Raw genomic sequence first — 288,358 nt, 5'->3', positions numbered from 1 at the left:
TAATCAGTTTTGGTTAGTACATCATTTACACAATTGTTTAATAAATCAAATTATTGGGAAAAAAAGTCTTCTTTAAAATGAAAAAAATATATATTATCTTTTTAAATACACTGTCTTCATGTAGTGTTATTTAGTCAGAAATATTAATTATTTGAAGATATTAAAAAAAATGTCTTTAAAATATACACTTTCTTGAAGGGAAAACAAAGGAATGAATTGACATGGCTTTAAGCATGCTTTTTAAACGGCACATTGGTTTTAGTAACAGGACTGAGAGAACATGAATCCTCCTCTGCTTCGAAACCTTGTAAAATATTAAATAAAGTTACCTGAGATTGACCAATATACATTTTGAAGAGTTAAATATGTGTAGTCTTGGATTCAGTATTGAATAATAAATAAATAAATAAAGTTTAATTTTGAGTTTTACAACAAGCAAATGTCACCCATTCGGTGGAATCACTATGCGCACTAGATAGTTTCCGGTGTAATGTCGCCTTCACGTGCTGTCAGAAATGTGATAATTCACAATTCTGAAGTCGTGATTACGAGCTCATCCCATTCAAATTTTGAAATAATTTAATACTATAATTCCGATAGCACGTGAATGCAGCATAAGTTTAGCATTATTATAACTAAAAATGTGAATGAGAGTGCGGTTTGGACAACTTTTTTTTAGTTCGCGAAATATTCCTCAAAGTTTGATTGAAAAACTAAAAGAAGATAATGTAAATTGTGTTACAGTCATTCTAATTATCCGGGAGGCCTTGTCATGACACTCATAAGCATGCGTTTGTTGCAAATGTATTTCCTTTAAGATTAACCTCTCATTGCAATTATGACTGAAGGCGTACTACAGAGATTAAGAGACAAGGTATACAAAGATGGCAGGACATCTGCAAGAGACAGCGGTTTATTAAACAATCTTTCAGGTATCAGCAATAAACATGCATCCAAAGAGACCAGCTGACTGGAAATTGGGTGGCATTTTCATAAAGGAGACTTTCACCAGGCTCAGACAAGACACCGTGGAGGAATGTGACATCTAACGGTTAAAAAGAGCACTTGAGTTTTTACATGAGTAATGGATGACAATGGGGAAGGATTTGTTTTTTCCCTAAGGATCTTTCTCCAAATAGGCCCCGCTGAAAGCTACACTTTTGAGATGTGTGATTTCAGCCAGACCACATAATAATATGGGGAATACAACATGGGAAACCCTTCCTCATGTACAACTTACCAGAGCTTTATCAATCAAGATTTTAAATATATTATTAATCTTTGGCGGATGGACTCGACGTTACTGATCGCTTTTGGAGATTTTCTTCACACAAATCAATCGTTTGGCCTCAGAACACTTAGGATATTTGTACTTTCTGAATAAATTATGTATGCAGTCGTATCTGCCTGTTATATCCTGTTTTTTATAATACACAATTGGGTAGGTTTAGGAAAGGGATTGAGTTACGCTTTCAAAATGTGTCTGAATATGTGTGTGTGTCGATAAGGTAAATGGATTTATAAACATACTAAATTGTTTTTTTGAAAATTTAAAAATGCAGAATGTTTCTTGTGATGGGTAGGTTTAGGGGCTGTGTGTGTGTGTGATGGGTAGGTTTAGGGGCTGTGTGTGTGTGTGTGTGTGATGGGTAGGTTTAGGGGTAGGGGCAGTGTAGGGGGATAGAATGAAACGGCGTTGATAAACACGCTAAAAAGCCATTATGCGTCTTGATAGCACGCCAAAATGGCATATACGAATTGGCGTGTCATATATCCGCCATTTCATGAGATCAGTCTGGGAATGGAGAAAAAATATTACCACTTAGCGCCTCCGGTGGACGTTTCACCCAAAAAGTGCAGCTAAACATACCTGGAGGTATATAATTAGGGTGTTGCAAAAATGTAGGCAGAGTCACGTATTTCCAATGAGCCTGGGTTGGAAAATTTAATTGGATAGTCAAGAGCTAGTCTTTATTGGTCAGGCGCAGCTGGAAAAGATGTGTCTTAAGATGTTTTTTTGAAAATGGATACAGACTCTGGTTGGTGTAGAGCCAGTGGTGGCTTTTATAGGCAAGCACCAGTGCCTTGAATTTGAGGCGAGCGGCCATTGGCAACCAGTGCAGTCTGATGAAGAGAGGCATGACGTGCGATCCCTTTGGCTCGTTAAAGACCACTCTTGCCGCTGCATTCTGGATAAGCTGCAAGGGTTTGATAGTGCATGCTGGAAGGCCAGCTGGAAGAGCATTACAATAGTCCAGTCTGGAGAGAACAAGAGCTTGGACCAGGAGTTGTGCAGCCTGTTCTGATAGGAAAGGTCTAATCTTCCTAATGTTGTATAAAGCAAATCTGCAGGACCAGGCTGTTGCAGTAATGTGGTCGTAATAAAGTTTGTGGATGGAAGGAAGACGACACGGGGGTCGGGAGGACTGCTGACACTTTTATTGTAATTATTACTCCAAACACAATGTCCACACACTCCAGTGTGTATCTTTCTCATGAACACTCAGGAACACTTTCACTTCCGGTAACGTCCGTCTCTCTCTCTCTCTCGTCTGCTTCCGTTTCCCCGGGCGTTTTATATTCTCCCCGTGCCCATTACTGAAACGAGATACAGGTGTTATCAATCTGCGTCCAACCCATTCCCTTACCGCTCGTCCCGCGGCTCTCTCTCCCACTGCAGACCTCGCTGAACCACGCCCCCCTTGCCACATACCCCCAATCGTTACTGTATATCACAATGTCGTCCAGGTAGGCAGCAGCATATGTCGCATGGGGACGCAGAATCCTGTCCATGAGACGCTGACAGGTAGCGGGAGCCCCGAACAACCCGAAAGGAAGGGTAACAAATTGGTGTAAACCGAACGGCGTGGTAAAAGCTGTCTTTTCTTTGGATAATGGAGAGAAGGGGATCTACCAACAGCCCTTCGTTAAGTCCAATGTCGAGTAAAAGCGAGCCGTGCCCAGCCGATCAAGCAACTCGTCAACCCGCGGCATTGGATACGCGTCGAATTTCGACACAGCATTCACCTTGCGATAATCCACGCAGAACCGGACAGAGCCGTCGGTTTTTGGAACTAAAACTATCGGGCTCACCCAGTCACTGCTGGATTCTTCTATTACCCCCATGTCGAGCATTGCACCCAATTCATCCTGAACCACCTTTTTTTTGTGCTCAGGCAAGCGATACGGCCGGCTGCGAACGACCACGCCCGGCTCAGTCTCGATATGGTGCTGAATAAGATTAGTATGGCCCGGTAGGGGCGAGAACACGTCGGCAAACTCAGCCTGTAATTTTGACAAATCATTGAGTTGGGATGCCGCCCCAATGTGTGGAGTTTTGTTTGCAAGTCCAACCAAGGACCGGAAACGCTGTTGGTGTTGTTCAGGTGACCGACCGACCCGCTGGATGATGGCCCTCTTCAGATCATCGTAGACCAGGAGGTTCGCCACCGATAGTTGTTGGGCGGCCGCCTGGGCTTCACCCAATAGCAGAGGGATCAAGCACACCGGCCACTGCGCACTAGGCCACCCGCAGGCCTCCGCCGATTTTTGGAATAGCTCCAAGAAGGCCTCGGGATCGTCTTGTGGCCCCATTTTGTGCAACGGCACGTGGACCGGTGCGCTGGCCTGCCCGGCGGCCTCGGTGCGAGCCTCCCGGTCGAGCCAGCTCCGGAACCTCTCGCGGTCCTCCTGCTGGCCTTGGACTATGGCCTGGAACCGCCTTTCTTGGTCGGTCCGAAGGTCCAGCAGGGCTTGATGTTGTTCGCAGTGTAGGACCGCGAGGGATGAGATGATGTCCGCAAGTGGGGTGGAGGACGGATTTTGCATGGCGGCAGCACGGTCCTACTTCCTTTTATTGTAATTATTACTCCAAACACAATGTCCACACACTCCAGTGTGTATCTTTTTCATGAACACTCAGGAACACTTTCACTTCCGTTAACTCAGTCTCTCAGGTGGGTGTCAGCAGTTCGTCTCTCTCTCGTCTGCTTCCGTTTCCCCGGGCGTTTTATATTCTCCCCGCGCCCATTACTGAAACGAGATACAGGTGTTATCAATCTGCGTCCAACCCATTCACTTACCGCTCGTCCCGCGACAAGTTTAACTGGTCATCAATCACAACTCCAAGGTTCCTGGCTGTCCTGGAAGGAGTTATGGTTGATGAACCAAGCTGAATGGAGAAATTTTGATGAAGTGCTCGGTTGGTTGAGACAACAAGTAGTTCTGTCTTTGCCAGATTGAGCTGAAGGTGATGCTCCTTCATCCAGTCAGAAATGTATGTCTGTCAGGCAGCGATATGAACACCAACTGTAGGATCATCTGGTTGAAATGAGAAGTAGAGTTGAGTGTCATTAGCATAGCAGTGTTAGGAGAAGACATTCACCCCACTGAATGACAGAGCCTAATGATGACATGTAGATGGAGAAAAGAAGTGGTCCAAGCACTGAGCCCTGGGGAACCCCAGTAGCTAGATGATGTGACTTAGACAATTAACCTCTCCACCCTGTAGGACCTACCAGAGAGGTAAGACCTGAACCACTGGAGAGCAGTTCCTGAGATGCCAGTCTTCTTAAGTGTTGACAGGAGGATCGGGTGGTTAACTGTGTCAAAAGCAGCAGAAAGAGTATGAGTACTGAAGATTTGGAAGCTGCTTTTGCCAGTCTCAGTGCCTCAGCTACCCAGAGCAAGGCAGTCTCAGTCGAGTGCCCGTATTTGAAGCCGGATTGGTTGTTGTGCAGGAGGTTGTTCTGTTCAAGAAACAGAGAGTTGGTTGACCATAACTCACTCAAGTGTCTTTGCAATGAAAGGCAGAAGGGATACATTATCTTCTATAGTTTTCTGTAGTTTGTTGTTTGTAGGCCTGTAGTTTTCTAAAAGTGCAGGATTCAGAGAGGGTTTCTTAAGCAGTGGGGTTACCCGAGCCTACTTAAATGCTGTAGGAAAGGTCCCCGTGTGAAGAGAAGTGTTGACAATGTGAGTGAGTGCAGGAGTAACTGAGGAAGAAATAGCCTGAAGGAAGTGAGTAGGTATAGAATCAAGCGGACAGGTAGTAGGGTGATTGGAAAGGATGAGTTTAGAAATATCTGCCTCGGAGAGCAGAGAGAAGGATGGGAGCATGTGTGTGTTAGTTGTTGAGATGTGCATGTCAGTTTGTGGTGAGGAGAACTGGCTGCTGATGAAGGAGGTCTTGTTTGTAAAACATTATGCAAAGTCATCAGCTGTAATAGTTGATGAAGAAGGGGGAGAAGGAGGACAAAGAAGAGAGGAGAATGTTTTGAAGAGTGCAATTGGTTCATAAAGTTGAAGAGAGTGAACCAATGATGGCGCGGAACGCGCGCGCCAATGGTGAGCAAGCCCGCTCGAGCCCTCCGAAATGGACGGGGTCTCGGGATATATAAACAGCGGAATCACTATGGCACAGCTCAGGTCATTGGACGCTCGATGGCTAGCTTGGTGGTGTTGGAATGCATCAAATGGCTTAACTTAATCGAGATCAAGGATGCGGATAAGCCCATATTCCTCAACTCACTAGTCTCCTCCACTGGTCTCTTTAAACCCGCTGTCATTGGCTTTGCTGAATGCTTCACAGGCTCTTAGGCTATGCAACACTTTTTGCATAAATGCCCGTGCCAAGCTCCGAACGCAGATACTCCGAGCTCCAGCTCTGCAGTTGGGGCTGCTTCACATGCGCCCTCTGCAGTTCTGGTTGAAACAACGGGTCCTGCCCCTAGCCTGGTAACATTGCTGTTGCTCACTCAAGGTAAACCAGGCATGTGTCACAGCCCTGGCCCCTTGGACAAACCCTTGCTGGGTCATGCAAGGCGTGGCGATAGGAATGATGGACAAGTGGCAGGCATTTTTCACAGATGCCTCCAAAATGAAAAGGGAAGCTCTGTAAAACAACCGCCCAGCCTTTGGTGCTTGGAGCAAAGTGGAAAGCGAGCTACATATCGACCGCCTAGAAATGATGGCGGTATATCAAGCTCTTCAGGCTTTCCTTCGTCTTCTGGTGGGACACTATGTCTTGGTCAGATCAGACAACATGACTGGTGTCCTTTATAAATCACCAGGGCAGCATCTCATCAAAGCCCCTCTTCACTCTAGCCAAAACCTATCCTAGAGTGGACATAGTGCAACCTATTCTCTTTGAGAGCAGTGCATATACAGGGCATACTGAACATAGAGGGACGGACATGGGACCTGTCCCAAATGGCACACGGTCTTCCTCTGAGTCCGCACTTTCACAATGTAATGCCGCTTTGACTGCCGGGTAGAAGTCCTCTGCGTAGCTCGCAAACTTGCGGGCCCAGCTGAAGTGCGCGTTGAGGGCGCATAGCAGCTGCAAAGGGGGCACTCACGAGCACCCTTCTTTAAGCTTAAATGACGAATGGGACACCCTACGGTCTTGTGAACTTAACGAACACGCGCACGCAATGACCATTGTAAGTCCACAAGACCGAAAGTGCACATGAAGTGTGCCATTTGGGAGAGGGCCATGCAGTTCCAGAGCAATCTTCCTTCTAAGGAATGGTCACTGCACCCCCGCTCAGTTCAGAGAATTTGGGAAGTCTTCGGGAAGGCAGAGGTCAACCTCTTTGCTTCAGAAGACAATCATCACCGCCCAATATTTTTCTCAAAGGCCAAGGATGCGCTGGCCCACGACTGGCCCAGCCTCCTTCTTCCTCCTTGGTAATCAAGTGAGCCAGGGAGAGTGCCCCCAAAGTCCTCCTGGTGGCACTTCTTTGGAGGACCCAACCGTGGTTCTTGGAGCAGTCTTCACTATCACCTAGGGCCATGGCCAAGCCCTCTGAGACAGGACCTCCTCTTCAAGTGAGAGGGACAATATGGCACCCCAGACCTGAGCTGTGGTACCTTCTTGTGTGGTTTCTCAACAGGAGCCTTCAAGCCTCTGAGAATATCTTAAACACTATCTCTCAGGCCAGAGTTCTATCTACAAGACGTATCTACACACGGAAGTAGTCTGTCTTTGCCTCCTCGTGTACAACCCGGGGCGACGACTCCCTCTGACTTGTGACATATCCATTAAGTCTTGAGGTCATCTGAGATATATGTCATTCTCCCTCTACCCTTAAAGTATATGTAGTGGCTATAGCAGCTTCTCACACTGCTATAGCCACTACATAAAAAAACATTGAAAGAAACAACCTTGATGTCTGCTTCCTTAAGGGTTCCAGGAGGCTAAATCGTCCTTGTCCCCTCACAGTTCCTACTTGGTACCTTTCTGTGTTTCTTAGGGGCCTTAAAGGCCATCCCTTTGAACCAATCCGCCTTGCTGCTAGCTTTGGCATCGGTTACATGTCCTCTGGCATTTTTATAAACAATGTCTGTGTGGCAGCAGGCTGGGCCTCGCCATACACATTTTTTTATTTTATAAACTGTAGGTCCCTATGCTAAGATTGCAGGTCCTTTCTGCCTGAATATATATATATATATATATATATATATATATATATATATATATATATATATATATATAGGGCATAACTTGATGTAGTTACGTCAAGACTGGCGGATGACTTTAGTATTCTGTACTGTATTATCTTGAGTGTCTGTTCGAGCCCTTTCCCCAGCGCACTGCACTCATACCTGGTTGTCCCCCTGCATAGCACGGCATGATTATACGGTCCCCGTAGGGTCTTGCCTTATTAGGTTTAATGAGACGAACAATGCAGTACTTGTGTAGTATCGCCTTAGATATGCAGAGAGTACTGCATTATTTTTTGCATGCAATCGCTTCAGTCAAAACCAATCTATTTGCCATTGTGATTCAGAAGGCGCAATATTACGCAGCGCCTGAAAATGGTCCCCAGCACATTCCCTGTGCAAGCAGGTTTTCACGTTATGTTGACGGAAGTTAGCCTATTTTCAGGCGCTGCATAATATCATTGCGCCTTTACATCCATGGTACAACAGCGGCAGCAAAGCTCCTTGAATTTTATACAGGAATGAAAATATCGGCCTGGAAAATCAATTTTCACAAATCACAAATTCATTTTCTGTGTCTTCGTACACAACAAATTACTGTATACACATCAGAACATGTAAATAGGAAAATGTTGCCATTCTTTTGTCTCTTATTAAGCTAGCTGGAGCCATTTACCTCCAGTCTTTGTGCTAAGATAAGCTAGCGATGGGTACATCAGAGGGAGTTATGGCATGTACGGAGAGGAGAACGGTATGTATGGGCTTATCTAACTCCAGGGGATATGGTGAATGACCTAAAGTCCCCAAAAGTCAGCGTGTAACTTCTCTCTCTCTCACACACACACACACACACACACACACAGTCTGCAAGTTTTATTAAACTTATTTGAAAAGTCAAAACATTAATAAACTTTTGCTGGTAAGCATAATTGCTTTAGTACCCTTATTAACGATGGATGAAGTTTACTATGTCAGGCTCACTTATCTTACTATTTCTCTGACTATCTTCATGCAACACTCTGCCTACCATAAACTCAGGCCAATCAAAAATAAAAATTGAGATATGACGCTTCAACCTTATTAGGCCCATTTTAGCTGACTTCACCCTACATGTGGTTTCTCTTGTTCCTATGTTTTCATAATTGTAGAGAGAAAAAAGGTGAAGTGTGATGTTCTTAAAATCATTCATACATGTCACACTTATGCCATGTGAATGAGACCCATTGTGTGGGATGGGTTGAATTGGTCAATTTTCTCGTTAGATACACATCATTGAACTTGTCTACAAATATTGTAATATCCACCACTTCATTTTTTGGTATCAGAAATGGAAAGAATTAGATTAGTGTTTGGGTATCAATTTCACACTTTTTTTTATTATAAAAAGCTGCATTGCCTCACTAACAGGCACCTTAGCTTCCCCAAAAAACTGGATTAAGAAACAAAAACTCCAAATCACATTTGTATTTATTGAACATTTAAGCGATTTAGAACAGAGTGAAGCAGACACTCTCATGTTACAACATTAGCATTAAAGCAGGAAGAACGCTTTAAAAACCATGTGCAGCACATCAAACAAATTCTGAATATTTACTGGAAATGGTCAAGAGTCCACAAAAGAAAGGGCGAAAGGGTATTTTTCATTAAGTATATGGTACTCTGGTGGCTCATTGTGAGGCTGCTTGCCTGACAGTCCGCATGCAGAACATGAGGGTTGAGGAGTTATAGGTGGCATGTTAGGAATGTTGAATTGGGTATTGTGAATAAAGCTGTTGCAAATAGAGAGGATAGTTTGGGTAAGTGTTATACGGAGGGATACGCTTTGGTGAACTTGGTGGAGAGGTGTCAGGGATGACTGTATCTGGTTTCTTTGGTGGTTTTGGTTTGTCATGAGGGTAGTAATTTGGCCTAAAACCCTCTGGGTATCTTAGACGTTTAGGTTTCTGGATTGGTGCTTGGGCAACTGATCTGGTGGTGGGCATAGAGGTTGGAACTGGTTTCTCTCTGGACTTTGGTCTGACATGATGATGGTAATTAGGATAGTAATTTGGCCTAAAACCCTGGGTGTATCCTTGATGTTGAGGCTTTTCGGTTGGTGCTTGGGCAACTGATGTGGACATAGAGGTTGGTACTCGTTTCTCTTTGGGCTTTGGTCGCCCATGATGGTAATACGGGTAGTAATTTGGCCAAAAATCCTGGGAGTATCCTGGATCCTTCTGGGTAAGTGCCTGAATAACAGTTGGTATGGTGGGAAGGGCTGTTGGCTTAGCTATGGGATAAACCCTTCCAGGATAATGGTAATGAGGGTCATAGTAAGGCCAAAGTCTTTGTGGAAATGCTTGAGAGTAGTCAAGAGGTTGCGGTTTGGGCATTTCTTGGGATGTGGAGGTAGACTCTTTACCAGTTTCAGAAGTAGAGGGTTCTGGCATTGGATCTGCTGCTGAACTGAGTGTATCAGGAGGCGGGTGATACTGTAGAATTTGCACATATGTCGGTGGATTAGGTCCCCGGAAGGGTTCGTTTTCAGTTGTAGAGCTCAACATAGGACAAGAAACAACTGCAGAGTTTCCTTTCCATTGTATACGAACCACATAACGCCCTCCCTGAAAAACACCATGAACATCCAGGTTTGTCCTCCTTACTCTGTGCTCACAATGGCCCTCATTTATCAAAAGTGCGTACACCAAATTTCCAGCGTTCACCTTGCATAGGGGCGTGTTATTCTAATGACGATCGTTTTCAGCCGCAGCATTTATCATAGGGCTGTGTATTGCCAAGACTCTGGCGATACAATACGTTTCACGATACAGGGGTTACGATATATTGCAATATTGTAAGAGAGGCAATATATTGCAATATATTGCGATATTGTAAGAGAGGCAATATATTGCGATATTTCTTTTTTGTGTGTTTTTGTGTTTAATAATTTAACAGAATAAAGAACACAACCATAAGCCTAAAACACGAGACAAAGTATTTTATTGAATTAATACAGTATAATTTATATCACTAATCATATGCAATGTGCAATCTAAGTTGAGGGAAATGTAAAGTTACTGCAGGATTCTTTGTGTAAATGTTTTAAAGGTTCACAGTACAGCAGTGGCTATTTAACAACAGAAAGTGCAGTCCATTTCATGACTGAATGACTGTTTGTTTTATATTTAACACAGTAGCCCCAATCACACAGAACGCGTGATTTTTTTGAATGGATTTCGTTTGGCAGAGAGCGTTATGCGCGCTGCTTATGCGCCCTGGGCGCCTCGTGTTTAAACCGCTTGCTGCGCCTCGCGTTTTTGAAGGAGCGCTCAGAGCGCATGAAGTTGAAAAAAAGTCAACTCTGAGCAGAAAAGCGCGCAACATCATCGAGCTTATTTTCTGTTGTCCAATCGAATGAATGAAGAAGCGGGCCTTCTGTTGTGTTGACCATTACATTGATTTGACTGACAGTACAGGTGATTCGGGGGTTGCCTAGAAACATTAAAGCGCACTGCTCATTTTTGAATGAAAAAACGCCGACCAAAAAAGGGAGTGCAGTGCGCCTCGCGTTTTCGAACCTGAAAAACGCGTTCTGTGTGATCGGACCCTAAAGCTGTTTTCTATAAAGCAGTCTATTGTATAAAGTGCTATTTCAAGTAACGTTACTGAACTGCAGAGCTGGTGCATCCATATCCACATCGCTATTATCTTTCGTTCTCCTGCCACCGCTGTCAGTTTTGGCGTGTGTTTATATTGTTACTGAGAGGAAAGCGTGCAGGACATTCTATCGAAACACTTCTCAGCAGCACGGGTGATGTCAGGATGTTAAGCGAGCTCTCTGTTTCAATGTGTTTCCCGAGTATTAGATTATAACTTGGCCTATTTTGCAAACAAAATGATTCTTGTCGATTTCCTTAGTGGCTTCTTTTTAGCTGAAGCCAACATGAGTCCACACTTCAGCTCTGTATACTGCAGGAGCGGAATAATGCTATCGTCTTGAGAGCTGGGTTTGCTAATGTGATGCGCGCACTTTCACCTTGCGCTTCTCCGGGTCCGCGTCCGTTATATGTTCTGATAGATATCTAGCGGTTGGGTGTTATACAGTCTGTGGTTTAAACCGAACACAAAGCCACGAATCTTGGATGTAAATAAATATCAATACAGTATCGCCAAACATAATATCGCAATATTCACGTGTATCGATATTTTCTTACACCCCTAATTTATCAAGGGCAGGTATTGCATACACCTGGATTGCAGAGGCGCGCACAGTTTCATAAATCAGGCAGTGAGAGGAGTGCAAGTATAATCTTACGACAACATATACGCCCGTTTCTACGCAAGATTGATAAATGAGGGCCAATAAGTGGAATGGAAAAAGCAATACCTGTTGTATGACACCACATCCATCATAGGGTGTAGCATAGACAAGACCTCCATTAGTGGGAGTGGTTTGTCCACAATGAAGCGGCAGCTTTGTGAGAGAAACAGGAGCACCATTATCTGTGATTTACATAAAGGATTAAAAGTTTTATCTTCCTTCCAATTAAGAGGTGATCGTAATAAAGTTAACAAACTTTAGTAAACCAAATTGCACAGGTTACCTCGAGAAAGCTCAACTTGAGTTACTTCTGGACCATTAAGTTGCAACTTGATAAGATTGTCACCACACTTCAGCTTTGGAGACAGGGCCTCCAAGGCTACTTCAGAAGAACCGACCAGTTGTCCTTGAGTTCTCATTTTCTTCTGCAGTGCTGAAATAAAGGAGGTTTTCCACCACCAAAGACTGAAAGGCTTTACAAATTCAACATGTGGAACTCCCACTTCATTAAACTAAACTAAACAGTGTGTATTAAGGGTAATTGGGACAGTTTGAGTGTCTGCCTTGGGTGAGGTTTCTTGCTATAAATTACAAACATCAGTCCAACACGATACATTACTGTTGTGAAGTCTAATGTTATTTGGGCATGTGACCATTAGATGGCCCTTGTACAACAGGTGGTTGAATACCACAGAATAAGCCATATACAATGTACTTACTGTGTTCAAATTGTATTGCAAAAAAGTTTAAAGGTAAAGTTAGGGCCAGGTGTGGTGGTGAGGGTCAGTTTAAGGGTAGAGTTAGGGCCAGGTGTGGTGGTGTGGGTCAGTTTAAGGGTAAAGTTAGGGACAGGTGTGGTGGTGTGGGTCAGTTTAAGGGTAGAGTTAGGGACAGGTGTGGTGGTGAGGGTCAGTTTAAGGGTAGAGTTAGGGACAGGTGTGGTGGTGTGGGTCAGTTTAAGGGTAGAGTTAGGGACAGGTGTGGTGGTGTGGGTCAGTTTAAGGGTAGAGTTAGGGACAGGTGTGGTGGTGAGGGTCAGTTTAAGGGTAGAGTTAGGGACAGGTGTGGTGGTGTGGGTCAGTTTAAGGGTAGAGTTAGGGACAGGTGTGGTGGTGAGGGTCAGTTTAAGGGTAGAGTTAGGGCCAGGTGTGGTGGTGTGGGTCAGTTTAAGGGTAAAGTTAGGGACAGGTGTGGTGGTGTGGGTCAGTTTAAGGGTAAAGTTAGGGACAGGTGTGGTGGTGAGGGTCAGTTTAAGGGTAGAGTTAGGGACAGGTGTGGTGGTGGTGTGGTCGGTTTAAGGGTAGAGTTAGGGACAGGTGTGGTGGTGGTTTGGGTCAGTTTAAGGGTAGAGTTAGGGACAGGTGTGGTGGTGTGGGTCAGTTTAAGGGTAGAGTTAGGGACAGGTGTGGTGGTGTGGGTCAGTTTAAGGGTAAAGTTAGGGTCAGGTGTGGATCAGTTTAAGGGTAAAGTTAGGGTCAGTTTAAGGGTAAAGTTAGGGACAGGCGTGGTGGTGTGGGTCAGTTTAAGGGTAAAGTTAGGGTCAGGTGTGGTGGTGTGGGTCAGTTTAAGGGTAGAGTTAGGGACAGGTGTGGTGGTGTGGGTCAGTTTAAGGGTAGAGTTAGGGTCAGGTGTGGTGGTGAGGGTCAGTTTAAGGGTAAAGTTAGGGACAGGTGTGGTGGTGTGGGTCAGTTTAAGGGTAAAGTTAGGGTCAGGTGTGGGTCAGTTTAAGGGTAAAGTTAGGGTCAGGTGTGGGTCAGTTTAAGGGTAAAGTTAGGGTCAGGTGTGGGTCAGTTTAAGGGTAAAGTTAGGGTCAGGTGTGGTGGTGTGGGCCAGTTTAAGGGTAAAGTTAGGGTCAGGTGTGGGTCAGTTTAAGGGTAAAGTTAGGGTCAGGTGTGGTGGTGTGGGCCAGTTTAAGGGTAAAGTTAGGGTCAGGTGTGGGTCAGTTTAAGGGTAGAGTTAGGGACAGGTGTGGTGGTGTGGGCCAGTTTAAGGGTAGAGTTAGGGTCAGGTGTGGGTCAGTTTAAGGGTAGAGTTAGGGACAGGTGTGGTGGTGTGGGTCAGTTTAAGGGTAGAATTAGGGACAGGTGTGGTGGTGTGGGTCAGTTTAAGGGTAGAGTTAGGGACAGGTGTGGTGGTGTGGGTCAGTTTAAGGGTAGGGTTAAGTATAAGGGAAGTGCCAACTGTGTAGTTACAAATGTAACTACAGAAATTACAGATGTAATTTCAAATGTAACTACAGAAATTACAGATGTAATTACATGCAGGTCACTTTGAAAATGCAACTACAATGTAAAAACATGCATGTACACAATAAGTCCATTGTATTAAATGATTAATTACAATATTAGTGCATAGTAGTTAAGGCCACCTAATATAAAGCGGGTCCCGGCTATTAAAAACATACAAAGAAACAAAAACATGGCGGAGCTCAAGTTTGTGTTCATCTTGTTGGTCACAGTAACCCCACCCACAGCCACTGACGCAAGCGGTTCTTATTTTTTAGTCCAGCAGTGCTCTGGTGCTACTTAAGAACCACTTTTCCTGGTTCGGAGCTGGTTATTTGGGTGTGGAAAGACACAGAACCAATTTGAAACTAGGCTCTGGCTCCAAAAGGGTAATAGGCCTATAGGTCTGATTTCTTACAATAATCAATGACATTGACAATTCTATGAGAGCTTAGACATAATATTGAGCTTTTCAACACAATGGCCAATCAGAGATGGTTAAGAACCTACTCAACAGCACTCCAAACGCTAGAGGGAACAGCTGGTATCACCACCTTTGGGTGATCGGGACAGCACGTCTTATTGACTTGTGTGAGCACCAGTTAATTCATAGATTCAAAGATTAATTCATAGATTCAAAGATTTAAATTAGATTTCAAAAAATAAAGATTTCATTAATTTCAAAAAATAAAGATTTCATTAATTCATAGATTCAAAGATTTCCTTTTCTGTTCATCTTTTTTTGATAATATTTGGTTGAAAGGTTGGGTAGCCTCATCACCAATAAACTGGTACAATTAGCCTGCACAAACCTTATGGAAACATGAATATGGTGCATTACTGCAGAAAGAAATGGTTTAACTATGAGGTTTCTATTTTCAGAATCAAGTGCTTCCAGCTAGTTCACGGCCATTTTTGTTGTTAATTAGCAGTTGCACAAACGGAAAAGGTTGGGAAAAAACAATTTAGAGCACAATGGTTGTCTAATAGGCCTACAAGGTTTATCAATTTCTTAATTAGCAAAGACTTAAAGCACTGTCCCAAGAAGAATCAACCACCCATAATTCATCCAATGCATCTACAGCCAAATTAAAATAGCCTACATCAATCGCTCATTAACGTTACCTGCTCGACTGGAGTCATCGAGGTACTCAAAATCATCCTCATCAAACTCAGACTCATCAAACCACTCGTAATTTGGTATAAAATGTTCAGGTATAATTTCGCTCCCTCCATCCTTTGTTTCTTGCGTTTCAGATAATTGTAGCAAACTTCGGCAGTCTATTAAAATAATGCATGTGAAAAACACGATCAGTTTTCCGCTTATTTCCCCACACGCCATTCTGCTACTTTGCATGTTCGCGTGGCATGCGCTGGTTACGCTTTGGCATGTTCGCAAATTAACGCGCACCTGTGAAAACACCTGTTCCTTTTAATCAACACGAGATTCATTGGCTGGCCTAGTGCTGCGTTCCAGTGCTGCGTTCCAGTTCGTTTTTATCATGCCCTTCACTCGCAAACTTCCCTCCGTCTCGTTCACTCGGATGTGCGTCATTGCTTGCGTTTCATGAGTGCCCACTACTGGCGGAAACTTTGCAATGGACTGAACTGGAACGCCCTAAGCCCTTGATCACTTGGAATCCATTTTGGATTTGTTTTATTATTATTATTATTTTTCCTTTACGAAATAGCTTAATGCAGCATTCTATATGGATGTGTTTGGGTTGTTTTAAATGTTTTTAAAAATATCATAGAGTTGTTGCATTGTGGTAGCCTATATGAAGCTGCCTGAAGTGTACATGAAGTAGACTCGCTCACTCGGTCAAAATCAAGGGAGCAAGGGTCTGTCCATATAAACTTCCCAAAATTATTATTAAAATTATTTGTTTTTTAAATAGCCTACAGGCTACACACGTTCGCGCAAAAACTCCACTGAGAAAACGTGAAGTTATTTTTATTTGTAGGCTATAAATTGGACACGCAGTGAGAGGGAGGCTTCAGGTCCTATGAATAACGCCAATATGCGCGTATGCACAGCTGAGCTCAAATCTGGCTCTGAAAAAAAACAGTTTATTGTGAGAACTGGTGAAAAAGACACACTGGGCATTGCATGAGGATCCAATTTATTTGCCTTTTTATTTTATTTAAATTATATAATTGTCATATTAAACTTGCATTAAATTGCACAAAAATAAAGTGATATAGCCTACTTAAACCAGAGTGCGGAATCTATGCAAATGACTCCAGAAAGAACAGATTTTCGGAGAAAATAAAAAAACAGAGCCTAGACCAGCCAATGAATCTCGTGTTGATTAAAAGGAACAGGTGTTTTCACAGGTGCGCGTTAATTTGCGAACATGCCAAAGCTTAAAAAAAAAAAGCGCATACCACTCGAACATGCAAACCAGCAGCGATGGCGTGTGGAGAAATACGCGGAAAACTGATCGTGTTTTTCACATGCATTATTTTAATAGAGTGCCGAAGTTTGCTACAATTATCTGAAACGCAAGAAACAAAGGATGGAGGGAGCGAGTTTGTACCTGAACGGTTTATGCCAGATCACGAGTGGTTTGATGAGGCTGATGAGGCTGATTTTGAGTACCCTGATGATGACGCCAGTGTAGCAGGTAATGAGCGAGCGCTTGATTTAATTTCATTTGGCTGTATTGGGTGAATTAAGGGTGGCTGAAGCATGCCGTCAAATGGGACCGTGTAGCCTAACTGCTGTTTGATTTCTACAAAATCAGTAAAATGAAGTACTTCTGAGAATTCTGCATAAAATATTGCCTTTCATTATGATGTGTTCTGTTCAAATGGATTATGGTTTACAGGAATGTCGTTTTGGGCTGATGTCTTTAATTTATGGCAAGAAACGTTCCCGGGCTTAACTGGGGCTAAAATTCAGCCCTGGCAAACTCAGCCCATCCGGCCCATGAGTTCCCATAAAGGTTTTGGCTCGAGTTTGGACCTTTAAATTTGAGTAAATAACATAAAATTAGAACCAGGACAAAATTATAGATATTATCGAATTTAAGGCAAATGTAGAAACTTAATATTGCACTTTTGTCACACAGAAATGCACTTGACAGTAAAGCACTGATTTTGAGCTGCACTAAACTAAATGTACTGCTTTTAAATGCTGTCATTTACTCACTCGTGTTCTTCCAAACCTGTATGACTTACAGAATAACAAAATATATTTTGAAGAATGTTGGCAACCAAGCCGTTTTGGTTAGGCTACCATTTGAATATTGTATGAACAAAAAAAGACTTGCACTGAAAAATTAATTTGGGTTTGGAATGACGTTAGGGTGACTAAACGATCATTCGTTTTTTAGGTTGAACTACCCTTTTAAAAACAATCATATTTTTCAAGAGTTAACATCTAATTTATGTAAGACATTAATATCTATCTTTTGTGAGGTTCTCATTGAAATAACATTTAGTTAAATTTTATTAGATCTATTAAAGTTCATGAACCGTTTAAAGAGAAAGCTTTGTCCTTAATTGATGGGATCAGGCTTTAAAGCAGTTTTATAGACTGTAGTTTAACTGTACACCAGTTTAATTTAAATGTAAGATCATTGTAGTCATAGGTAAAACTATGCTCCTCATTACCATGAGTGTACGGCTTCTAAAATATACAAAACATATATAATCTTATATTTGTAATTTAAAAAAATGTAAACAGCTGTAGAAAATACAAAGTCTCTATAAAAGTAATTTTTCATATCCTGCAATATTAATTTAAGTAATAGCAACATTTTTAATAAATGGCCTACGTTTCTTCCAAAACACCACATTTCTACACTGTTAGCTCTGCCAGCTAAACTCTGAATGTGCTAAAGTGAAAAGATTATAGTTGTGTGTATTTCCACTTTACCTCATCATGAATAAATGCTTGTGGCTGATTCACCACAGAACCATGTTCCCATATCACACAACAAGGCGGACATTCAAACTGTCCCAATCACCCTTAATACACACTGTTTTGTTTAGTGTAACGAAGTGGGAGTTCCACATGTTGCCTTTCTAAATCCTTTCTGTCTTTAGTGCGGGAAACCTCCTTAATTTCAGCACTGCAGGAGAAAATGAGAATTCAAGGACATCTAGTCAGTTCTTCTGAAGTAGCCTTGGATGCCCTGTCTCCAAAGCTGAAGTGCGGTAACAATCTCATCAAGTTGCAACTTAATGGTCCAGAAGTAACTCAAGTTGAGCTTTCTCGAGGTAACCTGTGCATTGGTTTAATTTCATGCTAGCTTAATTGCTGTCTTGGTTTTAAAAGTCAATTACCGGGGAATATAACTTTATAATCCTTTATGTAAGTCGCAGATAATGGTGCTCCTGTTTCTCTCACCGAGCTGCCGACTTATTGTGGACAAACCACTCCCACTAATGGAGGTCTTGTCTATGCTACACCCTATGATGGATGTGGTGTCATACAACAGGTATTGCTTTTTCAAGTCCACTTATTGTGAGCACAAAGTAAGAGGACAAACCTGGATGTTCATGATGTTTTTCAGGGAGGGCGTTATGTGGTTCATATACAATGGAAAGGAAACACTGCAGTTGCTTCTTGTCCTATGTTGAGCTCTACAACTGAAAACGAACCCTTCCGGGGACCTAATCCACCGACATATCTGCAAATTCTACAGTATCGCTCTTATCCTGATGCACCCGGTTCAGCAGCAGATCCAATGCCAAAACCCTCTACTTCTGAAACTGTCCTGAAAGAGTCTACCTCCACATCCCAAGAAATGCCCAAAACTCAAACTCTTGGGTACCCTCAAGCATTTCCAACAGGCCTTGCCCCCAAACCAACTGTTGTGCAGGCACCAACCCAGACGCCTCAAACTCCAGTTTTACCCCGGGGTTTTTGGCCAAATTACTACCCGTATTACCATCATGGCCGACCAAAGCCCAAAGAGAAACCAGTTCCAAACTCTATGCCCACCGCCACATCAGTTGCCCAAGCATCAACCCAGAAGCCCCAAAGTCCAGGATACTTCCAGGGTTTTAGGCCAAATTACTATCCTCAATACCATCATCATGGCCGACCAAAGCCCACAGAGAAACCAGTCCCAACCATTATGACCACCACATCAATTACCCAAGCACCAACCCAGGAGCCTAAATATCCAGGATACCCAGAGGGTTTTAGGCCAAATTACTACCCTCATTACCATCATTATGGCCGGCCAAAGCCCATAGAGCAACAAAACCCAAACTCCATGCCCACCACTGCGTCTTTTCCCCTAGCACCACCCCAGAAGCCTAAACGTACAGGATACCCCCAGGGTTTTTGGCCACATTACTACCCTTATTACTATCCTCATGGCAAACCAAACCCCACAAAGAAACCAGATCCAGTCATCCCTACTACCTCTCCATCAATTTTGCAAGCAACAACCCAGAAGCCACAACCCCTGATCTACCCTGGAAAGCCTTTCCCTCCGTATAACACTTTCCCCAACTATTATATCTATTTGCAACAGCTTTATTCACAATACCCATTGCACCCTCCTAACATGCCACCTATAACTCCTCCACCCTCAGATGCCGCATGTGGACTGTCAGGCAACCAGCCTCAAAATGAGCCACCACCGTACCATATGCTCTATGAAAAAGACCCTTTTGCCCTTCCTTTTGTGGACTCTGACTCTTTCCCGTGAATATTCAGAACTCGTTTTTTCCTGCACAAGCTTTCTTCCTGCTTTAATGCTAATGTTGTGTCCAAAGTGGTTCCTACTCATCAACATGTGTCTGCTTCAGTCTGTTCTAAAGCGCTTGAATTTTCAATAAATCAAATTGATTTACTTTTGGAGTTTGTTTCTTAATTCAAGTTTTTTTTTTTTTTTGACTCCAAGGTGCCTGTTATAAATGCTGCAGTTCTACAAAAAAATCTAGTGACAATAGCTGCCGTTGTGACAAACTTTTTTTTTCTAGTCATTCCAAAACATTATGCCACCTATGTTGATAGGTTTGTCTAGCCCATCCACCGCACTAACCATTACTCTTAATGGAAGATGTTATCCAAGCATTAATGGCAAGGAAAGCCCTTTATAGGCTACTTGAGGGGCCATGTCTGAGGTGTTTCTCCCTCATCTTCAAGGTCTTCATGATCATTTGTGTTTAGAATCCAGTATTCCTGTAATTCTATTGTCTTCTGCGTTTAATAAAGACCCTGGTCTCGTCTTCTGGCCAAACAAACTGTCATCTGATGCCAGGTTATTGCCACAAAGTGGAGCAAAAGGTTTGAATTTGCATGGTGGTAGCGTTATTTTTTTTTTGGTTGAAAGTTTGTTAGAAATATGAAATTAATTTAGAAGTGCTTTTAACATAAACTTTGTTTAGTAAAATATATTTTTGAAATAAAGACCTCTGTGGAGTGCATGTAAAATCGGTTCCCTGAGTCCACAGCCTTTGTTATTGTGAGTCTACACAAGTAGACAGTTTATAGTTTGTCTTGAACTTATATGGCTGAAAATGACCATATCGAGTTGTTTCCGCTGTCATGTAGGAAAATTTGCAATGCCTTCTAAAGAAAACAGCCTAAATATGAAACTAAATAGGCTTGGTTAAGGTTGTAAATGATCTGTTGCCTTCTGGTGACTACGGCAATTTCTTAATTCTCCTACTACTTGTTCTCAGCTCAGCATTTGATGCAGTTTGTCAGAAATGACTCTCCTGCCTTTCAGAGATTATCCTTCGACATGGTTGAAACCATCACACTGTCCTTTGGATGAGAGGTTAAACCAAGACACTCTGTGGTCATTAAAAATCCCATGGCACTTCTTGTAAAAAGAGTAGGGGTGTAACCCCGGTGTCCTGGCCAAATTCCCTCCATTGGCTCTTACCAATCATGGCCTCCTAATAATCCCCATCCACTGAATTGGCTCTACCACCCTCTCTCCTCTCCACCTATCGCTGGTGTGTGGTGAGCGGACTGGCGCCGTTGTACTGTGGCTGCCGTCGCATCGTCACAGTGAAGCTACAGCGTCAACCCTGGTGGTGGTTGAGGAGAGACCCCTGACGTGAGTGTAAAGCGCTTTGGGTGTACAGTAGTACATATGAAAGCACTATATAAATGCTTCATTCATTCATTCATCACTGTTATGCTGATGATATTCAATATACTGCTTGCCGACCTGACTCTTCACCATACCACATCACTTACGTTTTAATGAGCTTAGAGCCTGGCTGAATTCCAAATTAAAACTGAATACCACTGCACTCTATCTTCCACTTGCAATACATTCAAAATTCTGCTGCAAGAATAACCTCACTCTCTATATCTAAATCACAACTCAAAACCTACTTGGTCACCCAATACTTTCAGTCATAATGTACTCCTTGTCATATGCTACCAGCTGTTTCTTCTTAAATGTTTTAATGTTCTGTGTTCCACTTGATTTTGTTTGCTTAATAATTATGTGCTGATTTGGAAAGACACCCAGTTTCAGTCAATCTCATGTCAATCTTGAGTACCTATAAAGTAGTATTGCATCCTTCATATCTCCGAAAAGTCTTTAGTTTTATTATATTTATAAAAGAAATATAGGCTGTACCGAGTCTTTCCGGAAAAAAACGAGCGGCTGGAGGCGTATCGTGGGGGCGGAGCTAAAGAATTACGAGCGCACACAAAGCGGTGACGTCCTCAAGCATGGAGAAGAAAACGCTACCCTACATAAACCATGGCTATCAATCAGATTCAGCTAATACAGATATGATCCAGAATCAGATCCGGAGGCTGAAATAAACTGAACAGGAGAAACAGCAGCAGCAGGACGTCCGTCTCTGTGGTATGGACTGTATTTAGTGGCCTGTCAACATTTGTGTGTGTTTACTCGCAGTTTATGAGGACATGATTCGGTTTATGGACTATTGTATGCAACTAAACCTTAGCAGTAGCAAGCAAAATGGTTTTGCACGTCAGACTAGCGTAACGGTATACAGAGAACAACAATGGAGTAACCGTTAGCGCATTTGAATGACGAAGCACGCTTTGTGAGAACGCTAGGTTTATGTTTGGGTGGTTTTAAAATAACGTTAAACAAACTGACACCTATAGTGGTCAGCTAAACAAATGTATTTAAACACACGCCATAGATCGCATGCTCCATTGATAAATTAACTAACGTTATACACGATCGTGTCGTTTACTGATGTTTACTCACGCGACGAAAGCCAACAACAGACATTTGAAGCAGTTTTACTCTCCGGCTGTTTCCAAAACAGGACCGAACCTTTATCGCTGGGACCGCTCCGTCAAAAACACTTCTTTGGTGACATTTTGTGAAGTCCTGTGACATCAGTGACCGTAGAGATCCGCGATGTTGTAAAGCTTCCCGTCATTTCTGCGCTCAAATCGGTTCAAATGCAGCGCTGCCTTCCCAGAATGCTGTGCTGAAGCGTTGGAGTCGCTCGACGTCACCCATAGGAATAAAGTGGAGCGCGGCGCGGACTATAACGACGACTGGATCTGCAGCTAAGAGCAGTGTTTATGGGCGTACATTTCCTCTCTCGCTCTAGTCACGCGCGCGCACCCTACCGGGAGAAGAGCCGTACGGCCCATACAAGGACCTTCCGCTCTGTCGACGTCAAGCCGACCCATACTCGAAAAAAACTCTCCGAAACTCTTTTTGTCACAGAAATACTCCATCAAACGCCCAACATTAGTTTTGAAATATTTTGTCTATGTTTAGGATGGGAATCCAAGTCTTTAACAGTGTAAAAAGCTCAGTATGCATGAAACAGCATTTCACCCCCCCTTTAACATCCTGCACCTTCTTTACCTCTTCTCCCTGTAACCTCACTGTTCCACTTGGTTCCCTCTCATTCACACATATGTATTCTTCATGCTGCGACTGCGTTTAGGTCTAAATATTAGCCTATAATATATTAAAAAATAATAAAATTTAAAGTTGATTATGAAAAGCGAGCAGCATGAGTAGGATATAAAATTCACAATATGTCTGGAGACATGGAGTGGGGTCAAACATAATTTTGACCACTTGAGTTTTATTTTCTAGAAAGTTTTTCTTTAAACTTTGTTTTGTATTTTATTCCAATTGTTTCATCAACTAATTGCCTGTATATTTAATAAGAAGTAAACCAAGATCATCTGGAATAGCTTGACGTGTAACAAAATAATAACAGTAGTAATAATAAATAGTAATATTAATAATTCTTTTTTATCCTGACAGTTATTGTCCCTAATAATAGTTATTTATCCTGGCAGATAAACCCACTCTAATTAAATTATAATAGTACATTTAACCTATTATTATTATTATTATTATTATTATTATTTTTACATCTGCAAATATCAGCATTCTGTTTTCACATATCACATTAGGGACCTGCAGCACTTCTGTGAAGAAAACATAAATAAATAAATAAATGAATATAAAAATATACACTACCAGTCAAAACGGTGAGAACGGTAAGATTTTTTAATGTTTTTAAAGAAGTCTCTTCTGTTCACCAAGAATTAATATGCATTTATGTTAATAAAAATTATTGTGAGATATTCCTCCCGTGTAAATCAGCTGTTCTCAATGTGAATATAGAGTAAAGTGTAACATACAAACCCGATTTCAAAAAAGGGGGAACACTGTAAAAAACTGTAAACATACAAAAGGACTGCAATAATTTACAAATCTCATAAACTTATATTTTATTCACAATAGAATATAGATAACATATCAAATGTTGAAAGTGTGACATTTTGAAATGTCATGCCAAATATTGGCTCATTTCGGATTTCATGAGAGCTACACATTCTAGATAAGTTGGGACAGGTAGCAATAAGAGACCGGAAAAGTTAAATGTACATATAAGGAACAGCTGGAGGATCAATTTGCAACTTATTAGGTCAATTGGCAACATGATTGGGTATAAAAAGAGCCTCTCAGAGTGGCAGTTTCTCTCAGAAGCCAAGATGGGCAGAGGATCACCAATTCCCCCAATGCTGCGGCGAACGATAGTGGAGCAATATCAGAAAGGAGTTTCTCAGAGAAAAACTGCCAAGAGTTTGAAGATATCATCATCTACATAATATTATCCAAAGATTCAGAGAATCTGGAACAATCTCTGTGCGTAAGGGTCAAGGTCGGAAAACCATACTGAATGCCCATGATCTTCAGCCCTTAGACGGCACTGCATCACATACAGGAATGATACTGTAATGGACATCACAACATGGGCTCAGGAATACTTCGAGAAAACATTGTCAGTGAACACAATCCAATCAGGCTAAAACTTTAGAGGTCAAAAAAAAAAAAAAAAAAGATATATAAACATGATCCAGAAGCGAAGGCGTTTTCTCTGGGCCAAGGCTCATTTAAAATGGACTGTGGCAAAGTGGAAAACTGTCTGTTTGTCTGTGGTGAGACAAATCACATTTTGAAGTTCTTTTTGGAAAAGTGGGATGCCATGTCATCTGGACTAAAGAGGACAAGGACAACCCAAGTTGTTCTCAGCGCTCAGTTCAGAAGCTGCATCTCTGATGGTATGGGGTTCATGAGTGTGTGTGGCATGGGCAGCTTACACATCTGGAAAGTCACCATCAATGCTGAAAGGTTTATCCAAGTTCTAGAACTACATATGCTCCATCCAGACATCATCTCTTTCAGGGAAGACCTTGCATTTTCCAACCTGACAATGCCAGACCACATACTGCATCAATTACAACATCATGGCTGCGTGGAAGAAGGATCCCGAACCAAAATGGCCAGGCTGCAGTCCAGATCTTTCACCCATACACTGTAGAAAAATTCAGGTCTCCAATTGAACATTTTCAAGTGACTGATCACATCTAAATTTTTTAGTTGGCATCAATTGCATAAATTCACAGAATTTCAATTCGGCCAACTGAAAATTTTTGATGTGATCAGTCACTAGAAAATGTTCAATTGGAGACAGTTTTTTTTACAGTGTAGAAAACATTTGGCTCATCATAAAGAGGAAGATGCGATAAAGAAGACCTAAGACAGTTGAGCAACTAGAAGCCTGTATTAGACAAGAATGGGACAACATTCCTATTCCTAAACTTGAGCAACTTGTCTCCTCAGTCCCCAGACGTTTGCAGACTGATATAAAAAGAAGAGGGGATGACACACAGGGGGAAACATGGCCTTTTCACAAATGTTTGGAGATGTGTTGATGCCATCACCTTTAAAATCAATGTATTTTTCCCTTAAAATGGTACATTTTCTCAGTTTAAACATTTGATATGTCATCTATGTTGCATTCTAAATAACGTTTTTTTGTGTGCATTATTCCATGACAGTCTCACTTTACAGCACATTATTCAGAATGTCTATCATTCCGTATATTTCCATACAGTGAATAATCAAAAAATATCCTAATGTTAAATTATGACAACAAAAATGTTTATTAGATAAAAAAATCGCATTTCCTCATCGGAGTTCATCAAACATTGTGTGTTTGCAGAAGAATATAGAATATAAAAAGAGCTGGATTACATTTGCCACAACTACCTTTTTAGCAAAATTATACATTTCATAATTTATATACAAAGAGGAAGAGAAAAGTTGGCACACCACAACTCCTGAAACAGAAAAAATATTTATGTGATGTTCTCATCACAGGTGACATTTAAGTCTAATGGCTCTTCATCAGACAATGAAAACGCACAAACCTAGATCACATGATTATGACAAAAAAGGCAACAAACAAATCACATAACTAGAATAAGTAAAAACATGAATTAACTGAAAACAATAAACATACATATCAAAAAATACCTGACTGCAAAAATATCAATCAGAAAATGGCTGACTGCAAGAAAAGAAAAGAAAATACCAACAGCAAAACAACATAATGAACATAATGCAATCAATCCACACACAGGTCATAATTAAAGAAAAGGGTGAAAATCAAACCCTTCTTTGAGACCATAAGATGACGTCTATGTGAGAGTTATGGGTGTTTTGTCATTACTCTCTCGAGCCAGCAGTAGAGCAGCAAGAGAGATCCAGCAGAAGACAGAGATGTGGCACATAGTGGACAGGCTCCTGGATTTCCTCATGTGATGGATGATGGTGTTCAGGTTTCAGTTTTATGTCCTCTGTAGTTGAGCCTTTGAGAAATAGGAAAAGGGATAACATGTCAAAGAGTAAGAGATTTCACAATATGGTTTTAAAACTATCAACTGTGTTTGGACTGAAATGCCGTTACACCTCAGGTGTGCATTATTTTCTAATAATTCAACGAACCGGAGTGTAAGTGTAATGCCTAGTTCACACTGCCCGATATTAATCCCGATTTTGAGTCGCTGACAGGTTTTCCTAACCTAGAAATCTAGACGCACCCTAGCGGCAGCAAATTTAATTTGCCCGCAAGTGTGGTCTAGCAACTCTCAATTCCTATCTGAGCTGTATTCCTCAGAATCTGGACGGCCCAATCACATCGTGTAGGTAGGCTATAGAGTCGGCAGGCGGGGCCATAATGACGACGGCCGAGTTGCGTTTGTGTGCTTCTAGTAACACAGTCTTCTAGTAACACAGAAACTGGCGAACTGCGGCGGTCTTTCGAATCAGCTCTGCCCGTGCCTCCGGAAGACTTGGAGTTAAGCTTTCCTCTGAGAAAAGAACAAAGAGCGGCACTGAAGTCATTCTTAAAAAGGGAAGATGTGTTCGGAGTTTAGCCGGATAGGCGAATGTTTAATCAGTCAGCGAGGAGCGAGCTCCCCTTCACCGTCTTTGCTCCGGTTGGTGTACCGCTATCCTATCGTGTGCAGAGGGAGTTTGAAAGACAACCGTTTATCCGCCCCTCGGACTGAGCCCTGTCTATGGTGAGTTTCCAGACCAAACATCTTGATGTGGGTCTGGCTTGTCAGGCTAAGGTTTTCCAAAAATTGCAGACAAATGCCCGGATAGGCAAATTGGTGCTTGTACACGTAAGTGCTAATCACGCAGTGTAAATGATCAAAGACGCGATCAGAGAGAATCGCCGACGAGTCGCCGACGCCGGTGAAATATTTGGCATGCTAAATATCTGGACCTGTCGGCGATTCAGACTCCTGCTGTGTGAAATGAGTTCTGACTGAAAATCACATCGGCGATGACCGACAGCCAATGAGAGAGTGAGATACAGGGCAGCGGGAGGTTCAGGGAGGACTTATAGACCAGAGTATTTTCAGTATCAGTATTTTAATAGATATAGTTACAATTCTATCAAACAGAAACAAAGCACAAACATTTGCTTGACCAGTAAGATTATTTCGGATCAAATAACTTAATGGGAAATTGAATTTCAATGAAAGAGAACTAAATTACATATAAATAAGTCAGAATTAATGTTTAACACCTTATCAACTTATTTGTCCACCAATATGTCGATATTAGAGTATTTTACTAATTCTGATCAAGATATTACTGCATGGCCAACTGTAATAATATCATTAATTTTATGTTCATTGATATAAAATTACCGCCTATACATCTTGAAAACAGATTTGAATTTTTAATGAATATGGGTGAGGAATTCCCAAATGTGATAAATGGGATCTAACACCGATCCAATCAGCCCGCAGCTAACACTGATGTTAACCGGGACTCAAGGTCAACCAAGCCAATTTAGAGGGAGGTGAGTGACTCTGTGAGTGACCAGCCGCAGCAGCACATTACAAAATTATTTATTTACCTCAAACTCTCTTTGCAGAACACAATCCTTGCTCCCTGTGTCTCTCCAACAATTTCCTCCTCCATAATTTTTTTAAATATTTGTCTCCTTTTTGCTGCAAATCAGCAAACAGACAATTTGAATAGTAAACTTTGTGCAGTTTATTTTTTTTAATAACAATTCCAGTCTCACATGAGAACTCCAGTCTGACACACGTATGATCTCGCGTTTCTTACTTGTCACATCGCACGTGTGTTTGGTTGGGAATGTTGGGAAACGTAGTTTGTGCACCGGAGGGAGAAAGTTGTCAGCGATTCTGCCTCCTGTATTGTCATGCAGTGTGAAACCTCCGGTCGCCGATCCATCGTGCAGTGTGAACACAGCAGTGACTGAATGATACCCCAGATAGTCATGTAGTGTGAAAAGAGCAGTCATAGATATCCATAATACACACTGTTACGAGTAAGCAAGCTGCCTGTGACAAGATGGCCGCAAGTTGCGGACGGCAACCTCCCTTGGCCAACAGCGCACATGAGACATCTAGCCTTTATTATGGATATCTATGAGAGCAGTGAGAGCAGTATTATCTATGAGAGCAGTGACCCGACAAAATCATGCAGTCTGAACTAGACATAAGAGATCATCAGCCAGGCTCCGCCACCAACAAATCACAATACTCCAGATCACCAGAGTACTAATCACCCACATCTGCTCCTCATCTCCTCATCAGCACGGACACATATGCACACAATTCATGGTCACTCACTGTCTGGTCTGATTTGTGTAAGGACTCCATTCCCTGTACCCAGCCTGTGTTACCTGCAATAGTTCTCCTATCTGATTCTCTGTCTCCTTCATCCTCCGTGTTGGTTCCTCGTTGTCTTCTCCTCATCTACCTCCATCCACCGGTTTCAACACCACAGTGTCTTCTCATTCGCTCCCCAGGTTAATCATACACAATCTCCTCATCCTACTTCTCCAATCAGTATCTATACCCATTTATTCCAGTTTGTCAATAAGCCTCTTTTATATTCATCCCTTGTGTCTCTGTACCATAACAGTAAGATTATTTCAGATCAAATAACTTAATGGGAAATTGAATTACAATGAAAGAGAACTAAATTACATATAAATAAGTCAGAATTAATGTTTAACATTTTACTAATTCTGATCAAGATATTACTTCATGGCCAACTGTAATAATATCATTAATTTTATGTTCATTTATATAAAATTACCGCCTATACATCTTGAAAACCGATTTGAATTTTTTATGAATATGGGTGAGGAATTCCCAAACGTGATAAATGGGATCTAACACCGATCCAATCAGCCCGCAGCTAACACTGATGTTAACAGGTACTCAAGGCCAACCAAGCCAATTTAGAGGGAGGTGAGTGACTCTGATCAGAAACATTAGCAGTACGGATGCAACTACACGCTGCCTTCCACAAGCAACAGTTTCTGATGTAAACAGGGAACTTCAGAACATCCTGATGAAACATAAGACTGCAAATCGACTTATCATTCATGTGGGTAAGAACAATATTCAAGCAGAGCAGTCAGAGCCCCTTAAGAAGTATTTCAACTAAAAGTTCAGATGTTCATCTGGACCACTTCCAACAAGGGGAATAAAAAGGTTCTCACAGTTGTTTTAGCTTAATAGATGCCTGCAAAAAACCTGCAACATAAAAGGAGTGAACTTCATCGTCAGAGACAACGGGTTACATCAGATGGCCTCCACCCGAACAAACTTGGTGCAAGAGTGTCAAGGACAATATTTACTTCTCTCTCCATCATCCTTCAGCAGTGTGTGCCCACCCACTCCCCCTGAATGGCAGATACACACCTGGACAGGGTATAGACGACCACATGACTTCATCTCAGCACCTAAGTGAACATGCGGATGACACACACCACAGACAATGATGACACCATGCAGCCACAACAACCACCGCTCACGGACACATTTCCAGCTGAGTCCAGCCCACAGAGCTCACCACAGACAGAATGTGACAGATAAGAACTGCTCCAAGATTCAGCACCAAGGGATGACTTTCTGCAAAACATCCAGAGAAGTCAAGATAACATACTACAGCCTCCAGTAACACCAGAGCAACAGCCTCTTAGGCTGTATCTAATCTAAAAACCCATCTAATCTTCTGCCTGTTATATGTAAAGTTATTTAAAGGTCCTATTTAAACCTCAACATATTACAGTACCTCATTTATCCTTGTTGCCATATTGTGTATTGCAGGGTTTCAGCTGTAGTTGATGTTTACTGGGCCCGTGAAAGTGTTTCTAGTGAATACTGGAGCATTTACACTTGCACCTGTGTCAGCACTGACTCCAACACTGACTCCAGAGTCACTGCTCATCTGCTCTGAAATAGAGACAAGGACACATATTTAAGCTTCTTACAGAGATTTCATGATATTAGAGCTCTAATAGCAATGACAAATCTAATCAATGACAAATCTAATCAATCAAATGACTAATCATCTGTTTCCACTGATGGTGTTAAATTTACTGTTGGTTACTACTTTACCAATACTACCATCATCTGCTCCAACAACTTGATGGAAATACATCTAAATCACATTTGTTTGCTTTTCTTTTGTTTTGTGAACTTCGAAAAGATTTGCTACAAGTCTGGGTGTAAACCCAGCTATTGTTGTTATATTTCTAAAGTGAGTTTTCCAATACTTGTCATTGAACCTAAATGTATATGTGTATAAGTTCACAGATCTTTCTCATGCTCTCCTGACTCTGTGCAATTTCTGAATATTGTTCCTCATGAATTAGTTCCTGCTGACACAGTTTATCTGCAGTGATCTGGACATTTCTAACTCCCAGAATGAGATCTGGCCAATGGTTATCAAAATTATGCTTTACCTGCCACAACATTCAGACACGGCTCCTCTCTCATAGGTTGGATCTGATCAAGTTCATTGTTCAAAATTGTTGCAGTCCAGACCTCCTCCTCATCCTCCTTTCTGGTAAGAGTCATTTGAAGATTATTCTCCAGATGTATATTGACCTTGAAGTAGTTTGGAAGAGTTTCTCTTCTGAGTGTGATCCCTTCTTGGGGATGAATAGTCAAGGCACCAGGAACATCAAGAATGTGTGGTGTTTTCATCCGAAATGGCCTGTCAGGTCTGGGATGCTTGATTGGGTAACTTAATTTTTCACTCTTCTCAACTTTTTCTTTTGCACAATCATCAACTGGAAAAATGTATACATGTAGAATGAGAGGAGCTTTAGAAGGCATATAAAGAAGAAGATCACAGTGTTCGTTCACTTGCATTATCCAATTTATGATTAATGTTATGAGAGAGAAGGATGGTTGGACAATCTTAGCATGAAATTGGGTCAACTGCACAGGTTCTGTGGTTATTCCCTCGTCTTTTACGGTGAGGAGTTTCACAGCATCTTTGAGAGAGGGGTCCGACTCTCCTAAACAGGCGTAATGGGGCAGATGAACTTCCTCCAGTTTCCCTGAGATCAGGGTCACGTCCATTACTGGAGCGATTCGGTTGCACTGCAGCCTCTCCAGCTCTGCATTGAGGAAGTGTCCGTCTACGGTCTGGTATTGAAGGGTTACTTCACAGTCACAGACCCAGCGCATTCTGGTCCTGACACACTCGTAACGGCCTGGGTCAGTGCTGACCCTGAACTTTGACCCTCCTTCTTCTGTACAGGCCGACGGCTCAATCTGAACCCACTGATCCGAATCAGTGATATGGACGCAAGACTGACAGTTCAGCAGCGGCTGCATATTGAGCCCAGAAGGTTTGGGCTCAGAGAACCTGTGAAGAACCAGGAGAAGGCAGAATGAAAGAGAGAGATGGTTTAATGCACAAACAGGGTACAAAATTAATAATAATAAACTAATAAATAATACTTGCCGGTTGGCTGGTGACTTTAACAACATAAGTTAGCATTAACTAACAATGAAAAAGAATGAAGTGTTTATTAATCTCAGTTGATGTTAAATTCAACAGTCATTAATACATTACTGCTGTGGTTCCCAAAAGTTTTAGGGTGGCATTTACCATCCCCTGTGTAACCCCCTCTTCCAATTAGTCTGCAGTCTCACCTTTTACATTGAAGGGACAATATTTGGCACCTAAATTGACTTTCCAGTGCATTTTTTTATCCTTTATTAATATATTTATAATTTATTAATTAAAAAAAGAAATATGTAATAGAGGTCGAACGAATTTGATTTTTCTCTGACCGATGCTGATATTTAGAAATCAGTGCAGCTTATATGATTTTTCTTCATCTCATAAAATCTAACAGGTAAGTAATACGATGTGACAACAAATTGCTTAAATTAAACATTTATTGAACAACAAAAGCCTCTCCAATCAGTGTGCTTGTATAATATAAGTCACTGTCTAATGAGCATGTTATGGAGTCATTAAGGAAGCAAGCTTTATTTATAATTGAATCAATGACTTTCTCGATTCGCTCAGAGGCAGATTTGTTCATAAAACACAGCAATGTTCTGTAGTTCTGCTGTGGCTTTCATGGGAACTATTATTAATAGAGCAAAAACTGACAATATACTGTGGTAAAAAAATAAACATCACTTAATATTAACTTTTTTTTGTTGAATCTGTTATTTGGATTTGCATTCTTGTTCGTATAATATATTATCAACATTAAAACAAGAACTAACAAAGGGTAACATTTTGTACTGAAGAGTTTGAATCTTAAATTGATCTCTGTGCACAGTCTGTGCCAGGCTATTAGTTATTGATGCTAGTAAGTGCTAAATCTACAGGTAACTCTGTACGCAACCTATACCGCAGGCGAAACTCAGCATTTCGATCACATGCATACTTCAGTTTGGGAACCACTGCATTAGTGAAAACAAAAGTTGTATCTGAACAAATGTATTGCTCGTTTTTAATTCATGCATTAATAAATGTTAACAAAGGGGACCTTTTTATAAAGTGTTACCAAAAATTAAAAATCAACAACATACAAACAAAAGAGTAAATCTGTCACAATTCACAAACTTCTAGCAACTGTTGTCTTTGTGGAAAAATGTAGCATGAACATATTTTTTACATTAAAAACATTGGAGTAGGATTTACTTTAAAACAAGTTTCACTCATAAATTGCTGGTAAATTTCAACACATTGCAACTGTAACGATATCCACTGAGCCAAGTGTGGTTTATTTACTCCAAACAGTGACCAGAAATACAATAAACAGACTTGGCATAGCACAACATGAACAAGACACAAACAAAACCATAGACATGAACTCACCAACAATGGGACAGGGGATAATAGACAAAGACACATGACAAACACGAGGGTATAAAGGAAGTATATGTAAGATTGTGGCCAAAACTGGTGCTGCAGGTGTATCCCCCTCCCCCTCCCCCTGACTCGAGGTTGCCAGATTGGTTGCAGGATCAGCAGAACGTTTGTAGATCTACAGCTGTGGAAAATAGAGCAGATCTGGCAACCCGCTGAAACACTACTGACTTCGTGATTGGTTGATAGATGGAGGGCGGAGCTTCAGGCCAAAACACAACATGTCAACATCAACATCAGTTGAGGGCTGCAACAACAACTTTTAAATGACAATATCCTGGCCAGACTACTGTTATCAGTGATAGAAGTATTTGAAATTAACATGATTTATTAATGTCTAGTGACATATCAGGTCCATTTTATGATTCATTGAAATACATTTCTTACATACAGTTCCTTTAAATACGCAGAGACGCATGCCTAACAAGACAAACAATCAAGACAACGAACAAATGACAGAACTGAACTGAGAACCCACATGACTAAATCAACCAATGACAACAGGCTTGTTCGACTTCATACAGCGCTGCACAGACCAATCGGTGGCTGACTTAAAGCAATGCATGCCGATTAGAAATTTTGTACGATTTGAGACAACGCCAACGCCATGTGACTGTGACACAGGTCAACAAGTACTGCGAGAGCGATTCAAAAAGCGGCCGGCTGGTGCATTTTGCGCACTTTCTCCAGAGCGACTGCACGAGCTTTGATGACGACACAGCTGATCCACGATTGGCCGGATTTACTGCATGACAGCGATCACGTGTGTTTCGCATTTATTCTAAAACCTTCAGATCCACTTATGCTCACAAATCTGTACATTGTCATGTTTAACAAAATAAAACTGATTTTAAAAACGTAGTCCCCACTTCATTGACAGTGTAGGCTTCTGTCGAACTTTATTCTTGTACAAACACACACTGTACTAAGCTGTGTATAAAGTACACGACAATAATGTCTTCTGATACATCTGTGTATTTGACAAATATTGAAACAGCGTGAGCGTCACTTCAGGAAACAGAAAGTGTTCGACTTCACATCTCTGTTTTTAGCACGCGGCTACTCTCGCCGATCAAAATTCACAATAAAACATAGTTATTTTTATGTAGGCTCTATGTTTAACTAGTGGACATGAACTATTCTCTATATTCCTATAAGTTCAAGTTAAATATAATGTATCAATTATTCTTTAAATCAGTGTTTTTAATTGTGGTGAAGCCGGGTATTTTCACAGAGGTGGCCAGACAAAGACTTACAAGCAGTCTGGGATGAAGCATTAGTTAAGCAATAGTAAATAGTTAATTAATAATTTATAAAGCATTAATAGACATTAACAGGCAGTTAATAAATACAGATATAAATGCTTTGTTCTTGATTTATAATTATATCTATAATGTGTTTAATAATTGTATTTTCCTACTTTATAAATGATCAATTTATCCTTCCTAAATTAAGGATTACATTATTTACAGAGCAGTTATTTAGTTGTCGTCAGTGGTTCATATGATCATTTAGAAAGTGTAAGTAAAGGGTTAATAAACAATTTAAATGTACATTTATACATCATATTATTTAGACATATAGTAATAGTTACTCAGTGTGTTAATAATGTATTCCTACTGTAGTTCATGATTAATTCAGGTAGTTATAAAACATTTAGTAGTTGTAAGTTAACTATTTCTGTGAGCTCATCTAAACTGAGGACTATTAATGCCTCGTAAGGCTTTTACAAAGACTCAGTTCTCTTCTGAACAGAAAAGGGAAACAAACATAACAGAGGAATATAGCACATCAAAATATTGATTTCAAAATACAAAAATGGAGACTGTACAACTAGTAACTTTATATCGAATTTAAATTAAAACTCTTCAATGTCATAGAAAATATTATTCCCATAGACCATCAGAAACCATAACTGCAGTCAAATGAAACTAGCCTCTGCCGTCTGATATAAAAATACATTTATGTAAAGTGTAAACATTGCTGAATAAAAAAGTACCAGTGGATTACACTGGATTACAGGAGTGGCAAATACAACAAATACAATTATTATAATAAAGTAAAATATTTTGCAGAGTCAAAACAGAACTGACTTTAAAAGATTAGAGAACCACAGCGCAGAAGAGAACTGAGTCTTTGTAAAAGCCTTACGAGGCATAAATAGTCCTCACATTAGATGAGCTCACAGAAATAGTTAACTTACAACTACTAAATGTCTTATAACTACCTGAATTAATCATGAACTACAGTAGAAATACATGTTAATAAAGCATTTATTAACACACTGAGTAATTATTACTATATGTCTAAATAGTAAGATGTATAAATGTACATTTAAATAGTTTATTAACCCTTTACTTACACTTTCTAAATGATCATATGAACCACTGACGACAACTAAATAACTGCTCTGTAAATAATGTAATACTTAATTTAGAAATAATAAATTGATAATTTATAAAGTATGAAAATACAATTAAAAAACACATTATAGATATAATTATAGATCAAGAAAAAAAGCATTTATAGTTGTATTTTTTATAAACGGCCTATTAATGTCTATTAACGCTTTATACATGATGAACTAACTATTAACTAATGCTTAATTAATGCTTCATAGCGTGAGTTATTATAAACTGTTCCCAAACCGTTCACTAACACAGAGTATATTTCACTCACCCGGTTGTGTGTGTATCACTGTTGTCTTTCACAGGAGGCTCTTTAATGTCACACAGAGACACTGAAGAGTTACACTCATAAAGCCTAAATCCAACATAGAGGGGTTCAGTGAATGTGGTCCTGAATGTGTGTAAGTGTGTGAGTGTGTGTGTGTCAGAGACGCTGTAGAAGGACAGAGTGCCAGCTGACACATCCACATACACTCCTACTCTGTTAGAGGATGAAGGAACAACAGGAATATCAGTCTCGTTCTTATTGTAACGGACAGAGAATCCATCATCAGAGCAGCTCAGACACCAGGATTTGTCATTGGATCCAAACACGCAGTCAGTCCATCCTTTCCTGTCGATTCCTTTATATGTCACTGATATAACAGCTCCATATCCGCTCCATTCAGCCTCCCAGTAAGAGCGTCCGGGTAGACTCTCTCCACACAGAACCTGAGGACACTCACCAAATCTCTCTGGATGATCAGGATAAGGCTGCTTCTTTCTCACATGCGTCACCTTCCTGTTCTCATCAGACAGAATGAGACGAGTGTGTACTGTGTTTGGATCCAGTGTGAGATCACAGGCCCCTGAACACAAGAAAAGTGAAATATTTCACCAAATGAGACAAATCAACACCAAATCACTAAATGATTGTGTGTAGACTTGCATTTGTGTAGTTCTGCTGCAATTCTGAACTCTTCACAAAGATCCACACTAGAAAACACAAACATGATTCATATTCATTTTATAGAGGTAAGACAAAAAGGAAAAGAAACACACGCACACACACACACAATATTTTCTGACACAACTTCACCCAAAAAATGATCAATCATTTATCCAGATATTGTTCCACACCTGTATGACATACTTTCCTCTGTGGAACATCAAATACATTTAATTTCTTTTTAAATATACATAATATCTCTTTTAGTGAAAACTAAGGTCATGCAAACTGTCAATGCCATGAGGGTGAGTAAAGTAACAGAACACAATATAATTAAAGGGTTAGTTCACCCCAAAATGAAATTGATGTCATTAACTCCTCACCCTAATGTCGTTCCACACCAGTAAGACCTTCGTTCATCTTCACACACAGTTTAAGATATTTTATATTTTAGTCCCAGAGCATAATGCAGTCAATGCCCACTATACTGTCCATGTCCAGAAAGGGAATAAAAACATCATCACAGTAGTCCATATGTGACATCAGTGGGTTAATTAGAGTCTCTTGAAGCATCCAAAATACATTTTGGTCCAAAAATATCAAAAACTACGATTTTATTCAGCATTGTCTTCTCCTCCATGTGCCTCCAAAAAGAATCAAACGGTTAATGAATCAGTGAATCGATCAATGATTTGGGTCGCCAGTGTCACGTGATTTCAGCAGTTTGGCGCGAACCGAACTGCTGAAATCACGTGACATTGGCGACCCAAATCATAGATTCCAGGTGTTATTGACAACTAATGCATCCGTTTTGCTTGACAGAGGTGTTTTGGGTAAAGTCTGGAGACATTGGTCATGTCATGTGGCCTCAGGTAAATGACGTTGCGATAGGAGACGAGTGGTTTGACAGTGAGAAACAGTTTCGGCAGTTTTTGAGTCTAATTCCTTCATTACAAGAGATCATGGGATCTGAAACATCCATGGGTCCAAGTAGGCATCCACTAGATGAAAGTAAAGACGTTGAAGTTGCTGGGTTGTATCCTTGTTTTTCAGAATTGAAGCACAAAATTGAATATTTTCCTCGACTTAAGGCACAGCACGTTCAGCAGAAGTATATTACTGCATTTCTTGGACAGGTGTAGACGAATGATTCATTTGCTGGGTATGAGTATCTGAATTCTGTCTGGCTTAGATCAAAGGGGACTCCATTGTTGACTGACACAGACTCATCTATAGCTGGAGCTGCTGTTCTGGCTTTTGTGATATTTACTTTGTTTACTGGCATGACAGAAAGTATAGAGGAATTTGTGGAAGAAGCCTGGGACTAGTTTGTGACTGCATCGGAAGATATGGTTTTGGGATTGTTATGTATGTGTTGTAAAATGTGTTTGTGTGGGAGTTTTATTTCTGTGCTTGTGCATTTGGTTGTGTGTTTGCTTTTGCTTCTCCTATCTATGCAGGTCTACTTGTAGTAAGCTGAATCCTGTTCGAGAAGAATACGAGACTACAAAAGCTGATAAACTCACTTGAAGGGGAAAAGCCTCGTTTTGCCTCGGAATGATTTTAGTATAAAGCATAAGATAAGTGTGACCAATAGGGCTGTGACTGTGAACGTGAGTAGCACCAGCGGTGGTCGGCCAAACAAATTCTTTTTTGTATGTGAATGCTGTTTTACATGGATATTATGACACAAGTTTATTTACAAAATAAATAATAGGTATGCAATTAAATGTTACCTCACAGACATGGAAACATAACATTCATGCCGAACGAGAGAGGTAGACATTGTGAGGTCAGCCAAATTTAAGCTTTGCGTTTTGCAATCTGGTCACCTGATTTTTCCATTTTATTCTACTGGACATGAAATCTCTTATTTATTTTCTCAAATCTTGAGAAACGTAAATGAAGTATCTCGTTCGGCATGAATGTTATGTTTCCATGGCTGTGAGGTAACATTTAATTGCAGACCTATTATTTATTTTTTAAATTTGAAACTTCCACATCATTGCATTGTTTTTATTCACAATTTGTACAGTGTCCCAAATTTTTTGGAACAGGGTTTGTATTTTTTCTTCTGAATGTCTCCTTGTTTCCCTTTAATAATGAAAATCTCATTATCTGACATTTACATTACATTTCATATGGATTTATTACATTTTCAATCAAGTTTTTTAATAAGCTCCTAAACTTTCCACTGTAGGACAGGGGTGTCCGATCCTGATCCTGGAGGGCCACTGTTCTGCAGAGTTTAGCTCCAACACCAATGAAACACACCTGGCTGTACAAGCTAATCAATGTCTTATTAGGCATACTAGAAACTTCCAGCAGGTGTGTTGAGGAAAGCTGGAGCTAAACTCTTCATGACAGTGGCCCTCCAGGACCAACTTTGGACAACCCTGCCATAGCAGCACATGTGCTTCTTGGGAAGAACGTAAGAGTCAAATCCTGTCTGTGTGCATTCAGTGTGTATCACTTGTGCTACAAAACTTTCAATTTCTGTAGACCGAGTGCTATGAGCAAATAAAGATAATGTACAGCCCTGCCTTTAGACGTGTTTTTCTCAGAGCTTAATTTACATCTGTAAATGTTAGAAAGGATTTTCAACATTAGCGCATTTCCATGCATGAATGCGTAGTAAAATATACATTCTGAATAAAATATAGTCTGAAGTGTTTTTTATATTATAAATTAAGTGTAGATTAAAAGTTGTACATGTAACACAAGGGTCTCCTGTTACTATTGGTGTTGCCGACCGGTGGGGGTGGCCTAGGCTCATCGGGAGAACGATGTGCACCTGGGCAGGCTCTTTGAGCAAATGATGTGCACCTGTTTCTTCCTCTATTTAAGTTGAGCCTTTGAGAGTCGATGGAGGGGACTTGAGGGACTTTGAGAGAGCTCCAGCTTGTGGAACACCATCATGAGACCGTCCTGAGTTGGTTGCTCCCCTTTTCAGTTTTGTTATGGTTTTGTTTATCTTCTTTTTGATATTACTTTGAATTTGGTTCTGTCTGATTTTCCCATCATTTGTTCAATGGATTTCTAGTTATTTTGGCCTTGATACAACATCTTGTATATTTTATTATTTATGTTAATAAACCTTATATGCTGCAAAACCCAGAGATGTTCACAAGTCTCTGAGCTCGAGTCCAAGTCAAGTCTCAAGTCTCTTAATTATAATAAGTCTCTTAAGTGTTGAATCACGTACGGCGACCCATCCAAGCTGTGTAGAACACTGCAAAGCTATATAAGGAATTCAAAGCATGTAATGTGTTATTTTGACACCTATCTCTATTAACATACCGTGTCAGCTTTGATTTTGTTATATAACTGTAAACAGGGTATTGCAACATGACAAAAACACCAAGAATGCTTTACCTTTAAGATAATATCTGCATTTTGCCTTAGCATAAACGCACAGTAGCCTATACAGACCAAAAATGTAGGTTCTGAAGATGAAGTACTCCCTTGTCTGTTCCTGAATTATAATTATAATGCGCACCTGTGAGAGCACCAGCACCACACCATACTTGGAGGAGGTCCATATTCCACGAGTAGGAATATAGCGTGGCCCCTTTAAGAGCTGCGTTTCCCCACTGAACTGCCGGTATGTGTGTGCCTGTGCGCGGAACTGTGCCGCGATTCACGCGAACAGTGTGAGTAACACTGACTCGGGAGCGCTCTTGTTCAGAAAACGAACCTGCCGATTTAATGTATTTAGTTATTTACCTCAGACAGGAGAGAGAGTGAGTTCAGTGCATCGCGCTCAGATGGCAGAGAATGCGCTCAGTGAAAAAACGCACTTTTCGATCTGGAGTCTAATAAAAGTTAGGTAGAATAGATTGTATCTTATGTAGGCTATAACTGCACTTGTTTCAGAGTAATGCTATTGTTAACTATTTTCTTCCCCTGTTAATGTTTGCTGCTGCTGCATTACTAGCCTACGTCTATGGCTGATCTCAATTTCTCCAACTATGGGCCACAGATCAAACAGAAAATGCGCACTGCGTTAATAAAATTAGTGCCGTTAAAATGAATTTGCGCTATTAGCACGTTAATTTTGACTGCCCTACTAAAAATAAACATTGTTCACGAGTCCCGCAGCTCGAGTCCGAGTCGAGTCTGAAGTCTTTCGAGGACCAGTCTCAAGTCAAATCTCAAGTCACTGTGTGTGCGACTTAAGTCGCACTCGAGTCCGAGTCTCAAACTCGAGTCCCCATCTCTGGCAAAACCTCACCAACCTACTATGTCCTCCACTTATTTGTCGGGGCTTTGAGCCGGTCGTGACACCACATTTCATAAAATTCCATATTTGATGAAATAAGTAGAGTAATAATGTAATATAATTACTGTGTTCAGACGAGTGATTCCCACAGTCTACCTTATGTTTTTGTTTAGTATAATTTTTAATTTAGTCATTTCAACTTCTGCTTTAAATAGTAAGCAGTCAAGATGTTTTCTTTGGTTTAGAACACAGTGTTTATATTTTAACCTCTTACACCGCCTGGATTTGGCCTACCCAAATTGAAAAGCCTCCCATACACTCATACAGAGGTCTAGGTTCAAAATGTTGGTGTCATTTACAGGAAACCCTTTGAAGTTACATAAAACACTGCTAAAAGTGATAAACAAGTATATGTTGTCTAAGCTGTAATAACCCCCCAAAAAAGTAGGCGCTTTTTGATATGTATATGATGTATACTTTTATATTGCTATTTGGCTACTTGTCAATTAATATAATATTTATGTGAACATATATGAATTCAAAGTGATTATAATTCATATAATAAATAATTAGAACCAAAAGATGCACAATTTCTTTCAAAAGTTTTTTCATTATAAACTGCTTTAATTTGGAACGAGAGATACAGGGGGTGTGGCTTTATTGCATCTTTACTTGCAGCTGATTGGTCCAGTTTGGGTTTGCGATCTCTAACCCAGAATAAAACCGGCTCCAGAGCAGGTTAGCCCGTTACCATGATGATGAACACGGCTAAAAAACAATCCACCTTCTTGAACCCGAAAAACCAGAGTTTGCTCAAACTAATCTCAAACTTACCTGGGTAACAACTGAAACCAGCTTTGTGCAACAGGCCACAGGTTTACACTCACCTGGGGTCAGAGGTCATTGCTTTATCACTGAATTTAACAGGAAAATCAGGCCTGGATCTGTCACTCTGTATATACGCACAGCCGCCTACTGGAGTTGAAGATCTCTCACTGCTCTCTCTCTTCTCCATAGTGAGAAACTGACTTCAGACCTGCGCATTGAAACATTGAGAACAAATCATGAATAACATTTAGACTATGCCTATAAATCCATGGAAACAAATCCCACTGCTACACACAAAATCCTTTTCTTCTGAAGTCCATGAAGTACTGGTTTCCTGTTTAAGAACTGGTCTGACTGCACAAAGGCCAGATTTGAACGGGATCAGTGATTCAGAGCCCATTACCCTCCGTCTCTGATGCTCTTGTGTCTCTGAACACTAAACTTCAACAGCAGGAGAACAAGCATCAATCTCTCTCTGTTCAGAGGGGTCATGTGTTCCTGCTTCTGTAAGTGACGTCTAAACAGTCAAACACAATAAACATAATTTTTAGACCTATTTATTGTAATTACCAGGGCAACAGGCCTTCAAATCAATCTGTAGTACAGTCAGTGTTTATTGTCCACCAGCAGCAGTAGCGAGCGTTACTAATATACGTATAATATACGGTAATATACGTATTTCAAATGCAAAGATGTTAGCCAATCACAGCAGTGGGCGTTTACACTGAAGTCTCAAAGCAGCCAATCACAGCAGTGGGCGTTTACACTGGAGTCTCACAGCAGCCAATCACAGCAGTGGGCGTTTACACTGAAGTCTCAGAGCAGCCAATCACAGCAGGGGGCGTTTACACTGAAGTCTCACAGCGGCCAATCACAGCAGTGGGCTTTTTCACAGACATACCCCTTCAAACAAAGTGTTTAAGCAATAGGGCTAAAATCAGGATAGAAATGTACCTTTTATTTCTAAATTATGCAACATTGTACAATAATTTAACAAATCCACTTTATAAGCCCTTTTAATACTTCAGATGAAGATGAAGAAGGATTTCATCTTGCAGCCAGATAATGACCATAAGAACAAATCTGCAATCGCTCCAGAAGACGATCATCACTGTTTCGGATTGTTCTAGTCAGAGCTCAGTTCTGAATCCAATCAAAAAACTTATTTTGCATTAGCAGCATTATTTATCGTATTAGATATCTTATATTAGTTATATTTATCCTTTAAATAACAGCTTGTTTTTATATCTGTCAGAAAAACATCAGTAAGTTATGAGATCTTTCTAAAGCTCATCGTCTGTGACTCGATGTCTGTCTTACAGAAACACACGAGTGTTTAGTATTTACTCTAAATGTTCACATTTACATCTTTGTATGTTTCAGATTGTAAAGAATCCATAGATTAATCTCAACTGAAGCAGAATCCCAACAACTCGACATCATTATTATCCAGAAGATGAACTAATATCTGAAGATCGAGTTTAATATGATAAAACACTGCACAATAATATGACATGAGGATATCAGAAGATGATCAAGGAACTTACCGTGATTGATGACCGTTTAAAAGACTTTGAAATGTTAACTCATATTCCGGAATAATCAAGTCTTTACTTTCGGTTTCGACACAAATGTGTTTCCTCACAGTTTTTTCTCTTCTTCTTCTGATTTTACTGGCGGTTGACAAACCAACTTAAAGGTGCATTAGCACCACCTTCAGCATTCACCTTCACCATTTTCAGCATCAAAGCATACAGCAAATACACTTTCTTTATTAGTTTGAGCTTTCCTGATGTCTGACTCTAGGCATTGTCCCTGTGATATTCTGTGGTGTAGCAGAATATGGAGCCGGAGAGATACTGTGCAATTGACGTGTCTTTATTAACAGATGTTAACACGTGAATACACAAGCTGGATCTGCCACAAAGCACAGGCTTATTCTGTACAAGCACTACATCCCCTTTCTCCTGATAACACTAGTCCCCCAAGTCAGATACATGAACAGACATTAAATGAACATTACAATTATACATTTTTTACTCACTTTTCATTTCTTTTTTTAACAACTTATCACATACCCTAAGCCAGGAACTTCGGTAGACTGCCTTCTTCCCAATGAGTTCCAGGACGCATTTTTGCCCTGTGGCTGGGGAACTCACTGCTACTCCAAGCTAAATCCTCCAGATAACTGGGCAGCCTTCTCCACCTTTTGGACCTTCTGAGGTAAGGCTGCTCCTCCACATGGGAAGTCTCAGACACCATAACATCTGGTGTAGTTTCACTTGTCTGCTGTCCAACACGTCATTTGATGGCAACACATTAACATCTTGCAAGGAAGTGTCCAACAACACAGATGTTTCCCCAGGACATTCCACATGTCTGTTTCTCACCTGATCAATGTGCAATACCTGGCTATTCCCAAGAGTAACTGTATAAGACAGAGAGCCAGTCCTTTCCTGAACTGTTCCTGGAATCCAGTAAGGACCTGAACGGAAAGTTCCTCGTAAAATGGTAAATGGACTGCATTTATATAGCGCTTTTAACAGACCCATGGCCATCCAAAGTGCTTTACATCTTCCCTCACATTCACCCATTCACTCTCTCATTCACACACCGACGGCGGTGTCAGCCATGCAAGGCATCATCCAGCTCGTCGGGAGCAGCTGGGGTTAGGTGTCTTGCTCATGGACACCTCGACACTTGGTCAGGTGGAGCCGGGGATCGAACCACCAACCTTCCAGTTTGTAGACAATCTACATGAACCAGCTCTGCGGGGGGATTTTCCTGTAGTCGACTGTGGTGTAATCTGATAGCTGAACAATACGCTTGCTAGCCTGGCATCAATGGAATCTCCTGTGCTCTTTTTCGTCAGACTTTTGAATGTTTGCACAGCTCTTTCAGTCAGTCCATTAGAAGCTGCATGGTAAGATACCATGGTTATGTGCTTGATGGATGTCAGACGGAAGTCAGACATTGTAACAGAAGACTTCGGGAAAGCTCAAACTAATAAGGAAAGTGTAATTGCTGTATGTTTTGATGCTTTTACGGTTAATGAATACTTAAAACTCCTTGTGAAACAACTGCCATTGTCTGACACCACTATTTCTGGCAAACCATGCTGGCTGAAGCTTGCTCTCAGGCACTGGATGGTAACCGCGGATGTAGAGCTATTCAGCAGGTTATCCTCTATCTATTTAGAGTACGCATCCACCAGGATCAGGAACAATTTACCTAGCCATGGTCCCGCATAATCAATATGAATCCTTCTCAAGGGCAGCTTTGGGATTTCCCAGAGATGGTAAGGTGCACATCTGTTCTCTTGACATCTGACAAAAGCTTTTACCAGTCCTTCAACAGCAGCATCCATCCACATGTAGCTCTGTGCCAAACCCTTCGGGATGGCCGCTGTGTAACTGTCTGAGTAGGGCTGTGCTGCCCTGAGGGGGAATCACTACACGCACACTCCCCCCGTACACAACCTCCCTGGACACTGAGTTCATCCTGTTTTTTCTGATATGCTCCAAAATCAGGATCCTCCAGCCTCTGCGGCCATCCTCTCAGCACATATTCTCTCATCTGTGCTAAAACAGGATTTTTATCAGTCCATTTCCTCACCTGCTCTACTTTTACAAGTGACACATCATTTTCATCCAGCAGCAGAGTCTCTACTCCTTTTTCAGACAACAGCAACCTGCTCAAATCCATCAGCATTTTGATGCTCCCGGCCTGCTCGATACACAATGGTGTAGTCGTACCCACACAAGGTTACTGCCCATTGTTGGATACGTGGTGAGGCCATCTGAGGCACCTCTCTGAGTTCATTGAACAGTGAAATCAGAAGCTTGTGATCTGTCACGATGGTGAACGGTCTCCTATATACATGTTACATTTCTTTTTCCCCCAAAAATGACAAGACCCTCCATGTACAATTGAGACTAATTCTTATCTGCTCCATTTAAAGTACGTGACAAAAACCATGTCGGCCTGTCTGTTCTATCTTCCATTTTATGAGACAGTACAGCCCCCGCCCCATATGGGGAGGCATCAAAAGCCAAGATGATGTTTGGTAGAGTCAGATGGCGCCAAAAGTTCCTGCCTAGCCTGTTCACAGTTGTGATAATTCAGGAGGTCTAGATAAGCCTTCAGTTCACTAACTGTCTGAGGAGCGGGCGCTTCTTGAATCTCCTGCACTTTTTCTGCCACTGACTGCACCCCTGCCGCACAGATCTGTGACCCAGGAAAACAACTTCCTTTCCCAGGAACTTACACTTGCACCTCTTCAGCCTCAATCCACTTTTCTTTAGTTTACTCAGAACCTTCTCCAGTTTTGTTCCCCTTCACTGGCCCCTGTAACTAATGTAACAAAAATGTGCCTAAGTTTTAATGTCTCAGGGAATAATTAACTCAAAAGAGATTTAATATTCAATATTCATGAATTTATGAGTATAATTTGCTAGTCGTTCATTACGTAATAAAATTTTCCGATAAGGAAAAATGTTTAATTAAATACAAGTAACCCTTTACGGAATTGCATGAAATTATCTTACTAAGTTTGTCCTGCAAATTAGTTATAGACTCTCAAATCAATTCTCAATAAAGGATTACTGCTTTACGAGCGCATAAGAAACATTAACTTTACTGATCAGGACAAATCATGTTTCATATGTTCGTACAGTTTACTTTACTAAAATAGTAGCATAAGCAGTTAGGTAACGTTAGGATCGTAAGTTTCATTGACTTCGTGCATGTGGAAGAATAACCGATTCCATTCATTAAATGTCTTTTGGAAGTTTAATAAACACAGACTAAAAATAACACTACAATTCACACAGAAAGTACACACTAAATATGCATAAAGAGAGTAGAAATATAGATAGTAAACGAAAGAATATGGTACATAAACGAAAATAATGAATAGACCAAAAATAGAGAGATAAAGAGGAGAGAGAGAGAGAGAGAGAGAGAGAGAGAGAGAGAGAGAGAGAGAGAGAGAGAGAGAGAGAGAGAGAGATGCAGCTTCAGTTCGTTACACAGAGCCCTCACGGAGTTAACTTGTCCCAACGGGAAAATAACACGACCCTTTTAACAGCAGTTTGGATTTTAGAAATAAGAATACTTGCTTTAGTTTTGGCTTCTCGCGTGTGTGCGTGTGTTCTGAGTTCCAATGTCCTGCGTGTCCGGCGGTTCTTTCCGAGGTCGGTGTGGAGCGGAGGGTCTCTGGAAGTGGGCTGCGTTCTCTCTCTCTGAAAAATGCCCTCGGGGGCTAGAAAGTTGGTAGATCGCTCTGAGGCGTTTGATGCAATGCAAGAGAGAGAAAAAAAGCCCAAAGAAATGTTTCCACTTGTCTTTTAAGACAATTAATCCACACCCCTTCTGGGTTAGTTTACCCAATCCAGAGGGTGAATTCTGAGTGGGAAAAATTCTCTTTGTCTCGGTTTATGACCTGCTTTGCATGTTTTATCAGGTGTCGTAAAGGGTGTCGATTTTATACAGTTTTACTCCCAAGTTTGCTAAACGTATTAATGATACATTTCATAATCCTATTCTGTGCATCGTTGATTAAGACAAAGAGAGAGGAATATTTAGATATCAAACACGTTATGGCTGGGAGATATTAAAGCAGAGATGCATTCTTACACAGGAATACAAGCATTTAAAATGAACTTACATTGTTTATACATCATGATTAGGTTGGTATGACCTAAGGAGCATGCATACACACAAAGATACATCATATACAGTCTAGAATAGTCTTAATTAAAACTTCATAAGGAAAGTGTGTGTGTGTTTGTGGGTCTGTGTGTATTGGGAGAATCTTGGCGTCTCTCTGTCTGAGAGAATGTGAGGGGGGGGGGGGGAACAGGGTTCAAGTCATGTGACCTGATAACAATCTGATTGAAGTTCTCACAGTTCTCCAAAGATGCTGCCTGTCACATTTCAATTCGGCCACAAACCTGTCGAAGATGTCACTTGCCCAGACTCGTTGGCATCGGGCCCCTAATTTATATGTGGCTAAAAGCTATCCACCCTAAACATCAGAATTGACTCATCTTTGATCCTGATGTGAGAGAGACCACAGATGCTACACTAATATGTCATCCAGGTAAACTGTGACGTTTCAGGTTTTGCAGGATTCCCGCCATGGTGCATTGGAAAATGGCAGGACTCGATGCCAATCCAAAAGGCAGTCTACAGTTAGTGTAGAGTCCCTTGTGCGTTAAAGAATTACTTCAGCAATTTCACCCATATATTTATTTAGTTTCAAACTGCAGAGTTTCAATTCTGGCATGTCTTAGAATATTGCTCTTTGCTGATGATTGTCAGTGCCGACTTCAAACTCCACTTCCATGCCATTTACATTCACCTTCTGTGTTATAGGAGCCACTTTGGGTTGGACTTGGGATACCTTGTATTTTGTGTTAATATTACTGGTGTCCTCCCTCTCGTCACTTTCCTCCTCTCTAACGAGATGAGTCCTTCTCCCTTTCTCTTTTTTTCTCTCCTTTTTGTCCTTTGAATGCCCTTTTTTGGCACCCACTGGCAGCTTGCTTGACCCTGCAAGCTCATTTTGTGTGTCTGTATCCAAACTTTCCACATGTATGGCAGAGTTCATTCAGAAACTCACATTCCTCTGGTGAATGTTGACCTTTACATCTGTCACATGTCTTTTTGTCATCTTTTTCTCTCAGCGGAGTACACTCTATGCACTGCTACCTGTCCTCTAAGTGTTTTTGAGTTTGGTTCTGCCTCCTCTGTTATCAGTCCTTGTAGATCTCTCACATTTTTGTTTGCAGACTCCATTGCCTGGCAGATGTTCAGTGCCTTCTCGAACATAAACTCCACTTCCGCCAGCAATCTTCTCTGCATTCTGTCGTTATTCACTCCACAGACGAGTCTATCAAGCACCATTTGTGGAAGTGTGGCCTCGTAATCACATTTATGTGCTAACTTCTTCAATTACGCCACATAATCAGCAACAGTTTCTTCCTCTTTCCTGCTGGCATTAAGGGACACAGTAAACTTCTCAACAAGCTATACGTGTTAGCCCCAACTCTACTTAACAGCACAGCCTTCTTTTCCTCAGGTGACCTCAATGTCATTTGCTTGAAAGAAATACTCCATCATTTCTATGTATTCCTCCCACAGCTACGACTCACTGTCAAATGGGCTCACCTTTCCCACAACTGTTGTGATCTTGACGTTTTAGCCATTGCCTTTATCTCACACTGTCTGTTTCACTGCTGTGAATATTTTCATGCAGCCATTAAACAGCATTTCCTCCGGCACGCAAACTCCATAAATCCTTGTCGCCAATTATGTGATATTCTGTGGCGCAGCAGAATATGGAGCTGAAGAGATACTGTACAATTTACTTGTCTTTATCAACAGATGTTTACACGTGACTACACAAGCTGGATCTGCCACAAAGCACAGGCTTATTCTGAGGGATGCAGCCACCTGTTGTCCAAGTGTGCCCTCTAGTGGTCCTCCCAAACAACATTATACTTCACTTCAGTCCCTGTTCCCTTAGAAATCCAGACAGATACGGTGAGAAAAGAGGTAACACTTTACAATACGGGTGTACAGATAATCATGAGTTAATGTACGCCTCATGAAGAACTAAACCATTAATGACAGCGTGTCAAGTGTAGTTGGGCCAGTCTGTCTGGTGTAGTCAGGTCAGTGTTGGTTGTAGTAGGGTCAGTTTGTCGGGTGTAGTCGGGTCAGTATACCAGGTGTAGTCGGTTATAATTGGGACAGTTCGTCAGTGTCAGTTGTAGTCGGGTCAGTTCGACTGGTGTAGCCGGGTCTGTTCGTCTGGTGTAATCAGGTCAGTGTTGGATGAAGTCAGGTCAGTTTGTTAGGGGTTATTGAGTCAGTCTGTCAGGTGCAGTCGGGTCAGTTTGTTGGGGGTAATTGGGTCAGTGAGTCTGGTGTAGTCAGGTCAGTTTGTTAGGGGTTATTGGGTCAGTCTGTCAGGTGTAGTTGGGTTAGTCTATCTGGTGTAGTCAGGTTTAGTCGGGTCAGTTTGTTGAGGGTAATTGGGTCAGGGAGTCTGGTGTAGTCAGGTCAGTGTCGGATGTCGCCAGTTTATCAGGTGTAGTTGGGTCAGTTTATCAGGTGTAGTCGGGTCAATGTCTCAGGTCAGTTTATCAAGTGTAATTGGGTCAGTGTCAGGTGTAGTGGGTTCAGTTCTTCAGGTATAGTCAGGTCCGTGTGTCTGGTGTGCCAGGTCAGTTTGTTGGGTATAATTGGGTCAGTGTGTCGGATGTAGTCGGGTCAGTGAGTCTGATGTAGTCGGGTCAGTTTGTTTGGGTATAGTCGGGTCAGTGAGTCTGATGTAGTCGGGTCAGTTTGTTTGGGTATAGTCGGGTCAGTGAGTCTGATGTAGTCGGGTCAGTTTGTTTGGGTATAGTCGGGTCAATGAGTCTGATGTAGTCGGGCCAGTTTGTTTGGGTATAGTCGGGTCAGTGAGTCTGATGTAGTCGGGTCAGTTTGTTTGGGTATAGTCGGGTCAGAAGTAGTCTGGCCAGTGTGTCAGAAGTAGTCGGGTCAGTGAGTCTGATGTAGTCGGGTCAGTGTGTCGTGTGTAGTCGGGTCAGTGTGTCGTGTGTAGTCGGGTCAGTGTGTCGTGTGTAGTCGGGTCAGTGTGTCGTGTGTAGTCGGGTCAGTGTGTCAGAAGTAGTCGGGTCAGTGCGTCAGGAGTAGTCAGGTCAGTGTGTCAAATGTAGTCAGGTCAGTGTGTCTGGTAAAGTTGGGTCAGTGTGTCAAATATAGTCAGGTCAGTGTCGGGTGTAGTCAGGTCAGTGTGTTGTGTGTAGTCAGGTCGGTGTCGGGTGTAGTCGGGTCAGTGTCGTGTGTAGTCAGGTCGGTGTCGGGTGTAGTCAGGTCGGTGTCGGGTGTAGTCGGGTCAGTGTCGGGTGTAGTCAGGTCGGTGTCGGGTGTAGTCAGGTGTCGGGTGTAGTCGGGTCAGTGTCGTGTGTAGTCAGGTCGGTGTCGGGTGTAGTCAGGTCAGTGTCGTGTGTAGTCAGGTCGGTGTCGGGTGTAGTCGGGTCAGTGCCGTGTGTAGTCAGGTCGGTGTCGGGTGTAGTCAGGTCAGTGTCGTGTGTAGTCAGGTCGGTGTCGGGTGTAGTCGGGTCAGTGTCGTGTGTAGTCAGGTCGGTGTCGGGTGTAGTCAGGTCAGTGTCGTGTGTAGTCAGGTCGGTGTCGGGTGTAGTCGGGTCAGTGCCGTGTGTGGTCAGGTCGGTGTCGGGTGTAGTCAGGTCAGTGTCGTGCTTAGTCAGGTCGGTGTCGGGTGTAGTCGGGTCAGTGTTGTGTGTAGTCAGGTCGGTGTCGGGTGTAGTCAGGTCAGTGTCGTGTGTAGTCAGGTCGGTGTCGGGTGTAGTCGGGTCAGTGCCGTGTGTGGTCAGGTCGGTGTCGGGTGTAGTCAGGTCAGTGTCGTGCTTAGTCAGGTCGGTGTCGGGTGTAGTCGGGTCAGTGTTGTGTGTAGTCAGGTCGGTGTCGGGTGTAGTCGGGTCAGTTTCGTGTGTAGTCAGGTCGGTGTCAGGTGTGGTTGGGTCAGTGTGTCAGGTGTAGTCATGTCAGTGTGTCAGAAGTAGTTGGGTCAGTGTGTCTGGTGTAGTCGTGGGGAGCGAAGGCTGGCCTGTGTTGACCGATCAAACAAACAAGCTACTTGAGCTCAGATTGCTGAATAAGTTAATGCTGGTTCTGATATAAATGAGTCATAACCTTCCGCAATCTCCCTTGAAGCCAATACGGAAGTAATGTAAACTTCAATTCCCGACTGGCCACTAGGGACAGGCTCCAGAAGGGAGCAGAATCTCATTTAGCCCCATGTTAAAATTCCCAACTTTACAGCAGAAAAAAAAAACATGTTTACAGCCTGTGACAAATTGTAGCCTATACGGCTAATTTTGACCTTCATGACAACTGTGAGGGGGGTGAATTTTTTTATGATTCATTCGTTTACGTTATAAAAAACCTTAAAGTTCTACCTAATTAAGGGCGTGGTTACTTAGAATGACAGGTGGATATCCATTTATCCGCCGTCTATAGTCATTGCGTCACCTAAGCTCCGCCCACATCCCACCTTTTTGCCAATTTTCTGTTATCCGGGAGTAACACGCGATGCCCAGCTCGCCCCTACTTTAAGCTTCAGAACGACGTCACAGACACTACGTCCATATATTTTTTAACAGTCTATGGTCATAACACACAATGCATCTCAGTTTGTTGCGTATGACCAGTCAGGGTGCCCATGCTGACCCCTGACCCCGCTGAAAGCACCAACAGTGGCATGTGAGCATCAGAACTGGACCACAGAACAATGGAAGAAGGTGGCCTGGTCTGAGGAATCACATTTTCTTTTACATCACGTGGATGGCCGGGTGTGTGTGTTTGTGGCTTACCTGGGGAACACATGGCCCCAGGATGCACTATGGGAAGAAGGCGAGCCGGCGGAGGCAGTGTGATTCTTTGAAAATGTTCTGCTGGGAAACCTTGGGTCCTGCCATCCATGTGGCTTTGACACGTACCACCTACCAAAGTATTGTTGCAGACCACGTTCAGCCTTTCATGGAAACGGTATTCTGGTGGCTGTGGCTCTTCCAGCAGGATAATGCTCCTGACACAAAGCACAAATGCTTCAGGAATGGTTTGAGGAGCACAACAACCCGTTTGAGGCATCGACTCGGCCTCCAAATTCCCCAGATCTCAATCCAATCGAGCATCTGTGGGATGTGCTGAACAAACAAGTCTGATCCATTAAGGCCCCAACTCCCAACTTACAGGACTTAAAGTATCTGCTGCGAACATCTTGGTGCCAGATACTATATTACACCTTCAGGGGTCTAGTAGAGTCCATGCCTTGACGGGTCAGCAAAAGAGGAACAACACAATATTAGGAAGGTCAAAAATATAAATTTTATTTGCCACAATGTATCGGTCCCGTGACCTTCATTAGGCATATGAACAAACTATTAAAACACACATTCACATTTAAATCAACTTCTGACTATGAACAAATAAACAGAATTTGAAAACAATCAAAAGAAAATTGTATCACTCTATAGCAACAGTTAAAAAATCCAGTGTAACAATAAAAAAAATGATAAAGGAAAAAACTAAACAAAAGATTTAAAGAACATTGTATCAATCACAATTTTCTTTTTTAAATGTTTTGAATCTCAATTTGTCTACACAATCTGCACATTAGTGTGAGGGACTTTTTGTTCTTTATCTACATTTTCAATGCCTGTAAGAATGAAACTTAGTGCTTTTAAATGCCATTTAAGGCTTCAATTTTTACCAAACACATTCAATGCCCTAAATGTGGATTTTGGGTCATGTGCCTTCGTTCCAGAAAGGCACGTCCCAGTCTATAGGAACGCCATATTTACATTTCACTGCTCTTATAACTATAACGTGCACCTATAACTGGCATGTAACAAATAAACTTTGAACTTTGTCAGTTCACTTTGTGAATAAACCTTGTGTTGAGGACAGGTTTAGATGAAACGCTGGCCCGACAGTGGAAGTGCTGTGTGATTTTGGTCTCAGTGCTAAAGGTCAGAGGCTATTTGCTCCGTTCACAGAAAGTCCTGGCTCGCACTGGCCCGACGGTGGAGAAGCGTCTATTGGACCTGGCCTACTAATCCAGCCAATCCAGGTCCAGACCAAGGAAAGACTTTACTATTACTCCAGAGTAAAATTTTAATTGTGTGTCAACACTGATGTCCTGCAGTGCCTTAAAAAGAATGACATCCTTGTCCTCTCCATTCACATGAAGTACACAATGAAAGGGCTCCAGGTTGGGCCTCTCAGAGGAACGCTTAATTCTCCTGCCAATGGTGTTGGAGTGGGGGTGGCACTCACAGGAGGAGGCCTGAGCATCTATACAAAGGTCTCTCTGTCCAGCTTTGAAGAAGAACAGGTATCTGGCCTCATCCTGAACGCCCTGCATCATGGCCCTCCCTTCAGCTGCTGGGATTACCCGCCCGTGGAAATCACACACGATATCTCCTTTAGAAAACCGTCGGGTGGCAACCACTCCTATAAAATCAAGAGAACAATACATTTTAAGTCTGAATACACCATAGATGTGCTGGTAAACTAGTCATTATTTTAATTCTTGGTGGAGCTAATGGTGGCTAAAATGCATATTTAAAGTGATGATAGAGCTGCACGATTCAGGATAAACTGCAAATCACAGTTTTTTGGGTGTAAAATGAAGTGATTGTGATTCTTCCACAGTTATGAAGAGAGAAAAAAACATCAGACAGCTAAACAAAACAGAGATTAGAAAAACAGAAAAACAGAACAGAAAAAATAAATAATTAGTCACTTGCCCCTTTCACACTGCAATTGCCAGAACGACTTTACCAGGAAATAAACAAATATGCCGTTCACACAAGCAACGACGTTCTGGCAATTTACCAGTATTTTTGAAAAGGTCCTGTTTACACGTGTGAAAGGGGCTACTGTCTCATTCAATTGCAACCTGTTTCGTTATTGGATGAATGACCGCTTGTGATTAAATCTTTTAAAAGAATGAACACTTTTTTTATAAATCACTCAAATGTCACCACCTTCTGGTGCAACCATAAGCAATACATTAGGCTTGGTCCGATAGCCGTGTTGCCGGTGTTCAGACTTCACACCGGTTACATCACCTGCCCACCGCGGCACCCCACCACCGTTGTTGTATAGTGTGACAAGCTAGTGCTGGCTCACTACTAGTCATCCGTGGCAAAGCTAATCAGGACAACACCTGTGAGGTCCCAGCTGAAGACCATGAGGCAATCAACCAGAGGCAGATAAAAGCTCCAGCCAGGAGGAACAAAGGGAGAGCTGCTTTGACTCTCACACGGTGCACATCTAACCCTTCTCTCTTCTTTTTGCCTGGAGAGCGACTGACTTTGTTCAAAGGGAGTGCGGATCACCCAGCCAAGCCAACTAAAGATTCCCTCTCTCCACGGGGCAAGGAGGAACAGCCCCCACAAAGCACTTCACTGACACTAAAGAGATTGAGTTTGTTTGCACGGTGTTACAGGCTGCGAGTGTATCGGATGTTAGTTTGTTTTGGTCTGCCTTTCTTCTCTCTGGTTGTGCTGTCTTGCTCTCAGGTCTCTGCTGATTGGAGGAAGCGACTGTCACTCTTCATCAAGGTGCCGTCTCTGCAGCCAATCAAGTGCCGCCCTGGTGGATAAATTCTTCCAGCGTATCCTAATTACGCAGTGTGTGTGTGTCAGGTGTTTCAGTTGGAGTGTCATTGTGAATCTTTTGTTATCTTGTGTTAACTCCACACTTGATTCTGTACTGTGAAATGTTGAGAGTTAAGAGTAATTTAGTAGCCTACTTTCTGGGGAAATGGAGAACAGGTAAGCAGGTCGCGTGATGTAGATCTTGCCCGCAGTTATCAAATGTTAAACACATCAGGTAAGAGGTGAGCGCCCTCTTTGTATTTCTTTGTTCTTATTTAGTGTAGGTTTAGTTATAGCGTCGGATACGCTGAAGATTTCGTTTTTTCCTTTCACATTTTTCTTTAAGAAGGTTAGAGGGTTTTTGGGAATTTAGTTTAGAAACTATTTTTGTTTTATTCTTTTCTTTAATTTGGCGCCACCACGTTCCTTTTTCCCCATTAGTTTATTGTATTTCTTCTTTATATTTCCTTAAATGCATTGTATTATAGTGCATACATACCGATTAGTGGCTTCGGCGTTTAGAATTAATAAATCAATTGGCCTTATCAACTTCTGTGCCTGGTCTCTTCTGCTGCCCGCTCCACTACAGCAATATTACATCTAAATGTTACATTCTGACCCTAGACCTTTAAAAGTTCGTAACATTTAATGGGGGCTCGTCCGGGATAATATTTCCCGTGATATTAAGTATTGCTGGAGTGGGAAGTAGACTGGCCATTGACTTTCGTAATTTGGTTGTAGGGCGTGACTGGTTAATTGGATGGTTAGTGTTTGGTTCGGTGTGGCCATGGCTGATTTTGATATAGAGAGTTTTGTTAAAGGGCCGTCTGTTGCGCAGCTTAACAAGTGTAGAAAAGATGATTTGTTGCGTGTTGCTGCTCATTATAAAATTTCAGTTACGAAGCATCAGCTTAAGCGAGATATAAAGAGCATTATGTTACAAAGGTTAGTGGAACTAGGTGTTTTGGCTTTGCTTGCTGGAGCAGAGGAAGATTCACTTGGCTCCGATACTCATTTAAGTGTGTCTGGTGATGAGGAGCAGGGTGGAATGGCTGAGGTGGAAACCAAAGCTGTTCTGCCGCCCTTTGAACCTTTTTCCCCGACCTCTGTTGGGTCTAGAGGTGATGCCCAGTTGAAAGTTCATTTGGCGGGTGTCCAAATGGAATGCGCAGAGAATCGTCGGGCTGAGATGAATTTGCGTCTTGAAGTTCGCAGGTTAGAAATCGATGCGGAAAAGCAGGTTAAACTGTGTGAACTTGAATTGAACTCAGCTAAAAATGCACCTGTCCCAGTAGTTCCATCGGCGTCGACTGCTAGCGCTCCGTCGGGGGCTGGGTCAGCAGTAAACACCTTTGATATAAGCAAGCATATCTCTCTCGTACCGCAATTTCGCGAAGCAGAAGTTGATTCATATTTTGGTGTGTTTGAGCATATTGCGACTGCATTAAATTGGTCTAGGGAAGTATGGCCCTTACTTCTGCAGTGTAAATTAACTGGTAAGGCTCAGGAGGTGTGTGCAACTCTATCCTTAAAAGATAGTTTAAATTATGATATGATGAAAGCTGGAATCCTGCGTGCTTACGTAAGTTTATAATATGCTATTAAAAATACATACGGGTGAGGGGTTTGAATGCCGGTCGCCATGTTGCCCCTCGATCTTGAAATTACATTAGCCAAAGAGGGACCTACCCATAAATTCAAGTTTTGCCTTTGCGTACCTCTAGCTCCCCCTCGCACCTCCGTCACATCAACTGATCTCTGCTCACGGAGAAAATGATATAGCCTACAATAGGAGTGTGCCGGTTTCAGAATTGTTGATGATGGTTATGATGCGAGTCAAATGTGACGGTCCGTAACATAAACCGTCATAACCTGGGGGGAAGACTGTCAGTCTGACAGTCATAAACAGGACTCAGGCCACATCCTGTATCATCAGATGTTGACGCCGTCCTCTCCAGCAGCTGGAATGTGTTTACGGATGCCTTAGCAACTCTTAACGGCCACCAGGACTTATACGGTTTTATTAAAGCTATTTATTTGTTGTAAAGAGTAATAATCATCTCAGAAAAAATAAATTCTAATGTCAGGCGCAGCTGAAGTAGTTGATTGTTTGCTTACATGTGTAGGTTTAGGGACAGGATTGTTTGCTTACATGTGTAGGTCATTATGGACTGCATTTCTATAGCGCTTTTAACAGACCCTATGGCTATCCAAAGCGTTTTACATTTTACACGGACAACCTACATGAACCACTGAGCCACTGCCGCCCATTAGCCATAGAGTCAATTGGTTGTTCTTGGAGCGGGTTAACTCCGTGTCAGCGCGGGTTGTTCTTGGAGATAGCGGGTTAACTCTGTGTCAGCGCGGGCTGTTCTTGGAGATAGCGGGTTAACTCTGTGTCAGCGCGGGCTGTTCTTGGAGATAGCGGGTTAACTCTGTGTCAGCGCGGGTTGTTCTTGGAGATAGCGGGTTAACTCTGTGTCAGCGCGGGTTGTTCTTGGAGATAGCGGGTTAACTCTGTGTCAGCGCGCGCTCTGATCGGTAAAGGGGCAGAGATTTCAGACCTCTGTTTATTAAGGAGATGATGATCTCCAAGATTTCTCTTCTTGGAAGGGGTGCACAGACCTCACCCGAATCATCTGCAGCAGTAGCAGCCTCCGAAGCACCACTAACTTCGCCTCCGTTTCCCTCGTCAGCTGATACATTTTCCCCCCGGAGTGCATCTTTTTTTTTTATGTTTGTAAAAAATATTTTAATAATACGTTTTTGGCTGTAACTCGAATAATAGAGTTCTAATGACGGTGTTTAACTATAACCGTCGGTCTCACGGTTATATACTAACCGTCACACCCCTAGCCTACAATGAAAACTTTGCCTTATGCTAGTGATGTCGTACAATATACAGAATAACAATAGCACTGATAAAAGTTACTTTACTACGATTAGCTTGCATTCGTCTGGGAACCTATAGCTGATGTTAGCAATGAAATGGTAAAAAAAATATGAAAACGTAAAACTACAAATTAAATAACTGCAAATTATAATAGTTTTCTAAAGTAACCTCATCACTTGAAGGAACACTAATGGAGGTTAACTGGAAGCCATGTTAATCTTGGACTAAATCGGCCACCGTAGGAGTTAACACTAAATCGGAATTGAGAGGAACAGAAATTAATATTCACTGGATGGTCATATACCTTTACACCGCTAGATGGGTGAAAATATCACACAGTGTAGCTTTAAATGATTAAATTACAGAAAGCGATTAAAGAACACTTTATAATGCTCGGATCAGTCAATCACACGTATATCTGCAGTCCACACTTGTCCAAACTGCCGTTACAACAGAAACTCTTACTGTATTCATGTCGATGTCATGTTTGTTGTTAGTTGTGGTAAAAGCATTTTGTGAGAAATAATGTTGCAAAGTTCACTCATGTGTATTCAGAGCTCTCAGATGCAAACAAAATAGCTCTCAACAACTCTGTACAATAACACTTTCTCAGCAATCCACTTCCAAGAAATGTAAAGCTTTACTTACCTAGCCCTTGCTCTCCGCCAAAGTCCTTGATGACAAGGCCTGTCCAGGTTTGCTCAGACACACGTTTTATGACCTGATCCGTCTCAACGGTGACTGTGGGAGCTGGTTTCCACAATTTCTCGACCTCCTCTGGCTTTGGACAGTTGGACTTCCACTCCTTCTTTGCAATCAGCTTTGCCACCTTTGCGGCTGAAGCCTTGCAGTGTGTGAAGTGTGCTGAAAGAAAGAATGAAATAATATTACTCATGCGACTCGCTTGTCTCAGTGAATTAATGACCTAGTTTGTGTCGAGTTGAGTGTCAATGCTGTATTGATAGATTTGGAGACTTACACAGCAGATATTCCTTTCTCTGGGTTAACTGGGCGACTCGTCACTTATCATAAAAGCAGCGGTCTTTAGGAAATCCTGACTCAACCCACTCCTTTTTGGTTGGTGGCTGGCCCTCCAGTGAAACTGGGAATTTGGCCACAAAGGCAGAGAAATCTTTTTGCGAAGCCAATAGCTCCAAGCTAGTACTCAGTTGTTGTTGTTGTTCAGTACTCACTGAAGTATTTCTGAGTAAGAAAGGAATACAAGGTTAAAAATCAAAGAAAAATTAGGACAACTTGCTAGACGGTGTTACTACAAATCCCACAGTCAAATCTAGGGCTGTCCCCGACTAAGGATTTACACATTCGAATCAGAATTGTTGAATCTTTCTATAGTCGACTGATAGTCGAATCATCTGTGTGTGTATGGGTTTGGAGGGGCACGACAGTAGTCAGCAGGAGGATAAAACTATTTTTATTTTCCTTAACACACTGCACCAACTTTTTAATAAAGCGATCAAAACTGCCTGCCAACTGACAGTTGCTTTCTTATTAAGGTTTAAATAAAAGGTAATGTGGTGGATAAACATTCGTAAAACTTTTTCTCATAAAGCTGTGATCGAAATACAGAACAACACACAAATATATAATTGCACCGCACAATGGGTGTATCTTGTAGCATATGGTGAACTCAATACATTGCCGATTTGAGAAAAATATAATATACAGTATTGTTCAAAATAATAGCAGTACAATGTGACTAACCAGAATAATCAAGGTTTTTCGTATATTTTTTTTATTGCTACGTGGCAAACAAGTTACCAGTAGGTTCAGTAGATTGTCAGAAAACAAACAAGACCCAGCATTCATGATATGCACGCTCTTAAGGCTGTGCAATTGGGCAATTAGTTGAAAGGGGTGTGTTCAAAAAAATAGCAGTGTCTACCTTTGACTGTACAAACTCAAAACTATTTTGTACAAACATTTTTTTTTTCTTTCTGGGATTTAGCAATCCTGTGAATCACTGAACTAATATTTAGTTGTATGACCACAGTTTTTTAAAACTGCTTGACATATGTGTGGCATGGAGTCAACCAACTTGTGGCACCTCTCAGCTGTTATTCCACTCCATGATTCTTTAACAACATTCCACAATTCATTCACATTTCTTGGTTTTGCTTCAGAAACAGCATTTTTGATATCACCCCACAAGTTCTCAATTGGATTAAGGTCTGGAGATTGGGCTGGCCACTCCATAACATTAATTTTGTTGGTTTGGAACCAAGACTTTGCCCGTTTACTAGTGTGTTTTAGGTCATTGTCTTGTTGAAACAACCATTTCAAGGGCATGTCCTCTTCAGCATAGGGCAACATGACCTCTTCAAGTATTTTAACATATGCAAACTGATCCATGATCCCTGGTATGCGATAAATAGGCCCAACACCATAGTAGGAGAAACATGCCCATATCATGATGCTTGCACCTCCATGCTTCACTGTCTTCACTGTGTACTGTGGCTTGAATTCAGAGTTTGGGGGTCGTCTCACAAACTGCCTGTGGCCCTTGGACCCAAAAAGAACAATTTTACTCTCATCAGTCCACAAAATGTTCCTCCATTTCTCTTTAGGCCAGTTGATGTGTTCTTTGGCAAATTGTAACCTCTTCTGCACATGCCTTTTTTTTAACAGAGGGACTTTGCGGGGGATTCTTGAAAATAGATTAGCTTCACACAGACGTCTTCTAACTGTCACAGTACTTACAGGTAACTCCAGACTGTCTTTGATCATCCTGGAGGTGATCATTGGCTGAGCCTTTGCCATTCTGGTTATTCTTCTATCCATTTTGATGGTTGTCTTCCGTTTTCTTCCACGTCTCTCTGGTTTTGCTCTCCATTTTAAGGCATTGGAGATCATTTTAGCTGAACAGGCTATCATTTTTTGCACCTCTTTATAGGTTTTCCCCTCTCTAATCAACTTTTTAATCAAAGTACGCTGTTCTTCTGAACAATGTCTTGAACGACCCATTTTCCTCAGCTTTCAAATGCATGTTCAACAAGTGTTGGCTTCATCCTTAAATAGGGGCCACCTGATTCACACCTGTTTCTTCACAAAATTGATGACCTCAGTGATTGAATGCCACACTGCTATTTTTTTGAACACACCCCTTTCAACTAATTCAACTAATTGCCCAATTGCACAGCCTTAAGAGCGTGCATATCATGAATGCTGGGTCTCATTTGTTTTCTGAGAATCTACTGAACCTACTGGTAACTTGTTTGCCACGTAGCAATAAAAAATATACGAAAAACCTTGATTATTCTGGTTAGTCACATTTTACTGCTATTATTTTGAACAATACTGTAAGTCATTATTTAGTTTTTTTTGTGTACAAAAACTATTCTGGTGTCTTTATAAATGATTGTAGAGCCGCTGTAGTGAGATGGGCTTTGTAACGACGTCTTTAGTGCCTTTATGGGTCTTGAGAGAGGAAATGACATTGGTGTCAATGAAGGCCTTTCTGAGCCATCGGATTTCAACACTAATATCTTCATCTGTGTGTGAAGATGAACGGAGGTCTTACGGTGTTGAACGACATGATGGTAAATAATTAATGACAGAATTTTCATTTTTGGCTGAACTAAACCTTTATTTCTAATTCGAAAATGCATAGGCGTTGATTTATGTTTTCCTCCGTGGGTGCCTTTAAAAAAAGATGTAAAAAAGTAGTCAAACATTTTTTGCATTTCAGAACCTTAGGAAATGGACAGTGGCCGACACGAACACACACCTATTTAATTGATAATAAAGCCGTAAAGTAGCATATCTTTCAAATCAGGACAGCACCACTTCTCACAAATACAGACAGGTTTGGAGATGAAAAGTTTAACTGAGATGTGACCGCGATCAGCTTCCTGGGAAATTAAGAATCAATGTCACAAGTCCACACAGTAAAATTGGTGGATAGGATATTGGAGCAGGCAACTGACAGTGACACATTGCACCAACTGTGTGTTTTTAAAGCCTTGATTGTGTTTACAGTGTGCAATATAGGGCTGCCAAAATTGCTCAAAAATGACGTTCGAATATTCCCTCTAAAACAAACGCGCGCATCTGGGCGCGCATTTTGTCAATGACGCACGCGCATTACGTCAATAAATGACAAATTAATACAGAGACATAACTACTTGTATAGTTTGTCTATTTAAGTTTATACATATTTGACAACGTATTACTTACACAAAAACAAGTAAATTGTTATTATAAATTATATAATTATTATTATATATAATTATTATATATTATTATTATATATAAATTAACTAATGGCGAAGACCGCAGACCTCTCTCTCGCCCTCACTGCTGATAACGGTTTAAATGAACAAACTGATCAAGAGTTTTGTGCAAGCAATTTGGTCGTAAGACTCGCGACTCGTCCCAAATATAGCAGACTTCAGTGATTGAAACAAATATTATTAATATTAATTGAAGTTTTACAGCATATTGAGCGCTCCGAACGAGCTCTGCTGTGCTGTGGTAAACATGGAACTTTACCTTGAAAGGAAGCGGTGAATAATCACACCAGTAAAAGCAGTACATTTATCCTTTATTCATGCAATATCTCTTCAGCCAGTACAGTAGCCTACACTTTAGTAATGTTTCTGTTTAACGTTAAATAAAATGAGGCATGGTATGCTAACTGTATCTTACATAGCTTGCATATAACTATCTCGCGGCTCAACAATTTTACCTCCTACCGACCAAAATCCAACGTACTTCCAGACATGGCTTTTTAGATTATGGAGTTAAAATCTTTTTCTCTGCTGCGGTCGAGTTGGGCTCTGCACTTTCTGCCATCTTCACTGCAAGACGCGTCCACTTTCAGCAGTGACAGTGCGACTCCTGTGACCTGTCCCTTAACCCCCATGTGCGCGCTCACTCGCAAAGCAGACAGCCACGCCTCTACTACCGCGGCGGGGGATTTTTTTCCACTTTTTTAAAATTTATTTTAAATTCGAATATTAATTTTCACCTTCTAAATTCGTTTTTTAAAAACTATTCTAATATATATTCGAATTTAGAATATTCGTTGACAGCCCTAGTGCAATATAACATGAGTTCATGTTTCGCGTGTAAAAAAACAGTATTTTTTACACAATTTACTTATCTGTACAGCGCTGTTTCCTCTGTCCTAAAAACAGCCTGATGATTTCCTTGTTCTATGAAGTCCCTCCTTCAGAAATACATAACGAGTTCTGATTGGGCCAGCGCTTCCCGTGTTGTGATTGGACAGCAGCTTAGCGCACTTTGCCCGGAAAGGTCCCGCCAAAACCACGCCCCCTATTTTGCGGAGCGTTAATCAACAAACGGTTCTAGTGACGTCATTCCTGAAGGAAGTGCAGCGGTGTAGTCCAAACCGGCCGTTCACTGTAGGCTTTGAAAGGGAACTTCTGGTAAATAAAATATCTCGCTTGGCATTGAACTTTGAGCATTATAATTTTACAGGTATTATTTATGCTCTACCAGCAACATTTCACACCAACTAAAGTTTAATTCACACTGGGTGCATTATCCTGCTGGAAGTAGCCATCAGAGGATGGGTACATGGTGGTCATAAAGGGATGGATATGGTCAGAAACAATGCTCAGGTAGGCCGTGGCATTTAAACGATGCCCAATTGGCACTAAGGGGCCTAAAGTGTGCCAAGAAAACATCCCCCACACCATTACACCACCACCACCAGCCTGCACAGTGGTAACAAGGCATGATGGATCCATGATCTCATTCTTTCTACACCAAATTCTGACTCTACCATCTGAATGTCTCAACAGAAATCGAGACCCAGACCAGGCAACATTTTTCCAGTCTTCAACTGTCCAATTTTGGTGAGCTTTTGCAAATTGTAGCCTCTTTTTCCTATTTGTAGTGGAGATGAGTGGTACCCGGTGGGGTCTTCTGCTGTTGTAGCCCATCCGCCTCAAGCTTGTGCATGTCGTGGCTTCACAAATGCTTTGCTGCATAACTCGGTTGTAAAGAGTGGTTATTTCAGTCCAAGTTGCTCTTTAATCAGTTTAAATCAGTCGGCCCATTCTCCTCTGACCTCTAGCATCAACAAGGCATTTTCACCCACAGGACTGCCGCATACTGGATGTTTTTTCCTTTTCACACCCTTCTTTCTAAACTCTCCAACCCTCTCCCTGTTGGATTGCAACCTTGTAGTGGTCGGGGAGCTTGTGCGTCTCAGTGACCCCTAGAGCTATACCAGTGGGTATAAAAATTTGTTATTTTGGCAAGGTCGCCTGCTAAAATTCGCACTCATGGGTCTATATATCACATAATAATTGCTTCAACACGCGGACACAGAAATCACCTTCCTGCGGAAAAAACGCGGACTTGGCAACACATTGCAGTTGAGCCCTGTTGACATTTGACAACTAACGTGATGCGTCACTTCGTTTCTCTGATTGGTTGTAGGTCTGTCCTATTGAGGTCTTTCCTGGTTCGGTTGAAACACGCCCCATAATCACAGCCCAATGGAGCAGTATCAGACTCATATTCTGACTAGAATTGAGTATGACCACGTCAGGCTAGCGAGAGGGAGCTTGCAGTGTATCGTGCTCGGACTGCAGAGAATGTGCTAAGTGAAAAAAAACGCAGTATTGTGTGTTTTTATTTTTTATTTCGACCTGGATTCTAATAAAAGTTAAGCAGGAAATATGGTAGCTTGTAGGCTATAACTAGCCTGACAAGCCAGACCCACATCAAGATGTTTGGTCTGGAGACTCACCATCTCAATCCGAGAGGCGGGATAAACGGTCGTCTTTCAAACTCCCTCTGCACATAATAGGATAGCGCAACAACCAACCAGAGCAACGTGAAGCAGAGCTAGTTGACAGATTAAACTTTCCCCGTATCTGGTCAGCAAAACTCCGGACACACATCTTCCCTTTTTAAGAATGACTTCAGTGCCGTTCTTTGTTCTTTTCTCAGAGAAAAGCTCAACTCCAAGTCTTCCAGAGTCACGGCCAAAGCTGATTCGGAAGACCGCCGTTCGACAGCCTTTGTGTCTACCAGTAGCACGCAAGCGCAAATTTGCCATCATTGTGTTAAGCCCTGCCCACCAACTCTATACACTATGTGATTGGCCTGGACAGAGTTTGGTTTTTACAGCTCAGAAGTGTATACAGAGTTGCTAGACGACACTCACGGCAGATTAGATTTGCTGCTAGGGTGCGTCTAGATTTTTAGGCTAGGCTATAACAGCACTTGTTTCAGAATAACGCTATTTTTAACCCATTTCTTTCCCTATTAATGTTTGCTGCTGCCTCCTTTACATCTATGGCTGATCTCAATTTCTCCAACTACAGGCCATGGATTAAACAGAAAATGCGCGCTGCGTTAATGGTGCGTTAATAAAATAAGTGCCGTTAAAATGAAATAATTTTGACAGCCCTACTTATATGTTTGTTTTGTTTATTAAAATTTCAATAAAACATGTCTAATCATAGAATAATAGATAGTCCTGTGAAATTTCTTTATATGATTAAATACAAGTATATTACCGAAACAGTGGTAACCAAATAAAATGTTACAAACATTTATCTGTTTATTTTTTTGGGCAAAGTGCTGCAAAACAGAGATTTACTAAATTAAACTATGGATTAAAACATATATATATAAATAATTTTTAAATTATGTATTATTATTTTTATTATTATTTTGATAAGTACCTTCTATTGTAGGCCTACAAGTAATATATTTCTGTCATACTTTCTTCTAGTTTAACCAAACCTTTATTTTGATGGGTTTTAGTGAAGACCTGTTTCAGACTGTATTTGATAATAGGTTTTATTTAAATAAAATGGTGAAAATGCTTATTAGGCGTGTTCTCAAATCAGCTGTGGAAATGTTTGTGTTCATGTCCAAATATAAAGTAGTTTGTGAGCCATTAAAACACCACGAGCATCACATGTAGACTTAAGTATGTAGTAGACTGAGCTGCTCATTCACAGATACAGAACAAGCAGATCATATATTCATATAGCAATGTTTTACACTTTAATATTTTATGCCTACAGCTCTACTTTCAAGTTATTCGTTCATCCACCAGCTTGCGTGTATTACGGCAGCCTGGTTTCTCCCAAGGGTTATTTTTCTCCCCTGATGGAGTTTTGGTTTCTTCCCACTGTCGCCTTTGGCTTGGCTTGCTCAGTTGGGGACACACAATTTTCGATATAAGTTTTCAACTAAATATCCAAATTAAATAAATTACTAAATTAACTTTATCACTGATCTGCCAACATTGTCGTTATATGATAATTGAGCTGATGAGCTGATAACATCACAGTTCACTTCAGAGCGAAACAGCCGAATAAAATTCTGTTGCAATATTTTTCTGTTCAACACCGTGAAGCTGCTTTGAAACAATCGTCATTGTAAAAGCGCTACATAAATAAAGTTGACTTTAGTATGTGAATTCTGCGCTATAATGTTAAGTTAATGTTCATGAGTGGATTCTGGGATTCCCTCTGCATCACAGAAATCATTCAGCCTCAAGTTATAAACATATCTTTATCTGCACAGAGGGATGTGTTCCTGAACATGTTCTATATGTTTCCTTATTTTCATGCACATTTTTTGGAAATGTGATATCCTCCAGGACAACGCCACATTATTTTTTTCTATATATACAAAGTATTTCCATATTAACCAGGGGTTCACGACGGCGTTTCGCTTTCAGCTGGGTCTGCGACACTGACGTCTGTCTTGTCCATCTCCATCAGATTAATGCGCGTTTGTTCTCTCCCACGTCCCGCCCTTCAATTCAATGCAGTCATTTCCGGACATTTTATAGGGCCCTATTATTGTAAACAAACTAATAATTTGTGTTTACTTCATATATCTCTTTATTTTATTGCATTTATTTGTGCTGTTGTTTGAAATTTGTTCAATTGTTATTTTATTACTTTTTTTATTGTTTTTTTATGAAAATAAAAGATTGCAACGCAGGAAAATTTTAGATTTTTGTTTGTGTATGCTTTCAATTATAGTCATACTTGCAATCGGTGCATCTCTACTGCTGTGTGTATTATAATAAAACTTACAGCTTCCTCCTCTTGCGTCAAGGCAATTTGCATACTAGCAGTTCTCTCATGCTTCGAATGAACCACCGCATGGACCACCACCCGGTCTCCTTGTGCAACCCTCTTCACCCAGTCTGCATCCTGGAAAACATTCAAAATGTTTAAATTACTATTGCACACGTTCAATTAAATAAATATAATACAGTATATTATATTACAGTTTAGATTCCCTGCCCGAGACCGACCCGGCACTATGCGGGCGCTTGATCAAGCATTTCTGTTTTTTTTTAATCATTACTTTATTAGCTTAATTGGGTGGGCAGAAAGTTATGCCATAATCAGAAATATAAACTCACCTAAAGGATTATTAGGAACACCATACGAATACTGTGTTTGACCCCCTTTCGCCTTCAGAACTACGTGGCATTGATTCAACAAGGTGCTGAAAGCATTCTTTAGAAAAGTTGGCCCATATTGATAGGAGAGCATCTTGCAGTTGATGGAGATTTGTGGGATGCACATCCAGGGCACGAAGCTCCCGTTCCATCACATCCCAAAGATGCTCTATTGGGTTGAGCTCTGGTTACTGTGGGGGCCATTTTTTAGGACAGTCAACTCATTGTCATGTTCAAGAAACCAATTTGAAATGATTTGAGCTTTGTGACATGGTGCATTATCCTGCTGGAAGTAACCATCAGAGGGTGGGTACATGGAGGTCATAAAGGGATGGACATGGTCAGAAACAATGCTCAGTGTAGGCCGTGGCATTTAAACGATGCCTAATTGGCACTAGGGGACCAAAAGTGTGGCAAGAAAAAATCTCCCACACCATTACACCACCACCACCAGCCTGCACAGTGGTAACAAGGCATGATGGATCCATGTTCTCATTCTGTTTACGCCAAATTCTGGCTCTACCATCTGAATGTCTCAACAGAAATCTAGACTCATCAGACCAGGTAACATTTTTTCAGTCTTCAACTGTCCAATTTTGCTGACCTTATGAAAATTGTAGAATTGTAGAAAATTGTAGCCTCTTTTTCCTATTTGTAGTGGAGATGAGTAGTACCCTGTGGGGTCTTCTGCTGTTGTAGCCCATCCGCCTCAAGGTTGTGTGTGTTGTGGCTTCACAAATGATTTGCTGCATACCTCGGTTGTAACGAGAGGTTATTTCAGTCAAAGTTGCTCTTCTATAAGCTTAAATCAGTCAGCCCATTTTCCTCTGACCTCTAGCATCAACAAGGCATTTTCACTCACAGGACTGCCGCATACTGGATGTTTTTCCCTTTTCACACCATTCTTTGTAAACCCTAAAAATGGTTGTGCATGAAAATCCCAGTAACTGAGTAGATTGTGAAATACTGTTGCCTGGCACCAACAACCATGCCACGCTTAAAGGGTTACTTCAGCGATTAGCTGCTGCAGAAACATCCCCAAAACTATTCCACTTCCTCCACCATCTTTCACTGACTTCTTTGGGCACTTTGGGTTCAGTCTTTTCCCAGTTTGATGCCAAACATAATATTTCACATCAGACACAAATAAATTAAACTTGCTTTCATCACTAAAGTAAACTTTGGATCAGTTCTCCTCTGTTCACACAACATGCTCCTCAGCAAAGCTTAGTCTAGCCTTTTGATTCTTTCTGCTGATGAGAGGCTTGGTCCCTGCAGAGTGAGCTTTCAGTCTGAATTCTCTTAATCAGATAAATGACAAGACTCTGTATGGCAAAACAGATCCTTACTGTGTTCAGCTCTGAACTGGTGAATAATTCCAGTTGCAGTGTTGAACCGATTCCACATTGAAAGTCTTTGCATTGCCCTGTCCTCTCATTCATTGGTTTTACGTACCTTTTTGGGTACTTGAATTAATTAGTGTCTTCAATATGCGAGAAATAAAAGATTTGGAAAGACTAACTTATTTTGCAAAAGCTGAAAGGGTCATCCCTTTGGCCTTAATCTGGACAACCTGGTGTCGTAGGGTTTCAGTAACCTTATAGTGGCTTGCCATCTTACAAAGTCAGTGAAAATTGGAAAGTTTGCTGTGCAGTGACCTTGAAATTTAGGAAATTGTTTGTTGATCTCTACAGTATATAAAGCAAAAGAAGAACTAATACGACAACTAAGAAACAAATGTGTAGGCTCCAAAGTTGCACAAGTCAGGATTAATCTAAAACGCCTAGGTTACCACTGTAACCTCGGTTCCCTGAGGAGGGAACGAGCGTTGCATCGAATGATGCTATGGGGAACGCTTGCGTCATGATGTCATGAAGCACATGTGAAATCAGTCCAAAAAGGTACGGAGATGTCAGAGGCGGGTGACGTCACGGACCAGGAAGGTATAAAGCCTGCCCAAAACAAAGCCGCGCTAGCTTCGAAAGTCTGACGTAGCCGCTCTGACAGGCACGTAGGAGGTATGGCAAGGCGATGCAATGCTCCTTCCCTCCTCAGGGAACTGAGGTTACAGTCATAACCTAGGCATTCCCTTTCAAAGGGAACTCCTGTTGCATCGAAAGGACGCTATGGGGAACGCCTATACCAACGCCAACATAACGAGAAGTGCCTGTCGATGAAAGCACTCACGACCCTGGGGTAGGCCCTGTGTACAAAGAGTAGAACCTCACAAATGTGTGCGATGAGGATCAGCCTGCCGCATCACAAATATCTTGCAGGGCCACCCCTGACATTAAGGCCTTAGATGCCACCATACTCCTAGTAGTATGTGACCGGACCGCCAAAGGAGTTGGCTGTCCGACCATCTCAAAAGCAAGTGAAATGATCTCAACCACCCACTTTCTCATCCTTTGCTTTGAAGCTGAAGCCCCTAAGGGGCTCCAAAGCACAAAAACAATTGCTCAGATTTACGCCACAGGGCACCTCTGTGGACATAAGCATCTGATGCCCTAACAGGGCAGAGCAAATTACTTTTCTCCTGATCCGAGTTAATGAAAGGTGGAGGACAGAAGGCCTGCAGCACAATGGATCTAGCTATGTTAGTAGGCACCTTAGGGATGTAACCCGGCCTAGGGTGAAGGAAGGCCTTACCATACCCGGTGCAAACTCCAAGCACGAGGGAGCCACAGAAAGAGCCTGAAGATCTCCAATTCTCTTTAAAGATGAGACAGCAAGGAGGAACAAAGCTTTTAAGGTTAAAAACTTGTCAGGAACCTCCTCAAGAGGCTTGAATGGGGCCTTGGCACAAGCCCTGGAGGACCGCGGCCAAGTCCCACGATGGCACCCTAGTGCAAACTACAGGCCTAAGCCTCAAAGTACCACGAAGGAAACGAGACACCAGGGGTTCTTTACCCACAGTCATACCACCCAACAGGCTGTGGTAAGCACCAATGGCCGCCACATAAACCTTAAGGGTAGACCGGGATAACCCTGCAGTGAACTGATCCTGCAGGAAGTCCAGCACTGTACCGACCGGGCAGTTTACCGGATCCTGCTGGCGACTATGACACCATGATGTGAAAACCTTCCACTTCAGGTTGTAAAGTTTCCTAGTGGACAGAGCTCTGGAATGCAGAATGGTCTGTACAACATCAGTTGAGAGACCTGAACTCACGAGCTGGCCCCCCACAGAGGCCAAGCCCACAGGTTCCACAACTTGGGCCGGGGGTGTAAAATGGCACCCCTTGCTTGAGACAGAAGGTCCCTCCTGACAGGTAACTGTAGTGGGGAACCCACGAGGAGAGACACTAAGTCTGGTAACTACTCTCATACTCTGCCCGGCCAGCGCAGGGCTATTAGAACGAGTTGCACTTGGTTCCTCCGAACTATATCCAAAACTCCTGGGAGCAGAGCCACAGGAGGAAATGCGTACAGACGTAGCCTTGGCCATATCTGTACCATAGCATCCAGCCCTAACAGGGCTGGATGTGAGAGGGAGAACCAGAGTAGACAGTGTGTCGTCTCTTGAGACGCAAACAGATCCACTTGTGCCTGTCCGAACACTGTCCAAATCTGTTCCACCACCTCAGGGTGGAGCCTCCATTCTCCTGGCCTCAACCCCTGTCTTGACAGCATGTCTGCTCCCGTATTCTGGGTCCCAGGGATAAAGGCTGCTCAGAGAGAAAAACTTCCACTGGGACCATAAGAGGATCTGGTGTGAAAGCTTGCACAACCGTCGAGAGCACAGACCATCTTGGGGATTTATTTAAGCAACCACCGATGTGTTGTCTGACCGGACTAACACATGATGTCCCTTGAGGTCTGTGAGAAAGTACTTGAGTGCCAGAAATACTGCCATCATCTCCAGGCGATTGATGTGCCATACAAGATGATGGTCCCTCCACAGACCTTGAGCCGAGCGACCGTCTAGGACTGCTCCCCAGCCCGTGAGTGAAGAGTCTGTCGACAACCAAATATCCCCAATACGGGACCCTGGGACAGGAACCAAGGTTTCTTCCACATAGCCATAGCACGTAGGCAACGCCGCGTGACTCTGATCATGCGAAAAGGGCTGCCCCTCGGGGAAAACCCTTTGGTCCTGAGCCACCACTGTAGTGGCCTCATGTACAGCAGTCCAAAAGTAGTCACGTTGGTTGCTGCCGCCATCAGGCCCAATATCCTCTGAAATTGCTTCACAGTGATTAACTGGCCTAGCTTTAATTTCTTGACTGTAGACAGGATAGATTCTATGCGTGCTGGAGACAGACGTGCCTGCTTCGATACTGAATCCCATACTATGCCCAGGAAAGTAGTTTTCTTAGTGGGAGAGAGAACACTCTTCATGGCGTTCAGTCATAACCCCAACTCCTTCATGTGCGTGAGGACGACATATCGATGCCGAACCGCTAACTGATGCGACTGAGCTAATATCTACCAATCGTCGATGTAATTCAAGATGCGAATCCCCTGTAACAAAAGTTGGACAAAACAAAACTTAATATTAAACTAAATGTAACCACCAAAATCATTTCTGACCCACTCGCACCTTTGCACATAATCAGATGAAATTTTAAAATAATACTATTACCATTTAACAGTATATTTAAACAGAAATATGTAAAGAAAAAAAACATTGTTTAATGGCAACAAGTATAGTAAGCTACTGATGAATGTCATATCTGAGCTGGATTTAAGCGAACATCATTTTACCGGTGAATGGTTCAGGAGCGCGCGCCTGCGGATTATTGAGCCACACTGGTCCGCTCAGCTCATTCCAGGCTCGTTTTCGTCAGAACGCCCACATATAAAAAAATGGTCGCCCACGTATTAAAAAATGGTCGGGTTTAAATCGGGCTCTGGCTCATAATTACAGTTAATGTGTCGGGCCAAGCCAGGCTCGGACACAACGTGCATGGGCTCGGGTAGAGTCAGGCTTGATTTTTTGAGCCCGATCTAAGCTCTTTATTATGATATAATTAAAATAGATGAACTCACTGTAAATTCTTTAATCACTCTTGGACACTGAATGTGACGGAAGACCAAGATGGCCTCACAATAGTAGCGGTACATCGTCTTGTCAGTGTTTGAGGTCTCTCTGCCACTCAGCAGATCCTCATGGATCCTGAGGAAGTCCGCCTTCGCCACTCTTAAAATCTTCTGGCAATCTGTGACGACTGAAATGAGGTCGGTGAACCTGTGATTGGATTAAACACAAGATAGGTTATTAAAAGACAACGCCCTTGTGATTATGTGAGGAAGCAACAATAATATTAGAACGAAAAATGAACATTTAAAATTATTAACCTCATATCGCACGCTGTGTCATCATAGGTCTTGGATTCAGTCTTCCACACAGTCTTCAGCATGTCAGTGTAACTCTTGCATTTGGTCCGGAGCTGTGGGTCTTTTTTTTGCAGGTCCAGTCTTGCCTCCAAGCATTCCAAGAACTTTACAATGCTCTTGATATAATCGAAAATGGTGGTTGCACACAAGCTAGTGCACCGCAGCGCCTTCAGGAAGTTCCGGGTCTCCATGGTTTTTGACAAGAAGCCCAGAGACGGCTCACTCGCTGCGGGCTGCAAGAACCGCAGGAAACGGGACACGTTGTCCACCTTTGAAGGATGGTGAGAAAGAAGGGTCGGCATTGAGATAATGACAGAACATTGCTGAAATAGGTGCAAAAACAGATCTTACCTCTCTTTGCCAGCCGGAGATCTTCCATGAATTTATAAGGTCATTTTTAAAGTACACCAGGAGCTTGGCATGAGCAGGGAACTTGTCATGCAGACCCGCCTCTTTCATCTTTATCTTCACAGAAGAGTATGAGGATGGAACAGGATCTGTGGAGGATGTGACGGTGGTGGCAAAATCAGCATTGGGCAGTTCAGCTTCAGGATCTAGGTCGTACTCCGGGGGCAGATTTCTTATGAAAAAACCCCGCTGAAGAAACTCCTTCACCATGCCCATCAGAGAGCATTATTCGGGCAGGATCTCGCAGAGCTGATTGTAATCCCAGGTCCTGTTTTTGTAGATCCACTCCCTGCAGGAATTCTTGGCCATCTGCAACTCATGCGCTCTCTCTTCAGGTGTGTTGTTTTTCATGCACATCCGGGCCAGGTGAGGAGAGAGGCTTTTCTGTGGCTTGTGGCATTGCAAACAGTGCACAATGTTGCGCTGACCAACTCTTCAAGAAGAAAAGACGTGATATAAAGAAATGCGATTAAAAAAATAACACAATAGGCAGCAGCAGAACAGGGTCTGCCCTTAGGGATGCCACCCGCTCAGTAAAATACAGGATTGTCCCATATTTATAAGGTAAAATGATGCATCCCTTTTTAAATCAATACACAATACACATATGGTTGTAACGATACCCTAATGTTATGATTTGATACATACCATGATATATTACTGCGCTAATCCAAGACATATGGCCATTAATCAATATGTTGAATAAAATGCTAAATTTGGTATTACACCAGGGGTGGAAAGGAATATGAATGGACTTGGTGCTGGAAAACAAATGCATAGGACAATGAACAGACGAAATAAAAATATTCATCATTCTGAAGCTGAAAAGAGAATTATTTTAGGCAAATATGCTTACACGTTTGCACTGTATATCAATGTACCACATAAAAAAACAATCTGTACTAGGGCTGGGCGATAAATCGATTTTATCGATTAATTCGAGTTTGTAGTTTCATGTCGATTTTTGTGAATGAAAATTTCTTTAAAATCCGCCGACGCTCCCTCTGGGCTCCCGTAATGGCTGAGCCCTCCCCCGCGCACTTGCCAGTACCACAGAGATATACAAACAACAAGGATAGCGTCTAACGTACTCGGTTACTTTCGTAACCTCGGTTCCCTGAGAGAGAGGAACGAGTATTACGTATGGGGGAAAAACTCCTTTTCTCGAGAATATGAAGCAAAACTTTATTAATAAAGGTATCCATGTAAAGCGTAGTGCCGCTGTACGGCCATAGCCCAGCGCGAGGAGCACTCTGATTGGCCGGGCCGCGGCAACTGCAGGAACCTATGGTGAGGCGGCTGAGAGGAACGAACCAATGGGGGGCGTTCCAGAAAGCCCGCCGTAAAAGGTGCTTATATTTGCATACAGGAGGCTATATAAGACCCTAATTCGCCATAGGTGTCAGGTTTTAAGATCGACTGAAGCGATACCTGAGAAGCATAAACACGGCACGGAACGTAATACTCGTTCCTCTCTCTCAGGGAACCGAGGTTACGAAAGTAACCGAGTACGTTCCCTTTCGAGAGAGGTTCCTCGTATTACGTATGGGGAACACAATGTAATGCGCCGTGTGTGCTGACTGACCCAGTATACCCAAAGCACATGTTAATAAACCCCCGAAAGACCGACAGAGGCGGCTTATAAGGGGAATGAAGAACCGGAAGAGTCGGTTCGTTTGAACAGCTGATCGGACATAGTCGGATCTTATGATGAATGAATAGTGCTTAAGGACTAATGTGTACAGGCCAAAACTAAAGGCAATCTGTTTGCCAGGGTCAAGATAGAGCCTAGATGGAGAGAAGCCCTGCTTGTAGAGCTGGAACCTCCAATTTGTAGAATCTGATAAAAGTGGACGGAGAGGCCCAGCCTGCCGCCGCACAGATATCTTCCAAAGAAATGCCACACGACCAAGCCCAAGATGAGGCCATGCCTCTAGTGGAGTGGGCTTTAACGCCTATAGGGCAAGTCAGGTTTTTAGACTCATACGCCAGCGAGATCGTGTCCACTATCCAGTGTGAGAGTCTTTGCTTCGTGACAGCACAACCTTTATAATAATAATACTAGTGCAATAATAGTGCAATAATAATAGTTATAATAATAGTGCAACGATACAAGTGCTGTATTCATTCGTCCTCATACATCCCGCCTCCTTCCCCTCTTTGAAGAAAAATCGCGTTCAACGTGCAGGCATGTGATGTGATGTTATAAATGTAATGATAGTTTGTAGACGTAAATAAACGAATACAATTTTTTTTTACAAACAATGCAACCAGCAGAGATATACAGAGATGGAGAGGAAACAGGGAGGTAAGCCACCTAATTTAATTTAAAAAATATTTTTCATAATGTAGGCTATTTATTATGACTTTTATTATTTGGCTATTATAAAAAATAAAATAAAAAATAAAATAAAAAAGTATAGGCTACTAATAATAACAGTAGGTATGGTTCGAATGTATATTATTATAAACATGTCTCTATATTGCAGCGCTCTCAGTGTTTTCCTGGGCACCAACTCCCAATCATAGACTGTAAAAAAAGTGCATAATAATCCTAAATAGTAGCTATGTGACATTAGTTTAATTTTCAATACTATTTAGAGCAGATTGCACATTGAGATGCAGGGCTTATCCTTTTTACGGTTTATAGTGTGCATGTTCACCGCTGCTCCTTATATGTGCAATAACTCCGACTAGAGCTACCATAATCCTTCACGTAACTTTTTCTCTTTTTCCATCTCCAAACCTCTTCTGTTCACAGTCTTTATTGCAACTTGAAGAATTTTGTAAAATCCCATCTGTATTTGCTTTTTAAACTCCACGAGATTTCAATTTAATATGTTGCAGGCTCATTTATTGATAAATTATTGATCATAAATTATACTGATGATAATAAATAATATAATAATATTGGGCTTGTTTTGGGCCCCCCACCCCTCTAGGTATTCTTCATACCTGTGAAGAATATGAAACAGATGTCAGAAAATCCTTCATAGCCTCACATGTTGTATTTGAAACTACTCTTTACTCATATCAATGTTGTTGTGTCAATATTCATTGTCTATTATTCACTACGGTATACGATAGATAATATTTCAATTTCAGTGTATGCAATATTAAGAATATTTTCACTGCTTCAAAAGTCATAAGAAAGCCCTTTCCCTCCAGAAACTGAAGTCATATGCTTTATAGCAGTGCTTTTCAATATGGGGACGGGGACCCCTGGGTGCCGCGAGGGAGGCAAGCTGGCATAAAAAGTATAGCAAAACAAAATAATTGAATAAATTAAATTATTAAAGTAAACCAAATTAAACCAAAAATAAGCTAAACAATATTCCCATAATGGCCCTAAGTTTAGGCTAAAAGGACCCATATCTATTTGAAAGTTGAACTGTTTTGCAATATGAGGTCAACACAATACAGGACTGAAGCTGCTGTGCATTGTTCTAGTGCAATATGCTGTTGAAATACAAGCATTTTCTGTGAAAATTTACATTTTCTGTTTTTTTACTCTATTTGCTTAATGCCATTGTATAAAAAGAGGTTTAAATAAATACAAATCTTACAGACATACATATTTGTATAATTTTTATTTCTGTGGTAAGATGACTTGAAGTGACTCGAAACTAAAATGGTAGGACTTGGACTCGACCTGAGACTCGCCTCATCTTTGACTCGACTTGACTCGGGACTCGAGGGCAAAGACTTGAGACTTACTTGTGACTTGCATAACAATGACTTTGTCCCACCTCTGGGTAACACTGAAGCTTATGGATTACATTACATGTGATATAATTTTTAACAGTAAAAAAAAGCAGTGTAACAGTTTTAAAGCTTGTGTGTTTGCTGAACATCAGTTATATTTTTGATATAAGAAGAACAAGGCCTGTGGGATTACTTGTAATTTAAGGAAAATACATTTATATTTTCAGACTGACATTTTTTTTTTCAAACATATAGTAGCTATGGGGTAAAACGCCCCAAGTGGCATCGCTTCCCACTATCATAATTACAGTATATTCTGAACATCACATTCTTTGTCTTTCCATCCAATGTAATCTAGGTGGTTGAATAAAAAATATTTAGACTTTATATTTAAAAATTACCTCATATTAACATCAGCTAGCTAGTTAGCCAGCCAGTTAGCATCAGCTAACAATATATTTTTAAAGGTTTATTTTCAGCATATTTATTTTGGTGTGTCTTTTTAATTTTAATCTAAAACATGCTTGTACTCTGATTTTGCTGTAAACATGTGAATGAAGCTGCTTTCATTCAGAGTGGGGGGCATTTTACCCCACCATGGTACAAATTAAATTGTACGAATTACATTTTTGTTAAATGTGTCCTATGATTTGAAACAATATGTTAAATTGTTCTCTGATATAGAGGGTATGTGGCTTATTTAAGGGAAAAAATTGTCCAGATACAGGTCCATTTGCAGCCCTATGAAAAAAAAATGTCAACGATATTGCATGTTTATATAACGTTAGTCACAATGTAGGCTAACAGTGACTGTGATGTAGCCTAATCTGAAATACAAACAGGCAAAAACATCATAGGAAACACCATACTTCAGTTCTCAAAAATATAAATATATAACTTTTATTTTTACAAAATGAATAGCCTTGTCAAATGACTGTCGTTTTAACTTATATGGTGAAAAAAAAAATTGTAATACAAAATAATATTAACCTTTGTGATTAGACACACTATTTAGTTTTGTATGGTACTTGGAGTTTCCTATTGTTACTGTACTAGCATCTTGTGTCATCTAGACAATGCTGTCTCTCTAAGAAACTTTCAATTTAATCAGAAATTGTTTAAACAGACAATAAGTGGATAAATCGCTACTTACTGCTTGCAGGAATATAGTTGCCACTTTCTTCAGTTTAAGACGCTGAGCGAAGCTTGCTTGAAATGGGCCGAACAAACGAACTATCTTGAAATAAATTGTTGTGGTATCCGATTATAATAAACCTCAACCATGACTTTTGACATATGAAAAGTCCTCCCATCTCCTGCACAGCCTGAACATGACATTTGTGTTCATGAGAGCTGCCGTTTTTGCCATTTCCGCCTGACAATGAACATGTTTGGACAGATGCAAATGTTGGGGGCATGCATATAAATGATCCCCAAATGCTTGGGGCACGGTTGGGTTTATGTTGAGAAGCACATATTTTTCCGTGGTGTTTTTGATTCACGAGATTTACGAGAAGTAGGAGGCAATGGTGTTTGAGACTCACAGTATGTGATGTCCATGTACTGAACTCTTATTATTTCACCATGGCAAGGTTAATTCAATTTTTCATTCTAGGGCACCTTTAAAAATCTAATAACATGAAAACTCTGTATATTTTTCATATAAATTATGTCATTATTACTGAAAACTATTCTAGAAACATTTAACTTTAATTGCAAAGTTACACAGGGGGGCCTTTTCCCCTATACTGTACCCCATATTATTAAAGGGATAATTCACTTTAAAATGAAAATGCTGTCATCCTTTACTCACCCTTAAGTTGCTTCAAACCTGTATGAATTTCTTTCTTCAGCTGAACATAAGGGAAGATATTTTGAAGAATGTCAGTAACCAAACAGTAAACTGGAGCCATTGACTTCCATAGTAGGAAAAAAAAATACTATGGAAGTCAATGGCTCCAGTTAACTGTTTGGTTACTGACATTCTTCAAAATATCTTCCCTTGTGTTCAGCTGAAGACAGAAATTCATACAGGTTTGAAGCAACTTAAGGGTGAGTAAAGGATGACAGAATTTTCATTTTAAAGTGAACTATCCCTTTAAGACAAGTCATTTCACTTGGCGGCCATCTTTGAAGCTCCTCTCCGGAATGCAAGTGCAGCTGTGGGTGCGTCTCAATCAGCTCCCTATAGTAGTCAGGGCACTGATCAGGGAGTCAGACCACTGTTCTCATTGCTCTGAACTAGGGAGCTGATTGAGACGCACACACTGAGTATCTCTTTGAATGGGGTGACATAAAATTATCCAAAACTGTTCGCCAAGCTTACAGTTAAAGTTAATGAAATCACCAATGAAATCTAACATCAACTGTCTCATATATTACATTTCTAAATGCTCCAATTCCAATCATGACAAAACACTGCCTGTTTCTATAGCAACCATAATCGTTACTAATCAACGATTGGCTCTTTCATTTAGGCATATTCGCCAATAAATAACTTATTCCCCATATTGCGTTACATTTTAAAGGTGCACTATGTAGTATTTTTGCAGTAAAATATCCAAAAACCACTGTTATATATTTTGTTCAGCTGATTTCTTACAATATCCAAATGTTTCCAACTAATTGCGACCATGACTGTGTCCCGTCATAATAAAAGTCCTGCTGCTTGCAAGGTGCGTATCGCATTCACTCGGTCCAGCTCCGCCTCACACTACAGTAACGTTAATAACCGCATCCATGAACATGATTTCCTAATCTAATTCTTTCCCACCAGCTGTGAGCTGAAGACCACATATCCCAAGATACTGCGCTCAAATTCTGCGTCATCAAACCACGCCTTTGTTTTGAATAGGCAACCTCTAGCTGACTGAAAAGTTACATAGTGCAACTTTAAAGGTGCACTATGCAACTTTCCATCCACTGGAGGGCGCCTTTTCAAAACAAAGGCGTAGTTTGATGACGCAAAGTTTGAGGGCAGTATCTTTGGACATGTGGTCTTCAGCTCACAGCCGTTGGAAAATAGGACTCGGGCAGAAATCATGAATGGGGTTATTAACGTTACTGTAGTGTAAAGCAGAGCAGGACCGAGTGTTAAGGAGCTGAGCACAGCCGCTGGAGCGATTGGTTATTAATGTTACTGTAGTGTAAAGCAGAGCAGGACCGAGTGTTGAGGAGCTGGGCACGGCTGCTGGAGCGATTGGTTATTAACGTTACTGTAGTGTAAAGCAGAGCAGGACCGAGTGTTGAGGAGCTGAGCACAGCCGCTGGAGCGATTGGTTATTAACGTTACTATAGTGTAAAGCAGAGCAGGACCGAGTGTTGAGGAGCTGAGCACAGCCGCTGGAGCGATTGGTTATTAACGTTACTGTAGTGAAGCAGAGCAGGAGCGAGTGTTGAGGAGCTGAGCACGGCCGCTGGAGCGATTGGTTATTAACGTTACTGTAGTGTAAAGCAGAGCAGGACCGAGTGTTGAGGAGCTGAGCACGGCCGCTGGAGCGATTGGTTATTAACGTTACTGTAGTGTAAAGCAGAGCAGGACCGAGTGTTGAGGAGCTGAGCACAGTCGCTGGAGCGATTGGTTATTAACGTTACTATAGTGTAAAGCAGAGCAGGACCGAGTGTTGAGGAGCTGAGCACAGCCGCTGGAGCGATTGGTTATTAACGTTACTATAGTGTAAAGCAGAGCAGGACCGAGTGTTGAGGAGCTGAGCACAGCCGCTGGAGCGATTGGTTATTAACGTTACTATAGTGTAAAGCAGAGCAGGAGCGAGTGTTGAGGAGCTGAGCACAGCCGCTGGAGCGATTGGTTATTAACGTTACTATAGTGTAAAGCAGAGCAGGACCGAGTGTTGAGGAGCTGAGCACGGCCGCTGGAGCGATTGGTTATTAACGTTACTGTAGTGTAAAGCAGAGCAGGACCGAGTGTTGAGGAGCTGAGCACAGCCGCTGGAGCGATTGTTAAACAAATACCCGCCTCGCAAATACCGGGACGGGACACAGTCGCCGGGCGCCTGCACAGATCCGCTCTTCCGGCTATGATTATGAGGTAATGCAGCTCTGTTTATCATATTAGATACATTTAAGTGTGTTTAAAATGATGTTATGACGTTACTCCGTGCGTTCACTTGTTCACACTGCTAAGAGTAAAGCGCTCCTGCCAAATAAAACCCGAAACCGAGGGTAGCGCAGATATGACGCAATTGACAGGCGACTCGCTCAAACGCTATGCTGACACGTCCCGGTCCTTAGGTAAAATAGCACTTTTCTCACAATTTACAAATTTGGAAACATCTGGGATATTGTAGGTACTCAACTGAACAAAAAATATAACACTGGCCTAGTGGTTTTTGGATATTTTACTGCAAAAATACTACATAGTGCACCTTTAAGTAATCAGTCTTCCTTTATATCCAGTCATTTGATTATGATTTTGACCAACTGCAGGTTTTAAGGTAAACAAAACAGTTCGAAATTGCTCATCGTTCTAAATGTGTTGTTTTGTTTTGTACTCTCTTTTAAAAATAAATGAAACTCACATTTTGCAAAAGAATTTGACATAGTCAGAGTACAAAAGGTTGTCCAACTCAAAACATATTTGATTATGGCAAAATAACATTTGGAAAACACTTGTTTAATAACTGTTTGCAGTTTTCACAGCTATACAACAAATTTAATAAGTCACAGAAATAGAGGTTATGAAATTGTTTGTTGCATAAAATGTATCACGTCTAGTGATAAGTCCATGTACAGGAAGTATAAAAATCATATATATATATATATATAGTAGATAACTATAATAAATTGGCAAGATGTAAACAGTTCATACATATGTGCATACATGACGCCTGCGTCAGAAAAAAAAAAAAAAAGGCAGCAAACGGTGAATAAACGTTGAGACAGTCCATGAAGAATCGTCCAGTTAACATGGTGTGCGATGAGTGTTTTCATGAATTCATAACAGACAACTCTTTCCTAAATGGACTAAAACAAACAAGGCACTTTATGACTGCAAAGAAACAGTTTTACAGGAGAAAAACAATCCCATAAAAGTTTTTAACACACGGCCCAGTGTATTGAGGCCATCGGTGTGTTCCTCTCATTGCTTTGTTTAGTCGCAGGTCAGAGAACGTCGTCCTCTCTTCCTCTAAATGTCCAAGTGCTTCGAGCCAAGTGCTTCAGCCAGCTGGAGAGGAGCTGGCCTGTAAACAGTAACATGGAAATGTGTGGTTCCTTCTCATTCGGCCTCCTCTTTCTCAGGGCTCTTGAGGCTGTCCGTCCTCACGATGCAGGTGGGCCGATGGCGATTGAGCATCAGGATGAGCTGCTGCCGCTCGTGCTTCAGCTCCTCGATCTGTGATTTCAGCTCCGAGTTCATCATCTCCAGACGCTCGGATTCCTTCAACAGAAGAGTTTAAGACATGACCCCACTGCAAAAAATGCTTTTCTTACACAGTATTTTTGTCTTGTTTCTTGTCAACATTTCTAAAAAATCTTACATTAAGAAACATTTACTAGACAAGTAAAAATGACCGTCTTGTTTTGTGAAAAAATAAACTTAAAACTTAAAATAAACTGAATAATCTGAAATATGGTAAGTAAAATAATGTTGTTTTAGGATTATTTTTCTTACCTCATTGGCAGATTAATTTATCTTATTTTAAGCAAAATCTCTCTTCATTTTGAGTTATTTTTTCCCAAAACAAGACAATCATTTTTACTTGTCTAGTAAATACTTCTTGTTTTAAGAATTTTTAGATGTTTGGACTAGAAACAAGACAAAAATATTAAGTAAGAAAAGCATACACCTCAAGCCATTTGAGGTGTATATGACATTCTTCTTTCTAAATAACACAGTCAGAGTTATATTAAAACATGTCCTGGCTCTTCCAAGCTTTATTATGGCCGTGAATGACCGCACAAAATTTGAAGCACAAAAAAAGGCATCCATTCATTATAAAAGTACTCCACACGGCTCCAGGGGTTAATAAAGGCCTTCTGAGGCCTAGTCCACACGTACACGGGTATTTTTATTACAAGAGTTTTTCCTCCTCAGTTTTAAAAAACAATCCACACAAAAACGGTTTAAAAAAAAATCTCTGTTTACATGAAAACGCAAAACCACACCATGGCTTTAAGCGCTGATGCACTGAGGGATGCCATGGGCTCGGCGAAACCCTTCTACAAGTTCCTTTACTTTGGACTCAGAGACAGGTAACTGTATACACAGGGCCAGGGCCCAAGTGGACTAAAAGCTTCACACACTTGTCTTACTATTTAATATTATTGCATTCTCACACCTTTGTTCTGCAATACAATGAGATAACTCTGCATGTATCTGTAGGCTATTCAGGTCCTTCTAAAAAAAATAGCATATTGTGATAAAGTTCATTATTTTCCATAATGTAATGATAAAAATTAAACTTTCATATATTTTAGATTCATTGCACACCAACTGAAATATTGCAGGTCTTTTATTGTTTTAATACTGATGATTTTGGCATACAGCTCATGAAAACCCAAAATTCCTGTCTCAAAAAATTAGCATATTTCATCCGACCAATAAAAGAAAAGTGTTTTTAATACAAAAAAAGTCAACCTTCAAATAATTATGTTCAGTTCTGCACTCAATACTTGGTGGGGAATCCTTTTGCAGAAATGACTGCTTCAGTGCGGCGTGGCATGGAGGCGATCAGCCTGTGGCACTGCTGAGGTGTTCTGGAGGCCCAGGATGCTTCGATAGCGGCCTTAAGCTCATCCAGAGTGTTGGGTCTCGCGTCTCTCAACTTTCTCTTCACAATATCCCACAGATTCTCTATGGGGTTCAGGTCAGGAGAGTTGGCAGGCCAATTGAGCACAGTAATACCATGGTCAGTAAACCATTTACCAGTGGTTTTGGCACTGTGAGCAGGTGCCAGGTCGTGCTGAAAAACCAAATCTTCATCTCCATAAAGCTTTTCAGCAGATGGAAGCATGAAGTGCTCCAAAATCTCCTGATAGCGAGCTGCATTGACCCTGCCCTTGATAAAACACAGTGGACCAACACCAGCAGCTGACATGGCACCCCAGACCATCACTGACTGTGGGGACTTGACACTGGACTTCAGGCATTTTGGCATTTCCTTCTCCCCAGTCTTCCTCCAGACTCTGGCACCTTGATTTCCGAATGACATGCAAAATTTGCTTTCATCTGAAAAAAGTACTTTGGACCACTGAGCAACAGTCCAGTGCTGCTTCTCTGTAGCCCAAAAGTGTCTTGACCTGGGGAATGCGGCACCTGTAGCCCATTTCCTGCACACGCCTGTGCACGGCGGCTCTGGATGTTTCTACTCCAGACTCAGTCCACTGCTTCCGCAGGTCCCCCAAGGTCTGGAATCGGTCCTTCTCCACAAGTAAGTTTGTAAGTTTAATACGGAAGGCGGTCTGGAGGAAACTAGATATTTAACTTAATAACGTGTTAAATAAGGATACCTTTCTTACACAAACCCATTGATTCACTTCAGAAGGCCTTTATTAAACCCCTGGAGTGTGTTGGAACACTTTTATAATAAATGGATGCACTTTTTTGGGCTCCCATTCACTGCCATTATAAAGCTTGGAAGAGCCAGGACATTTTTTGGCAAAACTTTAGAATAATTGTCATTAGTTAACATTAGTTAATGTATTAACTAACATCAACTAACCATGAGCAATACATTTGTTACTGTATTTGTTAATCTTTGTTAACATTTGTTGATAAAAATCCAGCTGTTCATGGTTTGTTCATGTCAGTTCACGGTGCATTAACATTAAATGTTAACAAGATTTTAATAATGTATTAGTAAATGCTGAAATTAACATTAACAAAGATAAATAAATGCAGTTCATTATTAGTTCATGTTAACTAATGACCATTATTCTAAAGTGTTACCCATTTTTTTATGTAACTGAATGTATTTGTCTGAAAGAAGAATGTCATATACACCTAGCATGGCGTGAGCGAGAGTAATTCATGGGCTAATTTTCATTTTTGGGTGAACTATCCCTTTAATACTGTAGGCTGACTCTCAGTACTGAGGCTTTACACCACTTACCCTTTGGAGATACTCCGTTCTCTCTTTCTTTTTGTTTCGACATCTGGCTGCCGCCACTTTGTTTTTCTCTCGCCTTCTTTTCCTCCGCTCTTCCTCTTCATCTTTCTGGCAATAGCAAAAATAAATGCTTTTTATGAGTCTACAAAATTCCTTACAAGTTAAAGGGATAGTTCACCCAAAAATGAGTGTGATGTTTATCTGCTGACCCCCAGGGCATCTGAGATGTAGGCGTGTTTGTTTCTTCAGGAGAACACAAATGAAGATTTTTAACTCAGCCGTTGCTCGTATAATGCATGTCAATGGGGTGTGTTTCTATGAGAGTAAAAAACACACAGACATACGAATCCATATTAAACCCTGAGGCTCGTGGAGACACATTGATGTCTTAAGACACGAAACGATCGGTTTCTGTCAGAAACACAACAGTATTTAGGTTATTTATTTACCTCATATCAGACAAATTATTCAGCGGAAGTAGTGGCGCTGGGAATACTAGATGAGATTTGTCTGATATGAGGTAAAAAATAACCTAAATACTGTTGTGTTTCTGACAGAAACCGATCGTTTTGTGTCTTAAGACATCAATGTGTCGTCACGAGCCTCAGGGTTTAATATGGATTCGTATGTCTGTGTGTTTTTTACTCTCATAGAAACACACCCCATTGACATGCATTATACGAGCAACGGCTGAGTTAAAAATCTTCATTTGTGTTCGACTGAAGAAACAAACACGCCTACATCTCAGATGCCCTGGGGGTCAGCAGATAAACATCACACTCATTTTTGGGTGAACGATCCCTTTAAGTTATGAATTAAGTAATTCATTTCTTTAGTAAACCTGTTTGAAACATTCAGTATTCACTGTTAAATTCAAGGAAGTTGCATGCAATATTTAAAACATAAATAAGAGTATAATAAGAAAAAAAAATAGTTGCAAACTGCCATTATTAAGAGCTTTATAATTTTTGACCACTAGGTGACAGCCATAGAAAGGGTTCTGTTAATATTCCAATGTGCTGCTAATAATTATTCTGGTGGGTTTAATATACATATGCTATCTATAACAAAGAAAAAAACAGAACAGACCTTTAAAACTTATTAATCATAGTATTCGTCAGGCTAGAGTGAAAAAAACCCCACACTGTTTGCCATTAAATTGTGCAACGCAAAAATTAAGTGAAATATCAAGTCTATGGCTGCAACTGAATATATACTGATAACTGTTGATTTTTTAAATAATCTAATAAAATATTATTTAAATAAAAAAATGCTACATTATTTTGAACAATGTTATTCCACATCCTACCCAATACTGTCCTTCAAACAATGTGTAATATAAAGCCTATGAAAATAAATCATGTATCAATGTAGGCTGTGCTGTACATTATAAGCAAAAAAGGGTTAACATTGGGCTAACAGTAAGCCCCGCCTTCTTTGATCTGATTGGCCGTCTCACTCATTCTGACAGTGACTGCCGCTGTTTGACCGTTGTCCAGCCTTAAAATGTAACTTTTGCCATCCTAGCAACACACAGAGTGGTGTGTAATGGAGTACAGCAGACCAGCATCAACAATATAAAATATTGGGGTGACAATTTGGCCATTTCTAATTATTTAGAGAGACTTGTCCCCCTCAATGTCTATGGTGGTTAAGGCCCTGCAATAATGGGCTATACACCAACAATAGTGTCTTAACTGTTCTGTTCCTGGTCTCATAAATATCATATATATATATATATATATATATATATAGTGGCGTGCATATACATAGTGCCGTAAATTCATGTCCCAATTACACGTAATGCTGTCACATTTTCGTGGTTTAATAAACACATAAAAAATCAATCTAATGAAAACAAGAGGCAGGAGTTATCGCAGGAACCAATCATAAGCCAATCACAGCACGCTGGAGGCATTGCCACCTCTCACAATCCTTATTGATTCTCAATCCCCCTTAAAAAACTCTGTTCAAAGTCAATGGGCTCAGGGGAGGCATGAGAGGTTCGCCTTTACCTGCTGGTGTCCCTGTTGGCCAGTGTCACTTTAGAAAAGCAAGTGATTTATACACTATTTAATGTCGTTCTTTGTAATATTTGCGTTGCTATATTTTTGTAATATGGATACACATTTTTGAGAAAGCATTGCCTCCTCTGCATTAAAGAGGCAAATATTATCATTCAAGTGAACTGTGTATGTGCATTTTAAACATCATTTTACAAGAAAAGCACATCCCTGAATGGACTTCACACCGCAAGTCCTAATGCTCAATTCAGTTTTTTTGCTCAGATCTGATTTTTTGTTTGGCTGTTCACATTACCTTTTAAAATGTGGCCTAAATCTGATTCCAGTGTGAACTGTTTGAGGTTTAAAACTAACCGCATGTACAAAAGAACAATATCAATGACATTAGACGCAGCACGCCGCTGTTGCAGTAAGTTCAGGAGGTTATAGAGGAAGTAAGCATTTTCACTTTTATTTAAACATGTTTGTGTAATGGAAGCCATAACATTAATGAGCAGGAGCTGAAGAGGAGAAGAACGAAAAGAAAGAGAGCAAACTTGGTTATTTTGGCCTTTTGTCACCTTCCTTTGGCACTGAGGCCACGTTTTTCTGTGTTCCCGTTCTTCCATTTCGTGTGCTTTCAAAAACGGAGCGGTTACGGTAGGATCCTTCTAGTTTAGCTTGAATTGAAGTATCTCCCCATATACTAATTAGGTCTAACACCTCACTCTCCCTCTACTGACTCGCTCCATCGCTGTTCTCCATATCTAGTCAAGTTTTTAATGTTATTGTCTGTGTCTGTTGTGTCTAGGGCTAACTCGCCGGAGCATAATTGTGACAAATGTCGGCATAGATTGACGTAAAATACGCATCATATCCACATCAAATCCGCTTTGGTTGTTCACACTGCGACGCATTGGAAAAAATCAGATTTGGGTCTGATTCAGGACCACATATGTATGTGGTCTAAATCTGATTTGAAATAATCAGATCTGGGCTAGATTTGAGTGTTCACACTACCTCTGAAGAGGTCTGACCTGGTCACTTGACCCCAAAAAAATCAGATTTGGGCCACTTTTGCCTCCAGTGTGAACGGGGCCTTTGAGTATTTAATTCAACAGCTCAGGTGAAGCTAATGGTATTAACCATTTCAGGGGTGGCCAAAATTATGGTCAAATCAGTCAGAGCTAGAAATGTATTGGTAACACTTTACAATAAGGTGTATTTGTTCATATTTGTTAACGTTAGTTCATAAAAATACAGCTGTTCATGCTAGTTCATGGTGCATTAACTAATGTTAACAAGATGTAATAATGTATTAGTAAATGTTGAAATTAACATTAACAAAGATAAATACATTTTTTATAAGTGCAGTTCATTAATAGCTCATGTTAACTAATGAACCTTATTGTAAAGTGTTACCAATGTATCTTTATATGTAAAGCTTCATATTACAGGTAGATTACTTTCTTTGACCCCCAGCATTTTATGTTGATGTCCTTCAGGGGGATCAAGCCTTCTTTTGGTTGGGTCAGACTCCGTCAAACCCCCCCGTACTTCGCACCCTGCAATGTTTCGGATAACTTGTATCATGTTCCTTTCCTGCAGCAGCTCACTGTGTGTCCTCCGCTATTTTACAATGGCGTTTTGTCTATAAACATGTGTTATTAACTACTGTAAAGTGCCATGACTATACACTCTCAGAAAAAAAAAGGTACAGTGCTGTCACTGGGGCGGTACCCTAAGGTACAAAAGTGAAAAGGTACATCTTTGTATCTTACTCACCCCTAAATGGTACATATTAGTACCTTAAAAGGTACATATCAGTACTTCAAGAGTGCGAATTAGTACCTTAAAAGAACATATTAGTACCTTTTTGGTTTTGTACCTTAGGGTACCACCCCAGTGACAGCAATGTACCTTTTTTTCTGACAGTGTAGCTTCCTAGCACAGCGCGCAGACACGCCTAATCAATAATCAAATTCGTTGTCGATGATTTTCATCATCGATAATAATCTATTTTATCAATTAGTTGTTGCAGCCCTACATTAGTCTCTGAACTTGCTGATCACATAAACCGAGCATGGACGGATGCCATAATGAATGCCGATAATGAAATGCTTGTCGTTTAAGAGTACAAATAATGCAAGTCATATATGAGGGTATAACACAAACTTCTTTAATAAATCACATTCAGTCAGTCTACAGTAATATTAGCAGCCGTTCAGTCATTATCTCAGGGCTAAAATGAAAACCTGCTGCTGTCCGAAGCCTTTCATTAGCACCGTTCTTTATAGCACACCTTAAAAAACCCACTACTAATACAATACCAATAGTAGTAGTTCTATATAAAATATTTATAATTTACAGTACAATATTTATACATGAATATTTATGAGTACCAATTTACCACTTAGTCATGACATTAATTCAGTTAAGTGTGACTTAGCAGAGATGTGACTGCAGCTTTAAGTGTATAAAGTGTGTTTTCCTGTGTTTACCTCATTCACACCCTCTCTGGTCTAGTCCATATATCACCAGTAAGGCACACGTTGAGTGTTTTTTTACCTGTCACTGTAAAATAGCTTGATACAGTAGGACTAGATAGCATTATTGAAGGTTTGTAGAGCCTGATTCATTGAAGCAGTGACTTTCTGTCCACTAGATGGAGTCCCTGCAGTTTGATAAGTATGCACACTAAGAAAACACAACCACCTTTATGTTTTAAAACGGCACAAACAGCTGAACCGAACATAACTGCTCAATCGTCCCAAACACACAGTGCTTCTCTAAACTCACACACCTGTAATGATAGAGGTTCACCTTCAAGCTTTCTGATTGGCTGATACACTGGGGAAAAAAATGGGTGTTGGGTTTACTTTAAAACAATTGTTCACTCAGTAATTGCTAGTAAAATATACAAATAATTACAAAGCAATGGCAAGTAACACTAAAATAAGATCTGTAAAATAAACTCCAATAATCTGTAAGCTTCATTTACAACTTGGAAAATGTTTCATTTTCTAGAGTTCACATGATGTTTACAGGGTCTAGAGACTGATGTCAAAAACACGTCATCAGAGAAGAGAAGAGATGTCGCTGTAAGAGGGAGGGGAAGTTATTCTGATTAAAGATGACGAGACACATGAATTTAAAACAATGACGTGCACCGGTATATCATTTATAATAAACACTGCAATATTCCATAAAAATAAAAACGGTCAATTTTGCTATCATAGTGGCTTTAAAGCAGGTTACAGCTCCACTTTTTAGCTTTCCTGTAGATTACTAGTTAAAGGGTTAGTTCACCCAAAAATGAAATTTATGTCATTAACTCCTCCCCCTAATGTCGTTCCACACCCGTAAGACCTCCGTTCATCTTCACACACAGTTTAAGATATTTTATATTTAGTCCGGGAGCGTATGCAAGTGTATGCACACTATACTGTCCATGTCCAGAAAGGGAATAAAAACATCATCGCAGTAGTCCAGTAGTTTTTGTTATTTTTTGGACCCAAATGTATTTTGGATGCTTCAAGAGACTTTAATCACCCACTGATGTCTCATATGGACTAATGCGATGATGTTTTTATTCCCTTTCTGGACATGGACAGTATAGTGTGCATACACTTGCATACGCTCTCGGACTAAATATAAAATATCTTAAACTGTGTGTGAAGATGAACGGAGGTCTTACAGGTGTGGAGCGACATTAGGGAGAGGAGTTCATGACATCAGTTTAATTTTTGGGTGAACTGCTGTTCCCTTCCGATATCCTCACATTTCTCCCTTAATCTAAAGGATGAAGATGCTCACCTCAGCTTTAATAGGGAGTGTTCGCTTGCCCAGTTTTCCCAGTAGATGTAACGGGGACAGCATGGCCCCGAGGTTGCAGAGGTCGGCGTATTTCAGGTGTTCGGTTAATGTGGTGGCAGAAATGCCCACGAGAGGGCCCAGACTGGGCACTGAGCCCGCCGTCACCGAGGGGTCCGGGATCTGTCCGGGCATCACGTCACACACGCCCGAGACCACAGCTACAGAAAACACAAGACAGTTCTGCATGTCAGACAAATTAGTTTTTTTTTTTTTTGCACTAAAATTAGTTATCAATCAAATACAAATTAATATTGAGAATTATTAAAGGAAGTGTATGTAAGATTGTGGCCAAAACTGGGACTGCAATCACTTTCAAATTACTCTAGAGCGGTGTATCCCCCTCCCCCTCCCCCTGACTCGAGGTTGCCAGATTGGCTGCAGGATCAGCAGACCGTTTGTAGATCTGCAGCTGTGGCAACTAGAGCAGATCTGGCAACCCGGATGCCGAAACACTACTGGCTTCTGATTGGTCGATAGGTGGAGGGCGGAGCTTCAGGCCAAATCACAACATGTCATCATCAACAGCAGTTGAGGGCTGCAACAACAACTTTATAATGACAATATCCTGGCCGGACTACTGTTGTCAGTGATAGAAGTATTTGAAATGAACATGATTTATTAATGTCTAGTGACATATCAGGGCCATTTTATGATTCATTGAAATACATTTCTTACATACAGTTCCTTTAAAGAAAATTTCTGATTGAAGCTAGAATTTAATTACACATCGCTAAGGCTTTTTAAAATTGCCTCTATTAAAAGGCCGCTATTTTGAAGGTTCCTAATTTTATTCTCCTAGAATAGATTTGCATGCATTTAGGTCAGGTAAAAAGCTTTTTAAAGCTACACTGTGTACATTTTTTAGTTTATTCTTAGCTAAAATCACTTATTTATTTCAAAAATATATGTGCTCATTAATGTATATTTACTTCTTTTAAGTAATAAAGTATTCTCGTAAGTTTATAATATGCCATTGAAAATACAAACGGGTGAGGGGTTCGAATGCTGGTCGCCATGTTGCTCCTCCATCTTGAAAGTACATTAGCCAAAGAGGGACATAACCGTAAATTCAAGCTTCGCCTTTCGCGTTTAACACTCGATGGCACCGTGTCGAATGTGAAGAGGGGGATTGCTTGAGGCTGCTATATGACGATGGAGGATCACTCTTATTCTCGAGGATATTTGCCAGAGTCGCCAAGGAAGCGGAAAAGAGAATTAAGACGGCAACGCAACGGGCAAATCAACAAGACAAAAGTAAATATTGGAGTGGCCTTTCCAAGATGGAAAGAGCTCATGAGGAGCAACGATTTTAAAAAGAACGCTGACGTTTCCTGCTTTCTTCTCGACAGGTAATATTAATTCAGCCTATTTGTGTATATTGGAAGTTTTATTGTTGCTTGGCTAATTATATCATGGTGTGCTGTGCATAACACTAGAACGACGTCTAGGATAGTTTTCCTCGCGTCAATGATGAAAAAGTATTGTTTACCTTATAACATAAATCCGTGTTCTATGACGGATAACATGAGATTAATATTTTAATTGCATTATAATTTGTTTGCCATACGCTAGTGATGTCGGACAATATACAGAATAACGATAGCACTGATAAAGTTCCTTTACTAAGATTAGCTTGCATTTGTCTGGGAACCTGATAGCTGATGTTAGCAATGAAATGGTTAAAAATAACGAAAGCGTAAAACTTATTTATTTTACATAGATTAATTTGATCATAGATCATTTGGCAAATTAAATAATTTGCAAAATATAATAGTTTTCAAAAGTAACCTCATCACTTGAAGCAACACTCACCGAAGAGGTCGAACTGGAAGCCATGACTAAATCGGCCACCGTAGGAGTTGAAACGAAATCGAAATTGAGAGGAACAGAAAGTATTATTCACAGGATGGTCATATACCTTTTCACCACTAGATGGGGAAAAATATCACACAGTGTAGCTTTAAAAAATCTCATAATATACATTGCATCATCTGCTCTTTTCTCACAGTGTCTGAAACGGTTCAATAAAGGATTTAGTCTTTCTAAACTCACTCCTTTCTGAGAGCCTGGGCCATCTGACCAATCAGAGCAGAGTAGACAAATCACAACAGACTGAGCCATCTGACCAATCAGAGCAGAGTAGACCAATCATAACAGACTGAGCCATCTGACCAAAATAGCATATTTAGGCCACTTTAGCTAACCAACAAATGCTGCATACACATACGTCTCCAATTATTGTTCTGAACACGTCCATTGAGCTCATGTACTGTCTATACTGTACGGTAGATGTAACATCTCTCTCCACATCTGACACACGTATAGGATACGAACACTTACAGACCCTTGGCAAGAGAAGCTACTCTTTTCCCCTTTTTATGAGAGGTACAAAACTAGACCCAGACACATTCTCCTTAAAGCCGTGGAGAGAAGAACTGATCACGCTAGCCAAGATCCGCCCGCTGCCCGAGTTTCCTCCGTCCAAATCTGCGTACCGCTCTCCATGTCAGCCGAGAGGAATGTGGCCGCAGAGGAACAGGACAATGTCATCGGCCTACACAAGTCCTCCTCCAATACAAAAAACACCTTTCAGATGTGCATTCTGGAGCTTAAAATTCTCACAGCCTCTTCCACCGAGAGATGAACTACAGAAAGTGACCAGCATGAATGAGCTTAATGAAGAAACGGCCTCACTGTGACACAAGAGATCACTCCCATATGTGAACCGCTGTATGGCACACAACGACTGTGACTCAAAGGAAGTTTCATTAGTCTTTGCTCAGGCTAGATATCATCGCTCATGCTGAATGTTAGCCATTTTACTTCAGTGATTTAGCATTAAGCTTTGTATTAAAAAGTGCACTGTGTAGTATTTTTGCAGTAAAATATCCAAAAACCACTAGGCCAGTGTTATATATTTTGTTCAGTTGAGTACCTACAATATCCCAAATGTTTCCAACTATTACTAAATTGTGAGAAAATTGCTATTTTAACTAAAGACCGGCACGTGTCAGGATAGCGTTTGAGGGAGTCGTCTGTCAATCGTGTCATATCTGCGCTACCCTCGGCAGCGCCGAGCGAAAGCACAGAGTAACGTCATAACATCATTTTAAACACACACTTTAATGTATCTAATATGATAAACAGAGCTGCATCACCTCATACCAATGACTGGAAAAGCGGAAATAGTGCGGGCGCCCGGCGACTGTGTCCCGTCCCGTCATAATAAAAGTCCCTGTGCTCGTGAGCCGTGTGTTTGTATAACAATCGCTCCAGCGGCCGTGCTCAGCTCCTCAACACTCAGTCCTGCTCTGCTTTACACTACAGTGACGTTAATAACCGCATCCATGAACGTGATTTCTGCCCGAGTCCTATTTTCCACCGGCTGTGAGGTGAAGACCACATGTCCCAAGATGCTGCGCTCACACTTTGCGTCATCAAACTACGCCTTTGTTTTGAATAGGCGCCCTCCAGTGGACGGAAAGCTGCATAGTGCACCTTTAAACTGGGTCATTTATGTAGTAGAAATGTGAATATTTTTTAACTTGGTGCCTTCTAGACTCAGGAAAGACAGAAAATGTATTTTTGTCTCTTGGATGAAAGACAACAACTCCCAGAATGCATTGCTTCTCTGCCCTACGAGGCCACTCCCAAAGCCACTGCTACTGGATCACTGGATCATTTTCCCACCGTGTTCATTTTCATAAAATCAGTTCAGTTAGAGAACAGACACTACAATTAAAAACTGAAAGTGTGTGTTCAATATAATGTGAGTGAGCCGAGCGAGAGTCACGGCACAAACGCTGCAGTCAGATTACATTCATCAGGAGAGCTGAGGCAGTCATTCACAGCACATGTTCAGTCTGGAGCATTTTCACTTCATGCCTTTGGAAGCTAAACTTCCAAGGAAACTGAACATGCCTTTGGAAGCTCTAATTTCATAGGAAATTATTTGAGAAGTTGAAACACTGACTTTGCTCTGCACCTCTCCTTTACATGAATGCCAGAGCCGAGCACTATGAGATCCCACTCCCCATAGATGGGTTGAAAACATGCGGAAATAGCTCCTCTACTGGCTGTTGTCTTAACCTCTGGGCAAAACATCCTCAGATGACGCAAAAGGACAATATTTGCGTCATTGGAGGATTTTTTCCAGAAATAAAATGCATAAATCTCTCGTCTGAGGGGGATATGAGAGGGGGAAGCACAATCATTTGAATATACTCCAGGGTTTCTACTGATATAAAGCCATATGCTAATCGCTGAAGTAACCCATCAAAGGTCCCGTTCTTCGCGTGTTTTCGAAGCTTTGATTATGTTTACAGTGTGCAATATAACATGAGTTCATGTTTTGCGTGTAAAAAAACAGTATTTTTTACCCAATTTACTTATCTGTACAGCGCTGTTTCCTCTGTCCTAAAAAACGGCCTGAAGATTTCCTTGTTCTATGAAGTCCCTCCTTCAGAAATACGTAATGAGTTCTGATTGGGCCAGCGCTTCCCGTTTTGTGATTGGACAGCAGCTTAGCGCACTTTGCCCAGAAAGGTTCCGCCTCTTACCATAACGGGGCGATGCAAGCTCTGAATGCGCGCTCTTTCCACGTGGAAGAGCAACGAGACCACGCCCCCTTTTATGCGTGTTCTTGTGGGCGGAGCGTTAGTCAACAAACGGTTCTAGTGACGTCATTACAGCAGGAAGTGCAGCGGTGTAGTCCAAACCGGCCGTTCGCTGTAGGCTTTGAAAGGGAACTTCTGTTAAATAAAATATCTCGCTTAGCATTGAACTTTGAGCTTTATAATTTTACAGGTATTATTTATGCTCCAACAGCAACATTACACACTAACTAAAGTTTGAAAGATGGAATCACGAAGAACAGGACCTTTAAACAAAACCCCAAGTAGGCTATTAACTTAAGCACACTGCTCAACGCAGAGAAACTGTGTTCAAATCCTGTGGTTTGCTTTTACTTTTTGCCAGGTGGACAATATAAATTAAGAAAAAATATCCCTTTGTAGGAGGAACCTGATTTTATGATACACAAAAATGTCAGCAACCGAAAAAAGTGATGCGTTTAATCATGTGTTAATAATGTGTTTTGACTGTGTTCAGCGTCTATTTTGTGAACATCGTGGATAAACTAGAACGGGTAAACATGAGGACACCAGACAATACCGATTTCTCGTTTTATCTTCACTTTGATGAAGCGAGATCTTTTAGTTAATGCTGTTTTCAGTTAAAGTATGAACATTTGTAGCACCTCCAATCCAAGCTCTGTGCTGTTACTTTTGATGAGAAACAAAGTTTCAGCTTTCATATTCTGACACTTTTCAGTCACAAAAATATAGCTTTGGCGCTCTTTATGCCATGTGTCCACCAGAGCATCAGCTGAAAATTAATAAAAATCTGCACAAGTGTTACCAGTATCTGTTTTCACATCTAGATACTGACCACTGCAGACCGGGGACAGCCCACAAGAGCTGCAGTTTTGGAGATGCTCTGACCCAGTCGTCTAGCCATCACAATTTGTCTCTTGTCAAACTCGCTCAAGTCCTTACGCTTGCCCATTTTCCCTGCCTCTAACACATCAACTCTGAGGACAAAATGTTCACTTGCTTCCTAATATATCCCACCCACTAAGAGGAGCCGTGATGAAGAGATCATCAGTGCTATTCACTTCAGCTCCCAGTGGTCATAATGTTAGAGCTGATCTGTGTATGCTCTACCTGTATTACATATTCATAATTAAACCGGTTGTCTTCATTATTTAATGTATATGTTTGAATAAATATGTCATGGAAACAAGTTATTATTATAGTCACTGTTTAACTGTTTGTATTTCAACAAGGAACTAAAGTAGAAACATCATTATATCGTCAAAAAGTTGATATTGAAACTGCCTTATACGCAATTTAAATAAACTTTGTGACAAGGTTCTCTCACAGTTAATGTAATGTTTGTTCAAAGTTATCTGGTCTGGTTCTCAAAACGTTAGCACAAAAACATTATTTATACATAGAGTAGTTGGAGTTATTTTTTCTGAAACATTTTAGTTGGATAACAACATTTTGTTAAATGCTACAACTTGTTTCAGAACGTTCAGAGAACATTTAAAGTAACATTCCCATAATGTTTGAAGAATTCTCAAATGAAATGTTACTTTAAAGTTTACATAACAAAGACAAAAACATTTTTTTAAAAACTAGACATTTTGAACAATATGCGTCTATCCTATTATCACTACAAAATATTTGACAGACATGGAGTTGGGATATTGTGTTTTACCGTCTAGGAACAACAAAGAACAAGTGTGTAAGAACAACCTCAACCAAATATAGTAAGCTGTACTTATGCTTATATTCTATATAATGAATAACCAATTTTGAACCACTGATGCATAATAAATCCGTCTGCAATTTATTAATCAGGGACATTTCCAAATGTGATCAAGCGTTCATACTCCGCAGGCTCTCAGAAGGTGTGTGAGGTGTGCCGTCTTTCTGTCTACACAACCACAGCCTCAATCAACACAAGCCATCGCACTAAAAGCCCCAATGGAAAAATGATTTCCACTGTAAAAATCTCCATCTCTGAAACTTATAGCACACTTCCAAATAAAACTTCATACCAACCAGTCAAGACAAGTATGTATTGAGGGAATGACAGCATGAAGGATTTGGAAAAATAAACAGAATACAACACTGTTCTCTTTGTTTAGATTTTGACTGGAAAGTTGTATAGAGTGCAGTAATTCAGAGCTGAGAGCGCCGTGCACACACCCGCTCTCCCCGCTGTGACCGTTACCACATGTTATATTAATATTCAGTTCCATTATCACAGATAATGTTTCACTCTAATTGATCGATTGTCCCGATTGTTCAGTAAATATCCAAGTAATGCTGTCTAACACACTGCAGAAAATGATGTAAAATGCCACAGATGGGATTTGATTATGTTGTTTGTTCGAGTATAATATGTACAAAAAGCTTAATAAATACAATAATCAATCTATGTGTTAATTCAGCACAAACAAGCTGACACACATCCATAGAAACAAGAAACTGTGTTCAGCAAGTAACTGACTTTCCACGACGTCTATTAAAACATGAATGAAAGTGACTTTAGGAGTTAATATTTAATAAGACATAGACGATTGCTATAAATTCGAGCTGCACAAATAATTTTTTGTTGTGATTCTGAACAAACAACTAAAAATAACAATTGAGTTATATTTAAAATGTTTCATTGATTTGAATGAAATCTTTTTTTTATGTATTTGAATAAACGATTCAATGACTCACTTATTCTAGGTGTGTTGGACTTGCAGCGGCACTGCACAGATGGATCGGTGTGTGACATAAAGAAACCGAAAGAGTGATTCAAAAGCAGACGAAGCCGTCTAATGCTCTCTAATCACTCTTGTGCTACTTTGAAATCATACACTGTTCGATCTGTGCAGCGCCGCTTCAAGTCAAACAGACCTAAAGACTTCTCTACTTCATTACTTGCTGAATCTGTATTTTTGAACAAATCTCTTGAGTGAATGATTCAACAACTCACTCATAAAAACTTATCTATCCCATTACTGTATGAATCAGTTTTTGAACAAATCTCATGAGTGAATGATTCAACAATTCACTCATAAAAACTTATCTATCCCATTACTGTATGAATCAGTTTTTGAATTAATCTATTGAGTAAATGATTCAACAACTCACTCATAAAAGCTTATCGGTCCCATTACTGGATGAATCAGTTTTTGAATTAATCTATCGAGTAAATGATTCAACAACTCACTCATAAAAGCTTATCAGTCCCATTACTGTATGAATCAGTTTTTGAATTAATCTATTGAGTAAATGATTCAACAACTCACTCATAAAAGCTTATCTGTCCCATTACTGTATGAATCAGTTTTTGAATTAATCTCTTGAGTGACTGATTCAATGACTCCTTCATAAATACCTCACTGTGCCTGCATCTCAATGTACATATTCTCCATCCTAAATAGTATGTGACATTAGTTTTATTCACTACTTTTTAGGGTGGACTGGGTAGATAGTATGCACATTGGGATGCAGAGTGTTTCATTGCTGAATCAGCGTTTTTGCAATGAATCTCTTGAGTGAATGATCTAATGAATCACTCATAAAGACTTCCCTGTTTCATTACTGTATGAATCACAAATCCCTTGAGTGAATAATTCGAAGACTCACTCACTCATTCTGTGTCTGCAACTTAATGTACAGTGGGTACGGAAAGTATTCAGACCCCCTTAAATTTTTCACTTGTTGTTATATTGCAGTCATTTGCTAAAATAATTAAATTAAATAAGTTCTTTTTTTCTCATTACTGCACTCTAAAAAATGCTGGGTTAAAAACAACCCAAGTTGGGTTGAAAATGCACTAACCCAACAATTGGGTTGTTTTAACCCAATGGCTGAGTTGTTTTAACCCAGCCATTGGGTTGTCTTAAGCAACATTTAACCCAACCGCTGGGTTAAAACAACTCAACCGTTGGGTAAAATCAACCCAATTGTTGGGTTAGTGCATTTTCAACCCAACTTGGGTTGTTTTTAACCCAGCATTTTTAGAGTGTGTACACAGCACCCTATATTGACAGAAAAATACTGAATTGTTGACATTTTTGCAGATTCATTAAAAAAGAACAACTGAAATATCACATGGTCCAAAGTATTCAGACCCTTTGCTGTGACACTCATATATTTAACTGTCCATTTCTTCTGATCATCCTTGAGATGGTTCTACACCTTCATTTGAGTCCAGCTGTGTTTGATTATACTGACTGGAGTTGATTAGGAAAGCCACACACCTGTCTATATAAGACCTGTTAAGGGCTGCGAGTGTATTAGATGTTTTGTCTGCCTTTCTTCTCTGTGGTTGTGCTGTCTTGCTCTTAGGTCTCTGCTGATTGGAGGAAGCGACTGTCACTCTTCATCAAGGTGCCGTCTCTGCAGCCAATCAAGTGCCGCCCTGGTGGATAAATTCTCCCAGCGTGTCCTGATTAGGCAGTGTGTGTGCGTGCCAGGTGTTTCAGTTGGCGTATCAGTTTGAACCTCTTGTTATCTTGTGTTAATTCCACACTTGATTCTGTACTGTGAAATGTTGAGAGTTAAGAGTAATTTAGTAGCCTACTTTCTGGGGAAATAGAGAACAGGTAAGCAGGTCGCGCGATGTACATCTTGCCCGCAGTTATCAAATGTTAAACACACCAGGCAAGGGGTGAGCGCCCTCTTTGTATTTATTTGTTCTTATTTAGTGTAGGTTTAGTTATGGCGTCGGAAACGCTGAAGATTTCGGTTTTACTTTCTACATTTTTCATTGGTTAGAAGGTTAGTGGGTTTTGGGGAATTTAGTTTAGGAACTCTTTTGTTTTATTCCTTTCTTTAATTTGGCGCCACCACGTTCCTTTTTCCCCATTAGTTTATTTGTATTTCTACCTTATATTCCATTTAATGCATTGTAAATAGCGCATACACCCGGATTAGTGGCTTCGGCTTTTGGGAATTAATAAACCAATTGGCATTATCAATTTCTGTGTCTGGTCTCTTCTGCTGCCCGCTCCACCAAATGTATTTTAATATTTAAATGTTACGTGCTGACCCTAGACCTTTAAAAGTTCGTAACATTTAATGGGGGCTCGTCCGGGATAATATTTCCCGTGATATTAAATATATTGCTGGAGTGGGAAGTAGATTGACCATTGACTTTCGTAATTTGCTTGTAGGGCGTGACTGGTTGATTAGGTGGTTAGTGTTTGGTTCGGTGTGGCCATGGCTGATTTTGATATAGAGAGTTTTGTTGAAGCACCGTCTGTTGCGCAGCTTAACAAGTGTAGAAAAGATGATTTGTTGTGTGTCGCTGCTCATTATAAAATTTCGGTTACGAAACAACAGCTTAAGAGAGATATAAAGAGCATTATATTGCAAAGGTTAGTGGAACTAGGTGTTTTGGCTTTGCCTGCTGGAGCAGAGGAAGATTCACTTGGCGCTGATACTCATTTAAGTATGTCTGGTGATGAGGAGCAGGGTGAAACGGCTGAGGTGGCGGACTCTGAGACCAAAGCTGTTCTGCCGCCCTTTGAACCTTTTTCCCCGATCTTTGTTAGGTCTGGAGGTGATGCCCAGTTGAAAGTTCGTTTGGCGCGTGTCCAAATGGAAGCACACGACTGCGCAGAGAATCGTCGGGCTGAGATGAATTTACGTCTTGAAGTTCGCAGGTTAGAAATCGATGCGGAAAAGCAGGTTAAACTGCGCGAACTTGAATTAAATGCAGCTAAAAATCCACCTGTCCCAGTAGTTCCATCAGTATCAACTGCTAGTGCTCCGTTGGGGGCTGGGTCAGCAGTAAACACCTTTGATATAAGTAAGCACATCTCTCTCGTACCGCAATTTCGCGAAGCAGAAGTTGATTCATATTTTGGTGTGTTTGAGCGTATTGCGACAGCATTAAATTGGTCTAAGGAAGTATGGCCCTTACTTCTGCAGTGTAAATTAACTGGTAAGGCTCAGGAGGTGTGTGCAACTCTATCCTTAGAAGACCGTTTAAATTATGACATGATGAAAGCTGGAATCCTGCGTGCTTATGAGCTAGTACCAGAAGCTTATAGGCAGCGGTTTAGAGGCCACAAAAAGCAGTTTAGTCAGTCGTTCGTTGAATTCGCCAGAGAGAAAGGTGTTCTATTTGACAAGTGGTGCGTGTCTAGTAAAGTCACTGATTTTAAGACACTACGGGAACTTATTCTTTTAGAAGAATTTAAGAACTGTATTCCCGAACGTATTGTTGTTTATTTAAATGAGCAAAAGGTGACTTCTTTGCCTCAAGCTTCTGTCTTTGCAGATGAATTCGCGCTGACACATAAGAACGTATTTACCACCGTTCGTTCTGATAAAATCATGTCTGTTCCTCTGTCTAACCAGTCACGACCGAAAACAAGTGTTCCGATTTCGAAGTCAAAGGAAGATCGAGAATGTTTCTATTGCCATAAGCCTGGTCATTTAATTGCCGACTGTGCTGTTCTTAAACGGAAGCATCAGGGATCTGCGACCAAGAGCGTTGGTTTTGTAAAGGCTATTGATGACAGTGTTGAGTGTAATAAACCAGATCCTAGTTATGAACCGTTCCTGATGGAAGGGTTTATTTCCATTCCGGGTAGGCCTACAGAACAGGTGAGAATTAAAATGCTCCGTGACACTGGTACTACGCAATCCTTTGTGGTTGCAGGTGTACTGCCGTTCACTGAGCAGACTTATTGCGGCAGTAATGTGTTAGTACAGGGTATAGAGATGGGTCTCGTCACAGTTCCGTTACATCATGTGCATTTGCAATCTGAGTTATGTACTGGGTTTGTGAAAGTAGGTGTTCGTGAATGTTTGCCTGTGAAAGGGGTAGAATTTATTCTCGGTAATGATCTGGCTGGTGGGAAGGTTTTTCCCGTCTTGGAGGTTTTTGATAACCCTGTGGTAGATCAAGCCGATGAGTTATCCGAGATGTACCCTGAAATCTTTCCGGTTTGCGCTGTTACCCGAGCTCAGGCTCGTAAGAAAGATGTGTTTGATTTGTCGTCGTCTTTTATTGCACCTATATTTGCCGATGATGTTTTGCCGCCGGTGGGAAAGAAGGCTGTTGAGTCCTCTCCTGTCCGTTCGCACTGTTTGAAGTTGCCTGTGACGCGTGAGAAAATTATTTTGTCACAGACTGCAGATTTGACTTTGCGGAAATGTTTCTCTGCGGCTGTTTCCTTGGAGGAAGCACAACAGAGAAAATCTGCTTACTTCGTTGAAAATGGCTTACTGATGCGTAAGTGGTGTCCTGACATTAAGGATGATTCGGAATGGAGTGTGGTGTACCAAATTGTCATTCCTTCGTGTTACCGTCAGCAAGTTTTGTCATTAGCTCATGATTATGATCTATCTGGACATTAAGGAATTAAGAAAACATATAATCGGATTCTGAGGCATTTCTTTTGGCCTCGCCTGAAAACTGATGTTGCTCATTTTTGCCGCACCTGTCACACTTGTCAGATTATGGGCAAACCGAACCAGGTAATTCCTTCTGCGCCTCTCGTCCCTATTCCAGTGGTAGGAGAACCGTTTGAGCATGTAATCGTTGATTGCGTGGGTCCTTTACCAAAAACTAGAAACGGTAATCAATTTCTTTTAACGATCATGTGTAGTGCTACGCGTTTTCCTGAGGCAATTCCGCTGAGGAAGATTACATCACCGGTGGTTACTAAAGCACTTGTGAGATTTTTTTCAACATTTGGTTTACCGAAAATTGTGCAAACTGATCAGGGCACTAATTTTCTCTCTAAACTCTTTTCACAAGTTCTAACTACCTTGAATATTTCTCACAGAATTGCGAGCGCTTACCATCCAGAGAGTCAAGGTGCGCTCGAACGTTTCCATCAAACGTTGAAAGCGATGCTTAGAAAGTACTGCATGGATACAGGTAAAGACTGGGACGAGGGTGTACCGTTGGTTTTATTTGCAGCTAGAGAGGCTGTGCAGGAAAGCCTTGGCTTTAGTCCCGCTGAGCTTGTGTTCGGACATACCGTCCGAGGTCCTTTAAAAATGCTCAAAGAAAATATTCTGTCCTTCGATTCCAGTTCTAAAATGAATGTATTGGATTGTGTCAGTAAATTCCGTGAGCGCTTACATAAAGCTTGTTCTCTGGCGAGAGATTCATTGACTATTGCTCAGAAAAATATGAAATGTCGGTTTGATCGTAAATCTGTGCAGCGCTATTTTCAAGAAGGAGAGCAGGTGTTGGTATTACTTCCCGTTGTAGGTTCTGCTTTATCTGCACGTTTTTCCGGCCCTTACGAGGTGTCGAAGAAGTTGAGTGACACCGATTATGTGGTTTGTACCCCTGACAGAAAAAGAAAGTCTTGTGTGTGCCATGTGAACATGTTAAAAGCATATCATCGCAGGGAATCTCCTCAGATGGAAGTTTCTGCTGCTGATGATGTCCCAGCTCCTGTTCCATCTCCCGTAGCTACAGCCTATGGTGAAGTGACTGCTACTGGTGATGTTGATGCTGAGGATGATGGTATAGGGACCCGTCATGCTTATCAACAATGTGCTAGACTCAAGAATTCTGAGGTATTAAGTGTATTACCATCTCACTTACAACATTTATGTGAAGAACAACGGAGTGATATTATGCATCTGATTAATGAGTTCCCTTTTCTGTTTAATGATGTTCCTTCTCGCACTTCAGTTCTGCAGCATGATATTAATGTGGGTGATGCTACTCCTTTGAAGCAACATGCGTATCGTGTGAACGTCACGAAGAGAGCGGTCATGAAAGACGAGGTTGAGTATCTGCTGAAGCACGGACTTGCTAAGTTTAGTTGTAGTCCTTGGAGTTCACCATGCCTATTAGTCCCAAAGAGTGATGGCACCGCTCGATTTTGTACTGACTATCGGAAGGTAAATGCAGTTACCATTCCAGACTGTTTTCCTCTGCCGCGCATGGAGGATTGCGTGGACAATCTTGGCTCTGCTCGCTATGTCAGTAAGTTAGATCTACTAAAGGGATATTGGCAAGTGCCTCTTACCTCCCGTGCCTCTGATATCTCAGCTTTTGTGACTCCTGATAGTTTTTTACAATACTCTGTGATAGCTTTCGGAATGCGCAACGCTCCCGCTACTTTTCAGCGACTTATAAACATCGTACTTTCTGGGGTATCAAACTGTAATGCTTATTTGGACGATTTAGTAGTGTATTCGACTGACTGGTCAGAACATGTATCTTTGTTACGGACTGTATTTGAGCGTCTTGCTAGAGCTTCTCTGACCTTGAATTTGGTCAAGTGTGAGTTTGCCCAAGCAACTATTACCTATCTTGGTAAAGAAGTGGGTCACGGTCAAGTGCGCCCGTTAGAAGCGAAAGTGACAGCCATAGCTGAATTTCCGATTCCAACTACCCGGCGAGAACTTCGCAGATTTTTGGGTATGGCTGGCTATTACCGTAGCTTCTGTAAGAATTTTTCAATCATTGCGCAACCTTTAACATCGCTCTTGAGTCCATACTGTCAGTTTCAGTGGTCTGACAATTGTCAGCATGCGTTTACTTCGATCAAGACTCTTCTGTGTAACGCTCCTGTCTTGATGGCTCCTAATCTTGCATCTGAGTTTAAACTAGAGGTGGATGCCAGTGCGGTTGGTGCTGGAGCCGTGCTTTTGCAGGAGGATGAGAATGGGATCGACCATCCTGTCTGCTACTTTTCGCGTAAGTTCAACAGACATCAAATTAACTACTCGACGATCGAGAAGGAAACATTAGCACTGCTTATGGCCCTTCAATATTTTGATGTGTATGTTGGGTCTAACTGTCCAGTTATTGTATTTACAGATCACAACCCTTTGGTATTTTTGTCGCGTATGTACAATCAGAATCAACGCTTAATGCGTTGGTCCCTGATCGTACAGAGTTACCATTTGGTAATAAAACACAAGAGAGGTGCGGAGAACGTGTTTGCTGATGCCCTCTCTAGGGTGTAATTGTGCAATGTTATTGGATGAAACAACATATATATGTAATTTCATATATAGTTTGTTTTTATGGGTGGGAGTGTTACGGGCTGCGAGTGTATTAGATGTTTTGTCTGCCTTTCTTCTCTGTGGTTGTGCTGTCTTGCTCTTAGGTCTCTGCTGATTGGAGGAAGCGACTGTCACTCTTCATCAAGGTGCCGTCTCTGCAGCCAATCAAGTGCCGCCCTGGTGGATAAATTCTCCCAGCGTGTCCTGATTAGGCAGTGTGTGTGCGTGCCAGGTGTTTCAGTTGGCGTATCAGTTTGAACCTCTTGTTATCTTGTGTTAATTCCACACTTGATTCTGTACTGTGAAATGTTGAGAGTTAAGAGTAATTTAGTAGCCTACTTTCTGGGGAAATAGAGAACAGGTAAGCAGGTCGCGCGATGTACATCTTGCCCGCAGTTATCAAATGTTAAACACACCAGGCAAGGGGTGAGCGCCCTCTTTGTATTTATTTGTTCTTATTTAGTGTAGGTTTAGTTATGGCGTCGGATACGCTGAAGATTTCGGTTTTACTTTCTACATTTTTCTTTGGTTAGAAGGTTAGTGGGTTTTGGGGAATTTAGTTTAGGAACTCTTTTGTTTTATTCCTTTCTTTAATTTGGCGCCACCACGTTCCTTTTTCCCCATTAGTTTATTTGTATTTCTACCTTATATTCCATTTAATGCATTGTAAATAGCGCATACACCCGGATTAGTGGCTTCGGCTTTTGGGAATTAATAAACCAATTGGCATTATCAATTTCTGTGTCTGGTCTCTTCTGCTGCCCGCTCCACCAAATGTATTTTAATATTTAAATGTTACGTGCTGACCCTAGACCTTTAAAAGTTCGTAACAGACCTTACAGCTCAAAGTACAGGTCAGAGCAAATGAGAATCATGAGGTCGAAGGAACTGCCTGAAGAGCTCAGAGACAGAATTGTGCCAAGGAACAGATCTGGCCAATTTTACAAAAAAATTCTGATGCACTTAATGTTCCTTAAACAATTCCTTAATCCTTAAATGAAAGACGTTTGGGACGACCAGAACCCTTTCTAGAGCTGGCTGTCTGGGCAAACTGAGCTATCTGGGGAAGAAGAGCCTTGGTGAGAGAGGTAAAGAAGAACCCAAAGATCACTGTGGCTGAGTTGGGAGATGCAGTCAAGAGATGGGAGAAAGTTGTAGAAAGTCAACCATCACTGCAGCCCTCCACCAGTTGGGGATGTTTGGCAGTGTGGCCCGGCGGAAGCCTCTCCATAGTGCAAGACACATGAAAGTTTTCTTTAAAAAAAACCCTGAAGGACTCCAGGATGGTGAGAAATAAGATTCTGATGAGACCAATATAGAACTTTTTTTTACCTTAATTCTAAGCGGTATGTGTGGAGAAAAATATTACCTGTCCAATACAGTCCCAACAGTGAAGCATGGTGGTTGCAGCATCATGCTGTGGGGGTGTTTTTAAGCTGTAGGTACAGGACGACTGTTTGCAATTGAGTTAAAGATGAATGTGGCCAAGTACAGGGATATCCTGGACGAAAACCTTCTCAAGGTGAGTGCTCAAGACCTCAGACTGGGCCAAAGGTTCACCTTCCAACAAGACAATGACCCTAAGCACACAGCTAAAATAACGAAGTAGTGGCTTCACAACAACTCCGTGACTTTTCTTGAATGGCCAAACCAGAGCCCTGACTTAAACCCAATTGAGCATCTCTGGAGAGACCTGAAAACGGCTGTCCACCAACGTTTACCATCCAACCTGACAGAACTGGAGAGGAATCTGCAAGGAGGAATGGCAGAGGATCCTCAAATCCAGGTGTGAAAAACTTGGTGCATCTTTCCCAAAAACACTCATGGCTGTATTAGATCGAAAGGGTGCTTCTACTAAATACTGAGCAAAGGGTCTGAATACTTAGGACCATGTGATATTTAAGTTTTTCTTTTTTAATAAATCTGCAAAAAAGTCAACAATTCTGTGGTTTTCTTTTAATATGGGGTGCTGTGTGTACATCAATGAGGAAAAAAATTAACTTAAATTATTTTAGCAAATGGCTGCAATATAACAAAGAGTGAAAAATTTAAGGGGGTCTGAATACTTTCCGTAGCCACTGTAGATATTATCCATCCTAAATAGTATGACATAAGTAATATTCAGTACTTTTTATGGCGGATTGGGTGGATAGTATGCACATTGGAATGCAGGGTGTTTCATTACTAGATGAATCAGTAATTGTGAATGAATCTCTTGAGTGAATGATTCAAAGACTCACTCATAAAGACATCTCTTTCATTACTGGATGAGTCAACGTTTTTGAATTAATCTATCGAGTGAATGATTCAATGACTCTAAAAACCTGTGCCTGCATCTCAATGTACATATTATCCATGCTAAATAGTAGGGCTGGGCGATATGACGAAATATATCGTCTGGACGATAGAAAATGTCTATTGTTTTATATAAGGCTCTATCGCTTACGCCACGATAAGGCGTTTACGGCAGAATTTTATGTTAAGATGCACCTCACGCCACGGCATGCCCATGCACGCTGCAATACATAAACAACAAACATGGAGTAGTAGACGCGGTTCAGACCAGGGTAATTCTCAGAGTAATTATGCCAGAGTGGTGGCATAAGCACTCAAAACAAACTTCAGACACAGACGCTGCAACGGGCTTTTGCGCGTGGCACACCAGCCATATATTGAAATATTTTAATGGCAGGTGTAGGGATGGAGAAAACTAAACATTTTCTTGAGCGACCACCGAGCCTCATTAGCCGGTTGAAACCGGTTAACCGATTAGTTTAAAATATGCTGCTCTATTTGAAATAACAGCCGCGAGCGGCGCTCCTGCTCTCTCTCTCTCTCTCCTCAGTTTCAAAATGGTTTGGGTACAAGGTGATCGCGTTGAAAATAAAGGCATTTGTCTAGCGTTAGAAGCTCATTTGTAACATTGCCGCGGCTCATTTAAGAAAATGACAGCTCCGAAAAGACGCCGCTTTAGTTCGAGTTAGAGCTAACAATAATAAAGAAAGACGATCAACACCTTATGTGTTACCACTGAAATGTAGATGTAATATACATTTCCAAATGTAAACCCATCTTAAGCGAAATGCACGCTTCATGTCGTCTGCTCTGGCTCTAACCTCGAGTGTTTAGCCTGTTTACTTTTTGCTAACCTTGTGAGCGCGCAAACCCAAACGCTGTGACCTTGCCAAATGTTTTTATTGGTTTATTAAGTACAAACAGGCGAGTTATGAAAAAGAGTGTGAGGGATATGTTCACTTCACAAAAAAAGATTTTGGAATGAGATGGCTAACTGTAGTAGCGTTTAGTCCACTGTATAATAATAGCCTAATTTAGAGATCACTTTTTTTTTTCAACCGACAACTTTGATCGGTTAACGTTGATACAGTCAACCATCGGTCAAACGGTCATCGGTTAACATCCCTATAGGCAGGTGTTAACTTTACCAACAGTCTTGCTTGAAAAAAGGTTCTAAATAAAATAAAAATGTAGTCCATACTACCTTTATTTGTTTTGTATATCATTTCAAACTGCATTTCCACATTGCAATTTTGTATAGACTATTCATAAACTGAATTAACAGAAAGATTGCTATATCGTTATGTATATCGTTATCGGGATATCAAATGAGCTATATCGGGATATGAATTTTTGGCCATATCGCCCAGCCCTACTAAATAGTATGCAACATTAGAAATATTCAGTACTTTTTAGGGCGGATTAGGTAGATAGTATGCACATTGGGATGCAGGGTGTTTCATTACAAGATGAATCAGCATTTTTTAATGAATTTCTTGAGTGAATGATACAACGACTCAATCATTAATACATCACTTGTTTCATTACTGGATAATTCAGCATTTTTGAACAAATCTCTTGAGTGAATGATTTAATGACTCACCCATAAAACCTTCTCTGTGCCTGCATCTCAATGTACATATTATCCATCCTAATTAGTATGTGACATTAGTAATATTCACTACTTTTTAGGGCAGATTGGGTGGATAGTATGCACATTGGGATGCAGGGTGCTTAATTACTACACGAATCAGCCTTTTTAAATGAATCTCATGAGTGAATGATTCAACGACTCACTCATAAAAACGTATCTGTTTCATTATTGGAAGAATCAGTGGTTTTGAATGAATCTCTTAAAAGAATGATTCAATGGCAAACACATTTTCAACAGTCACTTGTCGCCACCTACTGGTGTAATGATGTAATCGATACAATCATTATTTATAGCGTCAAGTTTTTTGCGTTGTGAGTATTTGCAGTGCGTTTCTGTATTTGGTTGTGTTGTGAGTATTTGCAGTGTGTTTCTGTATTTAGTTGAGTTGTGCGTATTTACAGTGTTTCTGTATTTTGTTGTGTTGTGAGTATTTGCAGTATTTCTGTATTTGGTTGAGTTGTGAGTATTTGAAGTGTGTTTCTGTATTTGGTTGTGAGTATTTGCAGTGTTTCTGTATTTGGTTGTGTTGTGAGTATTGGCAGTGTTTCTGTATTTGGTTGTGAGTATTTGCAGTGTGTTTCTGTATTTGGTTGAGTTGTGAGTATTTGCAGTGTGCTTCTGTATTTGGTTGAGTTGTGAGTATTTGTAGTGTGTTTCTGTATTTGGTTGAGTTGTGAGTATTTGCAGTGTGTTTCTGTATTTGGTTGAGTTGTGAGTATTTGTAGTGTGTTTCTGTATTTGGTTGAGTTGTGAGTATTTGTAGTGTGTTTCTGTATTTGGTTGTGTTGTGAGTATTTGCAGTGTTCCTGTATTTGGTTGAGTTGTGAGTATTTGCAGTGTGTTTCTGTATTTGGTTGAGTTGTGAGTATTTGCAGTGTGTTTCTGTATTTGGTTGAGTTGTGAGTATTTGTAGTGTGTTTCTGTATTTGGTTGTGTTGTGAGTATTTGCAGTGTTCCTGTATTTGGTTGAGTTGTGAGTATTTCTGTGTTTGGTTGAGTTGTGAGTATTTGCAGTGTGTTTCTGTATTTGGTTGTGTTGTGAGTATTTGCAGTGTTCCTGTATTTGGTTGAGTTGTGAGTATTTGTAGTGTGTTTCTGTATTTGGTTGTGTTGTGAGTATTTGCAGTGTTCCTGTATTTGTTTGAGTTGTGAGTATTTCTGTGTTTGGTTGAGTTGTGAGTATTTGCAGTGTGTTTCTGTATTTTGTTGTGTTGTGAGTATTTGCAGTGTTTCTGTATTTTGTTGTGTTGTGAGTATTTGCAGTGTGTTTCTGTATTTTGTTGTGTTGTGAGTATTTGCAGTGTTTCTGTATTTTGTTGTGTTGTGAGTATTTGCAGTGTTTCTGTATTTTGTTGTGTTGTGAGTATTGGAAGTGTTTCTGTATTTTGTTGTGTTGTGAGTATTGGAAGTGTTTCTGTATTTTGTTGTGTTGTGAGTATTGGAAGTGTTTCTGTATTTGGTTGTGAGTATTTGCAGTGTTTCTGTATTTGGTTGTGTTGTGAGTATTGGAAGTGTTTCTGTATTTTGTTGTGTTGTGAGTATTGGAAGTGTTTCTGTATTTTGTTGTGTCGTGAGTATTGGAAGTGTTTCTGTATTTGGTTGTGAGTATTTGCAGTGTTTCTGTATTTGGTTGTGTTGTGAGTATTGGAAGTGTTTCTGTATTTTGTTGTGTTGTGAGTATTGGAAGTGTTTCTGTATTTGGTTGTGAGTATTTGCAGTGTTTCTGTATTTGGTTGTGTTGTGAGTATTGGAAGTGTTTCTGTATTTGGTTGTGAGTATTTGCAGTGTTTCTGTATTTGGTAGTGAGTATTTTCAGTGTTTCTGTATTTGGTTGTGTTATGAGTATTGTCAGTGCTTTTGTATTTGTCTGTATTGTGAGTATTTGAAGTGTTTCTGAATTTGGTTGTGTTGTGAGTATTTGTAGTGTGTTTCTGTATTTGTTTGTGTTGTGAGTATTTGCAGTTTGTTTCTGAATTTGGTTGTGTTGTGAGTATTTGTAGTGTGTTTCTGTGTTTGGTTGTGTTGTGAGTATTTGTAGTGTGTTTCTGTATTTGTTTGTGTTGTGAGTATTTGTAGTGTGTTTCTGTGTTTGGTTGTGTTGTGAGTATTTGAAGTATGTTTCTGTATTTGTTTGTGTTCTGAGTATTTTAAGTGTGTTTCTGAATTTGGTTGTTTTGTGAGTATTTGTAGTGTGTTTCTGTATTTGTTTGTGTTGTGAGTATTTGTAGTGTTTCTGTAATTGTTTGTCTTGTGAGTATTTGCAGTGTGTTTCTGAATTTGGTTGTGTTGCGAGTATTTGTAGTGTGTTTCTGTCATTGGTTGCATTGTGAAATTTTGCAGCACGTGTTGTCAAACTGATGATGTTTTCTTTATCTGCTTGTGTTTTCTTCAGTTGCAGCGCATTGAGCTCTCTCGGCCACCGTACTTCTGCCTATAACAGTGTTCAAACAAACCATCTGTGAGGTTCCATTTAGTTCAATGAGGTAAAGTTTAAAGGAATAGTTCACCAAAAAATGAGCCTGTGATGTTTATCTGCTGACCCCCAGGGCATCTGAGATGTAGGCGTGTTTGTTTCTTCAGCAGAACACAAATGAAGATTTTTAACTCAACCGTTGCTCGTATAATGCATGCCAATGTGGTCTAATTAGAATTACTGCGAATTACTTACTCACTACTGAAGAAACAAACACACCTACATACATCTTGGATGCCCTGGGGTTCAGCAGATAAACATCACAGGCTCATTTTTGGATGAACTATCCCTTTAAGAGAAACACAATCTGAATGATTTTTCTCTGTTTCTATCTATAAAAATGTCTGAAATTTTAAGCTAATCCAACACTTGAAAACTGACACTAAGCAGTCTTTTCAATCATATTAAAAAAAAAAAAAAAAAAAAAAAGTTTAATAATTAATTATTTTTATTTTTTTAAACTTTATGTGTTAAACTGTGTTTTAAATAAATCTTGAAACACTGAAATATAACCACATTTCTGCATGGAAAGACGGGTGTGTTTTTAGAGAAAGCAGATTTCTGATATAACAGACTCCTGAATCTTCACATTTTATTATGTTAACATTAGTATCAATACATTTAGAGTCCACATCATATTGCATATATATATATATTTATATATTTATATAGAGTTAATGTTAATCATTGCAGAGCTGTGTGTCATAATCAACGCTCCTGGATCCGTAAAGGTCAGTGTCATTTCGTTGCATTATGCATGCAGTTATAATAGCACTGTTATGCAATGAGAAACAGTTTCACACATTGCTTCCAGATTTTATCGCCCACTTCTTTTGGAGTGGAAGTGAAACCCTTTCCGAACAGCTGAAAATGCATGCTGGGCACTGATGATGATCTAAGAGCACCACAGTTCATTTAACTTCACTGTGATGTAACGTGCAAATGTTTGCAGTACTTAAGTTTCAGATCATGTTTTAAATAAACTGAGGCTTATTTGGTGGATATCCAGCTGCCACATGAGAAGTACATACCCAAGTTTGAACCTACAACAATCTTGAATTTGGAAAAGTTTGTCTGCACCACACACGCATCCGTTTCACTGATCACGAGCTTAATGCAGTGTGTGTAACACTGGACAATACAGTGAAATTATAACAGATGATCAAAATATGAATGTTCATTTGCACCACGCCCTACAGTGACTCAAAACGGAAGTTTCTCTTGTGTAACTTCAGCTTACAGCGGTGTTGAGTCTGTCTGTCTGTCCCATCATACCGATTTATTGGGAACATTCCCTATATAGGCTACAACTAGAGATGGGCATGGCTGGGAGAAATGCGTTCATATCTGGAAATAAAGAGAGTTGCACAAAACGCATGCATCTACAGCAACAGCATCCATTGCTGTTATTCGAATAAATATGCACAGTGCTATTTTTATTTTTTTATTTTTTTGCAATGCACTGCATTTTGGTGCTTGCATGCACTCGGACTGTGTCTCAAAACCGAGTGCGCTCCCCTACATAGACAGCGCTTTTGCGCATCACAGGCGGAACGCGCGCGCGATGTCCACGAATCCTGCTGCGCGCGCGCCTCCGATGCGCAAAAACGTGTTCAGTCTAGGCGGCTCTGTGCGCTTTGAGACACAGCCATGGAGAAAAATGGACTCGAAGCCCGTGCAAAAGTTGTCAAAGTTGGCCTCTTACCTGACTTCGGTCTCGAGGTGAGCGAGTGGAGTCCCTTTGTGACGTCAGCCGGAGGTCGCGAGTAGATCTTGAAGAGCGGGAATCGTTGCATCAGCTCGAGTCTCGAGCGCTGATCCCTGATCGGGAAGAGCGAGGAATGCGGAAGTCAGACGTCAGCAGGGAGGATGAGAAATGAACTGCAGGGAAAACACACATGGAGAAGAGTGGAGAAGTGAGGAGCAGACTCGCTCCGCCCCTTGGAAACCAGAAAACAAACATTCCGTTCACCGTCAGCGCTTTATAATGCCCTCAGCGAGCAGACGCTCTTCTGGGCAGCCAGTGAAAGAAACCACATCCTAAAAGGGTCCCCGTTTTTGATACTCTTTTTTTAATGGATATATGGGTAACACTTTACAATACGGGTGCACTAATTTGCATTAATTCATGCTTAACTAATGTACAGATAATCATGAGTTAATGTATGGGGAACTAACCCCTTTATTAATGATCACTGCATCAGCAACTAATGAAGATTCATCAGGTTTAATAGATTAATAGATAATAGATAATAGATAAGGTTTAATAGATAAGTAATCATTAAATTGTTATTAGTTAAATATGTCATAATGTAGTAATTCCTTAATAACATATTATATTAACTAATAATGCAAATTAATGTGTTAATTACCACAACGGGTCATGCATTTCATCTTCCAGTGTCTGCTTTAATTAATCATCAGCTAATGATTTATAAAGGTATCATATCAACATGACTATTAACTAATTCAAAATTAATTCAAAACCCATAAACACAATTACATATTAGTTAATCAATTAGTTTATAGTCATGTGTCCCAACAAGTAAAGTCATAACATAATGATACCTTTATAAATCATTAGCTGATGATTAATTAAAGCAGACACTGGAAGATGAAATGCATGACCCGTTGTGGTAATTAACACATTAATTTGCATTATTAGTTAATATAATATGTTATTAAGGAATTACTACATTATGACATATTTAACTAATAACAATTTAATGATTACTTTATCTATTAATCATGATGAATCTTCATTAGTTGCTGATGGAGTAATCATTAATAAAGGGGTTAGTTCACCATTAGTAATAGATTTACTCATGATTATCTGTGCATTAGTTAAGCATTAATTAATGCATATTAGTGCACCCGTATTGTAAATGTTACCGATAGATGAATATAAATTATCCTGCAGAACAGATTACATACACATAAAAGTACATTAGCATAACCCTGCAATCCCGGAAGCTGTGGTGTCAGAACTGCATTTGCAGGGCTTTTTATGTACTAGCACTTTATACTTCCCCTAAACACAACATCATTTTTAACCTAATTTGTTTAAATATAAAAAATCCATGTTTTGTTTTTAAATTACCTTTTCTGGCAACGTTATGGAGAATGTTCTCCAAACCAACAGAGCAAGTTCTGACAACCAAAAACTAACGTTCCCAGAACGTTCTGGAACCCAAACTGTTTAGCTGCGCATTGGTAATCCTCCTGGAAATGATCAGTAATGTGTTTCAATATATGAGTTCAGGTTCTGAATCTGTTGTGTGACCTGCTTAACAATAAACGTATGTGTGTTTATCATTAATCATTATTATAAATAATAATACATTAAAATAATATGACAACCAGGGCTTGACATTAACACCCGCCAAATGTGTGTGTATTTCAGCAGTGGAGTGTAACGCAGTCCCTCCCACCACAGCGAGCAGAAGCTCTTCTGATCAGTGGAAACAAAAAGGGTCATTCAAAAAGGGTCCCCATATTTTGATACTCTTTTTTTTAATGGATATATGAATATAAATTGTCCTGCAGAACAGATTACATACACATGAAATATATTATAAATAATAACTTTATAATAACTTCTTTGCTTATTCACGGTCAAAAAAAGTGACCGAAGCCTTAAAATGTTTTTCTCGATATAACCCAAAAAGAATGGAAGTGAAATGTGACAACATGCCCCGCCGGCTCAACTGGGATTTAAACCGTAGCTTGTGTTTTCTGCTGTTAGATCAGCATTAAAGAACCATCTCAACTATATAACAGATATAAGATTACAATAATATCAGATTTGTCTTATTTAAAATAAACACACACACACACACACACACACACACACACACACACACACACACACACACACACACACACACACACACACACACACACACACAAGGGACAAGAGACAAGGCATTTCAAATACAAGATTTTTGAGTGTAGAATAGAGCCATCTGGTGGGAGTAAGAAAATAATAGCTTATGGTGTTACCACTTGATGCCGGGATAGTTCTATATCAGTGGCGGCTACTGGTCTGTCAGAGAGGGGAAGCTCATTTTCGGCCAATTGTCTTATTTATTTAAAAGTAAATTCTGCCCTATATTCCTTTTCAAGAAAATGGTCTTTTACCCTGTGAATGAATGAACGATCTAAAAAAATATTAAACTCTGTAAAACTGAAACAAGGAATGTGGTGTATAATTGTGTGAAATGTATGATGAAAATCAAGCAATTTCGCCAAGCAAATATCAAAGAAATAGGTTGCAGCAGTTTTTATTTCGACTGAACTTGAGAAATCCTCGATGGGACTGAGAGCGAATAGCTTCAGTGATTCCTTATAGTACAGAATCGCTGTCAGTCAAAAGGAGATGCAGACCCTCCAATCATCACGCAGAAGCTCGGAGTCCGGGCCAGCCCACTCCCCATTCACTCCCAGAGACGCTGAGCGTCCGTGGGTGGGACATAATCGCAGCGTTTATCCAATGACCGTCTAGTTTCGAAGCGCTGAAAAAAAACGTTCAAAGCAGCCCCATTGAAGTCAATGGACGCTGGGCTTCTATAGGGAAATGCACTGTGACGCTGTGGGAATGTATGAGAAGGAAATCGAGTCAGCCGACCTGCTATATGTAACTGATTCTGAACAAACTCGTCTTTGAGATGAACGTTTTCTAACGCATTTTAAGTCAATACAATGTTAATATAATAGTACATATTTGACCATTAATTTTGTGACATTATAAGGGAAGCCGAGCTTCCCTTGCAGTCTTAAAGAAATCGCCACTGTTCTATATAAAGTGGCTTATAAATTCTCTAGTGGTTTTAGACATAGACATAAATACTTATTTTCATTAAGCTATGGATTTAGAAATACTTAGACATTCTCGAAGACTACTTTTTGTCAAGGTTTATATTTCTTTTTGTTTGAAATGTTGATTTGAAGTGTCAGTTTTTGAACATTATAAACAGTCATACGTTTAAGGGTTAACATATCCAAATCATGCTCATGATTTTTTGTGTGGGTTCACATAGTAAATGCAACAAAAGTCACCAAGTGTCATCCCATTCTTGTCCCAGTCACCCACTCTGTCACCTGTCACACTACACTTCCCAGCATTCTCCTTGGCCCTCACCTGTAGGCACTTCACAATCACCTGGACCTGTTTCTCATCGACTCCTTATCTGCCTTCGTTCCCTGTACTTCAGGGTCTGGTTTTGTTGTCATAACCTACACATACAGACTTTTGCTGTCATCTCCATATACTTACCTCCCTCAGTAGATCCCAGTCTTCAGTCTTTATTCGTCTGTCTTTATTTTACAGTCTTTAGTCTTCAGTGTTTAGTCTTTAGTCTTCAGTCTTCAGCGTTTAGTCTTCAGTCTTTAGTCTTCAGTGTTTAGTCTTCAGTCTTTAGTCTTCAGTGTTTAGTCACTGAAAACACTGAAGACTTTTCACTAGTCACTTTTCAGTGTTTAGTCTTCAGCGTTTAGTCTTCAGTCTTTAGTCTTTAGTCTTTAGTCTTCAGTCTTCAGTCTTTAGTCTTTAGTCTTCAGTGTTCAGTCTTCAGTGTTTAGTCTTCAGTGTTTAGTCTTTAGTCTAAAGTCTTCAAAATTTAGTCTTCAGTATTTAGTCTTCAGTCTTTAGTAAGTAGTCTTCAGTGTTTAGTCTTCAGTCTTTAGTCTTCAGTGTTTAGTCTCAAGTCTTTAGTCTTCAGTGTTTAGTCTTTAGTCTTCAGTGTTTAGTCTTCAGTGTTAAGTCTTCAGTGTTTAGTCTTTAGTATTCAGTCTTCAGTCTTTAGTCTTCAGTGTTTAGTCTTTAGTCTTCAGTGTTTAGTCTTCAGTCTTTAGTCTTCAGTGTTTAGTCTTCAGTGTTTAGTCTTTAGTATTCAGTCTTTAGACTTCAGTCTTTAGTCTTTAGTCTTCAGTCTTTAGTCTTCAGTCTTTAGTCTTCAGTGTTTAGTCTTCAGTCTTTAGTCTTCAGTGTTTAGTCTTCAGTCTTTAGTCTTTAGTCTTCAGTCTTTAGTCTTTAGTCTTTAGTCTTCAGTCTTTAGTCTTCAGTGTTTAGTCTTCAGTCTTTAGTCTTCAGTGTTTACTCTTCAGTGTTTAGTCTTCAGTCTTTAGTCTTCAGTATTTAGTCTTCAGTATTTAGTCTTCAGTCTTTAGTAAGTAGTCTTCAGTGTTTAGTTTTTAGTGTTTAGTCTTTAGTGTTTAGTCTCCAGTCCTTAGTCTTCAGTGTTTAGTCTTTAGCATTTAGTCTTCAGTCTTTAGTCTTCAGCGTTTAGTCTCCAGTCTTTAGTCTTCAGTCTTTAGTCTTCAGTGTTTAGTCTTCAGTGTTTAGTCTTCAGTCTGAGTAAGTCTTCAGTCTGAGTAAGTCTTCAGTCTGAGTAAGTCTGAGTAAATGCTGAGTAGTCTTCAGTGTTTAGTCTTTAGCGTTTAGTCTTCAGTCTTTAGTCTTCAGCGTTTAGTCTCCAGTCTTTAGTCTCCAGTCTTTAGTCTTCAGTGGTTAGTCTTAAGTGTTTAGTCTTCAGTGTTTAGTCTTAAGTCTTCAGTGTTTAGTCTTCAGTCTGAGTAAGTCTTCAGTCTGAGTAAGTCTTCAGTCTGAGTAAGTCTGAGTAAATGCTGAGTAGTCTTCAGTGTTTAGTCTTCAGTCTGAGTAAGTCTTCAGTCTGAGTAAGTCTTCAGTCTGAGTAAGTCTGAGTAAATGCTGAGTAGTCTTCATTGTTTAGTCTTCAGCGTTTAGTCTTCAGTCTTTAGTCTTCAGTGTTTAGTCTTCAGTCTTTAGTCTCCAGCGTTTAGTCTTCAGTCTTTAGTCTTCAGTGTTTAGTCTTCAGTGTTTAGTCTCCAGCGTTTAGTCTTTAGTGTTTAGTCTTCAGTCTTTAGTCTTCAGTGTTTAGTCTTCAGTCTTTAGTCTTCATTCTTTAGTCTTCAGTGTTTAGTCTTCAGTCTTTAGTCTTCAGTCTTTAGTGTTTAGTCTTCAGTCTTTAGTCTTTAGTGTTTAGTCTTCAGTGTTTAGTCTTTAGTGTTTAGTGTTTAGTGTTTAGTCTTCAGTCTTTAGTCTTCAGTCTTCAGTGTTTAGTCTTCAGTCTTTAGTCTTTAGTCTTTAGTGTTTAGTCTTCAGTCTTTAGTCTTTAGTCTTTAGTCTTCAGTCTTTAGTCTTCAGTGTTTAGTCTTCAGTATTCAGTCTTTAGTGTTTAGTCTTCAGTCTTTAGTCTTCAGTCTTTAGTCTTCAGTATTTAGTCTTCAGTCTTTAGTGTTTAGTCTTCAGTCTTTAGTCTTCAGTCTTTAGTCTTCAGTATTTAGTCTTCAGTATTTAGTCTTCAGTCTTTAGTGTTTAGTCTTCAGTCTTTAGTCTTTAGTCTTCAGTATTTAGTCTTCAGTCTTCAGTCTTTAGTCTTTAGTCTTCAGTATTTAGTCTTCAGTCTTTAGTGTTTAGTCTTCAGTCTTTAGTCTTCAGTATTTAGTCTTCAGTCTTTAGTCTTCAGTCTTTAGTCTTCAGTCTTTAGTCTTCAGTCTTTAAGATGTAACTTTAAAGGCGCCATAGAAAATAAAGTTTATTATTATTATTATTATTATTATTATTATTATTATTATTATTATTATTATTATTATTATTATTATTATTATTATGTATTTACATGAACACAGTCGGTTATGTTATAAGTGATAACGATGGTAACAATGTCAAAATTGTAGACAGTGAAAATGCTGAGTGGCTAGTAACATTAGAACCACTAATGTTAGGACCACTAGCCATAGTGAATGTAAAGTAAAAAAAAGTAAAATTCTGTGTTATATGAATCATATGACACTGTGTCATATGCCAGTTGGCAGTGATATTTTTATGAATTCTAGCAAAGCAATGTTGTGAGAATATGAACAAATGTGAACAACGCTCGTGTCAGATGACGGGTCAGTGCTGCATCATCACGAAAGTTTAAGCCCTGCCAATTAAAATATATTAAAGTGCAAGAAGACGCAAAAAAGAACTCGAAGGTTTGTCACACACTGTGTGGGATGTTTTCTGTGCAGTGTGTGTCCAGATATCTATCTCAGACAACACGCAAATACTGAATTTAACTTTCTTTTTAGATCTTCTTGCGTTTCAAAATGTCTGTATTGGTGAGTATCCTCATAATTATTGTGTTAAACTTATGTTCCTGGTAATCTTGAATCAGAATAACAGCGACATCTCATCTCTTCTCTCATGACGAGGACGGGGCAACCTGTCGCTCACATGAGATCCACCAATAGCAAACCACAACCATCCAACTATCCAATCAATTGCTCACAGACAAGCAAAAAATATATAAAAATATAAAAAAATTTTTTTAAAAATAAATAAATTTTTTAAAAATATTAAAAAAAAAAAAATATATATATATATATATATATATATATATATATATATATATATATATATATATATATATTATATTATATTAAAAATATTCACTTTTATCGTAATTGTCCACATGAGCTGCTGGACCCGTGAATTGTGGCTATATTAGACAGATTATATGGTCAATCATATCAAATAAAAGCGCACTGAAATAAGATCATCGCACAGACTGTGACTGAAGATGTCGGTGTAACACAGACTCAATTAGCTGTGTGAAAATACATGTCCAATATTAAGCTATACTTTCTAGCAGCAATTTATTTTGAAACAAAGGACACAGGAACACCAGTGCATGATTGTATATCGTGAATATTTATTCAGCAATCAATGCTCATTTTGATCTTTTCATTTGACAAAGAAGTCAAATTTAAAATGTAGAAAAATAAATTATCATAAAATACATCTCCATCGATATAGCACTGGATGTTTTCATGGAAAACTCTAAACATTTAAGAACAATGTGAAACACAGTCGATGATGACACTGAGGTATGCGATAACTCTGATATATTAAAGCACAACACGAGTCGATAATCTATTGCCATAGAAAACAAACACAAAACTGCAGTCAATTCCACAGAACTTAGCACCAGATCAAACAAATATGAAACTGATACATATATACTATATATGTTATATATATTTTTATATATATATACTATATATTCATGATATCTTGTGCATGCTTTTCAAACCAGAACACAGTTCATATCTGCTCGTATAAGATAATTGTCCATGCTCTTGTATTTGGGCTACATCAAATGTATCTGGAAGAAAGTAATACCCCGAGCCTCACACATTACATGGGTGCATCCACAGAACAGCTGGCTTCTATGGAAACGTTTCCGACACAGGATGAAAATAAATGGAAATTGCGACTTTTTAAACTCGTTATTCGGACTTTTCTACTCAGAATTGAGATATAAATTCACAGTTGTGAGTAATAACGTCTGAATTGCGGGATATTACATTGCAATTCTGAGAAATATATACAATTCTGATTTTGTAACGCACAATTTTGGCATTTTATTAAGAATTGTGAGATATAAACCCGCAACTGTGAGGTGAATTTTTTTCTTTCTCAGAATTGCAAGTTTATATATTTCAGTTCTGACTTAATAACTCGCAATTGACTTTTTCTCACAATTGTGAGACATACATTTGCAGTTGTGAGTAAATTTCATAAATGTGAGGTGATATTTTTCCTTCTCATAATTGCAAGTTTATATCACACTATTCAGACTTTGTAATTCGCAATTGTGTCTTTATATCTCACAATTCTGAGGGAAAAAAACAGTCAATTTGAGATTCATTCTGTCTTTAAATATTTTTTTTAATATAATAGAAATTAATTTTACACTCTAATCGCAATATCGTATCGCATGTCGAATATCTTATTTTTCTTCAAAATCGCACAGCCCTAATTTAAACTCACAATTATGAAGGGGGGGGGGGGGGGGGAAATCACCTCACAATTCTGATATTTTCTAGTAATTGCAGGTTTATATCTCACAATTTGGACTTTGTAACTAACAATTGCAATTGTATATGCACACTTGCAATTGGGTGTAAATAAGGTCAGAATTATGGGTTACTTTTACACTGTTGCCTTGGGTAGGTATTGTAGTCTATGGGGGGTTGTTGAAGCTTATTATGGGGATAAGAAGTCGCAATTTCCTTTTGTACTTTTTTATTCCGTGGTGGAAACAAACTTCCATAGGCTTTACACCAACATCACACATCTGGACATCAGAACACTGTGATATCCAATAGATATTAAGAACAATATCGTGACATTACATCATCTACACTTGCGTTTATAAGGCAAGAAGGGTTGGAGAGTTGAGAATATCGACGCTAGATTCGGCTTTGGTCACGCCACCTTTGCAACCGTCCAGTCCCTCGGCCAGGGAGTCCAGCTCGGGGCAGGCGAAGGTAAATACAGACAGATAGTTGCTGCAGGTAGGTGTGGAAGTGCTCACCACCGGGGTGCTCAAAGGTTCGAGATCATTGGCCACAGACCTGTACAGTGTTTCCCAGTCCGTGATGCCCAGCGAGCCGCTCAGGTCGATGTCGGGGACGGAGCGAGCCGAAACGCGGTCCTCGTTTTCAGTGCCGAGGAGCTCGTCCCTGACATCCAGAGAGGGCTCGAGGTCGCACAAACTCACTTCTGCACTGGAGCACAGCAGGATGTTGGAGTTCCCAGAAATCGCGGTGGACGGTACGGTAGGGATCTCCATGTCCTGCAGGGAAGAGGCATCTTGCGGACTATCCTCTGGGAGTTTGCTGGCCGTTTCAGAAGTTGGAAGTGGCTGAGGAGACTCAGGAAACAGGCAGTCCAGCTCTTCAGGCAGCTGGCAAAGAGGTTTATGAGTGGCGAGAACATACTCAAGCCTCTCCTTTTCCTTCAGGAGGACCTCAATTTCAGCCTGGAGGGCGGCTTTGTCCTCTTCCAGCTTGTCTGTTTCCTGGAGAAACCAAAAACTGGGTTATTCCATGAACAGACAACCCAATTACTGGGTTTGTCCATTTTCAACCGAACTTGGGTTGTTTTTAACCCAGCATTTTTTAGAGTGTGTTGTCTGTTCAAAATACTGTATAAAAATTACAGATTACTTTCACTCCTGACATTAATAAAAAATAAATAAATAAATAATTATATATATATATATATATATATATATATATATATATATATATATATATATATATATATATATATATATATATATATATATATATATCACTGCAACCTAGTTTTATCATAAACAGTGTTCAAATATCAAAGCTGGAATCTTTAATCATTCTAATGACACTCAGTTTATCCAGATCAAGCAAGATTCCCATTTAAAATACTGGATTTCACACTCTAAAAAATTAAAAAACAACCCAATGTTGGGTCAAATATGGACTAGCCCAGCAGTTGGGTTGTTTTAACCCAGCGAATGGGTTGCCTTAAGCAAATATTTAACCCAACCACAGGATTAAAACAACCCAATTGCTGGGTTAGTCCATATTTGACCCAACATTGGGTTAAAACAACCCAGCATGTTTCAGAGTGCACCTGTGAAAAAACCCTCAGCATGTTTTTCTTTATAGTTACAGGAACAGATCCACCGAAGAGCTGTGACTCTCAAATTAAATATAATGCCCATTGAGGTTTAGTGTTGAGGCACCATTTTGGCAGTTCATTCAACTGTACACTCTAAAAAATGGGTTAATGCTGGGTTAAAAACAACCCAAGTTGGGTTGAAAATGGACAAACCCAGAAATGTTTGAATGGGTCCATTTACTAGGGATCAAACAACAAAATTTCTGGGTTTGTCCATTTCCAACCCAGCTTGGGTTGTTTTTAACCCAGCATTTTTTAGAGTGTAGGAGTGCATTTCAGAGCTTCAGTGGAATGGAAGAAGATTAGTGAATAAAGACTGATTTTTTTCTGTTCAAATATTTTCTTCTATTCAATAAGTGTAGAATAACAAAGTCCAATAAACCGTAAAACGCTACAAACCAGTAGAGCTAGAAGTAACCAGAAGCCTCCAAGATGTGCTCTAACGTTAATAAAGGTGGATTAGCCATCAGTAGGTGTTAATATTGCTGTTTGTTTGGACATCCCAACCAGCCCACACACAACAGTGACTCAACAGTGACAGGAGTTTGGGTGACGGGTCTAAATCTGTTAGTCTGAGCGGATGTCTGAAAACAGTCCATGACTTCAGAAGCCTAATCTCATCGAAATGGCATCGTTCTCAGAACTTCGGCTAATGCTCTGGAAAGGTTCCTTCAAACTTATGAGCAAACATTCTTCCAGTAACATTAATAGAATATTCCTTCAAAGTTATCAGGGTCTTCTCAAAACATTGGAACAAAAACACATCTGAACAGCCGTCCTGCGTCAAACGGGTATATTTGTGGCAATAGCCAACAATACATGTTATGGGTCAATTATACATTTTCATTTATGCCAAAAATCAATAGGATATTAGGTAAAGATCATGTTCATATATTTGGTAAATATATCAAAAATGTATTATTAGTAGTAATATGCGTTTCTAAGGACTTCATTTGGACAACTTTAAAGGAGATTTTCTCAATATTTCGATTTTTCTGCACCCTCAGATTCCAGATTTTCCAGATCTCGACCAAATATTGTCCTATCCTTCCAAACCATACATCAACGGAAAGCTTATTTCAAGTTTACAGATGATGTATTAATCTCACTTTTAAAAAATGAAAGTTTTTATTATTATTATTATTATCATTTGCTAAATGTTCCTCATTATTTTAGAACATTCAAAAGTAGCATTCCCAGAATGTTGGCAGAATGATGAAATGGATGGTTTGCTAAACGTTCGAATGAAAACGTTTAAACATTTAGAGCATTTAGAACGTCAGCGTTCCAATGTAACATTTTGTCATCTGTGATATAGCGCAAATTAGCGTCATATCATTAAATTATTTCAGTAAACCGAGACTTTTTTTCTGAATGAGCCGTCTGTGGTAAAGGTTATGTTGGTGTCTGTCTGTACTCACTGCCTGCAGGGTGTCGGTGAGTTCTCTCCGTCTATTGCGACACTTCGCTGCAGCCATTTTATTCCTCTCTCTCCTGATCCTCTTCTTCTCCTCTTCCTCCGGAGAGAGCTAGTCAAAGCAAGATGAATTGCACTTGTCATCTCGAAGAATCAGTGCATGCCTTGACTTCTAGCGCCACTCATTCACGCGTGTTTCTCTGCAATGCGTCTAAAAATAGTCTATTGTTGCAGACTTGCTGTGACCTGAATATAAAGTGGATGCTGCTGGTCTAGGCAACATGCCAAAGCTAGAGCTGCATCCCCATCAATCCCATGCAGGCTCACGATGCTTCACAGATCATGCAGTAATGCAGAAATGTGGTACCTGCTCGCTCTTGCTCTTCCTGGCGCATTTCCCCTTGTTCCCAGCGCTCTTGGTCTTCCCCGGCTCGTTGCTCTCGGCTCTGCCCTCAGATGTGATGATGGTCGGCTGGACCATCCACTGCAGGTCCGGCGTGCTGGAGATCGCCGTGACCGTCGGAACGAACGAGCCCGGAGACTCGACATCCACGCACGAGCCCTGCGATTGCAATATACCATAATTAATCTAGCCACATAAACACAATGTGCATCTGGATTTTTAGACCAGACTTTAAAAGAAAAGTTCTTAATAATGCACGAGTTTTTTTTTTAGTTTGCACTTATGGCTCTTTCTTTAAATACACTCTCGAGCATCTAAAAATAGCCTCCTGATCAATATTTAACTTTTGCATTGTCTCTGACGTCAATGCTTACGCAGAGCTGCTGTGGGCTCTCCTCACTGGATTTATTTTTCTCAATGAACAGCTGCATTTTTACAATGCTTTACCATGTTTCACTGCATCGCAAAGGACCACAGTCAACATCTGATAAAGAGGATGAAGCACGAGCATTACGACAGTGTGCTAGACCATTTAAAACATGTAAATGTATAATAACACTTCATCATAATAAATGGTTGAATAAGAAACACTATACACTCAAAAAAAAAAAAAAATGCTGGGTTAAAAACAACCCAAGTTGGGTTAAAAATGGAGAAACCCAGAAATTGGGTTGTTTGAACCCAGTAAATGGACCCATTCAAACAACCCAAATTCTGGGTTTGCCCATTTTCAACCCAACTTGGGTTGTTTTTAACTAAAGAATGCATGTGTATTAATAATGCTGAGTATTAGCCTTTACACAACACGCACCGGATGGCTTGTGTGTTGTGATGATGCCTGAAAGCGAAAGCATCGTACCTGTGAGCTGCTGCTGTCCATCAGGGCATCCGCGCGAGGTTTGGCAGGAGAGGACGCGGAGTCCGGATCACAATTCGCTTGGCTCGGGAACATTTCTCCAGCAATATCAACTGGATTCCAGCTCTTCTGGTCCCAATCCCTCGCTTCGTGATGTTGGCTCTCTCCAGGTTTATAAACCTGGTCAGTGACTCTCAGCTCCGCGAGCTCCTATTTATAGTGCGTCTGAATTTTATGAATGAAACGGGCCGTACCATTACGCGCGCGGGGAGCTCCCCTGAACGACACGCAGGGAAAACCGAGTTTTCTGGGCAAATTCGTGCATATTACCACATAATCCATATCCATCTTATATTTCAATCAGAATAGAGGTTGTTCTGTAGTAAAGCTGCGCGCACTGAATCCATGGCGAACCCCTGCGAGGACGAAACGTGGCGCCTGCCACATATTCATTCATAAAATTCTGATGAACCCTGATATGCATAAAGTCCTTACGAATGATGCATAATGCATGACATATTTTAAAACGTTATAATTTCATGCAAACTGCTCATATTCGACACTACGCCATTTGATCCGTGTTCTGGTGTCATGTCAATTCAACAACAAAAACTCTCGATTATGTGAAAATTAGGGCGTGAAAGAAAGGTAAAAGAAGAGACTTTTTAGTAGAAATCATTTTAATGATGCTTACTTATTATGTTAATTCGTTTTGCGACTGCATATATAATCAAAATGTAAATTTAATGTGACGTCTCCTCCAGTCTCAGCATCTGCACCTGCTCCCGCGTCACGCAGTGACGTCACGCTGTCAAACAGGAAAATGCCCATATAAGGATAACTACGTGTTGGGATTCCAGTGCGGAGCATGTGTCTGGACTGAAGCTGCTGCTGCTGCTTTGTGTTCTGTGCATGCGTGTTTCCCTAGCTGCAAAACGTGTTTGGGCGCCTGTCAGATATACAAATCGGCATATTGTGCAGATAGCAAAACTATTGTGTGCTGAAAGAGTTCTATAGCCTATATCTGATGGCATCTTGTCAGACATTTTCTCCAATGAACAAAACACGTGCAGAAGTGATGCATTTTGAGGGAGGGTAACCTGCATTCAGCCTAGCTGTATAATCTCTATAATGTGAACTCTTGGCCAAATCACACCTGCAGACAAATGTGCCACTCTACAGAGAACCTACTCTTAAAATGTAAAATTATAGATTCATTGATTTTTGTCCTGAAATAACACTTGTATGAAGCCCCACTATGACTGTCCACTATGACCCCCGAATATAAAAATGTAATTTAGTGAACTTACACTGTGTATATTACACCCAGACAGCACCATGGTGACAGCCCAGATCCGGCCCACATCTGGTACGGGTGGATTCCATGTGTACCAGATGTGCAACACTATGTTGGGGGGGATTCCTAATTGACTTTCAGTTCATGATGAGTGTGAATTGTAATTGCCCATAGGAATGACAGGAAGAAATTAATGTACTGAAAAAGGAACATCCTGAATAACAATTAAAATAAAAAATGGGTCATTCTTGGTATTCTGTGACTTTTGGAAATTCAACCATTTATTAAACGAAATAAATGATGGAAGATCAAAAAATGTCCACCCTGTCAGGGACAGAGACAAATGCCTAAAATGCATTTTTGTTTACTGTTTAAATTACTTTATTATTGACACTCTGATAAAAAAAAATCAGTTTTTTTCTGCTTGTTTTACTAAATGATTGTAAAAAGACTGGACACTTATAACTTCACTCACATACAACCAGTATACAATTCTACTTTATTTTGAACTGAATTTTATTTGGGAATCAATATGTAAAACATTGCTAATAAACCTTTGATGCACTTCTTCTTCAACTTTAAACATAAGTTACTTTCACTATATATGTACACTCTCAGTGTCAAAATATAACAGGTTGGACATTCTGACCTAAAATCAGCCGCTGCACCGTGTCTGAGCAAAAACAAGCTAACAGAAGGTTTATCAAATAAAGAACTGCATGTTTTTGGTCCACAATTTGTAGCTATAACAACTCTTCGGTGAAGGCTTTCCACAAGGTTTAGGACTGTGTTTATGGAAATTGGGGTGTCCTCCTCGGTAGAAATCACGCTTAGGGCAGGGGTGTAAATCGCGTTTGCGGGGGCACTGTGGTACGATCGAAAAGGGCACTTTCACTTTCAAAGGCTGCATGCCATCAATCAATCAATCAATCAATCAATCAATCAATCAATCAATCAATCAATCAATCAATCAACTTTATTTATATCGTGCTTTTACAATGATGATTGTTTCAAAGCAGCTTCACAGTGTTAAACAGGACAATATTGCAGCAAAATTTGATTTGGCTAGTGTGATTTGGGTAGTTTATAGAATTAAATATGACCTGATTAATGAATGTTATTTGTATATTTAAATGAATAACTTAGATCATCATTTTAGTGCCCCCAACTAAACAAGCCCAGCCAAAGGTGTCAGTGGCAAGGAACCAAAACTCCACCAGGGCATGAGGGAGAAAAATAAACCTTGGGAGAAATAAACCTTAGGGTGTCCTAATACTTTTGGCAATATAGTGTATTTTCATATCAGGGTGGATGTGCTAAGGTTGACCACATCAGATTTGAAAGATACAATTGCAAACAATAAATCTCTTTCCTAAGTGGTTCTTCCTCTAAAGAAGTGATGATCGCTTGATGATATGAATCGGATGAACTTCTCAATTCAGTGGATGGTGCATTGTAGAATAGGAAATGTTGGCCAGATTTAACCTGTTAATCTTTTGAAAGTGAAAATATCATATAGGGGATCTTTAGGGTGCGTTTGCACGACAACAATGTACTAAAAATGAAAATAAAATTCCATTCGGTTTTCACGTACAGATGATAACATCGTCAAAACGATCCCCGTTCTCATGGATCCACAAAAAACTACTAAAACACGGTATTTTGCTGCCTAGAAAGTAGATGGCGATGGCACTTTGTAAAGAAACACTATGTGCCTATAGACTGAACTCATAACGCGCATGTGTATAACATCACTTAGTTATTAATTTTCCCAAAACAAATGTCAAACCTCAAACAACAGGTAATCCATAAACGTAAGGCACATTACAGTTAATAAAGGTTAAAGTTTGTGACCATGTCTCTCTAGAATACATTATTGGTCAATTAAGTTAGATATTTTCAGCCAGATGTTTTCTAATACTTATCGATGTTCATGTATTTCTCTTGATTGGACTATTAGGACAAACTCAGTTCATTCAAATAAAAAAATAGTGGTGTGCCTCAGGGTTCAATTTTGGGCCTGTATCTGTTTATTATTTGTCTATTGCCTTTAGGACAAGTTTACTGTAAATTCTGTATAAATTTTTATGCTGATGACAACCATCTTCCTCTCTTTTGCTTTATTTATCCAAAATTAAATCATGGTTTACATGTAAATTTTCTTAAGTGAGAAGACTGTTAGAATTCTGTTAGTAGGAACTAAATCAAAATTGCTAAATTTTTACATTGACTATTTACAATTCTGTTATCTCCGCTTCCCATCAGGTTAAGAGTCTTGGGGGTCATCCATTCTTTACTAGAGAAACTACACTTTAACATTATATAACTCATACAACATTATCTACAATTGTAGAACAACTAAACAAAATATTATCTTGATTTTTTTTTTTTTTTTACTTTCTTACCTCAGAATTAGATGTTCTGCTGTAGTTTCAGGAGAGATAGCACACAGACTGGAAAACCTCCATGTGGGATCGTAAAGGAAGCCATAGGAAAACTGAAACTGTCAAATGACTCCCATCTTATCTGTGATTCATCTTATAGTGTTGCAACTCTTCCCGTGTGACAACAACAAATCCAATTTCAAAAAAGTTGGGAAACTGAACAAATTGTGAATTAAAAGGAATGCAATAATTTACAAAACTCATAAACTTATATTTTATTCACAATAGACATTTTGAAATGTCATACCAAATATTGGCTCATTTTGGATTTCATGAGAGCTACACATTCCAGATAAGTTGGGACAGGTAGCAATAAGAGGCCGGAAAAGTTAAATGGACATAATAAGGAACAGCTGGAGGACCAATTTATAAGTTATTAGGTCAATTGGCAACATGATTGGGTATAAAAGAGCCTCTCAGAGTGGCAGTGTCTCTCGAAAGTCAAGATGGGCAGAGGATCACCAATTCCCCCAATGCTGCGGCGAAAAATAGTGGAGCAATATCAGAAAGGAGTTTCTCAGAGAACAATTGCAAAGAGTTTGAAGTTATGCTTCATTACCTCTATCACTCAAAACTGCAGCTGTTACCCCCGTTCTCAAGAAACCCAACCTTGATCCCTCAGTTTTATCTAATTATCGTCCCATTTCAAATCTCCCCTTCATAGCCAAATTACTGGAAAGTACTGTTGCCTCCCAGCTTCAGTCTTTTCTAGTTGAAAATAATCTTTTCGATCCTTTTCAATCTGGTTTTCGCCCTATGCATAGTACTGAAACTGCTCTAGTTAAGGTACTGAATGATTTGCTTCTCTCTGGTGATTCTGGTTCTCTGTCTATGCTTTTGCTGCTTGACCTTAGCTCTGCCTTTGATACCATCTCCCATCAACTACTCATTCTGCGCCTTTCGGATTGTGGGTATTTCTGGTGCTGCTCTTTCCTGGTTCTCCTCCTATCTCTCTGACAGACTGTTCTACGTTTCTCTTCAGAATTTCCGCTCACCCACTGTCCCCCTGAAGCAAGGTGTCCCTCAGGGATCCGTTCTTGGGCCATTATTATTTATAATCTATATAATACCTCTTGGTGAGATCCTACGCCGTCATGGTTTTAACTGTAATTTTTACGCTGACGACATTCAATTATACACTACCTGTACATCCACTTTATCATTCACAACTGACAAAATCTCTGCTTGTGTACATGAAATAAAAGATTGGCTTCATTCAAATTTTCTAAAACTCAACATGGACAAAACTGAGATTATTTTCACTGGACCTTCATCACTCACTAATAAAATTCCTACCAACTTCACCTGTGAGACTGCTGGCACTCTTATCAAACCATCTACTACTGTTAAAAATCTTGGTGTAATTTTTGATTCTTCTTTATCTTTCCACTCTCACATTAATTCTGTCACTAAATTGGCATTCTTTCATCTACGTCGCATCGCTCAGCTCTGTCCCTTTATCAGTATCTCTGATGCTGAAACACTCATCCATGCGTTTGTCACATCACGTCTTGATTACTGCAATGCACTTTTCATTGGCCCACCAGCTAGCTCCATTTCCAAATTACAATATATTCAGAACTCTGCTGCCAGACTACTCACCCACACCAAACGTTCTGCTCATATTTCCCCAATTCTTCATGATCTTCACTGGCTTCCTGTGTCTTACCGTATTAAATTCAAAATTCTTCTTCTCACTTTTAAGTCTCTGCACGGCCTTGCTCCCCCTTACCTCTGTAACTTGCTTCTCCCCTTCAACCCTACTCGCTCTCTACGATCTGCTGATTCCAACTTTCTCGTTGTCCCTCGGCATCGCCTTGCTTCAATGGGGGGCAGATCATTCAGTGTAATAGCACCCAAATTATGGAACTCTCTACCCCGATCACTCCGTTTTGTTGCCACTATCCCTGAATTCAAATCCATGCTCAAAACACACCTCTTTTCTGAATGTTATAGGTCTTAGATTTTTTTTTTTCACTCCGATTTCTCAATTATTGTACTTGCACTCTCAATTGCCTACTGTTCTTCTGTCTACTCTGTTTGTCAATTGGCTTTATTGTTGTTTGTTTATTGTAAAGTGTCCTTGAGCTCTGGAAAGGCGCTATATAAATAAAACTTATTATTATTATTATGATCATCACAGTGCATAATATCATCCAAAGATTCAGAGAATCTGGAACAATCTCTGTGCGTAAGGGTCAAGGCCGGAAAACCAAACTGGATGGCCGTGATCTTCAGCCCTTAGACGGCACTGCATCACATACAGGAATGATACTGTAATGGAGATCACAACATGGGCTCAGGAATACTTCCAGAAAACATTGGTGAACACAATCCACCGAGCCATTCGCCGTCGCCGGCTAAAACTCTATAGGTCAAAAAAGAAGCCATATCTAAACATGATCCAGAAGAGCAGGCATTTTCTCTGGGCCAAGGCTCATTTAAAATGGACTGTGGCAAAGTTGAAAACTGTTCTGTGGTCAGACGAATCAAAATCTGAAGTTCTTTTTGGAAAACTGGAATGGCATGTCATCCGGACTAAAGAGGACAAGGACAACCCAAGTTGTTATTAGCGCTCAGTTCAGAAGCTGATCTCTGATGGTATGGGGTTCATGAGTGTGTGTGGCATGGGAAGCTTACACATCTGGAAAGGCACCATCAATGCTGAAAGGTATATCCAAGTTCTAGAACAACATATGCTCCATCCAGACGTCGTGTCTTTCAGGGAAGACCTTGCATTTTCCAACCTGACAATGCCAGACCAGACAGTGCATCAATTACAACATCATGGCTGCGTAGAAGAAGGATCCGGGACTGAAATGGCCAGGCTGTAGTCCAGATGTTTCACACATAGAAAACATTTGCCGCATCATAAAGAGGAAGATGTGACAAAGAAGACCTAAGACAGTTGAGCAACTAGAAGCCTGTATTAGACAGGAATGGGACAACATTTCTATTCCTAAACTTGAGCAACTTGTCTCCTCAGTCCCCAGACGTTTGCAGACTGATATAAAAAGAAGAGGAGATGACACACAGTGGTAAACATGGCCTTGTCCCAACTTTTTTATATGTGTTGATGCCATGAACTTATTTTCCCCTTAAAATTATAATTTTCTCAGTTTAAACATTTGATATGTCATCTATGTTGTATTCTGACTAAAATGTTTAAATTTGAAACATCATTGCATTCTGTTTTTATTAACAATTTGCACAGTGTCCCAACTTTTTTTGAATCGGGTTTGTATATCCGCTCTCCTAAGTAGTACTACTCAACTTCTCTGATACGGGTGTTCCCATCATACACTGGGGTTTGAATAATTAATATGATTGATGTATATGGAGTAAGACAGCTTCTGGAAAGATAAATAATGTATATCCGTCCTCCGGGAGCTGTTAAGATGTGATCGGATCAAAAGTAGATGACGCTTAAGGTATAAATGGGTCTTAAACGGGTGATGAACTGAGAAATCAACTTTCCCTTGAGCTTTTGATATATAAAAGGTCATGATAATATAAGATTATCCTGTACGTTTCAGAGCTGAAAACTTCCTTGTTAGTCAAAGAAAAGCTTTTATAGACACCAGGCCCAGAAAACGATCGTGAGCTTCATCCTTAAGTCATTGCACGACAAAACACGCCTCTACAGAATAATAAGCACGTGTAATCCAGTAGCCCCGCCCACCGACTCATGGAGCTGATCAGCTCACTAGCCAGCAGCAATAAACATGTGGAAGAAGATAGCAAGATCGTTAGTCTCAAGTGCTGGATTTGCAGACACTATGTTGTGCCTTCTATACTTGATCCGACAGGAATGGTGCAACAAAATTATGTGAGTAAAATGTCTTTTTTATATGTAATAGTAGTCCCGGGGCTGTAGCAGACGGGCTTCCAAAACGTATGCCCGTCGGCAGAAATTCTTGCTTGATCTGGGCGCGCACGTGTGTGTGTTAATACGCAGTTTGCGCTTATATCGACCGATCGAGCGGGTGCGGGCCATGTAATACAATTGCGGGTATATGACAAATAAATCATTGTGTTTGTTTGATAAAGATAAGTTGCAGTTGCAGATCCCCCCCTCATGTGAACTGACAGGGGAGATATGCATAAGATATGCAAATCTTATCCAATCCTAGCCGTAGGCATTTACTTCCAAGTCTCCAGTGACACGCCCATCAAAACCCAGTGTTCAGAAGACAGCCTGAAAACCAGTGTAGAAAATAGCCTATTACTTATTAGTTATGATGTTTTTGAATGTAAAAACCACACGAACGTCATTAGTTGACCTCAGACAACAGTATAAAAAAAGGAAAAAAGCCAGTTCATAACACCTTTAAACCTTTTGAGCTTGTCTAATGCGTCGTGGTCGAATACGTTGGAAAAGCCTCTAAAAGACCTCCACCTACTGACCTAATGCACAAACATCATTGGAAGCTATGGGATTTAAACTTTGTTGAATGGAGACCCAAGTTTGGTTTGAAGGTGAAAAACATCCCAAGAACAATGTTCTCTCACCATTCCTGATTTCTAACACACACTCACAGCATTCGGCTGGTCTTGCGGCTGTCAAAGTAACCAAGCAGATCTCGTCCCCCATTGACTACCATAGGAACAACATGAGGGTGAGTAAAGGATGACAGAATTTTTTATTTTTGGCTGAACTATTCCTTTAATGGCCGGTCGGACACCATTAATACCACCACCTACCAATAAAAATACCATACACCAATATTGCACAATAAAATAGCATTTTCCACCATTTTACTAACTTCATAAAGAAATACATGACACATTCTCTTACAAAGATCTGATTGCTCGTCCTGCAGATCAGATGGCTGGACTCAGTAAGAATGACAAATGATGTACATCCAGCCCTTACTAAGCACACGTTTTAGCCATTTGCTAGTAGTGGCGTACGTCATCAGAAGGATTGGGTCTCATAGATGGTGCTGGGCTCCATACGGGTGGTTGGGCCTTAAAAAAGCTGCAATAGAAAACAAGCGGCCGGTCTCTGCTTTGGAAGGAGACTAGAGGGTGGGGAACACTCATTTCCTGGAATGTTTGGCTCTTTCACAATACAGCCATTCATTTTGGAGTCTCGGTTTTGGGAGAATACCAGACACGCAGGTCAACGTACACATGAAACATGGTGTGTTTTATGTATGGTGCCACATCATGGTGAACCTTCAGCCGAAATCTAAATTTAATTTCCTAGAGAGAGAGAGAGAGAGAGAGCGAGAGAGAGAGAGAGAGAGAGAGAGAGAGAGAGAGAGAGAGAGAGAGAGAGAGAGAGAGAGAGAGAGAGAGAGAGAGAGAGAGGCGCAAAGGTCTAGACCTCAAATGACAAACTTACTTTTTTTGTATTGAGAGAATTTGGGTTACTCATTTCTAAATGATACAAAACTTAAGAAATATGTGCTTAATTTATACATGAACACATGATTGTACTGCAGTTGCCAACATGGAGCCACATTCCAATGCTGACAGAAGATCAAATTTCAATTTTACTACTATAAATACAACCCTTTCCTCATTATGTTTATCAACACATCAGCTAATGTCTGCATATGTGGAAGATGATTAGAATAATATACTTTATGTAACTACTTGTTTTGTCAATGAAAACAAATTTGTAAACATAATTTAGAAGTGGAACGGTCACTATCACAAGTGTCCTGTATATCTCTGTGGATAAAAGCATCTCATCATGATAGTCTGGTAGGCGTAAGTAAGGATCTATTGAGATCATCAATCAGACATGTCTCTAATTAATAGCCTTATAATTGTAGACTACTACTGCATGCTTTTTATTATTTAGCAAAAATCATGTTTGATACAAATTTATTACTTCAGTGAAAATATAGGCTAAATAAGTTTTTTTTAATTAATTATTTGATCATTGATCACTTTTTGTTATGTTTATAATTTTTGACTTTTGCAATCTTCACGTCAAAACTATGGATGCTTGTTTCCGCCTCAGAACAATTCTCAGAGAATTCAGAATTGAGAGATATAAAGTCAAAATTGAGAGATATAAAGTCAGAATTGAGAGATATAAATTCAGAATTGAGAGATATAAAGTCAGAATTGAGAGATCTAAAGCCAGAATTGAGAGATATAAAGTCAGAATTGAGAGATATAAATTCAAAATTGAGAGATATAAAGTCAGAATTGAGAGATCTAAAGCCAGAATTGAGAGATATAAAGTCAGAATTGAGAGATATAAATTCAGAATTGAGAGATATAAAGTCAGAATTGAGAGATATAAAGTCAGAATTGAGAGATCTAAAGCCAGAATTGAGAGATATAAAGTCAGAATTGAGAGATATAAAGTCAGAATTGAGAGATATAAAGTCAGAATTGAGAGAGATAAAGTCAGAATTGAGAGATATAAATTCAGAATTGAGAGATATAAAGTCAGAATTGAGAGATATAAATTCAGAATTGAGAGATCTAAAGCCAGAATTGAGAGATATAAAGTCAGTATTGAGAGATATAAAGTCAGTATTGAGAGATATAAAGTCAGAATTGAGAGATATAAAGTCAGAATTGAGAGAGATAAAGTCAGAATTGAGAGATATAAATTCAGAATTGAGAGATATAAATTCAGAATTGAGAGATATAAATTCAGAATTGAGAGATATAAAGTCAGAATTGTGTGATATAAATTCAGAATTGAGAGATATAAATTCAGAATTGAGAGATCTAAAGCCAGAATTGAGAGATATAAAGTCAGAATTGAGAGATATAAAGTCAGAATTGTGAGATATAAAGTCAGAATTGAGTGATATAAATTCAGAATTGAGAGATCTAAAGCCAGAATTGAGAGATATAAAGTCAGAATTGTGAGATATAAAGTCAGAATTGAGAGATATAAATTCAGAATTGAGAGATATAAAGTCAGAATTGTGTGATATAAAGTCAGAATTGAGAGATATAAAGTCAGAATTGAGATATAAATTCAGAATTGATAGATATAAAGTCAGAATTGAGAGATATAAAGTCAGAATTGAGAGAAATAAAGTCAGAATTGAGATATAAAGTCAGAATTGAGAGAGATAAAGTCAGAATTGAGAGAGATAAAGTCAGAATTGATAGATATAAAGTCAGAATTGTGAAAAATAAAGTCAGTATTGAGAGATATAAAGTCAGAATTGAGAGATATAAAGTCAGAATTGAGATATAAAGTCAGAATTGAGAGATATAAAGTCAGAATTGAGAGATATAAAGCCAGAATTGAGAGATATAAAGTCAGAATTGTGTGATATAAAGTCATAATTGTCAGATATAAAGTCATAATTGAGCGATATAAAGTCAGAATTGTGAGATATAAAGTCAGAATTGAGAGATATAAAGCCAGAATTGAGAGATATAAAGCCAGAATTGAGAGAGATAAAGTCAGAATTGAGAGAGATAAAGTCAGAATTGAGAGATATAAAGTCAGAATTGAGAGATATAAAGTCAGAATTGAGAGATATAAAGTCAGAATTGTGTGATATAAAGTCAGAATTGAGAGATATAAAGCCAGAATTGAGATATAAAGTCAGAATTGTGAGATATAAAGTCAGAATTGAGATATAAATTCAGAATTGAGAGATATAAAGTCAGAATTGTGTGATATAAAGTCAGAATTGTGAGATATAAATTCAGAAATGAGAGATATAAAGTCAGAATTGATAGATATAAAGCCAGAATTGAGAGATTTAAATTCAGAAATGAGAGATATAAAGTCAGAATTGATAGATATAAAGTCAGAATTGTGAGATATAAAGTCAGTATTGAGAGATATAAAGTCAGAATTGTGAGATATAAATTCAGAATTGAGAGATATAAAGTCAGAATTGTGTGATATAAAGTCAGAATTGAGAGATATAAAGTCAGAATTGTGAGATATAAAGTCAGAATTGTGAGATATAAAGTCAGAATTGTGAGATATAAATTCAGAATTGAGAGATATAAAGTCAGAATTGTGTGATATAAAGTCAGAATTGTGAGATATAAAGTCAGAATTGTGAGATATAAATTCAGAATTGAGAGATATAAAGTCAGAATTGAGAGATATAAAGTCAGAATTGTGTGATATAAAGTCAGAATTGTGAGATATAAATTCAGAAATGAGAGATATAAAGTCAGAATTGATAGATATAAAGCCAGAATTGAGAGATTTAAATTCAGAAAAGAGAGATATAAAGTCAGAATTGAGATATAAATTCAGAATTGAGAGATATAAAGTCAGAATTGTGTGATATAAAGTCAGAATTGTGAGATATAAATTCAGAAATGAGAGATATAAAGTCAGAATTGATAGATATAAAGCCAGAATTGAGAGATTTAAATTCAGAAATGAGAGATATAAAGTCAGAATTGATAGATATAAAGTCAGAATTGTGAGATATAAAGTCAGTATTGAGAGATATAAAGTCAGAATTGTGAGATATAAATTCAGAATTGAGAGATATAAAGTCAGAATTGTGTGATATAAAGTCAGAATTGAGAGATATAAAGTCAGAATTGAGATATAAATTCAGAATTGATAGATATAAAGTCAGAATTGAGAGATATAAAGTCAGAATTGAGAGAAATAAAGTCAGAATTAAGATATAAAGTCAGAATTGAGAGATATAAAGTCAGAATTGTGTGATATAAAGTCAGAATTGAGAGATATAAAGTCAGAATTGAGATATAAATTCAGAATTGATAGATATAAAGTCAGAATTGAGAGATATAAAGTCAGAATTGAGAGAAATAAAGTCAGAATTGTGTGATATAAAGTCAGAATTGAGAGATATAAAGTCAGAATTGAGAGATATAAATTCAGAATTGAGAGATATAAAGTCAGAATTGTGTGATATAAAGTCAGAATTGTGAGATATAAAGTCAGAATTGTGTGATATAAAGTCAGAATTGAGAGATATAAAGTCAGAATTGAGAGATATAAATTCAGAATTGAGAGATATAAAGTCAGAATTGTGTGATATAAAGTCAGAATTGTGAGATATAAATTCAGAATTGAGAGATATAAATTCAGAATTGAGAGATATAAAGTCAGAATTGTGTGATATAAAGTCAGAATTGAGAGATATAAAGTCAGAATTGAGATATAAATTCAGAATTGATAGATATAAAGTCAGAATTGAGAGATATAAAGTCAGAATTGAGAGAAATAAAGTCAGAATTAAGATATAAAGTCAGAATTGAGAGAGATAAAGTCAGAATTGAGATATAAAGTCAGAATTGAGAGAGATAAAGTCAGAATTGAGAGAGATAAAGTCAGAATTGAGAGAGATAAAGTCAGAATTGAGAGATATAAAGTCAGAATTGAGAGATATAAAGTCAGAATTGAGAGATATAAAGCCAGAATTGAGAGAGATAAAGTCAGAATTGAGAGAGATAAAGTCAGAATTGAGAGATATAAAGTCAGAATTGAGAGATATAAAGCCAGAATTGAGAGAGATAAAGTCAGAATTGAGAGATATAAAGTCAGAATTGAGAGATATAAATTCAGAATTGAGAGATATAAAGTCAGAATTGAGAGATATAAAGTCAGAATTGAGAGATATAAAGCCAGAATTGAGAGAGATAAAGTCAGAATTGAGAGATATAAAGTCAGAATTGAGAGATATAAATTCAGAAATGAGAGATATAAAGTCAGAATTGAGAGATATAAAGTCAGAATTGAGAGATATAAAGCAAGAATTGAGAGATTTAAATTCAGAATTGAGAGAGATAAAGTCAGAATTGAGAGATATAAAGTCAGAATTGAGAGATATAAATTCAGAATTGAGAGATATAAAGTCAGAATTGTGAGATATAAAGTCAGAATTGAGAGATATAAAGTCAGAATTGAGAGAGATAAAGTCAGAATTGAGAGAGATAAAGTCAGAATTGAGATATAAATTCAGAATTGATAGATATAAAGTCAGAATTGAGAGAGATAAAGTCAGAATTGATAGATATAAAGTCAGAATTGTGTGATATAAAGTCATAATTGTCAGATATAAAGTCATAATTGAGCGATATAAAGTCAGAATTGAGCGATATAAAGTCAGAATTGTGAGATATAAAGTCAGAATTGAGAGATTTAAAGTCAGTATTGTGAGATATAAAGTCCGAATTGAGAGATATAAAGTCAGATTTGAGAGATATAAAGTCGGAATTGAGAGACATAGTCAGAATTGAGAGAGATAAAGTCAGAATTGAGAGTTATTAAGTCAGAATTGAGAGATATAAAGTCAGAATTGTGAGATATAAAGTCCAAATTGAGAGATATAAAGTCCGAATTGAGAGATATAAAGTCGGAATTAAGAGACATAGTCAGAATTGAGAGAGATAAAGTCAGAATTGAGAGTTATTAAGTCAGAATTGAGAGATATAAAGTCAGAATTGTGAGATATAAAGTCAGAATTGAGAGATATAAAGTCAGAATTGTGTGATATAAAGTCAGAATTGAGAGATATAAAGTCAGAATTGAGAGATATAAAGTCAGAATTGTGTGATATAAAGTCAGAATTGTGTGATATAAAGTCAGAATTGAGAGATATAAAGTCAGAATTGTGTGATATAAAGTCAGAATTGAGAGATATAAAGTCAGAATTGAGAGATATAAAGTCAGAATTGTGTGATATAAAGTCAGAATTGTGTGATATAAAGTCATAATTGTCAGATATAGTCATAATTGAGCGATATAAAGTCAGAATTGTGTGATATAAAGTCATAATTGTCAGATATAAAGTCATAATTGAGCGATATAAAGTCAGAATTGTGAGATATAAAGCCAGAATTGAGAGATATAAAGTCAGAATTGTGTGATATAAAGTCATAATTGTCAGATATAAAGTCATAATTGAGCGATATAAAGTCAGAATTGTGAGATATAAAGTCAGAATTGAGAGATTTAAAGTCAGTATTGTGAGATATAAAGTCCGAATTGAGAGATATAAAGTCAGATTTGAGAGATATAAAGTCGGAATTGAGAGACATAGTCAGAATTAAAAGAGAGATAAAGTCAGAATTGAGAGATATAAAGTCCGAATTGAGAGATATAAAGTCAGAATTGTGAGATATAAAGTCCGAATTGAGAGATATAAAGTCCGAATTAAGAGATATAAAGTCCGAATTGAGAGATATAAAGTCAGTATTGAGAGATATAAAGTCGGAATTGAGAGACATAGTCAGAATTGAGAGAGATAAAGTCAGAATTGAGAGTAATTAAGTCAGAATTGAGAGATATAAAGTCAGAATTGTGAGATATAAAGTCAGAATTGAGAGATATAAAGTCAGAATTGTGAGATATAAAGTCAGAATTGAGAGATATAAAGTCAGAATTGAGAGAGATAAAGTCCGAATTGAGAGAGATAAAGTCCGAATTGAGAGATATAAAGTCAGAATTGAGAGATATAAAGTCAGAATTTAGAGATATAAAGTCAGAATTGAGAGAGATAAAGTCCGAATTGAGAGAGATAAAGTCCGAATTGAGAGAGATAAAGTCCGAATTGAGAGAGATAAACTCCGAATTGAGAGAGATAAAGTCAGAATTGAGAGATATAAAGTCAGAATTGAGAGACATAAAGTCAGAATTGAGAGAGATAAAGTCAGAATTGAGAGTTATTAAGTCAGAATTGAGAGATATAAAGTCAGAATTGTGAGATATAAAGTCAGAATTGAGAGATATAAAGTCAGAATTGTGAGAGATAGTCAGAATTGAGATATAAAGTCAGAATTGTGAGATATAAAGTCAGAATTGAGAGATATAAAGTCAGAATTGAGAGATATAAAGTCAGAATTGTGAGATATAAAGTCAGTATTGAGAGATATAAAGTCAGAATTGTGAGATATAAAGTCAGAATTGAGAGATATAAAGTCAGAATTGAGAGATATAAAGTCAGAATTGAGATATACAGTCAGAATTGAGAGAGATAAAGTCCGAATTGAGAGAGATAAAGTCAGAATTGAGAGAGATAAAGTCAGAATTGAGATATACAGTCAGAATTGAGAGAGATAAAGTCAGAATTGAGATATACAGTCAGAATTGAGAGATAAAGTCAGAATTGAGAGATATACAGTCAGAATTGAGAGAGATAAAGTCAGAATTGAGATATACAGTCAGAATTGAGAGATAAAGTCAGAATTGAGAGATATAAAGTCAGAATTGTGAGATATAAAGTCAGTATTGAGAGATATAAAGTCAGAATTGTGAGATATAAAGTCAGAATTGAGAGATATAAAGTCAGAATTGTGAGATATAAAGTCAGAATTGTGAGATATAAAGTCAGAATTGAGAGATATAAAGTCAGAATTGAGAGAGATAAAGTCAGAATTGAGAGAGATAAAGTCAGAATTGTGAGATATAAAGTCCGAATTGTGAGATATAAAGTCAGAATTGAGAGAGATAAAGTCAGAATTGAGAGATATAAAGTCAGAATTGAGAGATATAAAGTCAGAATTGTGAGATATGAAGTCAGAATTGTGAGATATAAAGTCAGAATTGTGAGATATAAAGTCAGAATTGTGAGATATAAAGTCAGAATTGAGAGATATAAAGTCAGAATTGAGAGATATAAAGTCAGAATTGTGAGATATAAAGTCAGAATTGTGAGATATAAAGTCAGAATTGTGAGATATAAATTCAGAATTGAGAGATATAAAGTCAGAATTGTGAGATATAAAGTCAGAATTGTGAGATATAAATTCAGAATTGTGAGATATAAAGTCAGAATTGAGAGATATAAAGTCAGAATTGAGAGATATAAAGTCAGAATTGTGAGATATAAAGTCAGAATTGTGAGATATAAAGTCAGAATTGTGAGATATAAAGTCAGAATTGAGAGAGATAAAGTCAGAATTGTGAGATATAAAGTCCGAATTGTGAGATATAAAGTCCGAATTGTGAGATATAAAGTCCGAATTGAGAGAGATAAAGTCAGAATTGAGAGATATAAAGTCAGAATTGTGAGATATAAAGTCAGAATTGTGAGATATAAAGTCAGAATTGAGAGATATAAAGTCAGAATTGAGATATAAAGTCAGAATTGAGAGATATAAATTCAGAATTGAGAGATATGAAGTCAGAATTGTGAGATATAAAGTCAGAATTGTGAGATATAAAGTCAGAATTGTGAGATATAAAGTCAGAATTGTGAGATATAAAGTCAGAATTGATAGATATAAAGCCAGAATTGAGAGATTTAAATTCAGAAATGAGAGATATAAAGTCAGAATTGATAGATATAAAGTCAGAATTGTGAGATATAAAGTCAGAATTGATAGATATAAAGTCAGAATTGAGAGATATAAAGTCAGAATTGAGATATAAATTCAGAATTGATAGATATAAAGTCAGAATTGATAGATATAAAGTCAGAATTGAGAGAAATAAAGTCAGAATTGTGTGATATAAAGTCAGAATTGAGAGATATAAAGTCAGAATTGAGAGATATAAAGTCAGAATTGAGAGATATAAATTCAGAATTGAGAGATATAAAGTCAGAATTGTGTGATATAAAGTCAGAATTGTGAGATATAAAGTCAGAATTGTGAGATATAAATTCAGAATTGAGAGATATAAATTCAGAATTGAGATATAAAGTCAGAATTGTGTGATATAAAGTCAGAATTGAGAGATATAAAGTCAGAATTGAGATATAAATTCAGAATTGATAGATATAAAGTCAGAATTGAGAGATATAAAGTCAGAATTGAGAGAAATAAAGTCAGAATTGAGAGAGATAAAGTCAGAATTGAGATATAAAGTCAGAATTGAGAGAGATAAAGTCAGAATTGATAGATATAAAGTCAGAATTGAGAGAGATAAAGTCAGAATTGATAGATATAAAGTCAGAATTGAGAGATATAAAGTCAGAATTGAGAGATATAAATTCAGAATTGAGAGATATAAAGTCAGAATTGTGTGATATAAAGTCAGAATTGAGAGATATAAAGCCAGAATTGAGAGATATAAAGTCAGAATTGTGTGATATAAAGTCATAATTGTCAGATATAAAGTCATAATTGAGCGATATAAAGTCAGAATTGTGAGATATAAAGTCAGAATTGAGAGATATAAAGCCAGAATTGAGAGATATAAAGCACGAATTGAGAGAGATAAAGTCAGAATTGAGAGAGATAAAGTCAGAATTGAGAGATATAAAGTCAGAATTGAGAGATATAAAGTCAGAATTGAGAGATATAAAGTCAGAATTGAGAGATTTAAATTCAGAAATGAGAGATATAAATTCAGAATTGAGAGATATAAAGTCAGAATTGAGAGATATAAAGTCAGAATTGAGAGATATAAAGCCAGAATTGAGAGATTTAAATTCAGAATTGAGAGAGATAAAGTCAGAATTGTGAGATATAAAGTCAGAATTGAGAGATATAAATTCAGAATTGAGAGATATAAAGTCAGAATTGTGAGATATAAAGTCAGAATTGAGAGATATAAAGTCAGAATTGAGAGAGATAAAGTCAGAATTGAGAGATATAAATTCAGAATTGATAGATATAAAGTCAGAATTGAGAGAGATAAAGTCAGAATTGATAGATATAAAGTCAGAATTGTGTGATATAAAGTCATAATTGTCAGATATAAAGTCATAATTGAGCGATATAAAGTCAGAATTGTGAGATATAAAGTCAGAATTGAGAGATTTAAAGTCAGTATTGTGAGATATAAAGTCCGAATTGAGAGATATAAAGTCAGTATTGTGAGATATAAAGTCCGAATTGAGAGATATAAAGTCCAAATTGAGAGATATAAAGTCCGAATTGAGAGATATAAAGTCAGTATTGAGAGATATAAAGTCGGAATTGAGAGACATAGTCAGAATTGAGAGAGATAAAGTCAGAATTGAGAGTTATTAAGTCAGAATTGAGAGATATAAAGTCAGAATTGTGAGATATAAAGTCAGAATTGAGAGATATAAAGTCAGAATTGTGAGATATAAAGTCAGAATTGAGAGATATAAAGTCCGAATTGAGAGAGATAAAGTCCGAATTGAGAGAGATAAAGTCCGAATTGAGAGAGATAAAGTCCGAATTGAGAGAGATAAAGTCCGAATTGAGAGAGATAAAGTCAGAATTGAGAGATATAAAGTCAGAATTGAGAGATATAAAGTCAGAATTGAGAGAGATAAAGTCAGAATTGAGAGTTATTAAGTCAGAATTGAGACATATAAAGTCAGAATTGTGAGATATAAAGTCAGAATTGAGAGATATAAAGTCAGAATTGTGTGATATAAAGTCAGAATTGAGAGATATAAAGTCAGAATTGAGAGATATAAAGTCAGAATTGTGTGATATAAAGTCAGTATTGAGAGATATAAAGTCGGAATTGAGAGACATAGTCAGAATTGAGAGAGATAAAGTCAGAATTGAGAGTAATTAAGTCAGAATTGAGAGATATAAAGTCAGAATTGTGAGATATAAAGTCAGAATTGAGAGATATAAAGTCAGAATTGTGAGATATAAAGTCAGAATTGAGAGATATAAAGTCAGAATTGAGAGAGATAAAGTCCGAATTGAGAGATATAAAGTCAGAATTGAGAGATATAAAGTCAGAATTGAGAGAGATAAAGTCAGAATTGAGAGAGATAAAGTCAGAATTGAGAGAGATAAAGTCCGAATTGAGAGATATAAAGTCAGAATTGAGAGATATAAAGTCAGAATTGAGAGATATAAAGTCAGAATTGAGAGATATAAAGTCAGAATTGAGAGAGATAAAGTCAGAATTGAGAGATATAAAGTCAGAATTGAGAGAGATAAAGTCAGAATTGAGAGAGATAAAGTCCGAATTGAGAGATATAAAGTCAGAATTGAGAGATATAAAGTCAGAATTGAGAGAGATAAAGTCCGAATTGAGAGAGATAAAGTCCGAATTGAGAGAGATAAAGTCCGAATTGAGAGATATAAAGTCAGAATTGAGAGATATAAAGTCAGAATTGAGAGATATAAAGTCAGAATTGAGAGAGATAAAGTCAGAATTGAGAGTTATTAAGTCAGAATTGAGACATATAAAGTCAGAATTGTGAGATATAAAGTCAGAATTGAGAGATATAAAGTCAGAATTGTGGGATATAAAGTCAGAATTGAGAGATATAAAGTCAGAATTGAGAGATATAAAGTCAGAATTGTGTGATATAAAGTCAGAATTGAGAGATATAAAGTCAGAATTGAGAGATATAAAGTCAGAATTGTGTGATATAAAGTCAGAATTGTGTGATATAAAGTCATAATTGTCAGATATAGTCATAATTGAGCAATATAAAGTCAGAATTGTGTGATATAAAGTCATAATTGTCAGATATAAAGTCATAATTGAGCGATATAAAGTCAGAATTGTGAGATATAAAGCCAGAATTGAGAGATATAAAGTCAGAATTGTGTGATATAAAGTCATAATTGTCAGATATAAAGTCATAATTGAGCAATATAAAGTCAGAATTGTGAGATATAAAGTCAGAATTGAGAGATTTAAAGTCAGTATTGTGAGATATAAAGTCCGAATTGAGAGATATAAAGTCAGATTTGAGAGATATAAAGTCGGAATTGAGAGACATAGTCAGAATTAAAAGAGAGATAAAGTCAGAATTGAGAGATATAAAGTCCGAATTGAGAGATATAAAGTCAGAATTGTGAGATATAAAGTCAGAATTGAGAGATATAAAGTCAGAATTGTGAGATATAAAGTCCGAATTGAGAGATATAAAGTCAGTATTGAGAGATATAAAGTCAGAATTGAGAGAAATAAAGTCAGAATTGAGAGAGATAAAGTCAGAATTGAGATATAAAGTCAGAATTGAGAGAGATAAAGTCAGAATTGATAGATATAAAGTCAGAATTGAGAGAGATAAAGTCAGAATTGAGAGATTTAAAGTCAGTATTGTGAGATATAAAGTCCGAATTGAGAGATATAAAGTCAGATTTGAGAGATATAAAGTCGGAATTGAGAGACATAGTCAGAATTAAAAGAGAGATAAAGTCAGAATTGAGAGATATAAAGTCCGAATTGAGAGATATAAAGTCAGAATTGTGAGATATAAAGTCAGAATTGAGAGATATAAAGTCAGAATTGTGAGATATAAAGTCCGAATTGAGAGATATAAAGTCAGTATTGAGAGATATAAAGTCAGAATTGAGAGAAATAAAGTCAGAATTGAGAGAGATAAAGTCAGAATTGAGATATAAAGTCAGAATTGAGAGAGATAAAGTCAGAATTGATAGATATAAAGTCAGAATTGAGAGAAATAAAGTCAGAATTGAGAAAGATAAAGTCAGAATTGAGATATAAAGTCAGAATTGAGAGAGATAAAGTCAGAATTGATAGATATAAAGTCAGAATTGAGAGAGATAAAGTCAGAATTGATAGATATAAAGTCAGAATTGAGAGATATAAAGTCAGAATTGAGAGATATAAATTCAGAATTGAGAGATATAAAGTCAGAATTGTGTGATATAAAGTCAGAATTGAGAGATATAAAGCCAGAATTGAGAGATATAAAGTCAGAATTGTGTGATATAAAGTCATAATTGTCAGATATAAAGTCATAATTGAGCGATATAAAGTCAGAATTGTGAGATATAAAGTCAGAATTGAGAGATATAAAGCCAGAATTGAGAGATATAAAGCCAGAATTGAGAGAGATAAAGTCAGAATTGAGAGAGATAAAGTCAGAATTGAGAGATATAAAGTCAGAATTGAGAGATATAAAGTCAGAATTGAGAGATATAAAGTCAGAATTGAGAGATTTAAATTCAGAAATGAGAGATATAAATTCAGAATTGAGAGATATAAAGTCAGAATTGAGAGATATAAAGTCAGAATTGAGAGATATAAAGCCAGAATTGAGAGATTTAAATTCAGAATTGAGAGAGATAAAGTCAGAATTGAGAGATATAAAGTCAGAATTGAGAGATATAAATTCAGAATTGAGAGATATAAAGTCAGAATTGTGAGATATAAAGTCAGAATTGAGAGATATAAAGTCAGAATTGAGAGAGATAAAGTCAGAATTGAGAGAGATAAAGTCAGAATTGAGATATAAATTCAGAATTGATAGATATAAAGTCAGAATTGAGAGAGATAAAGTCAGAATTGATAGATATAAAGTCAGAATTGTGTGATATAAAGTCATAATTGTCAGATATAAAGTCATAATTGAGCGATATAAAGTCAGAATTGTGAGATATAAAGTCAGAATTGAAAGATTTAAAGTCAGTATTGTGAGATATAAAGTCCGAATTGAGAGATATAAAGTCAGATTTGAGAGATATAAAGTCGGAATTGAGAGACATAGTCAGAATTGAGAGAGATAAAGTCAGAATTGAGAGTTATTAAGTCAGAATTGAGAGATATAAAGTCAGAATTGTGAGATATAAAGTCCGAATTGAGAGATATAAAGTCCAAATTGAGAGATATAAAGTCCGAATTGAGAGATATAAAGTCAGTATTGAGAGATATAAAGTCGGAATTGAGAGACATAGTCAGAATTGAGAGAGATAAAGTCAGAATTGAGAGTTATTAAGTCAGAATTGAGAGATATAAAGTCAGAATTGTGAGATATAAAGTCAGAATTGAGAGATATAAAGTCAGAATTGTGAGATATAAAGTCAGAATTGAGAGATATAAAGTCAGAATTGAGAGAGATAAAGTCCGAATTGAGAGAGATAAAGTCCGAATTGAGAGAGATAAAGTCCGAATTGAGAGAGATAAAGTCCGAATTGAGAGAGATAAAGTCAGAATTGAGAGAGATAAAGTCAGAATTGAGAGATATAAAGTCAGAATTGAGAGATATAAAGTCAGAATTGAGAGAGATAAAGTCAGAATTGAGAGTTATTAAGTCAGAATTGAGACATATAAAGTCAGAATTGTGAGATATAAAGTCAGAATTGAGAGATATAAAGTCAGAATTGTGTGATATAAAGTCAGAATTGAGAGATATAAAGTCAGAATTGAGAGATATAAAGTCAGAATTGTGTGATATAAAGTCAGTATTGAGAGATATAAAGTCGGAATTGAGAGACATAGTCAGAATTGAGAGAGATAAAGTCAGAATTGAGAGTAATTAAGTCAGAATTGAGAGATATAAAGTCAGAATTGTGAGATATAAAGTCAGAATTGAGAGATATAAAGTCAGAATTGTGAGATATAAAGTCAGAATTGAGAGATATAAAGTCAGAATTGAGAGAGATAAAGTCCGAATTGAGAGATATAAAGTCAGAATTGAGAGATATAAAGTCAGAATTGAGAGAGATAAAGTCAGAATTGAGAGAGATAAAGTCCGAATTGAGAGAGATAAAGTCCGAATTGAGAGATATAAAGTCAGAATTGAGAGATATAAAGTCAGAATTGAGAGATATAAAGTCAGAATTGAGAGATATAAAGTCAGAATTGAGAGAGATAAAGTCAGAATTGAGAGATATAAAGTCAGAATTGAGAGAGATAAAGTCAGAATTGAGAGAGATAAAGTCCGAATTGAGAGATATAAAGTCAGAATTGAGAGATATAAAGTCAGAATTGAGAGAGATAAAGTCCGAATTGAGAGAGATAAAGTCCGAATTGAGAGAGATAAAGTCCGAATTGAGAGATATAAAGTCAGAATTGAGAGATATAAAGTCAGAATTGAGAGATATAAAGTCAGAATTGAGAGAGATAAAGTCAGAATTGAGAGTTATTAAGTCAGAATTGAGACATATAAAGTCAGAATTGTGAGATATAAAGTCAGAATTGAGAGATATAAAGTCAGAATTGTGGGATATAAAGTCAGAATTGAGAGATATAAAGTCAGAATTGAGAGATATAAAGTCAGAATTGTGTGATATAAAGTCAGAATTGTGTGATATAAAGTCAGAATTGAGAGATATAAAGTCAGAATTGTGTGATATAAAGTCAGAATTGAGAGATATAAAGTCAGAATTGAGAGATATAAAGTCAGAATTGTGTGATATAAAGTCAGAATTGTGTGATATAAAGTCATAATTGTCAGATATAGTCATAATTGAGCAATATAAAGTCAGAATTGTGTGATATAAAGTCATAATTGTCAGATATAAAGTCATAATTGAGCGATATAAAGTCAGAATTGTGAGATATAAAGCCAGAATTGAGAGATATAAAGTCAGAATTGTGTGATATAAAGTCATAATTGTCAGATATAAAGTCATAATTGAGCAATATAAAGTCAGAATTGTGAGATATAAAGTCAGAATTGAGAGATTTAAAGTCAGTATTGTGAGATATAAAGTCCGAATTGAGAGATATAAAGTCAGATTTGAGAGATATAAAGTCGGAATTGAGAGACATAGTCAGAATTAAAAGAGAGATAAAGTCAGAATTGAGAGATATAAAGTCCGAATTGAGAGATATAAAGTCAGAATTGTGAGATATAAAGTCAGAATTGAGAGATATAAAGTCAGAATTGTGAGATATAAAGTCCGAATTGAGAGATATAAAGTCAGTATTGAGAGATATAAAGTCGGAATTGAGAGACATAGTCAGAATTGAGAGAGATAAAGTCAGAATTGAGAGTAATTAAGTCAGAATTGAGAGATATAAAGACAGAATTGTGAGATATAAAGTCAGAATTGAGAGATATAAAGTCAGAATTGTGAGATATAAAGTCAGATTTGAGAGATATAAAGTCAGAATTGAGAGAGATAAAGTCCGAATTGAGAGATATAAAGTCAGAATTGAGAGATATAAAGTCAGAATTGAGAGAGATAAAGTCAGAATTGAGAGAGATAAAGTCCGAATTGAGAGAGATAAAGTCCGAATTGAGAGATATAAAGTCAGAATTGAGAGATATAAAGTCAGAATTGAGAGATATAAAGTCAGAATTGAGAGATATAAAGTCAGAATTGAGAGAGATAAAGTCAGAATTGAGAGATATAAAGTCAGAATTGAGAGAGATAAAGTCAGAATTGAGAGAGATAAAGTCCGAATTGAGAGATATAAAGTCAGAATTGAGAGATATAAAGTCAGAATTGTGAGATATAAAGTCGGAATTGAGAGATATAAAGTCAGAATTGAGAGAGATAAAGTCAGAATTGAGAGAGATAAAGTCCGAATTGAGAGAGATAAAGTCCGAATTGAGAGAGATAAAGTCAGAATTGAGAGATATAAAGTCAGAATTGAGAGACATAAAGTCAGAATTGAGAGTTATTAAGTCAGAATTGAGAGATATAAAGTCAGAATTGTGAGATATAACGTCAGAATTGAGAGATATAAAGTCAGAATTGTGAGAGATAGTCAGAATTGAGATATAAAGTCAGAATTGTGAGATATAAAGTCAGAATTGAGAGATATAAAGTCAGAATTGAGAGATATAAAGTCAGAATTGTGAGATATAAAGTCAGTATTGAGAGATATAAAGTCAGAATTGTGAGATATAAAGTCAGAATTGAGAGATATAAAGTCAGAATTGAGATATACAGTCAGAATTGAGAGAGATAAAGTCCGAATTGAGAGAGATAAAGTCAGAATTGAGAGAGATAAAGTCAGAATTGAGATATACAGTCAGAATTGAGAGAGATAAAGTCAGAATTGAGAGATAAAGTCAGAATTGAGAGATATAAAGTCAGAATTGTGAGATATAAAGTCCGAATTGAGAGAGATAAACTCCGAATTGTGAGATATAAAGTCAGAATTGAGATATACAGTCAGAATTGAGATATACAGTCAGAATTGAGAGAGATAAAGTCAGAATTGAGATATACAGTCAGAATTGAGAGATATAAAGTCAGAATTGAGAGATATAAAGTCAGAATTGTGAGATATAAAGTCAGAATTGTGAGATATAAAGTCAGTATTGAGAGATATAAAGTCAGAATTGAGAGAGATAAAGTCCGAATTGTGAGATATAAAGTCAGAATTGTGAGATATAAAGTCCGAATTGAGAGATATAAAGTCAGAATTGTGAGATATAAAGTCAGAATTGAGATATATAAAGTCAGAATTGTGAGATATAAAGTCCGAATTGGGGGTGTAGGGAGCAGCAGCTCATCTGCATTTACAGGGACACACAAAAACCAAAATAAAGGGTCAAATTTGACAAGCAATAATAAATGATCTGGGTATTTTGAGCTGAAACTTCAGACACATTCTGGGGACACCAGAGATTATATTACATCTTGTGAAAAGGGGCTTTATTTTATGTTCCCTTTAACACAACTACCACCAATGTATAGACCTTAGTAAAAACCAAGGTGAAATGTGTGAGGACGATTCAAGCCAAGCCTTTACAAAACACACTGGAGAAACAGGAGTGGAGTGTATTATATTAGCTGAGGCATCAGGAAGACAGTGAAATCTTGGAGCAGCTGGTATATAATGACAATGAAGGCATTTTACCTCATATTTTTACCAGTAAGAGGTCAAAAAGAAGAGTTTTAAACGCTAAAATAAATAGTATATATCTATGTTAATAAATATTGAGTTGTTCTGTCATTAACGAACAACTTTGAAGTCCTTAAAGTCCAGTTTGTCAATGGCTCGCTCGTTCTTGAACTCTGCTTTGGCGATCCGTGACTGCGGGCTGCCGGTGGTGCGGAGCCAGCGCTGCATCTGCTGGACTCTGGAGGCCGGACCCTGCAGCTGCCCCTGAACCGTCCCGGCATCAGTGTTCTGCACCCAGCCCACCAGACCCAGCTTCTTCCCTTCTGACTGGAGACACACACACACACACACACACACACACACACACACACACACACACACACACACACACACACACACACACACACACACACACACACACACACACACACACACACACACACACACACACACACACACACACACACACACACACACACACAGGTCTGGTTCACTATCTTTGTGGGGACTCTCCATAGACGTAATGGTATAAAAACCATACAAACCGTATTTTCTGTCCCCCTACACTGCCCCTTCCCCTAAACCTACCCATCCCTCTAAATCCGTCTAATGTTTTTTTTTAAATAAGCATTTTTGTCAGGCTTTCATGTATAAGTTTCTAACCAAGTACCGGTACTTCTGTATGGGCTGAGGCTGGTATTAAGTAGCCTGACAAGCCAGACCCACATCAAGATGTTTGGTCTGGAAACTCACCATTGACAGCTCAATCCGAGGGGCGGATAAACGGTTGTCTTTCAAACTCCCTCTGCACACGATAGGATAGCGCTACACCAACCAGAGCAACGAAGGTGAAGCGGAGCTCGCTGACTGATTAAACATTCGCCGTATCCGGTCAGCTAAACTCCGAACACATCTTCCCTTTTTAAGAATGACTTCAGTGCCGTTCTTTGTTCTTTTCTCGGAGAAAAGCTTAACTCCAAGTCTTCCAGAGTCGCGGTCAAAGTTGATTCGAAAGACCGCCGTTCGCCAGTTTCTGTGTTTACTAGAAGCACGCAAACGCAACTCGGCCGTCGTCATTATGGCCCCGCCCACCAACTCTATACACGATGTGATTGGCCCGGCAAGGGCTGGCGAATACAGCTCAGAAGGGTATTGAGAGTTGCTAGACGACACTCGCGGGCAGATTAGATTTGCTGCCGCTAGGGTGCGTCTAGATTTCTAGGCTAGATATTTAGTGTTTTGAAGTGAAAGTGTTTTATGAATGTATACTATATGCGGAGAGCATTAACTCAGTATCGTTATCTCATTTTTGACCAAAATGGCTTTCAGAGGATTTTGCATCTGAACTCAATTCCATTTAATAATTTTTTTAATAAATTTATTAAATGGATACTTCACCGCTTTTTCATATTAAACTATGTTATTCCCTTAACTAAAACGAGTTGACACACACCTCTCTCGTCTCAGTGTGTGCTCTTAATCTCTCTGACTCGCGGTGACGATCTGATAGCATTTAGCTTAGCCCACTAAGCCCAGTTCATTCACTATGGTACCGAACAGAGATCAAGTTAGAAGCGACCAAACACCTCCACGTTTCCCCTATTTAAATACAGTTACACCAATAGATGAACGATCAAGTATGATGAACTAAAATAAAACGTGGAGCTTTTCTAAGCGGATTAAAAAGGAGAACTATAATGTGTGGCGGATTAGCACTTCTGAGAGTACTTCCACTCGGCGCAGTAAAAAGTCCCGGCTGAAACACCTTTCCTCACATCTCCCGCTCCCCCCTATTGACAGAAATGAGAGAAAGGGAGATGTGAGGGAGGATTTTTCACAATTCTCCTTAGTGGACTAAGCTAAATGCTATCAGATCGTCACCGCGCGTGAGAGAGATTAGGAGCACGCAGAGAGGTGAGAGGTGTGTGTCAACTCGTTTTAGTTAAGGGAATAACTTAGTTTAATATGAAAAAGCGGTGAAGTATCCCTTTAAAAAAATTATTAAATGGATGCCACCTTAATAGGACAATAAAAGCCTTCCCAGCACCGACCCCTAACCCTACCCAATAGATGCTTTTATTATTATTAAATATAATTTCATTAAGCACTTTGCTTCCACTTTTAGAACATTTTCTTAATTTTTATAATAATCTACACTTATTATTGCATCCTGTTAAATGTACTATAATACTGAGGTGCAAATTATGTGTCTGTCAAAATAAAGTATAAATTGTAGTTTGTGATTAGATAAACAGAATACATCACTATTCTCAGTTAGTAAATAGCATCTATCGCTGTTTGCACAGTGTAAATAGCAGCTGCCTCTATAAAATTGTTCACAAAACGAAATGAAAATGTTCCAAGTGAAATTAGAAGATATTTAAGAATTTGTTCATTTAGTTGTAGCTTATACATGTTCGTTCTCCTATCCATATGTTGTTCTAAGGTCACAAGTAATGATCTCAATGTTTACTAGGTTTTACATCATTCTTCTGCAATGTTTTTGGTGAAGTGTACTAAAATAAATATTGTCACATGTGTAGCTGACTTCTTCTCATTCGTTTCCTGACGATTTATAGAACAATTACTCAGAGTTGCCCTCATGACATGATTATTTTCAAGAAATGTCTGGTCAGGACAGTTTTGGTCAGGTCAGGTTTGTGTTGAAATAACTCTACACAATTTATTAACCACAATATATGTTGACAACTACAGTTTTTCGTACTTTTTTTTATTTTTGCAGTTGTTTAATAATTTTTTACAGTTTAAACTAGCCAAATAATAAAATAATAACAGTATGTGTCCAATTAACGGTATCTCTTGTATGAACAAGAGTTTTTATAATCAAGATCATAATGTTTTGGTCTATACATTAATGTTAATAATTAAAAAGAAATATTAATTTGCATTCATGTATTTGGCAGACACTTTCATCCACAGCAACGTACTTTACATTCCAGTTATCCATTTGTATCTGCTCGTGCATGTTTCTGCTAATAGCACATGTTGTTTGATGCATAGAAAAACCTCATATGTGACTATTGTGTGTGTGTGTGTGTGTGTGTGTGTGTGTGTTACCTGTGTGTGTTTCCTAAAAAACACGCCCTGCACCCTCCCATACACCTCATAATCCACAGACAGCAGCTCTTCATCAGAGGACATGATGCTCACCTGCACATTGACAACACATTCATCTCGATCAATGATCATTACAATAGGATATCACACAATCCCACAGGCTTCCCCAAACATGCGTCCAGTTCAACTCTGCGTGACGTACCGGGGGATGGACGATAAGAAACGGCTTTCTGATTTCCGAAATCTGCAGAGATATCGACTTTATTAGCGTGTCAACATATGAAGTCGTGTGAGGTGGCGCATGCGCACAGTCATCACAGCGCGTCGTTCATCCGGGTCATGGCAGGACGTCTGATGCAACTGGCCAATAGCAAAATTGGAGGAAGTTAGCGTTGTGTTGTTCCTAAGCAACTAGTGTAAACACAACTGGAAACATTTTGGACCAGCAGTTTACCTTCAGAGGCAACACAAGCCGGTGAGTTTACAGCTAAACATACATCAAATCTTCTATAATGTGAATGAAAATGTCAAGACACTACAGGTGAATATATATAGTGAATATATATAAAAGTTATAGTGAAGCTTGTCAGACTCAAGGACTAGGTAATGTTAAGAAATGCTAGATATTAACTATGTATAATAATTTCTCATTAGCTCCTTGTTTTCTTTTTTAATAATACTATATATATATATATATATATATATATATATATATATATATAGTATTATTAAAAAAGAAAACAAGGAGCTAATGAGAAATTATTATACATAGTTAATATCTAGCATTTCTTAACATTACCTAGTCCTTGAGTCTGACAAGCTTCACTATAACTTTTATATATATTCACTATATATATATATATATATATATATATATATATATATATATATATATATATATATATATATATATATATATATATATAGCTGAAATAATATGATGTATAATTGAATACTTCAAAACAATTTACTTTAGCAAAGTGTGTATTATTTTCTGTCTAGTATGCTAAATAAAATAATTCATTTTTGTTTAATAAATATACTGTCAATGAAATGTTAATATAAAAATACATGAACAAAATTATTTAAAAAAAAAAGTACATATTCTGAAAGCATCGAATGATATCCCATTATAATTTAATATAGATTTATAGTAGTAGCTAACAATAAATTATATTTTATTTTATGATCTGAATAATAGGCCTATCATATTTTGTAAATATGATGGTTTTATTATAAATATGGTTATTATCTCTAAGGTGAACACTGAACTTAATATATGATATTTGGATCTAACCATGTCTTGTCATCAAATGGAAAAGTCAGCCAGACATTTATTATCGTGTTAATTATTGTGCCTTTAGCCCCAAATACATATTCTTTCATTGCTAAAAAACTGTTGCTTTAATTAAATCCTCTTTCCTCAAAATATAGACAATAATTTTAGTGATTCTCATTTGCTACATAAAATAATAAACAATAAATATTAGATCAAATTAGCCCAGAATCAACTTTGCACTGCTGCTTATGATCTCATCAAGGGTCAGACAAGAAGCGGAAGGTTTTGGAAAGTGCGAGGCAAGTTTTTGTGCCATCTAGTGGTTTAGGAAAATAAACGCAAAGGAGCCTTTTACCCTGCTGTATACGGTCTAAAGCCCTTTTGGCATTAGCATTAGTATTACCTGGTGACCTCTGTCATTTGTAATATTTGCAGAGGTTGTCTCTGATCTTAATCCCGTGCGAATCGACAGTGTCTGTAATTTGGTTTCAGACTTTACAGAAGCAGAACAACTAAAGATCTACAGAACAAACTAAGCATTTACAGTTGAGGTGTCCAGAGATAATAACATAATATTTATAATTAAATAATATTTATAATTAAACCATCAATTAATAATAATTAAAAAAATAATAATATATGATTGCTAGGCCTATTATTCAGATCTAATAGTAAAATATAATTTATAGTTAAATTTATATATTAAATTATTATGGAATCTCCTTTAATGCTTTCAGAATCTTTACATTTAAAAATAATTTTGTCTATATTCTTTGCCTATATTTTTATATTAGCATATTTTAATGACAGTATAATTATTAGCCCCCTTGGTAAATATGTTCAAAGGTGACAAAATAAATCTGCATTTGTCTCTTTGATCGAACCTAATCGAAAAATCCAACCTTTAACTAACTAAGTAACAATAGCAAAAACCTATTAAAAGTGTGTGTGTATGTGTGTGTGTGTGTGTGGTGGTGGTGGTGGGGGGGGGGGGTCACATTAGGAAATCAATGCTTTTCTCCAAAACAAGGACACATTATTGGCACCCCTATAATTTTTTATTAGCAAAATATCTCCTATTCATATCCTATTCATTTTTTTTTAAATAGCAAACCAGAGCGATTTGTGGGAAGCTTGGCACAAATTCATCTTGTGAAAACCGCTTTTAAATCGGACGTTGCGTTACCATGGAAACGGTGCTCAAATTTCTTCTAGCAAGCTCCTCCCCTAGTGGACGGTGTCATGTTTCATATTACAAAATAAATTTTAACTACTTTATTATCAAAATCTTTTCTAATCTTGACAAAACACATATCGTCGGAAAGGTCAGTCTCAAGATTCCATATTTGGTGACTGTTTTGTGATGGAAGTGATATTTGGACAGAAATCTACAGGAAAATACATTTTAAAAAAAACATTCAATGGAATGTGAATTACACCCGGTGGCTATTTCTGGTACTGCGCCTAAACAAAATCTCATGGGAACTTCAATTTTTGTGATATCAACTTCAAATTTGGAACACAACTTGGTTAGACATATGCCTTTGATTTTATAGTAATTTTGGAGTAAAACATTTTTTGTAAAATTTATATTCTGTATAAAATAAAAGATATTTAGTACAGTATTTTTTTATTTACAGTTAATTTAAACTTCCATAACTTTTTTATACTTTCATATTTTGAATTGCTTTCACTTTTACAAAAGTGAAAAGTGTTTTCTTTAAAACAAGACCAACTGAGGTTTATATTCCAATGCATTCTTGAATTACAGCCATTTAAGTTTGGATGGATAGTTCATTTTCATGTCTATTTTTGGGGGTGTAGGGGGCAGTTAAGGGGTTAATCATCTTCACAATAGTAGTCATAATAGAGTAAATCAAAATCATCATCATAATAGAGTAAAAGCACCGAATATATTCCTGATGATCAAAATATGAGGTCCTGGACATCTTGTTCAGACAAATAGTATCATGGATTCTAGCAAATACTATAAAGAATCAAAACCTGATGGTCTCTGCTAGAAACCTTATAATGGGCCATGGTTGGATCTTCCATCAGGACAATGATCCAAAACAAACATCAAAATCAACACACAAATGTGTCCCTGAGCACAAAAGGAAGCTTCTGCCATGGTCATCCCTGTTCCCTGACCAGGGGCCGGTTGCACCAGCAGTAAGTTACAACTTAGCCAAGTTTTGATGTAAATGGGCATTACATTACAACTTACGCACTACTAAATATTTCTGCGTTGCACCATTAAACTTAGTTGAAGCGTAACTGTAATCGGCCCGTGTTGTCATAATCAATATGTGACCCTGGAGCACTTCACCAGTCTCTTATGGGTATATCTGTGGCAATAGCCAACCATACATTGTGTGGGTCAAAACGATCCATTTTTCTTTTATGCCAAAAATCATTAGGCTATTAAGATCATGTTCCATGAAGATATTTTGTACATTTCCTACCGTAAATATATAAAACAATAATTATTAGTAGAAATACGTATTGCCAAGGACTTCATTTGGGCAACTCTAAAGGAGATTTTCTCAATATTTAAATTTATTTGCACCCTCAGATTCCAGATTTTCAAATAGTTATCTTGACCAAATATTGCCCAATCGTAACAAATCAATGAAAAGCTTATTTATTCAGCTTTCAGATTATTAAAAAAATTGACCATTATGACTGGTTTTGTGGTCCAGGGTCACATATATCTATTTTTTGTTATTTATTTATTGATCCTTATTAATTTAGTTTCTAATACAGTTTCTAAATGTCATTTATATATAAAAGCACTTATGTTATTCATGATTAAGTATCGTATGTAATGGAAACTTATTTTTACTCTTAGTTACATGAGGCAGAAGTAGTTATAATGATGGAAAAACGGAAATTTACGCACTTTCAACGCAACTTCTTCTCATGTATTTGAAGGCTGCTATTGGATCACTGAGGGTAAATGTCATATTACACAACTATGCATTACATTACAGAGAGCTTACGACCCATTAGCTACGTTCTGCCTTCCCTTAAGTGTCACCCCCCTTTTTGGGGGTAGAGCTGAAAAGGGGATGTCCAGATTCAAATTAATGTAATACTGGAATGGTTTGGAATATGAACCTAATTTTGGGCTCGTTTTTAAAAACACACTTGGAAGTTTCTTGTACATGTGAAATAAGTTGAATAAAATTTAAAACCAAAAAGTTATAGGTGTTTAAGTTTGTTGTAATAAAAAAAAAGTAATTTTATATTTATTTTTATTTTATTTTAAAAAATATATATATATGTGTTGAATTTAATTTCATGTCAAATTAAAAGCCTTAAATCGAAATAAGTTGTGTTCCAAATTTGACATTGATATCAAAAAATGAGTTTTTTGTGTTATTTGTAGTCGCTATACCAACAATGTCCACTAGTCATGCTCCTTGTATGATTTGTAATGGACGACTGATTTGATTTACAATTTTTTTTTTTATTCAAACAGCAATAAAACATTCTAGATAGGTTGTAAATGATTTTTTAAACCATACATATGACATAAAAAATGTAATATGACCATATAAAATAAAACAACTACTACTGAAACCACATTGTACAGGAATTTAGCTTTTTTTTGTTGCTAAATTTTCTTGTCACAAATTAATGAATTACTGTCACTACATAATTTAAAATATAAAACAGTGGTCAAATATGAAAAAAACAATCTCTAACGTCTCCAATGATATATAGTTTGTCAAGATTAGTGGTTTAGTATGGAATATTACGGTTTTAAATATGTAAAGGCTTCGGGCCCACCAGTGGGCCAGTGACACTTAAGGGGTTAAGAACAAATGGCGCAATCGAATAAAGTACAGATTTAGTACACAAAAGCATGTTATTAAGCCTCTTTAAGCTCCAATTTAAGAAAACACTTACGAACGGCTGGTACAACCCTTACTGGAACCCTATACGGCATTTCAGAATGTTTGTAAACAATCGGCACCAAGATACTTCCGGGTGGCAGAACGCGAGCGGCTTCAACTGACAAACTGAAGAGATCAGCCGGCTACTGTAAACACTTACAGAGTTAAGAACATTGTTGTTGATTAAAGTTGAAACTGATGAAACGTGTTGTGTTTGGGGTTGCGCCGTCAGATATACAGCAAAGGTTTTAGGATTATATCGATTTCCTTCAGAAAAAGTAAATATATCCAGCAAAACCTGTGAGTGAGGAGGCTAAAGCGAGTGGACGTCAAAAGTGGCGCTACAGAAGTATTCTCAAAACGCTCCATCTACAAAATCACAGCAGAGGATAATTATCTTCAGCTGGGGAATTTCGAGACTAATATTACTTAACTTAAGGTCTCTTCTGAAGATCGAACTCTTTGCCAGTCACCGCCTGAAGTAAAGGTAGGAAGAGACAGAACCTCTAGTGTCATGTAGGCTACTGATTGAATGTCAATGGAAGAAATAGGAAAAGCAAAACATAGTTGTAGGCTGATGGATGATTGATAATTGTTTACCACATTGGTTTCATCATCACCGTAAGTTTAGTTTGAGTGAATGCCTAAAGTCTTCTACACCGCGCTATCCTTTTCACCGTCACAAATTCACGTCTGTGCCATCTGATCCTACTCCGAGCTACAGAAAACGATCATAGCCTTTTTAGTTAGATAACAGGGAAATAAACCATAGATAGATATAGATAGATATAGATAGATAGATAGATAGATAGATAGATAGATAGATAGATAGATAGATAGATAGATAGATAGATAGATAGATAGATACTTTATTCACCCCCAACAGGGGAAATTCAAGTGTCGAGTAGCATTCCATAAGAAATAGACAGTAAGTACAAGAATTAAGAACAGATAAAAATAAAAACAAAAACACACTCTGCCCAAGCAATAAATACCGACAAATAATAAATAAATAAATAAATACATAAGTTTAGTTAAGTTAAGAATTACTATCAATAGTAATAAAGTGCAAGTCAGCGGCATTCATTGTAAAGTCTTATAGCAGCCGGTACAAATGATCTCCTGAATCGTTCAGTCCTACAGCACAGAGAGAGAAGCCGATCGCTACGTGTGCTCTTCTGAGCTACCAGAAAGTCATATAAAGGATGACTGCTGTTGTTGAGGATGGCCTGTGTCATGCTCATCATTCTCCTCTCTGCCAAAGCTCCCACAGAGTCCACGCCTCTCCCCATGACCGACCCACATTTTTTGACCAGTTTATCTAGTCGTTTACTGTCTCTGACAGTCAGGCAGTTTCCCCAGCACACAACACTGAAAAATATAGCACTGGCAACAACAGACTGATAAAAAGGTACAACATATCATTGCAGACATCAAATGATTTGAGTCTTCTGAGAAAGAAGAGTCTGCTCTGACCTTTCTTATATGCTACATTAGCATGCACGGACCAGTCAAGTTTGTTATCGAGATGGACACCCAGATATTTGTGGGGACCACCTCGATGCTTTCTCCACCGATCAACACAGACAGATGATGAGTCTTCTGCCTTCTAAAGTCCACAATCATCTCCTTTGTCTTATATTAAGGTCGAGGCCATTGCACCTACTCCAGTGTGTGAAATCCTCAAGTACCCTCCTGTACTCCACCTCGTCCCCTCCCTTCACACATGCCACCACTGTTGTATCATCTGAATATTTTTGGATGTGGCAATAAAGACTTATATGCAAAGTCAGTTGTATATCTACGATAGCCTAACATATAGTAGGTCAAACAGCAGCACAGTCACTAAAATAACTACTCAATGGTAGGCTGAAGTATGAAAGTATACTAGCGCTTCATGTACTAGACCAAGGTTAGGCATTTCATGTATCGCTATCTTCTGAATTAGTCCCTCAATAATCATGTTAACTATGTCTGAATCCCAAGCAATTTACTAGCGTTGCCATGGGAACGCTTCGGCTTTTGCCACCCGGAAGAACGTTTATTACTGTTGTGACGTCATGGTGAATTGTCGTATAGAAAATGAGTGTCTGAACTGGAGAGAAGAGCTGAGAATCTGAGGGATCTGGAGAGATTCTGTGTGGAGGAATGGGCTCTGATCTGCAAATTCATCAGGCATTATACAGGTCGTTCTCAAAAAATGTGCATATTGTGATAAAGTTCATTATTTTCCATAATGTAATGATACAAATTAAGCTTTCATATATTTTAGATTCATTGCACACCAACTGAAATATTTCAGGTCTTTTATTGTTTTAATACTGATGATTTTGGCATACAGCTCATGAAAACCCCAAATTTCCAAAAAAAAAATTGCATATTTTATCCGACCAATAAAAGAAAAGTGTTTTTAATTAAAAAAAAGTCAACCTTCAAATAATGATGTTCAGTTCTGCACTCAATACTCGGTCGGGAATCCTTTTGCAGAAATGACTGCTTCAGTGCGGCGTGGCATGGAGGCGATCAGCCTGTGGCTCTGCTGAGGTGTTCTGGAGGCCCAGGATGCTTCGATAGCGGCCTTAAGCTCATCCAGAGTGTTGGGTCTCGCGTCTCTCGACTTTCTCTTCACAATATCCCACAGATTCTCTATGGGGTTCAGGTCAGGAGAGTTGGCAGGCCAATTGAGCACAGTAATACCATGGTCAGTAAACCATTTACCAGTGGTTTTGGCACTGTGAGCAGGTGCCAGGTCGTGCTGAAAAACCAAATCTTCATCTCCATAAAGCTTTTCAGCAGATGGAAGCATGAAGTGCTCCAAAATCTCCTGATAGCGAGCTGCATTGACCCTGCCCTTGATAAAACACAGTGGACCAACACCAGCAGCTGACATGGCACCCCAGACCATCACTGACTGTGGGGACTTGACACTGGACTTCAGGCATTTTGGCATTTCCTTCTCCCCAGTCTTCCTCCAGACTCTGGCACCTGCTTCTCTGTAGCCCAAAAGTGTCTTGACCTGGGGAATGCGGCACCTGTAGCCCATTTCCTGCTCACGCCTGTGCACGGTGGCTCTGGATGTTTCTACTCCAGACTCAGTCCACTGCTTCCGCAGGTCCCCCAAGGTCTGGAATCGGTCCTTTCAGTTGGTGTGCAATGAATCTAAAATATATGAAAGTTTCATTTTTATCATTACATTATGGAAAATAATGAACTTTATCACAATATGCTAATTATTTGAGAAGGACCGGTAGGAGAAAACTCAGAGCTGTTCTCTTGTGAAAAGGACGTTGAAAAACGTATTGAATACAAGGGTGCTAATAATTGTGTCCAACGTGTTTTAGAGAAAAACATCGATTTCATAATGTGACTTTTAGTAGTTTTACTTCAATAAAAGGTTTGAATTTTGTGATATCTTTTTTATTTTTATGAAAGATATTAACAATGCATATTTATTACTTCCATCTTTGATCATATTTACCTAACAATTCTGATCTCAACTGTACAGAAACAAATTATACCTGTTGTATTTTTGTAAGAATTGTCTATATGTTTTTCCCATCAGTCCACAGGTAGACAACGCCTTTATTAGACGCTGCATGTGTAAGACGGCCACTGACATTTGCATTTCACAAACATGCAAACAGTGTCACACCATCACCTCACACATCATTTCTGGGAAAGAGAGACCGTATCTTCAAAACTTCAATTTTTAAACAGAGAGAGCATGAGCAGACAGCGCCATCCCTCAGGAAGCAGATTCGGGAAGGACATACTAGAAAACCAAGAGGGACAACATCCCTGGCAACATCCAGACAACATCTACAGGAAGAAAAACATGGAGCAGAACGAATACGTTCCTTCAAGGAGAGCATTAGAAAAAATATTCCCTCTAAAACCAGTCCTCCACAAGAGAGCGTACAGCCTGAGCAACGTCACCAAGTCAGAACATCCAGAGAGACTCGACCCGTGTCTGCCTTCACTGACCGATCAAGCCGCGTTCAGACACCAACAGAAGGTTTTGAGGAAACTGGACGCTCTTACTTCAGACCATCTAACAGGGAGGAAAAACCAGGAACGTGAGCAGCAGGAACATCAGCAAACACGCTTGCCAAAGGAGATCCAGATGCTCCAGCAGAAGATTTTCAAAGCAGAAGAGACGCTGCGAAGAGTCCAAACAGAGAAGACTAAAGAGAGAAATCAGAGTTATTTCGAGGACAACAGGTCATATAATAACGGATACGATGATTGGGATGGGGAAAGGAACGGATATTGGAATGGAAGAGATGATATGGAAAGATGGGATAAATGGGACCGAGAGATGGTGGAGAGGAGCAGAGGAAGTGCAAAATGGGACGCCAGGGGGCGACCTTTAAATTTAGAGATGGCAAAGGGTCACAAGCTGGAGGAAAAGAGAGAATGGGATGACTACGGACACAGTGCAAAAGGGAATGGCCGACGAGAGAGAGGAATAGGATGGGACGATCATGTCCGAAGAGGAGGCGAAATGCACAACCTCTATTTGGACCGAGAAGATGACGTGAGAAAACCGGACATGTCTGACTCCACGAGAAGGGACAGGTCTCACCTCAAGCATGAGAGGAGGGGAAATAAAGAGGTTTTAAATCAACACACATCAAGGTTAATGAAGGAGGAGGCTGGAAGCAGGAGGATGAGTGCGGAAAGGGTTTCCAGCCAGATAGGAAGCCGACTGCAGAGGGTGGAGCTCAGTCCGGAGAGGAGTCCCGACGCACCGCACCAGCTGATCCCATGTGACGTGTGCCATCGGTGCTTCGCACGGGACCGTCTGGAGACACACATGAGGGTGTGTGAGAAAACACTCAGAAAACCTCAGCGCAAGATCTTTGACATGTCACAGCACAGAGCCAAAGGAACAGAGCTGGAGGAGTTCATGAAGACCAACGGCAGAAGCAAAACGCCTGAAGTAAGAGCTTTTCACATATTTAAAGGAGACATAACGCACAGTTTCTGCCAGTCTCATGTTAATCTTGAGTGCATATAGAGTAGTACTGCATCCTTCATATCTCCCAAGAGTCTTTAGTTTGATCAGATTTATAAAAGACAGATACGCTGTACAGATTCTTTCTACAAACAGACGAGTCCATGGAGCATACCTGTCAAGTATCCCGTTTTGGCCGGGAAAGTCCCGTATTTTACCCCTCTTTCCCTCCATCCTCCCGTATTAGTATTTTCCCGTAAATCTCCCGTATTTTAACCTGCGCTATTAAAAAATAATAATACTGGAATAAAAAAAACAAAAACATTTCCAATATGAGCTCTGCCTCGCGATAACTGCCATCTGCAGGAGCCTACAGTACTGTCGGTGGCCGTTGTCACGAGATTAGTGTGTGAGGTCAGATGACGAGTGACAATGCGATAAAAAAACAAAACAGAGACGGATGATAGACGTAACGATAGAGACCTTGGAAGGCACTCCTACCGAAAGACCCAAACCCTCGTGTAAATACCGTGATCAATGGGACAGCGAATTTAATTTTCTGAAGAAGAGCAGGTGGTGGACAGTCATGCGTTTTGTAAGTTTTGTAACTGCGACTTCAGCATCTCACATCCACATCATGCGCGACAGCGGAAGATCTTTTTAAGTGACAGTAACCACTTATAATGACAATGTAAAGAACAAAAGTAATTGCTTACTAAATATGCTAAATACCCCCCCACACCCACCCCCACCCCCGAATCTATCCCGGATTTTGATACCTAAATGTTGACAGGTATGCCATGGAGGCGGGCAGTGGGCGGAGCTAAAGAGTAATGATCCCTCACTCACACACACACACACGCACACACACACACACACAATACGTTGGTGTTGTTCACATTATATGCACTGATCTTTGATTGCCAAAAAAACTGACATTTGATGCAGTTTTCCACTCATGACCGGGAACAAACACACACTGCAAAAACAAACTGCATCCACTGTTTACTCAAAGGGATACTCCATTTTTTCATACTAAATTATGTTTTCCTTTAACTAAGATGAGATGATACACACCTCTTTCGTCTCAGTGTGTGCACTTAATCGCTCTGACGGGCGTTGACATTTTGATAGCATTTAGCTTAGCCCACTATAAGCCCAGTTCATTTTATATTTACCAAACAGAGATCAAGTTAGAAGGGAATAGTCACGCCTAAAAAATCCTCCCTCAAATCTCCCCCTCACTCTCTTACAGTGCCGTTTCTAGGCATAGGCAAACTAGGCGGTCGCCTAGGGCGCCAACAGCTGGGGGGCGTCAATGAGCCCCCGCCCCAACAAGATTTTTTAGTTATTTCATATATATTTTATTATTAATATTTCGTACTTTTGCTATTTCAAGGCATTATGATTAGTTGCGATTATTGGAGTGAAGTCGCCGTGGTGATAGTGGAGCTGCTGTAATGAAATGAGATCATGTAGAGGGCAGCAGGGAACGTCGTCATCCGTGGCGTTGTAACGCTTGTGTCCGAGTGAAAAATGAGGATAGCTCACTTAATGTAACTGGAGTGGATGCAAACACGGAGGCGATTAACATCAAACAGATCGCACTTTATTCCCCGCTGAACTCTCATCACAAACTCCCTTTCCGTCCACAGCATTACTTAATAAAACAAAATAACTGACTGTTAGCAACAGAAAACAGAAAATAATCCCCACATATGGGAGCTCAAGACTCAGTGCGCACATACACAAAATGCAGACTTCGTTTGCAGGGAGCGCGCGCAACTCTTAAAGGGGCCACACTATATTTCTACTCGTTACAGCGTGCTTTAGTTTCATCATCATGAAAAGGTCAAAGCCATCAGGGGCTCAGTATCGTAAAAAGAAAGCGAAATATACAGGTATAGCCTACTTATTGGTTACTTGTTCTCTACTAAGCTGGTCGCTCTATCATAATGTTGAGCAAAACATTACACTGAATATTAGTACTGGACGGACCACACGCCATGCTCATTTCAGGTGCAGAACATTATAGCAGTTAATTTGAATAATTTTTTTTTTTACATCAGAGATAGCTGTTTAGTGTAAATTGATCAAGTAGGCTAATACTGTCATAACCATGGGCGTCACTAGGCCCTTTTTTATGAACTTATGCATCAGCCCCCCCTAAAAAAATATGTGATTAACCTATAAAACATGAAACTGGCGCAAGGCTTCGGCTACTGCTTCGTCCCGTCTTTTAGTCTTTGTGTCACTGTGTTCTTCAATCTGCAGCGGCGCCGAGTGACATGGTTTTCAAGCTATTGTTATCTAATTTTTTGGCCTTCAGAACATCTTAAAATACACATATGTAGATCATAGAAATCAAATTTTTCTCGGGGGAGCATGCCCCCGAACCCCCCAACATCTGTGATCTCAGAGATAATAAACCTAGCTACATTATTTGATTAATGCATGTATAATATGCCCATGAAATAAGGAAGTCATATTTACTTAATAAGTTGAAGTTTAAAAAAAAAAGGGGGGGGGGGGGGGGGGGGTCCAACATATGAATCTCGCCTAGGGTGCCAGAAAGGCTAGAAACGGCCCTGCTCTCTTATTTCTGTCAATAGGAGGAGAGGTTTTTCAGGTGTGACTTTTTAACTGCGGCGAGTATAAGTACTCTCAAAAGTGTTATTCCGCCATACATTATAGTTATCCTTATATTTGTGTAACTGTATTTAAATTGAGGAAATGTGAAGGTGTTTGGTCGCTTCTATCTTGATCTCTGTTTGGTACCATAGTGAATGAACTGGGCTTAGTGGGCTAAGCTAAATGCTATCAGATCGTCACTGCGTGTCAGAGAGATTAAGAGCACACACTGAGACGAGAGAGGTGTGTGTCTACTCGTCTTAGTTAAGAGAAAGCATAGTTTAATATGAAAACGCAGTGAAGTATCCCTTTAATACTGGGTTATTTGGGAAGGTGACAAACTTCTTTATTGTTGATTTCACGGTCTAAAGACAAAATGCCAGCACCGCCGACAGCTCCCGTAACCAGAATGTGACATGGTGGCCGATATATCGTCCATCCCTAGTTCATGACGATGTTGTTTGTTACCTTCAGTCTGTTTGAGATGAATGATTGTTTTCTGCTTTGGTAATGTTTACTCTTCATCTTTAGCGTAAGAAGAATAACTGGCGGCAGAAACACGCGGCCTTCATGCAGACCATGCGTCAGGGACGAGCTCACGAGCCACAGCCGCTCTCCAATCTCAACCCAGACTACGTAACCTGCCCTCACTGTGGCAGGACGTTTGCCCCCGGCCCGGCGGAGAGACACATCCCATTGTGCCAGAACATCAGGAGCAAACCAACACCGCGTAAACCACAGCAGAGCAGCGCGAGGAAGAGGACCGCTCGGTGACACACATCTTCACATAATGCTCAAAACCTTCTCTGGAACGCCTTATAGAATAATAAACATAATAAAACACACATGAACACTGAAACCATATCAATATTAGATAGTGTTTTATACTAATTTAACAAAACTTCAAATGCAAAGCAACAAAGATATTCAGTCAGAAGCCTTTAAAAACACAAGGATGTGGGTATAAATTATATATTATATAAGTGTATCCATCCTCAGTAATTATTCATAAGTACTGATTCATAAATAGAACATCAATCTCACATTAAAATATCTAATGTTTACATTTTTACATAAAATTATGTATATATTTTTGCTTTTTGATATACCAGTTAGAGCTTTCTATAGTGTAAAGTGTTAGTTCATCGTTTATTCTCCCTCTGAGTTTCTTTCTTCTTGGTAAACAAGCAGTTTTTGGTCCCTATTGACTCCCATAGGATTTTATTCATACTATGCAACTGTTTGGTTACCAATATTATTAGTCATATCATTGCTTTTTATAATTATTTTATTTTGGAATTTGTTAATTTTTGTCCTTTAAAGAGTTCATTGTTTTTTAGCGACACCATACATCCCACTGTTTTACTCCTACTGTATCTTTAAAAGGACAGGTAACACTTTAGATGTGTTTTTATACAATATCATGAACATGAGGATTTTTTTCAAACTGTTAATTTATGAATTAACCATTGTTTAGTGTTAACTCATGTTTGTTCATTGTGACATTTGTTCATTGCTATTTATGATTATTTACCCTGCGTCTCAATCAGCTCCCTAGTTCACTAGTCAGGGCACTGATCAGGACATAAGTCAATGGGCTGACTCCCTGTCAATGGGCTGACTCCCTGATCAGTGCCCTGACTAGTGAACTAGGGAGCTGATTGAGTCACACCCTTAGTTGTCTACCCTTGGTTGTGAGTAATATTCACTCATCGCCATCTACTGGTGTATTGTTGGAACAGGGGAGAAGAAATGGACTCCAGATGAGTGTTTTTGGTAAACAGACACTAAAGTGGACATAACTGGACAACAACATTAAATCACAACATTAAATATTATCTTTCAAATCATTAATTAAGTTATTCCAGTCATGGTGCCGCAAAAATGAGTTACACAACAGGTTACACATGCCCAAAGTAAATAATTATTCAAAGTTCTAGGTCTAATTGTAGTTCTAAAATAATCAATGTAAACTGTTTGAAAATATATTTTATTATTCACTCTTTTTTTGTCCTATATGTCGAAAACATAATTATAGTTAGGTGTGTAGACCAAATCAAGACATTTAATTTCAGTAAAGTTTGCACAGCTTACAGTAAACTCGTGTGCAAAAATATATAAAATAACTGAGATTGAAAAAGAAGCAAACAAACTTACAAGTATAAATCATTAATCTTGTAAACATGCCTAGTTAACAGCAATATATTGAAAGATATAAATATTAATTCCCATATATGTTAATATATTTCCTAATGTATTGCATGAAATTTTCCAATATACTGCAATATATTTTTGTTTCGTAAGGGCTGCTCTTACAAGAACATCAGTCTCCTCGGCTGTGAACCGCTCCTGGCGTGCGGCTGGTAAATACGCCATAATAATAGCAATCTATAATGGAACTTGCGCAGCTGCTTTTAAAGGGAATGTTGGATGACGCTCTGATTGGTTTATTCACGTTATGCCCAAACCACACCTATGAATAATGAAGCTACTTCAGACCAACCCATTTTAGATTTGCGCCGGGCGCAAGAGACATTTATCCCGCTGGAAAAATAACAACAGCGCCGAGACCCGCCCACAAAGTTACTTGCGCTCCGCGCTTTGACACTTGCGTTTCAGATCGTTAAAATAGGGTCCTATCTGTGTTGAGCTGGAGAACAATCATTAGTTTCTGTCCATCAATGATCCAAACAGTTGCTCACCTGTCTAATAAAACACGTCAGATATTAAAGCGTCTCCCTCCGACCGCCACCAGAGGGCCCCCTCACCTGAATATTAATCCTCCCTCCGGACTTCATTACCCACAATCCTTTGCCCTGACTCACCAGCCATCATTGTTTACACCTGAGTACCATTAGCCTCATCACCTCAGTCTATATAAACTAGGTTCACTCTGTCATTCACTGCGAAGTTTTGTTTTGCTACTGCTGACAACTCTGAGCGTGTATCCTGTTTCTGGTTTCTCCCGTGTATGACTTTAGACTGAATCTCTGGTTTTGATCCCTTGCTGCCTGCCTATTGACCTGTGCTTTGCTCGACTAGATTCCGTTGACTTGGTTTGCTGCCTGCCTCGACCCCCTGCCTGTCCAGTGACTACGCCTCTGCCTTTCACTGGTTATTCCTGTTGTTGGTGATTGACCTCTGCCTGTTGGTTTATCTTATTGCTTTTTAAATAAAGCTGCATATGGATCCCCAACCTGTGGACTCATCATTACAGCGTCTTTGGTGTTTCCAAGGTTGCAACAAAATATAACAGGAAATCAAGGGTAACGCGGGTGTGATGTCATTTATAGGCGTCGCACAAACACGGGCTGTGTCCTGGTTAAACTTATTTCTCTGGATTTAAACATTCTTGGAAACATTTGGTTAACAAGTCAACAAAACATAACAGTGTTTTAGTGGTTTTTAAATTCAAAAATTTGCATATTGGTCCTTTAAATAATGAAGTGTGTGTGTGACCTGGTAATCCCTACGTTATGGGGACAAAATGTCCCCACAAAGATGGCAATATCCGAAATCCTTGTCCTTGTGGGGACATTTTTAGGTCCCCATGAGGAAAACATCTTATAAATCACACAGAAGGAGTTTTTTTGAGAAAGTAAAAATGCAGAATGTTTCCTGTGATGGGTAGGTTTAGGGGCAGTGGCAGTGTAAGGGGATAGGATGTACAGTTTGTAAAGTATGAAATCCATTACGCCTATGGAAAGTCCCCATAAAACATGGAAACACGACGTGTGTGTGTGTGTGTGTGTGTGTGTGTGTGTGTGTGAGAAGAGTTCTGACACCCAGCTAGGAAAAAATGACAAAAGCACTGATGTTCATTTACTAAAAAAATAAATAAGAAAGGGAAAAAAAGTAGCATCCTCAACAAACAAATAACAAATTACCTTAATTAAAGCTGCATTAATATGGATATGTCAGTAAAAAATATACAATGTATAGAATGTTATTACAAATATACAATAAAACAGTTTAATGATATTTGATTCAAGTGTTTTTTATTAGAAAGGGGTGTAGTGCAAGGTCATACATTTTTACATACAACATACATTTTGCCTAGGGCCCCGTATGTCTAGAACAGGCCCTGCAGTACTACACACACACACACATCACATTTATGGCACAGACTTTAATCTGATAGTAATAGGGCTACATGAAAATGGCTAAAACACCACACGTCACTTCACCACTCTTGACAGCTGTATATCGAAGTGAAGTTTTATCTAAATGTAAAACTCATTGAGATTCACTTGAATGGACCTGCGACGTCTTCTCCGACTTAGTTCATGTTTGTTAATTTAAGTTTAGACAATGCTTTTGTCACTACTTAATTGTTGTCTTGATGATTAGCATTGTGGGAAAATATTTATTTTAAATGGCCGTGATCTGAAGCTCCTCAGACTGAAACCGCACAGCATCAGCGGACCGCCCACAGTCAAAGGTTGCAAGACTCAAGAGCGCTAATATGGCAAGCCCAGTTAACATTTAATGTATTATTTTCAGGCAACTACTACTTATTTTTAGGTACTAGTATCTATTCCAATAAGTACTAGTACCTATTCATTAGCTACCAGTGCTTACTATTTATACTAGTACCTTTTTAAAATATACAGTACTTGTAGTTATTGATTAGCAGTGCAGGGCAAGTTACTGAAAATTAGTAATTAGTCACAGTTATTAGTTACTTCGGCCCCACTTTATATTAGGTGGCCTTAAGTACTATGCACTTACATCAAAAAATAAGTCCAATGTACTTACTGTGTTCAAATTGTATTGCAAAACACTTGATATTGAGGTGGGATATGGGTAGAGTTAGGGAGAGGTGTGGTGCTATGGGTTAGTTTAAGTGTTAGGTGTAAGGAAAGTGCCAACTGTGTAATTACAAATGTAACTACAGAAATTAATTACAGACGTAATTACATGCAGGTATTTTTAAAAATGTAAGTACAATGTAAAAACATGTATGTACACAATAAGTGCATTGTATCAAATTATTAATTACAATGTTAGTACATAGTAGTTTAGGCCACTTAATATAAAGTGGGTCCGTTACTTCTTTTAAAAGTAATTTAATTATTTTACCAATTACTGGATGAATGCATAAGTAATTAGTTACTAGGTAGGGAAAGTAACTTTTATATCTGTTTTTTAAACATAAATATGAACAGTACTGGACAGTAAAACACAATTTTTTTTAGACCTATTTATTGTAATTAACAGGGCAACAGTCCTTCAAATCGATCAGTAGTACAGTCAATGTTTAGTGTCCCGCAGCAGTTTTAGCGAGCGTTACTTCAGTACCGCTGGAAGAGTTATGGGCTGCATTTCCCGAAACCTTCTTAACTCTACGTCATTCTTAAGTTAAACCTTAAGGTATCCCTTAATGTTAATATGTGTTTCCCGAAACGAACTTAGTTAAGAATACCTTCTTTAAGTCATACTTTCGTAAGGTTGGTCTGGACCCCTCTTAGCTATACCTTATCACTATTAAAAGTTCATTCCACTAGTGGCCACCACTGTGAAAAAAGCTTCTTTATATGTCAGTCTATCCGAATATAATTCCGAAGTTGTAATATACACCCAGTGTTCAATTAGGCTAGTTGAATATTTTTATTAGGGATGCACGATATTATCGGCACGACATCGGAATCGGCCGATAAACGCTTAAAATATAAAAATCGGCATCGGTCGATATGAAAACATTATGCCGATATGCCTTGCCGATATGATAACGTGTTGATATGTGCCTGCAATAACTCACGTGTGCAAGGAGTGCTACAGATGAGACCATGTCAGCACTGCAGTCATTCTTCAAGTGAAAACAAGAAAATACATTGCATGTACAGTGATTTATATTGACTGTTTTTAAATGCTGCCTTGAATTTCTGAATGCACGTACAGAAGGACGTGACCGTCAGCAGCAGATTTGCCACGTTTTCACAACAAAACTAGCCCAAAACAAGCCCAATCGCGTCTCCCCAGTCCCACTCTCTAGCGCGTGCGGCAGCCTCCACAGCAGCAGAAGCTCCTCCAGGTCCTAGTGTCCTCCAGCTAGACCGCTATATATTTATACATGTAGTGGGTGCGCTGTTGTTACAGTAATGCAATGAAAAGTAGAATACACAAATAAATTGAAGTTACTTCTTGTTCTGAATAAACAAATCAGTAATGATGTCATAAATCACAAGCATGACACTTGTAAATTAAATACTTTTATATACAGTGTATTAATCTGTAATAAAATTTTACGAAATGGATGATGAAAAATAATCCAAGGAGCTCTACAATAATTGTAGAATTAAAAGACAGCATCAATGGATGTCATGCCACCCCCACTTCATGTGCACAAACGTTAAATCCAAAAATACAATATTTAGGTTACAGCTGCATCTGGGGTGAAAAATTACTGACTTTATTATTGTTATTTTCAGAGCTTTTAATATACTCTTATCATAAAAAGAACTTTATTAACATTTATTTATCTTCAACAAGAATCCTTTTAGTAAGGATACCTCAGAAATCTGAAACCAGAATGAAAAAAAATAGTTTTTGCTCAAAATGGTGTTGTTTCCAAACAAAGGGAAAAAATAAACATATATCGGCATCGGTATCGGCATCGGCCAAAATGAGCTGAAAAATATCGGCATATCGGATATCGGCAAAAATCCAATCATCCCTGGTTGTGGATTAAATCAAGACACTATGGAAAATATATTGTAATAATTTAAATGACGCGTGATGCTCATGGTGCGGTTGAGCATGAGATTGCTGGTTCGTGCACTCATTTCAGAATTATGTAAAATTTAGGTGCAATTTTGTATGATAAATGAAAGTTTAACTATTTCTGAAGTGTTTCTTTTATAAAGAACATATTTTTTTTTTTTGCATAACGCAGTGAAACAGCCCCTGCATAAAGTAAATAATCGATTCTTGAGCCATCGATATAAGCCAATTCAGCACCACCGCCACGAACAGCACCCTCTAACGTCGCACTTAAGAAGGTATACCTTAAGCGACCTACTAAGGTATAGTTCGGGGAACACACCTAGAAATGGTATACCTTCAGTTAAGTTATACCTTTAGAGTCTTCATAGGGCGCTAAGAGACAACGTTATCGGGAAATGCAGCCATGGCCTTTTTAAACCTGATCACTTCATTTGTTTTCTTTGACCAGATATCTATCGGATTGGGAAAAGACCAGGAGTAAATGCCTTACAAAATTCTTTCGAGACAGATTTAAATCTGATTTCTCAAACAAACCAATTCAGATGGTGGTCTGGAACGCATTTCAGGTGAAACTGTGTAAAAGTGTACATGCATCTGGATGTTTAATCCACATGTAAATTTTACTCCTGGCAAATTGTTAAAAAATAAACCTGTGAGAGCGTGTTATTGTCACGGTTCATGGATTCCCTGTCTCACTCTTGGGTGCGTGTTGAATGTAGGTGAGGGCGGAGCCTGGGATTGGCTCATCACGCACCTGTGGCTGATCACCTGCACCAGCTGCAACTCATCACCTTCACCCTATTTAGTCTCTCTGTTTCTCTCTTGTCTTTGTCAGAGCGTTGTTGGATGTTTCCCCTTGTGTCTCCGTGTTGGTTGTCGTTTCCCCCTTCCGTGAAACGCTGGATCCCTTCCCGGATTACCTGTACCGACCTCCCGAGTCACAGCTGCTCACAGCCTGCCGTGTCGCCAACAGAGCCTCTCTCACTGCTCCGTCTTATCCGGACTTCTTCAGTGTTCTGAGTTTTGACTTCTGTGACACTATCTGTCAAAATAAACTGAGTTACTTGCAATTGAATCTTGCCTCTGTGAATCCGTTACAGTTATAAGTTATATACACGCAAACGTAACACGCAAACGGCCGCAAGTGAAACTGAAAGTAAGTCATCTTCATTAAAACTAATGAGACTACACTGAAGAAACAGGAAAACACACATTGTTCAATTTATTTAATCATATTATTTGTTATCCATGCAACAAAATTTGTGTTTCTCTTCTAAAATTGATTTATTTGCTTTGGATTAATGTATTTGTCTAAAATCTGCCATCTGCTAGATTACATTATTTAGGGTGAATGTGAACCAGTTAAGTTCTTTAAAAATGATTTTTGGTGAAACTGTAGTTCCCAGCATGCTTTGCTTGGGACTTGACAAGAAGAGTAAAATTGTTTTAGGTGTTTTTTGGCCAAATAATGTTTAATGTTTAATTATGTTGGAATAACTTGAACCATTTCTCCTATTACGGTCTTTGATCTTGAAATGAGCTGATGAATAAAATGCAGATATCTGTTGCTTTCATTGACGTGTACTCTGTTAAATGCACATATAGCGCGGGAATTGAAGATCTAATTTATATTCATTTTGCGGAGAGGTGTAAGGTAAGACAACCTGCATGTGTTTTTATTTTATTTTTTTATTTTAGATTGTGTAGGCTAGCCCATTTGGTTTGCGCGCGCCTCGTTGGAGTTTCTGTCCTGGATCATCTGCCCATTGTAGTCCCTGTGCTGCCAAGGATTCACTCAGGGTACATCCACAGCATTTCCGACCGTTGCACTGATTGTTCTACGCTTTATCCTAATAAAGGATTATTGCACTTGCGACTGAATCTCGAGTAATTTATTCAGACATAAATGGGAAGTTTGGGAAATTGTGTGTGAAGTTATGGATTTGTGTTTAGAGTTTCAAAAAAAGGAGGCATCGTTCAAAAAATGTGTTTAAGCAATCAAGAAAAACTGTAAATAGACACTTATACACAGTACTTCTTCATTAGCTACTAGTGCCTATTAAATTGGTACCAGTACTTATTCATTAGCTGCTATTACTTATTCAATAGATACTAGTATGTACTCATTTTTCAGACACTATAGTATCTTTTTTAATTGTGACTAATAATATTCTTATCTCTTAGTCTTATCTCACTAGTCACAACAGCTTTTTTACTTGACTTATGTTACGACTAGTCTGAATGGCCATTGTAGAATATAATAAAAAATCTTACTAGTAACATTTAGAATAAATACTAATATCTAATAAATAGGTACTAGTATCTATTGAATAAGTACTAGTAGCATGAGAATAGATACTAGTACGTTTTAAGGATTAAATGTTAAAACTGCTTGCCATAGTGCTAATGCCTCTGTCTGTCTTTCGTGTGCAAGCTACGGAAGGAAGAATCTGAGTTGTCAGAAAGCCGATGACAGTGAAATAACGTCCATAATGGGTAAGAAACAAATCTGAGAAGAATACATATAAAGTTATGATGAAATGCTGTCATTTTCCAAAATGCAACAAAATACTGCTTTTTATTATTATTAAGTAGGCCAAATGGAGTCAATAAAGATAGCTTGTGAATAAATAATATTTTCTTGGATATAATTAATCAAAATGTATTACAAGATTTAGGAGATTTGTTACTATTTTTTTGTTATTGAAAAGTTTGTTTAGTTTTGTGTGTGTGTGTGTGTGTGTGTGTGTGTGTGTGTGTGTGTGTGTGTGTGTGTGTGTGTGTGTGTGTGTGTGTGTGTGTGTGTGTGTGTGTGTGTGTGTGTGTGTGTGTGTGTGTGTGTGTGTGTGTGTGTGTGTGTGTGTGTGTTTAGGTGTTTATTTTGTGTTCCGCTTTGTTTTGTCCAGATTCAATTACAGTAGGCCTAATGTGCAAAAGTCTTCTCCATCATACAATATATTTAAAAATGTATTGTATGTTATTTAGCAACAGTCATTTAGTCAACCAGCCTTTATTAATATGATATTCTAATACTGATCTAGATTACTACAAATGCAACAAGTGTCGGTAAAACTTTAGAATAATAGACATCTAGTGGTGAAAACTTACATAATGTGTCTTTAAGACTTTTGTACATATGTATGTGTTTATGTGTTTATGTGTGTGTGTATGTGAGTGTGTGTTGGTAAAGTTAAGAACAGTAAGTTCTTTAAAAAAAAAAAATTGTGTACTGTGCTAATTAATTGAGATTTCTTACAGCTCTTACAGGTTGTTGGCCTTGTCTGTTTCGTTGCTTCTATTGCTCTCCCCTTTTCAAGTCGCTTTGGATAAAAGCGTCTGCTAAATGATTAAATGTAAATGTAAATGTAAGTTATTTAAATTATAATTTATAATAAATAGAGGTACTTTAGTGAAGAGACCTGCACTATAGCGGGACTGACAATCACAATATTGAACATCTTCCCCAAAATATGTCTGACAGAAGGCTGACCGCCCTCTCTCCCTCCGGCACATTCACACATTTGCATTAAAAAGGTCACTTTTGTGCACGCCTTCCGAGTTCTTATGTTGTTTGTGAATTTTCTTTGGCCTCGGTCTGGACTCGGACTCAACCCTCTCTGAACTGGGTCTTGACTCGGACTCAACCCTCTCAGACTCAGTCTAGACTCGGACTCAACCCCCTCTGAACTCAGTCTTGACACGGAATCAACCCTCTCTGAACTGGGTCTTGACTCGGACTCAACCCTCTCTGAACTTAGTCTCAACTCGGACTCAACCCTCTCTAAACTCAGTCTCAACTCGGAATCAACCCCCTCTGAACTCAGTCTTGACACGGAATCAACCCTCTTTGAACTCAGTCTCGACTCAGACTCAACCCTCTCTGAACTGGGTCTTGACTCGGACTCAACCCTCTGTGAACTTAGTCTCAACTCGGACTCAACCCTCTCAGACTCAGTCTCGACTCGGAATCAACCCTCTGTGAACTCAGTCTCGACTCGGACTCAACCCCCTCTGAACTCAGTCTTGACACGAAATCAACCCTCTTTGAACTCAGTCTCGACTCGGACTCAACCCTCTCTGAACTCAGTCTCGACTCGGACTCAACCCCCTCTGAACTCAGTCTTGACACGGAATCAACCCTCTTTGAACTCAGTCTCGACTCGGACTCAACCCCCTCTGAACTCAGTCTTGACACGAAATCAACCCTCTTTGAACTCAGTCTCGACTCGGACTCAACCCTCTCTGAACTCAGTCTCGACTCGGACTCAACCCTCTTTGAACTCAGTCTCGACTCGGACTCAAACCTCTCTAAACTCAGTCTCGACTCGGACTCAACCCTCTCTGAACTCATTCTTCACACAGAATCAACCTTCTTTGAACTCAGTCTCGACTCTGACTCAACCCCCTCTCTGAACTCAGTCTTGACTCGGAATCAACCCTCTCTGAACTCATTCTTCACACGGACTCAACCCTCTCTGAACTTATTCTTCACATGGAATCAACCCTCTCTGAACTTATTCTTCACATGGAATCAACCCTCTTTGAACTCAGTCTCGACTCGGACTCAAACCTCTCTGAACTCAGTCTCGACTCGGACTCAACCCTCTCTGAACTCAGTCTCGACTCGGACTCAACCCCCTCTCTGAACTCAGTCTTGACTCGGACTCATCCCCCTCTCTGAACTCAGTCTCGACTCGGACTCAACCCCCTCTCTGAACTCAGTCTTGACTCGGACTCATCCCCCTCTCTGAACTCAGTCTCGACTCGGAATCAACCCCCTCTGAACTCAGTCTTGACACGGAATCAACCCTCTTTGAACTCAGTCTCGACTCGGACTCAACCCCCTCTGAACTCAGTCTTGACACGAAATCAACCCTCTTTGAACTCAGTCTCGACTCGGACTCAACCCTCTCTGAACTCAGTCTCGACTCGGACTCAACCCCCTCTCTGAACTCAGTCTTGACACGGAATAAACCCTCTTTGAACTCAGTCTCGACTCGGACTCAAACCTCTCTAAACTCAGTCTCGACTCGGACTCAACCCTCTCTGAACTCATTCTTCACACGGAATCAACCCTCTTTGAACTCAGTCTCGACCCAGACTTAACCCCCTCTCTGAACTCAGTCTCGACTCGGACTCAACCCCCTCTCTGAACTCAGTCTCGACTCGGACTCAACCCCCTCTCTGAACTCAGTCTCGACTCGGACTCAACCCCCTCTCTGAACTCAGTCTCGACTCGGAATCAAGCCTCTCTGAACTCAGTCTTGACTCGGAATCAACCCTCTCTGAACTCAGTCTTGACTCAGACTCAACCCCCTCTCTGAACTCAGCCTCGACTCGGACTCAACCCTCTCTGAACTCAGTCTCGACTCGGACTCAACCCTCTCTGAACTCAGTCTCGACTCGGACTCAACCCCCTCTGAATTCAGTCTCGACCCGAACTCAACCCTCTCTGAACTCATTCTTCACACGGAATCAACCCTCTCTGAACTCATTCTCGACTTGGACTCAACCCCCCCTCTGAACTCAGTCTCGACTCGGACTCAAATGAGCTGGTCTCAGAAGCACTGATTGACAATCAGTGGAACAGTAAAAGACAGACACACTCTTAACACACTTCATCAGCTGAAGCCAAACATCTTAGACCATCAGATCACTCAGACTGAGGAGGACATGGGAAGAGGGAAATATGTGCTGGAGGAATTCAGTGAAGAGGTGATTAAATGCACTATAGTACTAATGACTGATGAAGAGACACACATGAGTACTATGACAAAGCATACACATATTCATCAGTTAATAAAGGAGTGTTGAGGAGTACATCAGCTGCTTGAAAAAGAAAACCCAGAATTGCAATCATATTAATTTTTACAATAATGGAATTTACACATTAGTCCAGTTGATAAAAAACGTATTAATCAGTCAGTAGAAAGTGTGAGCAAACTAATTACTACTCAAACTTTTATCCCATTGACTGTGTTCAGGAATATCAGCAGAAGTGTTTCAGTAACATCCTTCAGTCTATCCTTTCAATCTCAGACTTTTAAAACAAAAGTGCCATCATATATTTATTAAACTCAAACTACTGGAATTCAAAGGAACCACATGACAAGAAACTATGAAGCAATGTTAAAATGAGGAACAGCAACAGTTCCCTAGTGAAAAAAATTGTATACCTAAGCACAATTTATTCGTCTTTAGTATAACTGGGTCATTCTATAATTGCGGGTACATCTCATGTCTGTGATGTATATTTGTAATATATTTCTATAAATATAAAGCCTAACAGCTTATTTTCATAGTTCAAAATTATATTTTTCCCAGTCACATGTATAAATATTAATAATATTTAATTATTAATATTTCTTCCACATGTAGTGTAATACATGCATTATTAATATGTAATGTATTACACTGCATGTGGAAAAACCCATATCTAAATGATGGTATTCATCTTTCATTCATGTTGCTCATTCTACTCTGCATTTAAGCATGAAAATTAAATTAATTCATGTTATTAACATCCGCTTTTTGGAAGGGGAAAATCCAAAACCAGGAAACCCTGAGAATAATTACTTGATTGGTCCTGTTTGTGTTTTGGAAAAAAAGAAAACTTGATTTCTTCAAATTGTCAACTTCCAAATGCACCGCTAATTATAGAATGACCCAACTAAATGTATTTGACACACTATAAATTGGTATACTTAAAGGTCCCATTTTCCATGTGTTTTTGAAGCTTTGATTGTGTTTACAGTGTGCAATATAACATGAGTTCATGTTTTGCGTGTAAAAAAAATTATTTTTCACACAATTTACTTATCTGTACACCGCTGTTTCCTCTGTCCTAAAAACGGCCTGATGATTTCCTTGTTCTATGAAGTCCCTCCTTCAGAAACATGTAACGAGTTCTGATTTGGCAAGCACTTCCCGTGTTGTGATTGGACAGCAGCTTAGCTCATCTTTTCCAGAAAGGTCCCGCCCCTTACCATAACGGGGAGATGGAAGCGCTGAATGCGCGCTCTTCTCCACGTGGGAGAGCAACGAGACCACGCCCCCTTTTTTGCATATTCTTGTGGGCGGAGGGTTAGTCAACAAACGGTTCTAGTGACGTCATTCCTGCAGGAAGTGCAGAGGTGTTTTATTATGACGAGAGCTCGCACTTCTGCTCTTTCCGGTCATGATTATAAGGTAAAGCAGCTCTGTTTATCATATTAGATACATTTATGTGTGTTTAAAATGATGTTCTGACGTTACTCTGTGCGTTCACTCTGTGCTGCTGTGACATGTTCACACTGTTAAGAGAAAAGCGCTCCTGCAGAATAAAACCGAGGGTAATGCAGATATGACACGATTGACAGGTCCCTCAAACGCTATGCTGACACGTCCCGGCTCTTTGGTTAAAATAGCAATTTTCTCACAATTTACAAATAGTTGGAAACATTTGGGATATTGTAAGTACTCAATTGAACAAAATAAATAACACTGGCCTAGTGGTTTTTGGATATTTTACTGCAAAAATACTACATAGTGCACCTTTAAGCAGATAAAAGGGAGAAATGCTTTAAAATGAAAGTGTCCTGCTGTCAATAGGAGCACAAATTTAGAAAACGCTCCTGTGCATCTTATTTAATTAATTAAAATATTGTCGACAGGGGAGTAACTTTAGTAAACACTCATATGGGTTGTATTTCAAGGAAGTGACAATGTAAATACGGTGAATCACAGAGATAGTTGTAATATAGGCACAGTAAGCGGTTCATGAAAAAAAACGCAAAACGACCTGTACAGAGCATGACAGTGCGTTTAACTTGGAGCTGTTGAAGAAATAAAGCCAGCAGATACAACATTAAATATTATCTAAAGAATGTTTTGCTTCCCGTTTACCTGACATGATAAATAAATGGGCATAAGGAATTAGCCACCTCGTAAATTATATGTACGAATTTCGTGAGATCGGGCGGGAAAATCCAACGATGTGTAAAGAGGCCAGCCTGTAGTCGCTGTTCGAGTAAACCTCACTCCTCTGATCTCAAGAGACGCTCTAGTGACTGACATTAGAGGTTACAGCCTTTAGTCTCCTTGTTAAAGCGTCCGACTCTCATGCCGGCAGATCTGGATTTGAGTCCTGCTTGGAGCCGGTGTCATGACAAATCCTGTCCGCCTGTGAAATCGTGTCCGCTGGTAGCGGTTTTAAATGCCTGATCAAAAGTTCTTGGACATGGTTCTGGACAAGCAATTGTTTAAAAATAAACTATGAATTCATTGCCATACTAAGTACACACACACACACACACACACACACACACACACACACACACACACACACACACACACACACACACAACATTTATTTGAAATATATAATTGATTGCTATAATGGGAGCAAAAACATGTTTTGAATTATTTCAACTGATAAACTAAGTACCAACAAAATCATGACATAGTAATGTACCTATAATGTAAATAATAAAGAATTAAAAAAAAACCTGTAATATACAGAACAGGTGCACAAAATAAATAGATGAGATATGCTTGTATATATCTTATATAAGCATGTATAGCTTCAGTTATATACTACTAATATATGAAACATATGATTTATAAGACATTAAAGACTATTTTAACACAATTTAAAAAGCAAAAATCAAAACACGATTTTGTAAGATTTGTAATCAAGCTCTGAACGGATAACCCATTAAAAGTTCTTTCAGCCAATAGAATCGCTCTGGGGTCCTAAGGGGACATGATTTCACAGGCGGACAGGATTTGTCATGACACTGGCGCCAACAGGAGACGTTTAACATGTGATCAGTTGATGAAGAACACCCCATTCACTATTAAATTGTAGGCTACCCATATGAAATTACCAGTTTACAAAATTAAAGGTTTCGTGTTTGTGTTTTTCCATTTTTTTGTTGCACCGGTTTCTGAAAATTGCATTAGCCTATCTACATTATATAGTCTACAACATTTAGATCAATCAATATTCAGAAACTGGTGCCATTATTATTTTTTCAACCCAACATTTGTTCATCATCACTTAACAGGATTAACACAGTTTCACAGCAAATTATGACCTCAATTTCCCTTTCTGATGCTTCACGCTCACTCCAGAAGCACGGAGGGCCTAACCGAGCACTTTTATCCCGTGCGTTTGATGGAATTTTGAAGTGATCCCCACACACGTAAATGTGACTCGACCGAAATCACCAATAAATCATCACAACAAACAGCCATCCACTCACCAAAACACTGAGAGATAGTTTATCATTCACTAAAAGTGCATATTTCTCAGAAATGAGTGATTTTCATGGATTTAACCCGCATTGCTTCACTACCGCGTGAGCACTGTCTAAAACCTGCGTTGTGTATATCTCCAGTGACGTGACTCTCACAACACTGCTGAGAATAACTTTTCTTAAAGGGCCAGCGTAACTTTATCAGTGCATGACAAAAACAATAAAATGTGATTTATTTAACTCAGATTACATAACCAGTCTCTTTGTTGAATGGGATTTTCCACTTGGTTACATATATATATATATATATATATATATATATATATATATATATATATATATATATATATATATTTCAAGCCTTTTTTTGTTGTAATTTTGATGATTATGGACCAAAACAACAATTTGTACCAGGCTGTAAACATGTTTTTTTCTGCTGTAAAGTTGGGAATTTTAACATGGGACTTAAAGAGTTAGTTCACCCAAAAAGTGAAAATTATTTCATGAATTACTCACCCTCATGTCGTTGGACACCCGTAACACCTTCGTATATCTTCGGAACACAAATGAAGATATTTTTGTTGAAAGCTGATGGCTGAGAAAGGCTTCAGAAAGGCCTCCAGGTGAACTCAGGCTGTGCAAAAGGCTCAAGTGATGTGGATCGGTACGGAGCATGTACAGCGAGTGTTCGCTCAGACCACGCACCTTTCAAACATGTTGCAACATGTCCTGGCTTGCAGAGAACGCGTCAGTTTAGTTTCACTTAAAGTTATGCGTCAGGTTGTGTTCGTGTGCGTCAGTGACCACAAAACCATACTTACACTGTAAAGCAACAAAGAGAATAGTGACTGTGCATCTGTATGTTAAATGATATATATTAAACCCTTCAATGAATATCCCTGCCTTCCGTGTCCTGACTAGACACCCCATATCGGTGACAAATTTCCATAACCAGTAAAGCCCCATTACAATTTATGGTCCTTCGAGCCGGATTAGAGTCAATGATATGGCAACCAGAAAAGAAGGAATCAGCCTACCTGTTTCACCTGTGCGCCCCAAACGCTCATTGCAACCCCCAAGATATCTGGGTGATTTTTTAGTTGAATATACAGATCAGAATAGCTTAGCACAGATGCACAGGCATGAAGAGGAGAGGGAGCTACTCAGTCCTGCTAAAAGCATTTCCTCAATGCCACCAATGCAGAATGCAAATGAAGCCATTGTTCATCAGGCTTTGGAGACAGCGCGGCAACAGAGTGAAACGGCCAAGAAACAAACAGAGCTTTTGGAGCTTCTCCTGCAGCACTATTCCCCTCAGACCTCAGCTCAGTGGTCAAGGAGGTCATCACGGCATCAGACCCCAGTACGCCAACTCCATACAGACAGAGGAGGTGAACCACAGCCTTTCCCAGTCCTTACTCCTCCTCACCACCATAGAACTGAGGATCACCCCAGTGTAGCTGCAGAGTTAACCCACCAGCTAGAACAAAGGACACTTCCTCCACCTCTCAGCCAAGTCATTCAACCCCCTCTGCCCACGCTCGATCCACGCTATGACGTTCAAGCTATCAAGCAAGAAACTGAACATGAACCACCCAAAAGGCCATCCCAGGGCCTACAGCAGTCAGCAGGTGCCTCATCACCTGGCTCACTCTCATCCTACCCGATATCAGGTAATTGTAAGCCCAACGCAGCCACACTCGGCAGCCAACATGAGAAAGTTAGGGAATCTCAGTTGGGAAATCCACATCTGGTGCCACCTGAGCCTCAAATCTATCTTCCACATGTTGCCCCTCCCAGATCGCTGCATGTGAATCCAGCTCTCGAACAGATTAGGCCTTCACCTGTGCACCAGTCAATACATCAGCCTCCTTATGTACCCCAATCCTTCTACCAAGGGAACCCAGCCATGTTGGCCCATTATCCCTCCTATGGATATCAGCATGCACCCCCCAATATAGAAGGCCCAACATTTCCTGACTTCACCAAGGAGGATAGAGCTCAATATGTGGAGCTACGCCTTTCCCTTAGCACACTCCTTCATCCTTCTCAGTCCGAGCACTACAAGTATGCAATCTTGCTGAAGCATGTCAAGGTGCCACCTGCACATCGCCTTGTGCTAGCTCATGCAGAATCTAATATGCCCTACTCTGAAGCTTTGAAATCACTGGATGAACGCTATGGACGACCATATCTGTTTGTGCTGAAGGAGATAGAGGACATGGAACGCCTACCACCCATCCGTGATGATCGAGCTCTTGATGAGTTCTCCATCAGAGTGCAGTCGCTTGTTGGGATGCTGAAAGCTCTCAGAGGCAAAGGCCATGAGGAACTCCACTGCGGATCCAATGTGAAGCGCCTTCTAAGCAGGCTGCCCAAGCACCAGCAAGACAGATTTCGTCGTCAACAGTATAGGAAGGATCCGGATAAACTGAAGCTAACGCTCACTGACTTTTCAGAGTGGCTGAAGGCAGAGGTCAGATGCCTGGACATTGAGCCTTCACTTCAAACTCACAGTGAGAAGGATAAGAGAGAATTCAAGCAGCAGAAATCCAAGGTTAAGATTACTACTGTTATGCATGGGAAAGGTAATTCCAGTAACCATCCATTCAACACACCCTCCCAAGCAGCTCATTCTAACCGAATCCAAGGGAAGGGTAAGATATACTGCCCTTACTGCGAGGCAGAACACTACCTCAGCCAATGTGAGAGTTTCGCTAAGCTTACTAAAGCAGAGATGGTGGTGGATTGGATTAAATTCAAGAGAAGGTGCTGGAGATGCGGACGATCTCACCTAGCCTCTGCCTGTGACCTCAAGAAGCCGTGTCGCTTTTGTAAGTCGAAACACCTTTCCATTCTTCACGAGGTCATCCAGAGGAGTGAGAAACGAGCCTACCATCATATCGACTGCAGAGACTCACTACCTGGATCAGCCAAATAGATATAGCCATGTGCTATTAAAGATTGTCAGAGTCAATTTGCAATACCAGGATAAAGTGCTTGACACGTATGCAGTTCTGGATGATGGCTCTGAGAGAACCATCCTGCTTTCGTCTGCAGCACGCCATCTGGGAGTACAGGGTCAAGCAGAAGACCTCACACTCTGTACTATCCGACAAGACATCAAGATACTGTCAGGCTCACGTGTGTCCTTTACGATCACTCCAGCTTCCCAACCAACAAAGAGGTTCTCCATTCAAGGCGCATTCACAGGTGAACACCTAGGCCTCTCACAGTACAGCTACCCAGTTACCCAGCTCCAGAGAAGGTATCGACATCTACGAGGTCTGGCAATCCCAGCTATCGATGGAGCACAACCAACCCTCCTGATTGGATCGGATAACGCTGATCTGATCGTTCCGATTGAGCCAGTGCATCTCGGTCCCCCTGGTGGTCCTGCAGCAGTCAAGACTAAGCTCGGATGGACACTTCAGGGTCCAGCAAAATACCTACAGCAACAGCTTCCCTCCACACGGTGCTTGTTCACCACAGTTTCCTCCCCTTCTGTTGAGCTGTTCAGTCAAGTTGAACGGTTGTGGCAGTTAGATACACCGCCTTTCAAAAGTGAGAGATTGGTGACTAGATCGAGGCAGGACAAGTACTCAGTGGACCTGTTAGAGCAGGGGTCTCCAACCTTTTTTCATTTGAGAGCTACTTTTTAAAAATGAAAGTCGCCAAGAGCTACTCATGTTCTACAATGCTTAAAACTCTTAAATAATGCATCATAATTCTCATATTAACAACAATCCAAACTGTTTTACACCTGAAAGAGTGTAGTAGAAGTTCCAGTAGTCGGTATAAACATTTTACGGTAGTCAGTAGGCTACCAATTTTGGTACCACAGCGAAATGTTTTTTTTCTTCTTTTTTTTTACTATTTGAAAAAAAATCTATTAAATTTAAAACGTTTATTATTTATGATGATAATTATTATAAGTAAATCATACATTTAAACATTTAAAGGCTGTATGCTGTTTAAAAAGTAATCATTGTTTATACATAAAATATCAAGTGAAAAATAAGGAACCATCCAGGCATAATTATTATTAGTAGAGACGTATTATTATTACATAGAGATGTAGTTACATCTACTGTATAGGCTGCAACAGTAGCCAAATATATTCTGTCAATTTCTCAACGTTAGACCAAACTTTTATTATGACGGGTTGCCGTGAAGACCTTTAGTGTCTGTGTTCATATGACAGCTTACTTAAATGAAACGTTAAATTCTCATGAAGTGACAGTTCATGCGTCCTTGTGTCCTCATAGTGGCACACGGCAGAGACACGCGAGTGTGTGTGTGTGTGCACGCGCTGGCGCGTGCTGCCGCGCCCTCACATCTGCGCCTGTTATTCACGCAGAGACGCAGAATTTGCAGGAGTAATATTTAAATAGTAATTTACAGTTTAATATTCACAGACACTAATATTCGGCTACAGTTTGGAGCCCTGCGCTTGGATTAACACGAAAGCTGCGTGTACAGAATATACTCAGGAGTCGGTGCAACCGGTAATACAGAAATGCTGGTATCGTCATTTTTTTTATTTTTTTATTTCACTACCAATATCGTACTAAAGTAGCCTACCTGTACTTATGACAACCCTACATTTGCATGTTTACATTGACATTTGTTCATAAATAAAAAAATTCTAAGTCAGTCTAAATTAGCTCACTCTGATTAGATGCAAAGTAGCCTACGTCTTGGCGAGCTACCTCAAATCAGGCCACGAGCTACTGGTAGCTCGCGAGCGACGTGTTGCAGACCCCTGTGTTAGAGTCTGAGACCATCCGTGTAGAGGTAAATGGAGTGCATCGGTATGCTACACCCCTTCTACGAGTCCCAAACATGCCCAAGCTGCAAGTTTCGAAGGAAGTTGTGATGAAGAACCTGCGAAACACAGAGAAGAGGTTAGTACAAGACCCACTGCGTGCATCTACCTACCAGGAAGAGATCAAGAAACTGGAGATGGCTGGGTACGTCACCAAGATTGACTCCTGCGAGGCGGACTCATCAGAGGAGTCGTGGTTTCTGCCTCACCACATGGTCAGACATAATGGGAAGGAACGGATTGTCTTCAACTGCAGCTTTCAGCTTGGCAGACAAAGTCTGAATGATTACCTTCTTCCTGGTCCAGCCTTAGGTCCCTCACTCGTTGGAGTCCTCCTGCGCTTCAGAGAATATCGAGTCGCAGTAAGTGGAGACATTAAAGGGATGTTTCACCAGGTCCGCCTGCTGGGTAGAGACAAGCCCTTGTTGAGGTTCCTTTGGAGAGATCTAAAGACTGATGAACAACCATCAGTTTACCAGTGGGAGGTCCTGCCATTCGGGACGACGTGCAGTCCCTGCTGCGCGATCTTTGCTCTTCAGAAACACGTCACAGATACAAGTCAACCAGGGGAAAATGTCCACCACAGTGTAGAACAGTGTTTCTATGTCGATAATTGCCTGCAGAGTCTACCCACCGTAGTAGAAGCCAGGAACCCTGTGACGAGACTTAGGACCCTTCTAGCTGCAGGTGACTTCGATATTCGTCAGTGGGCCAGTAACCAGCCAGAGGTGATTCGCAACCTTCCTAAGGAGGCCAAGTCTGACAGCAGCGAAAGATGGGTTTCTCAGACGCATGGTGAAGCTCAAGAGATGACTCTAGGACTAAGTTGGCACTTCATGCAGGACACACTCCATTACAGGCATCGCCTGGTTGCCCCAAGCAAGACGACCATGCGAAATATCTATAAGATATTAGCAAGCCAGTATGATCCCCTAGGTCATATCCTGCCCTTCACCACAAGGGCCAAAGTTTTGGTCCAGAGACTGTGGACCAAAGACCGCGACTGGGATGACCCAAACTTACCGGTCGACCTCCTGCAAGCTTGGACTACATGGGAAGAAGAGCTCCCTCAGCTCCCGATGGTCAGTCTCTCCCGGAGTTACTTCCCACTGGTTGTGGATGTAAGTGCCATCACCCTCGAGCTTCACGTCTTTTGTGATGCGTCAGAGTCTGCTTATAGGTCCGTTGCTTACCTACGAGGTGAGGATCCTCATGGCCAAGTCCAAGTAACTTTTGTGCTGGCACGCTCAAGAGTGGCACCGAAGAAACAACAGTCAATGCCACACCTTGAGCTTTGTGCCGCCCTTACTGGAGCGCAGCTTGCCCAGATGATCCAGAGAGAGCTCACCCTTCAGTTGAGAGACACAGTGTTGTGGTCTGACTCCACCACAGTACTTACCTGGATACAGTCAGAGTCCTGCAGATACAAGGTGTTTGTAGGGACTCGTGTATCTGAGATTCAGGAGCTGACGGATCACCGGTCATGGAGGTATGTGGACACCCAGAATAACCCTGCCGACGCTATCACCAGAGGGATGACACTCTCCAACCTAGCCAAGCCATATTCAATTTAGCCAAGGTCCTGCCTTCCTTCAGCTACCACGTGAGAGTTGGCCAGCCACAACTTCTTTCGTGGAGGTCCAAGATGAGACAGAAATGAAGAGGTCAGCGTTCTGTGGCATTATGTCAGTCATTACTGCTTCAGAGATCCCAGCCGCTGAAGACCACTCTACCTTTGAAGATCTCATTGAGGTAACGACTAGGTCACTGCATGGGGCGGCCTCCCAGTCAAGCGCCCTCAGTGCAGATGACTATGCAGAAGCAGAACTCAGAATCCTTCAGAGAGCACAGTATGATAGCTTTCCAGACGGAGTCAAGTGCTTAAAAACAGGGAAAGCACTTCCATCCAGCAGTCGGCTCTTGTCACTTGCTCCAGAGTACGACGTCTCTAGGGGCCTTGTAGGTGGTAGATTGCGCCGTTCTACCAGTCTGGAAGAAGATGTTGTACACCCAATTGTGCTAGAACCTAAGCACCATATTACCAAACTTATCATACGACAGTATGACAACAAGTTACTCCATTCTGGATCTGAGAGGGTCTTTGCAGAGCTCCGACACAAGTTTTGGATCCTCCAAGGCCGCGAAGCTGTGCGTCGTCATCAGAGATCCTGCCCGGAGTGCCAGAAATGGAGAGCAAAGCCAGTTATTCCCAAGATGGCAGATCTGCCCCCTTGTTGTCTCCGCCTCCTGAAGCCTCCATTTTATTCAACAGGAGTTGATTGCTTTGGTTCGTTCCAGGTCAAGCGAGGTCGGAGTACTGAAAAGAGATGGGGAATAGTTTTTAAGTGTATGACCACCAGGTGTATTCACTTGGATGTGCTGCCCAACATGGATACTGACTCGTTCCTTGTGTCACTCAGAAGGTTCATAGCTAGATGGGGAACTCCCTTCGAGCTTCTCTCTGACTGTGGGACCAACTTCCGTGGAGGGGAGCGTGAGCTCAAAGCAAGTTTTGAGGTCATGTGCAAAGAGCTGCAGACCAAGTTGTCTAAGCACCAGATCCGTTTCCAGTTTAACCCCCCAAATGCACCTCACTTTGGTGGAGCCTGGGAGCGGGAAGTTAGATCCATTAAGGCTGCACTCTATGTTACTCTTGGAGCACAGACAGTGACCGAAGAAGTCTTGCAGACAGTTCTGATTGAGGTAGAGGGAATCCTCAACTCCAAGCCGCTGGGCTATGTGTCGACAGATGTAGCCGATGTGGATCCCGTAACCCCTAACTACCTCCTCATGGGGCTGCCTGACTCTTCAGTTCCTCAAGTGGTGTACCCTGAGTCTGAGATTCTCAGTCGGAGAAGATGGCGGCACAGTCAGGCGTTAACTGACCAGTTTTGGACCCATTTCATACAGAACTACTTACCTTTCTTGCAGTCAAGGCAGAAATGGGTAAAGGATACAGAGAACCTCACTGTTGATACCGTGGTGATGGTAATTGACCAAAGGTTACCTCGTGCGTTGTGGCCTGTGGGACGAGTCACCAAGACCATTAGGAGTGTTGATGGTAAAGTTAGGACTGCTGAGGTGCAGGTGGACAAGAGGACCTACACCAGACCAGTGGCCAAGCTCATTGAGCTGCCGGCCATCCCGGATGATGTCTCGACAACAGTTCCGGTGGAGAGTTGAGCCTTTCTAGAAGATAATTCACATCGTGAATTATTGGGCGGCTGTGCAAAAGGCTCAAGTGATGTGGATCGGTACGGAGCATGTACAGCGAGTGTTCGCTCAGACCACGCCCCCTTTCAAACATGTTGCAACATGTCCTGGCTTGCAGAGAATGCGTCAGTTTAGTTTCACTTTAAGTTATGCTTCAGGTTGTGTTCGTGTGCGTCAGTGACCACAAAACCATACTTACACTGTAAAGCAACAAAGAGAATAGTGCCTGTGCATCTGTATGTTAAATGATATATATTAAACCCTTCAACGAATATCCCTGCCTTCCGTGTCCTGACTAGACACCCCATATCGGTGACAAATTTCCATAACCAGTAGAGCCCCATTACACAGGCGATAGCGGCTCCTCCTCTTTCAGGTCATGAACGGTGGAGCTGCGTCATATTCTCGCCTATGCGTCGAGTTCACGGCAATAACTTGGTGGATAAAGTCGTTATTTTGAGTAGGTAAAGGGATCTTATAATAATTAAGGAATTCACATTAATTAAAAAGATGCCCATTATTCTTAAATAACTGTCTGACCAAAATTATACCATTATTGTACCAGTTTCTGTAAAATAAAAATTTATTTTTAAATTAAAATTAAATTAAAATAAAAAAATTAAATTACATGATAAATGTGTTGTTCCAAATCATAGATTTGTGTGAAGAAAAGGTATGCAAAAAAATGAGCATCCATAATAAAAAGCCTGTTTATGAAAAGAAGAGCTTTATCGATCCTTGTCGATAACAAAAACGTTTTATTGATTAAAAATTATCTCATAATTCTGAGATAATTAAGTAATTAATTCAGAAAAACAGTACTAAAACAGCAATAAGCTTCCGTACATGTGCAAACAAGTGCTTTTGATATCATTTTCCGTGTTGTGTCTGTTGCTATAGTGACTAACGCGTGAGGCTGCACTGCACAGAGTGAGACACTCTTAAACAGATTAAACATAGACAACAAAAAGGTAGGCTACATGTTTTTCTACAATCACTATAATTTGTTGTCTAGATGCTGTCATATCGAGGGTGAGAGGATGCTTAGCCTACATTAGGCTACAAGCGGTTAAAAACAACGTGACAAAAACACGAATGTCTGACCCAAATAGTTAATGTAATGTTTGTTACCATCTAGCCTATTTGCATTATTTTACATCCATCTGGACGCTTTTATGCTGTCGTTATGCAGTTTCAATATTTGAAGCTAGTGACAGAAATTTAAACCTTATCCTCATGCGGCCAGAAACATAAACTAATCAGAAAAGATTTCTGTTTTTTTTTAAATCGTCACTAAAACATATTTTGATTAGATAACCATCAAGAGTTTTAAAGTGGAAGCAAATAAAGTGTGAAATATAAATATAATAATACATATATACTGTGTCTTCAATGGTATATCTTTATGAGTAAAGATGGCCAACTTTAAGCATGACTATTTGGATTTATAATTTACAATAATTTGTAAATTTGTAATTTTGTGAGTCCATTTTTAACATTAACTAAGGTTGATTAAAGTATTGTTCATCAACATTTACTAATACATTTTAAAGTCGTATCTTACATTAGTCACTGTACTATGATTAACAGTAATGATCAAGGTTTAATTAATCTATATAAAAAATAACAGTTTGGCACTTTATTCAAAGAAAACAAAATGGAAGAAACTTTTCTTAAAACTGAACACAATCTTGCACTTAAACTGCATAGAACAAATTTTAAATATTTGTTTGCACCTTTTGTGTTTTTCATTTCCTTGTACTTTTACTGTCAATACTTAAATGTTAAATATGAAAAAAAAAAAAACTTTTCATACTTAAATACAATAAATACATATTGAAAAATCACATACTTTAAAACTTTTACTTAAGTAATATTCTAAACAGTGACTTTAACTTCTACCAAAGTCATTTTCTGGCAAGATATCTAAACTTTTACTCAAGTGTGACTTTTTAGTACTTTTTCCACCACTGCTATATTGTTCCACAGTTTTTTCAGTCTTGTCTTCAAAATTCAAAAATAAAGTGGTTTTGTGTGGTTAAATTACTTGCGTTAATATTCCCAAAATAACAAAATCAGCATTCTTTTCTATTACCAATATCACCCAATGATCTGAATCGTGCATTTTAGTTTGAACACAGCAAAAAACATGTTGGGAGATTTATCACCACGGGGGTTAAAATGATCACTTTCCGGGTGAACATACAGGTCCATCTTTGCTAGTGTTAAAACAACACTGACGAAAGTGTTCGTTATACAAAAACTGTGTTAGTGTTTCTTTTTAGTCACTCAAGGTGTTGAGAAATGTATTACTCATAAGTGTACATTTAACACTTTATGGTGATTAATCTCACACACCCAGTGTATTTAATGTTTATTTAATGTAAATACTTAAATACTAAAATGGCACTGTGAATGAAATTTAAAACAATTTATATATATTATTTTATTTTTTCCCCCAAAAAATCAAGTGACTACAAATTTATTTGAATATTTATTAAAATTGTAATATATCAATTCCATTACATTTATGTATTTGGCAGACACTTTTATCCAATGCGACTTACACTGCATTCAATACAATTTTAATTAAAAAAAAACATTTTTGTCAGTTCTTGCTTTCGCCGGGAATCGCTACAGTAAAGCCATTGTTGTCACACATACAATTGAATAAAACAATTTCTTGTTATACTCCAATGCTATAACATCTTACCATGATAAATCTCTACTGCGTTTCAAACAAGATTAAACAAAGAAACATTCCTCAAGTAATGTTTTAATTGAAAATACAAAAATGCAACATTGTATATATTAAATCAACCTTAATGTTAACTGTCTGGTTTGTAATTCATTCTGATAAAAAATACTATTCCTTTATAAATTAATACATTTACATTTGGCAGATGATTTTATCCAAAGCGACTTACATTGCATTCAATGTACGCATTTTTACATTTTGTCAGTTCTTGCTTTCCCAATTCATCGATCCCACGATCTTGGCGTTGATAGCGCTCCTCAAAATGATCCAAACACATAGTATCGTTCCTGTTAAAGAGACAAATTTGGTTAAAACAAACACATTAAAAAAATCTAAGATATAAAGTTTCAAACATCTTCAATCAACAAGCAGAGATACTTACATAGCCTGTCTTCCTTTCAGGATCGTTTAGGTTTGTAGAGTAAAAATGCCAAGGGCATACATAGATTGTGGCCTTAAGTGGTTTCCTTCTGCAATAATAAACAATATTCCATGAAACAAAAATCCTCCAAAGCAGAAAGCAAACTAAAAGACTCAAAATAATCAGGTCACTTTGTGTTTTACTTCAGGTTATTTTTATACCAACACATAGCAAGAAAACGTTATATTCAAAACATGAGCACTACTGTTACAGATTTACAATGCTACAACTAGAAAAGGCTAGAACTAAGTTGTACAGAAAAAATCGCGCATGGAAGGGCACTAATGCATGTCTGCTCAACTAATACAAAATAAGACGAAAAATGTCAAATAGTACGAGTGTGCAATGTCGTGGAATGTATACGCCAAAACTCATTTCGGCGTGCATATGATACGCACTTTATGGGGTATATATGACACGCTCTCTTGGGTAGGTTTAGGGTAGTGGGGTGGGGGGTTCGTATGTATAATACGCCATAAATTGCGTATCATATGCACGCAAAAAACAGCGTATCATATGCACGCCAAAATAAGTTTTGGCGTATACATTCCACGACATTGCACACTCGTACTCGATCTTGAGTTTCTATATATTGACTGAAGCAGTTCATGAAGAAAACCGTGTCCTACAATGTTTTCGACATTTTGGAGCGCTGTACAGAATGGTCGGCGTATGTTATCAAAGTACCACGAGAAGATTGCTAGAACACACAGAGCATTTCACTCGCAAAATGTTGCAGGCCGATCAGTATGCGCAGCGCCGACAATGATAGACCGTGCTATCCGTGGGTGCTCGGCTAGGGATCGAGCCCCGGGGTGTCACACAAGAAAAAAAAATTAAGAGCAATTAATTCATTCGATTAACGTCTGCTTTCTCATTTGAATGACATTTCAAAACACCAGAATTAACTCGTAGTTACGGGGTGAAAGATATAAACGGTCTTATAAAGGTTGGAAGCCCTAAAGATACTTAACGTTATGCCAAATGAGAAGAAACAACTAACTTATCCAAGTCCAGTGAGTTAAAAAATGACACATAATGTTAATGCTGCTACATTATTACAAAATTAGTACAACGAAATTAAGTCACTTACGTAAATCTCGTCCTCCATTAACGTGTGTGTTAGTGGGGGTTATTCAGTTATGTTAAACTGAATGGCGGATCAAAAGCGCGCTAAATTTAAACTGAGGTAAAAAAAAAAAAACGCTAACAGAGTTAAGTCAACCACATCGGCTACGTTACTCATTATACAAGCTCATTAATAAATCACAAGTTGATAAGATAATAATACTGTACTATACCTTGTCCTTGTAACCGTTGTGTGTGCAGGGAAATCCATAAAGATGGAGAGACCGAAGGATGAGCTGGGAAATTTAAAATGCTCTGCACATGCGCAGATGTTGATTGTTAACACCCAAAGGAAACACTGTGCTTTATCACCCAAAGGAAACACTGTGCTTTATCACCCAAAGGAAACACTGTGCTTTATCACTAAACAAGTGATAAAGCATATAATATTTGTAAATTAACACCAGATTTTATCACTAGATGCCCAACACCAGGTTTTTATCCCTCAGTAATTTGCTGTGAACGATTACTTCCATATGACATCCATAACTTGTCCCCCCATTGGCTCTTCCAAAAAAATTATAGTCGGACAAAGATGCATGTGTTTCTTGAATATAATAAAAGTCACATTTAAATGTCCTGCAAAACAAAAAAACGTTTTGAGAGACAGAGAGAGTTGAGAGTGGAGGTAGGGACCTGGCAGTTAAGCCTGAAATCCCTTGTGGCAGGCAGGCAAGGAAGATCCTAAATGAAATAACAGGATGGTCTGGGTCAGGCAGCCAAAGCAGACAGGGAGGCTGTGAGCAAAAAGAAAAGGAGAGGGGAAAACAAACAAAAACTAAACCAGCCAGACAGGAGCTCAAACAACAAGTTTAGCAAAACAGGGGAAAATAAAATAAAGAAACAGCCAAAACTGCAGACAAACAAGACTAGACTAAGACTAATACTGTAGCAGAAGTAAGATCACAGTCTCAGTAACCACAGACAAGAGCCCAGTAATTCAGCAGAGCAGAGATTCAATCTGGCACAGGACAGAAGACAAGAAGGGAATATAAAGAGTGACAAATGAACTAAAACAGGTCTGAGCCCTAATGAGATAACAAGGGAACAAGAGGGGCAGAGTAACAATAGACAACAGAGCACATGGCATAGCAACACAAATCACTATGTGACAGCCATGTGGTTCAGACAAACAAAAGGAGAAAACACAACCAAGCCCAAAGCTGATCAGACCGGCACACTGTCAGAAAAAAAGGTACATTGCTGTCACTAGGGCGGTATCCTAAGGTACAAAACTGAAAAGGTACTAATATGGACCTTTATGGTACTGATACGCACTCTTAAAGTACTAACATGTACCTTTTAAGGTACTAATATGTACCATTTAGGGGCAAATAAGGTACAAAGATGTACCTTTTCAATTGTGTAACTTAGGGTACAGCACTGTACCTTTTTCTGAGAGTGCACCCTGACATGTATTTCCTTTCCATCAATGAAGGCTTGTACGCCGACAAAGTAAGCCTTCTTCCCTACCTGCTGAGCAGCCTCCACCTTTGGCCACAGTTGTTTATGGCTTTGTCCATGGTCATTAAATCCTCTCCAAACCGTATCTCCTTGGACTTCAGGTCGGTGTTGGTTTTCACCGCTTTCCAAAGCATGTCTCGTAGGGATCCGGACACATACTGGATGATGACAGTTCTCCCTCTTGTAGAGTTTCCTTCAAGTTTTCTTCCGAGCTGGTGTGCTGTATCTACATCTTGTTGTATTTTGCTGGTAAACTTTGGAAGAATGGCACATCTTTACATCTTCACCTGTCTGCTCAGCCAGACTGTACAATCTCAGATTCCATCTTCTTTTGTATCCTTCAAACTCATTAAGCCTGGACTCGAAAATTCTCTGGTCTGATGAAACAAAGATCGAACTCTTTGGCCTGAATGGCAAGACTCATGTCTGGAGGAAACCAGGCACAGCTCATCACCTGGCCAATACCATCCCTACAGTGAAGCATGGTGGTGGCAGCATCATGCTGTGGGGATTTTTTTCAACGGCAGGAACTGGGAGACTAGTCAGGATCAAGGGAAAGATGAATGCAGCAATGTACAGAGACATCATTGATAAAAACCTACTCTAGAGCACTCTGGACCTCAGACTGGGGTGAAGGTTCATCTTCCAACAAGACAACAACCCTAAGCACACAGCCAATATAACAAAGGAGTGGCTACGGGACAAATCTGGGAATGTCCTTGAGTTGCCCAGCCAGAGCCCAGACTTTAACCCGATTTAACATCTCTGGAGATATCTGAAAATTGCTGTGCACCGATGCTCCCCATCCAACCGGATGGAGATTGAGAGGTCCTACAAAGAAGAATGGAAGAAACTGGCCAAAAATAGGTGCCTCAGCTTGTAGCATCACACTCAAAAAGGCCTAAGACTGTGAATAGTGCCAAAGGTGCTTCAACAAAGTACAGAGAAAACGCTGTGAATACTTATGTTCATGTGATTTTTTTTAATAATACATTTGCAAAGATTTCAAACAAACTTATTTGTTTGTCATTATGGGGTATTGTTTGTAGAATTGAGGGGGAAAAATGATGAATTTAATCAATTTTGGAAAAAGGCTGTAGCATAATAAAATGTGGAAAAAGTGAAGCGCTTTGAATACTTTCCGGATGCACTGTAACACAATTTAAAAGATAAAAATTATATTTTCACTTAAAATTTAACTTTAAACCACAAATTTGTATTAGCTTCCTGTCATGATTTTATTTATATGAGGATGTTAAAACATGTTATATTTAACATTTTATATGGAGCTAATCTCTACACCTGCTTAGCATTTATAATGTAAACATCTATTACTGATATAAACATAGCTGAAATCAGCTATGGGGGGGTTAGCGCCTTCCCCAAAGTTAAAGTACTTATTTTATACACTTTTATAAAATCTATTTATTTATTATAAAGTGTACGTTTTCAGCTCTGAAACTTATATTCGTATACTTATGTACTCTTAAATCACCATGACCTTTTGTATATCAAAAACTTAAGGGAAAGTTGATTTCTTAATTCATGATGCCTTTAACTAATTTCTTTGCTGCTGACCTTCACAATTCAACCTTACTATGCAAAAATCAATTCTAGTAAACATCCCATTTATTTTTATTTTCTTTATTGCTGAAGTAAGAGTGTTGAACTTTCTTCAGCAGCACAGCTGAAAGGTTTGTTTGAGCTGTGCCCTCTACTGTACAGGTGTGAATTTGTGTTTCCTTCAACCTGAGGCTTATTCATTTCATTTTTGGAGTGAAAGGGCCATAACATTTTCCACAAATATAACTCCATAAAGAGAAACTAAATAATGCAATTAATTACTTTTTAGGGAGTAATGCAATATTGTAATGCATTACTTTTAAATGTAACTTTCCTTAACACCTTTGATATTAATGTATAATATAGTCTTTCTGTGCTGTGTCTATTCACATGCTGTGTCTATGTGCGGATGAAGGATGTGAATTATTCTCATTTATAAACTATATGTATTGGCAGGACTTGTAGCTTTAAGGATAGAAAGAAGAGCGACACTGCTTCTAAAATGAGTCTCAATGAGAAGAAAGAGGAGGGATGTTCTCCGTCCCGGAGATCTCCAGAACCCAGCTGTGTGTCTATGAGGAGTGACGAATCCATGGGGTTTCCTGTTAACTTCAGTGATAAACCAGTGACCACTGATCCTATGTGAGTATAAACACGCTAGATCATCTTAGTTATTTAACTGTTAACATATTACTTCATGTGTAAAAAAAATGAAGGATTACATTTTCTAATGTAAATTTGCATGTAGTTTTTCTGTGTAAATTAGTGATGCTCATTTCAGTTAATCTCCCCGACCGATAACTTCGATTAAGCTCATTAATTGATTATTAACCGTTAACTGAAAAGATTATAATATTGAATTGGCATTACATAAAAATACAATTGATGAGTGTCTGTGACCCGTTACATTTATTTTATTTTATTTTATTTTATTTTAATGTGCAAAGAGCAGAACATACAGAACACAGCTTGTTTACTTTCGTCTGTCTCCGTAGCGCGCGCCTCGAGGCTCGGCGGATCCGCTGACTGTCCGCGCCTCGTCTGTTTGGGGGAAGTGTTAATACTCAACGCACTCTCAGTTGTGCTGTTCTTTGAAACGACAGAGGGCGACTCGGAGTATTTATGTTCTATACACCAACAGCGGCGAGAAGAACATACTTGACAATGTTTACTTTAATAAACGTGACCAAAAAGACACTACGACAAGCATTAAATATTAAGGCTTCAGATGGCACTAATGCCTGGGGAATACGGAGACGCCTCGCTAGAGCGGCCAGCCTCGGGAAGCGACTATCATTTGCTTTCCTCCACCAGTCAGGAGCTTGAACTACTGCTGTATTGTAATACCGCATAGCTTATTTTGCACGTAACTTCGTCACCCTTTCTGTCTAAATAGTCTCACACAGTAGGCTTCTTCTTTCCCATTGGTTTATTTTGCGAAATATGTCTGTGTCAGCACGTGTGGTTGCATGTGTCAACGCGCACCGTGAGTTAACAAATACAGTTTTTTTTAACCATGCAGCAAACAAACAACACTTTAAAAGGTTAGTTCACCCAAAAATGAAAATTATGTCATTAATTACTCACCCTCATGTCGTTGGACACCTGTAACACCTTCGTTCATCTTCAGAACACAAATGAAGATATTTTTGTTGAAAGCTGATGGCTGAGAAAGGCTTCAGAAAGGCCTCCATTGGCATTCAGTACATTTCCACTGACCCACTCACAAGACCCATAAAGGCACTAAAGACTTCGTTACAAAGTCCATCTCACTACAGTGGCTCTACAATAATTGTACCAAGCGGCGAGAAGAGTTTTTGTGCGGAAAAAAATATATTAAAAAAATGACTTTATCTGCCAAGATATTGTCTTCCGTGGAGGTCTCAGACGTGAACTCACGTGATAGCGGCGCTCCTCCTCTTCCGAGTCGTGTATTCGCTATGATTCGAACGGCGAAGCTGCGTCATATTCTCGCGCATGCGTCGAGTTCACGTCAATAATTTGGTGGATTATATCGTTATTTTGATTTTTGTGCGCACAATAACTATATTCGTCGCATTGTAAAATGATTGTACAGCCACTGTAGTGAGATGGACTTTGTAACGAAGTCTTTAGTGCCTTTATGGGTCTTGTGAGTGGGTCAGTGGAAATGTACTGAATGCCAATGGAGGCCTTTTTGAAGCCTTTCTCAGCCATCAGCTTTCAACAAAAATATCTTCATTTGTGTTCTGAAGATGAACGAAGGTGTTACAGGTGTCCAACGACATGAGGGTGAGTAATTAATGAAATCATTTTCATTTTTGGGTGAACTAACCCTTTAAACCATTTAACTGATAGTGTTAATAGGTCAAAATTCGTACTATCGGTTAACGGTTAAACGGTCAATATGAGCATCCCTGGTATAAACATAAAGTCTATGGAAAAGTCCAAATATCACTTAGTAAAACCAATATATGGCATTCTGTACTGTGATCATTAGCAACAGCAATAGCAACTCTATTATTTTATACAATGTCACACACTTTACAATGCTTTACAATGTCACACACACACCGAAAAAAATGAATAACAAATATTTGGGTCATTACCGGAGATGGACTTCTGCACATTAAATACTCAGCCAAAATGTTCATGTAAATCTGTAAATGTGCAGGTTATTACATGCATACAGTATGTCGTTTAATCTGAAGTAGGTCTGTGTAGACAGAGGTGTAAAGAATAACTATTCGTATAAACATCACAATTGTTTTTCCTTTTTTTATTGCTTGAGCAAATGTTGAACTTTCTTCAAGGCATAAATTTGTGTTTCCTTCGACCTGAGGCTTATTTATTAAATTTTTTGGTGTGAAAGGGCCTTTACATTTGCCACAAATATAAAAAAATTTGTTAATAAAAACAAACAAGCAAGCCCATCTTAGAGGAAAAGTAGCACAAAAGTAGTGTAATACATTACTTTCTATAAAGAGTAACTAAATAATGCAATTAATTACTTTTTAGGGAGTAAAGCAATATTGTAATGCATTACTTTTAAATGTAACTTTCCTTAACACCTTTGATATTAATGTATAATATAGTCTTTCTGTGCTGTGCCTATTCACATGCTGTGTCTATGTGCGGATGAAGGATGTGAATTATTCTCATTTATAAACTATATGTATTGGCAGGACTTGTAGCTTTAAGGATAGAAAGAAGAGCGACACTGCTTCTAAAATGAGTCTCAATGAGAAGACAGAGGAGGGATGTTCTCCGTCCCGGAGATCTCCAGAACCCAGCTGTGTGTCTATGAGGAGTGACGAATCCATGGGGTTTCCTGTTAACTTCAGTGATAAACCAGTGACCACTGATCCTATGTGAGTATAAACACGCTAGATCATCTTAGTTATTTAACTGTTAACGGGATAGTTCACCCAAAAATGAAAACTTCCCCATGATTTACTCACCCTGTGTATATGACATTCTTCTTATAGATGAGTAAAATGGCTCTTACAAGCATTATACAATATGTCCCGCGTCATCCGTCGCACCATGGGTAAAAAAAAACTCACAACCGTAAAATTAAGTTGCTAGGGATTATGTCTCAAACGCATTTATCAGCACAGGAATTTATCAAAGCAGATCATATTCAATATTGATTACTATGGATTTTTTGCTTGTTGCAGGCCTGTATTCAAATTTGTTTTTTACTAATTGTTCACCAACATTACATGGTTAGGCCAGGAAAACAGCTCTATAGAGTGGGACTATATATGGACTCTAATTTTACTGGATTTTTTTATTAATAATTTTTATTGTATTTTACAGTTTTATCATTTAACTGTTTTGTTACGGTTTAATTACAGATTAAGTAATTTCAAAAACATTTGTATTTTTTTGAAAACATAAAAAGTACTGTAAAAATACAGGCATTTTTCTGTATGCAAAAGTTCTGCATGCATCAATGTCATAATACTTTAAATAGCAGCCTAACCTTGTTATTTTAAAGATATTGTTTGTAATTTCAAAGAGTTTTTAATTGCAATTTAAAAAAATAAATAATAATCTGTTATTTTCTGTAAATGTTTTACAGTGTGACCTAATCTAAAGTAAAAACTTTTCGCAGTCAATAAGTTGTTAACAAATAATTATCTAACTCTTTACATATGAGCTAGCTAAACAGTAGAAATTTGTTATTTACAGTGAGACTGAATGAAAAGCTATAACTATAATAGTTTGCAGATGATATGTAAATACTTTAGTACTGTATACTTTTATTTCCATCCATTTTCCCATATGCTTCTGTCCGGTTTGGATTTGATTTTTTCTGTCTTCATTTAGCAAGTGAAAAAGCTAAAAAGTGGTGGGCCCTGATCCCCTGTATTAACTTAGTGGGCCTTGATCCCCTTTATTCATTTGTACCCCTTTTCCACCAATGCAGTGCTTTCCACCAATGCAGCCCCCTTTTCCATATGACATCAAAGTACAGCGAGAGAAAACGACTCCTTATGCTTTTGAATCGCTCGTGCAGTATTTTGATATCATATGCGGATCGGTCCGTGCAGCACCGATGCATCTCAAACAAGCCTGGTGTGTTTGTATTTCACACTGCCTCGCTACCATTTTAGCAATGCCAAAGAAAGATGAGACGTATACAGTGATGTAAGACCCTAGCTCTGTGGTGGCTCTCTAGCCTGTGGAAAGCCAAAACGGTTCTTAAAGGCTCTCAAGTCGAACCAACTTAGAACTGACACTAGCACTGGCTCTGAACTAGTACCCGGTTCATTCTGGTGGAAAAGGGGTATTGGTGGGCCCTGATCCCCTGTATTCACTTATTTATTTATTTATTTTTTGATTCAGCAGTGTGGATTGTCCTCAACTAATAGATGATGTTCTGCAGAGAGTCAAAGACCAACTCAAAACCAGCATGAAGAAAAAGTATGAGAAATTATTTGAGGGAATCAAACTCCAAGAGAATGAAGCCCTCCTGAACAGGATATACACACAGCTCTACATCATAGAGGGAGAGAGTGAAAGAGTGAATGAAGAACATGAGGTTTTACAGATGGAGAACACAGCCAGAACACAAGACACTCCAATCTACTGCAATGACATCTTCAAAGCCTTACATGAACAAGTATGTGAGGAGAAAGAGCAAATCAAGACTGTTCTTACTAAAGGCATCGCTGGAATCGGAAAAACCGTCTCTGTGCATAAGTTCATTCTGGACTGGGCTGAAGGAAGAGCCAATCAGGATGTAGATTTCATGTTTGTGCTTCCATTTCGAGAGCTGAACTTGATCCGAGATCATCAGTACAGTCTTCACAAACTTCTACTGGACTTTCATCCTGACCTCGAAGATCTGGACTCAAAGAATTTTGAGGAGTGTAAAGCTGTGTTCATCTTTGATGGTCTGGATGAAAGCAGAATCACACTGTTTTCAGACACTCAGAAAGTTTCTGATGTGACTGAGACTTCATCAGTGGGTCTGTTGATGTCAAACCTCATCAGAGGAGAACTGCTTCCCCCTTCTCTCATCTGGATCACCTCCAGACCAGCAGCAGCCAATCAGATCCCCTCCAAATACATCAACCGTCTGACAGAGATTCAGGGATTCATTGAGCCTCAGAAGGAGGAATATTTCAGGAAGAGAATCAGTGATGGACATCAGGCCAGCAGAATCATATCACACATCAGAAGAGCAAGAAGCCTCCACATCATGTGCCACATACCTGTCTTCTGCTGGATCTCAGCCACTGTGCTTCAGAAGCTCCTGGAAGAAGATCTGAGTGCAGAAATCCCTCAAACTCTGACTGAAATGTACATCCACTTCCTGCTGATTCAGATCAACATGAGGAATCAGAAGTATGAAGAGAGAGATCCAGAAAAACTCATGCAGTCCAACAGAGAAGTGATTGCGAAACTTGCTGAAGTGGCTTTCAAACAGCTGATGAAGGGCAATGTGATGTTCTATGAAGAGGACCTGAGAGAGAGTGGCATAGACGTCACTGACGCGTCAGTGTATTCTGGGATGTGCACTGAGATCTTTAAGGAGGAATCTGTGATTCATCAGAGGAAAGTCTACAGCTTCATTCATCTGAGCATTCAGGAGTTTCTTGCTGCTTTCTATGTGTTTTACCACCACATAAGCACCACTACAGAAGCAAGTTTAGATTCAGTGCATAATTTACAAAAAAGAGCAGTAGATAAAGCCCTAGAGAGTGAGAATGGACAGCTAGATCTGTTCCTGCGGTTCCTGCTAGGCGTCTCACTGGAGTCCAATCAGAGACTCTTACAAGATCTACTTACACACACAGAAAAAAGCTCAGAGAGCATAAGAAGAACCACACAGTACATTAAAGACAAGATCAAAGATGGACATGGACATGGACTCTCCACTGAAAGATCCATCAATCTGTTCCTCTGTCTGCTGGAAGTAAAAGATCAGACTCTCTCTAGGGAGATTCAGGAGTTTGTTAAATCAGACAGACACACAGAGAAGAAACTCTCTACTGCTCACTGCTCAACAATCACCTACATGCTTCAGATCTCAGAGGAGGTGCTGGATGAGCTGGACCTCAAGAAATACAACACATCTGATGAGGGTAGAAGAAGACTGATACCAGCTGTGATCAACTGCAGAAAAGCGCTGTGAGTGTTGTGTCAAGTAATACATCTTGACTATATTCTGCTTATTTTATAGTGCTTTTGGTACACTGCATGGTACGGCTCGGTTTGGCTCGCTTTACTTTGGCTCGGTTTGCTTTTCCACTGCAGTTAGTCTACTGTTCACTTTTTTGCATTACATTGTTTAAAGCAAGTAATTTAAAAAGTTGTCTGAACAAATGATACTGCAGTTGCTGTTGCTGACTATTTAAATCTAGTGGGTTTGGTGTCTCATGTTGCTGGTAGTGACGATTCTCTCTGACCAATCAGTGATCTGCAGTGCTTACACATTACATTGTAGTAACGGTTTGGCTTGTTTGTAATCTCAACCAAGCTTTTAATAAAAAAGTTTCAGTGCTAACGAACCAAACTAACCAAACTCCCCAAAAGTGAGCTGTACTGAGCCATACCATGCCATGGTATAAAAGCCCCATGAGGCTAAAATACCAGTTGTAGAATTCGGTTAAGAATTGAATTCTTATGTTTTACTTTATTTCAGTTTTGCTGGCTGTAATCTCACTGATCAGTCCTTTGAAATTGTGGCATCAGCTCTTCAATCCTCAAACTCTGTCCTGAGAGAGCTGGACCTGAGTAATAATGACCTGCATGTTTCAGGAGTGAAGCTGCTCTCTGATGGACTGAAAAGTTCAAACTGTCAGTTGGAGATATTGAGGTATTAATAACATATAAGGCATAAAGTTGATGTGTGTTTGCTGATGATCTGTTTAGTTCAGTTGATTTTAATACACGTTATTGTCTCCAATGGGAAAATTTGTCTTAGACTCTGGTGCCCACATACACTGACCAAAAACATAATCCATTAACCATACACATGCACATAAAACATGTGCTAATCAATTGCTCATATAAATATTCCAGTGGTTGATATTCTGACTGTGTGTATGTAGGTTATCTGGCTGTATGGTGACAGAGGAAGGCTGTGGTTATGTGTCTTCAGCTCTGAGTTCAAACCCCTCATACTTGAGAGAGCTGGATCTGAGCTACAATCACCCAGGAGATTCAGGAGTCAAACTGCTAACTAACAAACTGAAAGACCAGAACTGCTCACTGCAGATACTCAAGTATGTATGATTCAAGTTAAAAAAAACAAATTATTTGTAGGACAAGCCGAAACTTTGCTTTTAAATTGTCTTGAAATCATTTCTTCTTTAAGTCCTACTCATCTCTGTTACTGGGTACAGAAACATTTATAAGAGAAAATGCAACAGAAAACGGTTTGAGTTTCAGGGCTGAGAAAAATATAATATGTATCAATGCTAATTGTTCTACATTAGAGAGAAATACTAAACCATAATATTGAGTCTTTAAAATATTAAGCGTTTAAGTGAATGTATAAAGCTTGCCGCAGAGCACCAGGAAAAGTAATGATCATTAATGTGTTGGGAAAAAATAACAGAAATGAGACTTTTTGTAATGTATTGATAAACTATTGTTTTGAGTCAGTTTATACTGCAAAGATCAAGTTGACTGGCCATCTCTGCAGTATCCACAACTTTCCCGAACTCTGACCTTTCCCATGATCGCTATGGCAACGTAGAACAAGCCGGTAATGAACTTCCGGTTTACGTTAGTCTGTACTGTTATCAGCTGAACGCTTGGTTGTATTATCAGGATTCAGGAGTAGACTTTTATAACAACGCTTCAGGCAAAATGATCACGTCCCAGATGGTCGCATGGATCTGACTATCTTACAAGAACTTACTAATATCTGTAGCACTAAGCGGTTCACCTGAGTTATGCGGTGCAGACATTTTGCCACTGTGTGTAGGCTTGGCTGTTCCTATGATCAGAGAGTTACCTTCCGTCCATGCGCCTGTAAATTGATTTTATTATAAATAAAGGTTTATTTGTTTCTAGTTATTTATTTTGTTCACCCGCATCCGCATTCACCCAAATATTATCCCGCGCCACACTCGATTGTGCTGGGTCCTGCAGGAGTGCAGGTCTCCTTTTGGAAGGTAACGTTAGGCTGTTAGAGCGGTCTTTCTACACATTAAATCTGTAAATTATTGAAAACAATAAACATACCCCTTGCAAAAAATGATACAGTTTTACTGCAGTATTTTAAATAGGTTAAACACAAATATAAAAACAATAATTACATTTACAGCAATAAAATGTATTTTTTTTATTACAATGCACTTAAATTCATTGAAGTTCATGCATCTATTTTCCTGTTGATTAAAAAAAAAGTCTACTGACAATGTCTGACATGAACATTTCATCAATTATAAATACTAAAATACAAATATTACTTCTACATCACAGTTCTTGAGTTTATTTGAAGCTCATTGGGCATTGAATGGAGTGCGTAAGGTGCTAGGCAACATGTCAAACAGGTCCGTTTATGTTGCATGGTTTATGGAAGCAAGGTTTCGGAGGTGTAAGACACAGGCGCTCAGCGGCACTCAGCGCTCATTAACCCCGGCGAGAGCAGCCTTAACTCGGCTCGTCCTTCTGACTGCCACTGCCTGGCAGAAGCCCCTCCCATGACGCAAATTTGCATCTGTTGTGTAGTGAATGAAGCGAATGGATTCAAAATGTTTACGCGTCCAACTTCGAGCAAAATTCCACTATTTATTCGCGTCATTCGCGTCTGGTGTGAACGCAGCATAACTGTTATGTGTGCTAAACCGGAACTGAGATAGCGGCAACCGGAAGTATCGAGTGTTATGGCGACGCCCACTAAGACTTGCAGGAAAGTTGTGGATAGTGGATGTAGAGAGAAATGCACGTTTCATAATCAGAGAATATTTTTTCCCGTTAAATTAATTTTCATTAATTTCTCACTTAAAAGTAGACAGTTCAGGCTTTCTATCAGTCTTGTGCACAATTCTGAATTTCAGATTTGGCCTCCATTCAATTCATGAATTGGAATTTGAATTGAATTGACTCTACCCCACAGGAAGTTGAATTTAAATTTGAATGACACAAAGTAAAATTAAATTCATGACAATTCAAAGAAATTTCACTGCCACACAACAGAAAGAATGTGTTGAATCTCACATACATTCAAGGTTACTTTGGAAATGTAATTGCTTACTGTTATAAGTTACCCATTATAAATGTGATTTGGATTACTTTATCAATGCAAAGCAATTTCCTTTTAACATGATTAGTAACTAATTGAATTACACATTTTACCTGTTTACAAGTTTACACTGTATCAACTTTTAAAAAAATGATGGGAACAGTATTACATAATATTTCAGTAGTTTTTATGATGAATTAAATATTATTAGTGGAATGTGCTTTTTAAATTAAGTTGATTTTGAAAAAAAAAAATATATATATATTATATAAGTTTACCTGTTTATATTTGACTTTCAGTTATGTTATTCAATTAATAGTCTGTTTGATGCTGGCACAAGTAGAAACAAACTTGTTATTGCACTAGCATTAGCAATGATATTGCTCATTGAATAAAGCAACATTCATAATAATAATAATAATAAGTTATTTGCATCACAACCTAACCATAAGCTCTATTCTTCTGCACAATGGTAACGGTCAAAACTTCAACATAACAGAAATTCTTTCAAATGTCAAACATACATGAACATTATACATTAACAGATGTTTCCCTTCACTCAAAAACAGATTAAACAACCATATGCACAGCATGGTGGGAACTAACATTGGTGTCTCTAAATAAAACGGCATAAATGAGCTAATTCTTATTTTCTTAATTCTTATCTTATCTTATTTTCCTTAATTTTATCAGCTTAATCAGTTCCTCAATTCAAGCCTTAAAATCGCTTACATTTCCTTAAAAACAATTAGGAAAGTGTATTTCTTGGTTTTATTTCTATACAACACTGAACCACAATTTTGGTTGAATTGGAAAGGAAAAAATACACACTATTTTTAAAGATCACCTTATTTATTTTTTTTGTGAAAATTACAAGACCCATAATTATTTTTTTACAGTGTCACTCCTCAACCCTTCATACATTTTGTTCTAAAATACATATAATGATCAATTTAAATAAATTAACCCCTCAATGTTATTTTAATTTCAAAGTAATAAAATAACACAAAGTTGTTGTAAATGCAGTTATCATTAATTCCAATTCTAAACTCACTGAGCAACACTGATGATCTAATTCTCAATAGCTCTATAGCGGCAGCCTATAGCCGCTGAGAGGCTAAGCAGCAGGAGACTTTTGTGACGCGTTTCCATGCATTTTAACATATAAAACAGGAACGTTTTATTGCCATGATGAAAAGGTACAAGCCATTACAAAACGGTCAACAAAAGGTGAGCATTCCTCACTCCTCACCCCCCCTCTACACGATCTCTGCGCCATAACAGGAAACACTCAGGTAAATACCCACCTACACACGTGACCAACTATTATTAAAGAAATGCAGAAATTCAAATCTACTGTGTGTAGGGACTTGCTTTCTTTGGGAGAACTAGAAAAGGCTGAAACGGAAATCATCCGATTTTCTCAAAGGAAGAGATTTCCTGAAGAACTGATCAGTCTACAAAGGGATGGAGTAGTCAAGCGAAATAGTCCTCTTTATAGTCTTAATCCAATACTTCAGTCTGATATCATCAGGGTTGGAGGACGTTTGGATAAAGCATTGATTTCTGAAGACGCTAAGCACCCAATCATATTGGCCAAAGACTTGCACATCTCTGACTTGATTCTGCGTCAGATTCATGAAGAAGTGGGGCATGGTGGACGGAACTACATGTTGGCTACCCTTAGACAGCGATATTGGATCCCTGGAGCGAATGTAGCCATAAGAAAAGTTTTATCAAAATGTGTAGTGTGCAGAAGGTTCAATGGAATTGCAGGTCAGCAACAGATGGCTGATCTACCTCTAGATCGAGTTTCACCGGACAAACCACCCTTTACTTATGTCGGAGTGGATTGTTTCGGTCCCTTTGAGGTAAAGCGAGGAAGAACCATCTTAAAGCGCTATGGAGTCATCTTCACCTGCTTGACCATTAGAGCTGTTCATATTGAAATGATTGCTTCACTGGATACAGACTCATTCATTCATGCTCTGAGACGTTTTATTGCTCGACGAGGGCAAGTGATTGAGATGCGTTCAGATAATGGAACGAACTTTGTCGGGGCTGAGCGTGAGTTACAAGAGGCGATCCAAAATTGGAATCACAGTCAGATCAATAGTATTCTTCTTCAAAAGAATATAAAATGGACATTCAATCCTCCTACTGGCTCACATCATGGAGGGATCTGGGAAAGGCTCATCAGATCAATAAAGAAAATATTGAATTCTGTTCTTCGAGGGCAAAGTTTGGATGAAGAAGGTCTTCATACCCTTTTGTGCGAAGTAGAATCCATACTTAATAACCGACCCATAACCCGATCATCAATGGATCCTAATGATTTGGAAGCCTTGACACCGAATCATCTTCTCCTTCTAAAAACAAAGCTTACTTTACCACCTGGATTGTTTGAGAAGGAAGATTTGTTTGCGCGTCGACGATGGCGCCAAATTCAATACCTGGCCAACTTATTTTGGAAAAGATGGATTGGTGAATATCTACCCCTACTACAGGAACGCCAAAAGTGGATGGTAAAGACCCGTAATCTTCAGCTGGGAGATATCGTACTGGTAGTGGATGAAAATGCTCCCAGAAGTTCCTGGATCATGGGCAAGATTATTCACACAATACAGGACAAGAAAGGATTCACTCGGCAAGTGAAAATCAAAACTATGAGTACCTGCTTGACCAGACCAATTACAAAAATATGTCGTCTTCTCGAAGCTGAGAAATCTAAAGACTAACTATGACTGTGACATTTGAGAGCTCTCAACTGACCCTTATGACTTGACTATGACTTGGACTTGATTGCATTATTGACGATTGACTTTAAAAAATAAAAAAAAATGCAACAATGATTTATGTAATGTCCATGTTTTTATTGTTTGTATTGTAATCGTGTTGGTGATTATTACAGATTTCAGTTGTGTAATAATCAGGGGCTGGAATGTAAGTGCAAAAGGTTTGTCTTTTATTTTGTAATGTGGAATAGGTGTTTCCTGATAGTTGGTCACGTGTGTAGGTGGGTATTTACCTGAGTGTTTCCTGTTATGGCGCAGAGATCGTGTAGAGGGGGGGTGAGGAGTGAGGAATGCTCACCTTTTGTTGACCGTTTTGTAATGGCTTGTACCTTTTCATCATGGCAATAAAACGTTCCTGTTTTATATGTTAAAATGCTTGGAAACGCGTCACAAAAGTCTCCTGCTGCTTAGCCTCTCAGCGGCTATAGGCTGCCGCTATAAGCTCTTCAAATGTTTTATCATGAGTTTGCAGTGTTCTGCTCTGAAGATCTTTCCTGCAACACTAAAGATTCTCTCAATGGGTGCAGAGGAAGCTGCTATGGCAAGATGGACATGTATATAAATTTCTTTGAATTTTCTTGAATTTCAATTCTACTTCCTTTAATTCAAATTCGAATTGTAATTCTACATCCTGCTTTGACATCAATTCAAATTCAATTCAAATTCAGGAATTCTCAATTCAATTCTAAATTGTGCACAAGCCTGCTTTCTATAGACTGTTTCTCATGTCTCTGCGGAAAGTATACGCTAAGTGTCATTTTTGTGATGCGCTCCAGAAAGAAATTCACAGAGTCTGAGTGTTACAGTCTGTTGTTCAGCAGGGAAGAGACGGAATAGGACTTTAAATATTTGACGGGTTTAATCATAAACAGCAAGCGACACCAACCAAACAGAAAATAACAACAACAAGATCAGACAAAGAGTGCAGGGAAGTGAGTCCAACATAGAGGGATTGCTGATGACGAATGCCAGGTGGAGAGATGATGAGGGAGTGCATTCAGGTGTGAGGCAGGGAGGATTATGAGAAATGGAGTCTGGGATAGGTGTGACTTCCCAGTAGGTGCATCCTCGTGCCTTAGATGTTACAAACGGGGAGGAAGGTGGGTGCCTTGGAGACCTACACACAGGTGAGGTGGAGGTGCAGACAGGTATGGAGGTCTCCAGGGCAAGCCATCAGGTGGCCAAGGTGGGTCAGGAGCCGTGAGTGGCCATGGCGGATCAGGAGTCTCGGGTGACTATGGCAGATCAGGAGTCTCGGGTGGCCATGGCAGATCAGGAGTCTCGATTAACCATGGCGGATCAGGATTCTTGGGTGGCCAAGGCAAATCAGGAGTCTTGATTAACCATGGCGGATCAGGAGTCTCGGTTGACCATGGTGAATCAGGAGTCTCGGGTGGCTTTGGCAGATCAGGAGTCTCGGTTGACCATGGTGGATCAGGAGTCTCGGTTGACCATGGTGGTTCAGGAGTCTTGGTTGGCCTCGGCAGATCAGGAGTCTCGGGTGGCCATGGCGAATCAGGAGTCTCGATTAACCATGGCGGATCAGGAGTCTTGATTAACCATGGCAGATCAGGAGTCTCGATTAACCATGGCAGATCAGGAGTCTCGGGTGGCCATGGCAGATCAGGAGTCTCGATTAACCATGGCGGATCAGGAGTCTCGATTAACCATGGCGGATCAGGAGTCTCGGTTGACCATGGTGAATCAGGAGTCTATGGTGGCCTTGGCAGATCAGGAGTCTTGGTTGACCATGGTGGTTCAGGAGTCTCGCTTGACCATGGTGGATCAGAAGTCTTGGTTGACCATGGTGGATCAGGAGTCTCGGTTGACCATGGTGGATCAGGAGTCTTGGTTGACCATGGTGGATCAGGAGTCTCGGTTGACCATGGTGGATCAGGAGTCTTGGTTGACCATGGTGGATCAGGACTCTTGTATGGCCTCGGCGGATTAGGAGTCTTGGGTGGCCTTGGTGAATCAGGAGTCTTGGGTGGCCTTGGCGGATCAGGACTCTTAAGTGGCCTTGGCAGATCAGGCATCTCGGTTGACCATGGTGAATCAGGACTCTTGGTTGACCTTGGTGGATCAGGAGTCTTGGGTGGCCTTGGAGTGGGAAATTGGAGGACTGAAGGGACTGGATCACTCCAAAAGTCTATGAGCCAGAACTCTTGTGGCTCTGGTGAGGTCACGCCCATCTCGGCCTGCATCAAGGGCCTTGCGCTGGCCCTCCTTCTCAGTCGTTTGGGCTTTGGGGCAGGGAGGATCACACAGGAAGGCCCACTGTAGGGATAGGTGGAGGAAACTGGCTTCGGGTGAACTGACCAGGCGGCGTGTTTTTCTGAGGGGACTGGACGAGAAAGACACCTCCCTTCTTGAACCGGTTGGATTTCTAACTCAGAACAATTTAGAAACAAAATCAGATGAATTGACTCAACTAGGGAAAAGAAACAGGCAGGTACAAGGATCTCCTCACTTACAAAAATGATCTATAGCAGGGGTGTCAAACTCAGTTCCTAAAGGGGCGCAGCCCTGCAGAGTTTAGCTTCAAGCCTAATTTAGTCTGTTTCGTGGCTTCTATTGCTCTCCCCTTTTTTTGTAAGCCGCTTTGGATAAAAGCATCTGCTAAATGATAAAAATGTAAATGTAAATTTAACACACCTGATCCAGCTAATCAAATCCTTTAGGCTTATTTAAAAACTAGAGGTATGTGTGTGTGTTGGAATAGAGTTGGAGCTTTACTCTACAGGGCTGTGGCCCTCCAGGAACTGAGTTTGACACCCCTGATCTATAGGGTCCTGCACAAACTAGTAAAGAATTATATCTAGTGTCTGAATCATTTTGGGTTTTGAAATGGTAATTAAATGGTTTAGAAATATATGAGAAAAGCGCAATACAAATAAATATAACTTGACTCCTTATGTTAATAGACTTTTATGCATATGTGTTTTCTTTACGTCTGTATGTTTGTATGCTTTAGTTTGGATCATGGAGGGCCCTCCAGGATCAAAACAGGACTACAAAAATGTAGGTTTTTTTCACTAAAACACTCTTGCACATTTAATGAAAACAAATTAGAGTAATAAACTGTTTTATCTCGCTACTTGTTTTCAGATGCCTGTGATCTTACACTGGATCCAAACACAGCAAACACTCAACTCATTCTGTCTGATGAGAACAGAAAGATCACATATGTGAAAGATCATCAGCCATATCCTGATCATCCAGATAGATTTGCTGATATTCCTCAGGTTCTGTGTCGAGAGAGTCTGACTGGACGCTGTTACTGGGAGGTTGAATGGGACTCCTGGGCTCGTATAGCAGTGGCCTATAAAGGAATCAGCAGGAAAGAAGGGATTGTCTGTAAGTTTGGATACAATGACAAATCCTGGTGTCTTTTCTGCCATAATACTGGATTTGTTGTCTCGCAAAATAATCAGAGCAGTAACATGCCAGACCATTTACCACATTCTAAGAGAATAGGAGTTTATCTTGATTGGCCGGCCGGCACTCTGTCTTTCTACGTTGTCTCTGACAGACACACACTCACACACTTGCACACAATAAACACCACATTCACTGAACCCCTCTATGCTGGATTTAAGGTTTTTAAATCCAAACTGTCTCTGTGTCAGATTTAAAAACAGATTCAGTTAATAATAATCTTAGTCATATGACTATAAGTGGAAATGTTTGTTGAAACTTGTCAGAATGACAGTAATGTATAACTAACACATGTTAATGCATGTAAACGTTTATAAAAAACATGCCATATAATATGAATCTGTTAAAACTACTAAATATGGTATGTCATAAAAAATGTGACGTCTTTATATCTTTAGACATATAACACTGAACTTGTCAACAATCAATCAGTCATTAAACAAAGCAAAACCATAGTTACCAATGTAAGTTCATTTTAAATGCTTGTATTCTTGTGTAAGAATGTATCTGCTTTAATATCTCCCAGCCATACAATGTTTGATATAAACGCATTCCTCTCTCTCTTGATTTTCTGATTTCTCTCTCTTGCCATTCTGAACCCTTCCTTTCTCTTCTTTCTCTCTTTCTCTTCTTCCTTTCATTACTTTTCATTATCCTGTATATACATGTATTATTTATTTAGTCATATGTATTAGTAGTTTAAATTATTAAAATCATTGTATCCATGTTTGATTGTCATTGCTGCTCAGAAAACATAAGTCACTGTAATGTTCAATAAGTAATGTTGAGATCTAGCTACAACTCTCATAAGTATCTTTGAATGCTTTAACTAATATCCCAATAGTTCGGAAAGTTTATTCTTTGTGGCCAGAAGAGTAACCTTCCCGAAGATTTGGTTGAAAGAATAAAGCTTTGAGAGTTTATAAGAGATTGTACTGTTCGTTTGTTAACCGAACGGACCAGAGGAGTTTTAAATTAATTCTAAAGGTTATTCTGTAATATATATATATATATATATATATATATATATATATATATATATATATATATATATATATATATATATATATATATATACAGGTCCTTCTCAAAAAATGTGCATATTGTGATAAAGTTCATTATTTTCCGTAATGTAATGATAAAAATTAAACTTTCATATATTTTAGATTCATTGCACACCAACTGAAATATTTCAGGTCTTTTATTGTTTTAATACTGATGATTTTGGCATATAGCTCATGAAAACCCAAAATTCATATCTCAAAAAATTAGCATATCATGAAAAGGGTTCTCTAAACGAGCTATTAACCTAATAATTTAGGTTTGCAGGTGGCAGTGGCTCAGTGGTTCATGTAGATTGTCTACAAACCGGAAGGTTGGTGGTTCAATCCCCGGAGGTGACCGGACCCTGAGGAAGATTGTGGAGAAGGACTGATTCCAGACCTTGGGGGACCTGCGGAAGCAGTGGACTGAGTCTGGAGTAGAAACATCCAGAGCCACCGCGCACAGGCGTGAGCAGGAAATGGGCTACAGGTGCCGCATTCCCCAGGTCAAGACACTTTTGGGCTACAGAGAAGAAGCACTGGACTGTTGCTCAGTGGTCCAAAGTACTTTTTTCGGATGAAAGCAAATTTTGCATGTCATTCGGAAATCAAGATGCCAGTCTGGAGGAAGACTGGGGAGAAGGAAATGCCAAAATGCCTGAAGTCCAGTGTCAAGTACCCACAGTCAGTGATTAACATGTTAATTTAAATTATTAGTTAATATAATTTGTTATTTAGGAATTAATACATTACATTTACATTTAATTATTTAGCAGACTCTTTTATCCAAAGCGACTTACAAAAAGGGGGGAGCAACAAACAAGGGCAACAGCATACAAGTGCTGTAAGAAGTCTCAGTTAATCGAGCACAGTACACAATTTTTTTTTTTTTTCTCTTCAGACAAACAGAACATTTAATTGGAAGTTAAGTGCTAGTCTTTATTGGTCAGGTGCACCTGGAAAAGATGTGTTTTAAGATGTTTTTTGAAAATGGCTACAGATTCAGCAGCACGAATTGAGATAGGCAGGTCGTTCCGCCAGGTGGGAACGGTCCAGGAAAAGGTCTGTGAGAGAGATTTCATGCCTTCTTGGGATGGAACCACGAGGCGCCATTCACTTGCAGAACGCAATTTTCTGGAGTGTGTGTAAGTCTGAACAAGCGAGTCTAGGTATATTGGTGAAGAGCCGCTGGTTGCTTTATAGTCGAGAACCAGTGCCTTGAGTTTGATGCGAGCGGCCATTGGTAACCAGTCCGATGAAGAGAGGCATGACATGCGCTCTCTTCGGCTCATTAAAAGATCATTTGGATCATTAAAAGATCTGCATTCTGGATCAGCTGCAAGGGTTTGATAGTGCATGCTGGAAGGCCAGCTAGAAGAGCATTACAATAGTCCAGTCTGGAGAGAACAAGAGCTTGGACCAGGAGTTGTGCAGCCTGTTCTGATAGGAAGGGTCGAATCTTTCTAATGTTGTATAAAGCAAATCTGCAGGACCGGGCTGTTGCAGTAATGTGGTCAGTGAAGTTTAACTGGTCATTAATCACAACTCTTGTGGTTGATGTCACAACATTATGATGTCATTATGACAACATTGATGATGTTATTATAATGTCATTATGACAACATTGATGTCATGGAATGTATACGCCAAAACTCATTTTGGCGTGTCTATGGCACGCTGTTTTTCGCGTGCATATGATACGCACTTTATGGCGTATTATACATACGAACCCCCCACCCCACTACCCTAAACCTACCCAAGAGAGCATGTCATATATACGCCATAAAGTGCGTATCATATGCACGCGAAAAACAGCGTATCATATGCAAGCCATCTAAGTATACTGAACACTTTAACCCATCTTATAAACACTTTATTTTCATACACATGTTCAAGTGTACTACAAGTGGTAACTAAATATATATGTTTAATACATAGTATGTTAAAAGCAAATTTTAGTTCATAATCATATTCAAAAATTGTAAGTATATTAAGTATAAAATTAGCACGGAAATAGAGGACTTTAAGGACATTATGGAAGTGTACTTTTTTTGGGATGGTGACTAACAATAATATTTTTAGTTTCCATTTATGCATTTTAAAGGCATAATTGCTTTTTTATAGATGGATATATAACTCTTTTTTTATGCTGAAAGACAGGGAGAGCAAATGGGTGGAGAAAAAGTTACAGAGACTGAAGGTGTCAGGGTTCTGCCCTGGCAGCTCTGTCTGTTTTGTCTTTGTTTAATGACTCTATGTTTGTGTTGTGTCTTAGTGCTTGGATCTGTCTCTCTTTGTGTTTGTCATGTGTTCCTCTTGTCCTGCCTCCTTGTTTGCTGTTACCACGCCCCCTTGTTTAGTCTGGTCTAGTCCTCATTTCACTAATTGTGCTCACCTGTTCCTCATGTGCTCTGGTCCCTTTATATTGTGCTTCCTTCCCTCATGTCTTTGCTGGTTCGTTGCATTTGTTTGTCTGTGCAAGCTTCTAGCCCAGTGTCTAGTCAGGTCTAGATTTAGTGTCTCCTGTTTTTCTAGCTTTAGATTTATTTGCAGTTTTTCCTTTGTTCCTGAGTTTTTGAGTCTAGTGAAGTTTCTGTCTTTATTTTGCTCGTTTTCTCCACGTTTTATTTTGGTATTTTTCTCTAGCCTTATTGTTTAGTTTTCTTGGTTTTGATAGCTTACCATTTTATTTTTCCTGTTTTCCACTTTTATTTTCAGTTCAGTCATTTTATAGAGATTGGTTTTGTTTTATTTTTCCATGTTTTCTAGCTCCAGTTATTATTTTAGTTTTTGTTTCATTTAGTCATATTCTTATTTTGTCTGTTGTTTCTTGTTGTCTTATCTAGTGTCTTGTGGTGTGTGTGTGTGTGTGTGTGTGTCCTGTGTTGTTTTTCTGTCCTAAGTTTTTCCCTGGCCGCTGTCTCCACTGCCTGTCAGCCAAGAAGGGAGCTGATTCTGTGAGACCATCAAGCCTCAGGTTCCTGCCTGGATTGGTCCACAATCGCCCTGCCTGGTGTTGCCTCACAAGCTGTCGTCAAGTTCATTGGCTGCCTGGACTGGTCTTAGTGGTCATCCTCCCCTGCCTGTCGTCGTGGTGTCTTTCCCCTGCCCTGGTGTTTGGACTGTCACTCATCCACTATCCTCTTGTGTCTTGTTGATCTGTCTTATTAATAAACTGTCCTTGTTGTTCACTCTGCATCTGGGTCCTCCACTTCCTGATCCTTGACAGAAGGTTTTATGTTGTCTCATTATCATAACATGTAGTGAACACTTGGGATTAAACCACGTTCAATTAACACAGCCGAACATTCAGGAATACTTTACTTCTTCTGACTTTATTTTAAAGAACACAACTAATAATTACAAGTGGCAGTGCCACCTGCAGGCACAATAGGGGAAAAGCAGTATTACATAACATTTCCTCCCCTCTTAATCCAGAAACAAAGAAAACATTGCTTTCTCAGAAACGCAAAAATTCTGCATTTATTTATTTTTCTAAGTTGCGTCACGTGTTGCGTGCGCCTGCACCAGGCTGGACAGGATTTGTCGCAGGTTTTTAAAATCGTGATAATCACAGACGGTTTTAATGATAATTACATTTTAAACGATATTACTGACCGTCAGTACATTTTATCGTGGTTTATCGTTTCATCCTTACTTGTTATGAAATAAATTATTTGCTGATGATGATTTTTAGGAGTTCTCCCTAAAAGATGTTTTGTGTCAGGTGTGTGTATTCCATTACCGTGTATTTTTTTCCTATAGAGTAGTCTAAACTGAAAGCTGGGGGAACAGGACGCACAAGTAAAAACGAAAGTAAACACACGCCTTTATCGACAAGAAAAGGTTGGAAAAGGAGACTGTAAAAGAAAACATTAGATTTTCACGTAAGTACATTTTTAAAAAGCTTTACAACATCTAGAAAGCTGTCGCTTCAGTTATTTAAAACAATTACATTAAATGTGTATCTTTGCATAAAGTCATAGCCTATAATATGCTTACATGCCACGCAAATGTTCTCACTTATTTTTTATGAATAGTTTCAGAATTATTTAGCAATTGTGTGGAAAGCCATCAAACATGACAATGTGTTTCCATCCAAACTTTAACTTTTGTCCAAAAACGGAATATCCCAAAACATTTGCGAATAAAGCCGAGTTTCCACCCAGTGATTCGAAGAGAACAAATTCATCACCTCCACATAAACTGGCACTAAATATCTATATAGTGGTACTGTCCTCAACGTAGTTTCTGTTTTACCAGTCAGATAAACTCCAGTCTAAGTAATAATACTAAGAAATATTTAATACCAATACAAAATCATAACATAGTAATCTATCTATAATGTAATGCAAATAATACCTATAATGTTCATAATAAATAATTAAAAAATATATATTTTTTCTATAATGAGATGTAGAGATATTTGGATTAATACATTTTTATTTATTTATTTTTACAAATGTTATAAAACTGTGAAGATCGGTGTTGATTAATGTATTTCAATCATTAGTTCTTTCATTAGGTGTATTTGATGTGGTTACCTGGATTGATTGATTTATTAGGATTTTTTATTTGTGTGATCCTCTTTTGTTGTCTTTAGTGTAAAATTTTGTCTTGTGTTTTATGTGAATTATTGGTGGATGATTAACATGGTTAAAAGGATGATGGTGTATGTAGACATTTGATGTTAAACATTTGATTGAAGTTGACATTGAGTGATTATTAACGTTGTCTAATCTTGATGATGTCAATATATTTCATTGTTTAAAGAGTGGAGGGATTCAATTATTCAACACACTACTTTTTTCAGTCAACATAAGCCAAAGTCTACATAGGAATCATCTCAACAGTAAGTTGATTAAACCATATCAAGCCACACGCACACACACACGCACACACACACACACACACACACACACACACACACACACACACACACACACACACACACACACACACACACACACACACACACACACACGCCTGGTTCACTATCTTTGGGACTCTCCATAGACATAATGGTTTTTATACTGTACAAATTGTACACTCTATCCCCCTACACTGTCCCTAAACCTACCCATCACACACACACACACACACACACACACACACACACACACACACACACACACACACACACACACACACACACACACACACACACACACACTATATTTAGTTTGAAAGTGATTGTTTACCAAAACTTAATCTATTTCTAATGTCCTGTAATATATTCTTTAGTGTCAGCAAGCGTCTCTGGTAAACAGAAGCTGAATCTAGTGCTGTGTGGAAGTGATACAAAACTTACAGTCTCTGTGTCCAAATTTTTACGAGGGAAGAAGATAAAACTTTCACATCAGAGAGAGAGCAGTGAAGTGTGTGTGAAGAAAAAGAAGATTTATGGACGTCTAATCACTCTGGTGGAGCTTCCAGCTCTCAATCATCTTTCAGAGGAGGACGTGTTGCATCAGACTCTCCGCTGTATGTCTCTCTGTGATCCTGGAGTTCATGTTTTTCTCCACATTATTCCTGATGCTCCACTTAATAATGACGAGAGAGCAGACATAGACAAGATCCACAAGATATTTGACTCCAGAGAGCACTTCATGATGCTTTTCACAAAAGAGAAGGCAGCAGTTGAAAGTGTGACAGATTTTGTCAAATGCAGTCCAGAATTTCAGAGCTTAATCAGGCATTATGAGGGTCCATACAGAGTGATTGGATTAAAGGAATCTGGAAACTCAAGACAGATCCCAGAATTACTAGATTATATGGAGAACATGAAGACTGAACCCTATTCACTTCAGATGTATGTGAAAGCCCAAGTGAACCGGGCTAGACATGAAGTGGAGAAAAAATATATGGAAAAACTGAGTGATATGGAAAATAAAATCCAGGAGCTACAAGAGAAGTTTCAGTCAGAAGGTGAGTGTATTTTGTGTGTGTGTGTGTGTGTGTGTGTGTGTGTGTGTGTGTGTGTGTGTGTGTGTGTGTGTGTGTGTGTGTGTGTGTGTGTGTGTGTGTGTGTGTGTGTGTGTGTGTGTGTGTGTGTGTGTGTGTGTGTGTGTGTGTGTGTGTGTGAGAGCCTGTTTATGTGGTTTATGAGGACACAAATTTGTATAACTACATGGGTATTACACTGGTATTACACTATAAATGTGGTTTATGAGGACATATCAAATGTCCTCATAATTCAAATGGCCTTACAAACATACTAAATGATGTTTTTTTGAGAAAGTAAAAATGCAGAATGTTTCCTGTGATGGGTAGGTTTAGGGGCAGTGTGTGTGTGATGGGTAGGTTTAGGGGCAGGGGCAGTGTAAGGGGATAGAAAATACGGTTTGTACAGTATAAAAACCATTACGCCTATGGAGAGTCCCTGTAAACCACATAGACCAACATGTGTGTGTGTGTGTGTGTGTGTGTGTGTGTGTGTGTGTGTGTGTGTGTGTGTGTGTGTGTGTGTGTGTGTGTGTGTGTGTGTGTGTGTGTGTGTGTGTGTGTGTGTGTTGTGCATGACACGTCTTCATTAGAAGGAAGTGATTACATCTTAGCTAAGCAATTTCTATACACACTATTGGTCATATAATTAAAATATCATCAAAATGTTTATTCCATTTAAATAGTGAAACTTGTATATTATATTCATTCATTACACACAGACTGATATATTTCAAATGTTTATTTCTTTTAGTTTTGATGATTATAACTGACAACTAAGGAAATCCCAAATTTAGGATCTCAGAAAATTAGCATATTGTGAAAAGGTTCAATATCTCAGACACCTGCTGCCACACTCTAATCAGCGAATTAACTCAAAACACCTGCAGAGGCCTTTAAGGGTCTCTCAGTCTAGCTCTGTAGGCGACACTATCACGGGGAAGACTGCTGACTTGACAGTTGTCCAAAAGACGACCATTGAGACCTTGCACAAGGAGGGCAAGACACAAAAGGTCATCGCAAAAGAGGCTGGCTGTTCACAGAGCTCTGGGTCCAAGCACATTCATAGAGAGGCAAAGGGAAGGAAAAGATGTGGTATAAAAAGTAGTTATGGGCAGACGAGGCTTCGTGAAGCACTGAAACGGTTGAAGCAAATGTGCCGAAGCTTCGAAACGACACCCGACACCCGTCTCGTGGACGCCATCTAGTGGACACTCGTGTGTACATCTACTATGTAAAAAAAAAAAAAATTATCATCTGTCTGACTACTACATGGTTTTGTAACCTGTAGCCTCCTCATTGTAAATAACTTTAGTTTTTTGTTTTGTTTTTTTGTCATGAAAAATTAAGATTATTTCAAGAAATAAAGCCACAATGGTTCATTTTGTTACATAACATTTTTATTCAAAAATATGAGTTGCTCTGCTGTTGAAGGACCTAGTCGACTTTTTTTTTTTTTTTTTTTTTTTTTTTTTTTTTACATGTAATTTCTCCCGTCTTTGAAAAAAAAATATATTTTTTAGCAAGTACATACAAATGAGGGAAAATTACTGAAAATTAAGTTAATGGATCATGCATTCTGGGTCAGTACAACACACAATACTCACATCTCACTTTATGTGGTGTTTCCAAATGGAAATGCTCCCACACCAGATGTGGTACGAGATTTAGTTTTTGATTAAAAAAAGCATTGTCATTTCATCATTGCGATATTTTACAGAGGCATACATTTTTAAGCTTTGAAAATTTCAAATTTCCAAAAAAAAAATAAGTTTTAAGTACACTTGTTTAGTATACAAAATATTACATAATCTTGCTCCAACTCCACTGCATGGCTTTTTTCAAAGACTTGACAGTGGAGGTTATACACAGGCCTATGTCAAAGGAGACTGCGTAATAACATTTAGGCGCACCACTTTTGGGCAAAACGTTTTGTCAGTAATAGGTGGTAAACTCTGGAATAGCTTGCCCCTTTCAATTAGAGAATGTCCTACACTCAACACCTTTAAAACTCACTTAAAACAGGTATATTAAACTGTCATACATTTATCAATAGTACATGTACACTTACACTGTAAATCTGAGTGTAGTATAGAGGTGAATGAACAATGTCTTGCCATTTGTGTATTTATTTTTTATTTTTTTGGTGAATGTGAATGATGTTGTATGATTGTCGGCTGTCTTTGTTATTTTTATGTTACCTGCCTAGGGACTGCAGACGAAAAATAGTTATTTTTACTAATTCTGGCATATTTACATGGTGTATTTTTATACAACAATGTCTATGAATATGTTTGGTCCCTATTGAATAAACAAATAAAATAAATATATATATATATATCACCTATGAATATCTTCTATGTACCTATATAATTATATATATTCTATATCTATAATTTTAACTTAGCCTATATGAATGTGTTACAAGCCTATACTATCCTATCTGTCACTGTCTATACCTATCAGTCAATATATCTAATTTAAATCTAGCCTAAATAAAACTAACCATAGCACACAATAAATCTTACTTATATCACAAAATCTCTCTCCTCTCACAAAAACCCACGATGTGAAGATGGATTAACTTCACTTTTAAACTGTGGGGAATGAGGTTCATTCAGATGTGTGACTGTGGTTTGTTCCCGTCCCTTTTAATCAAAGCAGTTTCGACAGGCGCACCTGATGAAACACTTCAGTGCTTCGTTTAGCGGTAGTCACGTGACATGGGTGTGTCGAATCACAGTCCGGAGCAGTGTTTCGAAACATCTGTGCTTCGGGATCTCGATACAGCGTCGAAACGTCAGTTTCGCGTCAGCCATCCCTAAGAAAATGTGTATAAGCAATAGGGATAACCGCATCCTGGAGAGGATTGTGAAACAAAACCCATTCAAAATGTGGGGGGGATTCACAAAGAGTCGACTGCAGCTGGAGTCAGCGCTTCAAGAACACTCATATGCAAGACGTGTTTCAGCAGCACGCCCGTTTCACACATACTCCGTCTGCAGTGCGTGTGCGGTGCGTGTTGCGTTGCGTGTGCGTTGCAGGAGCCCCACACCCTGTAGTGCTTTCACATAAGCTGCGTTTGCAGTCCGCAACTGATCCGCTGTTGCACACCACAAACACAGCATTGATTCATATTTTTTTATTTAAAATCCAAAAGTTTTTACTAAACATGCCTCGTCAGAACTCTTTGTTTACTCTTTAATAGAAGTCAGGTTACGTAGCCTACTACATTTAAACAACATTTTATTAAATTAATTTATTCATATTTATATACTTTAGATTTAGCTCACACAAGTGGCAAAACATTTAAACATAGTTTATAGCCTTAAATCACAAATATTTTAAATGAGAAACTTACAATAGTCTATTCAAAAACAGCGACTCTCGTCTTTTCGTTCGTTTTTACACCCTTTTAAAAGAAATCCTGCAGGTCAAAAAGAACTTTGCTTTTCACCTCCAAGAAAGTACGAGTGCTCTCCATTATGGCACATTTTTTTTACCTAAATGCCAGGAAAGGTGTCGTTTTGTTGCTTTACTTGAGAAAAAAAGCCATGTGTTGACTTTGAAACGAGAATATTTTAAATGATATGCATCCGTGGTGAAATTACTAGATTTTCGCATCAGTACATGTTTATTTTATTGCGAACAATGTTCAATCGCTTTAATGCAGCAACGCAGCGAAGCAAAAAATAGACTCGGTACGAAAACGATCCGTGCACTGCTGCAGACGCAACGCTCCTGGAACGGACTGACGGACCGCATCCGCGTGCAGAGTGAAAGCTGTCATCCGTTAACATGGGTACGGAAAAAAATACGCACCGCACACGCACTGCAGATGGAGTGTGAAACGGGCGTCAGAAGCTTCTCACCTTGGCTAAAGACAAAAAGGACTGGACTGCCACTGAGTGGTCCAAAGTTATGTTCTCTGATGAAAGTATATCAAGTCACATCTACCTCTTGTCTGAAGGAGACGGCGCAGCATGTAGCATGGCACAAAAAAAAACAGTGTCTCATTCCTCTTCTCAGGGAACCATGGTTACATTTCCTTTAGAATTGGAACTCACTCTCTGTCCTCTTGAGGACACCATGGGGAACTAGAAATAATGTAATTAAAACTAAAAATACTCTCTGGCAGATTTTCTGACAAAGATTGTAATTCTCACCCAGTGAATAAAACAATCAAAGACAATCAGTGATATTGTTCTATTGTTTTTGTTTAGAGGCTGAATACAATCAGAAAATAGAAGAGATGAAAAGAAGACATGAAAATGAAATAAAAGACGTGATGAAGAAACATCGAGATGAAGCCAGAAAACAAGCAGAGGGATTTCATGAGTCGACAGAAAGGAAACTGAAGCATGTTCTGGAGCTCACAGAGATGATTCAAGAGCATCAGAAACAACATAGGGCACTGGATAAATAAATAAAAAACTTTCATTATAAAGGCTAAATTAACAGCACACAATAGTGTTATTTGATTATTTTGATACTGTACTGAACAATTACAGTATTTAATAAAAGCATCACCTATTTCTCCTCTTTATATCTAATGTGTAAAACAGTTGCAGACCTTGAGTTTCTTCTAATCTGATGGATTCAACTTTGCTGATGGTTTCAGTATCACTTATATCAGTTTTTTTAATAAAGGACACCAAATAGACCTCATTATTTATGATGTTTCTAATAATTCAGTAATTGGTGTGAAGTTTTGATTTCTTCCAAGGTCATTCTGTACTAATAGTTGAATAGCTCCACTAAATATCTCAGGCACTGCGAGGGAGAGTTTGATTGATCATTCCAATGTCATGTTGTGCTTTGGCCTGAAGCTCCGCCCTCCAACTCTCGGCCAATCACAAAGTCAGTATTGTTTCGGCATCAGGGTTGCCAGATCTGCTCTAGTTAGCACAGCTGCAGATCTACATATGTTCTGCTGATCCTGCAGCCAATCTGGCAACCTCTAGTCGGGGGGGGGGGGGGCACACACCTGCAGTACCACTTTTGGCCACAATCCTACATACACTTTCTTCAAAGTTTCATTAACATGCGACAGAAGATGTAATATATACTCATACCAGATGTTGTATAAAAAGCTGTAGGAATCATACATTTTTCAAATACTTTTTTTTAGGATGAGTGTGGAGTGGGGAGATTTTAGAGAGCCCTCTAACATAAATTGTGCCTTCTAGAACCGGCCCTGACAGACATTAAAACGTTTTGGCTATACACCGTAAACAATTTGCTATTTACTTGTGGCAACAATATTACACATAATATTTTTTAATAGTTTTAATGCTTGTTTTTTTAATGGAATCAACCTGAATAAATAATGTAAAATCAAATATTTCACTAAAATATTTTATAAATATTTGCTTATTTATAATAAGTTGATTTAAAAAGGGGTATACATTGGAATGAATGGAAATTACCTGTTTATATTTGACTTATATTTGAGTTATGTTATACAATTAACAGTCCATATGCTGTTAGTACACAGTATAAGCATAATCAAAAGTGTTACTGCACGGGCATTAGAAATGATTCTCTTCTGCACACTAACGGTCAAAACGTCAACATGAAGAAACTCTTTCAAATGTCAATCATAACTGAGCATTAAACATTAACAGATGTTTCCCTTCACTCAAAAACACATAAAACAACACTTCATTTCAATATTAATCTCCATTTCCAGCCATATGCAAAGCATGCTGGGAACTAACAATAGTGTTTCTGAGTAAAACTGCACAATTGAGCTAATTCTCTAAAAAATGTATCAGTTCCTCAATTCAAGCCTCCAAATTGTTTAAATTTCCTTTTAAAAATTAGAAAAATGTATCTTTTGGTTTTATTAGTGAATTTTTTTTCAATATCTTCTATAAAACACTGAACCACAATTTTATTTTTTTTAAAATACACAATTTATTTAGTGAAAATTACAAGACCCATGTTTTTTGTTTTTTTAAACGTACACATTTGAAAGAGCATCTTCAGTTTGCCTATAACCTACAATAAGTTATGATTTAAAGGACCATATGTCAATATGTTTACCTTGTAAACCATATTATGGTGACAATCAGTGATTTTGTTAGATACTGGTGAGACAAGATATTTGATGACTTTAGATGGGCGTTTTGTTGCTCTTGTTGCGCTAAAACCTGTAATTTATTATTATTATTTTGAAAATATCTGTTGATGATTGAATGCATGCACCTCATCTTAATCTAGATGTACTACAACTTGTGGTTTATGTGTATTTGCTATCTGTTGGTGCTTAAATAAACCAGTAGGCTACTTGATGTATTGAGGCTTATATTCATATAGAAACTGAATTGTTTGTTATGCTTTGTAAATTAATATTGATATAAACTTAGTTCTCACTTTAAGTTTTAAATTAGTCAACAACCTTATTTATATAGCACCTTTACAATGACGAATGTTGCAAAGCAGCTTCACAGTGTTAAACAGGACAATATTGCAACAATTTCTGATTTGGCTGTCTTTTCAGTTCACCATGTTCAGGCAAAATCACAACACAACAGTCTTTATTCTTTATAGACCATTACAAAATTACTTGAATCCACTAAAACCATGAGTAGGCCTATGCTTGCTTCAGTGTTGCCACCCCATAAATAATCTTCAAGATCCGGCCCCTGAGGCCTATATAATAATCTTGACTTTTTAAATCTAATACTTATGCCCTAAAATTCTCATAGTTATGTTATAACTATGAAACATAATAATAATTAAGTAGCATATTGTCGACTTTCTGTGTACTAATGTTGACTTTTTATGTTATATTTAAGATTTAGCCTAGTATGTTTTGTTTCTTATGTGGTAGAAATGGGCTTCCTGACAATAGATACTGTACAGTTTACTTATTCTTAAAAAAATAAAATAAAATTAAGCAGTATATACTGCGCAGTGTGCAGTGTGTCAGTCGGTGTAATGTGACCCCTCCAATGGCTGTGTGAGAAACCCCGTACAACCGGAAGCGGAAAAAAACTCCCGCGGCATGAGTTTCGCCGCCATTTTGCATCAGACCTATTGAAAAGAGTGAGATAGCAGACACGGCGGGATCTGGCCACTTTATTCTCTCTTTCAGTACATTTCTCTCTGGATTTATCCCAACATAATCCAAGATATTAACTGACAGGTATGAGACCGTTCTCTTCAGATTTCATGACCGCGGAGTCCGTTGTGTTGTCGGTGAAGTGATGCTTGGGCTTTCGGTAGAGTAGAGAGTGATCGCACCGGCTTCTGTGGCGGCACGCGCGCGGCTCCACTCATCACAGATCCGACGACCGCCATTCTTACACATTTTATACCTTATTCGCCGACTGTTGTTTGCTTTCGATGCATGTAAAAGTAGTATGGTAAAGCCATGATGTGGTTGCTGATCAAACACGATGTCGCCCCCTCCTTCTCCCCCCTAACAAACACACACGTTGTCAAACAAACACATTTAACACGTCCAACCACGACTAAAGTTAGTTGTGAACTTGTTTTGCTCTTTTGTCTTTACTATGTGTGAAATCTGGCTGAGAGACTTCTCGGAGGTGCTGAAATGGGCTTTATCAGAGTGTCCACGTAGCTCGTGTGTGTTGTGGCCTAGCGAGTGTGTGTAACGTTACTTGTCATTACTGACACAACAAAGAGACACGGCCCGGTGAGAATGCATGGCATTTAGTCATTTTATCCACCCCGACTCGTGTTTAAAGTTGATTTTGAACATTCACCAGAAGTTCCGTCGCTTATTATGTCGATAAACGGAATGTAATGACTCGTTTATCAAGCGCTAACGTTAATGTGTGGGTTTGTGAACCGCACTGATATTGTGACCGTTTTTTTCTGTAAACGTCATCTCGCGGTGCTCGTGCTCGTGAAGCGGGAATGATCCGGCCGGCGGAACACGTGGACGTCAGAGTGATGAAATACCGACAAAAGCCATGCCATGATTCTTTACAGTATTATTATTAATATAATAGGCTAATATATTATTATAAATACCATGGAGCATGATTGTGAATGTCAAACATTAATTTTCTGTACATAATAAAGTTGTTCAATTCGGCAAAAAAACCGGAACACTTTAAATATTTGTACTGTACCACATAATGTATGTCATGTCGGTGTCTGCGCTTAAGTATTTTTGCTTGCATGAAATGCTAAAGTAAATCTCAGACATGAAATAGTTTTTTGCTTAAAGTCCCCATGAAATCAAAAATACTTTTTTTTTAATTGAATATTGTAGTGTTTGTTAATTGTTATAAATGTATTTATCCCTCCATTGTGTATTTTTATTCATGTGCCTCATAACCTTGAACCAGAATAACTTCATCTCTTCTCTGACAATGAGGGCAGGGCCACCTGTCACTCAGATGAGATCCACCAATAGCAAACCAGCTGGCAGTTTGATTGACAGGCGAACTTACCAATCACAATCCGCTGAATCTGCCATTTTTGTCCAACAAACTGGTCAACAGAGTTCCTAGATTAACATCGGTGGACTTGTACATGAAAAACGGTGTGTGCTGACGTCTTTCCGTGGTTGAAACAACATTCCTTCTGAAGTTAATCCATGTTTATTTGATACTATAAATGAACAAGAAGGACGAGATGATCGGTTCACGAACAGCTTTAACTGAGACGCTAAAGCGACCTGTCACCACACTTTAAGAGCCACAAAATGCTGTTTATTGCTTGCATTTCTTTAAAAAAAAAAAAGAGGCAATTTTAGGGTAGAGACATCGTTTTATATTAAAAGTAACCTGCTCTGTCCTGTCTGTCAGTGCATTGTCAGTATCCTCTCTGAGGCCATCCTTAAAAATATTTTGGTTTGCAGTAACAGTAAAATTTAAAAAAAAAAGGGTCGGTAGGTAGGTCTATATTTTTTTTTTTTCAAATTTTAATACAAAAAAAAATGTACATTTTTGGTGATGGTGATTACGTAGGTATGAATTTAAACAAATTGGCATATCGTGACATCACTGACTGGGTCTTCAAGCCGTGCCTTCGGGCGTGTAGGCTAATTGCAGGCTATATAGACCACAAACAAATTGAAATATTTGTCAAAAACATGTTTATTGCATAAATTTCAGGTGCATTCTTTAAGAAAAGGGTCCAACCACCAGCTAGCTGTCATTGACTCAAAGCTGTCAACCCTCCCTTTTTTTCCGGGTTTCTCATGTATTTTAGCTATTTTCCCGCTGTCTTCCCGTTTTAGTATTTTCCCGTGATATGTTTCTTATTTTTATGCTCGATTGTGTTAACTCAGAACACGCAACTATCTGTGTCTCTGAAGTGGCTTGCACTTCTTGCCAGACCAACGCATCTGGTGATATAGACTAGTGCATTTGAATATTAAAAAGCAAAAAGTTGTTTTTATGAATTCAATTAATTAAGTAGCTATAACCAGCTATTCAATCAAGAGCAGTGAGTGAGTCCTTATCTTTTGTTTGACAGACAGCAGTAAAGGCTACTGCCCCTTTAAGACCTAATACAGAGATATGCATCGTCTTTCTCAACTGTATAAAGTTCTCTTAAGGCATATACAGACTGTCTGATGGATACTCATCAAGATCGACATGTTGACATAACGTTACTTTTTGTGTGAGTTTATCCGTTCAAACGCAAGACTTGAAAGAACTCAATATTTGCGCGCTGCGAGACGTGCGCGCGCTGCGCACAGAGACAGATCTTCTCTCACTGCAGAGGGTTCTCATTCGCGTCTTCTGGCGAATATACTGAGTGATGATGGCGAAAATGACTGGTCATACGGCAGCACTGGTCATACGGCAACACAGTTTACAAATAAAGACCGTTTTGCCCACGTTTTCTTTTATTATCGCTGTTGTAGTGCACGTGTATCCATCGACAGAACCATACATAAAGCATTATTTTTCAAGTTACAACCAGTGCCGCCGCTCCCACCACGCGCTGGGGTCGAGCAGAACACACGCTACCCATAGCAACGCGTTATGACAACGACATTTCAGACTGACAGAGACAAGATAAACGGCTTTTCCGCCATTTGTTACTGTTTTGTACACGTTGTTATATTAATTATAATTCAAAATCAGTTTTATTCGCCACAATATAGTAATGATAAATGTTGAGGGGGCACTTTTGATTCATTTTCAAAAAGGGCAGGGGCTCAAACTAAGCCCTCCCCTCTGCAGTGCACTTGCCCGGTGTGTGTAACGTGTCCATGGTCCTGACTCCTGTCACACGGCGAAATCTCCGACAGGGCTTTAACAGTCTAACATCACAGTGAATGAGAGTATGAGCCGAGCCGAAACGAACGCACGTGCTGGCCATAGTGTGACATCCGTTAACCATAGTGTAAACATAGATGACGTCACGGGTTTTTCTATAAACGAAAGAACGTAGCCTTCGTTTGTATGGCCCAGGCAATTTATACATTTATAATACTTACTAAAATATAATTCATATTATTTTATTACTGTTGTATTAGTTGTTTGAAAAGTAAAAAAAGAAATTGGTCGGTCTTAAAGCCAATTTACAACCGGCAAGTCGGTCGGACTAAAAGGAAAAAAAAATAAAAAATTGAGTCGGCCCTAAATTGACAGGGTCGGTCGGGTTACGGCAAACAAGAATATTTTTAAGGATGGCCTGATCTGCGATTGTTTTACACTGCGTGAGAACTGTGTATGTGTGTGAGTGTGCGGCTTGTCGGACACGGCAACAGTAACTATAGGGGGCGGGTCTTTGCAAACGGTCAATTCCTAATGGGCAACATCAAGTCCCGCCCTAATTTTTACACTGAGATGTCACAATAGGATAGAAATAAAACATTGCAAATTTCCATTTCATGCCGATTTTAAATTAATTTATCCGTTTTCGCAGTAACACATACTTAAAAAACAACTTGCACAAAGCGGTCAGTACGTTTAAAAAGTAATGTGGAAGTTGGTGCTAGTTAGGGCTGCACGATTTGGGGAAAATATATAATTGCGATTATTCTCTGTAAAATTGCGATTGCGATTTAAAATGCGATTATTGTTATTATAATTTTTTACAAATGAAAAGTGTTTATAACATTTTTTGTTTTTATATTAATGTGACTAATAATTATTATTATGATTATTATTACTGCTAAAAATATTTTTAAAAATAAGAAATATTACCATTACAATAACATTTTCATAATTACCAATAAAAAAAGAGTATGTCAAAATAAATATAACAATATAATACTAATACTAATTATTATTATTATTTTTGTAATATTTTACAGAAAACTTATTTTACACACACAAAAAAACTGCTGGGTTACCTATTAATATGCAGACAGCCTATGACTAAAAAACATTGGAAAGGTCTAAGCCTAAGGAGTTATTCTTAAAGTCTGTTTTTAATGCATCCACTGTGGGAGAAAAACTCCTGTACATTGAAGAAAAACATGGATTGTCCAACAAATTTATAATTTTAAAAAGTTTATTAAGTTTTAAAATGTGTTAAGCATTATTTTCTTATTATTGATTACCCAAAATTTTTTAATTCAAACTGAAAGCCCGAGGGCGCCCTCGAGCGGAAAACGCCACATTCGCCTCAGAGAAGTAATTGACTTCAGTTTTCAGGAAATCACCATGATGTGAAGCTAACGCGGTGTAAACAGAAGATAGAGACGCTTTGATTAAACATGACGACAATAAACTCGACTGCAGCAAAATATGGTGTATTTGAGTTCTTCAAGCCATCAAGGGTATTTTCATAATAATAAAGTGTATTATAATGCAGTGCTGATTGACATAGGTTGCTATTAAATAACGCCTCGTCTGCCTCACTGTGATGAGAAGCCACATCAGCTCACACACACTCGACTGACGATATAAAGTGAGGTAAAACATGTTATTAACGTTGTCTTTTGTTGAACAGGTTTATGAACGCTTCACTAGTTTGTGAAGATGTTTGACTCCTGTTGCTCTTTCAAACGCACGTTATAAGCGACTCAAACTCGCAGTCTTTCAGACTGAGCATTGTTTATCACAGAGTCGCTCTTCGCTAACACACTGGGCATTTATTTATTTAATATCGCAGCCTTTGAGCTTTCATAATCGCACACAAGCCAAATCGCGATTGCGGTTCGATTTCAATTAATCGTGCAGCCCTAGTGCTAGTGGTCGACCGATTATATCACGAGGCTGATATTTGGCATTTTTTTAAATATTGGCATTGGCCGACATGCTAGAAGCGTGACTTATTTTGGCAGGTGGTGCTGAAAAGGGCTGTGCTATATTCAGTTGACCACTATAACGATGTGGTTTACACAGTGTTGAATTAGGGCTGGGCGATAAAACGATAACGATAATTATCACGATATAATTTTCCTCGATAAAACGATAACAACAGGTCGATAAATTCTCGATATAATGCTTACGCGCTATGCGTAGTGCTGCGCATGCGTATTGCAGACCGGGCGTCTGGGTGCTGCACGCGGTAATGTTTACAGTCTGTGGCTGACAGGCTTGGAGGATCGGAGATAAGTGGAGCGATAAAAATGAGCAATAATGAAGAAAATGCAGCTCTCACGGCCAGCTCAGAGGACACAGATATCGTTGACAAGTTAGTTCGCTCAACTTCAGTGGTTTGGAGATATTTTAGCGATCCCATCCGACATAAAACAGAGCGACGTGCGTGGACTGCTTATCATAGGTTCACGTTCACCACACAGAATTTAATTATTAAATTATCTTGTTTCTTCAAAGTCCTTCCATATAACATGCAGCCCAACACAGCGGTGAATCTACATTAACTACATTCACACACCGGCTTATTACCTTGTTAGCTGTAGTGGGTGACTTATTTACAACAGCCTAACGTTCCCAAACTATAATCACTAAAACATCCATCTTGTACATCGCTATCATAATTGTTTGTCTTTGGTGATGTATTAATGACTCCACATCGCCTGTATCAAAAGAGAAATAATGTCATCTGGTGTTTAAAATGAATAAAATAGACTAGACAGCCCTTACTGGAGATCCACAAATACTGAACTTTTCTCTCTCCCGACCAGCCCACTGTCGGTGAGGTGTGTGTGTGTGTGTCGGTGAGATGCACGGTGGACCAATCCACTGTGAGGCAAGAGAAGGGGCCTCAAAATGTTTCTTAAAACGCTTTTTTTTGACCGATTGCGTTCTTAGTGTTTTACTTAGACAATTAAATATATAAACGCTCAATATTGCATTATTTGTTCTGTTTCAGCTGCGAAAATCGTTCACAGCAGAACCGCAACGCGTCTCACAACAACGTGTGTAAATGAACGATTCATTGTTTGAATGAATCGTTTGAATGAACGACTCAATGACTCGCTCATTAAGACGGCCACCTGCTGCCACCTACTGGTGGTTTAATTTGATCTTTAAACATACTTTCCAACATGTCTTATTTGTCTATTCAAAACTACAAATCTCAAAACATTATTTAATGCTGTTGTAATTTTTCAGTGTAAATTATTTAATTTGATTGGTAACAGCCCTTATAGTGTTTTATTTTAATTAAATGTATTGATCAAAATTACAAATATAAAATGAAACATGAAGCTTAGCCTATATTTAATAAGATTAAGGGAAAATGCCCTTTATAAAAGGTGAAAATATCACAAATTTCAAATGATTCAATAAAAATAAAAACCACAAATATGCATATTTAAATATGTCAAAGCTGATTGAACACTGGTGAGAATATTGCTTCAGAATAAATTATATTTACAACACACAAACACACACACACACACACAAACACACACACACTTTTCCGGACAAGCTAATTTTTTACTTGGACAAGCTTGAACGATGTACTTGTTCCAAGGACAAGCACATGAACATGCTTAATGTCAAGCCCTGTATAATGATATATTATTGATATATAGTGTTGAGTAAAAAAATGCTGACCACAGTTAAGATTTTAATAAATAAATCTACCTCAGTTTAAATAAATTGTTCACTTGTTTGGGAAGTGTTTGTCATGTTTTGACAATAAAGGATAGTTTAAAACTACAGCTAACTGTTTGTTTTCTACATATTTCACTCATGAGCAAAAATATGCCTTTAAACTTTAAAGAAATAAAGATTTTACATTTATCGTGATATTTATCGATATCGACTGATATGCTAAATTATATCGTGATAATTTTTTTGGGCCATATCGCCCAGCCCTATGTTGAATGTTAAATTAGTGCTATCTTGTCCGCATTTGAAACCAATATGATTACCAGTGCGCACAAATCTATAGATCTACAGTGTTTACTTCCCTTTTAATTACTTTATTTATGAAACATGTTTGCAGAATCAAGAAGTTGCCATCTAAAGTATAATTAGTGTTTATTTTAAGGATTTATTTAAATGTAGGGCTGTAGCTATCGATTCTTTTAGTAATCGAGTATTCTACCGATTATTCGGTAAAGAGCAGTACTAAAATACAAGAGAAAATAAGACGGGTATCTTAAAAATAACAATTTGTTTTCTTTTTAGAAAGATTAAGTTTTATTGCTGAAATTGCATACATTAATAACTGTGAAACTAAACAATTTTAATGCATACAATTGCCATATTATGAAAATATATTTCAAATTACTTCAAAAAGGTAAACCTAGTTCAGTCTTAAACTTAACATACAATCAATTAACCAAAATAATAGTAATATAACAATATTGCCTAAACATTGTATTTTTGTTTTGAAGCTTAACTTTAAAGTTTCAGCTTCAGCTCAGGGATGAGATGAGCCTTTACTGTCTTCTGAAGGCTGTGTGGCTTTTGTAAGAAGCAAAAAATATTGGACAGGAAGGAAACTTGAAATAAGAACAAGAGTAGAGATGCGCGGACCAGCTGTAAGGTCACCGAATCAGCTGCTAAGAACAGATCGCACCCGATCGTCACAAATTCAAACTCTCAGCGTAAGCGCGATGCTTTCGTCACATAATAGCTACACTGAAATAGGTTGCTTTAAAACAAATCTTCTTTGGCAAAATAACATGTCTTAACAGGGTTGACCACCTACATCAACCCTGGAGTAGCCGCTGGAACGCGAGCAAACAACAAGTGCAAGCCCCTTCACAGACACAGATAGTTGCGTGTTCTGTTAACACAATCAGAGCGTAAAAATACAGGATATTTCACGGGAAAATACTAGAACGGGAAGACAGCGGTAAAAGAGCTAAAATATGTAAGAAACCCGGACAAACGGGAGGGTTGACAGCTATGGCTCGGTTACAGGTGACAATACCTCCACCCACACTAAAGACCCGTTGCAACTCCACACGACTGAAGTCGAAGAGCATTTATTTGGAAGGAGCTGCTCTCTTTCGCCGGGTGTTTCTGCCGTGTGGTTTGTGTATGCGCGCGCTGCCCTCGGGAGAGGGGAGGGGCAGAGGGCTGCACCGCAGGGAGCGTGCTACGGAAGCCCTGAAGGAAGATTTGCCGAATGCATAATGTATTTATTGCGCTATACTGCAGAGGGGGAGAAAAAAAATCTATTTTTTAAAAAATATGAATCGATTTGACCTACCAACTCGATTTTTAAATCAAATCAAAATAATGTTCCCAGCCCTAGCGCATAGGCTAATTGCAAACCTCATTTTGATGCAGGCTATATAGAGCAATATGAAAAATATGTCAAAAAAATGTTTATTGCATAAATTTCAGGTGCATTCATTAAGAAGGTTCCACCCACTACTAGCTGTCATTGACTCATAGCTGTCAACCCTCCCGTTTTTCCGGGTTTCTCAGGTATTTTAGCTCTTTTACCGCTATTTCCCGTTATATATCCTGTTTTTTTACGCTCTGATTGTGTTAACTCAGAACACGCAACTATCTGTGTCTGTGAAGTGGCTTGCACTTGTTGCTAGACCAACCCATCTGGTGGTAGGGTTGGGCATCGAGAACCGGTTCCAGCTTGGAACCGTTTCAAAAATAACGATTCCATCGGAATCGTTTAGAAAATTTGTTTTCGGTTCCGATCATCGGTTCCAAACGCGCAAGTTTTGGTTTCCATGGCCACCTGATATCCGGTGCGCGCCCGCTTGTTCTTTTAGCCATGGAAGTCCGGTAAACAGCGCTCTGAAGTGTGGATTTATTTCACTTTTAAAAAGCCTGGGTCGAAACAGTGCAACTAGTGTTGTCAAAAATATAGATACTGAAATATCTGAAAAGATACGATAGCCTGCTCAGTTTCTACAGTAGCCTATCGATCCCAGCTGCACCCTCCTCTCCTCTCTTTCTCTGACTGACAGCGAGTTGACCATAGACCATAAAAAAATATGGACGACTCGACATCATCCGTTTCCGCTTGTCATATTTGAAGCTTTCAGGCAGCCTTGCACGGCGCGGACATCTTGGGACCGAGTCTGCGCAGTAGCGATTTCGGGACCGGAGTTGCGCAGTAGAGCGCAGGAAGTAGAGCAGGAAGTACAGTCGCGATATCAAAAGCCCGCCCACACTCTCGCAGATGTAGAACAATTAATTATGTTGGTGTGAAATAAACAGTTATGGAAATGTAGAAATTAAAGCTTAAGCTCTAATCTGCTCCCAAAAAATTCAAAAAAAGTCCGTTAGTGCCTCAGTGACAACTTCACTCAGAGAAGACGTCAGTCTCAGCTGTCAATCATGATGTCACACAGCCGTTTTTATAGCATCAAATAACTAACTCAAACTAAACTTATTTTTAAAACGAACACCTGAAATGAAAACATCGTGATGATAACTGCCTTCAGTGACATAAACTAACTTTGGGGGAAATTTTTTTATGTGTAATTTTATTATTTAGTTTGCCTCGCGTCCATTAGAAATCACAGAGGGGCGGCTATACTGGGACCTGTCACCGGGGGGCGATCGAGGCGCGAAAGCTTCAGTAAATGAGAGGGAGACTGCAGGCTTGGAGTTGACGCGCAGCCGCATATTCTCACTCAGCCCGGTTAACCCTCTGAACACGACGGACGCGCGTTCTGCTGGACTTTTCCTTACGACAGCGTGTTAGTGTGTGTGATCGGTCTGAATTTCGCGCGGGATTGCACATAATTCTACGAATCCCTCAGATTTCAAGCTCACATCTGAAGCGCGCACACACACACATACCGTAATAAAGCCCCCTCTGACATACAAGTGCAAATATTAGCTTCTTTTTCCAGCTTATTATTGGTCAAACACAATCAACCAAATTCTCAGTGCACATTTAGAAGAGTATTAATGTAAACACAGTCGTGAACAATTCAGGAAGAAATGAAGAATGAGTAACAGGACCAGTGTTCAGGATCCATGAGTGCGGCAGTTCTTAAAGGGACAGCACTCATTTGTTATTCAAAGTCAAACTACAAAAAACATTATCCAATGTTATTTTAAATTTAATTAGCCACTTTGCGTTTTTTAATTCAGTTTCTTACCTGAATGTTAGACCTACCTGAAAAAATAAAGCAGTCTATTTCATTTATATATTTTATTCTATTTTATTTATTTGTGCTATTTTTTTGTAATATGTTTATTTGTTCTTATGTAATTACTGTTTAGTCGTCTTTTTAAATTCAATTTACCATTCGAAATCAAGCTTACTTGTGCTGTGTGTAAGCTATTGCAACACAATTACCCCGTTGTAAAAAATACATTGAGTTAGCAAATATTTGTGAGATAATTTTAATAGTAATTGATCAATGTTTATATAGGAGAAAAAGCTTAAAAGCTTTATCATATAAAGGGATCTCTTCAGAAGAAATTTTTGATTGCCTAGACTTTCAAAAGACAGACAAAAAAATATATATATTATATAAAAAATATCTAATTGACAGCATATGCAGCGAAAAATATTGAAAATAGCATTGAATATCGATGTGACATGTTTTGACTCCACCCCTCAAAGAATCGGAATCGAGAATCGAAAAGAACCGGAATCGAAAGTAAGAATCGGAATCGGAATCAGAATCGTTCAAATCAAAACGATGACCAACGCATCTGGTGGTAGTGTATGTGAATATTAAACAGCAAAAAGACTAGTTAGGCTACGAATCCTGAGTGTCCTGCGTGTGTGTGTGTGAATGGTGTGACCTGCAGTTTCTGCAAAAAGCTGCAAACTCCATCGCGTTCATGCGTTTGGAGTTGCTTGTATCTCGTTAGCTGACCGCGAATTGCCACGAATGAAATTTTCAGCGTCGCATCCTAAAGCTCAACACACAGTTGTCTTCATTAAAAAGTAGCGAGACTAAATGATATTATCAGTGCTGATGCCGCTCTCTCTCTCGCATTGCAGTCTTTGATCTCGACATGAGCTGAAAATGAAAGTTAAAGAACGACATGTTTTTATTGCGTTTTAACGTGAAATGAGTTTCGCGTCTTTATTAAAATCAACACATTATGGATTCAATTACTGAAAAATTTATGAAAAAATCAATTACTCTGAGTCCTTACACAAAAAATGTCTTTCTGCAACATCCGTGTGTATTTAATGAACTAAACGAAGCATCGAGGCAGATGATTTTACCTCGAGGATTTTTTGAATTTGAGTAACTAGAATCGTTTCAGCCCTAATTGTTACAACAGTTTAAAACATATTACTATATAAAGTGAACCACTGTCATTATTCATCAGCATTATTTCATAAACAATAACCGGGGATAAATGTTATTGATCGAGCCGTTCTGAAGCGCTGTAAGGAGATGCATGAGCTTGTAGAAGAGCAACAAGGCCGTGTTTCCCCGCGGTTATCATCCAGCACTAGTTGTCTTGTTTTCGTCTGTGACAAAAGGTTGTTGACAAATTATGGCAAATTATTCGTCAATGAAGGTAATAGTGGTGTGGACATGGCCTCAAAAGCACCTGCCATTGATTTCGGTATATTACCAGTGTTGTCATACATCAGTTAACCAGTGGGAAAATCTCCTCACCGTCACATCCCTAGTGTGAATTAGGGCTGTGCAATATATCGAAATTAGCGAAATATAGCAATGGCGCGCAATATCTGAATGATTTTAATAGGCTGCTTCAACATTGTGAAAAGTGTCCGTTTTAGGTCGGCAAATAGCAGAGAATAGACTGGGCACACGACTGTTACTTATGGGACTTGATTGATGTGAAGTTATAATTTGTGAAAAACAATAACTTGCAGTCTTGCGCTGTCTCACACACACACACACAGCAAAACGTGAATGACACTGCTGGTCACTTTTAGAAGTTGTAGTGATGCTTTCTTTTGACATAAAGAATGTGAAAACGGATTACACACAAGTGTTTACTTTCACTTGAGACTAGGGATGGCTCGATACCACAATTTTGGCTTCGGTACGGCACCACAATCTAATACCGAAGTACCGATATTAAATCGACACCACAAGGTCTGATATTAGCGCGGGTATATTGCACGCGAATGAGAACAATTATGCAAGTTTTGAGTTTATAAAGTGGGAAATTACCACAAATGTTTATTAGTAAATTAATCAGCAAAGCTTATCACATCAAATCAGTCATTTCAAAACTTTCTTGTGAGAAATAATTTCAGCAAAAATCTCTCAAAATTAGCTAATTGCTTCTGGTTTCAAAAGACGTCGCACTGCACTAAAGCAATCTGCATAATCCGATTCAACATTTCACGCTCGTCTCGGGATGGAGAACGGAAATCATTTGAACACGCAAGAGATTTTATAGCATTTCGTAATAACAGTTATAGGAGACATGAGCTTATAACAACGACACACACACACACGCCTGTCACTTAGTCACGCTCGCACATTACACATTAAGTTTCCTTAAACAGTCAAATACACAGAATTATGTACAAATGTCCGTCTTTAGTGAGTATTCACATAAACACAGTCGGCGGTGTCTAACGCGAATGTAAACAGTGCAATAGTATGCGTGCAAATATAATGAGATCTAAATGTCATTGCTTGAAACGAACGCTGGAGATTGTGATATTTGATCTTATGTTAGGCTGTGTGTGTGCGTTGATCAGTGTTAAAAAAACAAAAATGTCTAAATGAGATGGTTTGAATGATCCACTGACCTGTCGATCTCTTCAGAAGTCTTAAAGTCAGGATAGTGACAGATGCTTCTTGGCTAGGTTTGATGGTTCTTCATCAGTTTTATAAGCGAAGTCATTACAAATGTCACTTCTACTCCTCTCTTTATTCATTCGTTTTGGGCATCTTGAGTGAGATTCAACTGCTTTATCCATTTTGTTCGTCTATGTTGTCGTCACATTAGCCGGTTGTTTCGGGTCAGTTGGGGTAGCGCGCTGCCATCTAGCGGTGAACTTCGGAAAAGCAGCATATACCGAAATGTGCCAAATCATGATATCGTACCGTTTTAAATAAAATATATACCGGTATTTTTCCAGTACCGGTATATCGCGCATCCCTACTTGAGACATTTGACACACTTGACACAACCCGTAACGGTCCCGGGTCGAGTTGACACGTGACATCCGGATGTGACGTATAACGGCGAGCGATCTCAGCTTCAGCGCGGATAGTAAGGAGCTCCGTGGTCTCGACTTGTGTCCAGTTTGCGCACGTTTCTGCTTGTTTAATTTTAGTTTCTTTTGTATACGAACACACTCTGTGTTTAAAACACCGACTAGCTCTTCTGGCACTGCGGGGTTGTATAATTGGAAAAACAAGCTCTAGGAGTCGCACGATAACTACGTCATCACTACGTCACATCCGTTGCGGCATTAGTTTTGGCTTTTGTTCACACAGCGCTCGTCCCGGGTCGAACCCCGCAGTGTTACTAGGTCCCCGACACGGGTTCAATTCGGTAATCAATCCCGGGACGTGGGTGCTTTCACACAGAAGGCGACCCGGCAATGCTCCGGGAATATTGCGGGTCCGATGTGCAGTGTGAAAGGGGCTCAACACACACACACACACACACGTTTGTTTTTGTGAAATGTGGGGACATTCCATAGGTGTAATGTTTTTTTTACTGTACAGACTGTATTTTCCCTTGCCCCTAAACCTACACACACACACACACACTCTCTGCCCCTGTCCTGATATTTCACAAAAACAAGACCACACACACAATCCAGCCGCACGCGTTAGCAGAGCGTACACATCGCTTATTTAACAGTTTAGAGCATTTACACCGCACACAGAGGCGTTTAAATTATTAAAACTAGAGGCATATCTTAACTTTAAGGTTACTTTTATCATGTAAACTACATATCTACGGCATGTTATATGCATGTTTTTGGGACAGAGGGGAACACCGTTGTATTTGCTGCAGATATATAATCTGCCCATCATAAATCAAAGCACTCGACAGATAGGAGTCGGAGGAGAACGCAGGAAAAGTGACAGAATGGACGATATTCATCTGTATTTGCAGTACACACTAGGGATGGGACGATACACTTAAACTCACGATACGATGCACCTCGATATGCCAGGGTTACGATACGATACGTCACGATACGATATCAAATTATTATTTTTTCTTTCCAAATCTGTGATTTTTTTTTTTTACCACCTAAGTAATGTACTTAAACGAAAGGTAGGATTTTTCTCTTTTTTTGCAATTTGGTTCTATGTTGTTTTAAAAAAAAGGAGAATTTTTAGAAGTCCGCGACCACATCTTAAACAGGGGTGCCAATAATTGTGGAGGGCACTGTAGGGATGTCAACCGATTAAAATATTGAATCGCGATTAACTGCATGATTGTCATGAGTTAACTCGCGATTAATTCCAATTTAATCACACCTTTTTAGCAATTGTAAATGTCTCTTAAATTAAGTTTAAATTAAGTTTTTAATACTCTAATCAACATAGGTATGGACAAATATGCATTCTTTATGCAAATGTACATTTATTATTAGTGAAATCATACTTATTCAATAATAATCAATACAGCATGAAGACTAGACATATCAAAGGTCATAGATATGTTTATCTAAGAAATTGTTCATGTCTCTTAAGCCTAAACTTAAAAATAATGAGTAAGTAGTGATTTCTCTCATTTTAACAATATAAAGGGAGTTTTTACACTGGCAGTTTAATTCAGAACAGGGCAAAGTTCGTATGAAAAATTGTTAATGTGTACCAGTAAGCAAACCAGAACCACACCATACCAGGAGGAGGTCCATATTACACGAGTAGGAATATAGTGTGGCCCCTTTAAGAGATCCGCATTCCCTACTGAACTGCCTTTGCGTGTGCGCGTCGAACTGGTCCGCGATTCACTTGGACAGTGTGAAGAACACGGACGACACGGGAGCGCGCTTGTTCAGGAAAGTAACCTGTGCATTCGTTTTAGCCAATTGTAATGTATTTAGTTCAATAAAACACGTGTCCAGTAAGCGGTGATGGTGTTAATGATTTACCTCAGACATGAGCGAGAGTGAGCTGCAGTGCATCGCGCTCAGACTGCAGAGAATGTGCTCAGTGAAAAAACGCCCTTTTCTTTCTGGAGTCTAATAAAAGTTAAACAGAAAATATGGTAGTTTATGTAGGCAATAACTGCATTTTTGGTTTAGAATATTAATGCTAGTGTCAACCATTTTCTTTCTCTATTAATGTTTGCTGCTACATCCTTTGTCTGACTGCTCTCACTTTTTCCAACTACGGGCTCAGATCAAACTCAGATCAGACAGAAAATGCGCGCTGCGTTTTGTTATGTCTGCCCCACACACACACACACACACACACACATATATACAATACACTAAATTATTTATATACTACGCAAATCATGCAGCAGTGCAATCTATCTTTATTTCGCGATCCATTTTTTTCGACCTCGATGCGTTTCGTCACGTTTTGTATCGCGATATTTCGTCAAACGATATTTCGTCCCATCCCTAGTACACACACACCATAGTTCAGCTGCTCTCTGTACACACAGCTTCTGCATGTGCGGTGTAAAACCGATCAGCAAACCTTTTCTGCGGTCATATCAGCATGACCAAAACTTCTGCGATTATATTTTTCCTTCAGATAACAAGTCAAGATTGTGAACAATGCACATTATGAAAGGAATAATTTCACAATTTAAGATCGCCCGTCGGGCAGGACTGTGAAACATTTTGGTAGCCCGACTGGAAAACACATTAGCCCCGGGACGTCGGGCGGATGATTTTGCGAGCCCTTTTTTTCACTGCTTTTTGTGGTTAACACACATGAACTCTTTCCCCGCCAGCGTTTAAAAAAATTGCCAGCCACCTCCAGGGTTTTTGACGTTTTTCACAAAACTTTAAAAGCCCATAGAATATAATGAATATCTGAGCATGCAATATATCAAAAGAAAGAGCTGACCCTCTTCTTTTAAACAGTTTTATTCTAGCTTCATGCATTCCTTTATCAACACTTAAATATGGGTAAGTTTCATTAAAAAAAAGCAACATTTTGAACAAAACGCTGAGGAAATCACGTTTTTATGAAAGACTGTATGCAGATCAGATCCAGAGCGAGGATCAAAAACAGATTGAGGAGATCGAGTCCATCGACAACTCTAATACTTCAGTCCAGTAGCACGTCCTGCTCCTCGTCTCATTCACTAACATGAGATAAGAAAGTCCCGCTCTTTATATTCCCATTCATGCATTTCATCTCTCTGAAGTGTAGAATATAATACACACTAGGGATGTCACAATTCTCAATATAATATTGAACCGTTCGGTACGTCATTCACGGTTCAATACGTGCTTGTTTTTTTTTGTTTTTTTTGTTTTGTATTTAATTAATTATTTCTATTTCTCTTCATTTGAAATATTTCTCTCAGTTTATTTCGGCTCTGTTTAAGTGTGCCTGTGAGTCTACGCGCTGATATGAGCAAATTTCCAATCATGTGCACTAAAGTTAGGGGTTGTTAGAAAGCCTTACCGTTTAAACAGTTCATTTACGTTTTACACATGCTGAGCGCGCGCACTAAACGTCTGTCAAACACGCGTGAATACTGGACTAAGTAGTCTTACTGAGCTAATACTGTCAAATACACACAAGGTTAACGTTTATAAACACAGTCGGTTATGTCTAAATTGAAAGTAAAATCGTGTGTGTCTGTATATGAGATGTGAGCAGGTCTTAGCAGCGCAGCCTAATGAACACTTGTCCTCTAAAATTGTTAAAACAACTATAAACAGAAAAATCACTCACTGCTCTTGAATAAAGTATATACACTAGCTTTCAATCAATGTATATTGCATATTGAAAAGTAATATTTGCCTACATTTATTCGATCAATTTTATACTTAAATGCTACTGTACATCACTGAGCTGCCACTGTAAATCTTTATATTTATTGTATACAATCAACCAGGAATGTGTAGGTTTTTTAAAGCTCCACTGTGTGATATTTTCCCCCATTTAGCAGTGAAAAGGTATATGACCATCCTGTGAATATTAGTTTCTGTTCCTCTCAATTCTGATTTCGTTTTAACTCCTACGGTGGCCAATTTAGACCAAGATTAACATGGCAATCCCCCTCTTCACATTCGACACAGTGCCATCGAGTGTTAAAACGCGAAAGGCGAAGCTTGAATTTACGGGTATGTCCCTCTTTGGCTACTGTACTTTCAAGATAGAGGAGCAACATGGCGAACGGCATTCGAACCCCTCACCCGTATGTATTTTCAATGGTATATTATAAACTTACCAGAATACGTTATTACTTGAAAGAAGTAAATATACATTAATGAGCACATATATTTTTGAAAGAGCTAAGTGTTTTTAGCTAAGAATAAACTAAACAAGTTACACAGTGTAGCTTTAAGTTAAGTTTAAGGTTTTTCAAGTTGTTTAAGAAAAATAAAGAAAGAGTATTACTATAAAAAGAAATTCTTCTTAACCTCTTTCTGTTCCTGTCGCCTAAGAATAGAATAGCAAAAAAAACTAACTGAAAACCGTGGTTAAAAACCAAGGTAAGTATTGAACCGTGGACTAACTGTACTTTTGCATCCCTAACACACATTATCTCTAACCATCTTTAAGCTCCTCATCTTCAATAAGTAAGAGTATGCTTGTCCTGCAGGGTTTCTCCATCTCTTATGATCTCCCAACTTTGACCCAGTTTTGGATTAATTCGGTCCGTTTCATCTACACAGGTCACGGAGACATGGCCACGGAGCATATAAATGGAAATGGTACGGATGAACCTGTCGAGTCTTCAGCGGCGGTTACCCATTCAGAGCACTTCCAGACGCTACTAGATGCGGGCTTGCCTAGGAAAGTTGCGGTCAAACTAGATGAGATTTACATAGCAGGTGAGACATTCTGCATCTGACGCTCCAGAGGATTGCATGTGCTGTGGTGTTCGTTTGTGGATACTGGAAACATCTTGCACAACTTCCAGTGTTTGGTATACTATTGTTATTATTTTCCTATTGGGACTCATGGTTTGATTTATTTACACCATAAATTACAGGCCTTTGTGAGATAAACTTGCAATTGTGAGGACAAAATGTCCAAATTGTGAGATGGGGAAAAAAGTGGCAATTTTTTTTTGTGGTCAAAAGAAAATGTCAGAATTTCGAGATCAAGTCGCAATTGCCTCTTTAGTCTCTTTATGCTGTGGTGGAAACAAACAAACAAAAACAGCTGAGATATAGGGATGTTAATTTTTTTTTTTTCTCTAACCAACAGCCAAAGTTTGTTAACCGATCACTAACCGTTAACCGACAAATAAGTGACCCTTTAAAAATACCAACATAAGTTTTTCAGGGTTCCAGCATTACCAATGTTTATATATCTAGAAGGGCTGCACGATTATGACAAATCATAATTGTCGATTATTTCCCTGATATTTTAATTGCGATTGTAAATTACGATTATCACAATTTACAATGAATGATGTTTTTAATTAGCCTGGATGCCTGCCGAACTTAGCCCCGCCCACAAATGTTTTAGCTTGTGCAGTTCGGTCTGGCCTCGCTCCATAGAGGAGTAATTATCCCCGAACAGAAACTGACCAATGAGATCATCAGGGCGGGCTTTAGCCGATGATCAACAGTAACCTAATCATCGCGTCATCAAAGGGGCTTGGGTTATATTTGTTCAAATCCTAAACGGAGAGCTTGTTTGTATCTGCATCACCTTCACTATTTCTCTCAGAAATGATGATCATGTTGGGTAAGTAACTGTGTATCATTAAATTATTTTATTTCTTTACAACACCGGAAACGATCGTTTATTGCGGCGCGCGTGCAGACAGGGTTGCCAAGTTTTTACAACAAAACCCACCAACTACTAACCCTAATAGCTTCTCGGGGAGTTCTCCGGGGGAAAAATGCCGTTTGGGGGGTAAAATGTGTGTTATTTTGGCAAGGTTGCTGCTAAAATTCGCACTCATGGGTCTATATATCACATAATAGTCGCTTCAACCCGTGGAAATAGAAAACAACCCGCAGGAAAAAAAACGCGTACTTGGCAACACAGTGCAGTTGAGCTCTGTTGACATTTGACAATGCGTCGCTTCGTTGCTCTGATTGGTTGTTGGTCTGTCCAATTGAGGTCTTTCCTGGCTGGGTTGAAACGCCCCATAATCACAGCCCAATGAGCATCAGACTCATATTCTGACTAGAGTTGAGTATGACCACGTCAGGCTAGTTTTTAATAGTTTCATGCCATTGTTTGACGCGACTGCATGCCATATTGTTGTATCAGAATAAACAAGCTGAAAACACTCTTATTGATTTTTCTATTGCAGTTATGCCTTAAAAGTCAAATATACATTGGTTTGGTTTCTTTAAATAAAAAAGTAAAATATGCATGGTATTATAATTTGATACTAAAACTAAAAGTAAAACAATGGAGGAAAAACCTCGATAAGCTGTAGAAACAAAACATTAAGCACACAGAATAATATATGTGGATTTTTTTATTGCGATTCGATTGTTACATAGTCACATTATTGAGGCATCTGTAATTGTAATCACGATTACAAATTTGATTAATTGTGCAGCCCTAATAGCTCGCCTACTTTTATTTTTAATTCTTGTTCTGTTATGAACACGGTTACATTTAACTGCGTGTGTTTTCTGCCAACTGGAAATCCAAAGTTGGAAAACTATTGGGTAAATTGGCAGTGGGCGGGATCATACAGACCTAAACAAAAACAGACTTTCTGACACGGGACGCACATTTCAAAGTAGAGTAACTGGCTTTGGCTTTGTTTTACTCAGAAACAAGTATGTGAACTTAGCAGGTTTCCTACATATCTGCAAACATTTGGATATTTCTATTTTAGTGCAGTTAAAAAAATGTCCTGCCTCTTCCAAGCTTGATAATGGCATTGACTTGTTGGTTAGTTTTTGAAGTCCATAAAAGTGCTATCCATCCATCCTATAACTGCTCCACACAGCTCCGGGGGTTAATAAAGGCCTTCTGAAGTGAAGTGATACTTTTGTGTAAGAAAAATATCCATATTTAAAACCTAATAGGCTAAAATAACTAGCTTCCAGCAGTCAGCGGTTGGCGTCTACTTGCGCTAAAAGAGTAACCCACACGAGCATAAATGCCATTCAGAATGCCATAGGGTCAGATTTGTGAGATTCGCATTTACTTTTTAAAAAATTTTATTCCGTTGTGGAAACGAGTTTCCACTTTTGTGTGCCTGATAACCAATATGCATCATAATTGTAGTGTGCAAAGCTGTTTATTCAGCGGTCTGAATGTTTATAATGGATAAAAGTATTTTCATCTGTGTGTGGGACTGTCTACACGTTTCCTGAATGCATTACTGTTACAGGAATTTAAGCAAACAATACATTGAAGCCAGTGTCCTGTTGAATGTATGCAGTGCTATTGTTGGGTGTTACTTGTACACACTCACCAAATGGCACCATTTATCGTTAACACAGTGTTGAACCGTTTGAAAAGGGAAGTGTGAATATTGGTATCAGCCTAACTGATTAATTCTAATTTTGCATGAAATGATTTGTATCTTAAGAACAAATCAAGCCGTCAAGATCAAGCCGTCAAGATCAAGCCGTCAAGATCAAGCCGTCAAAATTAACATGCGGAGACAATGACAGCAGCTAATCGTGATTGAACGATTAGTGTTTATAAAGCACTGTCCATGAGATCCTGTCAATGACTCTGCTCTACTGTGTCAAATTACACTTGACATCAACTGAGGGAAGTACAGCAGTAGTTCAGATCACGTCTTTCGTCAGGAATTTAAAATGGTGTCTTATCGTATCCCGTTAAGTGAAATGTGTGCAGGTTTTCGTGGGTTAAATATGTGTTTTTGTGCAGGGCTCGTGTCTCACAGCGATCTCGACGATCGAGCGATTGAAGCTCTGAAAGAGTTCAACGAAGAAGGGGCGCTGCAAGTTCTCCTGCAGTTTAAAGACAGCGACCTGTCGCATGTTCAGGTATGTTTGAGACCGCAAAACTCTTTGACCGTTAATCTTGACATGTTATGATTTCGCTTTAAATGAGACCTGTAAACCATAATGGGTGAAATGACAGCATGAATTAAAATGTACATAATTATAAAATGAAAAATTACAATTATGGATTGTTAATCAGATACATAATGCTCATATACTGGCTACAGCAGAAACATTTATTTGCATACAACTGTTATCTGTAATTATCATAAATCAGCTTTCTGATTAATTAAAGGGATAGTTCAAACAAAAATGATAATTAGCCCATGATTTACTCACCCTCAAATCATCCTTGGTGTAAATGACAAATACAACCAGAGTTATATTAAAGTCCTGGCGAATCCGGCCTTTATAATGGCAGTGAATTGGGGCCCAAAATTTGAAGCCCGCTGACCGCTGGAAGTTAATTTTTTTAGTCCATAAAGTTTTATATATGGATATTTTTCTTACACAAATGCGCCACTTTGCTTCAGAAGGCCTTTATTAATCCCCCAGAGCTGTGTGGAGCTGTTATATGACGGATATATGCACTAATGCACTTTTATGGACTTTTAAACTAACAAACAAGTTAATGCCATTATAATGAATGGATTAGCCAGGACATTTTTAAAATAACTGAATGTATTCGTCTGAAAGAAGAATGTCATATACACCTTGGATGGCTTTAAGGCGAGTAAATCATGGGCTAATTTTCATTTTTGGGTGAACTATCCTTTTAAGGATAGGTTTCAGGCCACGGCACTAATTTTCACTGGTTCTGCCACAAATAAGTTTATATATTATTAAAAAATAATAAATAAACGTACCGTTTATTTATTATTTTTTTACCCAGTGAAAAATCTCAATTCCAGTATTTTCGGTACCGCAACACAAACTACTTTCAAGTTGAAACATTATTAAAGTCAAGTAAATGCTGAGTTTTATAATAATGCAAGTAAAAATATAGAATACGTAATGCAGTGCATAGGCTATTCAAAAACTTCTTTGACAATCGAGTTAATGGTAATTGAATGGCTTTTCTAAGGTAAATGTAACATCACATGACAGAAACACAGTGATTTACATGAGACATGATTAAGTTGTGCTGCATATTTCAACATTTCTTCTGATGTTCGTTCATGTTTATTTGCTGCTGTAACTAGTAGTAAAGAGGAAGAGATGATCGTTTCACAAGCCGCTTGAACTGAGGGTGCTACAGCGATCTGTCACGCCACATTAAAGTGACACAGAACGGTATTTATTGTTTGAATTTTGTGACAAGTCACAGAATTTGAAACCTAAAACTTTTATATGAAAAGTAACAATGTACAAAACCTATTGCGATTTATTAGATGGGAGGCGCAACAAATATTTGAAGTTTTGTTCACACATCAGCTGAAAACAGCATGGAGTAAAACAAATCGATTCTATTGAAGAATCTATATTGGTTTATCAAAATCAAAAGCGATAGTTATATTTTTGACCAGTCAAATGTAAAAAAAACACTGCATTGTCTTTACTCTATAAATGAAATGTAGATTAATCCTGCATAAAAGTCCAGAGGCGTGTGATTTGTCTTGTCTAATGCACGGATCTAATATACTGAAACACATCTGATTTTCTCCTAATTGTTTAGGTTCACTTAATGCATAACAGACTTTGTTTACGAGGATATTCTCTCACATTGTATTTGTTCATGTAAGTGTGACGGCTCTCTGTCCCGGGCCTTCAGGCTGTCCTTACTCCTGTCCACTTGTCGGCACAAACACTTCTGCTCATGTTTTTAACAGAATAAAAGTGCCTTCCTCTGTGGCGTGATGAAGACATACAGGCAGAGGGAGAAACAGGGGACCAAAGTGTCAGACTCCACTAAAGGACCAGATGAGGCCAAAATCAAAGCAAGTTTACTTAACCTATCTATTGCTTGTTCTCTCTAGCTGTGTGTTGTTCTTTCTCTTCCTGCTGATACAGTAACTTGAGCGACTGTTTGATGGTTAAGTGTTTTATTTGCTACTTCTGCAGGCTTTGCTTGAGAGAACCGGCTATACGCTTGATGTGACGACAGGCCAACGCAAATATGGTGGTCCTCCTCCAGGGTCGACCCAAGCCGGAGTACAGCCCACCATCGGCACAGAGGTTAGTGTCGATTAAATATAGTCCATTATACACACTATTAGTGTGTGTGAGTTACTGATGTCAGCTTTATTCTGATCGAGTCTTCACATTTTTAACCATGTGAAGCCGGAAACATTACGATTTTTTTGGTAACACTTTACAACAAGGTTTCATTAGTTAACAAAAGTTAATGTATTATCTAACATGAACTAGTTGAGCAATATATGTGTTACTGTATTTGTTCATATTTGTTAACGTTAGTTAATAAAAGTCCAGCTGATCATGGTTTGTTCATGTTAGTTCACGGTGCATTAACTAATGTTAACAAGATTTAATAAGGTATTAGTAAATGTTAAAGTTAACATTAACAAAGATTAATAAATGCTTTATAAGTGCTGTTCATTCTTAGTTCATGCTATCTAATGTACCTTATTGTAAAGTGTTACTCTGTTTTTTAAATTACCAGTTTTATTTCATATAGTTTCATATATTGAGCATATGGAGGAAAAACAGCTGTTTTATTTAAAGCAAAACATATGCAATTTGGTGCAGATGCAGATATTAATATGGACAAAACATTAGATGAAATTCTGATTCTGTAATGTAAATCAATAAAATCTTTATAACCGACTACTTTCATGAAATACATATACATATTACTATATCTGTCAATAATTTGTCTGGGTAAGATGGTATTTAAATGCTTAGTTTTATGATCAAAGCTGTTTTATGATCAAAGCTGTTTTATGATCAATGCAACACAATGATGATTGACAGATGAACAAATAAATATGATGGTCATATTTGATACTCATGAGTTTTCAAAAAACGTATGTATGGATAATCAAGTAAACCGAAGCGGCTCCAAGTCCAGTAAGTTTCCATCTTCCATTTGGATGTAACCGTGATATTTTGGTGATGGACAATATATTTCATTGCTGCCTACGGCAAGGGAAAGTTGGCATTTTCACTAACCGCTGAATTGGCGTATTTGACTTGTGCGCACTCCCTAGAATTTCTAAAGTTCCCATTGCTAGGTAAGAGTCTGCTGAGAATGATGTTTATTTCAGTAAGACTGAATAACAGATTGGCTTCTGTATGCACAAACCCTTCTAATCAAAAATGTATTATGGTATCAGTTTTTTTTATTATGGCTGATCTTGGTCTGATATCTTCAAATGTTCATAGATTTTTGTGGGAAAGATCCCGAGAGATCTGTTTGAAGATGAGCTGGTCCCTCTGTTTGAGAAAGCCGGCCCCATTTGGGATCTACGTCTGATGATGGACCCCCTCAGCGGACTGAACCGAGGATATGCCTTCGTCACTTTCTGCACTAAAGAGGCTGCGCAGGAAGCGGTCAAACTCGTAAGTGATTGATTGTCCTTGCTGTGGGTCTCTAGCCGACTTGTCGGAGTCAGTGCAGTCATTTGGATTCTGATTGTAATATTTCCTGCAGTGTAACAACAACGAAATTCGACCTGGTAAACACATTGGCGTATGCATCTCTGTCGCCAATAATCGTCTTTTTGTGGGGTCCATCCCTAAAAGCAAAACTAAGGACCAGATCGTGGAGGAGTTTGCCAAAGTTACTGGTAAGTGTTGGTGTTATCCCTCCAGATGCTGGTATATTTGCATTAGAGATTGACTGACATGTCGGGTTTACTGATTGCCAGGAAATTTTGTGGTTTTTAATAGTTTTTCTATTTGCACCGGAGGGTTCTAGTAACAATGTTACGAAGTGGCTTTCATCGTAATTTGTTAAATTTATTTTTGAATTATAAAGATGCCGCTTGTGCTTCATGCAGATCCAGTCATTTGTTTTCTTGGGTGGTCCAGTTTGTTACACTCAAGATATAAACATGAGCTCTCCGTAGAGGATTTATGTAGATCTTAAAGGGTTAGTTCACCCAAAAATGAAATGTCTGTCATTAACGACTCCCCCTAATGTTGTTCCACACCTGTAAGACCTCCGTTCATCTTCACACACAGTTTAAGATATCTTGTATGTAGTCCGAGAGCGTATGCAAGTGTATGCACACTATACTGTCCATGTCCAGAAAGAGAATAAAAACATCATCAAAGTAGTCCATATGAGACATCAGTGGGTTAATTAGAGTCTCTTAAATCATCCAAAATACATTTGGGTCCAAAAATAGCTAACAACATTTATTCAGCATTGTTTTCTCTTCCGCGTTTGTTTTCAATCCTCAAATAAAGATTAAAACGGTCATGAATCAGCGGATTCATTCGGATCGCCAGTGTCACGTGATTTCAGCAGCTTGTCACGCGATCCAAATCATGATTTTTTTTTTTTTGTTTGTTCCAAAAAAATATATTTGTAAACCTCATCGCCTCATGAAATATCTGCGTTCACCAAACCATTGAAACTGATTTAAAACGATGTAGTATAATGGCCAGACCAGTATGTGGCGCTGTAATTCTGCTACAGAGATGCACTAAAAAGAGAAGAATTGGTGCATGTGTATGCAGTGTCTGACGGGTCGAGATGTGGAATGATGACGACAGGTGCGCTTACATGGAGCACTGTAATCGTTTTTAAAGTCCAATCTGAATGAAAATGCTCCATATAAACACCTCAATCGGAATAAAAATGCCCAAGCCGAATGAAATTGTAATCGATTGGAGAGGGGTGGGATAAACCTTTTCATGAACCGATGAAATGAAAAATTTCACCATGTAAACAACCTGACCCGATTACTTGCTCACACGCAGGCTATAACGTTGAGAGAAAAGTTAATTTTCCTGAGGGATAAACTTTTTATTTCTTTAGAAGTTAAGAAGATAATGTTGGCGTAATGACACCGACATGGCCTGGCTACATCCTCTCATCTTGACAGCGTTTGTCCCAGGCACTTTTTACTTCAACTGCACTTGACAGAAGAATTTGCTTATTATTTAGATAATTACATTTTATAACAAATAAATAGCTTTTATAAAATTGTATAAGTCCTGGTGGCCGTTGAGAGTTGCTTTGGCATCCGTGAACACATTTCAGCTGCTGGAGAGGACGGCGTCGACATTTCTGATGCGGCAGACAAACTGCTCTGTGATGATTGCGGTGGAAAGTCAGCACATGTAAACCCCAGGGCCGGGTTTCCGAATAACAATGTATCTTAGCTATGAAGAGCGCGTTCTAGCAGCAATTCCACGTGCGTTTCCCAAAAATGTAGTTAACATGAACGCTCTAAGTGCTACTTAAGAGTCGCCGTCCATTTCCGAAGTGCTGAAATATAACCTTATATGGAATCGGTTCCTCTGAACGGTTCACCTAATAATTATAAGCAACTTTTAAATATATTATAAGCAAATAAGAAACTACCTACCGGCTAAGGCAATGACAAAATGGCTGAACAAAAAAAAAAAAAAAAGAAAAGATACCTTTCAAGAAGACAAAATAATATCCTTCTAGAGGAGGTGGAGCGGGAAAATATATTATTTTCAACAGATTTAAAGGGCATCGTACAAACAAAGAGAAACGAAACATCTGGGAGGACATTGCTACCAAATTAAAAGTTAAAAGTTAAATTATTAGTTAAAAGATCGGCTAAAGAGGTCTGCAAGAAATGGCAGGATGCATGTCAGCAAGTCATATAAGTTTATCTCTATTTTTCCCAGTTTTTGAAGTATATTTTCTACATTTCTTATTTTATTATTTTTTTCTTTCATTTAATTCAGATGTGTCTTTGTATTTTTTGTTGTTGTTGTTACCTGTCCTCATAAAAACAACCACAACAAAAAAAAAAACTTATCACAGTGCACTTGAATAAAGCTAAAGGTGTAATCTGCCGGTTGTCCTGTAGGTGACCTCATAACTCTCTCTTCTTACGATACACTTTGAGCTTTACGATTACTCATTTTCAAGTCCTACTTAAGTTATGATGCTTTTGGGAAACAGACCTTAATAATAAGATCACTCGTACGATCGTTTTTACGATCAACTTAGGCTTACGATGGTTTTAGGAAACGCAGCCCTGATCGGTTTAGAGAACGTCTCATGTGAACAGTCCACTAAGTCTTTCAATCTGAATTATTTTAATCGGAATGACAAATTTAAGTTATTATTAATAATAATACTTAATTAAAATCACTATTGTAACAACAGTTTCACTAATAAAAAAAAACTTGTTCTTGCTCTTATTTTATAATGTAATTTTCAACCATCATATTACTTATAAAAGTCTATAGGAAAGCAGGGAATTTGCTGATACTTTTGGTGCATGTTTCTGCTTGTAGGTTTCCTGTTTATTGGTTATCGTTGCCCTCTTGAATACTGAGGTTTGTTCCTCCAACAGCAGCATGTCTGCAATGACTTGGTCAAGAATTATCACCTGTGTGTTTGTGCAAATAGATAAAGCATGTTTGAGTCCTGAGTGTCTTTTTTAAATTAATTAATTTTCTATTCTCAATCCCAACAGAGGGCTTGAATGACGTCATCTTATATCACCAGCCTGATGACAAGAAGAAGAATCGAGGCTTCTGCTTCTTAGAGTACGAGGATCATAAAACGGCAGCTCAGGCGCGACGCAGGTTAATGAGCGGCAAAGTGAAGGTTTGGGGGAATGTGGTGACGGTAGAATGGGCTGATCCCATTGAAGACCCCGATCCTGAAGTCATGGCCAAGGTACGTTGTGCACTTGTACTTTTCAATGCATACTGCCCAAATTTCTATTCAAATATGAAGCATAATTAGTTATCAAGAACGCAATAATGTAATTCATGCATTCCTAAATTCTGAGAACTAATAAACCAAACACCAGTTCTCCATCCTTTCACAAGTCCAGGTAACACAGACTACGACTGGACTGAAATTAGCAGAGTAAAGAATAACATAGGATACTACATCATGAATACTCTTTTAAACAAGTCCTCGAATATCTAATAAACATTTAACTAATCAAACTTCGGCAAATCAAGCTGTTAGGTTGTCTTGTGTGCATAAAAATGCATGAAAATATAACTTTTACTAAGTAAACTGTTGATTAAGATGGTCTCTTTCTTTTAATCTGTGTTTTTTCCACCATCTTTATTTATGAACATTTCTGTAATAGTATCTAATGTAATAATTATGAACTATTAAAACTTAATTTTTAAAATAATATGTAGGGCCCTATAATTTCCGCGATCACGGAATCGCGGAATTGGTATATTAACGCAGAATCTGGTGTTAATGCAGATTTCCCAGGAATTGTACATATATGTAATCAAAATGCGTAATATGTGTCGTGTGGAGAACGTATGTCTGAGGAAAGTGCCGACCGGGGGAAGCAAAACTTTGCGACACAACCCCTCCCGTCATTTCAGCTCACCCTTCAAAACAATGGAAGTATGGCGAAGTTGGTCTCCACGGCTCTGCTTTCGGCAGCGAAAAAGTTAAGAAACTCGACGCTAACGGCGGTCTCACACTGCACGCGCAGGCAGCGCAGAAGCTTTGCGTATGGAGAGCGGGAGCCGCGCGCGCTCGTTGTGCTCAGGCAGTATTGGTCGCGCATGCAGCTGAACCGCTGGCTCGTGTATTGCACAGACAGACAAATATTGTCCATTCCGTCAGATTTTCCGGTGTTCTGCTCGACTCCTGTCATCTCGTGCTTTGATTTATAATGGGCACATTAGGCAGCAATGCATATCTGCTGCAAATGCGACCGTTTTCCCCTCTGTTCCAAACATATGCATTTGTAAAATGGGTAGTTTACATGATAAAAAATAAACCTTAAAGTTAAGATAAGCATCTAGTTTTAATAATTTAAAGGGGCCGTTGAAGTTGGGGGAAAACTTCAGGCAGTGTTGTGTTTTCGTGTATTTTTTTTTTCACAGCTCTGGATATCATAATGGGGATGGTTTAACACAGAACATTTCACTACATGATTTCATGGTGAAATGTTATTTTTTCATGTTAATTTTCAGCTAAATGTTTTACTTAATAGTACTGTATGTAAAAGATGTTTCTTATGATTTATTTATTTTTTTAGTTCTTTTTTAATTTTTTTACTTAACATAGCCAATGGAGCACTTTCATTTTAACTTATATAAACTACTGTAATGTATTTTACCCGAAAGTTTAAAGCTAATAACCATTAATATTTGAAGTACTTGAAGTGCAGTGTTATGTTGCATCATGCAGTATTTGTCTTAAAAAGTAAATCTGATGTTTGTTACCTCAATAATTTTAAGGTCACTCCTATTTTTTGTTACATTGTCCTATTATATTAACATTAAAAGCACACTCTTCTTTTAACCAAAATAACAGTAAAGGGTAAAAAAAACTGAATTGTCAAACATTTTAATGGAAAAAAAGGAATCTGCAAAAATGAAAACCGAAAAAACGGAATTTGGGAAAAAATAAAACGGATTTTATAGGGCCCTAAATATATCACAATTTGTTTTAATTTTAACAGTATAAACCTCAGTGCAGCTTTGTTTGACAACATTTTTTCATTAAGTATAAATTAATATCTTCATTTGATAACCAGTAAATGCACAACAAATTATAATATGGTTGTTTTTATCAATTCAATGAAGTTGCTGTAGCCTACTATTTCCTGGTACATATTACAGTGAACAAACATCACGGATAAAGGCAGACCAACGCAGCTCTGGCATAATATCAATAACACTTCTAGAAATAAATTGCAGTTTATTTACAGTTAGTGATGTATTTTAAGTCCTGAAAAAATTGTACCGAATGGCAGGTACTGGTACCAATTAAAATGTGAACGATACCCAACTCTACTGTTTACACAATAGCTGATGCGAGAGTGAGTGTTACATAAAACAATTTGGCAGCCGTGTTAATCTCTCGTTGCATGGCGTGCATTTCCAACAACATAGGGCTATTTAGATAATAGGGGTGGGAATCACAGGATAACTCACAATACGATACTATCACGATATTTTGCCCACTATAATATATCACGATACAAGTGGTTCTGTGACAGACGATATATTGCAAGAAAATAATCCATGCTATATCAGTATCATTCTGTAAAAAATATGTTGCCAAAAGTCATATGATTATGCGTTTCATTTATTAAAGGGATAGTTCACTTTAAAATGAAAATTGTCATCCTTTACTCACCCTTTAGTTGTTTCAAACCTGTATGAATTTCTTTCTTCAGCTGAACACAAGGGAAGATATTTTGAAGAATGTCAGTAACCAAACAGTTACTGGAGCCATTGACTTCCATAGTAGGAAAAAAATACAATGGAAGTCAATGGCTCCAGTTAACTGTTTGGTTACTGACATTCTTCAAAATATCTTCCCTTATGTTCAGCTGAAGAAAGAAATTCATACAGGTTTGAAACAACTAAAGGGTGAGTAAAGGATGACAATTTTAAAGTGAACTATCCCTTTAACAGTTCATCTATTTTTTTTAAAATGGCAACAATGTGCAATAAGTACATATACAGCTATCAAACAGCCATACGCTTTAAAAATGCTTATTTGCTAGAGAGAACAGTTTTGTGACTAAATGATTTATAGTAAAGAAATATCTACTATTACTACTATGTTGCTGCTATGAATAATCATATCAGCAACATCTCAAATTTATATTAGGCTACTTTTAGTAGTAATTTAATACTAGTAGTAATTAGGGATGTCACGATACCAACATTCCAGTAGTCGGTACCAATACCATAAAAAGTTTAAAAATATTATTGCATTCAATGAGTTTATTAATTATGAAGATAATGATTATAATTAAATAATACATGGTAGTAAATGTGACGCACATAATTCACCTTTTTGTTGTTAAACACCGTTTTAAACACTGTTGATTATAAATGCAGCACTTTATTCTTAGCGTGTTCCTTCCTGACTGTTCAGGGATTGTGGTCCTTCTAAATGTTCTGATCGTGTGTTGGCCTATGGTGTGGGACTTGTCCGCACCATTTTGTTTTAGATTTTTATTCTTCATAAAATAAACAACACGCGTACGCGTGTGCTCAACGTGAAAAGTTGTCTCTTGTAATTTACTGCAATTTGCACAGCATAAACATTTTAAATTTAAGGCTGAATGCTGTTTAAAAGGAAACATTGTTTATAAAAAGATCAAGTAAAAGCAACAATCTAGGCATAATTGTTATTATTAGTAGTGACATATGACGCAGCTGTGGGTAAGCCTATGTATACAAAAAATATATTGATACTTGGTGCCAGAATATCGATAACGTCTCCGGCCGGAAATGTAGCGATAAATCGGCATTTTTTTTGTTTTGTCCCACCCCTATTAGATAAACAATCTGGCGAGCGTGTTGTTTTAGGCTAATACAGCAACAGCAAATTGTCATTTGCATATTAAAAAAAGAGCCGGGGGCATATTACATATTAATATTATATTACAGTTATGAGAATAATTGCTAAAGAGAATAAAACAGGATGCTGGATATATTACAGCCATGAACGTGAGGTTTTTTGTTGTATAATTTGAACGGAATCTGCTTAATTATGTAAATGTTAGACGATCTTGATGATCTTTTTCTTTATGCAAAATATTTGGTTTCCTGTTTTTTTTTGTGTGTGTGTGAACACATTTCCCCCCTTACGACAGTGACCTCATAAAGCATTGTATTAGAAATGGTCTAATTATACTGAAAAGATGACTGCTTCTGTTGTTTAGGTCAAAGTCCTTTTCGTAAGAAACCTGGCAAGCACAGTAACGGAAGAGCATCTCGAGAAGACGTTCTGTCAGTTTGGCAAACTGGAAAGGGTTAAAAAGCTTAAAGACTACGCCTTCATCCACTTCGAGGAGAGAGATGGTGCTGTTAAGGTAATTATCTCTTCCTCTGCATCCTTTTAGAGGTTGATGGTAATTTATGCACCGGGTTTAATCAGTGTTTTTCCACAGGCTCTAGCCGAAATGCATGGGAAGGATTTGGAAGGGGAACAAATTGAAATCGTCTTTGCAAAGCCACCTGATCAGAAGAGGAAAGAGCGGAAGGCCCAGAGACAAGCTGCTAAAACTCAAATGTAAGGCATTCATGAGCATTGTCACAACTTTCTTTCCCAGAACACAAATAGAGAAACATGGGAGAACTTTCCAGGTGTTTAAAGTATCAGAACAAAAGTCTAATGCATTATATTCCAAGTCTTCTGAAGCCATTCAATTTGTTTGGGGAAGAGGCAGATTTGTTTGTTGTTGTTTTTTGTACATATTTTTTAAATATACAAATAAGGAATGCTGGATAATGCTTTAAACATAAATCTAAAACACCAGTGGGTGGCAGCAGGTGACCAGCTTAATGAATGAGTCATTGACTACGTTTACATGGACAACAATACTCCGATATTAATCTGATTAAGACAATACTCTGATTAAGAGGCTACCATGCAGACACCGATTTCTAATTACCTTAATCTGATTAAAGTCATAATCTAACTAAACATAAATCGGATTAAGACATGTGGAGTATGCTATTTTAGTCGCATTATCGGAGACATGTACACACCTTAATCTAACTATTAATGTCGTGTCTGAGATTTCGCCGCATTTTGTGACAGGGCACATAACGTTACGCACACCAGGGAAGTGCAGAGGGGAGGCTTTGTGGGTTCGAGCCTCTGCCCTTTTTAAAAATTAATCAAAAGTGCCCCTTTCAACAATCATTGATAATATTGTGATAATATTGTGGCCAATAAAACAGAATTGGAATTATAATTAATATAACAACGTCTACAAAACAGTAACAAATGGCGGAAAAATCCCGTTTATCTTTTACGTATCTGTCGGTCTGAAATGTTGTTGCCATAACGCGTTGCTATGGGCGGTGTGTGTTTTACTTGACTGTTCATTCTGAACACTGCGTCCTCTCTCTATATTTTTATTTTTGTTGTAATTATTATGCTCATTGTAAAAGTAAAATACAATAAGTTTGTATCTGTAATCGCGAACCAGATGGGTCATTCACTGAACGCCTGTGACTCGACGGCAGGAAAAACAATCCAAACAGTCACGATTAGGGCTGAAACGATTCATCAAGTAACTCGAGTTAATAGGCAAAATCATCTGCCTCGACGCTTCGCTTAGTCCATTTAACTACACACAGATATTGCAGAAAGACATTTTTTGTGTAAGGACTCGGAGTATGAGCGGATTGCGGTTATATCCGCGGTTCAGGTGCATAAACATCCCAAACATTGCAGGTGGATGAGATAAATCGTTAATATGCTGATTTTAATAAAGACGCGGAACTCTGATATCACGCTAAAACGCAATGAATGCGTGTCGTTCTTTAACTTTCGTTTTCAGCTCATGTCGAGATCAAAGACCGCAATGAGAGAGAGAGAGAGAGAGAGCGGGTGGGCATCAGCACTGGTAATATCATTTAATATCGCTGTTTTTAAATGAAGAAAACTGTGTGTTGAGCTTCAGGATGCGACGCTGAACATTTAAGTTTCATTTGCGGCAGTACATGCGTCAGCTGAGGAGATTCGAGCAACTCCAAACACATGAACTCGATGGAGTTTGCAGCTTTGCACATGGATCACCGTCATTGTGATGTGTGTGAAATCTTCAATGAGACTTTATATATCCTACTTGATAATATCTTCGAAATGCACCATTAGATATTCTCAATACTAGGCGCAACAAACATCAGAACAAGCTGTAACGCGCGCGCGCGCGTGTGTGTGTGTGTGATGAGCAGCGCTCGTGCTTTCAGAGCTCAGAGCTGCGTGCTTTCATTGATTTGTGTAATTTAAATATCACACTTAAATCATATTTATAGCTACTAACTTAAAACAAGCTGTGTTACAATGATGAATGATTAGCTCAAAAGATTAGCATGCATGATGTACTTTAACTGAATTAAACATATCTCGCGTTTGATCACGTTCTAGCGGTTATTCCTCCGTGTGATGTATAGGTTGTCGACCCTGGTTTATGTAAATGTAATTTTGCCAAATAAGTTTTTTTGTTTTGTTTAGCAACCTTCTTCAGTGTAGCTAATATGTGACGATAGCATCGCGCTTAACACGGAGGATTTGAAGTTGTGAATACCGGGTGCGGGTGGATGGTTTGCTTCTAACAGCTGATTCGGTGACGGTAGAGCTGATCCGCGCATCTCTTGTTCCAAGTTAACCTGTCCAATATGTTTTGCTTCAGTAAAGGAGTAAATAAGACAGTAAATGCTTATGTCATGCCTGAGCTGAAGCTGAAACATGAAAGTTAAGTTGCACAACATAAATACAATGTTAAGTTATTTATAGAATATTTATAGAATATTTATATTATTTATATTGGCATTATTGTTATTTATATTACTACTATTTAGATTTATTGGTTGTAGGTTTAGTTTTAGATTGAACTATGTTTACCTTTTTAAAGTAATTTGAAATAGATTTTTATTTAATATGGCAATTGTATGCATTAAAATTGTTTAGTTTCACAGTTATTAATGTATGCAATTTCAGCAATAAAACTTAATTTTTCTAAAAAGAAAACAAATTAGATTTTAATTTTAAGATACCCGTCTTATTGTCTCTTATTGCTCTTTAATAAAGAAAAAGTAATTATCCGATTAATCGATCGATTAAGTGGTAGATTAATCGATTACAAAAAGAATCGATAGCTGCAGTCCTAATCACGATGTTTAAACCTTTTTCATCATTAATCAAAGCTATTATTCTAAATGTAGGCTGTCAATAAGGAGGAAAGAGGGGCAGTGTCTCTTCAAAAAAACAGAGAGACAATACATATTACAAAAATAAATTAACGTAAATGTATACAAAACATTATAAAAAAAAAGTGTTTTTTATACTTCTTAATGTAAAGTAACGCTATACGATATTGCTATTAGTGTGTAAAATCTATTTAAATAATATTTTTTAAAAGTATAAAAAAACTGAGACGCATTCTTCCTGTGACAAGAAAGCATCGCTGCAACTTCTGAAAGTGACCAGCAGTGTTTTGGCAAAAAATGTCTCAAATCTGACAATACAATTTTAACAGCAAAGTAAACAAACAAAATTATAATGCAAATATTGAAATGCCAAAAACGCTTTGCTTAACATGGTAATGTATAGTTATATCAACCTAAAACTAAACATCAAGAGCATCCAGGTAAACAAAGACACATGAACTATGGGTGAACGGTTCTTTTTCTTATTTTAATTTGTCTTTGTTATTAGAAATAAGAACTAGAAACAGTAGTCTTGACATTAATTAAATATACACTGATACATAATAAAGCTACAAAGGTTATTCAGCCAAGAGCGCTGAGTGATTTTCTCTTGTTCTTCTGTTGTTTGACAGACAGCGGCAGGTTTACCGTATTAGCCGACTGTCACTTTAAGAGCTAATGCACGGATCCTATTGACACATTCAGCTTTTCACCAAATTACGTAGTTCACTAACTGACTGGGTTTACATGAATACTCATCAAGACAGCCATTTTGACATAACTGTATGTGTTGACAGTTTTGAGTGTGTAACAAGAAACAACACCGAATTGAAGGGAACGCACTCTTCATGTTCGTGCGCATGTTTCGGTGTGTGTCAGACAGTGCAAGACTGAAGGGAGTTGTTTTTATTTTTATTTTATTTATTTTTTATTCATGAAGTGCATACAGTAATTATACATAATACAGTGTATTATTTAAAAAAAAAAAATAGACAACTGCTAAATAATGGGAAATAAAACATAGGATAGAGACGAACCAAAAACACAAACAAACAAACAAAAAGGGAGTGAAAAGAAACAACTTGTACTTAGATTATGTATTTAGGGAGTAGTTAGATGTTGTTTTAAATGGACATTTGTCTCCTCCCCCTGTTCCTCTCCCACCTCTCACTGAAGGGAGTTGTTTTAACTCTTTAACATCAGTCAAGTCCCATAAGTAACAGTCGTGTGCCCAGTCTATTCTCTGCTATATGCCGACCTAAAACGGACACTTTTCACAATGTTGAAGTAGCCTATTAAATCATTCAGATCAGGGATGGAAATTTACTTTTTTGTCCACCGGCCACTGTGGCTGGTGGATTTCAAAATCTACCAGCCACTCAATGTTTTAACCAGCCACTTTCTTGTTTATAACCGACAATGTGTAACTGCATGTGAAAATTAATACTACAAGCTCTACAATACTTAAGCTGTTTATTTAATCTCAAATCTCAATGAAATACTGAAATTTTTTCTTTCACTCTTATACACACACAAACCATGAACTTATATACATTTCATTAAATGAGTAGGGCTCTGTGTTTTTTTTTTTTTTTTTTTTTTTTTTTTTACCTGGATGTGGCATTTGGATGATTTGTGGTCTTTTATGGCTTCCAGTTTTAGGTTTTTAGTACCAACAATGAAACTACTAGTTTTGGCATCTCCTGAAGCGTGTTGACGACATACCGAGCAGAACATTGTCGGTAGGGATGCACAGAAATAAAGATTATTGGCTGAAACCGAAGCACTAAAAGAAATTATGCCAATTATCTATTGCATTTATGGCTAATGCTATGACTGAGTAACTTTACTAAAAATCAAGGCATTGCAACTGCATTAATTAATATTAAAGTTTCAAATAATAAATCAATTACAAATTATGCAAATATTTATTTAGCACATTGCAACAACCCACAGTATAAAATAAAATTCAAACTAAAATGTTTAACTCGACCTCACTCATGTGTACATTAAATAATAGCTAATGTACAGGCCTAATGGCCTGCAGAAAGGTACAGAAATTGAATAAAGTAATCAAATGTAAAATAACTGCATATTTTAACTGTTTAAATTAAAGATTAATCCTTACTAAACTTACAAAAGCTATTCAATCAAGAGCAGTGAGTGATGTCCTTTTGTTTGACATTAAACAGACAGCAGTAAAGGCTACTGCCCCTTTAAGACCTAATAGAAGGATATGCGTCATCTTTCACGAAAGTTCACTTAAGGCATATTCAGACTGTCTGCTAGAATACTCATCAAGATGAACATGTTGGCATACTTTTTGTGTGAGTTTGTCTGTTTAAGCACAAGACTTGAAAGAGAACTCAATATTTGCACGCTGTGAGACGGGTGCGCGCTTCCGGATGACAGTGACGGATCTTCTCTCAGCGCGAGCGCGAGTTCTTATTCACGTCTTCTGGCACTACATCCGGGTAATGACGGCGAAAACGACTGGTCATATTCGGACATACGGCCGCACTCGCATGCACTGAACACAGTTAATAAAGAGGGGAAACAGTTTGCTATTTTTATTTACCCGCCACAGTGGCCGGTAGGTGAAGCGAGTTTACCCGCCACAACTCAAAATCACCCGCATTGGGCTGGTGGCGGGTGCTAATTTCCATCCCTGATTCAGATATTGCGGGCCGTTGCGATATGCATATTGCGCTATATGTACATTTGCGATATTTCGATATATTGCACTGGCCTAATTGTAGCCAATCACAGACATGTTTGATGAGCGTGTGAACACAATGGCCAATCAGCGGTGTTTATTACTTCAGCTCTACAGCGCTCAAAGCGTCACGTTATTTTAAAATATCAGTACCGATTTGGTATCGCGGTCGCTACTTCTGACAATACTTTTAGTTAACCATATACATTTTTTTTTTTCTCCCAGGTATGATGAATATTATTACTACGGCCCACCCCATATGCATGCCCAAACGAGAGTGAGAGGACGAGGTGCCCGAGGAGGTTATTCGTATCCCCATGACTATTACAGCTATGAAGATTATTACGATTACTACGGCTATGACTATCACAACTACCGAGGCGGATACGACGATCCCTACTACGGCTACGATGACTTTCAAGCTCACTTCAGAGGAAGAGGCAACAGAGGAACACGTGGCCCCACACTCTCCCGGGGCCGCGGCTCCAGCGTTCCCAGAGGAAGAGCCGGATATTCCCAGCGCGCCGGTCTGGGGTCCAGCCGTGGATCCAGAGGGTCCAGAGGAGGAGGCGTCCAGCAGAGATGTCGAGTGGTACGTGATGTGTGGGTGGAGCATTCCTGGAGTGTTGGCAGGAGGTTTTGAAACCCTTTAGGCTAGATTTTCAATCTTTTTGAGTGGACTTTATCATGACAAAGGACATAGTGATCAAAATACATGTTTTGGCATTTGTTTTTTCCTTCCCCTCCTTTTCATATTGCTTACATATGCAAGGCACCTTGTGGACGAAATGGACCAAAGGTTTGCACTTTCCTTTTCATTTCTGGAAATCACATTCACAGCACTTAAGATTTGTTTAGGTCTGCTGCATGTATTTAAATACTGTAGCACAAGCTGTTAAGATGACTGGGCAATATGGCTCAAATATCGCTATTTTCCAGATGTTTTTGATAGTCATGCACCGAAATTCCAGCAGCTTATTAAAGTGATAGTTCACCCAAAAAAAAATAAAAAATCACCATTTACTTACCCTCATGTTGTCCCAAACCTGTGTGAGTTTATTTCTTCTGCTGAACACAAAAGATGATATTTAGAAGAATGTTTGTAACAAAGCAGAGAGAGCAACCATTCACTACCATAGTATTTTTTCCCTATTATGATAGTGAATGGTTGTTCTATGTGCTTGGTTGCGAATATTTTTCCAAATATCTTATTTTGTGTTCAACAGAAGAAAGAAACTCATACAGGTTTCGAACAACAAGAGGGTGAGTAAATGAGAACAGAATTTTAATTTTTGGGTAAGCTATCCCTTTAAGATTTGTTTAGGTCTGCTGCATATGTCTTTAAGTACTGTAGCACAAGCTGTAAAGATGACTGGACAATATAGCTCAAATATTTTATTTTTCAGATATTGATGTTTGTGCTAGTCGTGCACCGAAATTCCAGCTGCTGAAAAACAATTTGTAAAGGGTTGATATCAATCTCTCATTTTTAATCAATCTTCATTGATCTTTTAGTCTGAATTCAGCATACCGTTTTCCAGCTACTCCAACATAATGGAGTAGAAACACGATTACCAAAAGAAAAAACGCGCAATGGCAACACTTTAGAAATCAGGACTCATCCGTTAACATGAACTAACAATGAGCAAAACATTTGTTAAAGTATTTATTCATCTGTTAAAGGACAACTCCGGTGAGAAATGCCCCTAGGGGTAATTAACAGATGGTGACCGAGTAGATCGTTCTCTGGGATGCGTTTTCATGAAAATCGAATTTAAAAAGTTTTATCTCTAATAGCAGATTAGCGTATAGCGCTTGTCTGTGGGGCATAGAGTAAGTGAAATTAAATCGCTAGTTAACACCCCTAACAAGGCTCAAAATAGCCTCAAAATAATGCAAGAATATTTAATAATCATGTACACCATTACCATTTGAACGAGGATCAAACTTACAAAAAAAAATGTTGTAGTTCAAAAGTTTGAATGAAATGCTTTTAAAACGCCTGTATTAACTCTCATATGCTCAGAGGATTGTAAAACTAGTCTAAAGATTGGCTTTTTAAGAAACTCAATAGGCTGACGATCTGGGCCCGCATTCATAAAAAAAAAAAAAAAAAAAGTAGCTCCTAGTGACTCGACTCTTAATTTTTATGAGGAAATGCCCACCTTTCTAAATATTCTCTTAAAGAAAATGTCCTAGTAAGGAAGAAAGTAATTCAGAAAGCATCTAAACCCTTAAGAGGTCTGAGGTCCACAAGTGTTAAGAGTACAGACGAGGAATTTTAAGAGGCTTTAGGGAGAAAATGGACGAAACACAAAGAGGGAGAAGACCAGGGCTTAAAAAAACCCAAAAATATCAGACGGTTCACTCCGAGCAGAATCGATATTTTAGCGTTTCGGTTTTTTCGTTTCAACTTATTTTCACTTAATAATAAGATAACACGTGATAATTAAACTTAAATAATTAAATAATAATTATAACCATAACAGAAATACCTGCATTAATTACCAAACATCTGAAAAAATACTGACCTGTTTTAATGGACTATTAAACAATCGAAAGTTGGCCCTCTTATTAATTCTTTTCAGAAGAGCGATAACATTCTTTGTAGCCTACATAATGTTTTTCCAACACAACTAGTTTTAAAAATTAGCCTACATGAATCAAAAAATAAATAAACTAGATACCAGTGCTCTTTTAAATGCATTGACAACTTCTAATTTCAAAGCAAACACTGCACAACACGTCCTTGCATCACATAATCAAATTCAGTCAGCGAATAAAGCTTGATCTTTTAATGCAATATAACGTTTCTACCATTTAATACGAAGCATTAACATAATTGTTTTAGTCTATGATCAACAGTCTATAGAAAACAAGCTATCTGAAAGAATATAGGAAAAATGTGCAATAGTTGCTAGTACTTGGATGGGATTAAATTAAATCCACAAACTAGCCTAAATCAGTCTATTTGAGCTTAAAGTGCGTACTGCTCATTTAAACATACGGGGAATAAAAATCCTCCAATACATGTGCATGCACTGAAGACCTCGGTGAGGAAAGAATGTACTTAAGGCATTAAACTGCGCGCTTTACACTGAGTTGCGTTACCGGTAGTGCAACATTTCACACACTCTTGATAACAACGTCACATGCTGTAGTACTCAATTCATGATTGGTCACTGCCAAATTACAATATTAAAGAGAACGATAAAATAACGTTATTAACCGGTTAATGGTTATTTCAAATAAACAATTCTGTTCAGAACGATTAAAATTGGTTTTGTTTTTGTTCCTGTAAAAATTTTGTTCGTTTCCGGTTTTCGTTCCTTGAACCTGTTCAAAGCCCTGGGTAAGACTCTACGATTGGTGATTCGATTTGTTTGTGACCGATCTTAGAGACGTTACTAGCACAGCGCAGAAATGCCATAGCGCCAGGAATGAAAGTCATCACTACATTAACATGTTTGGCAACTGGAAAAATGCAACTGTGCAGCCGTGAAGATTTGGGTCTGTCACAAGTCACTGTCTGTCACTGTTCGTTTCCTATCAAATACCTTAAGTATGACATTAACAGCATGGCAAGTAAAATATATATATATATCGCACAGGTGTACTTTTTCCTGTTTTAAATGTATGTGTGTACGTGCGTGCATATACATACATTTTAACCCTTTAGGCGCCAGAGGTTTTTTCCTAAAACGTTCGATTTAGACATCTTAATTTCAAAAGGCTATATCTTAAAAGTGATAAAAGATAGAAACTTTCTGTAAATTAGAGAAATATTAAGGAGGACCCTAAGTTGATGTAGAGATTAAATGTTCCCATCTCATTTGCATATTATGACGTCATAACGTGGGGAAAATCTTGGATTATAGAGTTTTCATGAAAAGCCACATGTTTAAATAATAAAATGCAGCACTTCTTTCTCCCCAAAATGTCCCTCACCTTCTGTGTGCTATATTGCACAATACTGAATGTTCAGGTAAATAGTAAACAAACTGTGTAAATCATTACTAATAAATGGAACAAACCGAATGCATGTAGCGGTTTGCCTTTTTGCTGTAGATATTTTCTATTTACTACATACAGTAAGCACTCTGATTATATATATATAGGGCACATAAATATCATATTATACATAATAGCCCCTCTGCCCCGTGTCACAGCGCGTCTGCTCGCGTCCAGGTCTGCCTCACGCGCCGCCGAGTGTGCAGAGCCACGGCCACTCTTGTCATTTTGACTCCCCACCCTGCCTACACGTTGCCCTCGAACTTGCTTATGAATACTTCGACCTCTTCTAACATACCCAGTGGCGTTAGATAAAGTCTTCACCACAATACTGTCGCCGCGATCGCGGAGAGGCGCGGTGAGAAGACGCGCGCTTCATGGTGAGCGCGGCAAAAATCTCCCGCGGCCGCCGCGTTCTCAACACTAACACACCTGCTAACTTCGCGATGAACACTCGGACCCCGGGAAACATTATTCCCACCACTGACATTGGGCAAAGGACCATCTACATTGGGCAAATGTTTCACCATTTGTGCTTAGTGTAGAGTTAGGGTTAGTTTCACTTTCAAAATCACCGTCATCTCATATTTCCCTTCAGAATCAGGGTCCGCGAATAGAAGACCCAACACTTCATTGCGGGTAAGCTTTATTGATGCCATTAGAACATAATAATAGTAATAATAATCTAATGCAAATACTCGCTGACGTTAACAATGCTCTGATAAAACAGCTCACTCGCACGTCAGCTCTGCTTTTGTTTACACTGACTCAATGTGCTCTTGCTCGTAGATTTTGTATAGAATCATGATGTTTGTATGAGTCAGGGAGGAAGTACAACATGTCTACCATCTAGTGGAGGGGAGGTTGAATGAAATTTGACACCCTATTTGACAAAATCGGCCGTTTTATTCAGTGACGCATCTTGTCGAGTAAACTCGATCGTGGCGCCAAGAGGGTTAAAACAGAACAAATTATGCCTGTGATTTCAAAGTGAAGGTTTATATAGACTCTATACTTAAAAGCACTCTTGTTTTCCTTCTTGGTCAACCAACCAATCACTGTCTTCAAAAGGGGTCAGCCCTTCCGCCTCACAAAGATTAAAAAATATTTGTATTTTCAACACTCGGAGTTGCTCTCAGATCGTTCCTGAATCGCTCTTAAGCTGAGACTCCTATTTAGTTAAAGTAAAAATCAAAGAAATTTAGGAACTTTCTGAGATGATTCTTAGGAGCTTTAAGAATACAGGCCCTGATCTGTAATGCATTTCATATTAGACCGTTTGATTGTGAAAGTAACAGGTGCACTAAACAACTGAACCAAGCTGCTTTAGCACAGATTATAATGGACAGATATTGTCCCACTCACTGGCACTGTCTTCAGATCATGTTCCTTTTAAAATGGACCTGATTTTCCTCAACTTTAAATAACCGTCTCCTGTGCTTTTGTTGTAAAGGTCCTGCATGAACTTGCCTGATTGTATACCGTTGCTTGTGTTTGCATAAATAAAGCATGCGTGTCTTTTGTTCCACCAGGGAAAGGGGGTCGAGGCTGGTCCTGACCAGGTAGTATGAAGACTGACTTGTTGAATGGGGTTACACCGGATGCTACCAGTGTTCATAAGGTTAAAGCAAACGAAATGATATTCCAGCCTGTATTGAAGCATATCTCCTGTACTGCCACTCCCGACAAACCACAAGAGTTCAAAAAAAAAAATCCCCAACTTGCCATATTCACATTCGGAGCCCATCTAAATCCACGAACTCGCTACTGCCCCTGGTTACATAGTCACACCTAAACACGCCACATTTTGGGACTGAACTTCAGACTCACAAGGATACCAATACGTCAGATTTTTTTTGCACTTTCTTTTGTTTTTTTTTGTTTTTTACTCCTGTGTTTGAAGTGGCTCAGAGGAGCTTGATGCTGATGTATATTTTTGTGCTAACTACATTTTTTTTTTCTTCGTGGGAATGTCCATGTTAACCTAAAACGTTTGGATTCTGGTAGAGAACATCTGCGGGTTTTTGGTGTAACCACCTCGCATGGACAAGTCAGGCATTCCAGGAACGTGGTTCTTTTCAGAACTTGTCTTTTTAAGGGTCGGTTAACTACCTCAGTAGAGAGGATTCAACTACCCTGCCTGTACTGTAAATAGGGACACTTAAAACAAACAAAAAAAAAAGCATAGGAGCAGGGCTTGTTTCTTATGAAATATGCACAAGGGCAGCAGCTCAGCAGATATTCTTAATGTAATATAGTCAATCCGCTGCTGCTCTGACATTGCAAACAGTAAAACTGGGCATGCAAATGAATCTCATGTGATGAGCTGGAACAAGCCCTGCTTTTATCCTCCTTTCAACTGAATTAGCTGCCTTGCTTCTTCAGATTATGTAGTTACTGGGTGTATGATTGTATGATAGTTTGGAATAAAATGTTACTTTTGTATTGGCTTAAACATCACAAATGCATCCGCTGCATTTGCTAAGCCCTGCAGTGTCCTTTTTTCGCTCGGCTCTCGCGAACGCCAGTTCCATGAATTATGTAGGTTTTATAATCAATCATGACTATTGTCGAACGATCAATTTTAATGCTTGCCACTTTCCAGTGGTTGCCATCATCACAGGCAAGAGATGAACTTTTCTGCAGAAAAAGGGACACTGCAGCTTCAGTTTATATTCCATATATAGCAAGCAGGTGACCGAACCATTCAACCGGTTTTGTACACAGTTAACTCCCTCTCGATAAAGCTGTAACATTGCAACCTTTTGAAAAGATGTGAGCAGTTTTAAACTATTGTTGGTGGCCAACAACGTTTTTGCATTCCAGCAAATAAATTGTTTTATACTGTAAAATGAGGTGAGTGTAACTTATTTTTGTAATAAAGGTTTTGAATTCTATCTTAAAACCTGTTCACTGTCGTCATCTTGTGTGGAAAGATACTTTCGTGATGCTAGTTTGTGTAAGGTGTTGGTAATTTTATGTCATGTAGAGTAAAACTTGCCCACAAGCTCATGTTAAAAAAAAAATTTCTTTCAAAATATTAGTTAAAAATATTAGTATATGCCATAATGGCAATCTGTGTAAAATAATTAAGGATGCACGATATATCGGCCACCAAGTTTCAGCCAATACATGGTAATTTTTAATAAAATCTTTTATCGACCCATATCTTAGAGCCAGTAATGTATTATTTCCTTCAGCAGAGACGATTTAGATGCACACTGTTCGCCAAGATGAGTTTGAATTGCTTGAAATGTTTAAATTACTTTAGAAAGGAAAATATTGAAAAGTGTTGTAGAAACATGTGGATGTTGCAGCACAAGTCTGTCATATCGGCTAGATAAAAGTATTGAGAACATAACTGTGTGCTTGGGACATGGATTTATTATAATCAGGCTTTTAAAAACTATACCATTTTATTTCGGTTTATTGGCCAATATATCTAGCCTAGAAATCTAGACGCACCCTAGCGGCAGCAAATTTAATTTGCCTGCAAGTGTCATCTAGGAACTCTCAATACACGTCTAAGCTGTATTCCTCACAATCTGGACGGGCCAATCACGTCGTGTATAGAGTCGACGGGTGGGCGGGGCCATAATGACGACGGCCGAGTTGCGTTTGCATGCTTCTAGTAAACACAGAAACTGGCGAACGGGTGTCTTTCGAATCAGCTTCGACTACGACTCTGGAAGACTTGGAGTTAAGCTTTTCTCTGAGAAAAGAACGGCACTGGAGTCATTCTTAAAAAGGGAAGATGTGTTCGGAGTTTAGCCGACCGGATACGGTGAATGTTTAATCTATCAACAAGCTCTGCTTCACCTTCGTTGCTCTGGTTGGTATAGTGCTATCCTATTGCGTGCAGAGGGAGTTTGAAAGACAACCGTTTATCCGCCCCTCGGATTGAGCCGTCAATGGGGAGTTTCCAGACCAAACATCTTGATGTGGGTCAGGCTTGTCAGGCTACAATATATCAGTTATCGGCCGACATTTTCATATCGGTGCATCCCTCAAAGAGGTATTTTGTACAGTTTTGCTAATGATTATTTTTCTCTGCCCTAAAAATGTCTGCTGTCAAACGGTTCTGAAAAAAATATAAAAGCCAAGCTCTCAAATTTTCTGGGATGGGTGAAAATCCCAACCACACATCTGTCCGAGACTATTGTTGCTGTATAATGCATAAAGTATTAACTATTTTGAAAATATAATTAAAATATTTGCTTTTAGGTTCAGAATTCTCAAACCATGTAATGTTACCTAAAGGATTTTAGGACCCACTTTATATTGGTTGGCCATAACTATGTACTAATCATGCATGTTTTTACATTGTAATTACATTTTTTAAATTGCCTGCATGTATTTATTCTGTAATTTCAGTAGTTAAATTTATAACTACACTATTGACCCTTCTCTTACACCTGATCATACCCTTAAACTTACACACACCACCACACCTGTCCCTAACTCTACCCTTAAACTGACCCACACCACCACACCTGACCCTAACTTTACCCTTAAACTGACCCACACCACCACACCTGCCCCTAACTCTACCCTTAAACTGACCCACACCACCGCACCTGTCCCTAACTCTACCCTTAAACTGACCCACACCACCACACCTGTCCCTAACTCTACCCTTAAACTGACCCACACCACCACACCTGACCCTAACTCTACCCTTAAACTGACCCACACCACCACACCGGTCCCTAACTTTACCCTTAAACTGACCCACACCACCACACCTGTCCCTTATTCTACCCTTAAACTGACCCACACCACCACACCTGACCCTAACTCTACCCTTAAACTGACCCACACCACCACACCTGACCCTAACTCTACCCTTAAACTGACCCACACCACCACACCTGTCCCTAACTCTACCCTTAAACTGACCCACACCACCACACCTGTCCCTAACTCTACCCTTAAACTGACCCACACCACCACACCTGACCCTAACTCTACCCTTAAACTGACCCACACCACCACACCTGACCCTAACTCTACCCTTAAAATGACCCACACCACCACACCTGTCCCTAACTCTACCCTTAAACTGACCCACACCACCACACCTGTCCCTAACTCTACCCTTAAACTGACCCACACCACCACACCTGACCCTAACTCTACCCTTAAACTGACCCACACCACCACACCTGTCCCTAACTTTACCCTTAAACTGACCCACACCACCACACCTGACCCTAACTCTACCCTTAAACTGACCCACGCCTGACCCTAACTCTACCCTTAAACTGACCCACACCTGACCCTAACTCTACCCTTAAACTGACCCACACCACCACACCTGACCCTAACTTTACCCTTAAACTGACCCACACCACCACACCTGACCCTAACTTTACCCTTAAACTGACCCACACCACCACACCTGACCCTAACTTTACCCTTAAACTGACCCACACCACCACACCTGTCCCTAACTCTACCCTTAAACTGACCCACACCACCACACCTGTCCCTAACTCTACCCTTAAACTGACCCACACCACCACACCTGTCCCTAACTCTACCCTTAAACTGACCCACACCACCACACCTGACCCTAACTTTACCCTTAAACTGACCCACACCACCACACCTGTCCCTAACTCTACCCTTAAACTGACCCACACCACCACACCTGTCCCTAACTCTACCCTTAAACTGACCCACACCACCACACCTGACCCTAACTTTACCCTTAAACTGACCCACACCACCACACCTGTCCCTAACTCTACCCTTAAACTGACCCACACCACCACACCTGTCCCTAACTTTACCCTTAAACTGACCCACACCACCACACCTATCCCTAACTCTACCCTTAAACTGACCCACACCACGACACCTGTCCCTAACTTTACCCTTAAACTGACCCACACCACCACACCTGACCCTAACTCTACCCTTAAACTGACCCACACCACCACACCTGTCCTTAACTCTACCCTTAAACTGACCCACACCACCACACCTGTCCCTAACTCTACCCTTAAACTGACCCACACCACCACACCTGTCTCTAACTCTACCCTTAAACTGACCCACACCACCACACCTATCCCTAACTCTACCCTTAAACTGACCCACACCACCACACCTGACCCTAACTCTACCCTTAAACTGACCCACACCAACACACCTATCCCTAACTCTACCCTTAAACTGACCCACACCACCACACCTGACCCTAACTCTACCCTTAAACTGACCCACACCACCACACCTGACCCTAACTCTACCCTTAAACTGACCCACACCAACACACCTATCCCTAACTCTACCCTTAAACTGACCCACACCAACACACCTATCCCTAACTCTACCCTTAAACTGACCCACACCACCACACCTGACCCTAACTCTACCCTTAAACTGACCCACACCCCCACACCTGTCCCTAACTCTACCCTTAAACTGACCCACACCACCACACCTATCCCTAACTCTACCCTTAAACTGACCCACACCTGTCCCTAACTCTACCCTTAAACTGACCCACACCACCACACCTATCCCTAACTCTACCCTTAAACTGACCCACACCACCACACCTGTCCTTAACTCTACCCTTAAACTGACCCACACACCCACACCTGTCCCTAACTCTACCCTTAAACTGACCCACACCCCACACCTGGCCCTAACTCTACCCTTAAACTGACCCACACCACCACACCTGGCCCTAACTCTACCCTTAAACTTACCCACACCACCACACCTGTCCCTAACTCTACCCTTAAACTGACCCACACCACCACACCTGTCCCTAACTCAACCCTTAAACTGACCCACACCACCACACCTATCCCTAACTCTACCCTTAAACTGACCCACACCACCACACCTGTCCCTAACTCTACCCTTAAACTGACCCACACCACCACACCTGTCCCTAACTTTACCCTTAAACTGACCCACACCACCACACCTGCCCCTAACTCTACCCTTAAACTGACCCACACCACCACACCTGCCCCTAACTCTACCCTTAAACTGACCCACACCACCACACCTGCCCCTAACTCTACCCTTAAACTTACACACACCACCACACCTGTCCCTAACTCTACCCTTAAACTGACCCACACCACCACACCTGCCCCTAACTTTACCCTTAAACTGACCCACACCACCAAACCTGTCCCTAACTTTACCCTTAAACTGACCCACACCACCACACCTGACCCTAACTCTACCCTTAAACTGACCCACACCAACACACCTATCCCTAACTCTACCCTTAAACTGACCCACACCACCACACCTGACCCTAACTCTACCCTTAAACTGACCCACACCTGTCCCTAACTCTACCCTTAAACTGACCCACACCACCACACCTATCCCTAACTCTACCCTTAAACTGACCCACACCACCACACCTATCCCTAACTCTACCCTTAAACTGACCCACACCACCACACCTGTCCTTAACTCTACCCTTAAACTGACCCACACACCCACACCTGGCCCTAACTTTACCCTTAAACTGACCCACACCACCACACCTGACCCTAACTCTACCCTTAAACTGACCCACACCACCACACCTGACCCTAACTCTACCCTTAAACTGACCCACACCACCACACCTGACCCTAACTCTACCCTTAAACTGACCCACACCACCACACCGGTCCCTAACTCTACCCTTAAACTGACCCACACCACCACACTTGTCCCTAACCCTATCCTTAAACTGACCCACACCACCACACTTGTCCCTAACCCTATCCTTAAACTGACCCACACCACCACACCTGTCCCTAACTTTACCCTTAAACTGACCCACACCAACACACCTGCCCCTAACTTTACCCTTAAACTGACCCACACCACCACACCTGTCCCTAACTTTACCCTTAAACTGACCCACACCGCCACACCTGTCCCTAACTCTACCCTTAAACTGACCCAAACCACCACACCTGTCCCTAACTCTACCCTTAAACTGACCCACACCACCACACTTGTCCCTAACCCTACCCTTAAACTGACCCACACCACCACACTTGTCCCTAACCCTATCCTTAAACTGACCCACACCACCACACCTGTCCCTAACTTTACCCTTAAACTAACCCACACCGCCACACCTGTCCCTAACTTTCTTCTTAAACTGACCCACACCACCACACCTGTCCCTAACTTTACCCTTAAACTGACCCACACCACCACACCTGTCCCTAACTCTACCCTTAAACTGACCCACACCACCACACCTGTCCCTAACTCTACCCTTAAACTGACCCACACCGCCACACCTGTCCCTAACTTTACCCTTAAACTGACCCACACCACCACACCTGTCCCTAACTCTACCCTTAAACTGACCCACACACCCACACCTGTCCCTAACTTTACCCTTAAACTGACCCACACCACCACACCTGGCCCTAACTTTACCCTTAAACTGACCCTAACTTTACCCTTAAACTGACCCACACCACCTCACCTGACCCTAACTTTACCCTTAAACTGACCCACACCACCAGACCTGACCCTAACTCTACCCTTAAACTGACCCACACCACCACACCTGACCCTAACTCTACCCTTAAACTGACCCACACCACCACACCTGACCCTAACTCTACCCTTAAACTGACCCACACCACCACACCTGTCCCTAACTTTACCCTTAAACTGACCCACACCACCACACCTGACCCTAACTCTACCCTTAAACTGACCCACGCCTGACCCTAACTCTACCCTTAAACTGACCCACACCTGACCCTAACTCTACCCTTAAACTGACCCACACCACCACACCTGACCCTAACTTTACCCTTAAACTGACCCACACCACCACACCTGACCCTAACTTTACCCTTAAACTGACCCACACCACCACACCTGACCCTAACTTTACCCTTAAACTGACCCACACCACCACACCTGTCCCTAACTCTACCCTTAAACTGACCCACACCACCACACCTGTCCCTAACTCTACCCTTAAACTGACCCACACCACCACACCTGTCCCTAACTCTACCCTTAAACTGACCCACACCAGCACACCTGACCCTAACTTTACCCTTAAACTGACCCACACCACCACACCTGTCCCTAACTCTACCCTTAAACTGACCCACACCACCACACCTGACCCTAACTTTACCCTTAAACTGACCCACACCACCACACCTGTCCCTAACTCTACCCTTAAACTGACCCACACCACCACACCTGACCCTAACTTTACCCTTAAACTGACCCACACCACCACACCTGTCCCTAACTCTACCCTTAAACTGACCCACACCACCACACCTGTCCCTAACTTTACCCTTAAACTGACCCACACCACCACACCTATCCCTAACTCTACCCTTAAACTGACCCACACCACGACACCTGTCCCTAACTTTACCCTTAAACTGACCCACACCACCACACCTGACCCTAACTCTACCCTTAAACTGACCCACACCACCACACCTGTCCTTAACTCTACCCTTAAACTGACCCACACCACCACACCTGTCCCTAACTCTACCCTTAAACTGACCCACACCACCACACCTGTCTCTAACTCTACCCTTAAACTGACCCACACCACCACACCTGTCCTTAACTCTACCCTTAAACTGACCCACACACCCACACCTGTCCCTAACTCTACCCTTAAACTGACCCACACCCCACACCTGGCCCTAACTCTACCCTTAAACTGACCCACACCACCACACCTGGCCCTAACTCTACCCTTAAACTTACCCACACCACCACACCTGTCCCTAACTCTACCCTTAAACTGACCCACACCACCACACCTGTCCCTAACTCAACCCTTAAACTGACCCACACCACCACACCTATCCCTAACTCTACCCTTAAACTGACCCACACCACCACACCTGTCCCTAACTCTACCCTTAAACTGACCCACACCACCACACCTGTCCCTAACTTTACCCTTAAACTGACCCACACCACCACACCTGCCCCTAACTCTACCCTTAAACTGACCCACACCACCACACCTGCCCCTAACTCTACCCTTAAACTTACACACACCACCACACCTGTCCCTAACTCTACCCTTAAACTGACCCACACCACCACACCTGCCCCTAACTTTACCCTTAAACTGACCCACACCACCACACCTGTCCCTAACTTTACCCTTAAACTGACCCACACCACCACACCTGACCCTAACTCTACCCTTAAACTGACCCACACCAACACACCTATCCCTAACTCTACCCTTAAACTGACCCACACCACCACACCTGACCCTAACTCTACCCTTAAACTGACCCACACCTGTCCCTAACTCTACCCTTAAACTGACCCACACCACCACACCTATCCCTAACTCTACCCTTAAACTGACCCACACCACCACACCTATCCCTAACTCTACCCTTAAACTGACCCACACCACCACACCTGTCCTTAACTCTACCCTTAAACTGACCCACACACCCACACCTGGCCCTAACTTTACCCTTAAACTGACCCACACCACCACACCTGACCCTAACTCTACCCTTAAACTGACCCACACCACCACACCTGACCCTAACTCTACCCTTAAACTGACCCACACCACCACACCTGACCCTAACTCTACCCTTAAACTGACCCACACCACCACACCGGTCCCTAACTCTACCCTTAAACTGACCCACACCACCACACTTGTCCCTAACCCTATCCTTAAACTGACCCACACCACCACACTTGTCCCTAACCCTATCCTTAAACTGACCCACACCACCACACCTGTCCCTAACTTTACCCTTAAACTGACCCACACCAACACACCTGCCCCTAACTTTACCCTTAAACTGACCCACACCACCACACCTGTCCCTAACTTTACCCTTAAACTGACCCACACCGCCACACCTGTCCCTAACTCTACCCTTAAACTGACCCAAACCACCACACCTGTCCCTAACTCTACCCTTAAACTGACCCACACCACCACACTTGTCCCTAACCCTACCCTTAAACTGACCCACACCACCACACCTGTCCCTAACTTTACCCTTAAACTAACCCACACCGCCACACCTGTCCCTAACTTTCTTCTTAAACTGACCCACACCACCACACCTGTCCCTAACTTTACCCTTAAACTGACCCACACCACCACACCTGTCCCTAACTCTACCCTTAAACTGACCCACACCACCACACCTGTCCCTAACTCTACCCTTAAACTGACCCACACCGCCACACCTGTCCCTAACTTTACCCTTAAACTGACCCACACCACCACACCTGTCCCTAACTCTACCCTTAAACTGACCCACACACCCACACCTGTCCCTAACTTTACCCTTAAACTGACCCACACCACCACACCTGCCCCTAACTTTACCCTTAAACTGACCCTAACTTTACCCTTAAACTGACCCACACCACCTCACCTGACCCTAACTTTACCCTTAAACTGACCCACACCACCAGACCTGACCCTAACTCTACCCTTAAACTGACCCACACCACCACACCTGACCCTAACTCTACCCTTAAACTGACCCACACCACCACACCTGACCCTAACTCTACCCTTAAACTGACCCACACCACCACACCTGTCCCTAACTTTACCCTTAAACTGACCCACACCACCACACCTGACCCTAACTCTACCCTTAAACTGACCCACGCCTGACCCTAACTCTACCCTTAAACTGACCCACACCTGACCCTAACTCTACCCTTAAACTGACCCACACCACCACACCTGACCCTAACTTTACCCTTAAACTGACCCACACCACCACACCTGACCCTAACTTTACCCTTAAACTGACCCACACCACCACACCTGACCCTAACTTTACCCTTAAACTGACCCACACCACCACACCTGTCCCTAACTCTACCCTTAAACTGACCCACACCACCACACCTGTCCCTAACTCTACCCTTAAACTGACCCACACCACCACACCTGTCCCTAACTCTACCCTTAAACTGACCCACACCACCACACCTGACCCTAACTTTACCCTTAAACTGACCCACACCACCACACCTGTCCCTAACTCTACCCTTAAACTGACCCACACCACCACACCTGACCCTAACTTTACCCTTAAACTGACCCACACCACCACACCTGTCCCTAACTCTACCCTTAAACTGACCCACACCACCACACCTGACCCTAACTTTACCCTTAAACTGACCCACACCACCACACCTGTCCCTAACTCTACCCTTAAACTGACCCACACCACCACACCTGTCCCTAACTTTACCCTTAAACTGACCCACACCACCACACCTATCCCTAACTCTACCCTTAAACTGACCCACACCACGACACCTGTCCCTAACTTTACCCTTAAACTGACCCACACCACCACACCTGACCCTAACTCTACCCTTAAACTGACCCACACCACCACACCTGTCCCTAACTCTACCCTTAAACTGACCCACACCACCACACCTGTCTCTAACTCTACCCTTAAACTGACCCACACCACCACACCTATCCCTAACTCTACCCTTAAACTGACCCACACCACCACACCTGACCCTAACTCTACCCTTAAACTGACCCACACCAACACACCTATCCCTAACTCTACCCTTAAACTGACCCACACCACCACACCTGACCCTAACTCTACCCTTAAACTGACCCGCACCACCACACCTGACCCTAACTCTACCCTTAAACTGACCCACACCAACACACCTATCCCTAACTCTACCCTTAAACTGACCCACACCAACACACCTATCCCTAACTCTACCCTTAAACTGACCCACACCACCACACCTGACCCTAACTCTACCCTTAAACTGACCCACACCCCCACACCTGTCCCTAACTCTACCCTTAAACTGACCCACACCACCACACCTATCCCTAACTCTACCCTTAAACTGACCCACACCTGTCCCTAACTCTACCCTTAAACTGACCCACACCACCACACCTATCCCTAACTCTACCCTTAAACTGACCCACACCACCACACCTGTCCTTAACTCTACCCTTAAACTGACCCACACACCCACACCTGTCCCTAACTCTACCCTTAAACTGACCCACACCCCACACCTGGCCCTAACTCTACCCTTAAACTGACCCACACCACCACACCTGGCCCTAACTCTACCCTTAAACTTACCCACACCACCACACCTGTCCCTAACTCTACCCTTAAACTTACCCACACCACCACACCTGTCCCTAACTCTACCCTTAAACTGACCCACACCACCACACCTATCCCTAACTCTACCCTTAAACTGACCCACACCACCACACCTGTCCCTAACTCTACCCTTAAACTGACCCACACCACCACACCTGTCCCTAACTTTACCCTTAAACTGACCCACACCACCACACCTGCCCCTAACTCTACCCTTAAACTGACCCACACCACCACACCTGCCCCTAACTCTACCCTTAAACTGACCCACACCACCACACCTGCCCCTAACTCTACCCTTAAACTTACACACACCACCACACCTGTCCCTAACTCTACCCTTAAACTGACCCACACCACCACACCTGCCCCTAACTTTACCCTTAAACTGACCCACACCACCACACCTGTCCCTAACTTTACCCTTAAACTGACCCACACCACCACACCTGACCCTAACTCTACCCTTAAACTGACCCACACCAACACACCTATCCCTAACTCTACCCTTAAACTGACCCACACCACCACACCTGACCCTAACTCTACCCTTAAACTGACCCACACCTGTCCCTAACTCTACCCTTAAACTGACCCACACCACCACACCTATCCCTAACTCTACCCTTAAACTGACCCACACCACCACACCTATCCCTAACTCTACCCTTAAACTGACCCACACCACCACACCTGTCCTTAACTCTACCCTTAAACTGACCCACACACCCACACCTGGCCCTAACTTTACCCTTAAACTGACCCACACCACCACACCTGACCCTAACTCTACCCTTAAACTGACCCACACCACCACACCTGACCCTAACTCTACCCTTAAACTGACCCACACCACCACACCTGACCCTAACTCTACCCTTAAACTGACCCACACCACCACACCGGTCCCTAACTCTACCCTTAAACTGACCCACACCACCACACTTGTCCCTAACCCTATCCTTAAACTGACCCACACCACCACACTTGTCCCTAACCCTATCCTTAAACTGACCCACACCACCACACCTGTCCCTAACTTTACCCTTAAACTGACCCACACCAACACACCTGCCCCTAACTTTACCCTTAAACTGACCCACACCACCACACCTGTCCCTAACTTTACCCTTAAACTGACCCACACCGCCACACCTGTCCCTAACTCTACCCTTAAACTGACCCAAACCACCACACCTGTCCCTAACTCTACCCTTAAACTGACCCACACCACCACACTTGTCCCTAACCCTACCCTTAAACTGACCCACACCACCACACTTGTCCCTAACCCTATCCTTAAACTGACCCACACCACCACACCTGTCCCTAACTTTACCCTTAAACTAACCCACACCGCCACACCTGTCCCTAACTTTCTTCTTAAACTGACCCACACCACCACACCTGTCCCTAACTTTACCCTTAAACTGACCCACACCACCACACCTGTCCCTAACTCTACCCTTAAACTGACCCACACCACCACACCTGTCCCTAACTCTACCCTTAAACTGACCCACACACCCACACCTGTCCCTAACTTTACCCTTAAACTGACCCACACCACCACACCTGGCCCTAACTTTACCCTTAAACTGACCCTAACTTTACCCTTAAACTGACCCACACCACCTCACCTGACCCTAACTTTACCCTTAAACTGACCCACACCACCACACCTGACCCTAACTTTACCCTTAAACTGACCCACACCACCAGACCTGACCCTAACTCTACCCTTAAACTGACCCACACCACCACACCTGACCCTAACTCTACCCTTAAACTGACCCACACCACCACACCTGACCCTAACTCTACCCTTAAACTGACCCACACCACCACACCTGACCCTAACTTTACCCTTAAACTGACCCACACCACCAGACCTGACCCTAACTCTACCCTTAAACTGACCCACACCACCACACCTGACCCTAACTCTACCCTTAAACTGACCCACACCACCACACCTGACCCTAACTCTACCCTTAAACTGACCCACACCACCACACCTGTCCCTAACTCTACCCTTAAACTGACCCACACCACCACACCTGACCCTAACTCTACCCTTAAACTGACCCACACCACCACACCTGACCCTAACTCTACCCTTAAACTGACCCACACCACCACACCTGTCCCTAACTTTACCCATAAACTGACCCACACCACCACACCTGACTCTAACTTTACCCTTAAACTGACCCACACCACCACACCTGACCCTAACTTTACCCTTAAACTGACCCACACCACCACACCTGTCCCTAACTCTACCCTTAAACTGACCCACACCACCACACCTGTCCCTAACTTTACCCTTAAACTGACCCACACCACCACACCTGACTCTAACCCTACCCTTAAACTGACCCACACCACCACACCTGTCCCTAACTCTACCCTTAAACTGACCCACACCGCCACACCTGTCCCTAACTCTACCCTTAAACTGACCCACACCACCACACCTGTCCCTAACTCTACCCTTAAACTGACCCACACCACCACACCTGTCCCTAACCCTATCCTTAAACTGACCCACACCACCACACCTGTCCCTAACTTTGCCCTTAAACTAACCCACACCGCCACACCTGTCCCTAACTTTCTTCTTAAACTGACCCACACCACCACACCTGTCCCTAACTTTACCCTTAAACTGACCCACACCACCACACCTGTCCCTAACTCTACCCTTAAACTGACCCACACCACCACACCTGTCCCTAACTCTACCCTTAAACTGACCCACACCGCCACACCTGTCCCTAACTTTACCCTTAAACTGACCCACACCACCACACCTGTCCCTAACTCTACCCTTAAACTGACCCACACACCCACACCTGTCCCTAACTTTACCCTTAAACTGACCCACACCACCACACCTGGCCCTAACTTTACCCTTAAACTGACCCTAACTTTACCCTTAAACTGACCCACACCACCTCACCTGACCCTAACTTTACCCTTAAACTGACCCACACCACCACACCTGACCCTAACTTTACCCTTAAACTGACCCACACCACCAGACCTGACCCTAACTCTACCCTTAAACTGACCCACACCACCACACCTGACCCTAACTCTACCCTTAAACTGACCCACACCACCACACCTGACCCTAACTCTACCCTTAAACTGACCCACACCACCACACCTGACCCTAACTTTACCCTTAAACTGACCCACACCACCAGACCTGACCCTAACTCTACCCTTAAACTAAACCACACCACCACACCTGACCCTAACTCTACCCTTAAACTGACCCACACCACCACACCTGTCCCTAACTCTACCCTTAAACTGACCCACACCACCACACCTGGCCCTAACTCTACCCTTAAACTTACCCACACCACCACACCTGTCCCTAACTCTACCCTTAAACTGACCCACACCACCACACCTGTCCCTAACTCTACCCTTAAACTGACCCACACCACCACACCTGTCCCTAACTTTACCTGGTCCCCACCTCAGTATCAGCCAAAGTGTTTTGCAATACAATTTGAAAACAATAAGTACATTGTAAGTACATAGTAGTTGAGACCACCTATTGTAAAGTGGGACCCTTTTCTGATAAATGGTACATAGCGGCAATGAAATGGTCTCGCATCACTTTAATTTTCCTATATTTGTTTAATGTGTTGTCTGTTCCTATTGATACTTCATAAACACACAGGCAGCAGGACATTCTGAGTGTGCATGCCTAATTGTCTAATTCTGCCCATAGAGGCCACTACAATTAAACATAACAGTTGTGCAAGGAAAATGTTGTCTTCTTTAAGGGTGTGAGCCAAGCCATGGAACATTATTTGAAGATGTCAACAACAACAAAAAACACCAGCAGCTAATCAAATTTCATTAATAATAACTTTGTTTAAACAATATATTCAGGTCCTTCTCAAAAAAATAGCATATTGTGATAAAGTTCATTATTTTACATAATGTAATGATAAAAATCAGCTGAATCAACTAATTAACTCTAAACACCTGCAAAAGATTCCTGAGGTTTTTAAAAACTCCCAGCCTGGTTCATTACTCAAAACCGCAATCATGGATAAGACTGCCGACCTGACTGCTGTCCAGAAGGCCATCATTGACACCCTCAAGCGAGAGGGTAAGACACAGAAAGACATTTCTGAAGGAATAGGCTGTTCCCAGAGTGCTGTATCAAGGCACCTCAGTGGGAAGTCTGTGGGAAGGAAAAAGTGTGGCAAAAAACGCTGCACAACGAGAAGAGGTGAGCGGACCCTGAGGAAGATTGTGGAGAAGGACCGATTCCAGACCTTGGGGGACCTGCGGAAGCAGTGGACTGAGTCTGGAGTAGAAACATCCAGAGCCACCGTGCACAGGCGTGTGCAGGAAATGGGCTACAGGTGCCGCATTCCCCAGGTCAAGACACTTTTGGGCTACAGAGAAGCAGCACTGGACTGTTGCTCAGTGGTCCAAAGTACTTTTTTCGGATGAAAGCAAATTTTGCATGTCATTCGGAAATCAAGACTGGGGAGAAGGAAATGCCTGAAGTCCAGTGTCAAGTACCCACAGTCAGTGATGGTCTGGGGTGCCATGTCAGCTGCTGGTGTTGGTCCACTGTGTTTTATCAAGGGCAGGGTCAATGCAGCTCGCTATCAGGAGATTTTGGAGCACTTCATGCTTCCATCTGCTGAAAAGCATTATGGAGATGAAGATTTGGTTTTTCAGCACGACCTGGCACCTGCTCACAGTGCCAAAACCACTGGTAAATGGTTTACTGACCATGGTATTACTGTGCTCAAT

The 288,358-nt window shown here is 39.5% G+C and overlaps 10 protein-coding genes and 2 long non-coding RNA genes across 17 annotated transcripts; 5 read left to right on the top strand and 7 right to left on the bottom strand.

Moving 5' to 3' along the window:
* Nucleotides 1–8,895: 8,895 nt before the first annotated feature.
* LOC137091637 (uncharacterized) lies at nucleotides 8,896–12,200 on the bottom strand. Its single transcript, XM_067456265.1, has 3 exons — nucleotides 12,030–12,200; nucleotides 11,813–11,928; nucleotides 8,896–10,049 (listed from the first exon to the last, which is right to left on the bottom strand). Exons 1-3 carry the CDS (start codon nucleotides 12,163–12,165, stop codon nucleotides 9,183–9,185), a joined length of 1,119 nt encoding a protein of 372 aa, XP_067312366.1. The 5' UTR covers nucleotides 12,166–12,200; the 3' UTR covers nucleotides 8,896–9,182.
* Nucleotides 12,201–16,349: 4,149 nt separating this feature from the next.
* LOC137091630 (uncharacterized) lies at nucleotides 16,350–19,788 on the top strand. Of its 2 annotated transcripts, none has more exons than XM_067456255.1 (4): nucleotides 16,350–16,598; nucleotides 18,025–18,198; nucleotides 18,304–18,419; nucleotides 18,495–19,788. In XM_067456255.1, the coding sequence occupies exons 1-4, from the start codon at nucleotides 16,385–16,387 to the stop codon at nucleotides 19,641–19,643; spliced, it is 1,653 nt and encodes a 550-aa protein (XP_067312356.1). In that variant the 5' UTR covers nucleotides 16,350–16,384; the 3' UTR covers nucleotides 19,644–19,788. The 2 variants fall into 2 exon arrangements, with proteins under 2 accessions (XP_067312356.1, XP_067312355.1); XM_067456254.1 differs by having other exon boundaries at nucleotides 18,298–18,419.
* A 5,317-nt stretch (nucleotides 19,789–25,105) lies between these two features.
* Nucleotides 25,106–43,000, bottom strand: LOC137091628 (NACHT, LRR and PYD domains-containing protein 1 homolog). 4 transcript variants are annotated; one of them, XR_010908104.1, is made up of 8 exons: nucleotides 42,891–43,000; nucleotides 41,403–41,551; nucleotides 36,294–36,340; nucleotides 35,637–36,213; nucleotides 30,517–31,430; nucleotides 29,844–30,004; nucleotides 29,471–29,680; nucleotides 25,106–26,077 (listed from the first exon to the last, which is right to left on the bottom strand). XR_010908104.1 is itself a non-coding variant. In XM_067456248.1 (7 exons), the coding sequence occupies exons 2-6, from the start codon at nucleotides 41,528–41,530 to the stop codon at nucleotides 29,883–29,885; spliced, it is 1,788 nt and encodes a 595-aa protein (XP_067312349.1). In that variant the 5' UTR covers nucleotides 41,531–41,551; nucleotides 42,891–43,000; the 3' UTR covers nucleotides 25,106–26,077; nucleotides 29,844–29,882. The 4 variants fall into 4 exon arrangements, 3 of the variants coding, with proteins under 3 accessions (XP_067312349.1, XP_067312350.1, XP_067312352.1); XM_067456248.1 differs by lacking the exon at nucleotides 29,471–29,680; XM_067456249.1 differs by lacking the exon at nucleotides 25,106–26,077 and having other exon boundaries at nucleotides 28,783–29,680.
* A 9,717-nt stretch (nucleotides 43,001–52,717) lies between these two features.
* Nucleotides 52,718–66,605, bottom strand: LOC137091648 (uncharacterized). The gene is made up of 4 exons (XR_010908110.1): nucleotides 66,498–66,605; nucleotides 58,418–58,641; nucleotides 58,087–58,302; nucleotides 52,718–53,394 (listed from the first exon to the last, which is right to left on the bottom strand). It is a non-coding gene; the product is annotated as an uncharacterized lncRNA (long non-coding RNA).
* Nucleotides 66,606–81,097: 14,492 nt separating this feature from the next.
* Nucleotides 81,098–113,207, bottom strand: jdp2a (Jun dimerization protein 2a). The gene is made up of 4 exons (XM_067456269.1): nucleotides 112,964–113,207; nucleotides 90,213–90,430; nucleotides 84,397–84,501; nucleotides 81,098–81,722 (listed from the first exon to the last, which is right to left on the bottom strand). Exons 1-4 carry the CDS (start codon nucleotides 113,052–113,054, stop codon nucleotides 81,561–81,563), a joined length of 576 nt encoding a protein of 191 aa, XP_067312370.1. The 5' UTR covers nucleotides 113,055–113,207; the 3' UTR covers nucleotides 81,098–81,560.
* Nucleotides 113,208–119,953: 6,746 nt separating this feature from the next.
* fosaa (v-fos FBJ murine osteosarcoma viral oncogene homolog Aa) lies at nucleotides 119,954–125,198 on the bottom strand. The gene is made up of 4 exons (XM_067456275.1): nucleotides 124,938–125,198; nucleotides 124,558–124,752; nucleotides 124,195–124,302; nucleotides 119,954–122,129 (listed from the first exon to the last, which is right to left on the bottom strand). The coding sequence occupies exons 1-4, from the start codon at nucleotides 125,022–125,024 to the stop codon at nucleotides 121,479–121,481; spliced, it is 1,041 nt and encodes a 346-aa protein (XP_067312376.1). The 5' UTR covers nucleotides 125,025–125,198; the 3' UTR covers nucleotides 119,954–121,478.
* A 25,944-nt stretch (nucleotides 125,199–151,142) lies between these two features.
* acyp1 (acylphosphatase 1, erythrocyte (common) type) lies at nucleotides 151,143–154,947 on the bottom strand. The gene is made up of 3 exons (XM_067456273.1): nucleotides 154,795–154,947; nucleotides 154,593–154,685; nucleotides 151,143–151,841 (listed from the first exon to the last, which is right to left on the bottom strand). The coding sequence occupies exons 2-3, from the start codon at nucleotides 154,674–154,676 to the stop codon at nucleotides 151,626–151,628; spliced, it is 300 nt and encodes a 99-aa protein (XP_067312374.1). The 5' UTR covers nucleotides 154,677–154,685; nucleotides 154,795–154,947; the 3' UTR covers nucleotides 151,143–151,625.
* Nucleotides 154,948–154,949: 2 nt separating this feature from the next.
* Nucleotides 154,950–170,092, top strand: zc2hc1c (zinc finger, C2HC-type containing 1C). The gene is made up of 3 exons (XM_067456256.1): nucleotides 154,950–155,067; nucleotides 163,336–164,715; nucleotides 167,893–170,092. Exons 2-3 carry the CDS (start codon nucleotides 163,408–163,410, stop codon nucleotides 168,133–168,135), a joined length of 1,551 nt encoding a protein of 516 aa, XP_067312357.1. The 5' UTR covers nucleotides 154,950–155,067; nucleotides 163,336–163,407; the 3' UTR covers nucleotides 168,136–170,092.
* A 6,438-nt stretch (nucleotides 170,093–176,530) lies between these two features.
* LOC137091625 (NLR family CARD domain-containing protein 3-like) lies at nucleotides 176,531–215,270 on the top strand. Its single transcript, XM_067456244.1, has 8 exons — nucleotides 176,531–176,583; nucleotides 199,158–199,343; nucleotides 201,866–202,051; nucleotides 203,535–205,325; nucleotides 205,840–206,013; nucleotides 206,249–206,422; nucleotides 214,162–214,208; nucleotides 214,296–215,270. Exons 2-8 carry the CDS (start codon nucleotides 199,204–199,206, stop codon nucleotides 214,820–214,822), a joined length of 3,039 nt encoding a protein of 1,012 aa, XP_067312345.1. The 5' UTR covers nucleotides 176,531–176,583; nucleotides 199,158–199,203; the 3' UTR covers nucleotides 214,823–215,270.
* On the bottom strand, nucleotides 194,210–196,113 carry LOC137091645 (uncharacterized). Its single transcript, XR_010908107.1, has 3 exons — nucleotides 195,848–196,113; nucleotides 194,508–194,595; nucleotides 194,210–194,412 (listed from the first exon to the last, which is right to left on the bottom strand). It is a non-coding gene; the product is annotated as an uncharacterized lncRNA (long non-coding RNA).
* Nucleotides 215,271–219,410: 4,140 nt separating the features above from the next.
* On the top strand, nucleotides 219,411–226,260 carry LOC137090786 (uncharacterized). Its single transcript, XM_067454739.1, has 4 exons — nucleotides 219,411–219,555; nucleotides 220,442–220,520; nucleotides 220,913–221,596; nucleotides 225,835–226,260. Coding segments are annotated over exons 2-4 (888 nt in total). The 5' UTR covers nucleotides 219,411–219,555; nucleotides 220,442–220,519; the 3' UTR covers nucleotides 226,038–226,260.
* A 2,345-nt stretch (nucleotides 226,261–228,605) lies between these two features.
* syncripl (synaptotagmin binding, cytoplasmic RNA interacting protein, like) lies at nucleotides 228,606–273,300 on the top strand. 2 transcript variants are annotated; one of them, XM_067456240.1, is made up of 13 exons: nucleotides 228,606–228,764; nucleotides 246,650–246,808; nucleotides 249,801–249,919; nucleotides 251,707–251,814; nucleotides 251,939–252,052; nucleotides 253,220–253,396; nucleotides 253,488–253,623; nucleotides 256,468–256,673; nucleotides 260,668–260,817; nucleotides 260,896–261,017; nucleotides 266,610–266,976; nucleotides 267,157–267,183; nucleotides 271,928–273,300. In XM_067456240.1, the coding sequence occupies exons 2-13, from the start codon at nucleotides 246,661–246,663 to the stop codon at nucleotides 271,964–271,966; spliced, it is 1,713 nt and encodes a 570-aa protein (XP_067312341.1). In that variant the 5' UTR covers nucleotides 228,606–228,764; nucleotides 246,650–246,660; the 3' UTR covers nucleotides 271,967–273,300. The 2 variants fall into 2 exon arrangements, with proteins under 2 accessions (XP_067312341.1, XP_067312343.1); XM_067456242.1 differs by lacking the exon at nucleotides 267,157–267,183.
* The last annotated feature ends 15,058 nt before the right edge of the window (nucleotides 273,301–288,358 follow it).

This window comes from Pseudorasbora parva, chromosome 10 (genome assembly GCF_024679245.1).
Source record: "Pseudorasbora parva isolate DD20220531a chromosome 10, ASM2467924v1, whole genome shotgun sequence".
In the NCBI taxonomy this organism is placed as follows: Eukaryota; Metazoa; Chordata; class Actinopteri; order Cypriniformes; family Gobionidae; genus Pseudorasbora; species Pseudorasbora parva.
The sequence above is the reverse complement of the archived record's forward strand: the minus strand, read 5'-3'. Positions and strand labels throughout refer to the sequence as shown.

What these genes read in the sequence shown, in the direction of transcription:
- LOC137091637 (XM_067456265.1), bottom strand. Translation starts at nt 12,165, where the DNA reads ATGAGAACTCAAGGACAACTGGTCGGTTCTTCTGAAGTAGCCTTGGAG. An exon ending in TCAAGTTGAGCTTTCTCGAG is followed by an intron (nt 11,929 to 12,029) that starts GTAACCTGTGCA and finishes TGTAAATCACAG; the next exon opens with ATAATGGTGCTCCTGTTTCT. An exon ending in GATGTGGTGTCATACAACAG is followed by an intron (nt 10,050 to 11,812) that starts GTATTGCTTTTT and finishes GGTGTTTTTCAG; the next exon opens with GGAGGGCGTTATGTGGTTCG.
- syncripl (XM_067456240.1), top strand. Translation starts at nt 246,661, where the DNA reads ATGGCCACGGAGCATATAAATGGAAATGGTACGGATGAACCTGTCGAG. An exon ending in AGATGAGATTTACATAGCAG is followed by an intron (nt 246,809 to 249,800) that starts GTGAGACATTCT and finishes GTTTTTGTGCAG; the next exon opens with GGCTCGTGTCTCACAGCGAT. An exon ending in CGCAGGAAGCGGTCAAACTC is followed by an intron (nt 253,397 to 253,487) that starts GTAAGTGATTGA and finishes TATTTCCTGCAG; the next exon opens with TGTAACAACAACGAAATTCG.
- fosaa (XM_067456275.1), bottom strand. Translation starts at nt 125,024, where the DNA reads ATGCAGCTGTTCATTGAGAAAAATAAATCCAGTGAGGAGAGCCCACAG. An exon ending in GGAAGAGCAAGAGCGAGCAG is followed by an intron (nt 124,303 to 124,557) that starts GTACCACATTTC and finishes TGCTTTGACTAG; the next exon opens with CTCTCTCCGGAGGAAGAGGA. An exon ending in TCACCGACACCCTGCAGGCA is followed by an intron (nt 122,130 to 124,194) that starts GTGAGTACAGAC and finishes TGGTTTCTCCAG; the next exon opens with GAAACAGACAAGCTGGAAGA.
- LOC137091628 (XM_067456248.1), bottom strand. Translation starts at nt 41,530, where the DNA reads ATGGAGAAGAGAGAGAGCAGTGAGAGATCTTCAACTCCAGTAGGCGGC. An exon ending in TGCAGCAGAACTACACAAAT is followed by an intron (nt 36,214 to 36,293) that starts GCAAGTCTACAC and finishes TCTTGTGTTCAG; the next exon opens with GGGCCTGTGATCTCACACTG. An exon ending in AGTGATACACACACAACCGG is followed by an intron (nt 31,431 to 35,636) that starts GTGAGTGAAATA and finishes GGTTCTTCACAG; the next exon opens with GTTCTCTGAGCCCAAACCTT.
- LOC137090786 (XM_067454739.1), top strand. An exon ending in AGAGAAGTTTCAGTCAGAAG is followed by an intron (nt 221,597 to 225,834) that starts GTGAGTGTATTT and finishes GTTTTTGTTTAG; the next exon opens with AGGCTGAATACAATCAGAAA.
- jdp2a (XM_067456269.1), bottom strand. Translation starts at nt 113,054, where the DNA reads ATGCAACGATTCCCGCTCTTCAAGATCTACTCGCGACCTCCGGCTGAC. An exon ending in CACCTCGAGACCGAAGTCAG is followed by an intron (nt 90,431 to 112,963) that starts GTAAGAGGCCAA and finishes TGTTTTCTGTAG; the next exon opens with CTGTGGTCTCGGGCGTGTGT. An exon ending in GAACGGAGTATCTCCAAAGG is followed by an intron (nt 81,723 to 84,396) that starts GTAAGTGGTGTA and finishes CTTCTGTTGAAG; the next exon opens with GAATCCGAGCGTCTGGAGAT.
- acyp1 (XM_067456273.1), bottom strand. Translation starts at nt 154,676, where the DNA reads ATGTCCTCTGATGAAGAGCTGCTGTCTGTGGATTATGAGGTGTATGGG. An exon ending in TTTTTAGGAAACACACACAG is followed by an intron (nt 151,842 to 154,592) that starts GTAACACACACA and finishes GTGTGTCTCCAG; the next exon opens with TCAGAAGGGAAGAAGCTGGG.
- zc2hc1c (XM_067456256.1), top strand. Translation starts at nt 163,408, where the DNA reads ATGCAAACAGTGTCACACCATCACCTCACACATCATTTCTGGGAAAGA. An exon ending in GCAGAAGCAAAACGCCTGAA is followed by an intron (nt 164,716 to 167,892) that starts GTAAGAGCTTTT and finishes CTTCATCTTTAG; the next exon opens with CGTAAGAAGAATAACTGGCG.
- LOC137091625 (XM_067456244.1), top strand. Translation starts at nt 199,204, where the DNA reads ATGAGTCTCAATGAGAAGAAAGAGGAGGGATGTTCTCCGTCCCGGAGA. An exon ending in TGTCAGTTGGAGATATTGAG is followed by an intron (nt 206,014 to 206,248) that starts GTATTAATAACA and finishes GTGTGTATGTAG; the next exon opens with GTTATCTGGCTGTATGGTGA. An exon ending in CAAAACAGGACTACAAAAAT is followed by an intron (nt 214,209 to 214,295) that starts GTAGGTTTTTTT and finishes ACTTGTTTTCAG; the next exon opens with ATGCCTGTGATCTTACACTG.
- LOC137091630 (XM_067456254.1), top strand. Translation starts at nt 16,385, where the DNA reads ATGGCGTGTGGAGAAATACGCGGAAAACTGATCGTGTTTTTCACATGC. An exon ending in TGATGACGCCAGTGTAGCAG is followed by an intron (nt 16,599 to 18,024) that starts GTAATGAGCGAG and finishes TTCTGTCTTTAG; the next exon opens with TGCGGGAAACCTCCTTAATT. An exon ending in TCAAGTTGAGCTTTCTCGAG is followed by an intron (nt 18,199 to 18,297) that starts GTAACCTGTGCA and finishes CCTTTATGTAAG; the next exon opens with TCGCAGATAATGGTGCTCCT.